This window comes from Agelaius tricolor, unplaced genomic scaffold (genome assembly GCF_023055355.1).
Source record: "Agelaius tricolor isolate 1412-34295 unplaced genomic scaffold, bAgeTri1.0.p SCAF_23, whole genome shotgun sequence".
Taxonomy (NCBI): domain Eukaryota; kingdom Metazoa; phylum Chordata; class Aves; order Passeriformes; family Icteridae; genus Agelaius; species Agelaius tricolor.
In genome coordinates, this window is record NW_027269283.1 from 4,203,887 (window position 1) to 4,485,579 (window position 281,693).

At 49.7% G+C, this 281,693-nt stretch overlaps 5 protein-coding genes across 13 annotated transcripts; 3 read left to right on the forward strand and 2 right to left on the reverse strand.

Moving 5' to 3' along the window:
• The first annotated feature begins 47,128 nt into the window (after window positions 1-47,128).
• TOP1 (DNA topoisomerase I) lies at window positions 47,129-113,200 on the forward strand. Of its 2 annotated transcripts, XM_071446502.1 has the most exons (21): window positions 47,129-47,289; window positions 47,787-47,811; window positions 76,135-76,237; window positions 86,007-86,133; window positions 86,668-86,726; window positions 89,461-89,556; window positions 91,989-92,064; window positions 93,013-93,110; window positions 97,449-97,564; window positions 100,818-100,939; window positions 101,630-101,752; window positions 103,169-103,356; window positions 103,988-104,132; window positions 105,163-105,306; window positions 106,317-106,502; window positions 108,005-108,073; window positions 108,673-108,787; window positions 109,494-109,621; window positions 110,694-110,788; window positions 111,503-111,652; window positions 111,790-113,200. In XM_071446502.1, exons 1-21 carry the CDS (start codon window positions 47,257-47,259, stop codon window positions 111,890-111,892), a joined length of 2,301 nt encoding a protein of 766 aa, XP_071302603.1. In that variant the 5' UTR covers window positions 47,129-47,256; the 3' UTR covers window positions 111,893-113,200. The 2 variants fall into 2 exon arrangements, with proteins under 2 accessions (XP_071302603.1, XP_071302604.1); XM_071446503.1 differs by lacking the exons at window positions 47,129-47,289; window positions 47,787-47,811; window positions 76,135-76,237; window positions 86,007-86,133; window positions 97,449-97,564 and having other exon boundaries at window positions 86,683-86,726.
• Window positions 113,201-117,810: 4,610 nt separating this feature from the next.
• On the forward strand, window positions 117,811-163,080 carry PLCG1 (phospholipase C gamma 1). Of its 5 annotated transcripts, none has more exons than XM_071446978.1 (32): window positions 117,812-118,106; window positions 138,451-138,603; window positions 138,904-138,997; window positions 139,423-139,470; window positions 143,994-144,078; window positions 145,125-145,208; window positions 145,379-145,401; window positions 146,428-146,500; window positions 147,466-147,567; window positions 148,234-148,352; window positions 149,130-149,215; window positions 150,149-150,269; window positions 150,645-150,813; window positions 151,239-151,361; window positions 152,203-152,304; window positions 152,539-152,726; window positions 152,990-153,190; window positions 153,558-153,677; window positions 153,951-154,131; window positions 154,383-154,460; window positions 154,915-155,018; window positions 155,266-155,362; window positions 155,465-155,537; window positions 155,754-155,911; window positions 156,398-156,494; window positions 156,925-157,149; window positions 157,941-158,089; window positions 160,250-160,364; window positions 160,573-160,734; window positions 161,245-161,333; window positions 161,952-162,139; window positions 162,479-163,080. In XM_071446978.1, exons 1-32 carry the CDS (start codon window positions 117,905-117,907, stop codon window positions 162,519-162,521), a joined length of 3,852 nt encoding a protein of 1,283 aa, XP_071303079.1. In that variant the 5' UTR covers window positions 117,812-117,904; the 3' UTR covers window positions 162,522-163,080. The 5 variants fall into 5 exon arrangements, with proteins under 5 accessions (XP_071303083.1, XP_071303079.1, XP_071303081.1 ...); XM_071446980.1 differs by having other exon boundaries at window positions 161,955-162,139; XM_071446979.1 differs by having other exon boundaries at window positions 155,468-155,537.
• Window positions 163,081-163,476: 396 nt separating this feature from the next.
• ZHX3 (zinc fingers and homeoboxes 3) lies at window positions 163,477-210,134 on the reverse strand. 4 transcript variants are annotated; one of them, XM_071446983.1, is made up of 4 exons: window positions 209,913-210,134; window positions 192,695-192,801; window positions 170,356-173,263; window positions 163,477-169,081 (listed from the first exon to the last, which is right to left on the reverse strand). In XM_071446983.1, the coding sequence occupies exons 3-4, from the start codon at window positions 173,111-173,113 to the stop codon at window positions 169,071-169,073; spliced, it is 2,769 nt and encodes a 922-aa protein (XP_071303084.1). In that variant the 5' UTR covers window positions 173,114-173,263; window positions 192,695-192,801; window positions 209,913-210,134; the 3' UTR covers window positions 163,477-169,070. The 4 variants fall into 4 exon arrangements, with proteins under 4 accessions (XP_071303084.1, XP_071303087.1, XP_071303086.1 ...); XM_071446986.1 differs by having other exon boundaries at window positions 170,543-173,263; window positions 209,913-210,133; XM_071446985.1 differs by lacking the exons at window positions 192,695-192,801; window positions 209,913-210,134 and adding an exon at window positions 180,704-180,848.
• A 5,144-nt stretch (window positions 210,135-215,278) lies between these two features.
• Window positions 215,279-224,721, forward strand: LOC139599316 (phosphatidate phosphatase LPIN3-like). Its single transcript, XM_071446519.1, has 19 exons — window positions 215,279-215,560; window positions 216,237-216,437; window positions 216,778-216,873; window positions 217,633-217,841; window positions 218,066-218,170; window positions 218,608-218,728; window positions 218,891-219,308; window positions 219,918-220,017; window positions 220,140-220,303; window positions 220,386-220,479; window positions 220,645-220,714; window positions 220,804-220,910; window positions 221,682-221,811; window positions 222,045-222,193; window positions 222,358-222,444; window positions 223,286-223,438; window positions 223,706-223,817; window positions 223,909-224,012; window positions 224,124-224,721. Exons 1-19 carry the CDS (start codon window positions 215,450-215,452, stop codon window positions 224,257-224,259), a joined length of 2,667 nt encoding a protein of 888 aa, XP_071302620.1. The 5' UTR covers window positions 215,279-215,449; the 3' UTR covers window positions 224,260-224,721.
• A 579-nt stretch (window positions 224,722-225,300) lies between these two features.
• On the reverse strand, window positions 225,301-237,301 carry EMILIN3 (elastin microfibril interfacer 3). The gene is made up of 4 exons (XM_071446805.1): window positions 236,935-237,301; window positions 233,905-234,027; window positions 230,747-230,994; window positions 225,301-229,813 (listed from the first exon to the last, which is right to left on the reverse strand). Exons 1-4 carry the CDS (start codon window positions 237,108-237,110, stop codon window positions 227,919-227,921), a joined length of 2,442 nt encoding a protein of 813 aa, XP_071302906.1. The 5' UTR covers window positions 237,111-237,301; the 3' UTR covers window positions 225,301-227,918.
• Between the last annotated feature and the right edge of the window lie 44,392 nt (window positions 237,302-281,693).

Genomic DNA, 281,693 nt, shown 5'->3' on the forward strand with positions numbered 1-281,693 from the left:
GCTGCTGCACAGAAGCAAAGATAACATTGGTCCCTGGCATCAGACAAGTCAGCTTTAAAATGCTGGGCTTCTCCAAAGTGTTAGCAAGGAACCCTTTCAGTTGGTTCCTAATTGTAGCAAATAATTCTATTACCAAATCTTATTAAGGAACTGGCTCTTCTGGTCTGTCCTTGTTATTTAATTAAACATAGAGCTTTTTCTGTGGAGCAAGTCACAGGCAGCCACCTTGCCTTCACTCTGGTGTCCTCTCTAGGAAGCAGAGATGCTTCTCTTGGGCTGTCTCAGGCAATGAGCAGGAGAGGCAGGTCCTGAGCATGGGAGCAGTGCCCTGAGGCAGCCCCAGGGCTGGGTACACTCACCTGCGTGGGCTGAGCTCACCTGGGGCCTGGGGATGGGAATCTGCTTGTGGCTGCCTGTCTGCTGCTGTCCTGGGGAGCAGGATGGAATCTGCTGCCTGCTGCTCTCTCTCAGGCTCCAGGACTGCGGGGCTGTGCCACAAAACCTGGCATTTAGGAGTGAGCATCCCCCAGAAGGTATCGATGCCTGGTGAAGGCTGCTCTAGAACAGAGCCCTGACAGAGTTAAAGAATAAGGCAGGGATTTGTTAGAAAGTCTCAATGGATCCACCTTGGGCAGCACAAGAGCCCAGCCAGGGCTGGACCAAAATGGTCACAAAATCCATGACTGGTCTTGGGGTCTCTCCCTTGGATCAGTTCTGCTCCATTTGCATCTTGCAGTTCATTGTCCCATTCCAGCTTTAGTCCCATCCTTGTTTTTCTCTCTCCAGCCCACGGGGTTTGTGCTCTTGGGCTGAGATTGGGATCATTTGTCCTTGGTGCCCAGCTGGAGCAGGAATTGTTTTGTCTCCCTGCTCTGTGCACAGAGCTCACCATCCCCTCATGTGAAGCTCAGAACTACACACTAGAGCAGTACAGAATCTGAAAAATAAAAAAGCTAAACCTGAAGCATCAGTACTGGTTTTTAATCACATCCTGGTGAGCTTCTCAGAGCTGGACAGGAACTGTGACCTAGTTTACACTTGAGAAATTGGGATCAAAAGAATGATAAACAGTAACTGAGGAGGCAAAGCCAGGATCAGTGCTGTCACAGAAGAACCTTCCTCCTCCCAGTGCCTTTCCAGGGCCTCTTTGGCACCTTGGTGGGTCAGCAAGGCACTCTGGAGATTCCCTCCTGCTCCCAGTGCTGCCCCTTTGCCAGGACACTGGTGCAGCATTCCTGTTCCCAGGCATCACCACTTGCCCACAGTGTTTTAGCTGTATACTCAGCTTGGCCTCTGGCTAAATCTCACCGTGCTTGAGTGTCCCTGGCTGTGTGTGAGGTGGCAGCTCTGCTGGTCAAGGCAATGCCGAGGGTTTTGTTCCTTGCTGGGTTCAGCTTGCCCCAGCTGAGCTTCACACCTTTGGAGTGATCCCCTCCCCACAGGCTGCAGCTTGGCAAAGCTGGCTCAGGTGTTGCCCTGCTCCTCAGCAGGATGGGCACAGCCTGCATGGTCCTGCAGAGGGGATGCAGGACCCCCACCACGAGCAGGGAGGCCACAAAGCATGCAAGATGTCAGCTGGACTGCAGTCCCTGCATCACTGGGGGTGTGCAAACAGCCTGGCTGTGCTGGGGTGCCCCTCTAAGTGAAGCAATGCACAATTCCAGCTCTTCTGCTGGAATTTCTTGTGCCCCTTCTCCTTGTGTAAGATCTGCCTGGGCAGGCAGCCCATGATGTGTGCAGGAGAAGCCTCTGGGTGTGTCTGGGTGTGTCTGGGTGTGTCTGGGTGTGTGTCTGGGTGTGTCTGGGTGTGTCTGGGTGTGTCTGGGTGTGTTCCCCTCCCTGTGCAGGAGAATGTTGTGCCCTGGGATGCAGCCCATGGTGTGTGCAGGAGAAGCCTGTGTCTGTCTGTTTGTGTGTGTGTTTTCCTTCCCTGTGGTGCCCTGGGCTGCAGCCCCCAACCCCCTGAGGACCCTCCCTCCCCATCAGCTTGCCTGCCTGCCCCTGCCATACCAGGCTATTCTTTAAAATATGGCCCCCATTTTTTATTCCTGCATTTATTACAAATGCAAATTACAGATGAAAGCATCAACTACACAAACCATTACTCAGAGGAGCATCTTTCCAACTGCTGGACTTGGACTGAACAGCTTGTGGTTAATTTGCTATATAATCACTGCCTGCAACAGGAAAGCAAGTGCTTCAACTGTGCTAATATTATGAAAGGGGAAGTTAACCATAGAGATAAATTCTGAGGAGCTGCAGCTGGGATGAAAGAGGGAAATAAATGTAGCTGGAGTCCAGGCTTCAGGCTTGCAAAGTGGCGGCTTGGATATTTAAAGGGATAAAAGATAAGAGTTCAGGTTAAACATGTGGTTTTTTGAAGTTGCTTTTAGCCTGGATATATTTTCCCAGAGGCAGAGGATCCCTGCAGCTCCCCCTGACCTGTGCCAGAGCAGTGGCCTGGCCTGGGCACAGGCATGCCAGTGAACACAGTGCCTGCCCTGCCCCATGGCTGGGAGGCTTCCCAGGGCAGCTGTGGCTGGGAGGGAGGCACTGGCACACAGAGGAGATGAGCACATGGGAATTTAGCTGGCAAAGGCTTTTACTGGGGATGGGGTGGGTCTTCCCCATGGCTCAGGTCTGGTTTTGCCTCTTGCACAGAGCCAGGGACACTCTGTGCTGGTAGAAGGGTGTCCCCTGTGTGGTGCTGAGGAAGGAGGTTGGTGGTATCTCCACAAACAGCCTGCAGTAGATATCAGATCCAGTTCCCAGGTTGATCTCACTGCAGCACAGCCCTGGCTGAAGGAGCAGTTCTGCCCTAGGACTGGAAGTGTTCCTGTGCAGTGCTCTGTGCCCTGGCTTCAGTAGAACTGCCTTGATACCCTATTTTACCTGCAGAGTAAGTCACGACGTGGGAGATGATTCCTGGGACTTCTGGATGGCTGAAGAATCAGAAAAGATGTTGGTATAGAACAGGGTCTCCTCCCTGACTGAAATAATATTTAAACTTTCCCAAGTACCTAAACCTCCTCACCCTCTCATTCCCTCTCACTCCAATGTAATTGCAGTACAACACTCATGTTGTTTTGCAAAGTGCCCTAGGGATTAAAAAAGCGTTCCTGGAGATTATCTCTAGGGACAAATCTGAAGTCTTGTCTAACTCTGTTCTCTGGAGGCTTGGAGAGGCAAGAGTTATAGATTATCAGGGGTAGGAGTGGGAGAGTGAATCAGCTTAAAATGGGTGAGCTGGTTCTTATGAAGCAAGAGCTCCAGCAACTCTGCAAATTTACATCCACTGCAGACACCTTTTCTGACTCTGAAATGTTTGATTGCTTTTCACTGTTCCCCAGGTCTGGAACAAAATCCTGGGGCTGGGGAGAGGGCATGAAGTGTCAGGGGATGATTTGTACCTGGGAGAAGCTTCTGAGGCCCCTGAGCTGAGGCTGCTGCTGGGAGCATTCCTGAATGCTCCCATGGCACAGGGATGCTAGGGGGGTCCTCAAACCCCCATTCAGCCCCACCACTATGAATAAATTTTGCTGGCAGTGTGATACACTTGGCAGTGGCATGAGCCTGCCTTTGCCAGAAATTTGGCAAAGCAGCACCAGTAGAAATTGCCACTTAGCTTCCCTGTGCTGGGAATTGATTTTCCATGAGGGCATGTTCCAAAGGTAGGATGCTCAGTGTAGGAGGTGTTAGCCCCACAAATTGGAGTTTTGAATGACCATAGCAGGGCTTCTTTTCTACAGCTGAGTTTGATTCCTGGACCTTCTTAATCTTAGGGCAGTATCCATTGGTATTTTGTTTTTAAATAAACATTTTATCCAGTCTTGAGAGATGAGCCTTTCTCTTAAGCTGATGGCCAAAACCATTTTGCTCACCTCCTGGCTATTTACTGCAGGACTGGGGTGTCACTGTCACATTTTTGGAAAAATTCCTTTGCCAGGATTTTTCTCCTGGGAAGCTGAGAGGCCTCAGAGAAAAATAAAAACAATAATTATTTTATTTGCTTCTCCTGTGTTTTGCTGCTTTAGAACGTGGTTGGAGATTGTTTATCCATCAGGTGGTTGTTTCATTGGTTTCATGTGAATTGTTTTGGCTTAATGGCCAATTACAGTCAGGCTGTATCAGGACTCTGGAAGGAGTCATGAGTTTTTCATTATTATCTTTTAGCCTTCTGTAAGTGTCCTTTCTGTATTCTTTAGTCTAGTTTCAGAATAGCATTCTTTAATATAATATAGCATCATAAAATAATAAATTAGCCTTCTGAGAACATGGAGTCAGATTCATCATTCCTTTCTTCGTCTGGGAACCCCACAAACACAAGGCTGGGGCAACTCCCAGCTCCAACAAGGGCAGCTGCAGGAGTTAATGATTGAACAGGCAGGATGGAGATGCTCAGGGTGCACATGTAAAGAACAGCAGGGCCAGAGGCAGGGCAGTGGGAAGAAAATGCTGTTTGGGGAGAGGGAAGGGAGAGCATGGCTGTCTGGACAATGGCAGGGCTCTTGCATCAGTGCTGGCCTTGCAGTTTGGCTCCCCAGTCAAAACAGATGAGCCATGAAGCTTTGTGCTCAGTCAGGAGAGGATGCTAGGAGGGGGTATCAGAGCAGGGATCATCCAGGCTCAGCCTAGCAGAGCCCATTCTGAGATGTGTGTCACGGCACACGGTGTGCAGCGGCCTTACCTGCTTGGGTTAGGTCAGGCCAGCTCAGCTTGAAACAGCAAAAATTGCAGGGGAAATCCACTCCCAGGAATGAAGCCCCCCTCCTCCTGAGAGTACTCAATGCAGAGAACAGGGATGGGGTGCATTTCTTGAAGGGACACTCCTGGAATTACTCAAAGAGCTACAGCTGGAAAGGGCAGTGGTTGGACCCACCCTCCTGTGCTCAGACCTGTCCCCTTCCCTTGCCATGGCTGGAAAAGCTCCTGCCCTGTGCTGCTCCCTGTGCACAGGGATGTGCAGCACTGCCTGCTGTGTGGTGTCACCCTGGCAAGCAGGAAGGAGCAAGAAGCCCAGAGTTTGTTCAGGCAGCTCCCCCTGAGATTTGACACCCAGAGGACAGGGATGGGGCAGGGATGCTCTGAGGAGGGAGCAGCCACGTGTTGGTCACTTCTGCAAAGAGCTGCCCAAAGCTGCAACCAAGGAAAATCCCAGCAAACCACAGCTCTGCACAGGCTGAGCATCCTGCTCTGCTGGCAAGGCCAGAGCCTCCAGAGCTGCTGGTGTCACTTGGGCACCCCAAGGGGGTGTTTGCAGTGCTGAGGTTTGGGGCACAGATCTCCAAATGGTTCCAGATGCTCCAGGCTACCCTTGCAGGAGCACAGCAGGAGCAGATCTGCCTTCTCCAGCATGGGAAGCAAATGCAGAGACACAAGGAACACAGATCTTTTTCTTGGAGTGTGAACTCAGTGCTTTTCAGCTTAAAGCTTCTCTTCCTTTGGCCCTTGTGGAGCTAAAACTCTTAGGACAGCCAGAAAAAGATTTCAAATACCTCAAAGATTGGAAGGGTCAAGAAGATATGAAGAGAGGGAGCATTTATTTAAAACTATCTGCAATCCTGTAGTGGGCAACTGCACAACCTGGCTGCATTGTATATTGCATTTTGTTGGCTTTCATAAGTATTTGTTTTGCTCTGGCCTTTCAGAGGTACTGATTTGCTTTGTCACCAGGCCCTTTGGTGAAAGCAGCTTGTCACTTTAAGGTAACCTGCCAGAAATGTCTTCCAGGAGGAGAAATGAGTCGTGGTTAGGACATGGGCTCTTCTGTGTCCTAAGTGCTTGGTGCTAGCATTAGAAAATTCAATAGTGTTCTAGTGAATAAAAGGGAAAATACAATAAGCCAGTAAATAACTTGCTAATGTTTCAAAAGAGAGGGAAATCTCATGGTTGACAAGGTTCCTCCATCAGTTTTACACATAAGGTGAATTCACAATCAAACTCCAAAAAAGGGAAGGATTAATCAATGTAAGGGACAATTTCTAAAAGCAATTGAAATTTCCTGGAATTTTTACATGTAAAAATTGCTTTTGCTGGTGTAGACAAAAGGCAGGAGTTGTTCAGACTATGAATTGCTGAAGCAAAAATTGCATCCATAAATTGAGAAGCTGCTTTTGGTGCCTTTGCCCAAAGACTAAATGCTTCAGAGCAAAATCAAAATAAGTGATTTAAAGAATAATCAATAACATTAAAATGAACTGGCAAAGAAAAGACCCTGCATCTATAATGTATTTTCTAGATATTTTTAAATAATACATCACAAGCAAACTCCTGAGTGATGAATTTGGCAGCTGTTTGGAAAAGGTGGTTAAACCCAGGTGCTCTCCAGCCTCTGCTCTCCTCCTGGGAAGGTGATCAGCACCCCTATGGAATGAGTCTCCTTCCTCATGGAAAATGGTTTTTAGGTAGACCCTAAAGGTGTTCTGATGCCAAAGGCACATCTTTCCAATGTGCCTGAGCCTTGGGGTCATGCTGGTCTGCAGGAAGAGACTCGAATCAGGCACACAAGATTTCCTTATCTCATCTCCAAGGGCTCTGCTGTGGGGTGTTTGTCACAGACACCTTTTATGAAAATCCTTTCCTTAGGATTTTTCCTCCTGAGAAGCTGAGAGACCTCAGGAACAAAATGTAAACAATGGTTATCTGCTGCTGTGGAATGCAACAGGTGCATCTGGGATTGGTCTCATGTGGTTGTTTCTAATTAATGGCCAATCACAGCCCAGCTGGCTCAGACAGAGTCCGAGCCACAAGCCTTTGTTATCATTCTTTCTTTTTCTATTCTTAGCCAGCCTTCTGATTAAATCCTTTCTTCTATTCTTTTAGTATAGTTTTAATGTAATATATACCATAAAATAATAAATCAGCCTTCTGAAACATGGAGTCAGATCCTCGTCTCTCCCCTCATCCTAAGATCCCTGTGAACACCACCCCAGGTGTTTGGTGCCTCCTCATCAGCCCTGCTCTGGACAGGCTCAGATGGGTACTGGGGAGCAAAAAGAGAAAATAAGGGGGGGGTGGAGCAGAGCTCCTGGGCATGGAAGGCTGGTGTGCTGGGGCTCAGGGGATGGAGGAGCAGGAGGGGGAGTTTGTGGCTGCACCAGCTCAGCCCCAGTGCTCTGCTCTGTGCTTTGTGCTCTGCTCTGTGCTCTGTGCTCTGTGCTCTGCTCTGTGCTCAGAGCTGGGGCTCTTGGAATTACCCAAGTGTGGGCTGAGACCTTCATCTCCCTGAGCACACAGACTCTGCTGCATCCTCTGCCCCCTGTTTGAGTGCAATAGGAGCTATTAAAAACTACCATTTCAAGTGAAAAAGTGGGAGTAGTGGTATCCAGACAGGCAGAGCTGTTAGTCAGTCTGCCAGAGAACAGCCTGGCAGCGAGGGGGGAAGGAAAGGCATTTCCCTGGTTATCCACTTTTATCTAGTTACATTTTATCTATTAAGGAAAAACCTTTCAACATAAAAATTCAGCAGCGACTCACAATTTTGTGCCTTCTTTTTAAAACTAAGGCAATTTTTTCTAGTCTAGGGATGTGACTGGTCTTTTACCTTTGGCTGGGCTGTTTGTTAAAGGAAGATAAAACCCACTGTCCATTGCTCTGTCCTCACCCTGAATGGCAGGGCTGGTGAGGAAGGCAGGATGAACTGTTGGAGAGCAGCATTCCCAATCCCAGCGAGTGGAATGTTCTGTTTTTTCCAGGCACCACACTGCTCTTGAAAGGCAATTCCTGTGCTAGACCTGGCAGCTGTGGCACCCTCCTAACCTGCAGTGAGTGAACTGGAGGCCCCAGCCATGTTGTGGGGGGGATGTTTGGGGTGCTGCCTCCCCACAGGACTGAGCTGGGCTGGTGGAGCTCATCCCTGCTCAGCTCTGTAACCACCGTGGCCACTTAGGAAGCTTCCAAATGCAATTAGACAAATGCACAGGAGAAACAGCCAGCCATGTCCATTAAACAAAATGATCCTTTCTGGCTCAGGGAGGAGTCCCTGAGCTGCAGAGCTGGAGTCTGGAAGGATTGTTAAGTTTTTATTCTACAAACAACTTCTGCTTGCCAGTTGTGGAAGGAAAACTGGTGAGATGTAATGGGTTTGAATCCTGAGCTGCAGAGCTGGAATCTGGAAAGATTGCTAACTTTGTGTTCTATCAGCAGCTTCTGCTTGCCACAGCTGTGGAAGGAGCACTGGTGGGATGTAAAGGGTTTGAATTGTCTTTGTGTCCTTATTGAAGCTCTGGTGTTTGCAGCCAATAATCGAAAGTTACAAGGCTCTGTAAATTGTCGTAAATCAGGTTTACTTTGATAGACTCAAAGATATATTTCTGTCCTGATTTTGAGTGAGCTGCATTAACAGAGTGTGATTTGGGTCTGGTAGATGCTTGTGTAATTGAAATCTGATTGATAAATTTGCTGAAACTTAACTGTGAGCACTCTTTGCAGTTCAGCCTCCCTTTCCAGCACACCTGGAGAGGAGTCAGCAAAAATAGAGATGCTGGCAGAGGTGGGATCAAAGCCAGGCTGTTTTAAAGGAAAGAAAAGTTGCAAATAAGGAGGGGAAGCTACACACCAGCTTCCTTCTCTTTAACAGAGGAATGCACATGACTCTGTCCTGATGGGCTGTCAGGGTCCAACCACTGCTGTTCTATTGAGAAATTATTGTATCTGCCCTTAAGACCAGACATATTTGAAATAACCACCAAATGATGCATGATAGCATCAGTGTCTTATGTGAATAATGATTGATCACTATTTCAACCTTTCCTGCCTTGATATGAAATATCCTGGGTATGCAGGCAGCAGGAAAAGCCCAAGACCCATTTCAGTTTCTGGATTTAAGGGTACCTTGGACACCATAGTACCAGCATCTTTTTCGTGCTTAGAAACTGTGCAGTTATGTCACTGGACCCCTAAATTTTAAGTCTTAATTTGCTGTCCATTTTAGCAGTTTTTGCTACTTTCTTTCAGTTTTCAATTTCTTGGTCCTCAGCAGTAGAATCTGACTCCAACGGGACTCCACAGGAACAACAAATTCAGGTGATGGGTAAAGTATGACTCACTTGCCTCACACATGTTTCTACAGAGGGACAACATCTCCAGAGCTCCATGCAGAGCTGTCACTGCAGCACCTAAAGTGCTTTCTGAAGTGGCTTGGTTGGAGCTACTTCCCAAACGAGAGTAAAGGATACACTTCAGCTGGATGTGACCCTTTATAAAATAAAATAAAAATAATTATATTATTTATAATAATAAATAAATTATATAAGAAAAGGTGTCTCTACACTCCTGAAGGAGACCATGGGCTGTGTTGGCACTTCCTTTAGGTGGTACATGGGTTACTCTGAGGAACACCCTGGATACAGACAGGAAAGATGGGAATAGAGCATGGTTTAGAGAATGGGGCTGGATCCTCTTCTCCAGGAACACAGTCACAGCTGTGGTGTGCAAACCAAAGCACTGCAGGCACTTCTCCTGCATGCACTCTCCTGGTTTGGCTGGTGGCTGCAGAGGGAGCAGAGCTGGCTGGTGAGTGCATCACTCTGAGCAGGCTCTGTGCCCAGACACCACACACCAATCTGGCAGATCCTGCATGGAGAACAGGCCTGATTTCTCCCCTCAAAGAACTCATGGAACAGAAGCTGAAGTGCTCCTCAGTGTGGTCACTCCAGCCTGTGCATTGCACACTCTCATGGTTTATACTGGAGCCCTGGTGTCCAGCTCTGCAATAAATTTGTGTGTAGAGACACACTGGACACTGGGAACTGGTTAGATTCCACTGTTGTCAAGTTTTATATCACACCAGAACCTCACCTGGCTATAGGAAAGGAATGACAATTGGTGGCTGTAGGTTCAGGACTTGGTAACAAAACAAGTGCCCTCTCCTGAGCTGCACCCATCCTGAAAGCTGCTTCTTATGTGGTCACCTTGGGTTTCTAATATTTCATAGAGAAACATGGGTAAGTGGTAGCAGCAGCTGCTGAGGGAGCAGATGGTGCCACCTGCATCATCAGATGTTTTATCACATTCTCTGCTTTATCCCACAAAGAGTGGCTGGGAAGCAGAGGAGAGCGTGGGAGCTGCTGTGGGTTGTGAAGGTGTGAAGAATCACAGGTAGCTGCACTGCTTCCCTGCCAGGCTGCTGCTTCCCTCAGTGCTGGGTTAACAAAGTGCTGGTGCTTATGAGAAGGTGTGTGCCCACCTGTGCTCGAGTCTGCAAGGCTGAATTTGGGAAGCACAAGGCTCTGGAGCGAGCTGGCTGTCCCTGCTGCCAACCAGGGATCAGTAAAACTCCAGGCAGGTTTGGATCACAGGCAAACTTGTAGATTCACCATCACCTGCCTGGATACCCCTTCCCAACCAGATCCCAAAGAAGGTCGAGCCCTGGGATTAAATTTGCTAAAAAGTCCCACCTTTGAGCAGCACAAGGGCTGGGCCTTGGGTCTGAATAAACCAAGAGGATTTATTCTCTTGGTATGTGCACTGCACAAACCCAAAGAGCAAACCAGTCCAGCAGAGCAGCTTTTAATGTCCTTTCTGTGAAAGACCTGCAGCAGAGCCCAGCAGCAGCAGCAGAATAAATACTAAAGTTAGTGAGTAGAATAAATACTAAAGTATAACAACCCCTAACTGATGTACTCAAGGGAGCACAGCTGGGGATGGGGGCAGTAGCTGGAAAGGAACACAGGAAGAGGAGTCAATGATGATGTTTCATCCAGAAAAAATAACAGAGCAGTAAGTGCAGTAGCAGGGTGGGCTGCTGAAGACAGGCTACCCATGGACATTTCCCCCCCTCAGCTTTGCTTCAGCTCCTGTTCTGAATTTTGCTCCTCTTCCCTGGAAGTTACAGTATTTTTGTAGGGTATTCTCAATGAGGGGAGAGAACGATGAGGAGGATTTTATTTTATTAGAAGGTTAATTGATATTATATTATATTATATTATATTATATTATATTATATTATATTATATTATATCTGAATTTGCTAAGTATTCAACTGCACACAACTGCATAGAATTGTATTGAATTTTGTGACTGTTAGCTGACAGTTTTGATACACACACTTGGCTTTGATAGACTAAGAAAACAAAACATTATTATTTTGGGTAAATAATTTTCATATTGTATTCTATTTTTGCACAAACACAGGTACAGTAAATAAGATAGGAATTGTTTTTCTTTTTTTCTGAGGTTCAGAGAATGTGAATTTTAGAAATATTCTTGGGAAGAATTGTGCTTTGCTTTTCTCTGTGAAGAGAAATGTGGTGACAAGCAGCTGTGTCTGTCCATTTTCCTGTTGTCCCAGCAATCTCTGAGGGGGGATGACATTCAGATGTAAACAGGGCTGATGCTGTGGCAGACACTTGTTTATGTATCAGTCAGCAAAGCCATTCACCAGCCTGGGTTAATATTTCAACAGGGTGGATGGATGGGTGGGTGAGGAGGCTGGAAGTCATCAAGCCCAGGAGGAAGAGGAACATGTGAGACTACAAAAGGGGAGGAAGCCCATTGTGTGGGAAACAAGATGGAAGATGCCACCCAAGGACGCCGGGTAACTGGTGATTAATTAGAGGCACGCTTTGAATTCTGAGCCTGCTTTAGCATTAACAGCATTTCCTTGTCATGCACTGAGGTGTCTTGCTTGGTGGTTTCATTGTCTGGGCAGGGAGGGGTTTTCTCCAAAAAAAGAAACCTTTGGGAATTGAGAGAATACATATTAGCAAATATCAGCTTCCATTTGAGGCAAAAAAAATATGGAAAGGAAAAAGGAAAGCAGAACAAGTTGCTGAATTTCACAGATGAAAAGGAGATGAACAGAAAATGAGCTTGGCTTTGTTTGAGGTATGGAGAAGACTCCTGGTTGTGAATGCTGTAGTAGTTGTATTGCATTAGTCTGGACTTTGTGAGGCCAGCCCAGCCCTGGAAGTGCCTGTGAGGTGTGGGTTGTTGTATTCCAGGCATGTCTGCAGGTCTGTGCCTCTGTATTAGTGTTTATAGGAAGTCAATGAGATGGAACTCAATAGAGAAAAGGAAGACTTAAGAGTCACTGGAAGACAAATGTGAAGGGCTGGCACTCAATAACTTTACTGAATCATATTGTTTGTTGCTGTGTGTTTCTGGGCAGCAGCAATGCCAGAAAGGAGAGTGGGGCTGTGTGTTTCAATAGGCTGCTCACCTTCCCCTTTGGAGAGAGGTTTATCTCTCCTGATAGAGAGATATCCATCCTCTGCTTGACACGAAGTCAAGCAGCACCATGAATCAGGAGGAAGGTGCCAATGGAGATGAAGACTGGGCTGCTGGAGGCAGAGGAGGGAAAATGGGACATTTACAAATAAACTCTGCGAGCTGCAAGGGCACAGGTGTCTGTGTGCAGCTCCAGCTGGGATGCTGGAGCAGAGTCTAAAGAGTTAGTCCAGGCTGACTCAACTTGCAGCTCTGCTCTAAGAGGAAAAGGTGTTTTTTTCTGAATGGGCTGAGCATCCCCATGAGTGTATCCTTGGCAGGTGCAGGCCAGGCAGGGCTCAAGCAGATTCTGGAGGAAAGGCACAGTGCAGGCTGAGCTTCCAGCTGAAGCTGTGATACCTTTCCCACCCCTTCTGTTTCATAAAACAGGTGAAAAGATGGACAAGCCATTGGTGACAATTGTGGGATACAGCGGCCAAAGACTTTGTCACACCAGCGGTGGATGGGGCCTGTTCAGCTGCAGAGCTGTGCAAAATTCTGCTAACTTCATTTTTTTGAATAGGAAAGTACTTTTCAAGTGGCTTTAGTTGCCAAAATAAGCTTGAATTTATAAGTACAAATACAACAAAAGTGCATAGCAAAAAGCTTAGGGATGGCTATCCAGCCTGGGATGGATTCCTGGAAGTGGCAGGAGTGCTTGAGCACAGGTACCTTTCTTAATTTTCAGGGAATTTCACTGGAACTTGTCACCAACTAAATGTATGAAAAGATGGGAAATGGCAATACTAGAAAGCTGCTTTGTTAATTGATAAATATAATTAAGGGTACCACATTAGTATGAATTTATATGGCTAATTAACTAAAGCAACTCCTATTAATGCATAGTTTTGTTACAACCCTGCTAGCTCTGCTTCCTGGACAGCACATTTTTGGATATTAACCCTGTGTGGGTTTAGCAAACACTTCTGAACAGCTAAGTACCAAGTCTCTTGGCACTGCAAGCCAGGTCAGCAGAGATGATCTGGGGACATTGGGTGTCACAGCTGTGCAGGCAGGACAACGTGGCTGCCACCTGAGGATCTGTCCCCCTGCTGGGGGGGGATGGATGCTCTTCTCTGAATCCAGCAGCCTAACCCACAATAATTTCTGCAGAAAAATGCTTTTTCCAGGAGGATGTTTGAGTGCTCTGACCTCTTGTAGGTGCTTTGAGCAACAAGAGCTGTGTGCTTAGGAAAGCCCGGACTGCAGGCAGTGCTCACCCAACAACTTCCTCCCGTGCAGGCTGTGGCAGTGGCATTTTGCCACTGAATTCCCAACCCAAGCAGATCTGGGCTGGTTTCCCTCCTGCCAGAGGAAACACAAGCTGCATTGCTTCCTCCCGCAGCCTGGCTCTGCCCCAGCTCCAGAGCCCTGCTCTGCCCTGTCTCACAGGCACTTGTGGGCTGCAGTCACAGGGGATCAGCCCCTCAGGGCCTGGGATGTGGCATTCACATCCTCTGAACAGGATCCCTTCACCCAGGGTTGTTCTGCTGGGAAGCTGAGAAGCCTCAGAGAAAAGGAAAACAATTCTTATCTCATTTGCTTCTCCTCTGTTGTTCTCATGTGGAATGTTTGGAGATTGTTTACCCACAGGTGATTGTTTTATTGGATTCTGCTGTGTTCTCACTCATTGGCCAGTTGGTGCCAAGCTGTGTCAGGACTCTGGAAAGAGCCACGAGTTTTCTCGTGAAAATTTAATAATAAATTTTATAGTAAAGAAAACCCTTTTGTATGAAAATATCAGTCCAAGGGAGTGAGGAACCCACAACCAACCAAAATTTTTTAGAAACCATTAATATGATTCCCTCAGTCCTCCTTGCAAATCTCAGCCAACTGTGTAATCAGTGAAGAAATAATCATTTTAGTAATAAAATTATTAAAAGATTATTATCTTTTTAGCATTCAGTAAGTATCTTTTCTGTGTTTTTTAGTATAGTATAGTATTCTTTAATATAATAAAGTAATAAATTAACCTTCTGGGAACATGGAATCGGATGAATCCTTCTTCCCTGCCACGGGGCTTGCTGTGCATTTCCAAAGTGGGGCTTTGCTGAATGCTGCATTTTATAGAGAACTGGCCATAGCCACAGTGCAGGTGGACATGGTCACCTCCACTCTGATGTGGCCAAAGTCCCAGGGCAGGACATTCACCCCATGTCCCCACAGAGCTGCAGCACCAGCACAAAGCCCCTGCTGCAAACCCTGGGCTGGCATCCCCATGGGACCCTCTCTGTGCACACCCCCACTGAGAGGTGCTGATTTGGCACTAATTACAATTTTGCTAATTGCTCCAAGCTCCATTGCCTTGCTGCTTTCCACAGGGAACATTTGGCCACAGCTTTTGCTGAAGTGGGGGGCTCTGCTTGGAAGTTTGATAAAATCTGCAGGGAGACACCTGCCAATCTTCACACACAACATCTTTATTTTAATTTATTGGAGCATTTAGAGAAATTGGCTTTTATGCAGCATCAGTTGAACTTCATTAAAATAATAAGAGAGCTAAGTTAGTAAAAACAAACCTGGCCAGCTGGCAACTTCAGACTTTTGTCAGGACTGATCTATGCTGGAAGATATAGATTTAGTCCATCTACAGTAATAAAGTCCCATGATCCCATGGTTAAAATGTCTTTTTCCGTGATAGCTGATGCAATTCATTAATTATATGACATTTCCACAATGATTTCTCCAGAAGACAGCCCTGGATGCCAAGGTTTACATTACATTTTCAATTACAGAGATATCCATATGGTGACTCTGCAGTATGTACAACTGCTTAACATGCATCCAAGCCCTGCTGCAGTGCTAGAGGGACTTGTGATCTGCAGGAAATTCCCTCTTGGGCTATGGGGCTCTTGCTGGACTCCCATACTGACTGTGGAATGGGAGTGGCATTTAGGTGTTCCCCACAGGAAAATTCCTGGAAATTGAAGATCCTTATTTGTTTTAGGCCACCAGATGTTTTAAATAACAGCTTGAGCTGTGAGGATGAGTTTAAATCAGCATTACAGCCCATCAGTGGCCTGAAATCCAGCAGGGATGGGCAAATTTTAGACCAGTCCAGAAGGGCTGAGCCCAGCACGGATTTCCCAGGGGGGCTCTGAGGAGCTGGTGAGGAGTCAGAGCCCATCTCCTGCTCCCTGGTGAGATGTGTGTGCTGCCACTGTGACACCTGCTGCCCCACACAGCAGGACAAGATGCCCAAAGGAGGGACAAGCTGCAGGGAGAGGCGCTGCCATGGCCACACAGGAAGGGGATCCAGGGTTGCATTGGTGTTTTTTCATACCAGGGCTGCTCCTTCCTATCGAATTCACAGGCAACCCCGACAAGGGGGAGAGAGAAAGATGCATCTGACTCCATCTTGTCAGAAGGCTAATTAATTACTTTATTATACTATATTGTTCCATACTATATTACACTATATTATATTACATCTAAACTGAATCTGCCAAGCACCCAACCCTGCTCACACTGCACAGAATCTGTGACTGTCACCCAACAGTCCTGACTCACACACACATTTGGCCCTGACAGGCCAAGGAAACAAAACATCCTCACTTTGAGTAAACAATCTCCATGTTGCATTCTACTTTGGCACAAACACAGTCACAGCAAATGATATAAGAATCGTGTTTTCTTTCTCTGAGGTTCAGAGAATGTGAAACCCAGAATTATTCTTGGGAAGAATTGTGCCTTGCTTTTCTCTGTGAGGAGAAATGTGGGGCTACATCTTCCCACACAGGACCTGCTGGTGCTGTAGAAGCTGCTTAAGCAGCCCCTAGTTTGAAAGGTACAAGTTGTGATTCAAATACTGCATGGTCTGAGGGAATGTACTGATTTTCTCCAAGGAACAGAACCCTTGGAGAAAACCTCCCTCACAGTTCTCAGGTGGTTTGCAGAGGGTTGATGTTCAGCCAGCACCAAGCTCCTGCCTGCCCCAAACATTGTGATAACACAGCTGGGCCCAGAAGGGAAAGCACAGGTTTTCCTTGGACAGCACTGGTGTGTGGAGTGTCAAACAGCAGAATTTCAGGTTTATTTTTCCCAGCTGTGGACAAGGATGTGTCCATGGCTTGTGCTTTGCTTCTCCCTGCTCTAAGGATGCTCCCTGCAGCACCAGAGTCAGGAGTCAATGCTGTTTGCACAGTTCACTCTGATTATCTCTGCAGAGCCAGTAACCTCAGAGCAGTAAACCAGTGGCATATATATAGTTGAACAATTATATGTATTGTGACTAAATTTCCCCCAAAGATCTCATTCAGGATGTTAGAGTGAAAGGATCATAAAATGAATTAATAGCTGATTCACTGTATAATTTCCTAGTTCAATATACTTTAGTGTACCAGCTAAATGAGCCATACACAGCATTCAGCTCAGCCAGTTAACAGCTTTATCATTGAGATCTCAGGCTTAGAAATAAAAGCAATTCTTCTGAAGTAATTGCGTCTAATTAAAAGAAACATTTAAAAAGTGTAACCAAAAGGAATTCATTTCAAATGGAAAATTAATGCTGAAAAATAGCCCTGAGCTCTCTTGTCTTTGCTAATAGCTAAGCATTCTCAGAATAATTAAACTGTTTTGAGATGTTGATACCTTTCCCTGCTCAAAATTACAGCCATGGCCTGGCACAGAGCGAACCCTGAGCATGGCCCTGGCTGGAGATGGGTGTGGGGCTGGGGAGGAGGGTCCCCACCCTGGGGCTGCTCTGCCTGCCATGAGGCAGGGTCTTTGCAGCCTCCTTTGAACAAGCAGGATTGCCCAGCCAGAGGAGCTGAACTCAGCATGGCACAGGGCTGGGAGGCTCTGCCAGATGCTGGGACTCCCCATAAAAGCAGAGGAATTAACTGAAATTAGCTCTCTTTAAAAGTGTGTGGATTTGGATAAGATATTTGCTCATCTCTGCAGCACCCAGGGTCAGGGTGCATTCCCAGGTGAAACCTGCTCACTGCTTTTCTATCATTTCTTTTCCTGTGAGCAGAAATTGCAGCATTTTAACTGCACCCAGAAAGGTCCCACAGCAAATATCCAGAACTGGTGCTCCTGGCTGGTGTCTGTGCTGTGTGTGTGCCAGCCTGGCTGCTCTTGACACAGATGATCCTAACTCCTGCAGGTTCCTCAGCTGCTTCTTCATCACTTGCTCCTTTCCCTGGCTTGTTTTGGCAGGGAACATTCCAGAGCTGAGTGTGCAGTGAAACCCCTCCCTTAGGTGCTTCTGCCCCTTCCCCTCCCTCCACCCAAGGATTTGTTGGTGTTGGGATAATAAATGTGAAACTCTGAGGGTGAGCACCAAACCCCCACTTTGAGCTGGAGCTGGTTTTTAATCCCCTGTGCTGGGCTGGGAGGGCTGCTCTGATTAATAGCCTGACTCTGGGGGCACCAGGAGACCCAAAGGTGCCTGTTGGGGTGACAGGGATGTTTGGGGCCTGAAATAGTTGTTGTAATGCCTCATTTGCATGGACTGAATGGCCACCAGCAAAAGGGACCTGCTGCAGCTGGTGCTGCCAGAACAACCATCACCCACAGTGGGAAAGAAATTGCCAGCATTGCTCTGGGGCCCAGAGCACTGGAGAGGGATCTCAAAAGCTGCTGCTGTGTCAGGAAACACAGCTTCCCCAGATGTGCATCTTTTTCTGGAATTTTGGGGGTTTTTTGTCTTGAGGAGTGAATGTGAAGGCAGGAAAAAGTTTTGAAAATGTCAGTGTTTGTTTTCAGCATCTTTGTTAGTGTTTGACTCTAATATTGAAGCAACTTCTCATTGTGAAGGAAACACTGGCAGAACTGATTCATTTAAAGTGTTAAAAATGTCAAACCCAAACTCTTCTGACCCCAATGACTTTTTTTTGCTGGGTAACCAGGACATAAGTGCTTTTGAGACTTCAACTTTGTGCTAGTTGAGGGAGGGAATTTGTTCTTTTAAAATCCTTGTGGGATGGGAATGTAGTTTCTCATGCTGCTGCAAGTGGGAAGCTCAGGGAATCTTTGGGGGCTGTTGCTCATTACAGCCAGTACCTACTGAATTTGCTTTCATTATGTTGTTTGGTAACTATGACAGGACCAAGCATTTCCATCTGAGGCTTGCTTAAAATATTCCCAGCAAATTCTGTGAATGTACAATAATGTGGTATGTAAACACACAGTTATAGCATTGACCCTACAAAATAACCTTTGTCTCTGCTGCCTTGTTTCCCTTTTCACAGCACTGTGCTGTTTCATTTGTTTCCTTGATGTTTCTCTTCAAATTGTAGAAAATCAAAGTTTTCTCCCTTTTATTCTGGAAGCAGAGCAGAGGAGTAACATCTGAAGACAGAATTCTGTGACATGTATTGCCACATGTTTTTCTTTTACAAATAATGCTGAGAACATCACAGTTTCTCAGGGAACAGGTAAAACTGGTCCCTGGTCAGTGAAGGCCCTGCCCTGGTCCACTTCTACAAAATTTTTCCTCTATTTTCTGGATGACCCAGAACTTTCTTTTTTTTTCTTCTTTTTTTTTTTTCTTTTTAATTCCTGAGTGTTTCTAATTGAGCTAACATTATTAGAAGGGGATTTTTTTTTAAAAAAAAAGCCCTTTCCCAAATTCCCTTTGCGTTTCAGTAGCTCTTTAATATGCAAGGCAGCGAGAGATGAACTGGGTCTAATTACGAGTCCCTGGAGTAGCCAGTCAGAAAATGAATTGATGCCTTTTTCCTTATGAACAATGCATGTACCACAAATTAGAGGCGCCATCACCAGAGATTTAATTACAAAATATCATTACTTTCACACATCATTTCAGATTTGGCCTGATCAAATCAAAGTTGGGGGAGAGGGAGACGGGGGGGAGGCGGGCGCAGGGAAAAACTGCACCACTAGCAGGGTCATTCGTTCAGGGGTACTTGAATGCAGGAGGGAATTGGTGTTATTGAAGCTTCCCAAAAGGCAATTCTGCAGAGAAGTGGCAGCCAGGAGGAAATTCATTTCCTTTTCCAAGGAAGGCTCCAGGCAGTTCAGCTGTCCAGGGAAAACATGGCAGGAGCAGCCAGGGCAGGGTGGGCTTCACTGGGAGCTGCTGCCTGAAGACCATGGGCAAATCCAGCCCTGGGGTGAGTCTGACCCTGCTTGGGGAGAGGGGAATCTTTTGTCAAGTAGGAAAAAATGTGATGAAAACAGCATTTAAACTGCTATCACTTGGCTTTTTAAACTCAAATATACTGGGCTGCCACTGGCAGCAAAAGCAGTGTATGGAAAAAGAAGGAATTTAATACCAAGATGTATCTAAGTGTACTCCAGGCATATCCACTGTGCATTGTCCAGTGTCTTTCCTGACAAGCCTCCCCAAAACCAAGAGCTGGAACTGGCTGTACAGGCCAAAGTGCATGATGGATTTTGTCAAGGGGAATGGCTGCCAAGGGAGGCCTGCAAACTCATTTGCTGCAGCGTTCAGCCCACAATTGTGGTTTAAAGGTCACAGTGGCTACCAGGAAAAGAAGGGTCTGGTGTGAGCTGGGAGGGGGGGTTGGCTGCTTTTGCTTCTCTGGTCTCTATTCTGTCCTAAGCAATACCAGAGTGAGCAGATCACCTGCTTAATTTTAATAAGACAAGTCCATTCATGTGGTTGGGCATCTTTATAGCTTGTAGTGCTTCCTGCACAGAGAAATTTAAATGGTCAGTGGTCCCTGTTCTGTGAGTAAATTCACATCTCCTTCAAGCTGAGCATCCCAAGTAAGAGTCCTCCCTTTTGGTCCCTGCCCACTGAAATGGGGTAGCAGAATTTCCTTGGCATGTGACTCTTGGGTGCAGGAAGGTATCTGGGCTCCAAGGGCCCAGGACAAAATGGAAAATCTGGTGAGCATTCAGAAATTGAGTGGTTCCAGTGCTGTGTACTCACCACTGCAGAAGGGGAAGTGTCAGAAATAACCCAGTGAAATAAGAAGTGATGGGCTGTTAATATGTGATGTGTGCCTGCATGCTGATTGCTGCTAATGGATCAATGCTGCAGCATCAGAAATCTCTTTCCATCCCAAGGAAGAAGTGAGGCTGTTCTCCATTGGGAGTGACACCTGTCTGGTGCTGATTTAAGGGCTGGCAGCTGAGCAGGGTCACTGGTGCTGAGTTGGTGCCATAAAGCCAATCAGCAGCACTGGGAGGGGAGGGCAGGGTGGCTGCTCAGCCCTGGGGTGATTTACAGCCCTGCAGCCAGCCCAGGCCACGGGCTGGGATTATTTCCCAGCTGGACACACGAGCCAATCGTTTCGAGAAGGTAAAATGCTCCTCAAAATTTATGGGGAAAATGATGGCTTGTTGAATACATGATGTAGCAAGATGTAGTTTCACATTAACTTAAGAGGCATTTATGGGGCAAAATTCATCTTCTCTGTATTATGGCAAGGATAATATGAGAGGATGCTATGTCAAGGGGATAGGAGGCCTGACAGATACGATGTACACAGAGGGGAAACCACGATGAAATGTAGGAGCCTCAGGGGGTGGGACGGTGGGGATGGACAGAGACGAGAGATCTCTGCAGCCAGGGCTGGAACTTGGGGTTCATTGCAAAGGGCCCTGCTGGGAGCTGCCAGCCACAGCTCAGAGCAGGGCTGAGAGAAGAGAGGGGTACAGAGGATGAGAGGGTAAAAGCGTAAAAGGGCAAGAGAGTAAAAGGGTAAGAGCACAAGGTTCCCATTACAATACAATAAATCTTCTTCTGTGTTGAATATTCTAATTCTCACTAACCAATCTAGTACAATATACAAATCCTATAGCATTTACACACAGCCTATAAGAATCATTACATTACCATCCTGTGTTACATTTTAAACCCTAAAAACTCCTCTTTGGGCCCCTTCTGCCAAGCCAGTGGGGTCTGCTCAGACCCTTGGGCCTGCCTGCAAGCAGAGGGTATTATGGCAACACCACTGTTTTCCTGTTGTTCAGTAACTGAGGTATCTCAAAGCTTGCTTTCATTTCAATCTCGCTTATAGTTTCCATATTCTCAAAATCTTTTGCCAGACAATCATATTTATAAGGCTTTCCTTTTTCACCTTCCCCAACAATGCAACAGAAAAGGGCAGGAAGAGCCAGAGCCAGGCTGGATGGGGATAGGGCAGGAAAGAGGTTTTGTGAGAGTGGGAGATGCCACCCCTCTCCTCCATGTGTGGAAGCTCCATCATTCCCATGGATACCCACCAGCTGAGGACACAACTGGGGGATTACAGCCCTGAGGATCCACTTGTGACTCAAGGCAAAGCCCCACTCCCCACCAGCTCCAGTGTAAGAGCTGCTCAGCTTTGGTTTTTATTCAGTGGACAAGTGAAACCCAGGGCATTAATGTGCCTGCTAATTCCAGTGGAACTGTACATGTGGCACCAAGGGGACCACCAGGAACGAGCTGGGAATGTATGGCCACATTTGCAAAGAGAAAAATTATTGCTTCCAATAATATCCAATAATATCCTGCCTATGAGCTGGGCTCTGCCATGCAAGCACATGGGCTATAAAAGGTGGTGTGGTCTTAGGGAGGAAGTAGCAGACTCCCTTGGGAGCAGGGCAGAAAGGCACATATTTCACTGCTGGCTAAATATAGCTGGGTCCTCACAGAGCTCTCTCCAGCTGGCAAAGCACACAGCTCCTGTCTGCTGCACATCTGACTCCTCAGAATGTGCAGCACGGGCCAAGCTCTCAGCCTGCTCCAAGTAAGCTTCCCTGTTTCACTCTGGCAAAACTGTAGCTGAAAGTAATTCCTAAGCACCTTTTTACCACCTCTGCATCGAACTGCAGGCAGAATTTTGTACTAGAAACAGTTTGATTTGGTAAAGGGCATCAAAACACTGTTTAACTGGAGCTGTGGGTTAAAGCAGCATCCTTGGTGCTTTTCCACCTGTCCCTGTGGTGTCTGACCCCAGAGAAAGTCTCTGGGCTATCTTCTGGTCCTCCCTTGCTTTGTATGAGCACAAGAGACACTGGTGTGGCCAAGTCCACCAGTAAATGATGCAGGAGAAAGCCCTTTCCCTGGTGCCAGGGATGCAATCACTGCAGACAGCTCTCAGTGTCTGTAGATAATCCTCCCTGGCCATTATGTGCAGGAAAAGGGGTTAAAATCTGGGTTTTCTCCTTTGGTATCTTGAAGACACCAAAAAGAGCTGTGAGCCCAGCCTTAGAAAAATAAAAATTTACTTTTTAAAGCAGTGGATAATCACCAAGGGACCAAAAAAGCTTGTGCAAAGCCAAAGGTTTCACTGCATCTCTGCTTCAGCCCCTTCCTCAGAGAGCTGCCTGACCTGTCTGTTCCTTGGAAGGAAGGGATGTTGCCCCTTTATTGCCAGTTTCTCACCTGATTACATAAAACAGGTCAAAGCTACCAGACTTTGATTCAGCCTGGGGTGAGCACCAACTCAGGGCCCAACTCCATCTGTTACCATCACTTCTCCACAGCCTCTGCCTTTTGAACTTTTACCCAACCTTTATCAGTGAGGCTTGTAGCTCTGACAGAGGGATGTTACTAGCAAAAATAAAACCAGGAGGTTGTGTGGGGGCTGTGTTGGCCTTTTCTTATATCAGCTGGGCTCAGAGTCCAGAAGACCAAGAGCAATGCAGGGTTAGTTAAAGGCAGAAAGGCTTTCCAGGAGATGGGCTGAGGCTGGAGGAGATGCCTGCAGAGGTGCCTGGGTGTGGAGGAAAGGTTGCAAAAGCCATGGTGAAGAGGCAGGAGAGCAGGATGATGTATAACACCCATTACATGGGAGAGAAATTAAAAGGATTGATTGATATCAATTATCAGGTGCAATTTGTTGCTGCACAATTGACACGTTAATCACCTCCCTGCTGCATTTCAGCATTGCAAGATTTTTGACCAATTTGAAAGGTTTACAGCAACAATATGATGCTGATTTATCTCTCCTTAATAAAAAAGTGATCAACTGAAACCTGCATCCATCATTCTGTTTATCACTCATGGTGATTTATTAACTAATTATACTTACAGTGGGTCTTTTTCTATAAGTATGGATAACAGAGTGATGCAGTGTCAGTGCAAGTCATAAATAATGCCACAGAACAGTATGTTTAATACTCACTCCTAGGACCAGCCCATAACAAGATGCCTTGATTAAGGTAAGCAGATGGCTTCGTTTGTCAGGAATGGCCCTGAAATTGCACATTGAGGAAACAAGTCCATTTCTCATGTTTTCAGCACTGGACATCACACAAATGTCTCAACCATGTAATCCAGATCAGGAGAAACACTCTCAGAATGGCTGTTTTTCCACAGGCATCCAAACCTCACAGCACCCTGAGACTGAGCAGCAGTGAGCTACTCAGGATTGAGCTCTGCACAGTAAGAAGCAGCTACAAGGACAAGAAGAGGCTCCGCTGTGATTTTAAAACTGAGATGGGGAGCTGACAAAAATCAGAACTTCTCCAGCCATCATACAAGGGGAAATTTTTGTTTGTTTGTTTTGAACAGACAAGTTATCAGGCCCCTAAACCAGTTTCATCTATCAAAAGTACCTTGCACAACACTTGTAGGTTATGGTAATTGGCTAATGCAGACCCCTAGGGTTTCTGCCTTGACAAAGAGATGTGGTCAGTTCCCTTGCCTCTCACAAGAGGACGATGCTGTGACTCTATTAAACAATTACACCCAGTAATTGTGTGATCTCAAGGAGAAAGCAGAGTCTCAAATGACACATCAGACAGCTCAGTGCTGCTTTGCCAGGCTGTGCAGCTGAGCAGGTCTGTACAATCCCCTCTCCCTGCAGAGATGCTGTGAAAGTGTCACTGAGGTGATGGCACCGCTAAAGCAGCTCTGCAGTGACTGGACTGGCTCTCTATTTTGGGGTTTCTCCCTGAGAAATCCTACAGAAGCTACTGGCATTTTCACACTTTGCATTAAAGAGCAATGCAAGACACCCCAGGGCTGCTCAGCTTCAATGTCATTTTTCTCTTCCTAAAATCAGCTGAGAATTACTCTGCAAACGCCAGCCTTAAACTTCCAAGTCGCCTTTCTGCTTGGAAAGCAACTACAAAAAAGGCAGAGATTCTCTAAAGCCCCATTCTGGGCCTGATGTTTCCTGTGCTGGATCACAAGGGTGCAGCAGGATCCTTCTTTTCCCTTTTTTCTCTTGCACACCCTTATTCTCCTGCTGGGCTGCAGGTGCTGGGGCACCAGGTCTGCTCTGGCAGACTGCAGCTCTGCTCAGCCTCAGAACAGACAGAGGCAGCCCCAGCTTCTCCTTCAGTACCTGAGGAGGGGATGAAGTGCCAGTTGCATCCCACAGCAGGAAGGTGGAGGGTACCAGAGGATAAACTGGACAAAGCCAGTTAATCTGGGTGCAGGGGTATCCCTCACCCTGTCGTTGTGCAGTAAACTCAAATATCCTCAATCCAGTTTCCAACCTTCTGAGCTTGGACCAAAAGCATCCCCAACTTCTTCACCTTGATGTCTGCCCACAAATGCATTTAGAGTCCATTCTTGCTCATGATCTTCTGCTAAAAATATGATTTATCTTAGCAAGAACAAAGTTCCATTACCTTAAAGAAGCTTTTTTGATCTCCTTTATTCATCACTGGCCTAAGTCCATAGTGAATATCCTGGGTCTGGGCTCCCTTGTTTCTTGGTTTTACATGGCTATAGATCATATGAATTTTATTTTTTTTGTTGATTGATATCTGTAATTAAGAACCCCATGTAAATGCAGTATATAATGGCTATTTCCCCATCATGCTGGTACTTTTCTCCCAGCCCTGTTATTGACTTTGCTGACTTGTCCAGATCTCATTGCTCCACCACTCTGAAAACATTAGGTGGAGCACAAATGTTCTTTGGGAGAGTATCTTATTCTCAGTTTGGGCATGGTCAGTAAAATCTCAAATTAAGCCTCTCTTTTTCCACCCTAATAGCCTGTCTCTGCTTTGTGACTACAGCTTGCACTTCTGGCACAGAGCAGCAGCACCTGAGCACCATCCTGGAAGACAGGAGGCCAAACAATCCCAGATTACAGGAGTAGAGAAAATTGAGGGGATGTAGGTGTGATTGGTACATTAACAACAGGATCCATAACCAAGAAGGAACACTCAAATCAGCAGCAAATAATTGTTAAATTATTGCACAATTAATAGCTGCTTTAAAGAAAAGCAGAAAAATACGCAAAACAAAAAAATTCCCTTTTTGAGAATTCCTTTGCAGGGCTGATGGGCCCAGGCAGGTTTGCAGCTGCAGACAGACTGCAAAAATCACCCAGCACCTCCTGGGGGAACAACACACAGTGACAGATCCATAATTTATAGGGGGCAGTCAGTGCTCAATAATTAGGGCATAATTTACACTGAGTGGCTTTGGTGAGGGAGGAGAGAGGCAGTTTTGTTTGTTCTCCTGCTCCTCTCCTGTGTCTGTCCCAGAGCTGGAGGGAGGATGCTCCTGCAGGCAGAGCTGGGTACATCCCTCCCATCCTCCAGCAGGGCTGTGAGCTCACCATGACCATTTTGTTGGTTTTTCAGATGGAGAGGTCACATTTTTCTGCTCTGATCCTTGGCACAGCTCTTCCCCTCTTGGTGTTTAATCCCCACCATCCCTCCTACACCAGAGTCTCCAGGCATCCCCCAAGCCTGCACCTCAACCCATGCATGGTGACAGCCTGTCCCAGTGGCTTGAGCACATCTGTGCCCTCTCAGGGGCTTGGTACCTCCAACCCATCGCCATCCTCAAGGCCTGGAGCAGTGGGAAATGCAGTGCAATGCTTGTTCTGCCTTTTGCCCATGAGCTGCCTTGCAATCAGGCTGCAGGTGAGCTCTCCTCATGGCTGCCTACCTCCCCTGCCCTGCCAGGCTGTGCAGGGGTGAGGATGAGCACCTTTGCTGTTTACAGGTACATCTGGTCCTCAGGTGTGACCGTGTTCACAGGGGTCTTAGGATGAGGGAAGAGACGAGGATCTGACTCCATGTTTCAGAAGGCTTGATTTATTATTTTATGGTATATATTACATTAAAACTATACTAAAATAATAGAAGAAAAGGTTTCATCTCAGAAGGCTAGCTAAGGATAGAATAGAAAGAAATGAATAACAAAGGTTTGTGGCTCAGACTCTGTCTGAGCCAGTTGGGCTGTGATTGGCCATTAATTAGAAACAACCAACATGGGCCAATCCCAGATGCACCTGTTGCATTCCACAGCAGCAGATAACCATTGGTTACAGTTTGTTCCTGAGGCCTCTCAGCTTCTCAGAAGGAAAAAATCCTAAGGAAAGGATTTTCATAAAAAGATGTCTGTGACACTCAGGGACACTTTCCCTGCCAGGACATGACTGTTTAGAGCTAATGCACTCCCACTGAAGGACTTGGCTCTGCAGCACTCAAGGGAGATCTCAGAAAGAAAAAGTCTTAATTAAGTAACACAGCAGAAGCTGAAGAAATCCTGGGAGTTTTGGGTTAGGTGCTTGCTGGTGTGTGTGTGAGGAGGGAGATCACCCTCTAGACTTCTCAGTGAATCTGTGCCCAAGCTGTCAGTGTGAGGAGTAACAGGAGCCCAGTATTTATGCTTAAACTTAAAGCTAAAGTGTGTCTCTGGAGATGATGTGTAAACGAGACTGAGGACCTGCAGACCTGCAGCTGAGAGGGAGGGGGCTGGCAATCACCTCTTCCTTCCTAAATTAGCCCTGCCCTGATCACTAAATCATTAAGGATGGAAAAGACCTCTAAGATCATGGAGCTGAGGCATTAACCCAGCACTGCCAAAGCCATCAGTAGCCCACGTCCCCAGGCACCACATCCACATTGCCAGGGGCAGCAATCCCACCTCTTCTCTGGGCACCCTGTTCTGATGTTGACCACCCTTGCAGTGTAGAATTTTTTCCAAATATCCCATGTAAATGATGACAAGGGATGGAAACTTTGCTGCCTGCCCCATCAGCCAGCTCTGCCCTGTGGGCAGCAGTGGGGAGAGGAAAGGTGTGAGTACCACGGAGTGTGACAGAACAGGTGGGAGCCAGCCCCACCAAAGGCCTTGGATGCTGCTGGGGCAGCCACAAAGGAGTTAAATTTGATTTCCTCATGGGGAAGAGGCTTGCAAGGGAAGCAGGTAAAAAATGGCCTGGCTTCATCTTTCTCCCATTTTAGAAAAATTAATTTTTGAGAAACCTCCACAGTTTCACTATTTCTGGTGCTTAAATCAGGCCGCCTGACAGCCTGTCCGGGGCTATTTATGGGTTCCCTTGCCGTAGCCATCTTCAGGGAGTGCGGCTCCATCTGCAGACCACGAGTGCCATCTTCTGGGAGCCTGCAGCCCCATCCCCTTCTCCTTCCCCGCAGCACCCCCGAGCTGTGCCAGAAATCTCGATTCCAGAGGAAAAAGTTTCACTGCACTGAGCCTCACCCTTGGGTTTTCCACCCCTGGGTACCAAGGCATCACCAGCTGCAGGGACAGCACGGGGCTCCATGGGGGGAAACTGAGGCACAGACACAGTTGCTGTGAACCAGTTCAGATGCACAGAGAGGTCTGGGATGTTCTGTGGTCTCTGGCACACCCAAGAGGCTCAAGATCAGGAAGAGGTGTTGTGCGCTCTCAATTTAGGGCTCTTCTCTAGCATCAAGTAACAAACTGAGACCTCCTTTCTCTTTTCTCTGTTAATATTCTGTTAAGGAGAGATCATTTTCTTTGTGCATCAGGATTTAACTCCAGAATTGTGCACTGTAAGATATTCTCAGCATATCACCTGCACCTAGCCAAATTCCAGTGAAGGGCAGCATTGGAACGAAACTTTTTGCTTAAAATGAAGGAATTGCCTCAGCTGGAGCACAAGGCAGTGAGGCTGTAGAGGGGGTGGTCAAAGAACTCCAGGAAAGGAGACAGAGGCCATGATGTGGGGACAGTGCCCCTCTTGCAGAGGTTTACACAGCTTTCATTTCTTTTTGTGTAAAGTTCACCAGAGCATTTTACTCAGGTCTGATTTATGGCAGTGGAAGTGACCAGGCACACAAGGCAGCAGTGGAGGTGGCACAGAGGGGCTGCCAGCCAGGCCCAGAGCAGCCATGCCCACCAGAAGCCAAAGAAGTGGCCCTTTCAGGGAGTGTGGGTCTGTTTGACTCTGTACCATGATCCCCATGCTTACAGGTGGGGCAAGCACTGCCCTGGTGCCTGGCACTGGGGTGTGCATGAGTGGATGTGTGCAGGGGGTAGGATGTCAAAAAACGCTGCTGCTGGTTATTGCAGCCCTGGAGCAGGGCACAGCTCAGCCTGCAGCCCATACAGCAGCTCTGTGGGTGCAGCCCATCAGCAGTGGAATGTACAGCAGGATGGGATGTGCAGCAGTGCCAGATGTGCAGTGGTGTGGGATGCTCAGCAGGGTGGGATGTTCAGGGTGGGACGTTCAGCAGTGACAGATGTGCAGTGTGGGCTGTGCAGTGTGGGACATTCAGCAGTGTAGGATGCTCAGCAGGGTAGGATTTTCAGCAGTGTGGGATGTTCAGCAGGGTGGGATGTGCAGGGGGTGATGTGCAGTGTGGGATGTTCAGCAGAGTGGGATGTTCAGGGTGTGATGTTCAGCAGGGTGGGATGTGCAGTGTGGGATGAGCAGAGGGTGATGTTCAGGGTGTGATGTTCAGCAGGGTGGGATGAGCAGCAGTGTGGAATGTTCAGCAGTGTGTGATGTGCAGTGTGTGATGTTCAGTAGTGTGGGATGTTCAGGGTGGGATGTTCAGGGTGTAATGTTCAGCAGGGTGGGATGAGCAGGGGGTGATGTGCAGTGTGTAATGTTCAGCAGGATGGGATATGCAGTGTGTGATGTTCAGCAGTGTGGGATGTTCAGGGTGTGATGTCCAGCAGGGTGGGATGTTCAGGGTGTGATGTTCAGCAGTGTGAGATGTTCAGGGTGTGATGTTCAGGGTGGGATGTGCAGGGTGGGATGTTCAGCAGGGTGGAATGTGCAGTGTGTGATGTTCAGGGTGGGATGTTTAGCAGTGGGAAGCACAGCAGAGCGCTGTGTGTGGAGCACATGCCAGCACAGTCCGTGCCACACGATGGTGCTCGGAGCTCTCGCTCCTGCTTTCCCCACAAGCCAGCGCTGCCGGGGCTGCTCAGGGACATCTCCCGTGGCCAGCACAGAGAGCACAGGCAGGGAGCCCTGGCCTGGCACGGCTCCCCTCCTGCTCTCAGCCCGGTTCTCCTGTGGCTGGCACTCAGCGTGGCCCAGGGAAGGGTGACACCTGCCTTGTGGCAATGCCTGTGGCACGGGAGTGTCCTGGCACGGCTGTAGCCATGATGTTTTCTGAAAAATCCCTTTGCTGGGACTTTTTTCTCCTGAGAAGCTGAGAGGCCTCAGAGAAAATGCAAAACAATGATTATCTGCTGCTGTGGAATGCAACAGGTGCATCTGGGATTGGGCTCATGTGGTTGTTTCTGATCAATGGCCAATCACAGTCAGCTGGCTCGGACTCTGGTCTGTCACAAGATTCTATAATCATTCCATTCTTTTCCTTGCTAGCCTTCTGATGAAATCCTTTCTTCTATTCTTTTGGTATAGTTTCAATATAATATATATCATAAAATAATAAATCAGCCTTCTGAAACATGGAGTCAAGATTCTCATCTCTTCCCATGTCAGGACTGCCTGAAAATCCCCACACACAGCCTCTGCTGTACCCCACCACATCATCACCCCATCCAGGACATCCCAGTGGGGGATTTTGGACCAACATACACAGAATGATGGGGCCCATGGTATGGGGGTTTGGTTAATGCTGGAACAAAGCAGGGATGGCTTGAGCAGAGTGATGGTTTTCAAAGGAAAAAACAAGTGTCAGGTGTTCAGAGCCTCTCCTATCCGATTTCAATATCTGATTCATTAAACTCTGCAAAAATCCTCTTACGTGATGAAAATTCATTATTTTTAAAGCTAAATCTCACCCTCTTTTAACACTCAGCACTCAGCTCTTTGCTAGGGTGGAGGGAGAAGAACGTGAAAAAATCCTGCTAAATGTTTTGATTCCAACACCTGAACTTCAGGAGGGTTTGGAGTAAAACTGTGCCATCTCTGCTGGAGAAAAGGGGAAACAGCCCAGCTCAGTCCATTTGTGGCCCAAACCCCAATTTACCAAACACTGTGGGGAAGCTGGCAGTGCCCTCTGTGATACACTGACTCCAGGGATGTCTGCAAGGGGCTTTGGATAAACTTGGTGAGGTTTTCATAAGAATGATCACTGCCAATAACACCATAGGCAAGATTTCAGAACAAAGCCCTTTTCTCATGAGTTAGCAGAAGCAATGCTGGCTATCGGTGATTTCTGCCTCCCTCATAAATTACATTTTAAGACTAGGATTCTGTGTCATCAGAAAAGATACATTTTATTTTTATATAGCATATTTAGCACACACTTAAGGAGAATGATGGTGTTGTCAGGGGGCTGGGGTGATAGAGAGGGTATTTTTGCACCTTTTTTTTACTTTTTTTTTACTTTTTTCTTTTTTTTCTTTAAGCCCAGAAAGGTTTCAGCCTGGGGACTTATGGCAGGGTCACCAGCTGGCAGATTTAGGGGAGAAGGCAAAGATCAAAGCAGGGGGCACAGTGCACAAAATGTGTGGGAAGAGGCTCCCATGGGAAAGCCATGGCAAATCTGGCCCTTGGAGATGTCAGGTCTTACAGATAGACCCAAAGAGCCCTTCCCATGGTGTCTGCACTCTGCTCCCTGCCTAGCACCTCACCCAGCTGTGCTTGAAAGTGCTCCAGAGCTCATTTGGATGCCCATGGCTGTATTTTCTCTATGGGGTTGTCACATTGGCACTGACAGGTTCTGCCTGATGCAGGATATGATCAATAAATTTGTCACTGTGAATTGCTCAGATCTGACCTGGCTCATCCAGGAATTTAATCCATTTCTGTTGTGACTCTCAGGGTCCCTGGGTTGTGTAAGAGCTGCAGCTTATGTGGGTTATGGGGTTCTTCCTAAAACTTTTATCAGTGCCAGGGAGCATCCAGCAGGAATTGGGAGGCACTAGGCCAGTTGGTCATGTTTAAAAAAGAGAGTCCTCTTCCACTGCAATTCCAGCTGCACATTCACTGGGAATCTGTGCTAGTGTATTCCAAGCCTTTTTTGGTCCCCAAAGTTTCCAGGTGACTTGGAAAAGTGAGGAATTCATTGAGTAAAGGTCCAAGAGCTATATTCTTCTGTCATTCCTCCCATGTTTTGTCCTTATCAGCTAAAACAGGGCCTATCCTAGCCACGAGCAGAGCTGGTCCCAGTTATCAGCCCCTCAGCAGATGCAGCCATGACTTTTGCATGCTGTTTTCTCCCAAGGCTGGAGTGGCAAGCCCTCCAGCACCATTCCCTTTCCCTCCAGAGCCTGCAGAGAAGCAGCAGGGCAGGCAGCAACATCCCATGTGGTAAACATGGGCTGGGTCACCCTGTGACTCCCCTGGGTCACCTCAGGCATCAGACAGGTGTTCCCCCTGCTTTGATCTTTCCCTTCCTTCCAAAGGGCTGAACTCCCTGCTGGGCACTGCTTTCCTCCCTGGGGTGAAGCAGAGCATGGCCCTGCTGCTGCTCCTGCCCCTCCATCTCCCTTCCCAAAAGGATTTTTGCAAGCTGGATGTTCAGATATTTGGTTTTAACAAACTTTGCCTGCCTGTGCAGCAGGTTCAGGAGCTCTGGAAGAGAAGGATTGGGTCATCTCCATGGGAACATTGTGGGAACACTGCTATGTGCCCCGAGAGGCGGGCTGCAGTTATTAGCATTTTCCACATCCTTTCCTGCAGACTTTTTCTTTTTTTTTCCCTGCTGAGGAGGAAGAGCTGGAGTGTTTTCTAGGAGAAAAGAACGTGAACATCTGAAATAAAAGCACCACTGCAGATCCCAGCCCCTTTTGGCAGCAGGTCTCAGCTGATTGTCACAGCACAGCTGAGAGAGTTCCAGCCACACCAAAGCCTGAGGGAGCCAAGTGGGTTTGCCCAGGAGAGGACAGCCCTGCTGGCAGGGTGACACAGATAGCACCAGCCACCACCAGCTGGATGCAGAGCACTTGGAGATGGCAGCTGGCAAGGCCTGGGCAAGGAGGGTGAAGAGAGCAGCTCCTGGTCACAGCCATGGGGAGCAGCAGGTTCTTTTCTTCTCACTGCCTCACCACCACAAGTGCTTCACATCACAGCATCACCTGAGACAGTGAGATGGACTCCAGCTCAGTTTGGTGAGCCGAGCATTGATCTGAGCACCCAAATATTTCTGGTGTAACCAGGAGGGTCAGAGGAGGCCAGCTCACCTCAGTCTCCTCTCAAAGCCCTGCTCTCCCTGGCCAGCACTGGGGGCTGCCAGGAGCCCTCACACATGCTAACCATTTCCAGGAGGGGTGGTGGGCTGGGACAAGCCCTTCAGCCTTGCTGGAGCCAAGAATGAGAGACCAGATGGTGCATGACCTGGTAAAGCCCCCTGTGATCTTCTGTTTGTTATTCTCCTACGAGCACATTGGGCTGGGAAAAAATCCAAGGGTTCATTTCCAGGACCCAGGCTCCTTTCATGTGCACCTACCCTGGCCACACACATTGCTCACAAGACCCTCTTGCTGCTGCAATAAGGGGTTTGGGTGCAGGGGTCTGGTGAGGTTTCCTAGGAAAAAAAAAAACAGGATTTAGCTTCTCATTCAGCTCCTCTGGGGTACAGCTGCAATACAGCTCCTGAGTTTGTAGAGCACCTAAAGAGAGTCCCAGCCATGGCAGCTCTCCCATGGGTGTCACTAGCAACAAGGATATCTTTAAAATAAAAACTTCTGCTCTGGGCTATGTAGGAATTAATCACAAATAAATCACAACACTCAGGAGGAACTTTATTGTTGCCAAGCTGATTTGATCAGTTTGCCAAAGTGGACACAAGTGCAGAAGCAGATCTGTAACATGCTCCTCAGGTGAAGAGTGTATGCTTCTCTCCCACCCCATTCAATTTCTGCTTGCTTCTTACTCCAATTAATTTCTGCCTGGCAGTGAAATTTGGATGGCTGGTCTCTGCAGGGCAGGAGATCAGTCCCAGTATCTGTGTGTGCAGCACGGTCGGGACTGGAAAAATCAAGGCAGCATTTGCAGTAACAATAATAGTGAAGTCCCCAGAGTGACATTCCAAATGCAAATGACAAGAATAAAAATATCAGTTCCTGTTATAACTTTGTTGCTGCTGTAACCAATCCAAAGGAAGGCTTGAAGCCATCCCCTCTGCCTGGCTGGCAGCAGAGCTGTGACTCTGTTTATTTTCATTCCCCCAGCCCAAGTGGACAAGGACTCAGCCAGGAGCTGAGGAATGGGGTGAGGAGTTGGGGCTGACCAGACCAGTCTCGTTGTGGCACTTGCCAGATGTTAGTCCCATCTCAGGCATGCAAAGTGAAGGGTGACAGCAGCTCTGTACGGTGTGACTGATGACTAACCCAGCACCCTGAGAGCTCAGCAGAGCCCTGCAGTGAGCCCCTGACCCCTGGCTGGGCACTGGGGGCTTTGGCTTTCCAGGCTTCATGCACTCCAGCCCTGGGATGGGAAATGCTTTGTGGACTGGCCCCAGCAAGAAAGATTTCTTGCAGTTTGGATTTGGATGTTCACCTCCAATATCCAATGGCATCCCTTCACTCTTCCTGCATTGACACAGCTGTCTTCCCTTCCCTTCCCTTCCCTTCCCTTCCCTTCCCTTCCCTTCCCTTCCCTTCCCTTCCCAGTGCTGAGCATTTGCTGCTGTGTTTTGTGGCCTTTGCACAAATGCACATGCAGAACACATTTTATTCTGAAATCAGTATCACCCAGTTTTCATCTTTAGTTAGATACTTTGTGCAGTCTGTGTGTGTCCTGGGCAGAGGAGGGGGACTGGGGTGCAGAGGTTTGGGCTTGTGTGAGCCCAGAGCCACAGGGCTGCCTTCATCCCATGCACAAGGTAACCCCAAACATGCACAGCCCCACACCCTGGTCCTGTATTCTGGAAATTCAGAAGCACAATATCAAATCCATTTCTGAATTGTAAAAATAAACCCTTTGACATTGATCAGACAGGATCAGTTTGGCTACCAGTGGGAGAATCAGGCAAGGATTTGTGGTCAGGATTTATGGTCACAGAGTACATGGAGGTGGCATTTATTTGGACCATTCTACTAGCAGCTTTTAAACCAACACCCACAATAAATCTCTTTATCTGAAGACACTTTTCTTTTTTCTTTTTTCTTTTTTTTTTTTTTTTTTTTTTTTTTTTTTTTTTTTGCAGCAAAGAGATTGTCTGAGAATGAAACTGATGATTTTCAAAAACAAAGAAGAACAAAAAAAGGATCTGAAACTGCTCGGGCTATTTTCAGTTGCCAAGATGAATGAAACGTAAAAAAATTAAATGGGCTGCAACTTTTGAATTCTAAAAATGACCAGTCTGAAAACATGAAAGTCCAAGCAGGTGCTGTCAGCTGCAAGCACTGACAAGGCAGGCTCCTCTGCTGGCAAGTGGTGGAAGATTTCAGCAGGCACACACGGGACAACTCAAACCTGCTCATCTGCAGGGCTCTTTAATTATCAGGGGAGACCAGAGACATGCTAATGCTTTGCTGTTGCTCCTCATTCTTGGTTCCCAAGGCTGCAGGCTGCTGATGGAGCTGCCAACAAGGCAGATCAGACCTGCAACCCTGCCACAGAAGGGTGCAGCAGAGAGCAGCACAAAAGGAGTTAATGCATCAAGGGAGAGAAGGCATGCAGCTCATCCACACAGCCCTCCAGCCTTGTCCTGGGACTTTTCCTGTCATTTTCCTCGGCATCAGGCAGGGAGAGATGATCAGGGCAATGGGGGCTGTGAGGGCAGACAGCCTCAAACCTCGAGATTTCTACTCTCCAGAGCCACCACCCCCTCCCACAGCCCCCCACCCCAGCTGAGCAGAGGAAGCCGTGCACAGTAATTCAGAAACAAATCTGAGCTGCCCACTTCAAGATGTGGCTCTGAAAATTCCCTTTCTAGTGTGCAGTGCCTCCATGGGATATGCATGGGTGGGTGGAGGATGGAGAGCAGGACCTGATGCACTGGTGGCTGAGCCAGCTCGTGGTGCCACCATGGCAAGAAGGAGCTGCTCCAGCAGGGATGGAAGGGCAGCCCTTACCCCATGGCAGGGGGACACAGCCAGGCTTGGGGGTCTCCTTTGGGCAGCTCTTAGCCCATGGCAGGGGGACACAGCCAGGCTTGGGGCCTCCTCTGGGCAGCCCTTACCCCATGGCAGGGGGACACAGCCAGGCTTGGGGATCTCCTTTGGGCAGCCCTTAGCCCATGGCAGGGGGACACAGCCAGGCTTGGGGCCTCCTCTGGGCAGCCCTTACCCCATAGCAGGGGGACACAGCCAGGCTTGGGGCCTCCTCTGGGCAGCCTTTACCCCATGGCAGGGGGACACAGCCAGGCTTGGGGCCTCCTCTGGGCAGCTCTTAGCCCATGGCAGGGGGACACAGCCAGGCTTGGGGCCTCCTCTGGGCAGCCCTTAGCCCATGGCAGGGGGACACAGCCAGGCTTGGGGCCTCCTCTGGGCAGCTCTTAGCCCATGGCAGGGGGACACAGCCAGGCTTGGGGCCTCCTCTGGGCAGCAGCACTAGGACCCAGCAAAGCCCCTTGCCCCACAAAGCTCATGCTAATCAGAGAACGGAGCCCCCAAAGGTCATGGAACTGAGGGCTGAGGAGATTTCCAACCCACTGCACTTGTATTTGGGGCATCTCCTGCCTTTGTCAGTGACTGTGACCATCAGCTGCTCACAGGGCCACGTCCCCATCCCTGCCTCAGGACAGGGGTGTGATGGGACACAGTCACACTGACACTGGTACATGAGACAGGGTAGACTGAACAGAAAGAGCAAAAACACTTTCTCACCCACAGATGTGGGTTTATGCTCAGGGGCCAGCTGTAATTCTTCTCTGGCTGAAGCAGAAAACCCTTCCCAGAGCCCTTTCCCTCTGTTCCCTTGCTCACAGCAATTTGGGTTGGTGCTGATCAAGTTCATTATGTTGAAGTTACCTATCAGGCAGTTGCAGTTCACAGTCCTAAGCACCATGACCACATCTGACTGCCCCAGGGGTGCCTGTATGGGCCTGGATGTGCTGACAGCTCTAATGCCTCCTGCCCTGGTGACCATACAGATGCACAAACACAGCAATGGGGCTTCCAGAGGCTTTGCTGAAGTTTATTAGTTTTTATAATGGTCATGAAAATAATTGGATCGCAGCCACACACCAGCAATTTGGTATGAAGGAGAAAAAAAATGAGGCCAGATGAGGTGTAAATCAGGAGTAACTCCTGCTGGAGAGGTGTGAGCAGAGCAGGGTGAGGCAGAGAGGCAGAGTACAATGGTGATGTGGGGCTTGGGAAGATCCCAGAGTCCATCCCTGATGAAATGACCTGGTCCATCTCAGTGAGGAAGGGGATGATGCCTGGGTTAAGTGCTGCACCCAGGAGCTGTACAGGCCACAGTGACTCCATTCACATCTTGCAGGTGTCACAGCACTGTGTGTGATGTGGTTTGGATCCCTGCAGACATTATGGGCACTGCTGATGGCTGTGGGCACTGGCAGCACTTGCCCCACTGTCTGCCCAGCACCCATGAGCTGCTGCCACTCTCTGCCAGCTGGGACACCCTCACCTTGCTCAGCACCCATCCCCATCCTCCCTCAGGGCCAGCAATGCTGATGGCAGCTCCTGTCCTTGCCAGCTTTTCCTGCAGGATTTTCCCTCTGAAGCCCTTCAAGGAGATGGCATCACCCTTTCCATTTTACAACTGGGGAAACTGAGGCCCTGAGGAGCACCCTCAAGCAAGCAAGCAAGCAAGCAGCCACAAGAGCCTGCAGTCTCTGGGGCTTGTCCTGTGTGCTGGCATAACACCATTCCCTGCTGTGAGCCCTTCCCAGGCCTGCTGTGGGATGAACAGAGCAGGGCTGGGATGTGCTGACCCCAGCAGGGGCTCAGGGTGCTGCTGGGTGGGCTGAGCCATGCCACGAGCAGTGCAGGCAGCAGTGACCATGAGCTTTCCACCACAAGGCCACCCATCCTGTATCCCCAGCTCCATCCATGCACACACACTCTCCATGCCAGCTCCATCCCAACAAAGCACTCCCTGTTCCCGGCTCCATCCCAGCTCCTCCCCTAAGCCCCATCCCAGGCAGGGCTGGATTTATGAATGAGTGCCCTGCTCTGGTGACAGTGGGCCCTGCCAGCCTGGGGTGTCTCACTGCAGGGAGGAGGCACAGTGGCATTTCTGCCATCAGGAGCAGCACAGGATGGGGATGGCACAGCTTTGGGGTGCCCAGCCTGCACCCCACAGAGGGCACAGTGCCACGCTCCCCTCCCAGCCCCAGCCTGGCCCCATGCCCACTTGTTGGGAACTATTTTGGATTACAACTCGTGAGCTGCCTGTGCCAGGTTGCCAGCTGGCACCACTGCATGGGAAACAGCTCCTGAGTCCTCACCCCCTGGCACAGCAGCACAGGCTGTGTTGGTGCTGCTTCCCTCTGCTACTCTGGGCTGCAAACTCCAGCCATGAGAGGCTTTCCTGGGAGAGAGGCATCCCCACTGGGATCACACTGGGACCTCGGGCAGGCAGGCAATTCGAGCAGCTGGCCTGCAGCCCTTGTGCACTGCCACACTCACACTTTGTGTTTTTACCAGCAGCTAACACAACACAGATGAAGGATGGCTGATTTCAACACGCTCCGTGCAAACAAAGGCACGGAGCTGGCAAAGCGCTCGGCAGCACCACACGCTGGAGGCACATCGTGTAAACCTGACAGTGACAGCTTGTTGTTCACTTTGCCAACACCTTGTGTGCCCAAGAGCTCTGCCCATACTCCTGGGAAAACCCTTCCAGCACCTCTCTGAGCCAGGTCAGGGCTCATCAGGATGCTGTCACTCAGACACTGAGCTCTCTTACACCTCAAATGTTTTCTGCTGGTGTTGATGCTCAGCACCCACAGCTTCCCAGGAGCCAGGATTTCACCCTGTGCTTCCAGACCACACTGGAATTGAGTAGCTGCTCTGGTGTCATGTGTCCCCTCCCCTCTGCATGTCTTGGGACCCTTCCTGGAGCTCTGTGAACCATAACAAACCTTTCTTGCTTTCAGAGTGGCTTTGGCTCAGCATTGTGCCAGCAGCTGGCCCAGTGCATTTGCATTTATTTCTTCTGCATCTTGATTGCTCTAAGTACAACCATCAAAAAACAGTTCCCAGCACTGCAGGGGCTGTGGTCTTCGTGGGCAGAATGAATGGAAATTGCTGCTCTGTGGCATTTCATGGCTCTACAGCCCCATCTCCAACTCTCTTCCTTCTGCTGCATCTGGAGGGTCTTGGAAAAGGAAAGGGAAGCAGCAGCAACCAGAGCTGAGGCCCAGCTTGGAGGTGAGAAAGGAGCTGGTCCCACCCAGGTGGGTTCTCACTTGGTGCCTGGAAGCAGACAACAGTTGCATCTCCATCCTCTCCAGAACCTTTCTCCGTCCTCCTGTCTCCTCTACAATGTCCCTGCTCCCCTCGGAGCCACAGAGCCTGGCTGCAGCAGCTGCAATGGGCTCCTGGTGCCTCTGCTGTGTGCCTGGAGGGAAATGTGTGCAGGAACTCAGGGAGACCAAGAGCTAGACAAAACCACTATTTCTGTCTTCCCACTCCAGCTCCAGGCTCTGAAGTGACACTTTCCCATGGGCTCCTTGTTACTTTTATTTTTTTTTAAGGCTTTTTCACATCCACGTGGCTGGGCTGTGATACAAGCTATGCTTTGCTTTGCCACCAGGCTGCTTTCCTACAAACACACTGCTTATACCAACCCTACAGAAAGATATTTATGCCTATATTTCAAACCACACAGAGCCTCTTGTAATTGCATGTGCACACCCTTGCTTTATTACCTAGAGTTAATACTCACATATCTCCATGATGAATTCAGAGGTGCACTACCCTGATAAAAGCCTTAGGAAGTCATCTGCTGTCTGTGTCACAGCCTGCTGCCAGGAGGTCTTGGGGCTGCATGCAAGAAACCCTCAGACACACTGAGAAAAGGTCCCTGCCTTGGGAAGGGCTGATCCTGCTGCCAGCTGCCAGTGTGTGTGCCCAGGCCAGCTCTAGCCCCTTCTCCAAGCAGGGGCTGCTTGCACAGAGCTCCTGTTGTTCTAGGAGCAGGATAAGCATCCTCATCAGCATCAGACAGAGGCCTTAGATTAGGTTAAATATCATTTTAGTTGGTATTCAGCTGGTTATCCACATCTCTGAGCTGTCTCCACAGCATCTGGGCCCTCTAAAGCAGTGATGATTTTTGCCTGGCTATCTCTCTCTGCTTTGACACAAATGTTGAGTCAGACATGGATGGTACAGACCAAGGACTCGATCTGCTGGACAATCCTTTTCTGGTTATGGTCTGTGTGTTTTGCCTTGCTCCATCTTGCCCAACCAGACAAAGACATGTTGTTGAACAGGGTTTAGAGGTTACCACCATAAGAAGTTTATCCCACCACCTTGACACAGGGGGGTGATGGCAACTTCACTCCTCACCACTTACCTGCCCATTTTCTGGCTTCATCCAGAAAAAAAAAAATCTATGTAAAAGGAAAACCATTGTTGTTGTCATTGTTATTGTCATCATTATTGTTGTTATTGTTATTATTATTAAGCCAGCAGTTTGTTTCTCTGACCTAAAGATGTAATTCACCTGCAGTGTAAGATTCCCTTAGCATGGAGGAGTGCTCACATAAGGTCTAATCACTGATCTAATTAAACTGATTTGCTGCTGTGTTAAATCAGTGCAGCTATATTGAGCAGATCAGGTCTATGTTTCTATTCCACCTCATCTTAATAAATGATAACAAAAAGCACCTTCAAGACATCAGTGCAAAGAATTTAAACAGAAAGTTACATTTATTATTTTAGATCTGGTCTCATTATTTCCAGGCTAGGGATTTTTGAAAGGAGGTATGAAATCCTTGGCCTTGACAATATTCATCTCACATATTATCAAGAGCTCTACAGGACATGGAAATATTTCTTAATGTTCCAGAAGGGTTTAGAGAGTTTAAAAATCTAAATTCCAATGAAGATGACAACCATCTTTTAAAATAAAAAAGCATGCCAAAACCATCATTATTTTAAAAATGTTTCATCCTTATTTTCATTCATTATTTGAGATTGATTATTGTTTCCTTATGAAGTATCTTCATTACTTCCTCCTTGACAAAATTACATTAAAGTAGTTATTTCCACTTGAGGTTTTGGTGGATTTCCTGATCAAGGGTTCATGCTTTGGCTTTTGTAGCTCTGTTACAATACTAACATTGCAAGTTATTTTAGGAAAGATTTATGTTCCAGCAAAAACCATGATAAATATATTTAAAGCCCGTGATATGGACGTTTTTAAGCAAGGCTATCTAATGTACAGATTGGATTTTCAGAGCCAGCAGCCTTAGCCTGACAGCAGGACAGCCCTAGGCTTAGACACATCCTTCCAAAACCTCTCCAGCCTGTTTGTGATGCTGCCTGTGGACATTGCATCCAGCTGTGACATGGAATTCATGGTTAGCACCCAGGGTGAGGTGCTGCTGGCTTTGCTCTGTGGTGTGAGCCCTGGCAGCCCTGCCCTGACATGTTCTGCACCTGTCCCTGCTGATGGTTCACCACATCCTGATATAATGCAAGGATTTGCACCCAGGCTGGACCCAGGCACAGTGTGATGGGCTGGGAGGGGATGCCAAGAGCTAACCCACCTCCAGGGAGAGGAGAGACCTTAACAAACCCCACTTTGACCTAGAGCTCCTCAGTAATGGCAGCACTGATCAGGCTGATTAACTCAGATCTGAAAATGCCCCCACTACCTTGGGTCACTCTCATCTGATCAGCAGAGCATCCCACACCTGCATTTCTCACCCCATCACCTCCACTGGCAAGGAGGAACCACAGCCTCATCTGCCAGATGATGAGTTGAAGCAGAGAGAGCCCAAAAGGAGGGTAACCTACAACAGACCCTCCTTAAAGTAGGGTATTTGCAGCCCCAAAAGCAGGGCCGGTGTCTATCTCACCTTTACCAAAGGTCAACTCACAGAAGACCCTCTGGTTTATTTTCTAAATAAAGGGTACCAGGTCTATCCAGGGCTCGGGAAGAGCTACAGAAGAGAGCTGAGGCACACGGGAAGAGCTGCCAGTGCCTTTCTGTCTGTCCCAGGAATGTGCTGGAAGGGATGCAGGGTGGGATCCCCCAGACAGCTGGGTGACCAAGCAGGACACAGCGCTCCTGGGGCCATCCCTGCCGTGAGAAGCAGCGGTTCAGCGAGCACAGACACCAAGAGAAAGCTGTGCCAGAGCAGGAACCGAGCAGCCCTTGCAGCCCTGCTCTCCTTCTCACTGGGAAGTGCTGCCCAATTGCATGGGGCCACCAGAGCTAATAAAGCCATTAATGGGGCCACATGTCACCTCCCGACTAAGGCGTGAGCAATTCACACCTCATTCGAGCTTTCAAGTCAGGATGCACCCTCGTTTGGCCGGACTCCTCTCCAGCCTGGAGGGCAGGCCAGATTAAGGTGAGTTCCCCACATTTTGAGGGGCTCTCTTCACTGAATTTTCCAGGCTAGGCTGAGCTTAGGCTGTCTCAGAGCCCTCCAGCTAAAAGCAGATTTTTGGCATGGGACAGGAGGGCGATGGCAACTGGCACGTCACAGGGAAGCTGTGCCAAGAGTCTCTGCTGAATTTTCAGTGCTTGTCACTGACTCCAGCAAAGTCTTTAAAGGCTCCTTTTCTAAAGTGTTCCCGAGTTCAGCAGGGCCAGTCTCTGGGATACGTCTGGACTGGCACTTGGAGTGATGAGTATCAGAGCTCCTGTGGATTTTGGATGCGTTTAGGCTGCTTGGATCTCCTGGAGTTGGGCCCAGCATTCTCCACATGGCGCAACTCCAGAAATGGAAACACTCCAAGTGAGCAGTTTCTTTCCCAAAATGGGGATTCTTCTCTCCTTTGGATGGAAAACAGTAGACACAGGAGAAATATTATCTCATTGTACTGTGAAGGAGAGCCATTTATTAACTGTGGGTACCAAATTTAACTCTGGGTATTTTTTAATAGCAGTTGTGATGTGAATAGAACTGCTTGGATGCTTTTCCTTGCAATGTCAGGAATCTGCATCACAGAATTATGTCATATTGTGAGAAACAGCCACTGAAATCAACTACAGGAGATAAAAGTGAAACCAGCTAGCCTAAATTCATGAGAAATTCATTCCAGGGGGGGCACAGATTATACGAAATGGCTCCTTATCTCAGCTATATTTGCAACATGTGAACGCTCTAAAAGAGCCATCCTATTGCCTCCCACGCCTGCCACGTTATGCAAGGGTGGCTTTTCTCACGTGCTCTGGAGCTCCCAAAGCACCCACGCTTTGCTGCAGGGAGCCCCGGGGTGGGGTATCTCCAAACACCGGGCACTGACTGCTCTGCACGGCAAAGTGAGGAGGCCAGGCTGAAGCAAGGTGTTGTTTATGGGCTTCTCATTGGTTTTTTCTCATTGTTTTCTCAAGCAGGAGAGTCACTTTTATTTGCTAGGAGCAGGAAGGCAATGAGGCACAGAGGGATAGATGTGCCTGACAGCATTTGGTGTTACACACTGGCCATGCAGCAGCCACAAACCATCACAGCAGATGTGTGTGGATGTGCTTGGGAATGTTAGCTGGAAATCCAGGTACGTGCTCCTTGGATTATGATCCAAATGTTCTCCTTTCCATTACATCAACCTCTCTAGCACTGCTGTCTCTCTTAACCAAGGCAAATGGGGACATAATGAAGTTCAAGTGATATCAGCTATTGTTTTCTAACTGGTAATTTCCCAGGACTTCTGCAAGCTTCTCCCATCCCAGGTGAAACTCAGTAATTAAGACTGACCTTTGAAAGCTCCCACTTACAATCATATCTGCTGGTTCTGCTTAATTTGCTCCCTTGCCTTACATATAAAACTGTGAATAATTGCTGCAGTTTATTAAAGTGCATTTCTTTCAGAGCACTGAGATCATTTAGTTTCAATGCATCCGACAGTACATAATAAGTATGAGTGTTTTGAGCAGGTCATGCTAATGAAAAATGAGTGGGGAGTCGTGTATCTGACTGTTCCTATTTTGTACCAGTGTCACTTGGTTCTAGAGACAGCAGGTTTAGAGGATGACGCCAGCTGGGAATCCTGCACATCAGGCAGGTCTCTAGCTGTGAAAAAAATGTACAGTAGTGATAGAAATATCCAAACCATAGCTCTTACAAATGAGCTGAGGCTAAAAAATCATTACAGGCTTTTAAAAATGAGATTGTTGGGTTTAAATGTGTTTTGTAACGGGTTCTTTGTTACCTCTTCACAAGCAAAATGCATTTGTTTCATATTCAGATGGAGGGGCTTTGTTGCTTTTTTTTTCCTCCTAAAACATAAATACTAGAAACTGACTGCTGCCTCTAACAAAGGTAGAGATTTTTACAAAATTTTATCAAGAAAAACTAAACAAGTGAACTTGGATCTGTGGAACTGCTAATAAAATTTAATAAGTTGGCAGTGTTGTGCTCTTCCTTCTGCACTCCAAAATAAGCTCTAAGGCCTGAACTTTTGGTATTGTAATAAAAAACACCAAGATATGTGCATATTTAATTACCAGTGTTGTTTCACTTTCAAAGTTGAAATGCAGCATATAATCAAGTTACATATAAAGGAGAATTAACTGAAGAAACACAACGTAGATGGCTTCACCTGAGGCTAAGAGCAAGGCTTGGAAAGAGGGCTGCCGATGGTTTAGGGGTTTGGATGTCGAGGTTTCTTGTCTTGTCTGTGCACGAGAGTGGGGACTCAGGCTGGAGCATGGTGTAGGATCCTGATACAGGACTGCAAAGCTGCCCAGGAAAACAGCACCCATCTCCCTCTCCCAAAACATGCACCCTGAGCACAGCGTGAGGCCCCCAGTGCACCAGATAAATCCAATCTCACAATTCACCAAGATCAAGAACTGGAGGCTTTTCTACTGGTTTTGTATCCTGGCTGATTTATGATTTAATTTAAACACATAGTTTCCAGCTGGTTTTTTTTGCAGGCAATCACCTAGGCTACATTAACCCGATGGTGATGTACTGGTCCCAGGGAGCCCTGGAGAGAGACCACAGCACTCCGAGGTGTGAACTTCCCCCATTTATCTTGATGGGGTGTGCACAGCCTCGCCAGGGAAGCGGGTCCAAGCACGTTAACCCCTTCACTGCCAGCCTCCACTGTGGAAAGGGCTGCTTAGAATCAGAATCTGCCGAGCTGGAAGGGATGCACAAGGATCACCGAGTCCAGCTCCCACCTAGGACAACCCCAAGAATTCCCTGTGCTTGAGAGCATTGTCCAAATGCTTCTCTGACTCTGGCAGGCTTGGGGCCATGACCACTTCACAGTGGTGTGTCCTGTACCTTCCAAGAGAGCCTTCCTCCCCTTTGGCAGAGCCTCCCGTGTCCCAAGGGATGCCAGCGTGGAAGGGGGTGAGGGAGGTTCAGCCTCCTGGACGGTGGTGCTGCAGGTTATAGGTTTGGTGATCAGAAGGTTTTTTTATCATACAGATCCTTGCAACAGATGGGGCCACACGGGTGTTCCGGTTTAATGTGTTTTGAAGAAGCTGTATATATGTATAAATATATATATATATACACACACATAGAACCCTGCCTCTTGGGTTCTAACAGCAGAGCAGGGGCTCCCCGCAGGCTCCAGCATTACCCTGTGGAAAACTGGGGACAAAACGGATCCCACGGCATGGCTGGGTTTGGGAGGTGCCTCTGCAGGCTCTCCTACAGCAGGTTACACAGGTTTGTGTCCCGGTGGGATTCCAATAGCTCCAGAGGAGGAGGCTCCGTGCAGCAGGTGGGAAGCGATTCCTGGGAGGCATCTGGAGCACGGCTGTCTCACCCGCAGGTTCCCCCGTGGTGTGAGAGGTGTTTGACATTCGAGCACAAGGTTGTGCTCGTCCCTAAAGGCTCTGGCAGTGCTGCCGCGGCAGTGATCCTTGTCAGGACCTGAGATACCAAACTGGGGAGCTCCCTGTTCCTTCCGAGCTCTGCCACCCGGCTCTCAGCAGGCTCCTGCCGGCAGCACAGCGCTGAACCTCTCGTGTGCCGGTTTCGGGGGCTCTGCTTTGCAAGCAGAGATGCAGTGAAGGTGGCAGCTGCTGGAAGGGGCCGTGCTGCCTTCCCCTGCACAGGGCTGGCTGCAGCTGCAGCGTGCCGGGTCCCTTTCTTGTGGCAGGCACAGCCACCTGAGCAGGGCTGCTTGGGGAGACAAAGATGCGAGGTTTAAAGTGAAATTGCTGCTTCAAAGGGAGAGCTTTGAGGAATTTCTAATGTTGGAAGCAGGAGGTGCCAGCCCGCTCCCAGGCTGTCTCAAAAGACACAGCCCTGCAGCCCGGGATGGCAGCAAAGGAGGGGCTCAAACCCAGGGCAAAGCCTGCCTTCACCTCATTCTTGTGAGCCAGGGGCACACACCTCTTCCCGGTGTCTGAAACAGCCCTTTCATTACGTTTATATTTAAAAAATCTATCAGTGACTAAAGCAGTTTGCATAATAAACAGCTCCAGAGCCAGAAATATTTGCCTGCTCTCGGTAAAAAAAGGAAGTCCTCAGATCCTCTTCTGAAGACGGTAAGAAAGTGACAGAGTTTTCCCTTTGCAGGATATAAATATGCAGTGCAAATAGGTGGCTGCTGTCACTGCTTACATTTTGATGTATCTCTTCAGATAGCCTGGCAGCGCCAGGTTATTTTAGTGTCAAATCAAAGCTCTGGTTGTGTAAAGAAGCTGAGGAAAGGTACAGTCTGTGTTGCAGCAGAGGATGGAAGCTCCAAGAAGACTGGAGTCAGTCCTGTGAGACACGTACCAGCCATGCATACTAAACCTGCCATTTAGTACACCGACAAGAAAACCCGTTTATAAGAGCTGCTGCGGAACAGAAATAAATGTCTTCAGGTTTGGCTTGAGGAAGGAGGGGTGTTTTTCTAGGCAGGCACGTGCTTCATTATCACATTACCTAAAAGAAAATAAAGCTTTGGCCCCATTTACCCTCCATTTCCTCGCAGGAGAAAGAAATTTTAAGAGCCTGCTGATGCCAGGAGAAAAACCTTGCGGGCTGATCCCTTTTTAATGCTCTTGTATGCAATGCACCAGTGCTGTCCTTGACTTAAACGAGTCAAGTGAGCCCAAACCTGCCTGATCTGCATCCCCCCCCAGCATCTCCTCGTGGTTCCTGCGGCCCCCGCACGCCAGCCTGGTGCGGTGGCGTGCAGAGGCGGACAGCGAGGGGTCAGCAATACCGATAACAGAGACTGATAACGAGGGGTCTGCGGGACAGGGGCGCGCACCCACTCTCCTCCTCTCACTAGGAAATGCTCTAATTGCCCTGCGCTGGTGCCTGTGGGGGGGTCTGGCGCGGCGGGACTTCAGGGAAAGCCCCGAGGGCCCCATAGCCAGCGGAACCGGGGGCTGCGGGGCCCGGCGGGGTGCGGGGCCATCGCTGTGGGGTTATCGCGGGGAGCAGCGCAAACGCCTCCCCTCAGAGCGGCCCGCCCGCCATGCGGCCCTGGGGGTGGGGCCTGCGGGCAGGGGCGGGGCTCGTATGCAAATACAGCCGGCGGGGCGGGGAGGTAGCGCATGCGCGCTGCGCGCACGGAGCAGCACGGGTTCTTACACAATGCACCGGGCCGGGCAGCCGCGGGGAGGGGGCGGGGCCTCGCATCTAAATGAAGCCGAATTTTGCCGCGCCATTGGATGAGAGAAAGGAAGGAGCGGGACCGGATATGTAAAGCAGCGAGCCGGCGTAGCGTACGGTGGGGAGGTAGCGGGTCGGAGCGGTCACGCCGGCGGGGTGTGGCCCGCATGCAAATCATGCCGGCTCTGGAGGCGTGGCTCGGATGCAAATACGCGCGCGGCCGCTTCCCGCCCCCTGCCCGTCAGTCCTCTCCCCGCCGCTTTAAAAGGCGCCGCGCCTGCGCAGAGTGCCGAAACCGGGACTTAGTCTGTTACACAACCGCGCTGCGCTCCCCGCGTCCCGCTCCGCCCGGCGCTCCTCTGCCCGCCGCTCCTCCCGCTCCGCCCGGCCGCCCGCGCCTCCGGCATGAGCGGGGACCAGCTGCACAACGATTCCCAGGTGAGCGCCCCGTGCCCGCCCGCGGGGCGCGCTCCCGGGGGACCCCCGCCGCGCTGCTCGCATCTCCCCGTGCCGGCCCTGGGCTGGCCGCCTCGCCACCCCCGGTAACCCCAGCACGGGGACCGTGCCCCGCGGCCGCCCCCATAAGTCTGGGCAGAGCCCTGTCAGCCCCGCTGTCCCCCCGCGGTGGGATGGGGGGCGGTGGGAGCGGGGACCCGCGTGTGACCCCCGGGCTGGGCGGAGAAGGGGAGGGGGCGCCTGCCGAGCTCCCCCGGCTCGCTCCCCTTTGGGGGGCTCGGGAGGGTTCCCCTCATGAGCTGTGCGGGGGCCGGGGGGGCGCTTCACCGGTTCCCCCATCACCTTCCGCATCGCGCCGGGCTTTTCTCATTTAGTATTTAATTCCCCTAAAAATGAGGGTGAGGGCGGGGGTGGGGGTCCCCCGGAGCGCCGCGGAGCTGGGCGTGCTGACGGTGTGTCCCTGTGTGCTCTCCCCGCAGATCGAGGCGGATTTCCGAGCGAACGGTGAGTGCGGCCCCGGCGCGCCCCTCGCACAGACATGGCGTCCCAGAGACTAAGTCCCGGCTCCGCGCTCACCGGCCCCATTGTTCCCATCGAGCTGCCAAAAGCGCCCCTTTCCCGCCGGGATCAGCCCCCCCCGACCCCCGCCGCCCCGAGTGGGGGCACCGCAGGCCCCCGATCCGAGCGCAGCGGCTCTGCCGGGGTCGCCTTTGGGCCCCGATTCCTCCCTGGAAAGTCGCCTTGTCGACGGTCGGGACTTAGTCTCTGCGCCATTTTCTTTTTCTCTCTCTCTCTCTCTGTGGCTTTTCTCTCCTTCTCCTCCCCGAGCTGCCGCCGAGCCGCCTCTGCAGAGGCACCGGGCCGCCATCCCCGGCACCAGCCCCTTGTAACCGAGGGGAAAGCAAAGTTTTTAGCTAAAAAAAAAAAAAAAAAAATTAAAAATCCCAAGTCGCTTTTTTTTTTTTTTTTTTTTTTTAAATCGCAGGCTCCCTCCCCCACTGCTCCCCGTCTCTGTTCTTTTGAGGGAATCCCTCCCTTCCCCTAAAATGAAAGGTGATTGCAACATGTTGCTCTTTAAAAGAAGCTGCTGCATCCATTTTAAGATCAGTCTTATTTTCTTCCTGGCTATTTAAATGATGTGACTTTAACTTGTTAGATGGGTTTTTTAAATTAAAATGAAAACCTACTTTAAAAAACCCAAAAGACCATAGTGTAGACAATTCCAGAAAGGTAGACAGCATCACTTTAGGGACTTTACAAGCTAACTTTATTTTGTTCAGAAACATTTACAGGAGTCCTGTAATTTAATATATATATACACTTATATATAATTTTTGGTATATTTATATATTTATATATGAATATATATGCCTAGCTGTCTATATGTATATTTATATTCATATATATATATACAGACGTACAATATTTTCTAATCAGCCTGTTGACTGCTAACTTTTTCTGGTAATTTATTAATTTTTATAGGAAGCAAGCTGATTGCAATCCTTGTCTCATTTGATAGGTGTCAAATTGAAGGGCTTAAATAGGGTGAAAAGGAGTTGAGGGTATACAACCAACCTTTGTGTGTGTGTATTACTGTCACTGTTTGGGATGTGTGAGGAGCTCTGAGCTGTCCCCTGACTGCTGAGTTGTTAGAGGACCAAAAGGGGGTTGAAAATATCTGCTTGACTTATAGTTACACTAATTTTTAGAATGCTTCTCTGGATGATGTCCACGTGCCTGGTTGCTTTGTAGGCTATTGCGTGTAAATATTTACAGATCTACGCTTGCGAGCACCTTTCGTTCTGTCAGTTCATTGGAATGTGATTGTGTGTGTGCAGCAGGAGCAGACAGTATTAAATATGCACATTTTGAACTCTTCATTTCCATTCTGAATTTATAGTGGGGCTCTATGAATAATTGTTATCAGGAAAAAAGGGTGCAGTGGATTTCCCAAGAAGTACGGGTGTAACTCTTGAAGCATTTTTAATATACTTGCTTCATCTAAGGATCATCTTTATTTAGGGAAAAATGCTCCCTGGTAAGCTTTAGTTATTTAGTACTGTTGTACATAGAGGAAGTGATGTATATTTGACCTTTTGACTCCATCTTCCAGTGAACCTTTCAGAGGGATTTCTCTCCTCTATTGTGACCATGTGCTGTTTTATTCTTCTAAGAGCTTTAGTCATACAGCTCTTAAAACTCCTGTGGTTTTTATTTCTACCATGTGTTGAAGGAATTCAATACAGAAATTCAAAGTCAGACACCTTGATGGAAAAACCGAATTCCTGGTAAATCAAGCACACCCAACAAATCCATACCAGTGCAGGCATCAGCACCCTTTCCCTCCTACTGTAATTATTTGTGGCAGTCATGTAACATCACTGTCATTGATCAGAGGCCCCTAAACCCCAAAACCTTTTTCAGCACTGGAAGGTATGTGTAACCCTGTTAGTCTTGCTAAGGGAATAATGCTGAATAGACACTGGACTCTCTGAACTTGTGACCACCCCTGATCTCCCTGAAAGTCTGTCACCTCTCTTGCTCTGAGCCTGGTTTCCCCTGCACAGGAGCTCTTTGCACTGGTGCATCGGGAATTGTCACACGCGGATGTGAGAACAGCGGTTCTCCTTCAGGCAGAGCACCGAGGCTCTCACTCTTATTTTCTTGGTTTTTTGATCCTATTTAGTGGCAAAGGTTAGGAATGGGTGGTAGGAATCCCAAGTGCCAGGTTTTTTTTCCCCCAGATGTTTAGAATTGGTTTGTACTCTGATTATTGTCAGGCAGCGCTAAACAGTAAAGCCAAACTCTCCTTTTAGGCCTCCTGTACTTCACATTTGGGGGAAGGGAAGTTTTTCTGGGGGCTGGTACTGACTCATTCTAAGTGTTGAGTGTAGCAGCAGTAAACATTTTTGTTAGTTAAGAGTGTTTTGGGTGACTTTTGGCTAGTGTATCAGTAATAGAGCAGCTTTAGCACTTTGAAGCTTCCTGTTGTTACTAATGTTCCTATCTGGGTCAGTGGACACACTCCTTCGAGTTGTGGTCACACAAGTTGTTGCAGCTGCAGTGGGTTGGGTGGATCTGCCCATTGTAGGTCACCACGGTGCAGCCTGGTTGTAGCTGGGTCTGGTTACACACCCATTTCATTGATAGCAGGGTAGTGCTGGGTATGAGAGGGGGTGCCAGCTGTAAATACGTGTTCCTGGCTATTTCTTGTCATTAAATTGCCAGATCACTCTAAGCAAGAGTGTCCTGGGCAAATTCCAACTTGAGTAATTGCATTCCATGTCAATATCCAGGTTCTCCCCCCTGTTTGGCTGTGGTGGGTATTTTTTTCACCTTAGCTGTATTTTTAGTATCCGTACGCATTGCAAAGAATTTTCCATGTTCAGTCCTAGCAGTGCCTGTTTGCAGACCATGCTGAGAGCAGTATTGTGCTGAAACAGCCAGCCTTTGCTGCAAGTAACATCCTTGCAGTCCTCAGCATTCAGAAGGGAAATGGAGTCCAAAATTATTGTTTCCAACTACAGCTTGGATGCTGAAAATGTCCCCACCTCCACAGATTTGGATTCTATTGAGTTTTGCCTTTAAGAGCTTTGTTACTCGGGTTGGATGTAACAACCTCTTACTACTGAGGGCAATGAGACTAAAAGCAATTTATCTTGACTTTGAGCTCTCCCATTGTGTTTGCAGAGTGCAGTAGATAAAAATTACTGTTGTTTGCAAAATAATCAAATTGCATTCCAAAACTACTAAATTCTACTAACTGCTATTAGTGCCTTGGCTGCTCAGCAGCCTGTGATCAGAACTTGTGTAAAATCCAGAAGTACTCAGTGTGGAGACTGAGGACATCACCCCAAGCAGTGCTTTTTGCTTCCAGTTGATTTGGCCAGTAATGTTAAGATGCAATTTGAGGTCAAGTATCACTGGAGTAACCATTACAGTGCGTTAACAGGAGTCAAGTGTGAATTTGTCCAGCCTCACAGAGGTGGCTTCTGGAATTCAAACATGTTTGAAGGAGGGGCTTGCTTTAACAGTGAGTATTTTTTTGGAGAAAAAACCTGAAGCCCTTACTGGTGCAGCATCTTATCAGGAGCTGGCAGGTTTTTTTTGTTGGCCCAAGCACTCATGGGGCATCTGTGTATTTATCAGGCTGGCAACATAAAGGAATGAGCAAGAGGGAAATTCAAATTAAATAACAGGAGTGCTGAACCAAATGCCTTACAAGTTAAGGAATTTCAGCACGTTTTGTGTTTTGCATTAAATTCATGTTTCATGGATGACAGAGCTGTGCAATAAGAGGTGTGGGTGATTTAAATGCTAACAAACTGTAGAGCAACATAGCAGAGATCTTTAGGATTTCTCAGTGGTTGTGAAACAGTCTGTTGGAGACCAGATTTGTGCTTCCTTGCTGCTGCCTTTGCTGGCGCCTTCTGGATGGGTGAGAGTTTTTTGAAGGAGAGCAGGGCCACTTCTGGCACAGGGCTGTGTGTACCTTAGCAGTGCTGTTAGAGCCACTGTGCTAAACAAACTGCACGGATTTAGGAAGTGTGAAGGCACTGCCTGTGCTCTGTGTGTGTGTGACATGGCAGGGAGAAACTGTCTTTTAAGTTCCCTGGGAACACGTCTCAGGAATGCTTTAAATGTCAAATGTTTGGCAAGGGATCCAAAGTACAAAAGGTAATTAATAGTATTTAGGTGCAGATTGATATCTCTGCTGAAAATTTCCTTTGCCTTTTCTGTGATACGTGGAGATGAGAATCCAGAAGAATGTAGCTTGTTCCTTCCTTGCATGGCTCCCTGCCTTTGCTCCAGACTGCAGTGCTGGTGGTGAGCCTGCATTGTGGGAAGTGCTGCCCACAGCCTCAGAACAATACTTGGGTAGTTTTAAGTCTGCAACCACTTAGATTTTTTTTTTTTTTTAATTTCAGAAGTATTTTACATAAGACGCCAATCTTTGCAAAATTTCTTAATTTTATTTTTGCATTGATTTTCAATATGTTCACAGCAATCTCTTTCAGGGCTTGTTAGGATATGACAGTGTAGCTTCACGATGGGAATTTTCAAATTGTGATAGGTGAGAGTACTCTGAAGTAAATTTCTCATTCATGACACTTCTCAGAAATGTAAATAAACATATTGTTGGTAAGCTGTTCTTCACTATCATGTGCTACATAAGTTGGTTGTATTTATTTTCCCCAGCAGAAGCCTCAGAAGGGCTTTGCTAAAGACCTTGAGGTCTGTTGTGTTAATTGTTCTGACACATTCTGCATTTAGTTTAAAACTTAATGGGTGTCTGGTGGGAGTGGGGAGTTGAGTGTGTTTCTGGGAGCTGCAGCTGACTTGTGTTTTTGTTAAAACTCAGCAGAATTACTTAAATGTGCTGGAAGATGTGTTTCAGGGGTTAATGGCCCGTGTGTTTCTTCCTCCTAGCAGGTTTTCTTAAGATGTTTCTTCTTTCACTCCAGTGTTAAGTGCTCTCTGTTACTAATGTGTTATCAGGGCTTCTTTGTTTACTTTGTAAAACATGAAAAATTTTGAACCAGGGGACCTGTGTAAAAGTGTGCTTTTTTTACATGGCTTCATGTAAATTAGACACACAGCTCATAAATGTGATCAAGCACAAATCAGATTTAATTTCATTTACAACTGTGACTTCAGATATTTGTTAGATAGTTCATTGAATTCCAACCTCCTGAGTTGCACTGTCAGCAGAAACTGCAATAATATGTAATTATAGCAAGTACTTAACATCTCATTGACTCAAATTCCTCTGTTAATGATTTCACTGGATTCCTGTTAAAGTAATACCTGCTGAAATAGCACAAGCCACTGCCCTGTTAGAGGGAGGCTCCAGGTCAGATTCTTCCTGGTGTTGTAAATTGCTGTAGTTCTGCTAAAACCAATGGAGCACTGACAGTGTATCTGCTTTTTTGTTACTGGACTGCAGGGATGGGCTTTAATGTCACAGGGACTATTTAAGAGAAATACAGTTCAACCTAGGAAATATTTTTTTTTTCCTGGCCTTTCAAGATGGGACAGTTTCTCTTTCAAGTCTGCTTGAGCTGGTTGTGCTGATTCAGTTTCTCATATCCTTGTAGAACATGTAGAGCATTCACAAATATTTATTGGCTTATTAAATTTAATTGATTTTGTGGCTTCCAGTTTTATAGATACTGCTCCCCATTTAGTAGAAAACCTCATACTCCAAAACATGGGAGCAAAGTCTATTTAGTGTTATATATGCTGCTTCTGCCTGGGTTTTTGAAGGTCTGTGTCTTAGCTTTCCGAATCTGAGAGAAGATAGTTGATGTTGAAATCAGTGTTTGTTACATTGCTGTCCTAGGACTGTCCCTTTTGACAGAGCATATGACACATCTGCCTGTACCTTCTCCCTGCAGGACTCTCTGTTCTGAGCTGTTCAGCATGTCAGCATCCAAATGTGGATCATCTTTAGATTTCAGAATCCTCCTGGTCAGGGAATGAGAAAAGGATATGAGCTTGCTGTGGTTTCAGCAGCAAGTTTGCTGCTGTTCTGCTCTTCTGAAAAAAACAGTAGAAAATAAATGTAAAACCCAGTTCATAGGTGCAGTAGGATTTAAAAGGATAGCTCCTTTTAAAGTGCTCCCAGTTACTGTTGTCCTTACTCTGCCAGTAGCTCCCTGCTCCAGTGAGTTCCCCTGTGTGTGCTCTGGTGGCTTCCACTGTCCATCAGTGGTTGAACACTGAATTACTACAGCGTGGAAGTGCTGTTCCAGGCAGAGCAGAGAGAGCCTTTTCTGCTGCAGGCTCCTGCTATTCCCTAGCTCAGCTGAACACGCTGTAGTAGTGCTTTCCCGGTGTGTATGAGACTACAGTATTTTTAGCACAGCGTTTGTTCAAAATGTCCTGGCTGACATAAATGCTAAATAGTTCCAGTGGATTTAATGAGGTTTATAGTTGGAAATATTTTCATCTTGAATGCTTGCTTTTTAAACTACCGATCTTAGTCAATGCTGTAATATCTTGTGGTGTCACAGCGAGAGTTAGGACTTTAGGAAGGTGATGTGAAAAGAAAGGGAGAAGTTAATTTTAGATTCTTGTGACCTGTATGGTGTAAGGAGGATTAAGAATTTGGTTTTGGCTTCAGAAATATGAGCATACCTGCATGTTTTCAAGTGGAGATTTGGTTTCTAAATTTGACTTCTGTAGCTGCTCAGCTGATGAACAAGTGAGAGCTCCAGAATTCAGAATGAAAATGGAGAATGTGAAGCAGTAGTCAATCTTCCTGAAACTTGTTCTTTTGTAACATGTACTTAGCATCAATGATTCTCCGACTTCTTTGAGAAAAAATTAGGACTTTTTAAAAAATCCCTCTCTGTGTCAGCCGGTGCAGTGGCAGGAAATACATTTTTGTGCCAGTCCTTGCAACAAACAATAATCTGGGAGATCCTCCAACTGGTGGAGATCAGACTTGATGCTTTTGGAGATGTGGGAGACCTTGGCAATTAGTTCTCTATTAATGCTAATGATGGAGATGGAGTTCTGTAGTGAGGGAAGATGAGTAGGAGGAGGACAGCGGTTCAAGTAAGAATTGCCTCACAAATTTTCTAGTGTTGTCACAGAGTTCTGGTGATGTTTTCCATCATCTCAAGGCCTGTTTCTCTGCTAGAATAAAATACTCGACTGCTGCTTCACCCTAGGGAAGTTCACCGTGTTTCATGGCTGTTACTTGAGTCTGAACAGTTTCTCTCGAAGGTGGTTGCAGCAGTAGTTCAGTTTGGAAGAATGACTTGCACTGACAGCTGCTCTGGGCTTGGGATCTGCCTGTTCCCAATATGAAGGAGTCCCAAGGACGGGCAGCAGTGAGCATGCCTTACTTCTGTCTTGGGAGGCTTTGGAGGCGGGGGCTGGAAAATGTCTGAAGTGCTTATCTTGATGGGATGGGGGCAGTGCAGGCTCACTGGAGGCACAGCAGGAAAAGTTAGTGTAGGTGCTTGTCCCTCAGCCTCGGCAGACAGTGTCTCCTCAAGAAAAACACCCTGCATCTCCACCTGGAGTACTTAAACCCCTGCCTAAGTCTGAAGGTGTTGACTTCTGAAATTGGGATGATGGCAGGGTAAAGAGGGACAGCATCAGACTGTTGGGAAATGGTTTTAATTGGAAGCTCCTGTCAGTCTCAAAGAGACAAAAGTTGCTTCCCACAGAGCTTCCGATCAGTCGAGGTTTTTGGATTCCTTATTGATATTTTTGACGTGAGTGTATTTGTTCATGTTCACAAGCTTGCCATATGCTTTGTGCAGTTGTGAGCTGTGTGGGTGTCCCTGTATGTATTTTTATCTTATACCTTCGTCAGAGAAGGAGCTTTTTAAGGAGTGTTAGCAAGACAATGCCTTTCTTCTCTATTAGTATTGCAGAATGCTGAGCATCATGGTACCCATCAAAAGATGGAGATTTTCCTTCATAATTCTGCCCAGCATAGACATGTTACAGACAGATGGACATTCATGGAATTCAGCTTTGCAGCAGAGTAATTCTGCAGCTGCCTGTATCTTTCCATCACTGGAGAGAGATTGATTTCTGCCTCAGGAAAGCTTGGAGTGTACTTGCAGCTTCACTAAAATATTTTTATCAGTCTGTGTAACTCATCTTTGGCCATGTCCATTAAACTCATGTTCCATGGTGGGGATATACTTGTGTCCTGGTTTTGGGCAGGCTGGAGTTAAGTTTCTTCATAGTAGCTGGTACAGTGCTGTGCTTTTGGATTTGCTATGAGAATAGTGTTGATAACACACTGATGTTTTAGTTGTTTGGACAACTAGCTAAGTGCCTGCTAGGTCTCATCAGCTGCAGTGTACAGCTGACAGTCTCTTTCACACACACAGCATTCAGCACATAGTGCAGCTTTATTTGGGGGAGAAATACTCTTACATTCTCAATGAAGGCATAGTTCTGGTTCTTCATGATGTCCATTTTCTTCCATAATGCTATTTTTCAGTGGTTTTCTAAAAATAAGACCCTGGTGGCTTTTATTCCTTATTGCTCATTTTTGTAATCCCAGTCATTGATTTGCATAGTGTTACTAATTTTTGCAGCAAGCATCTAAGACCTCAGTAGTTGAATATTTTGCTGTGTTTAAGAAAAAATTATAAGAAGAAATTAAATATGAGATCTGGTGTTGAACATGCATAAACTGCATACAGCTTTTCTGCCTAAAATCCACTGTTTGGCTGCCCTGAAATAAGTTTTACCAAATGCTTTGGAATTTCTGAAGTGTTGGGCTCACTCTATTACTCAGTGTAGGCAGCAGGAAATTGGAAGTTGTCTTGTTTCCATCCAAATGTCTTGTCAGTTTGGTGAAGCTCGATGTGTGGCAGTGTCTAAAGGGAATAATTTTAAGAATTTTTAAGAACAGTTTTTTTAGACATTGGCCAGAGATGTGGCTTCATAGTTAAAAAGTCAAGAAAATAATTCCTAGGGATGGAGCAATCCCCAAGTGCAGATAGCTTTTTAATTTTTTCCTGGCATTTGTCACATACTCTGCTCTGTTGCCTAACACAGCTTCTGACACACGAGAGCATGAACTTGTAGAGTGTTATCCAGAACATTTTTTCTTTCATTTGTCACTTCTGTACACATTTTCAATTGAACAACATTGCAACAGCTTTTCCTGTGCATGTAACATGGAATAGATGACCTGTACTTTAGGGCCAGGGCAATGTACTTTAGTTGAACTTTTTATTGATGGCAATATTTTACTACTCAAGGCTTATCCTGGTATTTGAACAAGGGCCAGGCTTGTCAAAACAGCTGCTCCTCTTCCTCTGAGGTTGCACTTTCTTGTTTTGCAGAGGTGGCTTATAAAGACCTTTTAGGAGAGAAGACACTTCAGCGTTTTTTCTCCCTTTAAACTATAGAGTCTGTTGCAGATTTTTCAGTAGCTGGAGATGGAGTTGAGAAACATGGTGATCTTCTAAGTAAAAGGCAGAGATTTCTGGAGTTAGTGTTTAAGCACAACTTGTAAGCAGAGTTTTAGGAGGAGAGAATTACAGGTAGTAGCAGGAGACAGACCCCCTGTTACATACAGTCTCTTTGGAGACCTGATAACCAGGTGGAAGGCTGTCTTCCTTCATCTGCTCTGCAGCAGATGCAAGAGGATGGAGTTTGTGCTGTCCTTAGGGAGATTAGTAGCTGATAAGTTGGCAATTCTTATTCCAGCTTCTGGTTTGGTGCAGTGCTGCCTTGCCAGCTGTCACCTTGTCTGGAGTGCTCGGTGCTCTGCTCAGGACATGAGGGTGGAGGGTTCAATGTGAAGAGAGACTCTTTTGAAGCTGAAGGCAGGAAGCACCAGGGAGGGACATTTTGTTACTCATGGATGCTGTGTCTGGGTTTAAGGTCATTTGTGCTGTACATTGTTATCTTGTCCTCAGGCCATATTGTTTAAACAGGCAGCACAATGGGGAAAGAGGGAGTACTATGCTCTTCTCAGAGCTGGAGAAACCAGAACATAGTGGAGTGATTTTTTTCCAGCACAGAAATAGATGTAAAGCTGTCTGGCTGGGATGGAGATTCAGTTCCATCTTGGACACTTGCTTCTGACTTTTAATTCCTTCTCCAGCTTAAGACTGAGGTGCTTATCAAAGGGCAGCACATAGTAAAAAAAAAAAAAAGGAGCTTCTGCAGTTTTAGCATATTGTTATATGCAAATCTCATCTCAGGGGCTAAGGTGGGCGTTTTTTTCTGTGGTGCTATATTATTTTACAAATACTTATGATACAGTACAAATTAGAAATGTTGTGTGGAAGGTTCTGCAATTAATGAAATCACTGGATTTGCAATAGAGAGATGGTGTCTTCCTGGTTTGTGTGCAGGGTTCTGGTATCAAGTACATCAGTCTCTTGCACCATACAGCCACCTTGCCGTGAGTGTCTCCTAACTGGGCCTGGAGCAATAGGAAGAGCAAATTATGTCTTCTCCCACTTGGTGAATGCTTGTGAATGTGTGAGTAAGATCAGTTTTTGGAAAGATAAAATAGCTGGGATGGGCAGGTACTGGTTTAAACTTGCCTTAGGAAGGCACCTTACAAGTCAGACGAGCACTCTCCAGTTTAATCCAGCCTTTTGGGAAACGGGAAGCTGGAGCTCTTTGGAGATCCATGTGAAGGGGATGATTCATTGCAACACAAGCAGCATGTACAAAATGGAGGGATGAAGGAGAGCTAGTGACGTACTCTGAGGTTTGTTCTCTAGAGTTAATGACCACCAGATGGGGAATAAAAGGCAGCCTGCTTTTCTTTTGAGGACCGGGAATGTCATTGAGGCTGTTAAAATGTGCTGTATCTGTGGTAATGCTGCTTGTGCACAGCAAACCCTTTGATGTGTGGATCAGAGTTAACTTTCCTTGCTGGTGTTTCCCCTCACCACTTGGCTTTTGGCTGAAGATGAGATTCTTGTAGCGTGGTTTACAGAGCACCTCAAGGATACAGAGCAAAAGTCTTTGCGTGCTTTCTGCAGTAGAAAAAGTGAGGTGCAGGTTGTGTTCCTGTGCACAGTGTAAGCAGCCAGACACCCAGGGGCAGTTGGTTCATGTGGACAGAACTGCAGTGTGAGATGAACTCATAACAACAGTGACCCTGGTTAACTTCTGCAGTGTTGCCCAATCCCTCTGGAGGTGTCATCCCCATCCGTCTTTGCAGTAAGCAAGCACTGGCACAAATCAGAGTCTGAATGTCAGTGCTGTTAGCTCTGATGCTCACAAGTTGTCATCCTAGAAGTGTGTAGGTGTTTGGGTTACTTCGTCTTGCTCCATCAGATGGGACATCTCTCCAGCTGTCCAGGATACCTTTGGACATGAACGTGGAAAACATTTGCATTTTTCAAGAGCCTTTTACACTTTTGCAATCTCCTCTCCTCCTGCCTTCTTCCTACTCCAAAACCTGGAGGACTGTCAGAGGAGCCGTCATCTTGTCTGAGTCATGTTATCATAGCTGTGTATGTCACCTGCACTTCATTAGGGAGCATAAGCAGGCTGTCCTTGAAATACCTGTTTTTATGAGGAGATAGAGCCTTCTAATTTAAAATATGCTGCTCTCTGGATTTTGGTAGCTGTCATAAACAGTGTCTTTCTTTTATCATCAAGTGGGCTTATTCAGCATCACCTGTGTCTAAAGGAAGCTGCTTCCTGGGTTTTAGGCTGTTGTAATCATATAGATATAAAAAGTACAGCTTGGCAGCTTTAGTTGTCAGCATGAAGTCTTGGGAGAGCCCAGCACAGAGTAGCTTTATTTGCCCCAGTCTATAGTTTGTCTTGCAGTAGATGGAGGCTGCAGCTGGCAATAAGATGGTTATCCCAGTAATTTAATTCTTAAATTGAATCCTGGGCAAAAGGCAGAAGCAGTTGAACTGGCAAGTGCATCATTTTCTTGTTTCAGAAGTGAAGGTGTAAAGCTGTTGTTCTGGAAGCACTGCTTTCTGTCTAACACATTTTCCCCTTCCTTCCTGTCCTGCCCTGTTGTTGTGACTTCTGTCCACTGATGCATAATTGTCAGTTTATGGTTTTGTTCCACATCACTGTCAAAACATGAGCTTGTCTGTGCACAGCAAAACATGAATTTACATTCGAACCATAGCCTGAGTTAAAATTCTCCTTCCCTGTGTTCATGAGTGGGCCTCTCCTGCAACACTCATCCTGGGCAATATTTGCCTCTTTCAAGAATCTGATAGATTTTTCTTCAAAGCTGCCAGTGTTGTCTTTGCACACCAGCTGAATCTGGTCTATGTGCACTTCAGCAAGCTGGGTACATGGCTGCTGACAGCAGGAATAGTGAGTTCAGCAGGGGCACTGGATCTCCCAGGAGCCAATCTGTGCTTGGGCTGTGCCCGTGCTGCTCAGTGTGCTTGGGGAGAATGTGAAACGATGCTGACACCACGGCCACATTTCTGAGGGATCAGAGCTTTGCTAAGCCTTTGTGTACTGAAGTTAGGGTGTATTTTTAAATTACTTCCTTTGTAGGGAATGAGCTGTGGAGCATTGTTTTGTGAAATAAGTCCCCTGTAGCTGTATTTCACAATAGCATGAAACAGTGTTCAAAACAGATGTGAGCTTCATTTATTAAGGGCAGAATTAATTTGGTTTTAATTTAAGTTTTTGTGTTTTTTCTCCCTTTTTGTAAATACCCCATCCATTCACTCCAGCACAGGAGCCTCATGGTCAGATTCTAATCCAGAGTAAGAAAACTTGAATTCCAAAGGGAATTTGTTAGTGTGTGGGGTTTTTTTTAGATAAATTTTTATAATTTCTTTTTGTGTGTGTTAACATTTTGATTTCAGCAGAGCTTTGGAATTAGTGTTTGGCAATTAGCTCCATAGGTAACCAGAGTCAAACATGGCCTGACTTTAATTGTTTTTCCCCAGTACTAAGAAAAGTATTTAAAAGTTATTGTAGTACATGGACTACAAACAAGTATAATGATAATCGTTATCATAGTAGCTCCAGAGGCCAGACAAGTAAGTTTTCAAGTGGTTTTCAGTTCTGGAAAGATAAAGTGTTCAGAAGGGCTTTCTTCCAAGCATCCATGAAGTGTTTGAAGGTTCAAGAATTAGTGCAGATTTGTGTAATTTTGAGGTTTGTGACAGGTCTGTTGTATCCAGGTCTGAAGGTGGTGTCATTTGGTCAGCAAGTGTCAGGGACACTTGTTCAGTTCCTCATCCTGGGAGCTCAGGCTCTTTTTTAAATCTTTCCTGCCTCTTCCTCATCACAGCCAGGTATTCTTACAACTACTAGGTGGTGTATTCAGCACTTTGCTAACTACGGGTATGTGATTTCCCAGATCCTGTCATCTGAATGGAAACGTTTAGTTACATTCAGATCAAATTACTTGGGGAGATTGGTACTTCAAAAAGGCACAGACTAATGTTGTCAGGAATCTTTGTACACCAAGAATCAGGAGATGTTTATTCCCTGTAGGCCACTGCAGTTTTCCCTTGCACTTAATCCACCCAGAATTACCCTTGTACATCAGATGTGCACGTAGTTCATAAAACACTTTGTTATGGAACAAATGCTGGGCATGACCTTAACTGTATTTTTCATAGTAACAAAGTTAGATGGGTTTTTTGTTTGTTTTTTAGCATATCATGCTTGGTATTAGCAAATTACCTCCTTGGTTTTTTTGTCCCTGCTTATGGCTTTCACTTAAAAAGGAAAATTGCAGCTTCTCTATCAGGGTAGCTGTCTTACTGGGAAGTGCAACAGGATTCCACTACTTGTCACAGTGAATGCAGTGACAGAAAGTGTCTTGATTTATGTTTTGATCTCAAGTAACTCATACTCTAAAGTCTCTTGTTGTGAAAACCTAATGCTGAACTGTTTCTCTGGTTGTAGATCCTTTCTTGAGCAGAGACTACTGCGCTGCTTTACCTCGAACTTAGGAAACCAGGTTGAACTTACATTGTATCCAACAAATTTGGGGTATTCAGTACAACATCAGGAGAAGAAAAGCATTCCTGTTACAAGTTGTTACTTAATTCTCAATTTTATTAAACACTTTCCTTCAGGAGTATCTTGATCTGTTGGAGCAGCTGCTTAGTTTTGAGGATGGCCTGTGAAGTTAAGTATCTCGTGTTGTTTGCTAATATTCAGAATAGTTAGTCACAACTATTCTTTCTTCTGGTATTAGGGCTACTTGTCATGCAGCTTTCTCCACTTATGGGCCCTGTTTAGTATTACACAGCCCATTAATGAAAGCAGAAGGCTCCAGGCTTTCACTGTTGGAGCCTTTTTACATCTGACAGGATCAAGTAAAAGGTGATCACAGGTCGCAGTTGTGACCACAGGAAAATGAGCAAATTTTCCCTGGTCTGCTGGAGACTGGAGTACAGGAAATAAGATAATTGCTAGTTCAAAAATAATGTGGTACACTTTAAAACTTGCAGAATAATGTCAGTGAAATGCTTGGAAACTCAAACAGATTAAATGTATTTGGATATTGCAGTTTCAGAAACTGCTGGGGCTGCTGTGCACTCCTGGGTAAAGCTGAACTTGCTCAGAGGAGACTAAGCCTGGCTCTCTGCTGGATACCTGGATAATGCTCTCACTCCCACATGTGGTTTTGTCTAGCACAGGCTTGAAATATTTGGGAGATCAGGACAGGAGGGAATGGTGCAGCTGCTGCTCTGGGCTCTTAGTGTGAGAGCAAAGTGTGAAATCAGCTGGAGTGGCTGCAGCTTCCATGCTGGTATTAGTTATTCATGTAAAATTGATAATAAATTTTAATAGATGTATTGATTCAATTTTGACTCTAGTAAGAATTATCATAACTTTAAAAAAATGTCTCAACATATATAAAACTGGCAGCCAAGAAATATCAAAATATTTCATAGCATTAGAGCTGAATCATTCAGGAATAAATTATGAGATTGTAAATAGTCTTAGATGTTCATCTTGTTTCCTTTGCCTATTTCTGCTGTAAAATAATCAAGTGGAAATAAATATTTCCTAATGCATTGGAGTACCCCTGAAAATAAGATTTATAACTTGGGTTTCTCACTTTAGATTATATTAAAGAGAAATAATAGAGCCTTGAATCTTTATGGTTGCTTCTGTACTGCTCATAGTTTTTCGAGCATGTTTCTACCCCTCTCACCAGTGAACATTTTAAAAATATCAGGTTCCATGTTCAGAAAACTGGAAAGTAGAGAATGTGAGTATGTTGCAGTAGCTGTAGAGCAGAAGCTCTGATATGATGGGAGCCTTTAGCTAAGCACTTGGAGTCTGAAGTGTAGTGATAAATGAACTTTTGATGACACTCTGCACCTGCAACCTATTTCCTTTGGTTTAAACAGCTCATTTAGTGACTGTGGTAGTGCAGGGCATTTGAAAGCTAAAAAGAAAAAGCTGTTTCCACAACTTGTTATTTCTGCGTAGGTAAAGAAAGGGCTGCTCTTAAAATTGAAGCACAGGGTAACCAGAATTGATTCAGTTCAGTTTTTGAGGATTATGGTTGCTTTCTTTTACATGGGAAACAAATTACATAAACATTTCCTCCCCTTCATGTCTTATTCAAGGCAGATTTGAGTTCTTCATGGGGTGGAATCTGAAAATGTTGACCGTGTCTTCCATGAAGAGATGCCAGCTATAAGTTTTTAAAAAATGGAAAGAAAAAAAAAAAGAAAACAAACTAGCAAACAAAGCACAACAAAAAAATCCTCACCAAACTGATAATACATTGCATGGAGTTTTTTAATTGAAGAAGCTAGAGTGTACCATGCATAATAATGTAGCCACAGCCTTTTATCCTGTGTCAATAGGTTATGCTTTATATTCAGGTATTTGTAATGGTGTGATGTAACAGTTGTCAACTAGTGAGATTTGGCCTGGATTTAACATAATAAACAGATTACAGCTGCATGAAGAGATTAAAATCAGTGACTTAAAGTAACATTTTGTAAATTGAAGACTTCCAGTGGAATTTAGTGCAGCTACTTATTAAAATATTGCCTTTAAAACGACCGTGTCCTACACTGCTCTGCTGATCCTTCTTTCTGCACCCTCTTTCCCTTCCTTCAGAAGACTCTGGAGTACAGAAGTGTAGAAATCTCAACTGTCATTAAACATTTACGTTGTGTTTACTTTCTTGTGTGTTTTAGCTGGAATCAGATTTCTTCTTGTATGCTAATTGTGGTAAAATCCCCGTAAGGCAGGGGAATTGCATTCCCTCCCTTGACTTGAGAATGGGACTTGTGGCAAGGCAGATTCTGATAAAATGCTTCTAGACACTGCTGGAATTGGCCTCTTGTGGGTGAGTGATCAATTAACTCACCCACAATGGGGACAGAGGTGAAATCGGGCTGTATCCATCCAGTGCAGCCCTACACTTTAAAGGAATCACTGTAGATGCAAGGAAAAAAAATGACCCAACCAAAAAAATCCTGTCTCTGGGATCATTGTGGGAGTTGCTCCTACAGTGAGGAACCAGCTCAAGTGTAATAAAAGTAAGTTCTCAGTCTTCTGAAACAAATTTATTCTAAGACTTTGGCCATGCTACCCCATCAGTTCAGCTTAATGGGAATGATATTAAACAAGTAGGAGAATAGTCTGACTCTGGTGCATCAAGCAGTGGTATTGCATGGTAGATTTAAAGCTTCTACCAGCCACTTTCTTTGTCTTGTGCATTCAGTTTACACTCTCAAACCAAGCATTGCAGAGGCTTGTTCCCAAGGGTGCTGCCTCTTTAGTCTTTCCTTCCTACAGCAAGCAGGAGCCCAGCACTGGCCAAAGCCACACGGAGCTGTCAAGGCGTGGTTAATAAAAGGCTTTGAGCAACTGCCATTAGAGCCTCTCCCTGAGGACGCTGAGCATGTACCACTCCCATGTGTATGAACTGTGTGATCCTGGCTGCTCACACAGGCTGGCCATCCACTGCTGCAGGAGAGGCACGTCAATGAAACTGCTTTTTTTTCCCCCCCGCGATTTGTTACATTTTTCCTTGGAGGAGCCCTTGTTCTGGATTAAACCCAGGTCAGTCAAACACACCAGCCCTGTCCTGGTGTGGTGTTGGTGTGAACACAGACTCTGTGTGAGCTGCTCTTGGGACATCACTCTTGTGCTAAGGAGGTGTCAGGATTCCAGGTAGTCTTTACAAAAAACTTCTTTTCCATGAATCCAAGTACAGCAGTGATTTACACAGCCAGCAAGAGAAAGCGTTTTTCTAGTTGACATCATTGCAAGGTGATTACTCCTGACAACACAGCAGGTTTTTGTAATCTACTACAGTTTTTAAACTTCACCCCAAAATAATATCAACCTATTTTTAAAATACAGGTTGATATATAGGCTGAAGTCTTTGTTATCGTTTGTAAGGACTAGAATTTGTCGTTGTTTGCTCCTGTTTTCTCCTGGTTCACCTTGTAAGTTTGCATGCAGTAATCAGCCGTTGGCTTTGCATCACAAATTGTGCTGTTTGCACCTTTCCAGGCTAATGATGGTGTAAAGAGCATTTGGAGGCGGAAGGAGCCTGTGCTGGGGGCACTGACTCAGTGTGCGGATGGTGTTCAGAACATGAAGTTCTCTTGTCTGCAGTGCGAAGTTGTGACAGATTGCACCAAAAGATTCTCTTTGCTCTTGACCCAGTCTGTTGAAGTAACTCTCAGAGCTGTTCCTGGGGCAATTCTTTGCCAAAATTCTCCCAAAGGTGATCCAGCTCTCACCTACCTGTGTTTGCAGTGAGGCAGCAGCAATGTCACTGCATGCTGTGCTGGTGGTCTGGGCTTGGTTCTTGTGCTGCAGCTGAGCGCTGGCTCAGGTTCTTGGAGCTTGGAAGCAACCAAAGAATTAAAGTGCCTCTGGTGCATGTGCACTTGGTGTTTCAGTCCACCTGGCTTGCTTATCCCTCCTGCGAAGGGACTGATGTTGTCCCCAAAATTCTGCAGCCAAAATGGCTTGCCAAGAGCTCTTAAAGGAAAAGATTCCTGCAAACCAGAAAAATAAGGGTTAATGAAAAAAGAGGTTTGCTTTAGATAATATTGAAGGGATAGGTTATCTCCTGCAGTCCCTGATAGCTCCAAAGTCTAAACAGGGCTGTTAATGTTGGGATTGCCCTGTTTGCTCACCTTCTGCCCTGGCTCTCCAAAGGCGTGTGCCCCTGCTTCTTTCTCCTCAGCCACTCTGGGTGACCCTGGCAGTTCTCTTTGTCTCTCTCTTGCACACACATCCCTCGGTGTGGTGGGTACATCCCTCCCTTTGTCTCTTCCCGAGAAAAGATTTTGTGTGACAGCAGCGCATGACAGTTTGCGCGCTAAGCTGTGGATCTGTGCTAAAGGTTGGTTTCTTTCTGACTGTGAAAATAGGATTAGTCCCCCTTGCATTATCTATTTGAATGCCCTGAAATTTTACCTTCTTTCATAATTTTAAGCTAGTTTTACAGCCCTGGATGCCAGACTGGTTTGTGAACAGTTGTCCAGGCTTTCCTGGCGAGTCCGTCTGTCCTGCCGTGCCGGTTATGTTAGCTGTGTTTTGCGCAATAGGGAAGAAGCGGCGGAGAATTTGGAAAAGCCTGAGATTAGATGGTGTAGTAAAAGTTTTCAGTATTAGTAGACCTGAAATCCACAAGGAACCTGCTTTTATCAACTGCTTTTCACCCTCCTGTCAATTTGTAACAGCTGCTTGTGCTCAGCCACAGTCACTTTATGTACCTGTAAGTCCTTCAGGATTCCAGTCTTGTATATTTGTGTATTAGCAAATGGGGATGCAGATGGAGCTACAATATGTGTAAGGCTTTTGAAACCTCAGAGGTAACTATGATTAAACTTGTTTCCCCTAGATCTGCTTGTGCTCTTTAGATCCCACTCTCTGCCTCATCCCAGCCTCCTGATGTGCAGGAGTGTGGGCTATGGCTGTTAAGTGTGTCTTAGTTTTGCTTCTTTTTAAAGATGGACATGCAGTGCAGAACTTTGTTTATTCATGTGGTTGTAGACTCACAAAGCACTAGGAAAAAATTGCTGAAACCATTTCTACCCCAGTAAGGGAAGGCAAGGAACTCCAGTTCTGAATGGAGGAGGCAATGGAAAATAAGTACTTCCACTTATAAGAGTGTAGCCTTATAAGAATAAATGTCACTAGGGACAAGAATGGGTTTGCTCTTGGTTCCTTAGGAGACTACTCTGGACTCTACTCTCTCCATGCCAGCACAGCAGCATTTTAAGCTGTTCACTGACGCCGGTCATTCCCTGAAGTTTTAATTTGCTGTTCTGTTTTATTCTGCTTTGTTAGTGGAAACATACTAATGGGTTTCAGTCTCTGACTCTTATATATACAATTACAGGAGAATGTTTTACATCTTGGGAATCCCTGGAAACACATGTTTTTGTTCACATGGAACTTTTTTGGTTTTGAATGCAAATAATGAATTGAAACTTCATTGTTGCCTCTCGGTCGGGAGCCCTTTGGCATGTGTAAGAAGCAGCTATTAATTTAGCCTTTCTGTACTGATCAAACATGTATTTTCATGCTTTATAAGGCTTCCTTGGACTTGTTCTTTGTGTAATATTGTCTACTGCAATTTTACTGCAGTGATTTTATGCATTTGTTACAACAACTAAGATCTGCTGTGGAATGGGCATATGTGAATGTGCCACCTCTTTGGGAAGAGGCCATGTAAAAGGTGCTGACAAGTCATTAAACTTGCTGCTTCTGTCTACACCAGTAGTTGTTTTGTTGCAGGATGCCTGTAGTGTAGCAGTTTCTTAAGGTCAGCATCCCTGTATGCCACACAGCTATCTCAATTACTTAAGCATTAATTACCCACAGAGTATTAGCTTCTTCCCCAGCAGGTGAAAAAGTGAGGTGCACAGAAAATAAGCAATTAATCCAGTGTGGCTGAAAAATAATTTCAAGAAGGGCTCAAAACATGTGTACTAAGTGTGTCTGTCCTCTTTCTGAAGAGGCTTTTAAAACACGTCTTGCTTTGCCTCCCGAGCCTCTGCAGTCTGGGTGAGATTGATGAAATGCCAGCAGTGACATTTGCTTCAGGTTAACTTCATCTCCCAGAGGCTCCAGTCACAAGGTAGGAGTGATCAGTCAGGTTTTTTTTCTGGCATCCTTAACGTCTCCCTGATAAGCTTTTAATGTTTGGGGTATGGATAAGTGTACACACCAGCCTGCCCTGTCCTGTGGCCACCATGTGCTGTCCCTGTCAGCAGTGCTGGCACCTTTTACCTCTCTTCCTTGGACTGAAGTTGTCCTGAGGTTTTAGTGGAGCAAAAGGTGCATTGATTTCATTTTGCAAATTTCATGTTTTAAACAAGCTATCTAATATCCTTGTTTGCATACTAAAACTGGAGCTTAGGGGAACTTCTTGAGAAGTTGGTGGAGCTGTTCTAAAGGACTGAGAATGGCTGGACACAATTCTCTGTCCACCTGTCTGTATTCTCCTGTGAAGATACATCACCAAGTCATCCAGTTGGTTTCTTCTTTTCCCTCTATTCAAAAGCAAGGAGTACTGCCTTCAAATGACAAGATTAATGAAGAATGCAGTATCTAAGGGGTCTGTCTTGTTCTGAAGCCAAGTTTCCCAGACCAGTCCTTTTAAGGAAAAAGACACAATATCTGTCTGGCCCTGGAGTATCTTTTGCCTCAAGTAACTGCTGAAGTGTGGAGAGGGGTTGTGAAGTCATTGGTTTTACTCGGTTTCTATCAAAAGTACTCAGTTTTCAAGCTTTGGCAGAATTGGGTACAATGTGGTGTGGTCAATTCTGGCTCAGTTCAAAACAGGTTTTGTCTCAGAGTAAATATAGTCTGGGAAATGAATAGACTCAAATCTATTCAGTTGTGCTATATTCCTTCATTTGAGGCCTTAGAAAAAGGAAGAATGCTCTCTGGAGGAGTTTTACTTTTTGTAATAAAGTTCCTGCCCTAGAAAGGCAAAACTGATGGGTTGTTCTGCTATACTTCTCAGGCTCTCTTTTTGAGTTTTCACAGCTTCTTTCTTGTATTTTTTGTAAGATTGGAAAATGAATGACTGCAGTAAAGAGCTGCATTGTGTATTCCACTTGTGCTTAGTCACAGTTAGTTTAGTTATTTTGCAGTAAATATACTATACTATAAAACTCAGATTTTATCTGGTTTATGGAGGGAAACAGTGCAGTGTTGAATTGTCAGCATCCCTCAACTGCTGCACCTGACCCAGTGAGGCACCTGAAGTGAAATAAGCTTGTGATAGCACAGTAACTTATTTCATTTTAATTTGATTTCGAGGAGGGTTTTAAAGGGTTTATATTTCTTTAGCAGTGTAGATTGTGGAGGTATCTTTATAATAAACACTGGTAAAAGGTTTTGTGTCAAGTTGCTTTTGGAATGGGTATCTTTGCCATTAAGTATGGCGTTATGAAATGAGGAAGCAGAAGCCAGACAGTCTTGCTTCATTATCCTTGTAGTTTCTTTCCTTTTTTGACTGAAAACCCAGATCCTACTTCTGCTATTGAATTTCAGGCTTAGGTTATGGGAGACTCAAGTGGTGGTTTCACTCTTTCACAGGCATTCTCATTTCAGTATTCCAAATGTTTTGCAGTGAGTTATTGCAGAAATAAACCAGCCCAGCAAACAGACCTGCAATACTTTCTCAGGGTAAATGTTTTATGTGGATTCTGCAGTTGTGTAAATAGGGCCAGTAAGTGACATATCCAGCTTCACTCGGGAAGTTTATTTTAGATTATGATTCTCTACTCCAGCGTATCATCCGTAATACCATCACCTCTCTGAACAATGTCTTCTGGGTATGGTTTTCTGCTCTTGACATGTGTAGCTGTGTAGAGAGGTTTTCCAGTTTCTGTATCTTTCATATGTACACTTTGGTTTTCTTTGTCTGCCTTGCTTTATTGGCAAAGCTGTTGTCTCCCATACCTAGCTGCAGTTCTGTTTTCTGCCCAGGAGTTTCTCTCTTTTCTGGGCTACAGCAGTGTCAATCCATTTAAATAAATTCCAGAAGTGCTGTTTAATTGATTACTAGAGCACCATGACCATAATGTGACTTCCTCTAACTGGAATACAAATATTTTAGAAAAGTATAGACCTCTTCCAGATGACTCAGGTTGGATTATTGTACATGGGTTTTAAATGGTTAAATCAAGACACATAAAGTCAGACATTGCTTGTCCAGAGCTAAAACCTGTTCAAGAGTGAGGGTCCCTATGCCTCAGACCATGCTATGTTTGCCATATGGTGGTTTTTCTGAGACACACAAGGCTTGTAAATAGGATTTTTTAATTCTGCACCATGTTTGCTTTCTCAGGCAAGATTTATAAATTGACCAGCACCTCACAGAGTGACCTTTACACGTGGGATTGCATTGCCTGTTTAGGTAATGTACTATAACCCCATCACTGTCTGTGTTAAAGATCTTGGACAATGACTGAATGTTACACTCTCTACTGGCTGGTATCTGTGTATTGTAAAAGTTAGTGCAACACTAGACCATTCTGGTCAGATGCCAAGGGCAAGAGTATGTGTTCTTTGCCAGGAACATGAATAATATTTTAGACACCTTGGACTACATTCACATGTTTGAACACTCATAACCCTCCCTGGCATCATTTCATCAACTAAACTGTGGTAATTTTAATAGTAGTCCTTATATACAAAATGCAAGACATTAAAACTTTAAAAGTAATATGATTTGACAAAATAAATGGGGAAAAAAATCTTCCTAAAGTAAGAAGTCTTTTTCTGGTAATTTGCATTTTAGTATGAATACTTAAAAGGAGAGCCTGTGGGGGAGGGAAAAAAGCAGTAAAATTCTTTCATTTAGGCAATAATAAAGAGACTTTAAGCTTTGCTTACTATTGCATCACAACCATTGAGAAGAATTCAGGCTAACTAGTAAAGAGGCTCCTGTGGAGTACATGGCCTAACATGAAGGTGATGTTTCAGCTGAGAAGGGACTGACCATTTCTCCAGTGACAGGAAGTTTTTGAACTTGACCAGCTTTTGAACCTAATCCAGTGTTAGAGTTACCTCACTTTCAGCTGCATAATTTAGCAGTGGAACTGGAGAAGTCTTTTTTTAAGACTCTCTTCTCCTTTCCAGAGAGGCTGAAAAGACCCTGCTGATTTCATCTCTGCCAAACCAGAGGGTTTCTTGCTCATGCTTCAAGTTGAGTACAAGAAAGAGCCCTGTTCTCATACACAGCAGTGATCCTGAAAGCTTTGAAAGCTCATTTGCTTCTCCTGTAACACACAACTAACACTGAGGAATTGGATTTAACTCAGTGCAGAAATTTCAGCCACTCATCTGAAGCAGAAGTGTTACTGGAATGACAAGATGTTAAAAATGTTAGTAACAAGATGGATTTTTCATGCTGTGTCCTCAGATTTTGGGCACAGATTGTGATTCCAAGAATCCAGACAGCTTAAATCACCTTTCTGGACATCAGTGTAGAGAAGCATTGAGATGATGCATAATCTCAAGCATACTCAGCATTAGAAGTATTTCTAGCAAGAGGAAAAGAAACTGGGATGTTTCTGGAACCAGAAGGAAAATACAAAAAGTCCTTGTCCACAGAATCTAGTAAGACATTTTAAAGAACAAAGAAACCTCTCTGTAAGCAGATTAATGAGCTATTCAAATTGTGCTCACAAAAACTTAAAAGAAGGTGAACAGGAAGATGGCAAATCTGAAAGGCTAATATTTATCTGGAAAAGCTACTGTTGACCAGAAATTGAGGTTACCAGGTGTTAATTTGCTGGCTACCTCACTTAATTGGGGAAAAATTAGAAGGAACCAGATTGTGCTCAGACCTTTTTTTCAGTTCTTTAAAAAAAAAATGTAGTGCAAAATGATGGAAGGGAAATTAAGGTGGGGGGTGGGAGTGGGATAAAATAGCATCTGTAGCATCCTGTATCATGTGTCAACACTATTCTCTTGACAGCTGTACTGATTGGGCATACAAGAGCTTACACCCTTCTCTGATTTCAGTGTTTTATTAGTAAAGTTGCTGTCAAAACTTCGGTATTAATGTAGGAAGTAGCCCTACTTCCCTTGATTGTGACATGTAAGTATTTTGGAAGGTGTGCAGAGACAGGTGTTCAGAAGTAGTTTTGTGGCAAATGAATTTGGCTCGTGAATTAAAACATCACAGTCCCACATAATTGTTTTGTCACCAGACTAATGAAGCCAAGGGTTGTGCTTGTTGTGAAAGGGACCACTCACCTCTGCCATCTGTTGGGACTCTTCCTCTCCAGGTGACAACTGCCTGCTGGAAGAGGCTTTCTTTGCCTTCATCCCTGCTCTTGCCATGCTGCAGTTGGAGATGCCTGACCTTTTACAGCTCTGTTCCTGGATAAAGAGTAAAACTTCCCTGTTGCAGTCAGATATATATACAAGTATTGCAAATAGGGTTATGACTCAGCCTTTCCCCAGGGACTCGGCGCTGGAGCGAAGGCGGAGCAGGGAACAACACAGAGCCACAGACCAAAAGTGCTTAGACTTTCCCATCCTTAAACCAACGTCCTTGTAATCTAACAGAGTTAAGAGATGAATCAACCCTGCAAAAATGCAGAGCTGCTCGTGATTTGTTGGAGGTACAGGGGAATGGCAGGAATAGTACAGGCACTGCGGTAATCTTTTGGAGACATACCAGGCTCAGCATTAACAGACAGAGATCCAGTGCCAGAGACATCAAGCTTTCTAGAACAGAAGAGATGCCAAAAGCTCTGTTTGGGTTAGAGGATACTGAAGGGAAAGCCTCAGGGGTAATGGATGCTTGCCCAGTGAGCATAACCCCCGTCCCCGCTGTAACCTTGTGCTGAAGAGAGACTTTGCATTTTCAGAAATATTTAAATGTCACATAAGCTTTTGGGGGTTTAAACTTTGCTCATAGTAGATGGTGGATTTTGCTAATGGTCTTGGAGAAGGAATAGCATTTATCTCCTTGTTACTGTTAGAGGGATCAGACATACTTACTGTAAGACATATAAGGCAGGAAACAAATCTGAATGTGTGATAATGTCAGAGCTCTTTCTGTAGCTGATGTGAGGCTGGACTTAGTCAACTACTAATCAGCTGCAAGCTGGGAGAGAGTTACTGGAGGCTGGAAGATTCTTCTAGGAATCAATATGCTAAATATATCAAGGAAGATACATTACAGACAGGAACACTTCCCGTTGATTGCCTGTGTGCTGATGAGGCTTGGAGTGAGGTGGCCCCGTTCCCAGCTCTGTCATCTGTTGCCTGTGTAGTTCAGTCAGAGGTGATGCTGCCCTGGTTCCTGGCAAGTGGGTACACAAATGAGAGTGAAATGGCTTAAACTTGTTTCATGTCAGCCATCAAATAACCATTGGCATGGACCCCTAGATAAAGCCAGTCTGGAACAAAGCATTTTTGTGTAGAACGCCAAAAAAAAGGAATCCTGTGCTTTTTTAATGACCCAGTCTCCTGAACTTCATCCAGCTCCACCCTCAACAAAAAAAGACCAAGAGCTTTAATGCCTTCTGAGGACACACATACGTCAGTTCAAGACAATTGAATAAACTCTTTTGAAGTCTTCATTCTTAACCTACCTCATGGCATCGTGTCAGAAAGCAACACCATGGAGTTTGAATACTAGGCAAATATTCCAGAATAATTTAATCCTTAGGTGATATGCCTGGGAGGTAAGCCTCCATGGAAGTACTGCATTTAAAGTGTTGTTCATAGTGAGAGACACCAGGCAGTTCTGCCTTGACATCTTTGTGCTTTTGGTTTGAGACCATGCACAGGACCCATTATTCCCCAGCCACTGTGGCCTTTGGGCCAGAATAGCTCCATGGAAGACCTTCACACTGGCAGTCCTTTGGTAGACAGCAAAGGAAAGCTGTCTGGCAACAAATCCTAGCAAGCAGAGCTAGTTTAACTGGTCAAGCTTTTTTTTTTTTTTTAATTTTTCCCTGCAGTACCAGTCTTTAATTGTCTGAAAATACCAAATCATTGTAAGCAGAGCCAAGGGTTGAGGAAACAGATACCCAGCTCCAGCAGTTCTAGGGTAGATCTCTAGAACTGCTTTCCAAAAGTAAATAATAATTTCAGCTGTAAAGCACAAGTCAGCTGCAAGAAAATCTGGTGATCAAGGTAAACTGTTCTGTTATCTGCTTTTCTTGGTGACAAGTCATCGTGTGGCTGTGAGTTCTAAAGAGAATAGCACTGAGCACAGTCACACACGTTTTCCATTGATTGGTTGATAGGAGAAATTGATTGTGTGTGCGCTATAGTGTGACTGTACATAACTCTGTGTACAGCATCACGCTGGTTTCTCTCGCAATTTACCTATTCATCAAGTGTAAATAGCTGCTGTTTGCTGCAGCCAGGCCTGTGGGAATCAGTGAGTAAACCCTCTGTGGAATAAACCCCAGGCAGTTTGCAAACAGCCAGAGCTTCCAGCTCCTGGCTGAACTGAGGAATCACAAGTGTGAAACGCACTGCGAAAACATTTTTGCCAGTGAAATGTGTGTTGTCCTGGTGGGAAGAAGGGCTCAGAGAAATTGCTTCTCTGCAGTTCAGAGCGTGTGGGTGTCTGGTCCCCACACAGTTTGCTAGAGATGCCTGCAGACTCTGCCTGCTGAGAAAGAGATTTTGCTCTTTAGGTACTCGAAAACTCTTGGGTGCTTTATGCTGTAACACCAAATGTTCCACATAACCTGCCACGTGTATATCAAAATATGGAAAACTTCATCCCTGCAATTTAAACGTGTGCACTGTGTACACCAGAGCACTGGGAAACATTGCTGAGTTCAGGGGGATGGAAGAAAGGTGCTGAGGGCAAGCTGGAGGCTCTTGAATGTCAGTATTCCTGTGTTGGTTTATGTTGACTTTCTGCAGATGTCTGAAAGCAAACACTGAAGTTACAGAAAGCAATAGGTTAAAATCGTGTTCTATGGGTATGTTTCTTCTAAATCCATTTGAATGATTGAGGTTTTAAGAGCTAGTGTCAGTTAAGGAGAAAAATGAATTTGTGGCAGAAGACTTGGAGTCAGGAGGATGAGGCTTGTTCCTGGCTCTGCAGTGCATTTCCCATGTGACTCTGAAAGTCACAAAATCCTTTTGTTGCCGTTTCCTATTCTTAGTGCAGGGATAGGAGTCTTTTTAGAGGCATGGTAGCATCTTTACAATTAAAAAAGCATTAATACCTTACATCCAAGATCTCTGGAAATTCTACACTGGTATCTGAAAAACAATTGCCAAAGTCAGCACAGATTTTAGGTTTCTTGAGGAGCCTGTTTAATTTTGATTACTTTGAGTAGCATGTTCAAAACAAAACCTGGGGGGAGTTTTTGGGTTTTGCATGTATTCCTCCCATTATACTGATCTTCACTGTAAATGGCCTTTTGAGGTGGTTTTGAGGTGCTAGTCCAGCCTCATCTCCTTTTTAATATACTTGTAAAAAAATGCTTGTAAATGCGTTTATTTGCAATTCAACTGTGTTGCTCTTTTTCTCTGCTGAATTCATTTCCTTGGTGCTTTAAAGGACTTCATTGTACAGCACAGTTGTCACTGAGGATGGGAAGTGTCACTCAGAGTAGAAGCTGATAGCAATAAAATTACTGTGTTCCTGTAGATTCACTTGAGTGCCAACTCCCATTTCTGCCCTGTCACGTAATTGGGACCCACCCTGACCTGTGTAGGTGGGTGACCACCAACACAGCTCATTACAGCTGTCAGGTTGCATTTTCTTGGTGGGGCTGTTACCAGAGGGAGGTAAATGTGTCCTGCAGTAGAGAAGCAGGAGGAGAGAATTCTTGCTCCTTTTCACCCTTTCTTTTCATTTTCTGCCATTACTTCCCATTTTCCTTGCTTTCTGCCTGTCATGTTATATACTGTTGGGGATAAGAATAAAATTGTTTTCATTCACAGCAGGGAGAAGGGAAGGATGCTTTGTCAAGATTAAATACTTGTGGAAGTAGAAGTATTAAATTTTGAGATTCAACAGGCCTGACACCTCAGCTTTGTGCTTTGTTCCTATATCCTTTCTGTGTATTCAGCATGAATACTTGGAGGCATAGGAAGCCAGGCTGCCCATCTGCCAAATAAGGTTGAACTTCCTATATCAAGAGGTACCTAGTTAATGGAAGGGTTGCATTTCTTCAGGGTCTATAAAGCATTTAAAGGTCGTTGAACTAAAGACCATGTAAATGCAGCTGTTGCCAAGATGAATTAACTTGTGCTGCAGGAACAATGAATCCATTGAGGACCTCTGAAACCAAGAGTTTTGTTACAAATTTTGAATCACAGAAATACTAGAATGCGGTGGGGAAAAATGCAGAGGTTCACGAGGGAGGTGTGGAGTTTTCTCCCAATTTAATTTCTTTTGTTTTGCCTCTCTGCTTACAGATTCTCACAAACACAAAGATAAACACAAAGACCGAGAACACCGGCACAAAGAGCACAAGAAGGACAAGGAAAAAGACCGGGAAAAGTCCAAGCACAGTAATAGGTGAGGAAAAAGTGGATGAAGTCTTCATAGGCTAAAACACCAATGAATGTGCAGTCTTACAAGAACTACTCTGATAATAAATGAATATGGAATTGCTACATTTTGAGTGTGGTTTTACAAGTGTAGGTGCTTTAAGCCTGATTTTTGTCGTTGCCTGCATTTCCATGTGGGTGGCTGAAGCTGTGTATCTTGCAAATGTGAACTGATACTAATGTATAAGAGATTATTGTAGGTTAGAGTTGTTAAAGGTGCAGAGCACTACCTCAGCCTCCCCTTCATGCAGATTGGTGGGTTTTGTTCATAATCTTTTGTTTGTGGTTCCAGTTGTTTGTCAGAAATGTGGAGTTCTCTTCATGCTGGTATAAACCCCCATTGCTTCAGCATAGTGAGACCCCCATGTTGCTACTCATCCTTCTCCTAATTAGAAGTGCCTGGAAAGGTGGTGCCCCAGAACCATGGTGGTGCCCTTGCCTGCCACCACAGTGGCTGAATATCCCAGCTGGATGAGACAGCACTGGGAAACTGCTGGGTTAGATGGATCCCGAAGGACTGTGTGCAGTTTTGTCCAATGTGATTTATGCACTACACTGCCACTGGATGGGGAAAGTGTTTGATGCCAGTCACTTGCCAGGTTGCCCACATTGATGTGATGGCCTGTAGCTCTTGAGCTGCTGAATTCCTTGGTCCAGTTGCTCCCTAGCCTGGGCTGTGAGCTGCAGGAACCAGGATGTGGAGGTCTGTGTGGTGATTTGGTGTGGTAGAGCACAAGGCAAGTAGGTCACAGCTAGGATGCTACTCAGGGAAATTTTCCTTGTTGTAAGTCCTGACACACAAGTGTCATGGAGCCTAAATTGCCACCAAAACTTGGAAAAATGAGTCCCTGGAAGGAAAGATTCTGGTGTGACACTTGATGAATGACAGATAGTGTTTATGCCGTGGGCAAGTGAGTGTACAAAGTAACTGCTATGCAACTGTGATAACACTGTCCAAAAAGGAACAAAAAAGTTTGTGTTAACAATGATTTCTATTAAAAAGAAGCATGAAAAAGAGGGAGTCTGTGCAGAGAAGTGGATTTGTTTTATTGGGCACACACTTGATTTGAATTTTCTGTGATCTTATGAGAAGCTACACTAGCCTACTGTTCCATAATGTGTCTTTGATGGGGAAAAACCCCTAGGCCAAATAACTTGCATTTGCTGGCTCTCACAACAAGGATGAAATGCTTTGGACATGTTCTTTGCCTTTGTTCACACATCTATATTGCCTTGATTTCTAGTTTTCATTTTCCTGATTATCATGCACCCTAAAACTGACTGCCTCACATGTCCAAATGTTCATTGCTTTGCTTGAAAAACCATTCTCCTGAAATCTTAGCAGAGCACATTCTTTTGTAAGGAGTAATGTAAGCACTGTCTTTAAATTCCCAAATTCATTAATGCTTGGACTTCATTTGTGTAGGAGTTAGAAAGGGTCAGCATGTTTTTAACTGGAAAAACTAATTATGGCTCATAACTTGTAGCTGACTTTGCAAATAATAAATACCAAAACAGTAGAAAGAAGGTAGAATGGCTGTGATGTTTTGAGGTGTAGCTCAGGAGGTGACACATAATCATGCCTTATCTTGAAGTACTTCCTTCCTCCCTACCATGTTGTCTTGAAATCCCTCTGGGAAAGGTGTCCTGTTTTCTAGGCACTGTGCCTAATGCTCCCAGTTGTTTTCATGTCTCTGTTAAGTGCCTGTGTGTCCTGTGAGCACAGTATCTGCTGCATCCTGGGGTCCCAAAACAAGGTCCCCCCTGTGGGTGGCATGACTGAGTGCATGCATGTACAGGAGGTTTGTTCAAGGCATTTTTGGGGAGAGATTACACAATAATGCTTTGCCCCTCAGGTTCCTTCATAAGGGAAGGCTTCAGTCTCCCAGAGTGAGTGCACACTGCTTTTCAAAGCTGCCACCTTAAAAATGAATGTATTATAGTGCTGAATCTTGAGATTTGGTGTTGGAGGTGGTTCTCTGGGAAGTTAACATACATGGCCATGCCTGTGATCCTGTAGGGATCACTCCTTTATGAGTGCTCCAGAGTCTTCACTATCCCATTCATGCTCAGTCATGTAAAGGGTACGTGGCTGCTTGCTGTGTAAAAACAGCAGACTTGTAACAGAACTTCATAGAAATAATTGAAATTTAAGTATTTCTTCCCTAAATGCTTTGATTCAGCTGTCACCCATGCAATTCTGTAAATGTAAGTTGCTGTGAGAATGAGATTTTAGGTGACCATTGTTTGAAGGGTAAAAAGCCTGCCTGTTTGTACTGAAGTTTCTCCTTTGACAATGAGAAACAAGTGAAAAAGAGGCATGAATCTGGTAGAAACGAAAGAAAAATTCTCTAGGACACAAGAATGGCGTGGGTGGGTTTCAATGGTGTTTTACCTGTATGAAGAATTTTTAAAGCACTTGATAAAAGGATGTAAATTAATCCTTTGGAAAAGTTTATCTTAGATTTATCAAATTGCATGTAAATCTTCACAAAATCCATTCTGTATTTCAGAAAAGCTGCTGTGTTACTGCAAAAGCTGTGCTGTATCTTTGGTAGTTCTCAAAAGAGGTTGAATGGTGCTTTAGCAGAAATGGAAGCCATTGTTTTCTGGGAGACTTGGATTGGTACCTCAGTGACATTTTATCTGTGGTGTGTGAAGAGCCCCTGATTGCATTCTGAGAAGCACAGTGCACACTGGGCACACTTAAGAGCAGTGTGTGGTTGTGTTTGAAGCAGATCATTTTTGTGTCTGTCTGTAATAGTTTGACAGTTTCATTTCCTGTCCTGTACTTAAAAAAGGCTTTTAAAATAAAACCTGCTTCAAGAAGACAGAACAACTCCAATGCAGGAGAATAAATGTTTCCTGTATCCAGACTTTGAAGGATCTAAACTGCCAAGATAAGTCTCTGAAATACCTAAAATAGACGATTTTGATTTCATATGACAGAAGTGTGTGGAATGATATGTAGAACTTCTTAATTTTGGTTCTTGCTTTTTTCCTCTCCCACTCACAAGATGACACTTCTGTGTCTTAACCACTCATTTACAGCTGTAGTAAACTGAGAGAGAACATTTGTGTGCCTCAGACCTCCCCATCACCCCTCAAAGAAAGAAAATGCAAAGCCCACTGAAAAACAGTCTGTATCAAGAAATAAATCCACATCACTATCCAACAAAGTGTGGTTTTTTTGCTCATTTTCTCAGCCCCGTACTTCCTGGTCTCCAAACAAAAATCTAATACACATCCATTAAATATAAATGTCAGTGGTTATAAAAATAAAATGAAACAAATCCCATGTGGCAATAGGTTTCTGATCTGTGGGAGTTGAGTGTTTCAGACAAGTAGACCACATAAAATAATGGAATAACAGGTCCTTTGAAGCCAAGCCTTGTTAGAGAGCGGGTTGGAAGTGTTGGCAGTAACAGGTGTGCCTGTGCCAGCTGTCCTGGGCTCTCTGCAGGGAGAGTGGGCTGCCAGCAGCCTGAGGAGGGCAGGGCTGGCTGTGGCAGAGGATGGGAGCAGAGAGGCTGCTCTGCAGTGCTGAGCCCTGCTGTCAGCCTGACAAGCACCGGAGCCGCAGGAAGAAAATCTTCTGTCAGATTGCATATTTCCTCCATTTACTGAATCTCTTGTGATCACAGCTTGGGATGAGCTGAAGCTTGGAACACAGAAGGGGTTCACAGACCTGATCTTCACTGGCATCTTCTAATTTTATGCTTTTGCTAGGAAAAACACAGATTCCGGGCATTTGCTAGCCACAGATGAAGATAAATTTCAGTTCTGATTTCTTGTACACCTCCTGGTTTATTAGGGGATCCTGATATGCTTTGAATGGTGTGTGTTGGGGGCAGGAAGAGGCAGGGATACCTGATGTAGGGGTAAAAGCAATTTTTAAAAAAAGACTTCACACCTGCTGTTTGCTAGCATGGGTGGGTTTGTTTTGTGCTCCATTTTAGTGCACAGTTCACCTTGAGCAGTTTTCTAATGTGACACTGCCTTCCAGTAATGAAAATTTTTCTGCTTTTTATTTAGTAGTCTACTTAATTCTCACATGTCCATGGAAAGCATGTGCTAAGCATGATCCTCATTTCAATGTTGTGAATATTGTTCTCATTCCTAAAATTTTTATCAGCTGTTGATCAGTCCAGCTTTTTATCTTGTTCCTCTTGCTGAAGGCTTGATCTGTTATCTGTGAAAAGACTCCTTTCACCACTGGGAAGAACGGTTTCAGGTTATTTTATTTCATTGCCAGAAACCCAGCAAAACCTTTGGGGCTTACGTGTTTATTCCCTGTAATTCCATATGATAACCCTCTAACAGCATAATATCCTGCAAGCCAGCTGAAATCCTGTCCCTCCCTGGGGTGCTGTTGCTTTGGAAGTGCTCCCTGCACAGGCAGCTCTCCCTTGGTGTGCATGAGCCTGGATGTGATCACAGGTTTCCATTAACACTGTACTGCGTCAAACGAGGCAGGGCTGTGTCACCTGTGCCCCGTCCCCATCGTGGTTTTAGGCTGCTCTGAAATCCCAATTCCCTGTTATTTTACGCTTCAGTTGTGCTGCGGCAGCTCCCGAGCAGGCACAGCTCCGATGGATGGCAAGCGGCGCTGGCACTCGCTGCTAGCAGATTCCCTGTCACGAGCTAATTACAGCAGAGAGAGGAAGTAAGAGACACTTTAGATAAAGCATCCTTCCCAGCTTGTGGTTTTGAAGCTGGAATGGAAAGGGCCTGGGAAGGGATTATTAACGTACATAAATGGCACCTGAAGAACGCAGTGTTAAATTACTGCGAAGCTGTTGCAGTTTGAAGGAGGAAGCTGTGATCTGCACATCTGCTGTTCTTTGGAAACACTTTCCACTTGTGACTTTCCCATGTGATCTCAGCCTGAGCAGCTGCTGCCAGGTGCCTGGGCTCCCTTCCTCTCCCTCTCCTCTCTCCTGCAGGCATGCTCACTGGGAAATATATCCATGCTTACAGGGGAAATGGCTTCTTCTGCTGCATTTTCTGCTTCATGTGCTTCAGCCTGAGCTCTCCACAGCCTTTGGCTGTCCTTGTTTACACTAAAACTGTAAATGGAAGCAAGCTGGCACAAAGGATGGAGTGCTTCAGGAGTTGTGTGTACTCACCTGGCCTTTGTCTGAGCTAAGCCAGTAGTATCATGATACACCTGGAGATGATGTAATCCCTTGTTCTGCCTGTGTTAATGTAATCTCCCGCTGCACTTGGCTGCCTTAAAAAAACACTAACTCTGCAGGTTTGTCAGCATTAAACACCTTCAAGAGGCATAACTCTTGAGTTTGTTGCAGTGATGCAACTGCAGTGGTTTTGGTGAGAAGGAAGACCTTACTTTGTCAGCAGGGCTGGGTATGAGCAATTGTTGTGATCTACTTGTCCTGTTTTCAGGCTAGCTTCCCCTGGAGCTTCCCTCTATCTTATGGGGGTTTTGCTGTCCTACTTCCATGACTCCAAGCTGGCTTGTTGGCAGAGATGTATGTGCAGGAAAGGTAACAAAGGATTCACAGAGCTCTCAACAATGAATTCAAGATAAAATTAGCAGTGTGCATGTGATCTTGAGACCATTTTGCTTGGTTTCTTTAAAGAAAAGTGATTTTTTTCTTCCAGTTTTGAATTGACCAGGAAGATAGGCTTCTGATCTTTAAATTGTTCCCAGTCTGTCCTAATAATAGCTTTGGGATTGTCTGAAATAGCTTTCTGATAGAAGGCTGAAACTCCATCTTCAGGGTAAGGATGGCATCCTGTTGCCTTCTCTTTTCTTTTGAGATTAGTGTGGTGGTTAAATTGTGTTCCCTGTAGGCTCACATGTGTATCTGAGCCAAGTGAGAGACCAAAGCAGCTCAGCTTGACTGCAGTTAATATGCGAGCAACTTGCTTTGCTTTGGGAGAAAAAAGAAGTTCCTTTTCTAAGGATTGTTGCTTGAGGCCTTTGTTATCAGCTCATTTCCAAGAGAGGTTTTCTGGGAGATGGAGATTCCATCCCTTCAAGAGAAGAGAGGCCCAAGCCTTCCTTGATGCACATGTCAGAAGTTCTGTGCTGAGCTGTGGTCCAGTGTCTGGAAATAGGGCTGGCAAGCAGGCTGCTACAAATAAGGGAAAGAAATTTATGCTCTCTTTTAACACTGGAGTGAAAAGTACACAATATCAGATTTTTATCTAGGGAATTCCTCCCAGTCACCAGGAGCAGCAGCAAGCAGGACCTTGGGGCCAAGCCACCAGTGCTGATCTTTGGAAAATGAAGCTGCAGAGTGAAACTGGAGACAGAGTTTCCTTAGGTTATCTGAGCCCACATTGCTTGGCTGAGAAATTTACTGCTCATTGCAGAGCAAAGGGGAAGGATAGTCTTATGATAAAAAAATTAAATTAAGACCAGCAACTAAGACTGAGTCAGGAAGTCAGACTTCTTGATTCTGGCTCTAATGCTGAAAAAATCTGAGAAACTACACTGAAAAATTGAGATTAGATTGCTTGACAGCTTTTCAATGCTGGCCACTTAGTGTCTTTCAAGAGGGATGTCATTTGAGCTTCCACTTGAGCAAACCTAAGTTTTTAGAAGTTTTAGCAGTTTTTTTTTATTCCAGCTGTAGTCTGTAAGCATTCAGCACACACAAATATTGTCTCTGCCTCTCTAGACCAATGTGATTTTGTTTGTGTTTCAGTCTTAGCTTTACTGATCTAGTTTGTCATCCATTGGTTTGCTTTTAGTCATGCTTTGTGTACCTCCCAGGGCTCTTGCAGTCATGTACTGAAAGCTAGTGCTTTTGCTGGTAGTGAGATTGAGTGATTTGGAAAACCAAATTGTTTCTCTTTTTTGGTCTTTTGTGGGGTTTTTTTTGGTGAGGTTTTTTTTGTTTTGTTTTGTTTTTTTGGTTTTTTTTTTGTTTGTTTTTTGTTTTTTTTGTTTGTTTGTTTGTTTTGTTTTTTGTTTTTTTTTTAATTGGGTTTTTTTTTTTTTTTTTTTGCTATTCCAAACTCCCAAGCAACAGCCACTGCCATGAACTTTACCTCAGTGCGCTGACTCCAGTGGCTGCAGTGTGTACCATAAAAATCCAAATTAATGTCTGAGTAAAACATGCTATATCAGGTAGGATTTAAATATCAAATAAGAGCAAGAAAGAGTCAGAAAATAAACACAAGTAGACTTACAGAGAACCAGATGGGTCTGACCCTTGTGTGTGTTTGTTATGATTTTTTTTGTACTTTGGAATTGTAGAATCACAGAATGGTTTGGGTCGAAAGGGACCTTAAGGCTCATCTCATTCCATGCCCTGCCATGGGCAGGGACACCTTCCACCAGATGAGGTGGTCTAAGCCCTGTCCAACCTGGCCTTGAATACAGGGATGGGGCATCCACAACTTGGATTGATATAGGAAGGCTGAATATTGATTAGTGATATTGAATGTTGTTATTATTATGAGTATTGGTTTTAATATATGCAGGTTGAGATACCTCTTAAATTGTTAACCTTAAATCTTCAGCAAATGGGGTACTTGGCATACAGAGAGCAGTGCAAGATACCAAGTCAGAATTTCCAGATCTTCCTGAGTTTAAAAATTATTAGTAATGTGTGGGGTTTTTGCTTTCAGACAGTCAGTGAATCTGATTGGAGCAAAGGAAAATTAAATAGGTGTCTTGAGCTTGGAATGCTGATGAATGAGCAGGGTACAGAAGCTGGGATGAGAGATCAGAGCAGGAGCAGCAGGCCTGTTGTGGATTTCAGGATCCAGTGTCAGGATGTTCCATGTCTGTACTGGCACGGCCTGAGCACACTGTACATAACATGATCTGGGGTAAGAATAGTCTGCAGTTGTTGAGTCTGCTCACAGGCAACATGTGGTGCTGTGTGTCTAACTACCAGCATTTCTAGAGTGCCTGTTGCCTTTTGATGTTCACATGGGCCTTCACTGCTTTGTATGAAGAGGTTGCTAGAGAGTTAAAATGAAACTGGTGTCTCTTGCTGCTGGTCTCTTGGTGTCACACAGCATGTGAATGTACTGATTTCCTTCAGTGATGGATTTTCATGCTTTAGCTGCTTGAGCTTGGATGGCTGGTGTGTGTTTATTCAATTTATTCAATGTATATTTATTGGAGTGTTATTATTCAAGCTACTCTGGACTTGAATTATTTAGACCTTTGGCAGGTTCCCATGCGTTTGTCCACGCTGGTGTCTGCAGTTGTAAGCTGGGTGTGGGTTGGTGTATTTGTGACTGTGATTGCCTTGCTCCTAATCACACACTGATTATGGGAGCTGGTTAATGTGCTGCTTGCTCTCTGTAACCATCAACCTTTTTGCAGTCTGTTTCTGTGATAGAATGAAATCTCAAAGAAGCTGCAATTTTTAAAAATCATGCTCTTGCCCAGCATTCCCAGCTTGTTTTTCAGGGCTGTGTTCACCCAGATTGGTTTGGGCTTGCACCTGAGTGTTGAAATAACTGAAATAAGGGAAGTGCCTTTTTCTAGTAAAGCTCTGTAGTGCATTTTGTAATCCTGAGGAGAAGCACAGTGTGTCCCAGAGAACAGCAGTGATGGGAGTCAAGTGCTGAGAAGGGAGGGTGTGAGCAGCCAGCATGAGAGAGGCAGCTTGGTTAGTGCCTATCCATGCTGATTTACACCATGCCTTTGACTTGCTAAAGCCCTGGGTGACCTCAGGGAGTCCACACAACCTTATAAGTGTGTATTGAAGGCCTGTAGAATTGCCAGGCTTGTTGCTTGGCTTCCACACCACTGCTGCTAATCCTTGTGGCCAGTTCTTGATGTTTCTATTCTGAGTCTCCTGAGAGTATTGCCTCACTTTTGGCTTCAAGGTTTGTCATTCCATGAGAAACCTCATTTTCATTTGAAAACAGCCATGTGTCTTTCTAGCTGATAAGAAAAACTTGAAAATGTGATACAAGTTTATCCTGATGTCTCAGAAATCAGAAGTGGGTAGAAACAGAATAATAAAGGTTGATTTTTCTTCTCCTTGTATGCATTTTCTCCTGTGTTCTGACTAAAGATTCTAGGTATTTAAACTCTCAATACTGCTATTCATAACACCAGAGTAGTTACAGACCAGACTCTCACTTGGAAACACCTTTGTTGGTTCTGCCCCACACGATGGGGCTGTTCCAGCAGAGCTGGGCTGACTGTGGCGGCATCAACAGCTCCAGCTGAGGACTGCAGCATTATTCCTGCCTTTTCTGTTTGACTTTGCATAAACACAAGGACATCACATATCCTGTTTGCTCTGGTTTTCCCATCTGTTTGGGAATAATAGAGATCAGCGCTTTTCTCTTTAAGTTCCAGAGATGAGAGCTGCTACAATGACAAACTGTTGTCTGAGCAAAAGCTGACACGGGCATTGACGGCGCTGGCGGCTCTGTTCCAGTGACCTTTTATGTGGACTAGGAAAAAGAGGAAAAGCAGAGACAGTGGGAATTCATCCTAAAGTGTTGAGCTTTAAGTGTAGCAGCTGTGGATTTCCTCAGCAATCCAGGCTGATGGGTTTCTTGAAGTGGAGGCTTGGCAACTGGGATTTTGTGGTATCCCTCCCGTTCTTCTTCCTCCCGAGGAGAATGGGTCATGCCGGACAGGAGACTGTGGTGGATCTTCCTGTTAAGGTGATCCCTTATTTTTTAGGGTTTGTAATCATCAAAACCTGTGACTCTTTACCACTGGAAATTGTATTAGTCAAATCTCCTTGTGTTCTCCTCTGCAAACACACTCTCTTGTCTTGCAGTGAGCACAAAGATTCCTCGGAAAAGAAACACAAAGACAAGGAGAAAACCAAACACAAAGATGGCAGCTCAGAGAAACACAAAGACAAACACAAAGATAAAGACAAGGAGAAGAGAAAGGAAGAGAAGGTGGGTGTCTCCTGTGGGAGAGACAAGAGGATGGTTCTGGCTTATAATACTGAATAGAACAAACTCAGTGGGTTAGATGTAGCTTGTACATCCAAGTTTTTATCAACTTGGAGAGAATTATCCCAATGCTAACCCAGACACTTTTTTTTGTGGAGTGGTAGTTATGAAATCATAAGGGCTTTATCTGCAGGTATGTGCACAGAAACAGTTCCACTGTGGAGCTATGTCCACTGGCTCCACATTTTCTCCCATTACATTTCACTTTGCCAAGCTTGGGTTCAGAGACAAGGGAGAAAAATCAGTCATCTCACATTCAGTCCATGCAAGAACAAACTATATACTTAATTCCAATTTGCTGAGGAAATTGGAGGGCCAAAAAGTACTGAATTGACTAAGACTTGCAGAAAATGTTGCCTCTCTGTCATGTAGGTCACTAAGGACTGCAGGGGACGGAGATAGTCACGGTTCCTTCTGCAAGTTAAGGGGTTGTACGTTGGAAAATGCTAATCAACTCCTACTTTTTATGTTTTTCAGATGAAGTCATCTTCTGGTGATATAAAAATAAAGAAGGAAAAGGAAAATGGTTTCTCCAGGTAAGAAATCAGGTGTATGATTTGGAAAAAGCTGCAGTTTGACTTTTTATAGGTGCTCAGTGTTTGAATCCTCTCACTTGGTCTTGAGAAAAAATTGGGGCACTCTTAAGCCCTTCAGACGATATGTTCTTCTCAATTATGAGAATGGGTAGATCTGCTTACCCAGTAACTGGAGATGGGAGCTGTGGAATACCTGGTGTCTGCCTGCACATGCTGGGTTTGTCCAAGTATTCAGGAGCTGGATTCTGCTGAGGACAGACTGAACTATGGGAACACTGGTAGCTGGATTTGAAAGAGCCTCTGTTGTAAAATTGGAACTTGAACCCTGCAGTCTGCTGGAGACAGGACCCAGCAAAGCCAGTCCAGATTATCTCTGTGTGTCTCTCCTGTGTTGTGACTGCAGCCTGAAACTTTTACAAAGGAGTCACAAGAGTGACATGTACAATTAGAAGTACCTTAGGAAATGCATAGATGTCCTACTCTAGTACTAAATTCCTGCTTATAATAGAACCTCCTGGACTTGAGTGTTGTATCAGTCATTGCTAAGTAGTCTTATTAAAAACCTGAAGTGAGCAATTGATAGAAGAGTACTTTTTCTTAATAGTCAATCAAGATCTCTTGTGACTTGTTTACAATCCAGCCATTGGTTATTTTTAAGGTGCTAAATCAAGTCCACTGACTTACTGAAGGTGTGTGGTATGGTGGATGCATGCATCCATATCTGTTAGTCAAGAACAGCACTTAGTTCATGAATTGTTTCAGTTTGTGAGCCCACTTAAAAATCAAAAAAAAAAAATCTTTCCAGTCTTACCACCTTCTTTGGATACAGAGAGGTTGGGAGAAGACACCTACCTGTCCCATGCCTTTTAGGTATTCTTTGTTTGTTTTGAGCTTGCCCTTTTGACATGAGTTCTTCCATCTGTTTCATTTCCCTGCTCTTATTTAGAAATGCAGAGGAAGGAGGCAGGCTTGGCGCAGGGCAGAGGCGCCATCTCCAGGCCCTTTGGGGAATACTCTGGAAGTGGAAGGCAGTGACATTCAGGTGTTTCATGGTGGAGCAGACAGTCCATAACTCTCTGTGGCCCCTGCTGTTCAGCAGAATGGCATGATGTGCTAATCTCACCAGGGCTGATGGATGCTCTCATATCAATATAACTGAATCCTCTTTGGGTCCAAGAGCATTTTTTTCATGTGTTTGAGAAAAGACTAGAGGAGCCATTGCATTTGTGCCTTCTTTGGGGCCAAATGCTGGCTAAGAGTAAAGTAATCATTTTCTTTTTTTTTTTTTTTTTCCTGCTGAAATATTCTTTTATGAGTTCTGCAGAGAAAAATGTTCTCACTCAGATGGTTTTGATTTTCTTCTTTAAGACTTGGTAACAGGAGCAGCGTTACAGTCTTGCAAACAATGCAAGTCAAGGTTCAGCTTGGTCATACAGCTCCTTTCTTTTCACAGACTCACACTTTATTTCTTCCATTACAAAACCTTGTGCAATGTTTCAGTGTTAAAATAGTTAAAATTCCTAGTGACTTTACACACTGTAGTTCTGCATTTCTGCCTGAAAGGGAGAATATATTAAGTGGGACAATTACCTTTTTTTCCATCAATGTTTTGCAACTGTCTCTGTGCTGCAGACTCGTGTTTTAGTCAATTCCAGGCAATGCAACAGAAATGGCTTGGTAGAGCAGCTTGTTTGTATCTCCCCTGAGCTGCATCTTCCAGCACTGCAGTGGCTTTATAGCTGTGAAGGAGCAAACTGCTTGTTCTGCTTCATGGACACACTGCCAGCTAACATGAGACTCTCTAATGTCTCCTGCTGACTATGGTCTACAAAGCTGAATGCTGCTTATTTTAATTCCTGTTTCATCTGATTGCAAAATCCCCATCTTGGCTCAGAAACTGAGTCAATTTGATATAGAAATTGTTGGTGGGACATGAATAAGGAAGCCCAAGATGGCACTAAGTGCTTCAAAATGTAATTTTGGACTCTTTGAGACATCTTTTTCTTTATGAAGATCAGTGAAATGCTTCTCTGAAATCTAGAAATAATGAGTTTGTCTAACAGAATAGTGTCTCTTGCACTCATACTCTTTTTTTTCTTACTGCTAATGTCTTGGGACATTATGGCTGAAAACATTGAGCCTAACTTTGTGGTCTGTTAAAAGGGACAGGATTGTTTTCTTCCTCCAGTTTGGACAGTGAAAAGAGACTGATCTGTTTAACTTTGCCAAATCTTTGTTTCCTTTTCTGGTTTTCACATGCCTCAATATTTAGTTGGCAAAATGTTCCAGGGAATAGCTTTCAAATCTTTGTTTAGTTGATAATCTTTTTCTGTCTTAGAAGGCTCAATAAGGATATTGAGTTGAGACTAAATAACATCCTGCATTTGAGTCCACACAGGCATTTCAGTTTTTAAGTCTAATGGAAAGTGCTGGAAGCTACCGTTGTTTTTACTCAAAACCTCAGAGAAACAAAATGAACTTTGAGCCGTTGAAATTGAACTTGATGTTTCTTGAGAAATGGCAAATGTGTAGACATTGAATTACTCTCCTTACACTGTCTGTGAGTATTCAGAAAATGACACATCTAAAGCCTTTGCTGTCTTGTGATGGCAGCACATCCCATGGAAGACGTGCCCATTTTGCAGATTATTATTTCTTAAAACTTAGCTGTTGCTGGTTTCCAAGAAACTTCATCTTTGAAAGTAGAACTGTGTTTCTTTGCTTCTTTTTGTAGTCCACCACGTATTAAAGATGAACCAGATGATGATGGGTTTTATGCATCTCCTAAAGAGGACTCCAAACCCCTGAAGAGACCTCGAGAGGATGATGAGTAAGTAGCGTGGGTGCTGGTGACTTGGATGTTTGCCTTTAGTTTTAAAAGAAGAATATTGAGGGAGCAGGTGGAATTTCAAGTGATCAGCACAGACTTCTTGAGATGGCTACTGGAGGTCTGAGACCAGACTCCCTATGCTGTTACAAGTTCTCTGAGCAGGGCAGGGATAGTGTTTGTGCTGTGCAAGGCAAAATGCCACTTACCTGCTTCTGCAGATGGTGCTGTGAAATGTTGCAGAACTAGTAAATAAAAAAAGAAAACCCCAGAAGGCAGGTAAAGACTGATGAAGACTGTAAAACAGAAATGTGAGCATGTGAGGTATTAACGTAGCTGAGAGGCTGCAGTGGTTTCTGTTGGGCAAGGAAATGACTGCACAAGAGGTAGAAAATGCACTGTCAGCCTGTTTGGAGGCAGGGGGAGGTTTGCCTGCACTGCCTGGCGTGGTTTGCCTGGAGTCTCAATGTGTCACAAGTTATGCTGAGGGTTGTTGTCTCCAAGAGAAACACCCATGATGTTTTCCTGACACAGGAACCCCTGAAATACAAGTTCAGCTCCATCTCACTGGGATCTGTGCTGTGCCCATCCAGCTCTTCAGGGTAGTTTGTCTTTATTAGCAGGCAGGAGTCAAAGGCCTGGAAGGGTTTTAGCACGGCAGCACTCCATCCCTACAGCTGTCATTTCCAAGAGACATGGGTGGGACATCTTTTCTTTTGTGTAATCACTTGCTGCCTTCTGCTAGGTTTGTATGGCTTCCCCTCTCACATCTGCAATGGAGAGATTAAGAATTGGGGTGTTCCTGTACGTTAGGGAGTGTTCTGTCTGCTTAGAGCTCAAGAATAGTGACAGTAAGGTAGAGTGCCTATGGATCAGCATCAAGGGGAAGGCTGGTAAGGCAGATAATCCTGCTGGGAGCCTTGTTCCAGACCACCCAACCAGGATGAAGAGGTGGATGAACTATGCTATGAATGGCTGGCTGACATTTCACCACTGCCAGCTCTTGTTCTTGTGGGAGACTTTAACCTGCTGGATACCTACTGGAAACTCAACACAGCAGAGAGGAGGAGGCAGGCTGGGAGGTCTCTGGAGTGTGTGGAAAAGAACTTTCTGTCTCAGCTGGTAAGGACAGCTGTGGCCTTTCAGGAGTAGCACCCTGCTGGACCTGCTGTTTACAAACAGAAGGGCAGGTGGGAGATGTGGTGGTTGGAGACTGTCATGGGCATCAATGGGCTGAGACCACCAGCACTGATGTTCCACAAGACCAAGTGCCACTTCTGACACTTTGACCACAACCCTCTGCAGTGCTCCAGGCTGGGGGCAGAGTTGCTGGAAAGTGCCCAGCAGAAAAGGCCCTGGGTTTGGTGGTCAGCAGCAGCTGGACATGAGCCCAGGTAGCAAAGAAGGCCAATGGCACATGGCTTGTGTCAGGAATAGTGTGGCCAGCAGGACCAGGGAGGTGATTCTGGCCCTTTACTGGGCACTGGTGGGGGCACCTCAAGTTCTGGGCCCCTCAATTCAGGGAGGACATCGAGGTGTGGGAGGGAGTCCAGAAGAAGGCAGTGGAGCTCAGGAAGGGTCTGGAGCACCAGTCCAATGAGGAGCAGCTGGGGGGGGTTCAGCCTGGAGGAGACAAAGCTCAGGGGTGACCTTATCACTCTCCAGAACTCCTTGACAGGAGGGTGCAGCCAGATGGGGGTCAGGCTCTGCTCCCCTGCAACAAGGGACACGACAAGAGGACATGGTCTAAATCTGCACCAGGAGAGATTTAGGTTGGACATTAGGAGGAATTTCTTCACAGGAAGGGTGATTAGACATGGAATGGGTTGCCCAGGGAGGTGGTGGAGTCACTGTCCCTGAAGGTGTTTAAGGAAAGATTGGACGTGGCACTCAGTGTCCTGGTCTGGTTGACAAGGTGGTGTTGAGTCATAGGTTGGACTGGATGATCTCAGAGGTCTTTTCCAACCTCACTGGAAATGAGGTTGTGTTTATGTAATTTGCCAGTACTCAATTTCGCTATTGTTTGAACTAGTGGGGGTGCAAAGAGTGAGTCTTGTGGGCAAGGTCCCAGACTGATGACTGGAAAGAGAGTTGGGATAGAACATGCCAATAAGGTTATACCCATTTATCCCATCCCATGGAATCACTGAGTGGCTGCTAATGCTTTTGAATCGATTCTTCATTGAGGAAGATGTTTGGTTCAGCAGTGAAGCTTGTGGAGAGGTATTGATAATAACATCTTGTAGGTTTTCAAGGCTGTTGTGCTGGATTGGGATTATTGAGTCTTCTGAAAGAGCAGGGTATAAATTATATTCTTTAGAAATTAAAAATGCCAGCTATGCTGCAAGCTTGTGCACGTAAACTTTGTATGTCTATGACTTCTTATTTGTACTGGAAAATGGATCAATTTCATCAGCAAGTCTTTTTGCTCTTAGTGCTGACTACAAACCCAAGAAAATCAAAACAGAAGACATCAAGAAAGCAAAGAAAAGGAAACAAGAGGAAGAAGAGGTAATGTGACAGACGAGTTTATTTTTATAAAGAAAAGCCAGGCTATTTAGTGTGGGATTATGCAGAACAGGGGGAATCTGATTTTGTCTGGAACAGAGCTGTGTGTGGCAGATCCCCACTTAATGTGCAGATATTAACTTATCTGAACAGTAATTTATAAAAAGTCAGGGAAGCTTTCTTTCCAACCCGTAAAACAATGGGTGGAGAAGATGCCTCCAGGACATGAACTTCCAGGCTGTTCCAGGCAATTCACAGTCCTTCTGTTAAGGAGCTGGCAGGGGGCAGGGGAGCCTTGCTCACAACATGTGGTAATTGCACAGATGATGTGGCAGGGTTCAGAGGCAGGGAACAGGAAAAGAGATTAGATGCTAAAAGGAAGCTTAAAGCATTTAGATGGAGCCTAGGTGGAAATTTCTTTGGAGAGGGACTTGGAAAAGGTTAGCCATGATTTGAGACTGACAAACCACAAAAGACCCCCTTGTGAGACACATGTTGCAGCACCTCTGGGCCATGGGGTTAATTCTTCCCTTCAAAGGAAGTGTCCCTACACTGACCATGCACCAGGATAATCCCAGAAGCCACCTGACCATGGTGCTTGTGCTCTGCAGCATTTGCCAGACCAGACACACCAGTGCAGGCCAGGGAGGAGGTTCTGTGACACAACAATTCCCTTCCCATGGCCCAGACTTGCCCCTTATCAGGTGATAACTGGCTGTGTACATTTAGCATGTCCCCAGTGTAAAGTAAAAGAATTTGCCTGAAAACTTGAGTGGGACCATCAGCAGACTTTGACTTAATGGGATGATCTAAGAGCACATTTATGTGGTGAAGCCACAGGAATTCAGCTCTTATATACCCCAAGAGAGAGTCTTTTAGTTTTAACACATCTTTTCAGGGGAGGGGGGAAGTATAGTAGCTTGTTCTAACAGCATCTTACTCATTTTGCAGGACAGCAAAGCAAAGAAAGTCAAGAGCAAAGATAAGAAAGTCCCTGAAGCAGACAAAAGAAAGAAGCCGAAAAAAGAAGAGGAGCAAAAATGGAAATGGTAACTATATATAGTCAGTGCTGTAGGCTCCCATCTGCACCTGGACTTGCCTGTACCTCCCATGCTGGCTGAATAAGCACATCTGGCTTTCTCTTCTGTTGATTCATGAGGATTTGTTCTGAATAATTGGCTTACTTTCTGGTAAGCTCTAAATAAATATCTCATTCACTGTGTTCATCCTCTGAAGTAGAAGTGATATCCCTAAAACAGGAAATAAGTGTTTTGTGGGGTTGTCTGGGTGGTTGGTTTGGGTTTTTTTTCCTATCTGTGTCATGTAGAGGCTGCCTATAATGATCAGATCCCAATATTCCTGTGCCCAGAAGCTGCTCTGTGCTGAAACCCTTCAGAGCAGTAGGAAAGCTTGGAGGCTTGGGGGTGTCAGCAGGAATATATTAATAGGTGCAGGTGGATTAAGGAATATATTAATGTGTGCAGATGGGTTAAGCAGTATTCTAGTAGAACTTATCTGTGTTCCATAGAGGTACAGCATGAGTGGGTGTCAGCTGTGCCTCTCAAAACTGCTCCTGCCTCTGGCACAAAAGTGAGACTTGATCAAGTGACCAGTTAGCTCAGCCTGTTTGACAAATTATTTCTGAAAATGAGTTTTAAATGAAAAACACTTTCTGTCTTGCCCAGGATCCTTAAGTAACATCACTGAAGTTGTACTTTCACCCACTCTTAAATTTTTTAGAACCTTTTTTAAATAAGTCTGACCTTTGTGGTTCATTTGGAAGACAGACCTGTGATGCATCAGTAGTGCTCTGTGTAAGAAACCTGCTGGATTTTTTTTTAACCCTCCATAGTAATTTAATCTGTTATTTCTAGATTTGAGGGAGCTACCATTTTGTTTGTTTGAAGTTTTGGCCTTAGTACTTCTCTCATTTTAGTGCATATGTACTTCTTGAAAGTATGTGTGTTTTCTGCCCATCTGTAATGTATTTTTATGACCTTTCAGGGATGTTTCCTTGATCTATTCTCAGATCATTTGGCTGTTTTTAATAGATCTGTAGAGTTGGGGAAAGTCTTTGCAATCTTCTTCAATCCTGTCAGGTTCAATCCTTTACTCCTTCATTGACACTATTACTGATTCATCCTTAAAAAGAAAAAAATCTTTTGTAGTGTTTATAGTTATTATATATTTCTCTTTGACTGTCACAACTTCCTCAGAACATCAGCACTTGCAAATCTTTTTCATACTTGAATACTCCCTTAGAAACTTGGGTTTCCAGCCTCTCCCCAAAACTTCCCCTTTTTCCTGAGCAATCCGCTTTTTTCTCGAATCCTTTGACAGCATATTTAATGTGCTGTAACATTCCCAGACTACAGGGATACAAAGCAATAGGAAGCTACAGAAGGTCTTTTTAAACCTTAACAATCTGTTGTCTTTTTGGCTTTGTCTCAGCTGCCCTTACTGGTTCTGTCTAACAATATTCTGTTATCCCAGCTCCCTTCTATTGTGGGCTGTATTCTTGAAGAGCAGACCTTTACTGGAAAGCTGTGCTGTTCTCCCCTCACTTACCTGGGCAGCACAGGCCCCTGTAGTGGTGTTAAGCCCTGCAGTTTGTGCTTACTGCTGAGGAAAAGTGCCTTGGAAAGCATGTTTCACAGAATTTGGCACAAGGTAGCTGATTCCTTCTGCTGATGTTGCTGTCATCCATCTGCAGCTTTGTATAGCCTGTCTCTGCTGGACAAGGTTTCATCTGCACTTCACTTGTTTCTCTTAAGGGCATTTTGTGTTCCATCTGAGTCAATTTTCTGAGAGTCTGATACCTTTTTTTGGCTGTTTCCTCAAGTGCTTGCTGCCTTGAGCATTTTAATCCTCACTTGTGTGAGTGCTTGATGCAGACATCCCCAAGGCACTGGCCTCATTCATCACCGTGTGCAGCTCTTGCAGAGGTCATTTTCCTGCCCCACCAACATGTGAACAATGTGATCCAGAAGTGCACCTTAGGAGCACTTCTCCCACTTTGTGTCACAGCAAGTTCATTTCCTTGAAAGAACATATCCCTGAGGTATGTTCTGGGTTTTTTTCCCCCAAGAATGTTCTCTCTTTGTATTCCACTTGAAAGATATTCTCTAGCTTTTCCTTCCTGAGCCACCCTGGCATATTTAGACAGGGTTGATGTGGGATTTAATTAAGAAGCCTATATGACTGATGAGTTGTTGCTGGAATCAGTAAGCAGCATTCTCCCACAAAATCATGTGTACAACATTGCTTTAGAACCAGAAACTGCCAAGGGCAGTGGTGCTGTAATGCTTTTCCTGCTTGAAACTAAATGAGGATGAAAAATGAGCTACACTCAGGAGACTCACTTTTATCTTTTGTCTTAATGCTTATGTGTGATGTGTAGGAAGGTGGAGGTGGGATTGGGGATGGTTTGTGGTCTTTTGGGGGCACACTTTCTGGTAGTTTTGAGCTTAGAAACTACCCATGAATCCCATGTTTCCTTGTAGCCTTCCCAGAAGGCACAATGTCCTTCTACTATCTGTTTAAACTGCTGCCTTTCTAATACTGCTTTTACATGCATCCTTTGTAAAAGAACAGGAAGGGATAGAGGTACTGAATTTCTCACCAAGTAAATACCAGAGGAATAAATTTAAAAAAACAAGAATGACAAACCTGTCCTGAAAAGCAGTAACTACTGTGAATGATGCCCTTATTTTATTCCTACTGGAATAAAATTGATCATTGTGAGAGAGAAGAAGCTTATTCTGGCTGAGAGTGGTTTAGATTTATTTTGCTGAAAGGAGCTTCTGGGTGGAAGAACCTAGGCCTATGTTTGACAAAATATTTATATTTCTAGCTTCTAATTAATAAAAGAAAAACAAAACAAAGCTCAACAATCATTAGGAATGTAAATATTTGGAATCTGTGTCAATATTGGTTTCTCATATCAACATGGTTTACTCAAGCCCTTTTTTCAGCCAGGGACTGAAGTCTGACATGCAGGTCTGTATTGTAGCTGGGTTTGGGTGCTTTGCTGTTAAAGCTGTTGAATCTAATCAGAAGAAGTCAGATTCAGTGGTGTGGTCAAAGATGGTGCCTTTCAAACTCCAGCCAGCTGCTGTGTTGCTGCTGTTCCTAAATTGTTGATGTACAGACACGAGTGAAGCATTTTGAGTGTCTTCTAGCAGAAACTCTTGTCTCTGTACAGTGTTTATCTTCCATGCTGTGACTTCTATCTTGGTAGAGATGAAGCAATCAGTCAGTGCATCACAACTCCTGAGATGCAGGCAGTCCATGCACATCCTTCCTCAGCTGCTGTGGCACCTGGAGTGGCAACGCTGCTCTTTAGGGCTGACACCAGACAGAAGCTTAAACTCCTTTTTTTTTATTGTCATGGCTGCTCAACAAAGTTGTCTGGGCAATTCAGAGACTGAGTGCTGTGACAGGTTAATGGTCTTCCAGTTGATTGATCACTAAGGTGAAATAGCCTTTCCCAGCAGGGAATCCTGTGCCAGCAGCATGTAGCAGTAATGTCGTGGTAATCATGAAAGGAGCTTGGAGAGGGGGAGTGTGGAATCAGTGGCCTGGGCACTGGGAACTGGGGGGAGGATCCTGGCCTGGCAGGACCCTTTTCTCTGCAGATGAATTGCTGACCCTGTTCCCTTGGAATGTGGGATTGGTGGCGCCTGCCTTGCTGTGTTGTGATACCAAATGCATCACTTGCAAAGCATTTTTATAGAGCTGTTTTTATAGAGCGTCTTTAAGGCAAACATGCAGTTTTCTGGGATGCTCTGTTTTTCTTCAACTATGCTTTTCTTACCCAGAGAATTGGAATGAATTTAAAACGACAGAGCAGTTTTAGTTGTTCTTGTCCAAGCAGGTTTGTTCTCATTTAGGTCATAAATGAACATCTGTTTCTTTATCTCTGCCCTTAATGGCATATTGTCCACATCTGAAAGCAGCTGCATATTATACCACAATTGTTTGACTTTGCTGAGCAGGCATCCTGGACCTGATGTTGGATCACAGCTGAAACTAATTTGGCATGATCCTAGCTGCTTTACAGGGTCCAAGTCTTATTTTCTTAAGATCTAAGCAATTTCAGCTGTGTGATTTTGTGAAAAGAGGAGCACATGAGAGGTGAGGAATAGGATGGCATCAGATAATCTGCAGCCCAAGTTGTTCTGCTCATGGTTATGACTGTGCTTTTGGAAAAAGAAAAAGAAGGAACAAAAGGAATTAAATAGGGATAGTACATTGAGTATTTGTTGTTGGTGTGTACCTGACAAAGCAGTGATTTCTTGCTGGTTTAGCATACTCTCATACCCACACAGTAATAAAATGAAGATTGGGAGCTTAAAATTGTATTGGTTCATATTTCTCTCTTGAAGGTGGGAAGAAGAGCGCTATCCTGAAGGCATCAAATGGAAGTTCCTAGAGCACAAAGGTCCTGTATTTGCTCCACCATATGAACCTCTGCCTGAAAATGTCAAGTTTTATTATGATGGTGAGTTAATCTGTGTTTCTACTAGCTAGGAAGAGAAATAAACATCTTAGGGTATTGCAGTGTTCTTCTGGGGACTGAAGAGCTGAGGAGGTGGTTGTGTTGTAGTGATTCACTTAAATCAGCTCCTCAGCAGCAAAGTGAGCTCTGTGGAAGGAAAGGAATTTACCTGAGCCTGCTGAATTCTGCTCACTGGAGTGACACAGGGATTGAACCTGCTCTCAGTCCCTTATGGGGGTGAATCTCTCAGGTTCCTTAGCAGAATGAGGGTGTCTGATGCCTCAGAGTAGCAGTGACCAGTGGAATATGTAATTGTAGCTGCCTCATCACTGGTCACCTTTAGGTTTGCTCTTGTTTTCTTTAACCTCAAGAACAGCAACTGCCATCACCCATTGTGAAATTCATCATCATTTGGTGGCATGAGTGAAATAAAAGACAATTGAATTTGGGTACAGATGATTAGGATCTTGTAGGAATGAATGGGATGACCCTGGCCTCAAGGACACAGCCCTCTCATGTAAGTCATGGTCCCATTCCCTGACCACTGCCTGTGGTAGAACTAATTGGTGTGGGATTTAAGTATCCTGGGCTGCCTGGCTGGTAGAGGCTCATGTGGAAGGGATTATATGATGTGATGCCTGTTGGAGCCTGGACTTGATGACCTGTGTGTTTCCTTTCTGTGATCATGTTAAATGAAGGATCAAATTAACCCAGGATTGAATTAAGTGGGAGGTATTTGAATGGATGAAAATGTAATTTTTGGTGATGGGGACATCTGCACATGGAACTCTTCCAGGAGCAACGTGCTGTTTTCATGTGACATGACACAGTGTTTTGAAATACTGAGGAATAGGTGGCATTACATTTTCAGCAGCAAAGTAGTGAAATAAATATGCTGTAGCCTATTAAAGGCCATCTCCAAGCAAGTAGCACAGTGATCAAGGGTGTCTGCAGCCTTCTTTCTTAGGGTTTGGTAAGAACTGATGCAAAGTTGGCAATTGTTTTCCTGTACTGAAAAATGCATGATCTCTCCTGTTGTCTAGAGAAGGGGAGGGGCAGATTGCAGTGTGCTATCCCTTGGTGCAGACAGCAATAAGCTCCTCATCTCTCCAGCCATCTATTTCACAGAGCCTCTGCAGGGATTTCTGCAACCTCTGCCTCTGTCATCACAGAAATTCATCAATAAGCTCAACAGTCATGGGCTGGGCAGGGAGGGGGTCTGGCAAATAAAGACATCCCATAAGTCTTCCTTGAGAAACTAGGCAAAAAATCAGATGTCTGATTTACACAGCAGCTGCTGAGAGCCTGTCTGTGCTCACAAGGCATTGTCTCATTTCAAGATTATCCCAGGGTGATTTGTAGAGCCCAGTAATGAGGCTGTGGCTGGCCAGCAGCCGGCTCACACCGGAGGAATCTGTCCCTGGCCTAGGGATTCACTGCCTGCTTTCATCTCACATGAAAACTGCTGGGGCTCTTGGAAGTGCCTGCAATACTGACTCGGGGAAGGAGCTTGAAATGCCAAAGCCATCCTTTTCCAGTGCCTGTGGGTTAACCAGTCACTGCTCACAGGCCAGAGGTGGCTCTGACTTGCACATTTTTCTGTAGATGGGGCAGGGTAAGAGTGGTGGTGGCAGTTGCAGTCATGGCCATGGGGTTTCTTCTGCTTCTTATGTCCCCTGGTTGCTCTCTGGATTTCAGTTTTAAATCAGGTAACTAATATTCATGCTCTGCAATAAATCCTTTCTTTACCAGCTCTGTCACTAAGAGTCTTTTCAAATCTTTGTGGGAAAAAAAAAAAAAAAGAAATTGTTTCCAATGAAATATATTCTCAAGTTATTAGATAAAGGTGTCTGAGCCTTCAGCTAGCTGGGAAAAATATCAGACATTTTAGCCCCATAACATGTTACTAACTCGATAGCCTCTGTCAAGCTGAAATTGCAGCCTGGAAAAACAGTTTCCCTTGCTGTGTCTCCCTTCCCCCATTTCCTGTTATAAGCAAACAAATGCTGTATTTTAGGTTACAGCTTAAAAATTGGCAGAGTTACTGTTGGTTTAATTTAATTGTGGAATATTCTCAGATCATTGGGAGGACGTTTTGCTAAGTCCTGTTTTACGAGGCTTTATAGATCCTAAGGCTTTTTAGCTGACTCCCATGCTTTAATTTTAGAGATGATGCAACTTTTGAAAATATGTAGTAAACCCAAAGCATGGTATTTTTTTTTCCAAGAGCACAGATTGAGCAGTTTCCTGTGTTCACTTGTGTGCAGTAAAATGGTTGTTAAAAATCCCCAGGTACTGACGGCCAAGCATTGGAACTTTAAGTATTTCTTGCAACTAAACTAGCTGGAGATGTGAGCTGCATGCAGAATCCTTCAGAGGGATCACTGGCACCCCACATTTCATCAGGAATGCAGTCAGGACCAAAAAATGCTCGATAGGAATGTTAGATGTTGAATGCACAGCCTCAATGCAGCAGCAGCCTCTTTCCCTTGTGCTTCAGTCTCCCCTTGCAGCAATTCCACTTTGTGCTGCAGTCATGCAGAGAAGCTGGAATGTGACCCCTCCATTCACTGACAGCTCAGTCTTTCTTAAAAATGACTGCCTTTTGAGCCTGCTTTGGAGAGGCAGGAGTGCATTCCCACAGCAGAGGGAACAATTAGCAGAACCCTGACACGTTTCCTTGCAATGAAGGGAGAGTTCAATATTTGGCATCTCTTTCCAGCCTATTTGTAGAGCATCCAGAGGAAGGGCTCTTCCTGCCTGCAAGCAGCTAAAGGCTGGAGGGGGTGTTCCAAGGTGAAGTCTGTCTGTGCATTGAAAAGGAATACAGAGACTGTTTTTTCCCACATGTCTGAGTGCTGGAATATGAAATTTAATAAAATCCCTGGCTTTTTGACATCAAACAGCAGTGTCTCCCCAGGAGCACGCCCAGCACGGGGGTGGCTCAGCAGAGGGTTTCCTGCAGCAGGCCTTTTCCCCTTCCTGCCCTGCAGCCCAGACCTGCCTCACATCAAATTGCTGGTGCTTTTTTTAATGTTTAGATTCCAGAGGAAATTTTTTTCAAAATGTTTGTGGTGGAAGTCAGGCAATTGTGCTCCTCTGTTTCCTTTGTCCATTCAAGTTGCTGTATTATGTAACATTTTAAGACAAACTTCTCCCTAGTAAAAATATAATCCTTTAGGGTAGTTACTGTGTTCTCTTTATGACTTTGATTCCTGTTTACCATTTTCTTTAAGAACAAAACCTTTCTTTGTAGGTAAAGTCATGAAGCTGAGTACCAAAGCAGAAGAAGTTGCCACATTCTTTGCAAAAATGCTTGATCATGAGTACACTACAAAGGAGATCTTCAGGAAAAACTTCTTCAAGGACTGGAGAAAGGTATGCACATAGTCCTGGGCTGCAGAGACTGTGGACATGGCCAGTGTCTCCTCAGCACTGACCAGTGAAAAGGGGCTGCTGTTCCATGCACACAAAAGTTGGCTTGAGGCAACTAAAAGCTGCCTCAGACTGTAGCTGTGAAGTTTCCCATTTATCCTGTAGTTTCACCAGGAAGGACCCCACCATAAATGCCTTTCTAAACCAGCAAAGTCAGGTTCCTCTGTTGCAGCACCATGGGGTGTAGCTGACTTGTCTGTTAATGCCTTGTGTAAGAGCCAGATTTGCTACTAGGAAACCCCTTCCAGAGATGTTCACTTTGGTCATCATCCATAACAGCAAGCCTTTCGATAACTTTGGTGCAGTTTTCCTGGATATATTTCTGGGTTTTTCTCCCCATCCCTCAGCAGTCCCAGTCAGGGTGTGGGAGTTCTTTGGGAAGTGGTGCAGTATGCCCAGTGCCTGGGGAGATCAGAGCCCTGCAAGGCCAGTGCTCCATGGGATCTGTTGCTTGTCCTTTCCTCTTTGACCTCAGCTGGAGCGAGCCTGTGCAAGAATTTGGGGATTCCTGGGGGGGTTATTGTGAGAACCTGCCTGTTGTTCCTGTTTAGGCTGCCTGGAGTAGGGTAAGCTCTGCTATGCATGAAAACTTTGTGTGTGTGTAAACTTAAAGCACTGCTTTCCTTCTGCAAGGAAATGACCTCTGAAGAGAAGAGCACTATCACCAACCTCAGCAAGTGTGACTTCACCCACATGAGCCAGTATTTCAAAGCTCAATCAGAAGCTAGGAAACAGATGTCCAAGGAGGAAAAACAGGTACCAGTGGGAATTCTAGGAGGCTTCATGGTTGTAAACATCTTTGTGCAATCATTCCCCTTGCTGTGCATATGTCAGTGTTTTTCACCAGCTTTCAGATTATTGCTTTCATGTGCACTGTGCAGCTTAGGTAGGGCAGAGCACTGTGTTTACAGCTGAATCTTCATCCTGACTTGAAATGATATTGATAGGGCTGATCCTGCTTAGGGAAAGAAAGTTAAGTAAGTAACTGCTTAAGTAAAGTTAAGTAACTGCTTAAGTCAATAAAGAGAATCAGAGGTGCTGCCTCTGGGCTCCTTGGTCCCTGGGAAATAATGAGCAGTGGATAGTCAGTTAAGGATGGCTTAGATCAGGATGGTGGAAAGGATACAGCAATGCCATTAATGAATAAATTGAGAGAAGAAATCTTAAACATCAAGTAATGCTGTTTTTTGAATTAAAAATGAACTTTATTATCCAGCAGTGTGGCTACGTGTCTCATAGGTTAAGAGTTAAATTAACTGCAATGAATGTTGGAAGGTGGAAACTTTCCCCAAGTTCTCAGCTTGATCTTCTGCAATGTTCTAGTAATTGTCCTTTGAATGAAGGGCCTGGCAGCTTGGAATTACAGCCTTTGGGATCAGAGGGATTCCATCAAAATGGAGAGCCCTTGTCTTCTGCTGTTTCTGTTTGATAAATGTAGGTGAGCCCTTCAGTTCCTGTCCATGGTAGCTCTTAAAATGGAGCAGAAGTGGCTTTTTCTGTTTCTTAGCTGGTGCAGCAGTGCTGTCTGTGGGTCAGATGTTTTATTTTGAGCTGCAGTGTTTTTATTTTTCCTGCTATATAATTAGAGTTCAGGCACATAAGTATGCAGTGAAATCTCAGCACATTCTTTCTTAGAAGACTGTGTTCTGCTTGTGAAACCATTTGCTGACACAGGCTTGACATGCAGCAGCCTGGAGACATTCCTTTGCCTGCTTTCTGATGCTGAGTTCAAACACTGAAGTCTTTTGTACACAGAATTTTTATACATAAACACAAGACAGGAAGTCCAGTGGATGTCAAATGCTCAGTATAAAATATCAAATAGCAGTGCTGTGCTGGGGGCACCCTTGAAGCTGAGATATATGGATAGAGATACACCCCTTTATTGTGGCAAAATAGTAGCTGCCTTCAGCAGCACTGATCTGTTTCCCTCAAATACAACTTTTCAGAGAGTTTTCATGCATTCTTTCCCCTTTTCCTGTTTGTGCTGTGTGCATTTTATGAATGCTTTTCTGGCCAGTCTAATACACTTGAAATGATGGGGATCTGGTTTTTGGTTGGGTCTTCAGCATTAGTTTGTGGCACAAATACAAAAATGCTTCAAGTCTTGGCATATAACGGTGTGTGTGGTGCTGCTTGTGCCATATCATCTTTGCCTTTGGCTTTTCCCAGAAAATCAAAGAGGAGAACGAGCGGCTATTGAAGGAGTATGGTTACTGTGTGATGGACAACCACAAGGAGAGGATTGCCAACTTCAAGATTGAGCCCCCAGGTCTGTTCCGAGGTCGTGGGAACCATCCCAAAATGGGGATGTTGAAGAGGCGCATCATGCCCGAAGACATCATCATAAACTGCAGCAAGTGAGCACTGCACGCTTCACGCCTTCCCTTTGCTTTCTGCAGCTCATTTCTTAAAACCCTCTAGAAGTTGATACTCAAACATGTAGAATTAGGGATGCAGCTTTTCTTGTTCTCATATGGATAAGAAACTGAGTCATACAAGCAAAGACTGAGCAAGGCAATCATGGGTTTCATGTAGAACTTTTTCAACATATTTTCTTCCTCACGCCTACAGCCTACATCTGCCTAAACTGCCTTTCCTGATAGTATTTCCAGAAAATAATTTTCTTATACATAGGTTGCCCTACCTTGTCTTCCATGATGTTGAAGGCTAAGGTTTGGTGGGCTTTTCTTCACTCTATCCAGCCCTCATAAGTGTCCACACTATTACATACAGTGTTCACAAATCAAAACTGGTCCTAGCAATTACAGTGTAATTCTTCAGCAGGTACATGTTAGTAGCAGTTACATTGCTGTTCTTTGTTTAATTTTATTTACTTGGTTTCCTGCTTGTGGAGATAATGCATTTCTGTTGCCTCAGTTCCTTTCCCTGCACTTTCTTTGTGTGATGCTGTTTATTACCTTCTCTGTTTTGATGCTGGTGGGATTTCCTTTAACTAGCTTTTATCATCTGTTTTCTGATTCTCTGTAGGGATTCCAAAATCCCTGCCCCTCCACCAGGACACAAATGGAAGGAGGTTAGGCATGATAACAAGGTGACCTGGCTGGTGTCATGGACTGAGAACATCCAAGGCTCTATCAAATACATCATGTTGAACCCTAGCTCAAGAATTAAGGTAAAGATCCAGTTAAAAAAGCAAAAACAAAGCAATTTTGCTGGTCATATTTCCAGGAAGCAAACGTAGCTCGTGGTTAGGAGAGATATAGGAGGTATGGCTGTACCTGGCTGTTTCATCCTACAGTGGTTAAAAAAGATAGGGAAGCTTCTGTGCTTCTGTTCCCCCTTGAAAAGAGAGGATACAGTTACTGCCCAGGAGAGCAGAGAAATCTGGAAAAAGTCAAAGCATCGTGTTATTTCTAGTAGGAATCCTTTAACCTGTGTAAACCTAAAAGGAAGAAATTTATCCAAGAGCAGTCTTGCTCTGGTGGATATTTCACATACATTTGGCCTTAACTTCCCCTGCCTGGTGTTACATTGAAGTTCTAATCATGGGTTGTTAATTAGTTGTTTGTAAAATTAAAAACCCAGCCAGGCTCCTGGCTGAGAAGGCTGGTGAGGAGCTCATGACTGAAGGAAAATAAACTCCTGCTGTGGGAGCAAATACGCAGTCTGTGGATCAAGTCCATAAAAGCAAGAATTTAAGCTCCTTTCATGAAGTCTTTTTCTGAGAGATTTTTTCCTGGATTGGAAACAAGGAGTTTGTCCTACAAATACAGGAGGAAAAATATCTCTATTCCCTGTGAATTCCTGCCCTCTTTTTGCTGTGTCTTGAATATATAATAATGATGATGAACTGTTGATGTTGCTTTTGCCTTTTATGGGTATTTAATTACACAGCTGAAAGAACATAAGTGCCATCTGAATAAAGCAAAGGAAACCATTTGTATTTTGAGAAGCAGGGAAGATGTGTTCTTTTGTGTCTCTCTCTAGTTGCTTCCATGGAAGTATTTAATATCATGGAAATCTGAATGACCTGCAGCTGTGTGGCAGCACAGTGTGAAGCTGAGCTGTGCAGCAGCAGCATCTCAGTGCTTTTGTACAGCCAGACTGTTTGCCACACATGGGCTTGCAAAGCCTTGAGATGCAGATTGCAGCTAGTCCTCTGCCTGCTCTGTAGTGCTGACTCTGTTCCAACTTCCCTGCAGGGTGAGAAGGACTGGCAGAAGTACGAGACAGCTCGGAGGTTGAAGAAGTGTGTAGATAAAATCCGGAATCAATACCGAGAAGACTGGAAATCCAAAGAGATGAAGGTTCGGCAGAGGGCTGTGGCACTGTACTTCATTGACAAGGTGAGGCTCCTTCCTGGGCTCCTCTCACCTTCCCTGTCCTGCTGGGAATACTTGGGAACGCTTGTGTTTGTCTTGAAGGCAGAATTGAGCCCAGTTACTAAGGTATCCTGAGACTTCCTGGTGGGCAGGCTCCTTTTCCTTCCCATTACCTGGAATCCAGAGCAATGAACTATTGTACTAAACACAGCTATTTCAGGCAGCATTGTTCAGTTCAGGCAAAACTCACAGCCTGGTTCCAGAATCACCCAGTTGGATTAGTGGGAAGTTTGTGTGGGCCTTTTGTCTCCAGCTGCTTCAGTTTTCCTGCTGGGAATTTCTGCTGGTTTGTCACCTCTTCAGCATGAGGTCACAGTTGTGAGGTTTTGTAATTATGCTAATTTTTTCACCACAGCATAAAGAAAACTGCAGTTGTGTTGATGCATTTAAAGCAACATAAAACCAGTTCCCAGAGAGCTGCTCCCTAGTAGCATATGGTGTCTTGACTAACTAAATTAACAGGTTTTGTTCAAAATGGCTTGATGTAAACCAGGGAACTTTGATGTGAATAATTCTGGTTTCATATGACCACTGAAGATTTTAAAAGTTAGAAATTGTTTTAGCCAGCACTGTTAAAATATGTGGTTTTATGCAGCCAAGTGTAGCATTTAGATAATTTATACAAGCCAATATTTATATAACCTGTATGCTATTTGAAATGTATTTAGTGTGCAGTGAATAGGTAGGATCACAGAGGATGAACAACTGAACCATATGAATTGTTTCAAGTAGAGTTCACATGGAAGTCAATTTTTAAAAACTGCCACACTTTTTGAAATTAATTTCCGTCAGTCAGACCTGTCTCACAGTTTGAGTTATTTAATGAGCAAAAGTTAGTAAAGCATGCTGGCTTAAACTCTTTAAAAAAAAAGGAGATACTCTCCTCTGGACCCTGCTGTTTCTAGGCCAGTATCTGAAGGTTTGCAGCATCTCTTTATTCTGGGGACAGTTTTAATTCCTTCCCTCTCTTGTAGCTTGCCCTGAGAGCTGGTAATGAAAAAGAAGAAGGGGAGACAGCTGACACTGTGGGCTGCTGCTCTCTGAGAGTAGAGCACATCAAGCTGCATCCTGAGCTGGATGGGCAGGAATACGTGGTTGAGTTCGACTTCCTCGGGAAGGATTCCATCCGATACTACAACAAGGTCCCTGTGGAGAAGAGGGTAAGGCACCCCCACCAGCACATACACACACTGCATAGCACAGAGGTGTGGTCAGCACAGTCTGCAAGGCATTAAGAGGTTGCTTTATCACTGCTCAAGATACCAGGCCAGAAAATAAGTCAGTTAGTGTGACATCCTTGTGGTGCGGCACAGCCCAGCAAATGAGATGTTCAGACATCTTGCAGCTCTTCCCTGTGGTCTCAGTATGAAGAGTTGATGTACAGGACTGTAACAGCTGTGTTAGACAAGCTTCCTGGGTCTCATTCTCCTCATCAGAGTTGGTTTTGTCACCTATAGATGCTGGAGTTGCAGGCCCATGTGACGGTTGTGAAATACTGCTGGCACTGGCAGAGCAGCAGTTTGATTGGGGCTTTGATAATAAACACCTCTGTCACAGTGGTTTGGGTCACGTTGGAGCTGAGCCCTCACAGAGTAGATCTTAATCTTGGCTGCTCCAGAGCCTGTGGAGAAGGTGCACTGGTACCTCTGGCCTATGAACTTGGGTGTCTGCCAGCCAAGACTTCTTACGCCATGTCAATTCTTTTACTTCTGCTATCCACCACTTGCAAATCTGCTGTGATTTTGGCCTCATTTCAGAATCAATCCCTATCCAGCAGCCTGATGGTACTATCATCTCACTTTGGAGGGCACTATCCAAAGTGGGCTTTGCATCTGGCCCACAACTCTGTGGTGTGAGATACCCTGTGTATAATACTGTGGTAATTTCATGACAGCCAGCAGTAAATGTTGGTGCCTTGAGGAGCAAAACAACTGAAAAAAATGAAACTACTGCTGCTCTGGAAATTAATGTGTGCTGGAATTCTTGGTTCCCTTGTAAAGAAGAAAACATATTTTTCTATTTAAATTTATTGGTATCTCTTGGTATTTTTTCAGTTCTTAAAATGGGCAGTTGAGTATTGTGGAACTAGAAATCTTTTTATATTGGGTGTCTATAGAAGAATGTGTGTTGTTGAGAAGCTGGAGAATTGCAGCATGCAGAGCTGAGATTTGTGGTCTCTGTTATAATCAAAGATGCTTTGATTATTCTCTCTACCCCAGTGAGACATGTTTGGCATGAAATTGTATGAAACAATGCAGCAGGGTTGGTTTCTTGGAGCTTCAATCCATGGGAAATGGCTCAGGGGTCTCTTGGGCACAAGTAATGATGGGAGAGTAAGGAAAAGGCAGTAGCTTGGGGGTCTCTTTCTCTGTTAGGCAGCTACACCAGAGCAGTTAAGTCTCCTGACTGTAATTTTTATCCAAAGGATGAGAGGGCATTTTGATCCTAAGGATGATGAGGGCATCTTATTGGGGAGGAACCTGCAGCACAAGCATTGCATTGAGAAATGGGTCTTTGCCTGCTGGGAAGTAACACCCAGCATCATCACTGTTCCCTGAAAGCAGCTTAATGGCTCCCTGGCAGTCCTGCTTTCCTACAACTTAGTACTGCCCAATGCTGTCTGGTCTGTGTGCCTGACATTCCTGGTTTCCTTTTCCTGCAGGTGTTTAAGAATCTTCAGCTGTTCATGGAGAACAAGCAGCCTGAGGATGACCTCTTTGACCGCCTCAATGTAAGCACAGAGTTCATGGTGAGGGTGGTGGAGCATCCTGAACAGGCTTGCTCTGCACCAGGCAGTAACAGCTGCTCTGTTCCAGAAATGCTTTCAGTGGAAATTTTCTTCCAGAGCACCTCAAAGCATTGAGAGTCTGTCTCAGTCTGGTGTCTGAATTGTCCACTGTGCCCACAGGTTCCCAAAGCAATGGGCCTTGGTCCTGGTGAGCCTGCCTGGCTCTGACCTGGGGAGGTTTTTTCTGAATTCAGAGATGATGAATGTGTGAGGTGACAGATTTTCACATCCCTGTCTGCACACTCAGCTCTGTGGGAGCACTGTGGTGGTCCAGGCATGTTTATTGTTGCGGGAAACCAAAACCTCCACACCAAAAAAATCCTTTTTGGCCACTTGTGGTACTTGTTACCAATCTAATACTCGGTTCTTTGTTCACTTTTGCTGTGGTTTCAGTCATGCTGTGGCTATTCTGTTGTGGTCAGGTCTGAGTACACCAGGTCTCAGCCATGAGCTGCACGTCTGTGTCAGCCATGGATCCAGAGGTTTCACAAACACTGTGGTCATTCCTAGTGCTCACTGTCATCTCCTTTCTGCTTCTTTAGACCAGTATCTTAAATAAACACCTTCAAGACCTTATGGAGGGGCTGACAGCCAAGGTATTCCGTACTTACAATGCCTCCATCACGCTACAGCAGCAGCTCAAGGAGCTCACGAATCGTAAGTCTTGCCTCTGAAGCTGTGAGGGGAACAGATCTTACCCTGCAAAACAGATCTGGCTTCCTTGGCTGAGCCACAAGCTGTGTATCTCTTCACCACTTCCTTGTAACAGTTCTCCCAGTGCAAATGTCAGGTAGCTGAGGTCTGACCAAAAATCTGCTGTCAGACAATCTTTTAAGGTAGTTGAGCAGCTCAGCACTGGGGCAGAACAAAACTGACTTGTGAGCACACTGGGGTGTGCTTTCCAGGTTATGCCTATCCTTAACCAAATCTGTTTGCTTTCTGTTAATTGTCAGGTGCTGTAGATGACAGGCAAGGCAGGTGCATGTGTATCAGCCCCATGTTTCTTGGCTGCTCATGCACAACCCCTGTGAGCAGTGCTGCCTTGCATTTTGCAGCTTTACCAAGTGGGCAACATTGCACCTGTGAAGCCCAGTGGTGTCCTGGGCAGGGTGGTCCTGCTGTCCCCTGCTCTGGCTGTGCTTCCCCTTTGTTGAGTTGAGGTGGTGTCAGTGGTGATGAGGAGCATCCAGAAGGACTTGGGGGCTGGGATGGAAGTGGCCAGCCCTGGGACTGTGGTTGGAGTGCAGTGTTGAGACTGGACAGAGGAGGAGGGGAAGGTTGGTTCTGCAGTGGCTGTGGGACACTGGCTGTGGCACCACACCCTGGAGAACTCACCTGTTCACCACTTTCCTGTCCTTCACAGCTGATGACAACATCCCAGCAAAGATCCTGTCCTACAACCGTGCCAACAGAGCGGTGGCCATTCTGTGTAACCACCAGAGAGCTCCGCCCAAAACCTTCGAGAAGTCCATGATGAACCTGCAGAGCAAGGTACCTCCCTCTGCCCAGCTCTGAGGGCTCCAAGGGCTGCATCTCAGGAGTCAGCATTCCTTTCCCTTGGGGTAAAAGCAGGGCCTGCTTTTCCCTGTCAGGAGTTGGTGGTGTGCGTCAGATATGGGTGCGCTCAGAGATGAGCAGTGAGCTGGAAAGGGCTTCTCTGAGTTGTCTTTTACCTGTAAAGAACAAGACCAGGCCCTTTTTCTGCCCTTCATCCTATAGCTGTGTGTTCTGCTGCCTTTGAAAATTGAGAGCAGCAGTCTCTGGCTCTGATCTGTGTCCCCTAAAGAACCTGGAGTGGGCAGCCACCCCTGTTGTGTGAATCCCAGGCCACTGTCAGTGGTACATAGTACATTATGCCCCTCTGACTTGACCTCTTCCTTTGCAGATTGTTTCTGGTGAAGGCCATGAGGTCCAAAGGGGTTAGGTCTGTTCCTGGTCTGGTTTTAGAATAACCTTCACAATAAGGAGTTCTGGTTTGGCACTGCAGTGTCCCCTGCTTCCATAACACCTAACATGGCTGCCTTCACCCTAGATCCTAGAGCTTGGGATGTTTAAGGGGAGTGGTTGAACAGGGGCTGCAAAATGCTGAATCTCCCTGAATCCCAAACTTACTGAAGTAGAACTGCCTGAGGCATTAACACCTTGCAGTGTGTAGGATTTGGGGCTGATTCCTACTTGAGGGATCAGGGATCATCCTTCCATGTAGCCATCAGAGAGCTGGTAGTGGTGATGGGATGCAGTGAAGGCAAACAAGCTGCCAGGAGGGGTTTGTTGGCCAGACCAAGCCAATTCCTCAGCCTGCATGGTTGTAGCTGTGTGAGAAAGCTCCCAGCACCAGCTTGTCTTTGGAAATGAGTGAAGCCCTGTTTTGTGAGGGCAATATCTCACCACACTTGGCCGTGCAGTGCCCAGTGGCCTGACTGCTCTGCAGCAGTGGATCTGACTGCTGGTAGATTCTGCACATGGTCACAGACTGTCTCTCTGGGTCCTGCTGCCCAGGGGGGACTGACACAGCTGTCAGCAGCTCATTCTCAGTGCTGCCATCTGGTTTTGCCTCTCCTAGATTGATGCCAAGAAGGAGCAATTAGCTGATGCCAGGAGGGAACTGAAAAGCGCCAAAGCTGATGCCAAGATCCGGAGGGATGAGAAGTCTAAAAAGTAAGGCTGGTGTTAACTGGGCTGTGCAATGCTCCCAGAAGGGGTCCTTCACCTGTATTCCACTTTCCTGGCCTGTGATTTGGGAAGGCTTTCTTTTGCCCTTTTCATTCTGTGCATGAAGAAATGGCCACCTGTGGGGTGCTCTGACCTGTGGTTCCTGTCGTGGTCACTCATGGCCAGCCCTCAGAGCTGAGCCCCTGCCAGTGCTCCCCCACCCTGCTGCTGCCCAGGACCAATGTGCAGCATTGCTGCCTTCCTGGGGAGCCTGGGCTTGCACAGTTAATTAATTAATTAATTAATTGCACAGGCACCTCCCTGAGTTCCCCACTCCCCACTGGAAGCCCATGGCACAGACCATGTGGGCTCTGCAGAGCAGCCACGGGGGAGCTGAGTTACAGGAGCTCTGGAAGCAGGATCACAGCATGATTTGCTGAGGGATACATGGGCTGGTGTGGGAGTGGGTGTAGCATCAGAACAGTTCAGGCTGTTGCTTCCAACCCTTTAAAACAAAACTGCTGCTTAAGATGCCTGCTCTGCCTCTTGGAAAATGTCAGTTCTTAATTGCATGCACTGAGTGTGTTGTTGTCACCATCTGTGCTGACACAGCTGCCCTGTGTGGCTGGTGGCATTGCTTACCTTGAGCAGAGTCCCTCTAGGTTCCCACAGTGCTGACAGGGCATTAGGAATTCAATGCTTTGTTCTTTGCCACCCCAGGACTGTGGAGAGCAAGAAGAAAGCAGTGCAGAGGATCGAGGAGCAACTGATGAAGCTGGAGGTCCAGGCTACAGATAGGGAGGAGAACAAGCAGATTGCTTTGGGCACCTCCAAACTCAACTATCTGGATCCCAGGATCTCTGTTGCTTGGTAAGCCCCTGTCTGGGATATGCTGGGGTGACCCACCCCACTCCTTCACCTCTGTCCTGTCCCCCCACATAGCAACAAGGGCAGGGTCTCTGGCCTTCCTTTTATCCCTAATTCTAACAGCATCTCCTCTCCTGCAGGTGTAAGAAGTGGGGAATTCCTATAGAGAAGATTTATAACAAAACCCAACGAGAGAAATTTGCCTGGGCTATCGACATGGCAGAGGAAGACTATGAGTTTTAACCTGTTTTTATTGAGATGAATTTTATGGGAAAAGGGAGTAGCCTGGTTTTTAGGGAGATTGATAAACTGTGAGCCTTACTTGTCCTTGGATGCTGGGGAAGGGGGAGGAAAGGGGCAAGTGAGCATCAGATAAAACAGCCAACATCTTGCAGAAAGCATAACCTGGAAATATCTTTAAGGAGCTGAGCCAGTTGTCCTATGGACAACTTATTTAAAAATGTTTCAGAGATCCAAATTCTAGCTGTCTGGTTTGTGTGGTTTTTCTCTTGAGGCAGGGCAAGTGGATGGGGGATTTGTCAACCTTCCGCCAGGCAAATTCACCATCACACTGAGAGCGTGGGAATCTTTAGCTACTGTATACAAAATCCAATTATATTGGTGCGTTTTTACAGTTAGGGTTTTGCAATAACTTCTATATTTTAATAGAAAATGGACTCCTTAACCCCTGCCCTTCCCCTCCCCCTCCCGCCCCATTTCAGAATTTAACAAATAAACAAAATTTAAGGAACCCAACGCACCTGTTACAGCTGTCACTATAGTCATGGAAATACCCAAATCTTTTTCAATTTGTCACTTGAAACAGTCGTGGCATTGGAACATGAATTTACAAAAATATCCACCACATTTGTTCAGAGCAAATCATGATGGGAAATCGGCCTCCTGACTTGAGTGTTCCTATTTTAAATGTGAATTTTTATTTCTTTTTAATTATTTTAAAATATTTAAACAGTTTTCTTTCTTTATGATCTTAAAGATCGTGTAGGTTTGGGGAGCGGGTGGGGGGAGGGGGCCGTGTGATGGAAAGATGTGTGTGGAATTTGAGGACAAGTGAAATTGGAAACAAATGACATTCCCATCACCCTTTGTTCTGAACACGCTCTGTACACTTCCAAGAATTATCTACTTTTTAGGTTTGTCAGACTGTTTTACCTTTCCCCCCCTCCTTTTTTTCTAAGCCCCACTCCCCTCTTTTACTTGAAAGATTTTATTGTGTAAAAAGAAGTTTCACAGGTCAATAAATTTCGAGGGAAATGAGCATTGGTCCAAAAAAGGAAAATAATCAAGATTTTAGGGCTTTTATTTTTTTCTTTTGTAATTGTGTAAAAAAATTTTAAAAATTAAAAAGCAGAATTTTAATGTGAAACCTTTTTTTGCTATAATCATTAGTCTTAGAGGCATTGTTAGCGTAGTGTGTGTGCAAGACCATTTCCTGCAGCCTTTCCTCAACAAGTATCTTCTATTTTTATCATGAATTCCCTTTTAATCAACTGTAGGTTATTTAAAATAAATTCCTACAACTTAACTGAGTGTTGGTGTCTCTGTGTTCTTTCACCTCTGGTCCTGGATGTGAGGCCCCTGTGGTTATTGGGCTGGGGGTGCAATTCCTGTTCCCAGCCCCAGCAGGAATTCCCTGAAGGATGTGCCCATCCCTGCCTTGCTGTGGTTGTGCTGCACCCTCTGTGTTGCCCACTGTGCTTTTCCATGCAGGCACAGCTCACAGTTTGCTTTGTCCTGGGAGAAGCCCTGCCCAGGAGAGCAGAGAGCAGGAGCAGGGCATGCAGTGACCCCAGAGCTGCTCGTCCTGGTTTCTCTGCTGCCTTTTACTCAGCCCCAGCCCTCTGCACAGAGCAGGATGGAGGGAGAGCAGCTCCTAACCCTTCATGGCTGGGAAGGGCAGGAGGCTGGGCAAGGACAGGTGATGACAAGGGCAGGGGTGATGATGCCATAGGTGAAGGCAAGGACAGGTGATGAGGCTGATGGATGCATTCTCCTCCCTGGCAGTGGGAGCAGCCCTGGCCTGGTGTCCTTGGGCATTGTGGAGCAGACACAGCCCTGGCTCCTCTGCAAGCCCCTCCCCGTGACCCCAGAGCTGGGGAGGGCTCCCAGACCCCCAGGGGTGGCTGTGGGGTCAGGCTCAGCCAGCCCTGAGCAGGGCTTCCTGCTGCTCACTGCGATCTTCCAGGCACTTTGTTGTGGCTGCACAAACTTGGAGTTTGGCAGGAGCTGCTGTTTGCTCTCTGGGGCCTTTCCAAGGTGCAGTGGTGAAAATGCCAGCAGAGAGGGAAAGGGGCTCATTGTGCTCCCAGCCTGCCCGTGCCTGAACAATGCAGCCTGTAAAAATATCATTTCTATTTATACAGCCCTCCTTCCCGCCTGCAGACCTGGCCCAATTATCCCCTATCTTACAAATTCCAGTATCTTACACCACTGAACAGGGAATTGTGGAATGCAGTGGGAAGGGACGTTCTCTCACACAGGGGTTCCCCCACCCCAGCATTGCTGCTGGCAGATCCACCTTCTCCCTGGGCATGGTGGGGTGCTCTGGCCAGGCTGGGAGATCTGGGTCTGCCTGGAAGTGTAAGGCCAGGCTGATGTCCAAGGCTGGAGCGTGTTGTGCCTCTCTGCCAGCAAGGAGGAGAAGGATGTTGGTGCAGAACTCACCTTTGAAAATGTACCCAGCTCCCTCCCAGCTCTGGGGAGCACAGGCTCTGTTCTGGGCAGGGGGCTGAGGAGGGTTTAATCGGTGGTTTTGCCTGTGGCACAGCAGGGTGAGGACCACACACCCCACGCTTTCCATGGAGAATTCCCAGACCCCACTGAGTCACTGTGCAAACAGAGAAATGGCCACAAACGTGCCACATCCTGTCTTGCATCCCTCCGCTGCTGCAGCGCCTGTGCTCGCCTGCCCCAGTGCCACCACCCCCGCAGCAGGGCCTGTGTGTGGCAGCCAGGGAAACTGAGGCAGCAGGGAGGTAGGTGGAGAGGGCACAAACGTAGCTTTGAACTGCATCTCGTGCAGCACAAACCCATGGATAGGGCCTGGCGGCCAAGGGGAGGTGCAAAACCCTGCAGGATGCAGCCCCATCCCCCTTGAAGTCTTAAGGATTCCAGGGTTGAAAATTGAAACCAGGTGAATGCGCTATTAAAAAAGCGTGTTCTCCCTTGTGCAGCACTGGGGAGCGGGGACAGGGAGCCCGGAGCTGCAGCGGGTTTCTCACCGGCTGCTGGTGGTTACCCAGAGGGAGCAAAGCAGCGCCTGCAAGGGGCAGGGGCAGTGCGGGAGGCAGCCTGCGGGCACGGCTGTGCCCGGCCCCGCGCCTGCATCCGCAGCGGCTGCACAGCCGCGGGCGGCTCCGCTCCCCATCCCGGCACAGCGCTGCGCTGGCTCTGCCAGCACCGGCCCGGGCAGCTCCGCACCGCCTGCCCCAGGGCTCTCCACATCCTGCTCCCCGCAGCACCACGGAAGCTCTTCCCCCGTGGTGATTTGCTCAGCTGGTGTCGTCTTTACCCAGCGGAGAGCAGGCAGGAATGAATAAATAACCCCGAGAGAGGCGTCTCTCCCAGGGACTGCAGCGCTTTGGTTGAGAGTCCGGCACCTCCTCTCAGCGCGTAGTCCCGGGGCAGGAGGGGGATGCATCCCTTCCCCGACACTGGTCAGAGGGATGCTGGGCTGCAGGGACCCCCCGCACTTGGCAATGCAGTGGGCTCAGAGCGCTGTGTCCCTGCATTTTGCTCCCCAGGCCCTGAGCACGCCTAAAGCCAGAGGTCACCTGGCCATAGGCCTGTTCCCGGTGGGAGGATGCAGCTGCTCCGCGAATCCTGCAGGATATGGGGGATGGCATCCCGTGCTTCGGAACTCTGAAGGGGGAAGTGCTGGGGCCACTCCGAGGGGAAAATCCCCCTTTTCCCTGAGGTGTTTGCAAGGGGAGATTGCAGAACCCGCAGGCTTCCACAGCCATGTGATGAACACAGTCCAGGGATTTTCTTCAAAAGCAAAACAGGAATATAATGCTCGTTTTTGCTGCCCTGAGGGGTGGGGGTGATTGTTCAGAGCCTGGCTGGTACAGAAGCTGGGACCACCAAATGGGGCTGTCAGGCAGCAGGCACACAAAGGCTGTCAAATTTCCTATGCTGTCCAATTAAACAGCAGAATTCCTTGGCACACAGCATCTTAGACACAGAGAGCTAATGCAAAGCTAAAAAATGATCACTCAAACTCAGAAAATAAAAAATATACATTGCAAACAGCTCATTGCAAACCACATCCTCCACGTGCTGGCCTCAGCCGCCCCACGCTCCGAGCTGAGGACACACCTTGCCAGGTGCTCTCCATCAGCAGGAACAGGCAGTGTTTGGGAACAAGGGAGTTACCTTTTCTGCTTCTTCCATGGCCACACTCCCTTCTCAGGTTTTGCCCTCAAAAACAAGGGTGTGCCCATAATGCTCAGCTATTTTAAGACCACTGGGAGCCGGCTGCTTCCTGCCGGTCCCAAGCGAGGCCATTACACGAGGCAGGAGCCACCTCCCCGGCGGCCACAGCAGCTCACCCCGGAGAGAATGAGGCCCAGAGGGCTGTGCCAGCACCAAGCACAGCCTCCAGTAGCTCTGGCTCGGCTGAGCACATCCCCAGCATCCTTACTATTTCTATCAGGGCAGCTTTAGGCTCTCATCTCGCCTGTTTTTTACACCAGGTAGGATCCTAAACGACTTTATAGGGTTCCTGCTGTGTGTGCAGGTGTGTGCTGGGGAATGTCCCTGTGGAGGCAGGAGGAGCATAGGACAGAGAGAGCTGCTCACATGTGGGATCCACTCGGAGATGGGCCCCTCACTTAGAAGATGATGCCCCTCCCAGTCCCAGCTGTGAGCTGGAGGGGGTGAGATAAGGGCTGCTGAGCACAGGCTGCCTACGGACACATGTGTGTATTCACAGAATCGTGAATTTGGAAAAAAGAAAAAAATAATTTTAAACTTATAAATTAAATATTTATACATTGATACATATAAGTGGGACAGCCTGAGCACCCAGTGCACCATGGGGTGCCCTGATGGAAAGGAGGGCGTGGGGAAGAAGGTCAGTGGCACACAGAAAGGGAAATCACAGGCTTTAACCACATGAATGGAGCAAGCTGCATTGAAACGCTCCCAATTCAGCCTTATCCGCTCGCTAACCCTGTGTGGTCTCTAACCCTGTTTTTTTGTGGGGCCAGAGAGCAGCTGGAGAGTGCCCAGTGACCCCCGGCTCCCTGCAGGTCGCCCAGGGGCGGGATGCCACAGGCCACCCTGCAAGCTTTGTCCTGCTTTCCATGCCATGGATCCGGCTGGGATCTGTGTGGAGGAAACGACAGCAAATGCAGACCTGCCTTCATCAAGAGCCCACACCATGGTGCCAGCGGCAGCCATGCGGAGGGGTCTGTCCCCAGGAAAAGCCACCGTGGGATGCAATGTGGGGACCCCACATGTGCCACGCCAGGATCCCACGCAAACCCTGATGTGGGTGCCAGAGCCCTAAGGTATCCTGTGGGGTGTGTGACCCACGGGGGACCTGCGGAGTGTAGGGTGGTCGCGCACCGTGCCGTGGGGTGCAGAGTCCCCGTTCCCCAAGGTGTGCCGTGGGGTGCAGAGTCCCCGTTCCCCAAGGTGTGCCATGGGGTGCAGAGTCCCCTGGTCCCCCAGGCGTGCACTGGTGCGGAGGGTGGCGCGGTTCCCAGGCGTGCTGGGTGGTCTGTGGCACGGCCATCCCGCACCACGCATGGGGTACCGCTGCCCCGCTGGGCGGGGATGCTCCGGCCCCCGAGCCCCTGGGCGGGCAGCACCGAGTGCGTGTCCCCCCGAGCCCCAGCACCGGGTCCGTGTCCCCCCGAGCCCCAGCACCGGCTGCGTGTCCCCCTGAGCCCTGGCACCGGGTGCGTGTCGCCCCCGAGCCCCAGCACCGGCTGCGGGTCCCCCTAAGCCCCCGAGCCCCAGCACCGGGTCCGTGTCCCCCCCGAGCCCCCGCACCGGGTGCGGGTCCCCCCCGCGGACCCCCCGCGCTGCGCTGCGCGCCCGCCCCCCGTGCCGGCAGCGCTGCGCTCCGCCCCTTCCCCTCCCTCCTCCCTCCTCCCTCCTCCTTCCTCGCTCCTCCTCCTCCTCCCTCTCCTCCTCCTCCTCCCCCTGCTCGGCTCCCCTCCCGCGGCGGCGGCGCGGGGCGCGGCGGGGCTCGGGCGCTCCCGCTCCCCTTTGTTCGCCGCGCCGATGGCGGCCGGGCCGGGCGCCGGCCCCGGGGCGCCCAGCGAGGCGGAGGCGGCGCAGCTGTGCCGCAGCCTGGAGGTGGGCACCGTCATGACCCTCTTCTACTCCAAAAAGTCGCAGCGACCCGAGCGGAAAACTTTCCAGGTGAAGCTGGAGACGCGGCAGGTCACCTGGAGCCGCGGCTCCGAGAAGGTCGAGGGCGCCGGTGAGTGCGGCGGGAAGGGGCGCGGAGGGGCTGCGCTGCCCCGGGCGGGGCGGCGGGGCCGGAGCCCTCTGGGAGCCGCCGTTCGGGGAACGCCGGGGCTCGCTGGCGAGGAGAGGAGGAAGAAAATGAAAAATAATGAACCCCCGGGCTCGCCGTGCCCGGCGTGTCCCCCCGGGCAGCCGCGGGGGCGGAGAGGGGTCCGGGTCCCAGCGCGGGGCCGCTCTGTGCTCGGGGGATGCGCGGGGGATGCGCGGGCCGGTACCGCCGCTGCCCCCGCCCAGCGCCGCCTCCCAACTTTCCGCATCCCTGCTCGGAACCAAACTTCCCCTGGGATAAACGAGGTGTTTTCCCGGGTGGTGCCTTGGCGAGCAGCACCTAAGGGCTGTAGGGAGCCTCAGAAGGAGGCAGGGTTAGTGTGAGCCCTTTTGCGGTTGCACCTCGGAGCAACAGATGAGAGCAAACGGAAAAGGTTAAGCAGTAGGAAAACCAGCCCAAAATATTGTGCTGTGGTTCCGTTCTCTTCCCCGTTGCCCTGTGAGGGTGATGGCACAGGGTCAGGTGAGCGCCCGCTTCCTGTGCTGGATGGGGACGAGGAGCACAGAGGAAAGGATGCGTAAGAAACCTGAGTGCAAAACCAGGTTTCTTATGCATGGGCGTAAGGTGGGAAGGGGGTGAGATCTGGCATGCTCTGCACTCTTAAACTTGGTGTTGGTTTCCCAGGTTTTCTTAAATTATCCTTCCTGCCTCCATGTGCACCAGCACGAGGACAGGGTCTCTGCTCCGTGTGGGACATGAGGAAGAGGGGATGTGCACGAAGGCCAGGAGGTGGGAGAGGTGGTGCTGCCCGTGGCACTGGCCTTCCCCATGCTGGGGATGTGACTGAGGCCCAGCAAGGCCAGGGAGGGGTTGTCATCCCTCCTGGCAAGTGCTGCTGGTCCAGGATGGAAAGGTGGGATGCTGTTAGTACCAGGGGCTTAGACGAGGAAAGGACATGGAGATGGTGGCCACCTCTCTGTGGCAGGTCCACAAAATGCCAGTTTGGGGCTTTGGTTTGCCCTGAGAACCTTCAAGTCCTCTACCTTCTGCCCTGTGGTGTGTGCAGGCAGATCTGGAGGGAGCCTTTAGCATCATGAGGATGTGGAGCTCCCCCATCTCTTTCCCAGAATGGCCTCTGGGAGCAGTGAGGCAGTGTGAGAGGGAGGAGAGCAGCATTCTGTTGACCCTGGGCTTAAGTTGTTCTTAAACTCATGCTGAGCAAACGTTGGTTTTGCTGGGGAGATTCTGGTCTGAGACAGAGCCCACAGCCCACGTGTGCCCACGGGGGACAGAGGTCCCCACTGGTGTCTGCAGGGGTGATTGTTCCTGGGGACAGGCCTGGGTGTGTTCCTGTCACCTTTGGGGGAAATCTAGAGAACTTCAGCTTCTGTAACTGTGGGCCTGACAATGATAAAGCCATGGCTGCAGGGAGTTCTTGTGCTGTGCAGACATCCAAGAGCAGAGTGTCCCAGGGACTGAGATGATTGTGTTTCTTTTAATGTCACAGAGGAAAATTCCTTGGGGCTTCTCTACTGTGCCACAGGCAAGGTGTCTGGCTGGTGGCTTTGGGTTCCCCACGTGTGCCTGCCAATGCTCCTGGTGTCCCCACACTATGTGTGCCCCTCCCAGGGGGCCAGGTGGGCCTTGCTGGACACAGAGGACATCAGGCTGAAGAGCTGCTGTATCTTCAGCCCCCTCTCTCTGATGCTTTGCCCATGGCATCCTCTCTCACCACAGCAACTCACCCTGTCCTCAGTCCCCTGCTCTGGTGTCACCCAGCACCCTGAGCTTGCAGGGCTGGGGAGCAGAGCTTTGCTTTAACACTTCCTGGGCAGAGCTGTGGGGCTCCAGCTGGAAATGCCAGCCTGTGTACACAAATAGTGCCTGGGTTTCTAGGCAGGCCAGGCAAACCATGGGATCGATGGCCAGCAGTACTGGGTTCTTGGCCAGCTTCCCTATTTTTATCTGGATGTGCTTTCTGGGCAGAAAGAGGATGCCTGGGAGAAGCCAGGTGTGTGACAGCTCCACTTCATGTGGCAAATACACCAAGGAATTCCCCTCCTGGCTCATCCCCTTGAGGTCAACATGGCCATGGTGGGAACCAGGGGCTGAAGCAATCTGGAGCTGAGCTCATCACTTTCAGTGCAGGGTAGTGTCAGCCATGGATCCAGTTCTCCCCATGAAGACAAGCCATGCCAGCACAGGGAGCAGTAAGCTGGGTTTTGCTTTTGGTGGTGGTTCTGGTTTGGCCCCAGCTTGCACCATGAGGGAGTGGCAGCTGTCAGGAGGTGAGATGTTCCTTCCCATGCAACAGCATCTGCACCAAACGGTGTCTGGGGACTGGGAGGGCAAAGATTGCTGTGTTCATGGGTCTGTAATGGATGTTCTTGTGTTTCTTGAGAGATGGAGACCACCAGGGAGTTCTAGACCACCCTGGATACACGTTAATTGTCTCAAGTAGGAATGATTTTGGGTTTTTATCCATTTCAGAGCAGGTGAACATCCACAGGAAGAATGCAAGACCCTTTTTTGTTAAAAATAAAGAATCAGTTAACACAGGAAGTTTAAAAGAAAATAAATGCATAAAAGACAACATATGGAGGTTTTGGGCCTGTGTGGATGGCCATGTCTTGGAGAGGTCTGTCTCCATGGACACCAGCTATAGAGAGAGCATCTGTGCTCCTTTCTCTGCTCCTGGTGGGTTGTGCAGAAAGGAGATGTGTATTTGTCCCAGGGAGGGGTGGGTGAGGATGGGGGAACCTGGCTCCATGGCTGACAGTGCTGGGGAGAGCACAGCCCTGTGGCTGCAGCTTGGGAAGCTCCTGGTGCGTGTGGGCAGTGCATGAAGGGACAGAGGTGTGCTGGCTCGTCTGCTGGTGGGCTAAAGCTGCAGTGTGCCAGCAGGAGAGGGCTCTGGGCACAGCCTCTGCCACGGTTCCTCAGTTGGTGGTGCTCATTTTGGAGCTTTGCCATCACTGTCAGAGGTGTTGTGGAGCAGCTGCTGCCCCAGGATCTGTCAGTCCTTCTGATCTCTGCTGAACTCTGCAACAGGCCACCAGTTCTTTGTCTTAAAAACAATGTTTGGGTGGTGCTTGGCTTTCTGTGTTTAGAGGGGAGCAGAGCCTGAGCAGGTCACCCCACTGCTGGACAGAGGTCCAGGGAACCCCTGTGCTCTGTGCCTTTGGTGCCTCAGCAGCCTGGTGCTGTGGGTCTGAGTTCCCTCTCCCTGCCATGCTGCTGTGCCACCTTCATTTCAAGTTACTGGAGCCAGCAGGGTCTGACTGGCCTCTGCAAGGAACTTTTGGGATTTAAGGACGAAGGTCTCTCTGTGCTTCAGCATCTCCTAAGAGCAGTGAGGTTGGACCAGGGGGATGCTGGATGAGGAGGAGCCTGTGTAGATGTGGCACCTGGGGCCATGGCTCTGTGGTGGACCTGGCAGAGCTGGCTTGGTGCTTGGGCTGGATGTTCTTAGAGGGCTTTTCCTGCCCTAATGGTTCTGTGAAGGGTTGGGTGGCATCACCACCTGTGCTGTAGATGCACAGATAACCAGCTGGCCTCGTTGGCCACCATGAACTGCCCAGCCTTGCCTGCCCAGGAGCCAGGAGGTGCTGGGGGACGGAGAGCAGAGAGCCCTTGCTGGTGTGACAGCCCTGTCCTCGTCCCCTGCTTTGTGCCCCTTGTGTAGCGCTTTGTGACAGTGCATAAAGACCCTGTGTGTGTCCCCTCCGTGGGCAGCTCGGGCTCAGCAGGGCCCCCAGCCAGCTGGGCTGCCACATGAGAGCCTCTTCTCTTGGACAGGACCTGCTCTTCTTGAGCTCCCCACCCCAGAGTGAGGAGAATCTCCATGAGCTGCGGGCTGGGGGAGCTCCCCTGGGCAGGGAGCCTTTCCCTTCTCCTGTACTTCTTCAAAACTGTGCAAAATGCAACCCTGGTTTGTGCCAAAAAAAAAAAAAAAAAAAAGCTTTTTTTTTTCAATTAATACTTGTTTTTGTTCACAGGGCTCCAGGCAGGTTTAATTACCAATGCATTGCTTTCTTGCTAATAACTCTGCAGAGGGCCTGGCTGCTACAATAGGAAGAGTGCTAATAATTTTCTATTCTTTTTGTTAAGAACCCAGAGCAAAGTAGAGCTAAATCCCTCGAGTCAGTTGTCTTTTATGCATTTATTTTCTTTTAAACTTCCTGTGTTAACTGGTTCTTTATTTTTAATAAAAAAGGGTCTTGCATTCTTACCTTCTCATGCTGGGGGGGTTATAGGCCAGTTTCAAATTGAACTGTTTGCCTTGAAACACGTCAGAAAATTCAGAGAGTTTGCTCAGAGAGTGAGCTGAAAATTTGGAGCAGATGTTTGTTTTACAGGGGAGAGAGAGGAGAAAAAAAAACTACCTCACAAAAACCCTGGTTGCATTCTTGCTTTCAGTGAAATGAGCTCAGTCCCTTGGAGGTGGAGAAAAGCCATTGCCTGTGTAAAAGAAAAGAAATGAGCTGTAAAATATTAATGCAAAGTGGCTCTGAAGTGTGGCTCGTACTCGCCTCAGCCGTTTCAAGCACCAGCCTCTTTCATTAGCCCACTGGGGCACAGCTTCTTTAATTATGTTTTTTTGGGGCCATTTGCTTAAACTGAGGAGCTTGGAGCTCTTTAGAAGTGAGTGAGCCAGAAATGGTTCTGAAGGGTAAAATGGCTTCAGAGTGAGCTCCTCTTGGGGTGCAGGATGGCTCCTGCCCTGGAGGGTCCCCTCCTGCTCCCCCAGCCATGGATGCAGAGGGCAGGAAAGGCAGGAGGGAGCTGCCCCTGGAGCAGGGGCTGCACAAGGGCTGGGGTGGCCAGGGAGAGCAGAGCAGGGCTTGTGACTCTCAGGAGGGTTGGAGCTTCCCCTGCTGATGCTCTGCTGTGGGAGCTTTTGAGGGAAGGTTTTTTGTGTCCCCCTTCCTGCCTGTGAGGGCATTTGTGCTACACACAAAGCAAGTGAGCTCTGCTCTGCCATCACCTCCAAACTGAAACAGCCTCTGCCCTCATTCACATCCCTTTGCCATCCCAGTTTTACTCTTGGTAGCATCCTCCAGGAGGGGCGGGTTATAAAACCCCTCCCCACACAGTAAGATGTGTTACCTCCTCCCTTGGCATCTCAAAAGCTTCTCTAAACCTGGAGAGCAGCTGGAAGTTGGCTGGCTGCTGTTTTCCCCTAGTACCTGCACCGTGTCCCCCCATCCATCTGGTTCCTTCCCCTGCCATCAGCCACGTGGAAGGAATTGCCTTATGGGGTCCAAGCCCACTAATTCGAATGTGCTGGAGAGGGTTTTTGCAAAGTGTTGGACTGATTATTTCTCACCAACATCAAGGGGCTGAGAAATAATCAGTCCAACAGTTTTTCAGGGCTTGGCTTTCTCCTTGCCATGGCTGGACACCATGTGTGGCAGCAGGAGCACCTCAGTGAGCTGGCTCTGAACATGTGGCCTTGCAGATTGTGTGCCAGGAGGTGCCATCATGCTCAGCTCTGTCACCTCCTGTCACCAGGGGCTGTTCTGCTGTTTTATACAGAACTTCCATGTGCCCCATCTCCATGCTGAGGGGCTGAGCCAGCCTGGGATGTCTCTGCTGCTCTCTTTGAGCTGCCCTGCCTGCACAGCAGGGATGGTGGGGATGGTCATCCTTATCCTTTATCCTTTATCCTTATCCTTATCTCAAAGCGTTTGCTGGCCCCTTATCTGATGGCAGTGGCTGCCCTGTGAACACCCCCAGGACATGCTGGCTGTCCCCTGTGAGCAGGCCTGTGGCCTCCTGCATATCTTACAGATTGCAGACACAGGAGGAGAGGCTCTGCAGCCCTGAGTCAGTGCTGAAGTCCCCTGCCCTGAGCAGCCCTGAGCTCCCAGTCCCCCAGTGCTGTGTGTGGCAGGGCAGGCTTGGCCACTGAGTTGCCCAGGAGAGCAGGCTTGGTGTAAATTCTGTGTTCTGGGAGCCTGGGCACTGCTCTTTGGCTGGGACCTTCCCCTCCAGAGGGCACTGGGGCTGTTGTGTCCTTCTGGAGCTGACCCACATCAGTGAGCTGTGATGGGCAGCCTGGCCAGGATGTAAAACTTGGGAACACATGGAATGGAGCAGGGCTCTCAGAACAGACCCTCCTGTTACAGTTTAGGCTCCATCCCACACCCTTCTGCTGGAGCTGCAGGCTTATTGATGAGCTGCAGCAGCTCAGCCTGTGGATGGCAACCTCAGGAGCTGCTGGAAGTGGAACATGTTTGATTGTGTGTCCAACTCCCCTGTCTGTGCCAAAGTGGGATCCTGCTGGGCTGGGCTTGACAGAGTTTGTGCTGAGCATCCCCTCCTGTCGGGGCTTTAGCTGCTCACAGTGACCCCAAGATGTGTTAGAAAGTCTCTTTTGCCAGCCTGGTGCTTGAAGAAGGAGTCAGAGCTCCTCATTTCTCAGTCTCAAGGTTGTTTATTGTTCCTTATCTGTAAAATTCTTTCTCCTGCCCTGCCGAGGTCCATCCAGCAGGACAGTTCCAGGCACCCTGAGTGCCCCCAGGGCAGGGTTATGTCTTTATACTAAAAACTACATGTACAATGTTTACAGTTACTTCCCAATACCTGTCACCTATGTTAGACAGGGAGCTTCTGCTCTAAACCAATCTAAAAGTGCCACCATCCCAGCAGAAGATGGAGGCCAAGAAGAAGAAGGAGAAAGGCTGGACATGCCCAGATCCCTCCATCTTGCCTCCTGAACCCTCCATGCTGGAAAACCCCAAAATCTACTTTTTCACCCCATGATAAATTCACTGTCATTCCACTTAAACTGTCATGGCTTGCAGATCTTCATACAAGGTTGGTAGCTTGCTCCATGGGTCATAATCAAACCCACAGGTGTCTTGGGCTCTGTGCCAGGGTCTCTGAGCCCCCTGGCAGGCTCTGGGCTGCTCAGGACAGCCAGAGGGGTGTCCTGGGTCCTGACACCCTCCAGACCTTGGAACAAGCTGGCAGGAGCTGTGGGCTCTCTTGGGGATCAGGCTGTGAGTGCTGTCCCTGGGGATCAGGCTGGGAGTGCTGTCCCTGTGGGTGCTGTCCCTGGGATCAGGCTGTGAGTGCTGTCCCTGGGATCAGGCTGTGGTTTCTGTCCCTGGGATCAGGCTGTCAGTGCTGTCCCTGGGATCAGGCTGTGGTTTCTGTCCCTGGGGATCAGGCTGTGGTTTCTGTCCCTGGGATCAGGCTGTGGTTTCTGTCCCTGGGATCAGGCTGTCAGTGCTGTCCCTGGGATCAAGCTGTGGTTTCTGTCCTGCAGGGCTGTAGGAGCCCCCCAGCCCCATGCTGGGCTGTGCTCTGGCAGGTGAGGAGGCCAGCAGGGACGGTCTGTGCTCGGTGCTGGCTCAGCCAGGGCAGGCTGGTGCTGCAGGGCTCAGGGCTGGGTGTGTGGCAGTGGCCCTGGGGCTGTGTGACCTGGCAGGGCTGTGGCAGCCCCTGTGCTGTGTCCCTGCTCCTGAGCTGCTGCAGGTTTGGTGAGACCCAGAGTGAAGCTCACCCTGAAGGAGGGTGTGGGGAGCCCAGGAAGAGCTTGCAGCCTGTGGTGAGGAGGTGTGGGCCTTTGAGCACAGAAAACCCCAGCAGCTCTGAGCTGAGAAACCATTGGCTGCACCTTGCCATGCAGTAGAAGGAAATGGGTGAAGTCAGTGCAGAAGAATTTTTACTTTTCTAGTGTTCTCTGGGGTTTAGGAGCAGTAGAAATCAGAACATTTTGAAGCTTTTACAATGCTTTTGAAAGGCTCCCCCCCACATCCTCCCTCTTTGCCCTTGGCCAAGCAGGCTTGGTGAGGGGATGGTGGAAGATGATGCTGCACTGGAGCAGCTGGGGGTGTTAGCATTCAGGAGCACATCATCACAGAATGATTCCATGCAGGTGCTTTTATTGAAGAGCTCTGGGTGTCAGGGGTGCACAGACCCAAATCTGACTCTGACATGGTTTCAGGCCAAACATGTTTTATATTCTATCATTATATCACTTTCATATTAATTATTAAACTTACATTGTTCTGTTGTATACAGTGATTTCATCCAAGCATGGATTTCTCATGATCCTCCTCAAACCTCTAACATAGTTTCTCATGATTCTTTAAGCAATAATTCTATCAAATCACATCTAACAATTATATCACTTACCATATACTGACTATACAGGCACAGTTTAACATCATCTAGCAAACACAAGGCCTAACATCTCCCAGGGCCTACTAAGCCTAACTTTCTTCCTAACTCCCCAAATTTTCTCTGATTTTAAAATCTTTTACTGTCCGAGGGATACCTGTCCAGAGAGGGATGAAAGGAGCTCTGGGTGTTCCCCAGATGTGCAGCAGCTGTATGGGGAGGGCTGTGTGGTGCCTGGCACCTGGGGATGCTCACAGAAACCTGGGAGGCTCCTCAGTCCACTTGGTGGTGGTGGCTGCTGCTGGTGTCCCATGGGGGGTCAGTTCAGCATCCAGCCCGTCCCTGGCTGTGTCCTGGCTGATCTCATGGCTGCTCCTGCTCCTCTGGTCCAGCAGTGTGGTTTTGCTGCTGCAGGTCTGACATCAGGCCCTCCCTGCTGAGAGGGTGTCTTGCAGACCAGGGAGAGCCCTTAGGAAAGGACATGGTGATAGCAGCCATTGCCAAAGGAACTCTGCAGTGCTGGAAAAAGCTGTCCTCCTAAATGGTTTTAATCTTTAAGTTTTGAGTGTTCTTATTTTGAACAAAGTGCTGTTTTACGTGGAAAAAGCTTTTTCACATTGATTCCAATGAGAGACTTCCTCATTTCTGAGAATTTTCAGCCTTTCTGGAGATCCCCCAGCACTTGGAACTCCAGGCCAGGGCTGTCTGCTTCTGATCTGCCAGGCCCATCCCTCCTGTCCTCATCTCTGAGCACTTTGCTGCCTCTCAGTCTGTTCTTGTCATCTATTGAACACCTTGATCCAGGGCATGGCAGGAGGATTCAGGATTGGGAGCACCCTGAGCACCCAAACAGCCATGGGCTGATGTCTGGCAGAAGCTGGCACACCATGGCTGTACAAGTCAGCAGAGCTTTAGGATGCTGCCAGCTCATACTCTGAAAGTCTCTGGGATTTTCAAACTGATTTTTAGCTCCATCTCTGCTGTCCCTGTACTCTAGCCTGATCTGGGGTCCTGAACTTGGCTGGCTGGGTGGGTGGGGAGCCATGGAAAGCCTTCCAGAATCTGGGATGGATCACTCCCTTGTTTTCCTCTGCAGGTCCTCCCTTGTGTTTGTAAACATTTGTGGCTCTGAGGTTTTGGTCAGTCCCTTCCTGTGCTGTCAGTAGGGTGTCCCAGAGCATCCCCTGGCTGTCCCAGCCAGGCAAACCCATGGATCATGCCAGGGAAGGTCATGTCCAGCACATGATCTCTGTGATGTGAAATGTTGTGCTGAGCTGCTTGGCCTTAAGGATGCAGTGGCCAAAAGCCACAGCAGAAAGTGTAGGACTGTGACTTACAGGTTGTGTTTTCTCCCCAACCCATTACAAACACATTTATTTTCCTTTTCTTGGAATATGACTCTTTTTTTTTTTTTTTTTTCTTGCCTTGACATATGGAATCCCAGAGCTGTGCTGCCTTGTGTTTGCAGCTCACCCCCAGCCTTTATCCATAGGGGGGTGTGCAGGACTCCTGCCTTCCCAGTCCTGGTCCTTTGGGACGTGGCTGAAGCATCTTAGGGACAAGGGTTGTGTAGGGGGATAGAACATAAGTAAATAAAGGTAGTATAGAAAGTCATCTTACCCCTGAGGAGTTGCAGCTTGGTTAATTATTAAAGATTAGGAGCAGGCCTGATGTTAACAGGCCACAGCTGTAGCCAATAAGAAGAGTGTTATAAAAGAGTGGATTGGTGGAACTGGAGTCAGTTGGCTGCTGCCAGAAGAAGGAAGAGTGAGTGCCCAGAGGAGCTGCCTACAAGAAACATCAAGGAGGTGTGAAACTCCAGCAATATGGAACCCTTGCAATGTCATGGCAATAGAACCTTTGTAATATAATGACAACAGGGCTGCCTTTTCTGCTGGCTCCAGACTCCATCCCCAGGAGCTGGCTGTGTGCTGTCCCCAGTGCCTGGAGGGAGGGATGCTCTGGGTGACACACACACAGCCCTGCTGTGGCTGCTCTGCTGCCTCCTGGCTCTGGGGGCTGTCCTGCTCTCTGTCTCTGCTGGAGCTGCCCCGATTCCCTCTGGGCTGTCCTGTGCTCTCCCCTGCTGGGATCCCGTGCAGAGCCCCTCCTGCTCCCTTGGAGCATCGCCCCGTGGTGGGGCCACACCAGGCAGGGCTGGGAATGGCCACATCAGGGACAGTGTCACTGCAGGCTTGGGCACAGAGCTGCCTGAGGGTCTTTTTCCTGTTTACTTGCTCCCACAAGTGCTGATGGTGTGGTGGTTAAAGGACATCCCCCTGCACGTGCCAGTGCATCCTCCATCCCTCTGCCTCCTCCTCCTCACCTGTGCTGGTGTAGCCCCAGCCCAGTCAGGCTGGCTGTGGTGGGGGCCTGGCCATGCTGGGAATGTGCCAGGGGACTTTCACCCCCTTGGCTGCCTGCCCTGGGGATCTGCACCCCATAACTGTGCTTCCCAGCTGGCAGCAGGTGGGGCAGGGGTGCCTGGCTTTGTTTGCTGAGCATTTGGACACTGCCTGCCAAGGTCCTTCCTGGTGCCCCTGGCTCATCTCCCCAAGCTCCTGTGCATGGATTCCTGCCCTCAGACATCACTCACCCGCCTCTGGCTCCTCCTGCCAGGGCTCCAGGGCACTCTGCACACCCTCCTTCTCTCCTGAGCTTGCAGTCCTTGTCCTGTTAATCCCTGCAGCTCTCAGCCCTCCTCAGCTTCAGGAGAGCCAAGAGCTGTGTCCCTGGTTCCAGCAGACCCCAAGCACTGCCAGGGCAGTGGGGAGTTGGCTCTGCTTGTTTCTATGTCCCAGCAAAGCAGCAGAAATTGATTTTTATTGTTTTTTTTTTTTCCTCCTCTGTGTCTCACATGTCCTGTAGTGCCTTGTGTCAGCCTGTTCTTAAGGTCTTGCTGCTACTTGGATTATTGTCTCTGCAACCTCCAGCAGCTCAGGCTCTGGGACACTTTGTGAAGAGCTCTAGAGGTGAGGGAATGAAATTTTTGGAGCATTGATGCATCAGGTTTGATATGAACCATGGAGCAGGTTGGAGTACAAACAGGAAGAGGTCTCCAGTTCTGGGGACCAAATAAATCCCAGGTGAGGTCATTGAATAAAAGCAGTCCCAAGTGGTTTCACACCATCACCATGAGCTTCTGCTTCTCCCCCATAAACTGAAAGTGCTGTCATGTGCCAGGGAGTGTGGCTTGGGCAGTGCCTGGACATCTTCACTTGGATGGTGCTGTAAGGAATGCCTTTGGCTGCTCATCCCCCAAAATCCTGCCTTGGCATTGGAAGGTGAAACCAGCCCAGGGGGTCCCATCCTGACAGAGCAAATCTGGGGGAAAGGCAAGAGGAGAGTCCCTGCTTCCATTTCCAACCACCCTGGGACAGGTTTGGTTTCAGTGCAGCTGCTCTGGTGACTTTGTCTGGGTTGTGCTGGGGTGGAGAAGTGGCTCAGGTGGAGACCCCAAGGAGGAGGAGGAGGTGGCTGACAGGAGGAGGTGCTCCCTGCATTGAGTGCTGGAGGTGCTGCAGCCCCTGGGCCTCTCTGCACTCAGTGGCACAGAGGGACATGGAGGGGAGGGCACACATCTGGAAGTCACATCTGTGCTCTGGCAAATCCTCAGCCCTGCCAGCCCCAGAGCAGCCTTTGAGCTGAGCGTGGGGCAGGAAGGGGCCAGGCTGTTGTGGTGACCTCGAGCAGCCCAGCAGCTGATGGGATCTTCATCCCAGCCTCCTCTTCCCAGCATTGCCCTCACACTGCAGAGTCCAAGCCCTGGTGGGGACAGGGACAGGCCACTCCCTGCTGCCACTGAGGGTCCTGCCAGCTGTAAATCCTGCTCCTGGTCACCTCTGCTGTAAATCTGTCGTGGAAACTTGATTTGTGTCATCTGGAAGGGTGGGTGAAACCTGAGTCACAGCATTTTGAGCATCGCTGATATTTGCTGCCCCTGTGACAAATCTTTTCTGTCCTTTGCTTTTTGTTCCTTGCCTTTGTGCCCTGTCCTGGGGACAATGTGTCCAACTCTTGTCTCCAATTGCTTTGTGACAGAGCATGACCCCTGGGCATGAAAGTTGGGAAGGGAAGGCACTTTTGTTGAGTGCAGAAATCCCTCAAATGCCCCAAGGAGAGTTTGCTGCTGTTGGACACTTGGGTCCCCAGATCCACCTTTGCCAGGGTTCCCTCACTGGCCCTGCCAGGCTGTGAGCTGTGCTTTCAGAACTGCTGGATTGCCACCTCTGCCCTCTGCCCTGCTTGGTTCCTGCCAGTCTGCCTGGTGCCATCCCCTTCCCCTCATGGCACTGAGCACTCTGGCTGCCTGGGGACATCAGTGACACTGTAAGGTCCAGGAGAGGGATGCAGAGACATTGCACAGGAGGGTTCCCTCTTCAGCCCTTCCATGAAGGACACAGAGAGCAGAGAGCAGCTCCCTTCAGCCCCTCACCCTCTTCCCAGCACTGTTGGTGCCTCATCATTGTCCCTGCCCACCCGGGGGTCTCCTTGCAGCTGTGTGAGATCCTCCCTGCAGGGAAGGGAGGAAGAGGGGCAGGAGCTGTGCTCACAGATCTTCATCCCATCCTCCCTCTGGTTCATTCTGCTCCTTAAAGGCCATTGCATTTCTCTCCAGCAGGCCTGGGGGATGGAACCTGCCATGCCATGCAGAAGGAAGGTCACCCTGGGGATGGGTTGTGGAGCTTCCCCAGGCAGCCTGGCCAGAGCACCAGAGCTTCCCCTTTCCACATGAGTCAGTGGAACTTTGTGCCTCTCAGACAGGGAGATGACTGGAGGGTCTCTAGGCTGCCACCAGCCCGATTTCATCAGGGACAGGGACACCAAGGTCTTCAGAGCAGCATCTGTGCCAGCAAGAACGGGGGCTGTGCCTCTCTCTGGGGTGGGAATGGGCTCCTGTGTCCTGGATGGTGACAGTGCCACAAGTCCATGGCTCTCAGGGGTGCCAGCCATGCACGTGGGACTGGGTACAGCCAGCAGCCCTGGATGCCCAGCTTGGGATTCGGTACCAAACCCCACAGGTGCACAAAGACAGAATTTCCATGGAGGACAGGAGGGAGCCCCAGCATTGCAGGAGGAGGATTGCTGGAGCCCTTGCCTGGCATTTGCCACCTGCTGCCCATCTCCTTGAGCTCCCCAGCACTGGCTGGGTGGTAGCAGCATCCTGCTTTGCTCACTGGGAGGATCAGCTTTAGTTTTTTACTCGTATTTTCTTGCAGCTGAGGGTGAGCAGGAGAGATGTGCTGATGATAACAGGTCAGGCAGCCCACAGCTGCCTCTGGTTCTCACTTCAAGAGGATGTTCAAGAGCTCTTGAAGGCCACCTGCATGAGGCTGCTGCTGGCAAGGCAGCCTGGGAAGAGGCCAGCATGCCCTGTAGAAGCAGTGTCTGGGCAGGATCCTCTGCCTCCCTGCTCCAGCCCCTAATGTGGGATAGTTGTGGGGTGGAGGAGGGGAGGTCTCATCCTCACAGCCTCTCAGCAGCATCCCCTATCTCCCTGCACATCTCCTGCAGCTTCCTCTGCAGGTGATAAGGATTTGGGGGGGAGGAACAGCAGCTCAGAAGCCACAGCCCATGTGACTGGGGGGCACAGCAGCGCTGGGGCAGGAAGCCCTGGTGCCCACAGAGCAGCCAGCAGCTCCTGTGTGCCCTGCGTGGGCTGCCCAGGGCACGCTGCTGGCACTGCTGCCCTCTGCCATTCCCAGGTGGTGCTCAGGCTCCCTGCCACATCCTCTCACCCCACACTGAGTGACAGGAGTGCTGAGAGCTGAGCCAGCACCTGAGCTGGGATCCAGGCTGGCCCCATCACCCTGGCTGGCCAGGAGCTCCCTGTTGTCCCCTCTCCAGCCCACTGAGCTGTTTTTCCCCCCAGCATCTCCCATCCCACCTGCATGGATGTTGCTGGCACTGGGGTGGTGATATTGAGACTTCATAGCAAAATCCAGTTTGTGATGCAGGTGAGATGAAGCACCTTGTTAGAGCAACCTGAGCCACAGCTGAGCTGAGTCTGGAGGGGAAAATGGCTTTGCCTGCTCCTTTTCCTGAGGCAGAGGTACCCCCTGCATGTGGTAGCAACAGGAGCAGGGGCACCCACTGATCCCCTGGGCACCAGGATGGCTCCTCCCTGGGACAGCAAGGGAAGTGAGAACGTGTTTTGTGTGGATTTGAGTGCTTAACTGAAAGGGCTGAGTTGCCTTTTTAGTTCACGGGGGTGAGGGATGCTCTGGGGCACAGGGTGCTGCTGCTTTGGTGATTTCTGGCCTCTGTGGATGCCTCAGCCGTGCTCCCTGCCCTCTGAAAAATCAGTTAAGGTCAAATGAGAGGCCTCAGCTGGTTTCTTGCTGTCCTGTCTGGATAAGCCATCTGCTAATGGCACTGGCTCTTCCTCTGGAAACCTGATAGGGGATGCTGAGCAGCGAGGGGGATGTGCTAACCTCGTCTGAGCAGGGATGTTCAACTCAGGGATGGTGAATTCAGGGATGGTGAATTCAGGGATGTTCAGTTCAGGGATGCTCAGTTCAGGGATGCTCAATTCAGGGATGCTCAATTCAGGGATGTTCAATTCAGGGATGTTCAATTCAGGGATGTTCAATTCAGGGATGGTGAATTCAGGGATGTTCAGTTCAGGGATGGTGAATTCAGGGATGGTGAATTCAGGGATGTTCAGTTCAGGGATGTTCAATTCAGGGATGGTCAATTCAGGGATGCTCAATTCAGGGATGCTCAATTCAGGGATGCTCAATTCAAGGATGCTCAGTTCAGGGATGTTCATTTCAGGGATGTTCATTTCAGGGATGTTCAACTCAGGGATGCTCAATTCAGGGATGGTGAGTTCAGAGATGGTCAATTCAGGGATGTTCAGTTCAGGGATGTTCAGTTTCACAGCTGCTCTGCCTGCTTTAGCCTGTGGGTGAAGAGGAGCTTGTGGCCTCGGGAGGGTGAGCAGCTGTCCCTCTGAGCACCAGTCCCACTGTGACATGCACTCCCGATGGCTGTGCTGAGTGCTTGGCTCTCAGGCGGGGATGCAGAGGGCAGGACCACACTCGGGGAGCTCCTTATGGGTGTCACACACGTGTCCCTGGAGCCACCCTGGTTCCTGCCCTGTGCAAGCCCCAGCTCAGCTGGCTCTGCCCCATTCCCCTGCAGCCTGCCAGGGCTTTGGGGCTCCCTGAACAGCAAAGGGCAGAGACAGCTCCAGGCAGACAGAGGTGCTGAGGGCTCTGGCCCCCGGCCAGCCGAGCACTTAGAGCTTGCCCAGCCATTCCTGAGCTCCCAGGGGAGCCGTGCTGGGGTTTTGCTGTTCCTGCAGGCGGTGTTGGGTTGCAGCAGCAGAGCAGGGGCAGGGCTGCTGCTGGGGGAACACCAGGCTGGGGTGAGCCAGGATGCTCCTGCAGCTCCTGATGGCCGCTGCTGGCCCAAATGTCCACTCCAGGGGGCTTCCACTGAAATATTAAAGGGGAGGTGGCCCTGCTTTACTCTCCACACTGCTGCATAATAGATTTTTTCTTGTATTTTACTCACATGCACGTACAAGTCTTTTTCCTCTTTCTCCCTGGGGGCCACCTGACCCTTTGGTGCCCCTTCCAGGGATGGGAAGCCTGGGGATGACCACATGGCTGTGCTCAGTGGGATCCACAATGCTAAACAGCAGGAAGACTCTTCTTGTAACCTCTATTTCTTTGCCAGAGTGAGTAGGCTGGAGGCTTTTCCGCTGCCCCCGGGCAGGATCAGTCCATGTCAGCCAGCTGGGCTGGCAGTGACCCCTGCCTCTCGCTGCATTTCTCCCCAGGGAGGCGCAGCAGTGCCTGCTGAGGGGGTGGGTGTTGGCTTGGAGGCTGTCCCTGATAAACCCATCCTGGAAAGTCATCGGCCTAAATGCTCTTTTTGGTCAGCTTTTTAATTTTTTTTTTTTGTTGTTGTTAAATTTAATCAGTTTTCCATCTTTCCAGAAATCCTCTGGAGGTGGCTGTTTTGCAAGCCTCAGAGCCTTTCCAGGCTGTGCTTATCCTTGCACGTTACAACACCCCATCCATCAGCGGGCAAATGAGCCTTGGATGAAGTTTCAGTTTTAAATGACTTCAAGGGTGGATCTGGTTTTCATGTAACCAGAGGGTAATTTGGTGGGTTTTTTTCTTACATGGTGAGGGAGGTGGATCTGGGGTCAGCTTTTTCTTTCTGATGCAACCCACTCCTGCTGAAAGAGGGCTCTTTGCCCAGAAATGTGACTTTTTTTTTCTTTGGGTTTTTTTTTTCAGCCCTGGAGACAAAGGGAGGGCCAGGCTGTTTCTTCTGGCAGTGGGCTGTGGGGGAATTCGGGAGGTTGTGAAGGGCACAACTGTTTGTAGAGCCATGGGATGGCTCAGAGTGCACTGTGGAGCCATGTGGGGAGCTCAGAGCATCTCTGGGCTGGGTGGGCTTTGCTGCCTCCTTCCCAGAGCCTCTGCTGGCTGCACACCCACCCACCCAGGAGGGCTGGAGAGGAGCCAGCCTGCTCCAGGCTGCAGTCCCAGCCTCTGCTCACCCACCCCTGTGTGCTGCTGGCTCTGCTCTGGGGCAAGCAGCTCTGCCCACTCCCAAGAGCAGGGGCACCCACTGATCCCTGGGCACCAGGATGGCTCCTCCCTGGGACAGCAAGGGAAGTCAGAGGATGTTTTATGTGGATTTGAGTGCTTAACTGAAAGGGCTGAGTTGCCTTTTTAGTTCACGGGGGTGAGGAATGCTGCAGCAGGGTTCCTGTTCCATCACAGAGCTTCCTCTGCCATTGCTCTGGGACCAAGTTCTTCTCTCTTGCCACATCCCAGGTGGGATAAGGACCAGTTTGTACACTCTGCCTCCCCTGAGGGAGAGGGCAGCTCAGGGAGGAGGAGATGTGGCTCACCTTGGTGACAGGAGACTTGTCTTTGGAGGGCTTGCCCCAGGTCACCTGCCCAGGTGTGCCTGTGGAGCTGGGGCCCCACCAGGTCTGTGTCTGTCAGGACCCAGGACGTCCCTCTGGCTGTCCTGAGCAGCCCAGAGCCTGCCAGGGGGCTCAGAGACCCTGGCACAGAGCCCAAGATGCCCCTGTGGGTTTGATTATGACCCATGGAGCAAGCTACCAACCTTGGATGAAGATCTGCAAGCCACGACAGTTTAAGTGGAATGATAGTGAATTTATCACAAGGTGAAAAAGTAGATTTTGGGGTTTTTGGTATGGGGGTTCAGGAGGCAAGATGGAGGAATCTGGGTGCATCCAGCCTTTCTCCTTCTTCTTGGCCTCCATCTTCTGCTGTGATGCTGGCACTTTTGGATTGGTTTAGAGTAGAAGCTCCCTGTCTAACATAGGTGATAGGTATTGGAAAGTAATTGTAAATAATGTACATGTAGTTTTTAGTATAAAAAGATAACACTGCCCTGGGGGCAGGCAGAGAAGGGACCTCAGCTGGACAGGAGAAAGTATTTTATAGATAAGGAACAATAAACAACCTTGAGACCAAGAACTGAAGAGCTCTGACTCCTTCTTCAAGCACCAGGCTGGCAAAAGAGACTTTCTAACACATCTGGGGGTCACTGTGAGCAGTGAGAGGCCCTGAGACAAAACTTTGCCCACATCCCTGGCAGGCCTTTCCCAGCAAGGGCTGGAGGTGCAGCCCCATGGTGGGACACTGGGCCATGTCACAGAGCCCATGATGGGGAAACTCCTGTGCTGAGCAGGGCAGAGCCTGCAGGCTGTCCCTGTGACACCTGGGCTCCAGGAGTGTAGGGGATACACTATGAAGGTGCTGCAGAATGTAATCTTATCCCCAAAGAGTTGCAGCTGAACCAATTACTAAAAATGAGGAGCAGGCCTGATGTTAACAGGCCACACCTGAAGCCAATAAGAACAGTGGTATAAAAGAGTGGGTTGGTGGGATCTGCAGTCAGATGAGGACTGCAAGGACCAGGAACAGTCAGTGCTTAGAGGAGATGCCTGTGAGAAGCATCGAGGAGGTATGAAACTCTGGGGATATGGAATCCTTGCACTGTAATGATAATAGAACTCTTGATACATGAGACAACAGAGGAAAATCCCTCCAGCCCTCCTTTCCCTGGTGGCTGGCAGGGTAGCCTGGGCTCAGCCCTGTGCTGCACTAAGCAAACCCCAGCACAGCCTTCCCCAGCACACCCAGGCAGCTTTGGGAGGGTGAGAAAGAAGAGCAAGCAGCTGCAGGTATGCGTGGGTAGGAGGTTCCTGCCCCATCCCCACGGATCCTGCCCTTTGCCCTAGGAATTCCCTGCGTGCTTTTGTCCTTGATAAGCACCTCACTTGCTCCAGGGCTCTCTCCACTGCGTGGATTTTAGGTATGCACTCTGTAACAGCAGCTCTGCCTCTCTGGGTAGTAACCTCCTGGTGTTGTGTGCAGGGAGGGGTGAGCACAGGGCACAGCCACCTCTGCAGCATCCCAAAGTGCAGGCAGTCTGCTTGCAAAGGCAGGGCAGGAATATCCCAGCACCTTCCTTTGGTAGTTATTGCCTGGTAAATTATCATGAAAAACCATCTGACGTGTTTTCCCCCCCCTGTGTTGGTCAAACCCTGCATCCTCCAAGGACAGGATTAGCCTTCAACCTCACTGTGCGTGTCCTGGATGCAAGGACCTGAGCTGTGCTATGGGTTTTTGTGGGCTAAAATAACCTGCTGTGTCACTAAGGACGTGAGCACATGGGTAAGGTTATGGCAGGGCATGCTAACATTTGAGCTGCCAGACAGCTCCTTTCCAAAGGGTAGGTGATGCCTCAAAAAGTCACATTCTTGCTTATTTTAGGAAGCTTGTCTGTCCTTCCTTTGCAGCCCCAAGGAACTGGGTCATTCTATGCTCTTGTCACAGCTTGATGAGCTTTGGAGGGTTATTAGATTCACAGAATATCCTGAGTTGGGAGGGACCCACAAGTCTCATGAAATGCAGCTCCTGGCTCTGCTCAGGACACCCCCAGAGTTCACAGAGTGGTCAGTCTGATGTGTGCTGTGCCAGGCAATGAACAGGCTGCCACTGTCTCCAGGTGCACCCTCAGTGCTGCACAGGAGCAGGATCCAAGAGAGGATCCCGTGTTCTTTGTGCTTTACAAGTCCTCCCAAAGTCAATCCCTGTGTCTGCCTTGCTGTGGGGTTTGGAGAGAGCATCATCTCTCATGCTGCAGTTTAGTGCTGTGGGTGATGAGCCAGGCCACATTTCTGTCTAGTTTTAAGCTGCATTAAATAGAAATGAAAGGCAAGATGATCCACAGTGAGTGCAGTAAGTGGAGTTTAATTGGGATGAATTACATGCCAGGTTTGCAGTAATCTCCATCCTGCATTGCTCAGAAGCATCATCTGCTTTGGAAATGTGACTCAGAAATGTTGTTATTTGATTCCCACAAGCATTTAAGAAACTATTTTTCCAGGAAGCAAAAATTCTTGGGTTTGGGTTGGGTTTCATTGTTTTGGGTTTGTTTTTTTTTTTTTTTTTTTCCCTTGCTGCTGCTGCTGTTTTCTCTTTGTTCTATGGCAATAGGAATCCTTTCCCAGAATTTCCTCTGGGGAGGGAGGCTCTGAGATGCTCCCTTTTCAGTGTCCTCCTTGCTTAGTGCTAATGTTCCAGCATGCTCACAGCTGCCTCTTCCTGGGGATCCCTGTGGGGGAGACATTCAGGTGTTTCTGGGGAGCACAGAGGTAACTGGGAGGGTTCTGGCTGGGGAAACCTCCTTGGGAAGCAGTGAGAGGGGGCTGTTCTTAATGGGTGTCAGCCTGGGGCTGCCATCATGTGCTAGGGGCTAACCCAGCTCTTCAGATGACTGCATCCACTTCATCTCTGTGTAGGGGGATAGAATATAAGCAAATAACGATAGTGTAGAAAGTAATCTTGCCCCTAAGGAGTTGCAGCTGGGCCAGTTATCAAAGATTAGGAACAGGCCTGACTTTAACAGGCCAATGAGAAGAAGAGTGCTATAAAAGAGTGGGGTGGCTGGGTGAGAAGGGAACTGGAGTCAGTGGCTGCTTTGTGAAGAGGAAAGAGTCAGTGCTCTGAGGAGGTGCCCATGAGAAACACCCGGAAGGTTTGGGACTTTTCTGATAAGGAGACAACAGTGTGGAACCCCTGCAATAAGATGACAACATCTGTGCCCTTCCTTCTCCAGTGCTGTGGGAATTCCAAGCTGTTCACTGAATGTTTTCCCTCTCTCCCAGTGGACATTCGTGAGATCAAGGAGATCCGGCCAGGGAGGAACTCGCGGGACTTTGACCGCTACCAGGAGGATCCATGTTTCCGACCAGAGCACTCTCACTGCTTTGTCGTCCTCTACGGCACAGAATTCCGCCTGAAAACCCTCAGCTTGCAAGGTAGAGCTCTCCTGGGGCTGTGCCAGGCAGGGTTGAGCCAGAGTTTCATCCTCACAGAGCCCAAACAGCTTTGCTGCTTGGGGACAAAGATAAGTCACAGCTCTCGGGAGCTGGAGGAGGAGGGAGTGGGACATGCAGGGAGGGGAGCCCAGCCACAGCATCTCTGGGGGGGGAAATGTTACCAGAAAGGGGGTGAAGCAAGGAATAGGGCATGTAAGGTGCTGGGGATAGTCCCAGGAGGTTTGGGTTGGTGATCAAGCCTGTGTGTCCAGTCTTCCCTCTTCTATACATTTTCCACAGCCACTTCTGAGGATGAGGTCAATATGTGGATCAAGGGGCTGAACTGGCTGGTGGCAGACACTCTGAGAGCACCCACCCCCCTGCAGATTGAAAGGTGAGGAAAGCCTTTTCCTGCACTTGTTTTCTTTTTTCCCCCTTCTGTCTGTTTTGACAGAAAAAGGTGAGCACAGTGACATCTCATTCCTCTCTGAGCCGTGCTGACCCAGCACTTCTGCCTCTGCACTCAGGAAGCTTCATCCTGCTGACCCCAGAGTCTGATCTCATGCATCAGGGAGAAGGAGTTTTACCACAAATTGATATTTCTGTGTGTGCATAGCCTGTATTATCTGGAGCACTTCAGCACAGAGGCACTTTTAAAGCAGAACTTGTATGAAAATAGGGTAGGCTGCCTGTGAAAGGGGCAGAGCTGGGCTCTCTGGTGGGAAGGAGGGGTGTGGGAGGGGATGCTGTGGCTCTGAGCATCCTCCAGAGAGGGGCTGGAGCAGGGGCTGAGTGTGTGCCTGTTTGTGCCTCCCCCAGGTGGCTCCGGAAGCAGTTCTACTCCCTGGATCGCAACCGGGAGGACAGGTGAGGAGGGAGGGTTGGGCTGGAGGGCTTCACCTTTCACTTGAAACCCTCTGGGGGTTTTGTTGGGTTCTTTAGGCTTTTAATGCTCATTTTTGAGGAACCTTTAATCCAAGTCTCAGACTTCCCTGGCTGATTTTCACTGAATTAAAAAAAAAGCATAAAAAAGCTGCCTTGTTTTCCTGACCCAGTTCTCAGCTGTTTGGACCCAGTAACACCTTGACACCTTCCCCCCAGATGGCACCACCCAAGGAGGCAGACATCAAAGAGCCAAGAGGAGTTCAGGGCCCCCCATCAGGGCTGAACTGGGTTGTGTTTATTATTCCCCACCCTGTTTGTTCTGTTCTCCTTTTCTGAGGCCCATAAGGGCATGGATCATCCCACTGCTTGGCTTGTGGGGCTCTTGGGTGAGTACTTGGTGTTGTGCTAGCAAGGAAAATGTCATGAGGAGGTGAGGGAAGGGAATTAGGTCATGATTCACCATGAGATAAGGGAGGGGACATTTTCCTGCTGGGGAGCTGAGTTTCACCGTGCTCTGCTCTCTGTCCCACTGCCATCACCAGTGCTGGCTGCCAGCCTGCTCTTACTGAGCTGCTGTTGTTTGCCTCCTTGCATCCATCCTGAGACATGCCTCTCCCCTAGCAGTGATGTTAACTGAGCCCATTAACCTTTCAGCATTGATCCCTCCCCTGGGGGCACCAGCCCTGCCTGCTGTGCAGCACCTGGGTCCCACCTGCCCCTTTTCCATGCTCTGATCTCCAGAGAGGGCTGCCTGCAGAGCACTGGGGTCCGGAGCATCCTCTGCTTTGTCCTTGTTGTGCCCCTCCCAGGACAGCCAGCCAGGGGATCAATTGATCCTGGCCAGGAGTGTGTTGCATGGGGCAGATCCTGCTGCACTGGATGTTTTTGCCTTTGCAGTGATTTGTTCTGTGAGAGAGCACTGCTGGGTGCATGTGACCGTGTTCACAGGGGCTCAGGTTGAGGGAAAAGATGAGGATCTGACTCCATGTTTCAGAAGGCTTGATTTATTATTTTATGATATATATTACATTAAAACTATACTAAAAGAATAGAAGAAAGGATTTCATCAGAAGGCTGGCTAAGAATAGAGAAGGAAGAATGATAACAAAGGCTTGTGGCTTTGTGGACTCTCTGTCTGAGCCAGCTGGGCTGTGATTGGCCATTAATTAGAAACAGCCACATGGGTCAATCCCAGATGCACCTGTTGCATTCCACAGCAGCAGATAACCATTGGTTACATTTTGTTCTTGAGGCCTCTCAGCTTCTCAGGAGGAAAAATCCTAAGGAAAGGATTTTTCATAAAAGATGTCTGCGACAGGTGCATGAGGATTTTGTGGAGGGGGGAGAAATCCTCACAGAAAAGGAGGAAATCCTCACAGAAAGGGAAGAAGAGGAGCTTTAATCTGTTGCAGCTGCCCTGCATAAGCCACACACCTTTTGAATTTAGGCTTGGGCTGTATACACAGTGATGACTGGGCACAGTATTTCCTGATTCTGCAAAGGAGAGCACTGAGGCAGGTGCAGGGGTAGCTGTGTGGAGGAGGAACACAGGAAAAGTGGAAATAATTGGTCCTTTTTTCCCCCTGTTTATGCAGTAAAAGTGATGGAATGGCATGCCAGCAGCACACAAGGAGATTGCAGGTGTAGAAATGTGTGCCCAAGGCAGGTCAGCAGAGCTGACAGCCAGCCTGTTGCATCCCTGTTGATTCTATTGATATCATCTTTCTATTAGCATGTGGAATTAAGGCAGCAAAATCCAATACATTCCTTACCTGTCACCCACAGGGAGAGGTTTCAGTGCAGAATTAGGAGAGCTGCTGCTCCAGCCCAGGCAGTGAGAGGAGTAAAACATCAGAAGAGCTGTGGAAAGATTTGGGGTCTTCCCATTTTACAAACATTTTACAAGCATCCATGTGTTTTCTGCAAGGTAGAGGCTACAGTTATGTGACATACACATCTCCTGGATTAAATCTCAGCCCCTGTGAGGCACTCCAGCATTCAATTTAATGTCACTGAGCTCTTTGCTTTTGCCTCAGAGCCTGGAAGTGGGTTTTCAAAGGGAACAGTGAGTTGTGATTTTTATTTTTTTTTAAGACCCCACTTACACACCATCCTTGATCCTTTCCAGAGCAGAGAGGGTTTTGGCAGCTGCAGAAATCATTCCCAGCATTTGTGTACCCCATGGCTCCTGTGCTGGAGCCCTTTCCTCTCTCTGCCTTCCCTGTCTGGGGGCTGGGCTGTCCCTTGCAGCCCCAGCAGATGGTGGCTGTTTCCACTGGCTGCTGGCCCTTTGGGTATTTGTTTTTCCAAGGGAGGTTAGGTGGAAAGAGGAGGATAACAGGATGCTGGGTTTTTTTTCCTAATTGCTCTGGAGGAGACTGTTTCACCTCTGGCCAGGAGAGCTGCCCATGGCTCTGGGAGCAGCATTTACACCCTGAGGGCTGGCAGGGGAATGTTTCCATCCCTTGTGAGAGGGCTGGATCTCTGGCCTGTTTGTCATGAAACCTTAAAAATTGTCCTGGAGAAAAAATGAGTTTATTTTGTTTTTACTTTCTAGTCTGAAAATACTACCAAGCTGTTTATCCAAGGTCTCCAGCAGTTTAACATGATGAGTAACACACAATAAATAAAATCCTTCTGTACCCTGTCCTCCTCCTGTGGCTGGGAGGGAAATGCTGGTCACAGCTTTGACAGGGCTTGCTCTTGTCACATCAGTGAGCAGGGCTGTGCTCCAGCACCTCCTGTGAAACAGCTCAGCATCCCCAGAGCTGAGTGGCAGCTCCAGAGAGCCCCCAGGCATGGCTGCTGCTGCTCCTCCAGCCTCTCCTGCTCCTTTTCCATGAGCTTTTTGCAGCCTCATGCTCTCACCAGGGAGGGATTGCTGCTGGGCAGCCCTGGGGGCTCTGTGTGTGCTCTTGGGGGCCCATGACAGCTGTTACATGCTGGGGTTCCTGGTGTGTGATGGCCTCTCTTGCTGTGCTCTTGCTCACTGCACACATTTCCCTCTCACCCAGGGCCCCCTGTCTGTGCCTGCTGGGTGTGCTGGAGGAGGGCAAGGGCAGGAGCTCCTGCCCAGAGCACTCACTGTGAGCCCCCAGGGTAACTTCAGCTGCCCCGGGAGGTGGAGGTGCAGGGGAGATGCTTGTGCTGTGTGTGTTGCTGACAGTACAGCATGAGGGAAGGGGAGCTGGGGCCATTTCCCAGCTTCTTTTTCATTCTTTTTTTTTCTTTTTCTGTTCTGCCAGTGAGTGGCAGGACACGGCAAAGTCTTGGCTGGCCTTGGGCAGGGCGTAGGAGCTGGGCCAGGTCCTGCTCTGGCTGTGTGTGGGTCTGAGGGCAGGAACAAGGGCTCTCTGTGTGCTGCTGGCTGCCCAGCCCTGGGCTCTGCAGCGCCTGACACCAGCCTGCTTCTCCCTCTCCATCCCTCCTCCTTCCTGTGCTCTTTGAGATCACCCTGCTTCCAGGGAAGAGTGTAAAAAAGATGTCACATGTGAATGCCAGCATGCCCCTGGGTTCAATCCCCTGTGCAGGGCATCTTCCCTGCTATTTTTATATTTGCACCCCAAAGCCATAAGGATTTCCAGACTTGCCCTATGCTTTGTGGGATGGGGGAGCATCCTGTAGGATCCTGTGTTCCCATGTGCTCAGTGGGGGACAGGAGCACCATCTGTGACTGCAGGGGTGGACTCCCAGGACTTGCTTTTAAGGAAGGAGCTGCCAGAAAATGATTGGACACAGACCCCTCAGCTTCTAAACCCTGCAGATGGGAGGCATCCTCATTTTTCCTTGCTGCAGGGCTGGTGCCCCATGTGGGGACAGCCTGGAACAGGCAAGGGCAGCCCAGAGCTCCTTCCTGCCTGTCTCTGCCTGCTGGGCTGTGGGATCCTGCTCAGGATGGAGGAAAACACTGGAGCTTTCCCTGGTGTGGAACCAGCACCTTTGGTGTGGAGGGCTTTGGGAAGCACAGCCATGCAGCCTGTGGGGCTGGGGGAGCACAGCTGGGCACGATGGGTGCCTGTGCCTGGGGACCTAAAATGGCTTTTCTCCTCTCCTTAAGATAAAATTAGCTGAGTCCTAACCACTTAGAGAGCCTGTCCTCCTCCAGCAGGCCAGGGAGTGGGTTTTGGAAGGGAGTTGGTCACCCAGCATCCATGCTGAGGCACAGATACTTGAGAAATGCTTCTTCCTGGTTGTTCATTTAAAGCAGTGGGTGCTGCCTGTCAGCTGTGGCATCAGCTCCATTGGGCAGAGGCTGCTGGGCTCACCCTGCTCTGTCAAGAGTTGCAGGAGCAGTGTTTGCAGTCCCCACTGATGTGCAGATACCTCTCTCTGCATCCTCCTGGGGTGACCCATCCATCCATCCATCCATCCATCCATCCATCCATCCATCCCCAGCTGGTGTCCCTTTGGGCACAGCCTCTCTGTGCCTGTTCCAGCCCCAGGGTGAGACGCCCCCCTCCATCCCAGACAGCTGACCAGGTATCCCCTCTTTCCCTGCTGAGCAGGATCTCTGCCAAGGATCTGAAGAACATGCTGTCCCAGGTCAACTACCGCGTGCCCAACATGAGGTTCCTGCGCGAGCGACTCACGGTGAGCGTGTGGCCCCTCTGCTCTCCCCTCAGCAGCCCAGTGCCTGCCTTGGAGCAAGAACTGCTGGTGGTTCAACTCCCAGGGAGTGTTTGCATATTGCAGAGCCTCCCAGCCTTTCCTGGGAGGGCCCCCACCCACGGTGGTGACTGAAGAGGTGCCAGCTCCCACTGGGTGCCGCGCCCTGGCCCATTTGTGGCCAGCACCCTCTCCTTACCCCACCCTGCCTCCCACACTCCCCTCATTGCTCCTGGCTCCAGTCACGGGCTGGTGCTGGTGGGGTAGAGTGCAGAACAGCTGCCAGGTCCTGCATCCTGGCTCTTGCACCCCCTGCCAGGGAGTGATGCTCTGCCAGCATCGCCACTGACCCGGGCATGAAGGGTCATCTCATGGTGAGCAGCTGCTCCCACCAGCACAGAACTCCAAGGCCAAAGAGTGGGGTATCCAGAGGAGGGCACACACTTTGGGTCTTGCAGTTTCCAGACACTTCAGACACTCTGGGCAAACAAAAAATCTAATTATCCTTTTGTAGGTATTCAGTAAGTGGTGACACTTTATCATTGTGTGGGTTGCCTTTGTGTGGGTGAGCTTGGGGGATTGTGAAGCTTATTTTAGGATGTGCCTGTGCCCTGGGCACTGCAGGGTCCTGCTGGCTCCAGCAGAGACTGTGGCAGATCTGTTAAGATTGGAAAAGCCCTCTAAAATAATTGAGTCCAACCATTACCCAGCCACTGCCATGTCTGCTAAACCATGTCCCCACGTGCCACATCAACATATTTTCTGAGCAGGTGCAGGGATGGTGACTCCACCACTGCCTGGGCAGCCTGTTCCAGTGCCTGATCACTGTCTGCATGAATTTTTCAAAATATCCAATCTATCCCTCCCCTGGTGCAACTTGAGGCCATTGTGCAGGAGGCAAAGTCTGGATGGGTTTTGGCCTTTTTCTCCTCTTTTTTTCCCCAAGGATACTGGTGGGAAGAGACATTCCTTAAGCCATGCAGAGTTACCTCTGGCCTCTGTAAAACCTCTGGATTTGATTTGTTTTTCAGGATGTGGAGCAGAGGAATGGAGATATCACATATGGACAGTTTGCACAGCTCTACCGCAGCCTCATGTTCAGTGCCCAGAAAACAGTAAGAGCTGAATTCTCTGGGGGAGGAGAGGGAAGGGAGAAACCTTATTTGTTACTGGGCATTCCCACTTAATTGACTTTTTAACCCTGCTGCCCTTGGGGTGAGCTCTTCTCTTGGGAGTAAAGAAGTTACTGAGTGCAAACCTAATGCTTGTGCTTCTTCTTTTGCAGATGGATGTCCCGTTCTTGGAAAGGTGGACAATTCTCTGTGTTTTCTGGGGAAGGGGCTGTTTCCTTTTGCTCCAAAACATGCTCTGGGGCCTGCAGCAGCATGTTGGGATGGGGCATTATGCACTTCTCCTGCTCCTGTGCTGCCTGTGGTTCTGTGCTCTGAGCAAGCATCAATGCTGTAGACACTTGGGCTCAGGGCAGGGAGGGCTCTCTCCCTCCCATCCAGCTCAGGCCAGTTGGTTGATGTGGTCAGATCTCAAGCCATCTCCCAGGGATTGTGCTCATGGTGGCTGCAGAGCCCTCCCCACCCAGGCAGTGCCAGCTGTGCCCTTCCCTGCCCTCTGCTCACCTTGGCTGTGAGAGAAAGAGCTTGAATTTAGACACAGGAGCTAAAGAGTGAAAGACTTACTGACTTGTCCAATGGCTGCCTTCCTTTTTTTTCCTATAACCATAGAAAAGGTGTCAGGACCCTCAGCAGAGCATCTGGCTCAGCCCTCTGCCCAGGGCAGCCAGCACTGCCCAGTCCCCTTTGGATTTTGTGGTGTTAGTGCCCAGCATGGCCCTTGGCTGTCCATTGTGACTTTCAGCACTCATGGACCACTCTTTTGATATCATCACCTACAGACAGTTCCCTTCTTCATTCCCTGTCTTGCCTCCATGAGCCCATGTTCTCTGCATACCTGTAGGTCTGTCCTGTCTGCAGTCACCCCTTAACTGCCCTGCCCCTATTTAGTTCTTTACACTCAGGTTCAAACCAAACCCTCTATTTTTTTAATTTATTTTTTCCACTAATCCATCCCTCTAATGGTTTTTGCTGCCCTTCACCAGAGCTTTGTGTTACCATGCCCTTGTCAGTGTGATCCCTGGAGGGGTCCCTGGTTCTGGCATGTGGACATGTGTTTGCTCTCCTCAGCTCTCTGCTCATCCACTCTGCTCCCTCAGTGCTGCATGCCCAGGGCACAGCTGGCTGTGCCAGGGAGGGGGCAGATGGCATCTCACAGGGTGTGCTGCACCACTGACTGAAGCTTCTCTCCCTCTCTGCTTGCCAGGGGTGCAGAAAGGTCTGAGCACTTCAGGGTGTCACTGCTGGAGCTGCAGAAGTTTTTGCTGGAGTACCAGAGGGTGAGCTCAGCACAGGCAGTGGGGAGGGACAGTGGGGTGGGCACTGGTGACATTAGGGGTGCAGTGCTCCTTGCCCTGGGGCTGGGATGATTGGGCTCTGGGCTGCTCTGCCTGGCACAGCTCATCCTTCTGGGGCAGGAGGTGTTGTAGGGGAAGTGCTGGGGAGGGCAAACCTGAACTCAGCTGGGCACCCTGGCCAGGAAAGGAACCAGGAGATGTGGGAGGAGTGGGGGTCCCAGGAGGCAGGAACTGATCAGGGGGGGTTGACCCAGTCCCTGTGCCCTCAGCTGGTCACCAAAGGTTTGCTGCAGCCAAGGTTATGTCCATCCTGTTGCTCAGGAGGTGTCAGCAGTTCCTGAGGAGCAGCTGATGGATTCATCTGCTGATTCTTCCATTTAAAACAATCTTGGGTCACTCAGCAAGCACAGCATGCATGTGCAGACACACACAGAGGCACCAGCTGTGCCTTTGTGGGCAGCACAGACCCCTTGGCTCTTGCCAGGTTCCTGTCTCATTGCTGGTCTCCTCCAGGAGGGCAGGGCTGGCTGGCAGAACCCTGTCCCCCACTGCCACCTCCCTGCCTGTGCTCTGCAGCCAGCAGGGAGTTAACCAGTGGGGAGATGCAGTGTTTTGGTGGCTAATGAAGGAAACCCAGGGAGAGAGAGCCAGAGGAAGCTGGGTTGGCTTCTGCTGCTGAAGGAGGAGGGATGGCAGATGTTGTTCAAAGGAGCTATTGGAGAGAAAAATGCACGGCATTGAGAAAATGAAGCCCACTCAGAAGCAGGGCAGATTTCCCCCTTGTGTGCTCTCCAGCACTTGTGCTGACAGTTGAGTTCCTGGCAGAGATGGTCTTGCATCAAAAACCACCTCCTTAATGGTTAAAGCTTCCAACTGGCTGAGCTGCATGTGGTTTGCAGTAATACATTCTGAAATGGCTCCTTTTATGTCTCCCCTGGGCTTTGCAGGAGCTCTGGGCTGCAGATCCCCTTCAGGTACAGGAATTCATGTTCAACTTCCTGAGAGACCCCTTGAGGGAGATTGATGAGCCTTATTTCTCCCTGGATGAAGTAAGACACCTTGAAGGTGGCGTGTGTGGGGTGGGGTGAGGCAGGGGATGGCAGCCCTGGTGTGATGTGTGCTGAGGTGTGGCAGCTCTGCTGTCTGTGCCTTTGCTGCAGGGTGGGGGTGCTGGGAGGGTCACAGCTCCTGGGAGATGGACAGGGTTGGCAAAGGGAATGGCTTCTGGGCTGTCCTTTAGTGCTGGGTGTGTGAGCTGGGAGCACTCACCAGGCAGCTCATCTGGAGGAGGAGAGGAGCTGCCTTGGGGTATGTAAGGATCTCTTCAAAGCAAAAAGAGCTGAATAAAAAACAAAAACAACTAGAGATGACCATGTCACTGGCACTCTGGACTAAGCCAAGGTCCCTTGACCCACATGGCCTTAGTGAGCTATTGCCTGCCATGTGAGCTGCAAAATAAAATGCAGAGCTGTTAATTTGTCTCTGTCTGGGTCACAGGGTCTGGCACACAGGATCTGGCAGAGCTCAGGGGGTAGGTGGCAGTGCCCAAGCTGTGGTCACTCAGGCACCCTGGCTCAGGGAGCTGCTGTGCTGGGGGCAGCCCTGGTCAGTCTGTGCTGGATGTGTGCTGGCACAGAGTGGGAGATGTGTGTGAAACTAAACACAGCAGCTGGCTCCTCTGCATCATTAACACATTTCTGTTTCTTCCTGAGCAGTTTCTCACCTTCCTGTTTTCCAAAGAGAACAGCATCTGGAACTCACAGCTGGACATGGTGTGTCTGGAGAACATGAACAACCCTCTCTCCCATTACTGGATCTCCTCCTCACACAACACGTAAGGACAAGGGGAGGGCTCTCTCCACCCAGCTGCTCTCAGCATCCTTTTCTCAAGTTAGAGTGGGAGTATTTTGCCTGATTCCAGTGATGTGTCAAGGAGGCTTTTCCAAACCAAGGCCAGTACATCAGAGACCTTCCTCTTGGTTCCCCACTCCTCCCTTCTGTTATTTTGCCATAAATGTTTTGCTCAGGCACTGTCAGCAGCACAGATCTGCAAAGGCCTTCAGGTGCCTTCACGTCCTGAGCTGTTGCTCTGGTAATTTCTCACCATTAGCAATGTCATTCTCCAGAGCCCCTCAGGACAGATGTGATAAACCCTGTCAGGCTGAAATTGGCCATTTTCCACTCTCTGCTGCTAGAATAATTTTGCAGGAACTGCTTTCTGTGCAGACAGGCTCTGTCTGTGCTCTGTGCTCATGCTAACCCAAATTTAAAGGACTGAGAGCCTAAGCCAGCTGAGCAGCCCTGAGGGCAGGCAGTGACATCCTGTCTGCCTGCAAGAGCTCATCTAACCCTGCTCTGGGTCTGCAGGGGGCTCTTTGTGGCACCAGGGCTGATATTGCTGTCTGAGCTTTGTCTCAGGAGCTGGGGCTGGAGCTCACAGGAGTTCTGGCAGCAGGGGCAGAGCTGAACCCCTCACCCGGGCCAAGTGTCAGGTGTGGAGAAGCACCACTCCTGCCACTCCACGTGCCAGAGGCAGGTCCCCAGTGTCCCAGCAGACACCTGTGCCCTCAGTGGGCCTGTCAGTGTGCTGATGTGTTGTCTCACCTGGAAGGTACCTGACGGGGGATCAGTTCTCGAGCGAGTCCTCGCTGGAGGCGTACGCGCGCTGCCTGCGCATGGGCTGCCGCTGCATCGAACGTGAGTACCAGGAACGGCCCTCCTGCCTCAGCACTGCAGCTGCTGCTGCTCAGGGAGGCTTTGCAAGGAGGGCAGAGCTGAAGGCTGGCCTGGCCAGTGGCAACATTAACTGTAGGAGCAATGGGGATGGTGGGGACGGACGGAGATGAGAGATCTCTGCAGCCAGGGCTGGAACTTGGGGTTTATTGCAAAGGGCCCTGCTGGGAGCTGCCAGCCACAGCTCAGAGCAGGGCTGGGAGAAGAGAGGGGTAGAGAGGATGAGAGAGAGAGGATGAGAGGGTAAGGGAGTAAAAAAGGTGAGAGAGAAAAAGCGTAAGAGTGAGGTTCCTGTTACAATACAATAAAACTTCTGTGTTGAATATTCCACTAACCAATCTTGTACAATATACAAATCCTATAGCATTTACACACAGTTACATTACCGTACTGTGTTATATTTTAAACCCTAAAAACTACTCTTTGGACCCCTTCTGCCAAGCTAGTAGGGTCTGCTCTGACCCTTGGATCTGTCTGCAAGCAGAGGGTGTTGTTTGATCAAAAGGGGATTACCTTCAGCTGGCCACACCATTGTTTTCCAGTTGTTCAGTAACTGAGGTATCTCAAAGCTTGCTTTCATTTCAATCTCGCTTATAGTTTCTATATTCTCAAAATCTTTTGCCAGACAATCATATTTATAAGGCTTTCCTGTTTCATCTTCCCCAACAATTAACACCATGATGTGCAGAAAGAGCTGAGGTCATTTGCTTTGTGGGACTGGGTGATTTGTGCCCAAGGTTTTGGTCCTGTAGAAAGATCAGGGCTTTCAGTGACCACCTCACTCCTTTATTGCCTTCCAGTACATGTGCCAGCAGCACCTGGCTCAGCCCATCTCATGTCCATGTCTTGCCTCTGTTCCAGCCTTTGGGCTAAGTTTCCCCTGTGGGTCTCTTTCAGTGGATTGCTGGGATGGTCCTGATGGCATGCCAGTCATCTACCATGGACACACCTTAACCACCAAGATCAAGTTCTCTGATGTCTTGGTCACCATCAAGGAGCATGCCTTTGTCACCTCTGAGTGAGTACAGCAGCACTTCAGCTAGCAGGGCAGAGAGAGAGGGTGGAGCCCAGGTAGCAAACTGCAGCTCACTCTATCCAGAGCTGCAGCACAAGGCCTGGATGTGGTGGGAAGAAAAGGTGTCGTGTCTGCCAGCCCAAGGGAGATTTTTCCCATAAAAATGTTATGGGAGAGAGGGCTTTGGGTAAACCCAGTAGTTTGGGAGTCCTTCCCCACCCTGTGTCCTCCTGAAGGGTGGCTACAGGCAGCACAGGTGGCTGTTGGTGTGAGCTGCTCCTGGAGGGCACAGAGGCCAGGCTTTGAGACAGAGCTCAGAAGGCCTTGGTTCCATCCAGATCCCCGTGCTGGTTTTGATGGCTCTGCTCCTTCTCCCAGTTTCCCTGTCATTCTGTCCATTGAGGACCACTGCAGCATTGCTCAGCAGAGGAACATGGCTCAGAATTTCAAGAAGGTCTTTGGAGACATGCTCTTGACCAAACCAGTCGATATTTCTGCTGATGGCCTTCCATCTCCAAACCAGCTCAAGAGGAAGATTCTCATCAAGGTGAGTTCCCTTGCCCAGCAAAGCTCCTAAGTGAGGGAGTGGGCTGAGGGTTTGGGACTGAAGGCAGCTGCCTTTGGAAAGGGGGGGTTGGCAGTGTAGGGGTGGAAGTGGAGACCTGATGCTAAGAACAACTGGATACAAAAAAGCTCTCTCAGAGGATTCTCTCTTTCAGAGAATCTGCTGGGAAATGAGCTTAGCAGCTGGCTGCTGCCTTTCTTTGAGGGCATGGGGGATGTTGGCATTTCTGCTTCAGGAACCTTTGGAAGAAGGGGTGGGACTTCAGTGCTGTTTGATGATCCCTGTGACATATGGGTCTCGTTTATTCTAATCTGGAGGACCCCACTGCAGCAGACATGAGCTTTTAGGGCTGTTCACCAGGAAATCTGCTGCTTTTTGGGTGCCTGACCCCCTCTCTCCTCTCTCAGCACAAGAAGCTGGCGGAGGGCAGCGCTTACGAGGAGCTGCCCACATCTGTGATGTACTCAGAGAATGACATCAGCAACTCCATCAAGAATGGGATCCTCTACCTGGAAGACCCCATCAATCACGTATGTCTGTGCCATGGTGGCCCAGGCCCTGCTCTGAGGGCTCTGTCAGGTGCTGTGTGTGCTGGAAGGAAGGGCTGTGGTGCAAATGATTGAAGAGGCTCTCGGTCTGTCTGGTTTCCTCAGGTGTCCCTGAAGGCTGGGGGTGTTTTATGCTGCCTCTCTCTGAGCTCTTCCCTAGGAATCTCCTGTGGGCCCTTGGTAGAGGCAGAAGGCTGAGCTAGAGGGAGCTCTGGGCCAAGGCACTGCAGCCTGTGATTTGTGCTGCAGGAATTTCTGGAGATGGCTGCGCTTCCAGCCCTGCTCCTGCCAAGTGCCTGCACACCTGGCACACTAAGCAAGGGTTTATCTTTGTAAACAGTGAGTGTTCATCACTGTGTGCATTTACTCACAGCCCACCTTCAGCAGCTTTACTCTGCTGAGGGTCTGTCTGGCAAAGCCACAATGCAAATGGAACAGAGTTTAAAAAAAAAACAAACAGTAATATGCAATGGTAAATCCACCTAAACATCTCTGATATCTTCACCTCAGATTGCCCCTGTGCTGAGTCTATACAGACTGGGGTTCTTTGCATTGATTTGCTCTTCATTTGGTCTTCTCCTTTTATTAAGTGTTGGAGTGTTTGCAGTGTGATTTGTCACATGCTGGGTTTTTTGCTTCTGATAAATCCGGGGATCTGGGGGATATCTTGGAAGCTCCTGTGACTCACTGGAATCAGTGTTGGTGGCTGTCCTTCACAAACCTGATGGTCCCTCCCTGTACTGGTCAGGAGATGATCCCATGGGTGGGTGGGCAGTCTGGTGCTTCCCCAGGGGTCTCTTTGCCAGAGTTCATGTCCTTGCAGGAGTGGAACCCGCATTACTTTGTGCTGACCAGCAGCAAGATCTATTACTCTGGGGAGACAACCAGTGACCAAGGAAACGAGGATGAGGAAGAGCAGAAGGAGGTGAGGGCTCTCCTGTGAGACTGTGAGTTGTCCCCTAAGGAAGGGACTTGACTGCCCAAGGGGCTGAGCATTGCCATTGCCAGCTGACTTGAGGGGGAGATCCTGTGGTGGGGAGGATGGGAGCTGCTTCAGGAGCTCCCTGCTCCTAGCTGGAAGACCCCTGAGCAGAGCAGAATCCAGCACCATGAGCCTGCCCTCAGTGGCCCAAGGTGATGGCTTTTTTGCCCCTGCCAGGTGAGCAACAGCACGGAGCTGCACTCCACGGAGAAGTGGTTCCACGGGAAGCTGGGAGCGGGCCGTGACGGGCGGCACATCGCGGAGCGGCTGCTGACGGAATACTGCATCGAGACAGGGGCCCCTGATGGCTCCTTCCTGGTCAGGGAGAGCGAGACCTTCGTGGGGGACTACACCCTCTCCTTCTGGTGAGGGCCCCGCTGCTCTGTGTCGCTCTGGGGTTGTTTTCTCTTGGCATGTCCTTCAGTGGTGGGGTCCCCTTGGTGGCTGGCCTGTGAGCGGTCTCTCCCCTGTTCCTGTGCCCAGCATCATGTCTGCTCCCTGTCCCAGTGCAGGAGGGTCAAGTCTCTTATGCAGTCACTCTCCAGTGTGGCAGGAATGCCATGTCAGGCTGGAGCTGAGGTGCAAAATCAAGGCTGGCTTACCCTGTCCCTCCCTCCCTGTCCCACAGGCGCAACGGGAAGGTGCAGCACTGCCGGATCCACTCGCGGCAGGACGCCGGCAGCCCCAAGTTCTTCCTGACGGACAACCTGGTGTTTGACAGCCTCTACGACCTCATCACCCACTACCAGGAGGTGCCACTGAGGTGCAACGAGTTTGAGATGAGGCTGACAGAGCCAGTGCCGCAGACCAATGCCCACGAGAGCAAAGAGTGAGTGCACGTGTGTGTCCATTGGGCAGTTGGACGCTGAGGAAGCTCTCCCAGATCTCTCCTCAGCCATTCATCCCTTGCTGGAGTTTTCTGGTCCCCACTTTCTCCCCATGGAGCTCTGTCACAGCAGCCATGCTGGCCAGCTTTGTTGTTCATGGAGCTGAGTGTCGTGGAGGCTCAGTGCAGGGCACAGAGCTGCTGGGTTTGGTTGGGATGCCCTGTGCCATGCCTCACCAAAGGCTCTGATCCTTCCTGCCCCACTGCAGTCCCTGTCTTCCTCTGGAGGATTCAAGGAGCCTTTTAGGGGCTGGGGTGTGGGATGGGCTGTGTGTGTGTGACCTGTGCACAGCAATGTCTCTCCTGCCAGGTGGTACCATGCCAACCTCACACGAGCCCAAGCTGAGCACATGCTGATGAGGGTGCCCCGTGATGGAGCCTTCCTGGTGCGCAAGAGGAGCGAGCCCAGCTCCTACGCCATCTCCTTCAGGTGTGTCCCTGCCACAAGGGTGGTGGGTGCTGGAGGTGGGATGCTGCAGTGTGTGAGAGAGCAGGACAGCTGCCATCAGCCAGCACTGAGCCCTCCCAGAACTCCTGTTGCTCTGGGATGGCCCTTGAGATCCTGCTCTTCCTCCCATCTTCCAATGGGGGATGACTGCTCGGCCGCCTCACCAGGGACATCTTTTCCTTGGTGTCTCTATTTTGGCAGAGACCTTCTCTTGCCAGGTGCCAAGAGGCCTCTCCCTGTGTTTCCTCCCTGCAGGGCAGAAGGGAAGATCAAGCACTGCCGGGTGCAGCAGGAGGGGCAGACTGTGCTGCTGGGCAACTCTGAGTTTGAGAGCCTGGTGGACCTGATCAGCTACTACGAGAAGCACCCGCTGTACCGCAAGATGAAGCTGCGCTACCCCATCAACGAGGAGACCCTGGAGAAGATCGGCACAGCGGTGAGTGCAGGAGCCAGAGAATCATGGACAGGTCCTTTTTGAGGTGGTGGTGGGTGAGCCCTCTCTGTGCTTTGCAGCCCAAACCTTGTGGGGCTTCCTGACACTTGAGTGGAGTTTGGTGCTGCCCCTCTGAGCCTGGGCTGTCTGCAGCAGCATCAGTGCCTTCCTGGGGCACTGTCCCACCTACCCCAAGGTAGGGAGCCTTTTCCCCTGCACTCACTGCTGTAACCACTGTCCCTTTGCTTCCACAGGAGCCAGACTATGGAGCCCTGTATGAGGGACGCCATCCTGGGTTCTATGTGGAAGCCAACCCCATGCCCACCTTCAAGGTACACTCTCACTGTTTGGCACAAAACAAACTGCAGGGCTGGAGGGTTTAGCAACGATCTTTTCATTTTCTAAGAGCTGTATTAGTTTGCACACCTATTTCTAAACCATGAAGAGAGAGACAGTGGAGGTTGAACCTCCAGTTCCCAGGCTGGGCTGCCTCTTGTTCTGAGCTCTCCAAACCAAGCCCCTCAGTGGCTCTTGGGACAGAGGAGAGTGCCTGTGTGGGGCCATACCAGACCTGAGAGCTCTGCTTTGGCATAAATGGGGGCCTTGATTTGCTCTGCAGGGTGTCACTAGGTCTGGCAGCAGGGCTGGATGCTGCCTGCCTGCACGTGATGGGCCTCACAGCCCCCCAACAAACACATCTGTGGTGGGAGGTGATCTCTCATGCTGTGGGCTCCTTGTCCACATGTCCATTCCCTGTCAGCCTCATGGGACCCCTCCTCATTGCAGTGTGCAGTCAAAGCCCTGTTTGACTACAAGGCACAGAGGGAGGATGAGCTCACCTTCACCAAAAATGCCATCATCCAGAATGTGGAGAAACAGGAAGGAGGCTGGTGAGTTGGTCCTGAGCCTCCCTTTCCCATGGGGATATATGGTCAAACCTTGCTGTCACCATCCACACAAAGGTGTGTCCACTCTAGGAGTGGGTCTGTCTGGGGATTACCCATGAGCAGCAGAGTTCCAAAGCCTCACAAACCCTAAAAGCAGATGATGGAAGAGCTGCCTGTTCCCCTCACCCCCACTCAGAATACTCTGGGGTCTCATGTCCAGTGCTGACATTGCCCCTTCCCTCCCTTCCAGGTGGAGAGGAGATTATGGTGGCAAAAAGCAGCTGTGGTTCCCTTCCAACTACGTGGAGGAAATTACAAGTCCCACCAGCCTGGAGCCGGAGCGGGAGGTGAGTGTGGCCGTGAGTGCAGCAAGGAGGGTTTGTGCCCCCTCTGAGCGGGGCTGCCCTGCCCTCTGTGCCCAGCACCATCCTGCTGTGCTTCCTTCCCAGCAGCAGCTGGATGAGAACAGCCCCCTGGGAGACCTGCTTGGAGGCGTCCTGGACGTGCCCTCCTGCCAGATCGGTGAGTGCCAGGGAGGGAGCATTGCAAAGGCTTCTTGAGGCTTCTCAGCCCTCACTTATTGCTGCCTGGGCTCCATCTGTTGCCTCCAGAAATGGGAGTTTCCTGTAGCTGTCGAGTGCTGGGGTGGCCTCGAGTCCCTGTGCCTATCTTCTCCCTTGCTGCCTGTGGAGGGCTTGGCTCAGCACCTGCAGTGATGCTGTCCCCTGTCCCTCACAGCCATCCGCCCCGAGGGCAAGAACAACCGGCTGTTCGTGTTCTCCATCAGCATGTCCTCGCTGTCACGGCTGTCCCTGGACGTGGCGGCCGACACGCACGAGGACCTGCTCGACTGGGTGAAGAAGATCCGGGAGGCAGCTCAGACAGCTGATGCCAGGGTGAGGCTGGGGAGCCCCTGGCAGGGCAGGAGGCATCTGCTGGGTCTGCAGCTGCTGGGTTTTCCAGGACTGAGGAGCTGGTGCGGGGTGGGCTGGCAGAGCAGTTGCAGAGGTGATAAAGCCAGAGCAATCGTGGACAATGTGGCAAGGGGTGGTGGCTTGAGAGGTTCAGGGTGGGTATTTGGGACAATTGGACAACTGGATGGGTGCTACAGCCTCAGGAAGTGGGGAGTCTCCATCAGTGAAGGGTGGCAAGGCCACAGATGCCCTGTGCTGGGACCAGTGCCAGTCCTGCTCTGGGCAGGATGTAGGACCTAGCCAGGCCCTGCCTGTGTGATGTCCCCCATGCAGACCTGGCAGATCTGCTGGTGGTCCCCACAGTGTGGGCAGGAGCCACACCAAGCAGTGAGGGTCAGTTTGTGAGCTGGGTCATCCATCACCACTGCTCCTACCTGGCCTGACCCCTCTCTCACCCTTTCTTGGCAGCTCTCTGAAGGGAAGATGATGGAGAGGAGAAAGAAGATTGCCCTGGAGCTTTCAGAACTGGTGGTCTATTGCCGTCCTGTGCCTTTTGATGAAGAGAGTGAGCATCTGCTGAGCTGGTGGCCCTCACAGGCATTCACTGTGGCATTACAGACCCTGTGCTGTGCCCCAAGGGGCTGCTTTGGCTAGATCTCAGCAGAGGCTAGGTGTCCAAATCCCCAGTTCACCTTGGAGCTCTGGGTAGCTCCAGAGGGTACCAGTTCCCTTCCCTGGCCCTCTGTTCCTGGGGTCTGTCAGCGTGCATAGCAGCTGCTGAGGGAGTGGGGCTGGGGAGCATCGTGTCTGGCCAGTGGGAGCTGTGTTGGTGCTCTGTCATTGGTGTTGGGCACCTGGCACACACCCACTGGGGTGTGGGACACTCGCTGGTGGCTGCCCCAGGGGTGAGAGGATGGCATCAGCAAGGAGCTGGGCTGGTTGAGTGTCAGCAAAGGGAGTGTGCCCCTGGCTCACACAGCACTGTCCCCTGGCAGAGATCGGCACAGAGAGGGCCTGTTACCGGGACATGTCCTCCTTTCCCGAGACCAAGGCAGAGAAGTACGTGAACAAGATCAAGGGCAAGAAGTTCCTGCAGTACAACCGCCTGCAGCTGTCCCGCATCTACCCCAAGGGCCAGCGCCTCGACTCCTCCAACTACGACCCCCTGCCCATGTGGATCTGTGGCAGCCAGCTGGTGGCACTCAACTTCCAGACCCCTGGTGAGGGCAGCAGGCAGGGTGGGCTGGTGCCTGGGGTGCCCTGTGCCACCTCAAAGCCACCTGCTGAGCCCTGCTCCTGGAAAATGGGGGACTGGGAAGGTCTTGGAAGGGCTCTGCAGGCAGTGAGACCCAGCTCCAGAGGGCTGGATTGAGCCAAGGAGCTGCACTGAGGTTGGGGATTGTGCCATGATGAGAGTAAGATGGAATGGAGAGGAGGCAGGGGATGGGTTCTCCCAGGTGTCTGGGGACAAGCAGGGCAGGCAGGGCAGGTGCCAAAGGGGATGGTGCTGCCCCAGGCTTGGGACACCAGCTGGGTGCATGGTCTGGGTCCAGCTGGCTGCTCTTCTTGCCTTTGCCCAGCTTCCATTCCTGCTCCTGCCGTGCAGTCCAGCCTTCCTGTCCCTGGCCTTTGCCAAACCCTGCTGTGAGCCTGCTCAGCTCACCAGCACACCAGCAAACAACCTGCCTCTTCTTTCCTGCTGCCTTTTCATTCCTTCTGTGAATTCAGGCATCTCACAGGGGGGTTGGCAAATGCTACAGGCAGCACATGGAAGGCTGAAAATAGAAGGAAAAGAGGGAGGTGACCCATGGAGCACTGGGTAGTTGGGCAGATCATGCATGGCAGAGTCACCTCATGGCCCTGACACGTGGGGACACATTGCTCAGCATTGCCAAGGGGTGAGCCAGGTCCTCTTGCCAAGGGCTTCCTGGGACACATCAGTGATGGGGGTGATGATCCAGCTTGTGCACAGGGTATCCTTCATCTCCTGTCTCTCCTGCCTGTGCTCTAGACAAGCCCATGCAGATGAACCAGGCCTTGTTCATGTCCAGTGGCCAGTGTGGGTACGTCCTGCAGCCAACCAACATGAGGGACGACATCTTTGACCCCTTTGACAAGAGCACACTGCGGGGCACAGAACCACTCTCCATCTCCATTGAGGTCAGTACCTCCTCCTGGTGTGGGGGAATGCAGGCTCAGACCCCAGTGGGGTACCAGATTTGGGGTGAGAGAATGGTTTTTTTTGGGCTCCTGGCTCTGCCTGCCGCTGCTCCTCACCAAGCCCCTGTCCTGCAGCACAGACTGGGAGAACCCTCACTGTCCCTGTGAAGGGCTGCCACTTGGAGGGAAATCTGGGGCTTTGGAGCATCACAGGATCGTGGACTGGTTTGGATTAGAAGGGACCCTAAAGGCCCCTCGCTGCTGAGGGTGCCTGGAGAGGAGCAGCAGGAGCATCCCGGGATGCTCCCCCAGGACTCCTCCTGTGCAGGTCCCCGTGCCAGCAGGTGGCATCCACGAGCCGCAGAGGTGACATCAGAGGTGACATCCCTGTCCCCAGACTGCATCCACAGGCCAGCAACACAAGAGCTGTGTCTTGTCCCCTCCTTGTCACTCAGTTGCTCCAGGCTCGATGTTTCCATTTCCCCTTTCTCGTGGCCCCTCTTGGGAAGATGCTTGAGGTCAGGGCAAACTTCTCAGGCCATTTCTGTGTTGTGCTGCCGGTGATGATAAGAGGAGGGTGCCAAAGGATGGAGTGTGGATGCTTGATGAGGTTTTTTTACTTCCCTAATGGTGCAGCTGAGGCTGGATTGTTCCTGTGTCAGCTCTCAGAGCTGCACAGCAGAGGCTCTGCAGGGACGTGGGAGAGCTCGCCAGGCAAAGCTCTGGAGGGCTGTGCCAAACCAGCTGGCTCTCATGTTTGGAGCAGCAGGGTCCAGCAACCTGTGCAGGCATTCCCTGTGGTCTCAGAACCAAGCTATGGGTCAACAGTCTGCTTTGCCAGTCCCCTCAGCTCGTGTAGACCTTGGGGAAGATGCAGTGGAGATCCTGCCTTCAGGTGCTCACAGGTTTCCTCTGTGGCCACCTCTGTTTTGGAGTGATCCCATCTAAAAAAGCCACAGCCGTTCTCCATGAGGACTCTCTATCATGTACCCTCTGCACCACTGACCCCATGCCCACTGTCTCCCTAAAAATTCCCTGTGTAGGGGGATAGAATATAAGCAAATAAAGATAGTGTAGAAAGTAATCTTACCCCTAAGGAGTTGCAGCTGGGACAATTATCAAAGATTAGGAACAGGCCTGACTTTAACAGGCCACAGGTGTAACCAATGAGAAGAAGAGTGCTATAAATGAGTGGGGTGGCTGGGTGAGAAGGGAATTGGAGTCAGTGGCTGCTTTGTGAAGGAGAAAGAGTCAGTGCTCTGAGGAGCTGCCCACAAGAAACACCAGGAAGGTTTGGAACTTTTGTGATAAGGAGACAACAGTGTGGAACCCCTGCAATAAGATGAAAACATCCCTGCCCCATTCTGTTTTCCAAGCTCTTCCTGCACCTCAGGGTGCAGCTGCCCCCACTAAGTGTCAAGAGTCATTGTGCCATAGCCAGTCACTGTCGCCTTTAAGAGACAGGCTCAGCCTCTCATTGTCTGGCAGAGCTGCCTGCTGTCCCCACCAAAGCCAGCTTTCATGGATGGAGAAGCCATCTCGAGCCCAGCATGACTCAAAGCACATGATCCAGAGTTGGCAGCAGGTCCTTCCCCTGCAGCAGCAGCGTGCTGCAGCGACATATGGCCACGGGCAAGGGGGAGCTGCCATGGCTCTCTCCTGCGAGGAGGCAGCTTGGCATCTCAGTGGAGCACAGCCTGTGCTGCAGGCACGAGGAGAGCAGGGCTGGAGAGCAGCTCCTTTTCCTCCTCACACCAAGGCAGGAGGGCTGAGAAGTTTTAGCAAAGATGAGGGGGTCCAGCCTGGTGCTCCCAGCAGGGAACAGGGCTCAGTGGGAGCCCAGCTCCAGCTTGGCCAGCTGAGGGAGGGATGCTGTGGCCCAGGCCTGGCTGTGCTGGCAGCAGGCAGGAACCTGGAGCAGTTCATCTGGGGTTTTTTGTGGCTTACAAGTCAAACTGTGGATCAAGAACACTATAGCAGGTTCCAGGGGTGGGAGCTATTTCTCTCTGAGCTGCCGCCTGGGCTGGCTGTCAGTGTTGCTTCTCTCTCCAATTAGCAGAGCCAGGGTGATTTATTTGGGAAGAAAATGTCCTGGTATGCAAAAACATTTTTTCCCCTTTGTTCCTGTCTCTTACCAAGCCTCTCCTGCTCTCTGCTCAGGTCCTGGGGGCCCGGCACCTTCCCAAAAATGGAAGGGGAATCGTTTGTCCTTTCGTGGAGGTGGAGGTGTCTGGTGCTGAGTACGACAATGCCAAGCAGAAAACAGAGATCGTGGGTGAGTGGGGTGGGGAAGGGAGGGGATGAGCCATGGCTCACACCAGGATCAGAGCACTCCTGATGCTGGTGTGAGCCCTGGGCTCTGCAGCAAGGCCTGGCACTGAGCTGGGAGCTGCCCTCGTGCTGCCCCTGAGCCCAGCATCAGCCATGGGGGCAGTGGAAGGACTCAGTGGGGCTGCCCACTGACAGCTGTGTTTTGTGAGCAGCTGACAACGGCCTGAACCCTCTCTGGACCCCGAAGCAGTTCCACTTTCAGGTCAGCAACCCTGACTTTGCCTTCCTGCGCTTCGTGGTCTACGAGGAGGACATGTTCAGCGATGAGAACTTCCTGGCTCAGGCTACCTTCCTGGTGAAAGGCTTGAAGACAGGTGAGGCACTTGGGATAGCAGGGAGGGTGTCATGATGCTCCTCACCAGTTCACACTGTTAGCCAGGGAGATGCTGATTTTCATGGGAGGGTGTTGTTGGGCTGGCTTAGCCTGTCCCCATGACAGGTCACATCCCCAACCAGTTACAGAAGGCAGAGCCAATTGCTAACAGCCCTTGGGGCCACCTGCCACTTTGAGGGAAATTTGGGGGTTTGGAGAATCACAGAATTGTAGACTGAATGGATTGGAATTGGTTTGGATTAGAAGGGACCCTAAAGCCTATCTAGTTTCAGCCCCACTGCCATGGGCAGGGACACCTTCCACTACCCCAGGCTGCTCCAAGCCCCATTCACCCTGACCTTGGACATTTCCAGGGATGGGGCAGTCACAGCTTCTCTTGGCAGAAGAGAAAAAGGGTCTTGTGAGAGAAAAACCCCCTTGAGTCCTGTGCCAGGGCACTGCTACCTCCCCTCCTGTGCAGTGAGTGACACCAGGGCTGTCTCTGCCATAGGTTTCCGAGCTGTTCCCCTCAAGAACAACTACAGTGAGAACCTGGAGCTGGCTTCTCTGCTTGTCAAGATAGACATTTTCCCTTGCAAGGTGAGGCTGGCTGCACACACGAGAAGGTGGTGACCATGCTGTAGGGCTGAGGAGCAGAGCCAGTGAGCCCAGCCTGGCCCTGCCCATTCTCCTGCTCAGCTGGGGCAGTGAGGCTCAGTGCTGCCTGGCCTGAGTGCCTGTGCATGGCTGAATTCCCAGTGCTGCTCCTTAGGGATGCCCAGCAGGGACAGCAAGCACACAGGGTTTGCCTCCTGCAGCAGTTTCAGGCAGGGTCCTGCCTGCACTGGGTTTGACTTGCCTGGAAATCCCTCCAGCAAAAGCTGGAGAAGGCGGATTTGTCACAGTGCCTGTCTGTGCTCCAGGGACATTGCAGCTCAGGATCACAGAGCTGGCTGGCCTGGGGCTGTCCCTGTTGGCATAAACAGAGGGCAGGGCTCCTTCTGAGACAGATGGTTCTTTTATTTCTTCATTTAAAATGGTGCTGGTGGGAGCCAGCGATGGCTGTTAGAGCAGCTGCACAGTGCAAACCCCAAGCCCCCATGAGCCCTGGACACCCTGCAGGGCAGCCAGAGCCCTGCACTACGACTGCCCTTACTACAGGGTGTATGCTTTGAAATCACAAACCCTTGACTACAGCATTTTTTTCCATCATCCAAGCAGGAAAATGGCGAAATAAACCTCTTCAATGCTTCATCCCTACGGGAACGAGCAGGGGATGGCTCCAGCCAGCTGCTGGCAAGCAGAGGCAGAGAGGGCTCCTTTGAGCTGAGGTACCAGCAGCCCTTCGAGGATTTCCGTGTGGCCCCAGAGCAGCTCGCTGACCACTTTGAGAGCCGGGAGCGAAGGTGAGGCCAGTCAGCTCTTCAGCAGCAGCATAACACACCCCCTGCATTTAGTCTGGCTGGAGGCAATGAATGCAGCCTCCCCCTAGCCCAAAGTGGAGCTGCTGCCTTGTTGGCTGCTTGCAAACCCTAAATTTGAGCTGCAAGTTGTGCCAGTGCTTGTGGCAGTCACTGCTATGGGAGTAGGGTGGGACAGCACAGCTGGTGCCATTATCCCCAATCGTGGGAGATGTGGCTGAGTTCCTGCTTTACTCCAGTGGGCGACTGGAGCCCAGCAGAGCGTTGTCCTTGGCCATGCCACGGCGAGGCTGAGCTGTGTCCCCTCTGTGTGCCCCTTTGCAGGGTACTGCGGAGGACCCGGGTCAACGGGGACAACCGGCTGTAGCCCACCCTGGCGGGCGAAAGCACCTCCAGTGCTTGTGAATCTCACAGCACGCTGTGAACTGGTTTCTATGGAAACGGCACTGCTATGGCCTACTTTCAGGCAGCTTTTCCAGTTTCTCTGCTGAAGTGTGTTCAAGTGGAGAACTAAAAAAAAAAAAAAAGTATTGGAAATAAACCCCACCCCGAACCAGCCCCAAGCACCCAGCAACCTTCACCACGAAGCCCTTAAGAAGCGTCGGTGCGGCCAGGCTGCCAGAGGCCACAGACCAAACTGTCTATAATCACAAGAAGAGACCTAAAAATTCCCCATCCAGCCTCTGCGTACCTGCTCTGCCTGTAATCCAGAGATCGTGTGCAGCTGCGGGAGCCTGTTTGCAGCCATCCTGTGCTGTGTCCATTCCCAGAGCTCTGGGCCTGCAGTGAGCACAGCAGCACCTCTGTCTGTCCTGGTGACACCACATCTGCCCTGTATAGCCACTGCCGAAGGGTCCAGTAGTGAAACTCTACATTTACAGGGCCACTCTAGCTTTAAATGACAATAAAAGTGTCAGTATTAGGTGTGTGCTGGCTCGGGTGTCTGGTGGTCTGTGCCCTGCAGAGCTGAGGTTCCTGAGGAGAGGCTGCACTGCTCCCTCCTTTCTCCTGGTTTTAGGGGAGGAAAAATAACTATAAACAGCCCCAGGTTTTATGCTGTTCACTCAAAAGGGTAAAACAAGTTATGGGCCCCAGCTGTCCATGCTGTTCTGAGGCAGGCTGGGGACAGAACTCTGGCATGAAGAAGCACCTCTAGGGCAGAGGTGTCCGGGCACTCACTCATGGCCTTACCCCGTGGAAAAGTTGTCGTTCTTTTAAAAGAAATGAGGAGGTTGTGATGGAGGACTCCCAGTCCAGCAGCTGAAAGGCAGGCACATTCCTGGGCCCTCCCAAATCCCAGTGCAAGCACCACTCAACTCACGTTTGATTTTTACGCTCTTTATTTAGGAACAACCAAAAATGTCTGGTTTCATTTCAACAAACTGTACAAGCAAGCTCTTCCCCTTGCCCACCCTCACATCCACATATACAAAAGGAAGGGAAACTTGCCGTTCACTTCTCAGAAGTGGCATTGTTGCTACAGGGAGTTCTTGCCCTCAGAATAAGAGCAGGTAAAGTCCATAGCACGTACAAGCTACCCTAGCCCTAGTAATAGCTACAGCCCACAATCACAGGCAGCTTCTTTTTTTGTTTCCTCTTTAAAACCTTTACCAAAAGTAAAAACTATTTCCTGTTTCACACGATTGCCAAGGTGACCATTGAAAATTGTGGTCTTGGAAAAAAAAAAAAAACAAAACAACAAAATAACAACCCCCCTGGAACCCCCCACAGCTCCCTGGTACAAAGACAGCTTTACACAGCAGAGCTCTCACCCTGCTCCCTCACTGCACCGGCCACCCTTATGAAAGGTCCCGTTGCAGCTACAGTTACATTTTCCTTTGGATAAATCCAAGCAAAAATTCCAGGTCATTCAGCACCAGCATGATTTCTAAATAACAATAATTAAAAAAAAAAAAAAAAAAAAAAAGAGACCCCGTTAGGCTGACTTTGTGGTCTGCTGAGAAACAAAGTGATCAACACGCTGTTTCCAAAGTCTCTTAGTGCAATGTTAGTATGTGCAAGGGGAATCACAGCCACGTACCCATAACACCACCACGAGCCAGATGGGGCAGAGAGAAAGTGCAATTTTAGCTAGAAATTTTCTATGCCATGGATTCCTAGCCCAACCTTCACTAGCACCAGTAAGCAAGAATCCTCCTAACACCACCTTCCATCAGTACAGGGAAAATGGGGCTTTAATTGTGCCCTCAGAATATGCCAAACGCCAGCCAGCAGAGCACTTGGGCCATAACAAGAAAACCCAAAATTAAAAAAAAAAAATTCACTGCTTACGTAACAGAGCTCCCTTGCTCTGCTTTAGTTTTCTGATGCCAATCCAACATTCCTGTCACACACCACTACCAGTAAACATACAGCAGAAACTAAATTTCTCAGTTAAAAGAAGAACAGGGATAGCCTGCAAGTGCCTCGTTCCCCTCCATGTGTTGCCTAATCTTACCCTGCTGGTTTTGGGATCAGCTGAGAAGTGACACCAGAGCTTTACAGGTGAGCTGAATCACATCAGGACCTTGACTGATCTGAAGAGAGCAAAACCAAAATGATCTGGGCAACAGGGAGAAGACTTTTACAAGCATTTTGTATGCCATCACCCTAATGGGAATGTGTAGCATCCCCATTCACTTTGTAATTTGTGCCCAAGTGCTGAAAATCATCTTTTTCTTTTGATTCCCAATGAGCAAGCTTCTGATCAGTTTGCCTCTATTATATCTGTAAGAGAGGGGCTGCAGGGCAAACAATATAACATTTCTGCAGGTGACCAAAATCTGTTGCTTTCCAATTAAAAAAAACTAAATACCCAAACCCTAAATGAAAAACCAGCCTACTACAGCTTCCTTCTCTTGAGCTGTCAGGGGATACACAACAAAAATTAACCTAGCAGGTATCTTCCAGCTCTGGTGAGCATCCTCCAACCAGATTAAGGACTACAGTGTTTCTCTGCCAGCAGCTACTGCTCTTGCTGGTGGCTTCTCCTGGTGACCAACTCAGGGAGGGGACATGAAATCACAGTAAGTACCTGCAAGCACCTGTGCCCATCCTCCCACCACACTGCAGCATCACTCAGCTCTCAGGCAAGTGGAGATAGGAAGCTGTAGATCATTGTTTGTTTAGTGTTCTGCTAAAAAAAAAGAAAAAAAAATTCAAGGATGCTAATTACAGAGCTGAAAAACAAGGTACCCAAATGAAACATGGAACAATGTCTAGAAATCTCATGGCAGGGGCTGCTGACATCAATGAATAAAGAAACTCAGTTCCTTGCACCAGGAGAACCAGCAGCCCTTCCCATGAGCAAGCCAGGGCCAGAACAAATCAGGGTTTCGGGTTATTAAGCAATTGGATTGTGCCCTTAATCTAAGCAGCCTCAGAGACATAAGTAACAAGATTCACATGGATTAAAATTGATGGTTTCTGCTGTGCCTGCCAAGCCCAAGCTCAGGCACAGCCGATGGAGGTGGAGAATTTCATTTCCCTTCCTTACTGATGCTGGCTACATCACCTCGATCTTACACCCCTTTCAAGTCAAGATAGTCATCTTTGATTAGATGATGATAAATATTCACACACTGAAGAATTGTGGTGACACTTCCTCTTAACACCACAAGAGCTGCTGTTGGGACTGTCAAGCCACCTCTCAATTTTTCTTTTCAGTTTCAGATGCAAACACTTTTCCAATGTCCTGCACCAAAACCGAGTCTGTTTGGAGATGGCACCTGTTTCTCCTCCTCAGCAGAGAAACAGAAGACCACAGAGCTAAACCCTCAAAAATCTTCAGCTTATACTTTTATGGAGATTTCAAGTCAACTAAAAAAATGCAGATAACAAGGAATGTAGGAGTTAGAAAGGGAACTCGATCATGTTTTGATTTCTTTTTTGTCTCTAAACCTTACCCTCCCCACGCAAAGGCATTTGCCAGCCCCGTTGCCATGTCCAAGGGGAGTCTGCATGGAACCACTTTTTAAAATTCCTCCGACCCAAAAGAAAGAAAACTCCTGCTGTGCTTGTATGAATGCATGGAGACAAAGCTCAAAAACCTCAGCAGCTTCCAACCCTCAAGGCTGGTTTTTCTGTGTACACCGGGAAATTCTCCCTCTAGCTCACAAGACTTCTTTTCAATTTTTCTGGAAAACTGGTTGAATACAATCCAAGTGCAAAATATTTCAGCTAGTGCATCAAAACATGGTTTGAAGGGACCAGTTCATACCATAGTCCTTAAGCATTCCTGTAGATGGAGTGGGGATCACTCTTCCAATCAGCCATAGGCCCTTAAGTGTACACCAAAAATCCCACAGAAAATCACCTTGAATGGGCAAACTACACTTCCAACGTATTTATATAGCAAGTAGTTAGTAAAAGTGTACATTTTTAATGTACATCATAATGCAATAAAGAATCAATGGCATATTTGAACTGTATATATGTGTAGTTAAATAAACCTGCATGTACACAGACACTACAGAGTAAATTGACCTACCTGTATTTGTTCTCTGAAGGTGACACTGTACATACATCCATATCCTCAGGCTGCACAACTCCCAGATCTGCTCTCAGCTCTAGAACCACCCAGATTCTGCCACCCTCTCTGATATTTTGGGGTACACAGGATTGCACCCATGAGGGTGAACCCCAGGGGTTGTCACCACAGGGCAGCTGTCCCTGGTCCCCAAAGATGGACCCACGGGGATGCCAGCAGCTGAGCCATCACCAGCCAAGGTGGGATGGCTGCTGGTCATGCCTCCAACTGTGCCACGACCATCAGCAGTGCTCCCAAAGGCAAATTAAAGGAGCCTGGTGCCACACAGGCTGCCCCAGGTCAGTGCCACCCCTGCTCACAGCGTGGTGGGGTGGCTGCTCTGGCTGTGGGATGCACAGGGCCAGTGGCCACATCCAAGGTGTCACCCCACTCTCTGTGGGGTGAGGGCACCTCTGTCTGGAGCAGATGGTCACACCTGGCCCAGTCTCAGACCAGGGAAGCCCTGTGAGCTCGGGCACAAGCACCCAGCACATCCCACCAGGTGAGGGGAAGCCTCTGCCAAAGCACTGAGAGCCACAGCCCCTTCCTGCAGCTGAGCAAGGCGGCCTCTTGAAGAGGGGGTGAAGAAAGAATTGCAAAAGCAAGGGCAATTAAAGGTAGAAATCAGACACCATCTTTGGAAGAGGTTCTGAAAGAGCTTTTTTGTTATTAAAACAGTTTTTTTGTAAATCTCTGGATCCGATCCTTTGAGGTTTGCTACCCACCCTCCTAATAAATATCATTTACCACCAACAATAAAGTCTCCCACATTAAAAAGCTCTCACTAAATAAAAACCTTCTGCTGAAAAAGCTTGGCTGAGTTGGCTTGGCAAAAAATAGGGAGCTATGACTACTCTCCATAAATACATCAGCAGATAAACACCAAAAACTATTTAAGTTAAAGGACAATGTTGGCTCCAAAACAAACCAGGAATGTACCAGCCACAAATTAATTCAAACTAGAAATTTAAATACAGTTTCTAACCACTCAAAGGCAGTCAATTTCTGGACTAGCCTTCCAAGAGCAAAAGTGAAGGCAAAACATGGAACCAATTTGGAGTTGGGATTTGATTAGTTTGTGACAGAATGATCTGACACAGCATTTGGCTGGACTTATTCAGCTCAAGAGTTTCCCTTCTAGACTTTGTTTTCTAATAGAAAGAATATTTAAAGCAAAAATGTTCAAGCAGTTGCATCACACAGCAACCACACAAGACAACACACATTAAAAATGTACAGGTACCAGGCAGCAGACTGGATAACTGGGGAATTTATTTTGCTCTTTTTCCAGAACTATTGCACATGGCCTGGGGAAAAAAAAAGGGGGAAAAAATAAGAAAAGAAAAACAAAAAGGACTGGAACAAACACTTGAAATCACCAGCAGTGCTGCAGGAGGATCTGCCATGTAGGGCTGCAAGAAGGAAACTTCCTGGTGGCAGCAGAGCCGCTGCCTTGGTGCCAACAATGACTTGAACCACTCACAGCCACGCTATGACTCTCTGCGTTTGTTCTCTGAAGAACAGACTGTTCTCTCCAAACAATGAAAAGGATTCCAGGTCAGGATGCAAAAATTATTATGTGCTAGTTCTCAGATATTAAAGAGAGACTTGGAGATTTAACAGCCTGTTACAGTCAGTCTCCAAGAACACAGGGGAAAGTGTTCTAGCCAGCAAGGGACAAATGACACCAAACTCCATCTCCTGGGCTGCCTCAGTCTGGGAACCTGCTGCTTATCAGAGAGTATGCAATGCTCACTCTAACCTCATCTGGAGGGATGAGAATCTCACTCAAATTCAAGATTGGCAGTTTTCTTCTCAAATCCCTTCCCTTTCCTAATACACTCACACCTGTGTGCCCACAAAGCCCTTCACTGCCAGGGCTTAAGGACCAGAAAGGATATATGCAGCCATGCCAACCTTTAGAGAACAAACACCTTAATGGACAGATGAAAAAAAAAAAAAAACCAAAAAAAGAAAAAAGAAACAAGTACTATGCCATGATAGTCCATATCTAAGCAATGACCTTGTTTACACAATGTCTGAGATTTGTTATGCTTGTATAGGCAGCTGTAGGCATCGGTATATGAATATGAAATCTGAAAGTCTGTCACTGGAAAGCAAACAGGAGCATCCTATTTCCTGGGTGTGAGCTGAGCCCCTGCCAGCTCCCAGCCATCTCCTTGGCTGGGCCACCAAGAGCTCAGCACAGAGTGCCCAGTTTGTGCACATGCTGTCTCATGTGCTGTGCCCAAAGGTCTCATGGATGGCAGTGCTTCATCACCACGTCCTGCTCCTCAGGCTGGGGTCAGGCCGGCCCATGGGTTTCTTAAAGATCACTAATTTCTTCTCAAGGGTAAGAGCGGATCCTCCGGGGCTGGTGGCTTCAGTTCAGTCTGTTTCTGTAAAAGAACACAGGTGTCAGAGATGCTTCTAGCCTTGCTCCAGGTGGGGTGCTGGGTGGGGAAGAAGGGATGCAGGAGTGCCTCAGGATAGGCAAGATCAGGAGCCTTGACAGAGTCAGCTGCAAAGAAGGGCTAGCAACATTCAGAGGGGCCAGAAAACCCAAAATCCTTGAGGGATTGGAGTTGGCTTTGCATCCCTAAGGAGTGATGCATCTTTGCTAAGCACCTCTGTGCCATGAGGGTGGACAGGACCCTCACTCTAGCTGGCAGAAAACCGTGCTTAGAGGGCACTAGCAGGGGCACAGCCATCTCCCCAGGACAAAATCTGCCCCCCACCAGTCCCCATACTCACCCTTCTCCTGCAAAGCACACACAATGTACAGCAAAGGCAGGAGCCATCCACACCCATGCTCCACCTTCTCCAAATTAGATGGGAAAGGAAGCAATGAATTTTACTCTATTTTTTTTTTTAGGTCTGGAGCCATGGCAGAGGTGTGTGGGAAGCTCCAAAGTAAGGCAGTGGGACTGGAGAAGATCCCAGCTAGCCAGCAAGGAGCTCTGTGTGTGGACCACCATGGGACAGACAGGACCAGCACTCTGCCATCCCCATCTGGTGGAAACCCTACCAGGCTGGAAGCAGCCCCCAGCTGCACTGCAGAAAAGCCCACAGAGGGCTTGGAAAGCACCTCTCCTCTCCACCACACACACATGCACACACACACGCCTTCCAAAAGTGAGTTCTGGAGACTCCATGACGCCTCCTGCCTTTGCAGCCTCCACCTTCACCACCTGAGCCTTTCTCCACACTGAGCAAGGATTCTCACACCTGGAAAGCAGCAGCAGGAGAGAGAAAGGCAGGCAGGGGTATGTCTGCTGCTGGAGATCAGGCAGGCAAAAGGAATGAACCAGCGGCACAGGACAAGCAGCCAGGCCCCTTTCTTCCCAAATAAAGAAATAAATCCATGGGTCATCTTCTAAAATGACCAGACACTCCTAAAGTTTTACTCCAGGTTGAAATAAAGCTAGGATTTGTTTTCTGAGTGGTGCCAGCACCCAAAGACCAAGGCAGGAAAGGGCAGGCAGGAGTGGCACTCATCCTGCCAGACCCTCCTCACCACGCTTCCTTTACGCCTCTCCTCCAGAGACAGCTCCTCACCACTTCCTCAGTTAAACCTCAAACGCTCAGCTCTTCACCGAACCTGTTTGTAAGCACGCGAGGCCCAGAGCGCCGTGCCACCCGCAGCCCTCCCTTGCCGAGGCAGGGGCCTTACCCAGCCCTGTGGCGGGCGGAGGCCCGGGGGCGTCGGGGCTCCCGGCGCTGCCCTCCTGGCCGCCCGGCTCCCACGCCTCGCTGCTCTCCGAGGCCTCCGCGCCGGCTCCGCCCGGCCCTTTCCGGCTGCCGGCCGCCTCGGGGCCGCAGCCCCTGCCCTCCTCCTCCGCCTTCAGCGCAAACCACACCTTGAGCTGCTGGGCGCCGAGGCGGGCGCGCTCGCAGAGGCCGGGCACGTCCTCCTCCCGCAGCCCCTTGTGCTTCTCGTAGTAGTCCTCGAGCACCTCCCGGCCGGCGGGGCTGACCTCCACCAGCCCCGGGGGGAAGAGCCCCCGCCGGTAGTTCTCATACCACTTCAGCTGCCCGTTCTTGTAGCCATAGCGGCTGTCCCCGAACCAGCGAATGACCTCGGCCCGCGGCAGGCCCGTCTGGGACACGATGGCATCATACTCCTGGTTCGTGGGGCGCTGGGTCTGCACGAACATTTGCTTCAGCAGATGCCGCTGCTGGGCCGTTTTTTTGAAGTTCAGTTTGGTTTTGGGAGGGGTGGGCGGCCGGCTGGAGCTGCCGTCCCCCTTTTCATTTGCGCCGGTCCCCGGTACCTCGGTTTTGCCGTTGGACTCGGTCACTCGCAGGTTTTTCAGGTTGATTTTGATGGGACTCACCTTCCGGTCCGCCGAGCTCGGGTTGCTGCCGGAGGCGTCGACTGAGCCGTTCTCACTCGTGGCCCTCTGCTCATCCGAGGAGTCTTCCCCTTCCCCGCCGCCATTCTCTGCCTCCTCGTCCTCCTGTTGAGCCACCTCCTCCACTTTCTTATTCTCCTCCGCCACCTTCTTCTTCCTCCTCTCCGAGAACCAGCTGTCGATCTCCCTCCGCGTCATCTTCGTCTCCCCCCTCAGGCGGTTCACCTCTTCCTCAGCAGGAAGGGGATTTTGGGCAAAACTGCTCTCCAGGGCCTTCAGCTGCTCCGGCGCTCGCTCCTTGTACTTGGTCGGGGTGAAGTCGGGCGCCTGGTGCCATGACTGCCGCCGTGGTGGGTGGTGAGGGGCCGGCGTAGCTGCCACCGCCGCAGGGCTCAGCTCGGCTCCTCTGGGTGGGACATCCAAGGTGATTTCGGGCAGGGAATCAAGAGCACTGTCTCCAGGGAAGACGGCCCGGCCGCCTCTCACGTTCCTGTAGTGGTACCTCCTGTCGCTGAACCATTTTCGGATCTCCTTGGTGGACAAGCCCGTGATCTTTGTCAGCCGCTCGACCTCAGCCTGGCCAGGGAACTGGTTTCTGCAGAAGCTGCCTTTGAGGGCTGAAAGCTGCTCGTGGGACTTCTTGTTTTTGTAGACATTGGGATCCAGGAAGGTCTGCGAGGAGATGGTAGGGCAGGCGGTGAGCAGGGACTGGCCGCTGTTGACCACCTTGACCCCAGATGTGTTGCTGGAGCTCACGGTGCTGTGCTGCGCTGCCGGCTGTGGCTTGGGGACAGAAGTCACAGCCAAGGTGAAAGAGGAGCTGGTGCCCTTCAACCCATTTGCCATGATGGGCTGCGTGACCAGCAGCCCCCCTGTCCCCTCTGGCTGCCCCACCACGTGGCCTGGTAAAGTTGCCTGGATAAGATGGGGAACAGTCCCAGGATTTGCAACCAGGGGCGTGTTCAGCACTGTAATGGTGGGTTGTGGCACAGACTGGATAACAGTGTTGAACATCTTCTTCCTGGCATCTTCGATCTCCTCTGGTGACCAGCTAATGCCCTGCTTCAGCCTCTGGGCAGTGAACCAGATCTTCAGCTGCTCTTCTGGGTACTTGGTGACCACGGTCAAGTAGCAGAGCTCAGCTTTGGTGGGGTAGGGGAACTTGTTGAAAGAGTTTTTCAGGAAGCTGTTGGAGTCCATGGCAGCATTGTATGTGGGAATGCTGCTCAGTGGGATCATCACCTTGGGAAGGGACTTGGATGTAGGGAGCTGCTGATGCAACGGGGGCTGCTGCTGCAGAGACACAAGTTGTGCAACACCCGCCTGCAGAACAGGCACGTTTCCTATGATAGAGCCATTCACTATGTGGGATGACTTTGATGAACTTGCAGTGGGCTGGCTGACTGGCACCGACCCATTTGGGAATGAATGCTCTCCATCCTTCCCCTCTGACTCACCGCCCAACTGACTCGACACATTCTCCTTCAGCGTGTGGATTTTTTTGGCCTCGGGTTTCCCCTTCATTATCTTCATGATAGGGGTTTTGGTAATGATAATTTCAGACTGGCCGTCTGCCCCTTCCTCAGGGAGCTCTCCTGGCAGGTCATGGCTGATGGTGGCCTCACAGGGACTTTGCTCCACGGTTGTACGACTGTCCTGCTTCACCACCCTCCAGACAAAGCCGGTCTCACCGGCGTGCGACTCAGCATTGTGGTGTGAGAGCCCTTCGTGGCTGTTGGCCAGGAAGCTGCACCCAACACAGGCAAACGCGGGCTCTTTGCTGAAGTCTGGGTGCTCAGAGTCCAAGTGCCCGAAGAACTGGTGAAGGTCTTGAGAGCCAAAGTCACAAGGCCTGCAGATGTAAGTGTCGCTGTCGGCAATGCCGCGGTGCCCGTTGGACAAAGCTCCGTTGTTGCTGTTGCTGGCCCCAGCATCACTCGCTGCTGGTCCTTCTGCAGGAGCCTCTGGTTGTGTTCCTTCATGATCATCTTCTCCAGCATCCTGCTCGGTCTCCTGAAGCACCAGTGTTTTTACTGGTATCATGCAGGGAGTTGTGGATTTCCTTTTGCTAGCCATGGCTGCAGTTGATCCAGAGGACTATTTTTCTTTCATTTAAATGAAATTCAAATTTAGAAAGCGCTATTACAAGTGTTCTGTGGTCCAGATTCCAGCAAACTCATGATGTCCCAAGGAGTTGTTGACAAATGTTCATATTTGCCACTGAACCTGAGGATAAGGAGAGAGAGGAGGTGTTAGTTCCCTTGGTATTAGACAAAGTACAACTGCTATGGTATTTAACTGCTTCACTCAATAAATAATTTTTCTTCTTTCATTGGAAAAATCTAACTTGACCTTGGATTTACTGTATTTTCACACCTAAACCTGTGAAACTATGTTTCAAACCAAACACACAAATGTGTCCCTTTAACAGCCCACATCAAATTCTCATTTAAGGAGGAAAAACACTGAATTTTCCTCTCATTCTACCCTGTCAAGACCCATCCTTGGTATTTCAGCAGGGAGAGCAGTGCCTGGGCTCCCTGTGCACCCAGGTCCCAGCTCAGCCTCACACAGGAGGTGACACTAGGCAGGGTCACCTGGGAAAGATGCCTGCTTTCCAACACAAAAAAAAGGATGAAAAATCCACATATTCCCCACAGAACATTTCAATTTTTTCAAAATCAGCATTTTCCATCCATCCTGTCAGGAAGTTTCTTGCCAGCTCAGAGCACTGTGCCTGTGCCAAGAGTCTCTGCAGACACCCAGAGCTGCTGCTGGGGAGTGAGGAGGCTGCAGTATTTTAGCCCTTCTTGCTCAGCAAGCCTGCAAAGCATTTGGGAGATGCCCTTCCCATCCTGTGTACACTTCATTCCTGTTCCAACACCATCTGTGAGTCCTCACTTGGAGCTGCAAGGCAAGGTAAAGGCCCCAAAGCTCAAGAGCAGCATCACAATGTTCCTGGCTCCTAGGTTTCTCCTCCCACCACCTCTGCAGCTTTTGGCAGTCACACCACCCAGTGTACTGGGGTATTCCCTAACAAAGGGTAATTTCTCGTCAGTGCAAGCCCATTTTGCTGGCCTTGGGCTAACCAGAGATTTGTTACATTTAAAACCAAAACCGAACAAAAATAAGCAAAACCCAACCAACCAACAATAACTTTTTCCTTTATTTTTTTTTCCTCCTCTGAAGCTACAGCAGACCCTGAAGTGCTCCAGCCTGTGGAAGGTCAGGGCTGGCTGAGGCATTAGCCACAATCTTATTCCTGGCCTGATGGAGCTTTCCCACTTGCACAGTAAATGCTCTGTGCCTGAGATCATGACCCCAGGGCAGCAAAGCTGCTGTGGCTGGCACCAGGAGTCATCTGCCTGGTGACACCCCTCTGTCAACCTTTTCTACAGCAACTCTGCTTTTTTTTTTTTCTCTTCAACAGAGGGATAAAATGGTATTTTTCCAGACTGCAAGGTCACTTGGAAGCATATGGACGCACTGATTCATATTACAAAGACTCTGTGCCAGATTTCTCTGAGATTTACAGTAACAGCAACTGAGCTTTATAAAAACACTCATAAAAACTTGAACTTAAAAAAAAAAAAAAAAAAAGACTTACCATCCTATGAGATGACTCACAGAGGTAATTCCTATCAGTTACAGCAGTTGTGCACCAGCAGCTTTCTCAGATCAGATATTTGGAGCTGATCTCATGCACTGAGAAATGCAGATCAGGCAAATGCCTTGTTGGTGCTTATGCAATACCTCCTGTGCTTAGTTTTGTTGGTAGTTTTTAGAACAGAGGAATGAAAGATCCTCATGCAAAAGAAAGAAAAAAAAAATCAAATGGAGGAAGTTAAATTTCAAATGACCTCCCTAACTTTATTAGATTTTTTTAAAAAGCTGGTTCTGAAAGCTGACATCATTTTTTCCACACGGGAGAGCCTGGATGGCTGGCTCTGGCCTCAGCAACTCTCAGGCACCGTTTGAAAGACTGACGGGAAAACGTAACTTCCCGTTAATGTGGGCTGATCTGAGATTACAAAACAGTCCTGTAAACAGTGTTAGTCATCACTGAACTTGGCATCAGAAAAGACTGCTTGCTATGCTAAGGCATGGTGAAGAGCTCAAAGTTATAACTTGAAAAAAAAATTCTATAAATAAAACAGGTATTAAAGCTGTGAGCTGGATTTAGAGCGTGTGGATTGCACATCTCAATACCTGCTTTCTGCCACTCTCATCCATCCCACCTTCTCCTGGTTGGTCCTGCCCTCTGCAGAGGGCCAGAGTTATTCATTAGCATTAGCAAGTGGAATATTTGGATGACTATGAATGGGCTGTGCTATTCAGAGGGGAACAGCATCCATTTGACACCAATCCCGAGATGCTCATTTTTGATGCTAAGTTAAATATTACACAGTCTAGCAGGCTGCAATGACCTTTCCAAGTTGAGTCAATTAGGGGAAAAGCAGTAAGATCAGCCTGAAGGCTACAAAATACAGCTTTAAAGGCTGAGAGGAGTTTTATGTCAGGGAAGCAATGGTAAAAGGGAATACTTATTTTATTTTATCCTGCAGCTTTAGCACAGAGAGAAGCTGCTGGGCCCTCTGCAACCTTTTTTCTTTCCAGCAAACTCCAGTCTCCATTACTGAGACAGCTCCAGTCCCTGACAGATCTGACCCAGTGTTTATGGAGTCTCCAGATATCAAAAAGATGATTTTTATCTGTCAACAGAGTAAATTTGATACAAAGCAGCAGCGACACACAAAGACCCCCATTGTGCCACATTAACAAAGTGCCTCTCCCGAGCACTCCATCGCTATTATTTTGGATAAGTGTGAATGGCCTGACCCACCTACAGAGAACCTAAAAGCTCTGCATTTCATTTACCAGCACATTTGCATCAAACTCTGTGCTCTCTCCAACAACTTTCCTTAAAAATGCAATCAAAGCAGCCCCAGCCACCACAGCTCTCCTGCGGGCTCCAATATTAATGCCACCTGAGAACACAGATTGCAAATTTTAGCTGGAAGTGAATCACAGTGGCAATTTACTGGGAGAAAAAAAAATTAATCAAGTGTACTGTTTGTCCATTTCATTTCTATGGAACAGTTGCATAACCACATGTTGGAAGTATGTTTTATTCACTGCTCACCTTCTGGAATACACTTAATACTTTAATACACCACTAATATATAACAGAATGGATAATTCTCTGATTTCTCCCTCATTAAAGTAAGCAAGGGTGTTCTAATTGATAGGGTAAATTAATGGCAGAAAAAATAATCAATTGAAAAAGATCCTTACAATCAATCTCAGTGTATGTATCACCACTGCAGATGCCTCAGACCCATCTGCACAGCCATGAGTGAAGAACTCTATTTCCTATGTATTATTTTATTATTAACTGGAACAAAGAGACAAAGCTGAATGGAAGAGTTACCTCGAGTCAGGAGGACAAAGTTATTGTACCTAAATTCATGGTTCCAATTGAATTTATACCTGCTAATTTCAAAACAAGGTAGCAGAGTAAGCAAGTCAAATGTCCAGTGCACCTAAACCATCCCTGCTGCTGGAAATTTGAGGGAAAACTGACTTAAAGCGAGTAAAACCAATTTTTTTTCCCAGTGATGCTCACAGAAATGAAGGCTGGAGGGAAAGGTGGCAGTTCCAGGTACAAAATCAATGCTCTGCAGAGCAGCTTTGCCTCTGCTGAAGGAAACAATGCCCAGACCAGTCACAGTGAGCTCTGCAATAGCAGAAAATTTACTTCTACAGAGATTAACAAAGGGAGGTTTCGAAATCTGCACTGCTGAGTATGAACTTTCAGCTTTTTCCAGCTTGGCTGGATATAACTGGTTTGGTTTTAAATGTTTCACTGAATTAACGAGTTAGGTTGTTAATGCAAAACATTCACTGCATGCAGAGCCAAGGTCCCCAGTTAGCAGATTAATTGTTTGTGACCTTTTGCAAACCTCGCCTAGAAACAGCAACCAGAAAACCCACCAGGCAGCAGCACCAGGACACAGCAGCTCCAGCCCCACTGCCCAGGCACGGGGATATGGGGACAGCTGCCCTCCCCTGCCCTGCCAGCTCCTGGGTGCCAACACTGACAGCAGGGACAAAGCTCCATGGGGACACAAAGGATGGCTGCGTGTTCTGTGGGCTCTGCTCAAGAGGGAATGCTCCGTTAAAAATAAAATGAAATTAATAAAAAAATGCCATTTTTAAAAATCAGCACCAAAATAGAAGTAAAATAACAGTTTTCTCAACACTTTCAGTGCCTGCTAGGCAGGCAGACACGCTCCCCAGGTCAGAGACAAAGTTAATGTTTCTGTCTCATATGGAGCCAAGCACAATATTGGCACTTTAAATAAAAGTGGTTTGTTTTTAAGTTGAAGCTCTGCAGGCCCCAGCTGATAGCATCTTATGAGGGGGAAAAGAGGAAGAAATCAAAGGAGGAAAAAAAGTTGATGTTTTTGAGTTTTTGTCTCTCCCTTCAGGCTCTACCTCCAGCCAGAGTCAGAAGATGCAGCACTGTCTCTGGGAGTTCCAGATGACTTCCCAATCACATTGTAATTAGCCAGGCCATTAATTAAATGATCCCTGTGGCCAGCACTATCAACCCAAACCTGAGGGCTGAGTCCCCTTCCCCTTGCAACCCCCACAAACATCCATCCCCCTGTGTTGGACAGCAGGTCCCCCCAGCATGACAGGCACCCAGTTTGCCCTGGGAGCCAGCTCAGCAGCTGGGACTGGGTGCATTTACCGTGGTGCTGGGGAAGGGAGGATAAACAGCTCCATGTATTTGGGGTACAGGCCCTGTTGCCAGCCAGGGCAGTCCTGGGACTCTTCCTCTTTGGCTGGCCATTAATATTCCTTCCTATTAATATGGCCTTTGCAGTCCATTCATGAGAAGTCATGTAGGAGTTTCACCAGTCTGAATTATTTATTGCTGAAGGATGCCCAGTGAGGGCTACTGCTAATCCATCCCAGTGACACACTGTGTGAATGGACATCTCAGCAGAGACCTCTCCAGGCCACATCCCTGTCATTCCATGCAGACAGACACAGCCAGCAGGGACAGATCACCTCTCCAGAGAAACTTCCAAGGTGTGGGAGGGACCTCTCTGCCAGCTGTGCCAGCATGGCTCTGTGAGGGAGAAGAAAGGGCAAGATTTGGCAGGGCTGAGCTCCTCTGTTCCCACTCTGTGGTTGTGCATCCCAGCTAGCTGGAGTCCAGCATCCTCCCTGAGTAACTCTGCAAAAGCTGCAGCTGGGAGGAAGTCACAGCATGGGAACATCTCCAGCAGCCTAAAAATGCTGCTGAGCATCACTCTGGCTTCTGGCACACATCCCCATGCCATGCCCTTGCACCTGGAGGTAGTGCCTGCCACCCAAAGCCTGGTTCATAACCCACACCGAGGTCGTGACGCACTTAATTCTTTGGGGGTTTAACCCCATTCAGCACTGCAAGGTCATCAATGAGCAGTTAGGGAGATTTTCCCCTCCAGAGCAGATTGGTAGCCCACTAACTCTGCAGGCACTCAAACCTTAACATGAACAAGCAGAGCCACCAGCAATACAATAACCACAGCCCCAGAGAGGCCACGCAGGCAAGAAAGGCGCTTCACATCTTATTATTTCACGCTGCACGAATGTACAAACACATGCACAAACTTCAGCAGTTTTGAGCTTCAAGCAGCATCACAGTCAACGTTTGTACTAAGGAACAATTTCTCTTTATGCCAACTGGTCAGGGTGCTTTGTAGCTTAAGCCTGGCTTTGAAACCACGGGGACAGTCTAAATGCAGTGGGAGCCGGTTGACCGAACAATCGTATTCATTCTCCATTCCTTGGCAGGCCTAGAGCAGAAAAGAGTCTTTTCCATTTAGACCAGTTAAACAGAGCTATTCATTAAAAATTTCACCCTTCTCCAAACTGCTGGACTTCTCCATTTAAAACCTGCCTTTAAGAGAAGCCCTCTCTCCTCTGCCCCACAGTGCTCCTCATCCCCCTGTCTCAAGTAGGTGCCTGTTTCTGAGCTGTGTGTTTGGATTGCTCTTGTGCTGTAACAGCAGCACCTCTCCTGTGTGCTGGTATCTGGGCAGAGGCTGCCTCAGCACTCAGGGACTAAGGGCAATTATATCTGCTTTTTTTTTTCCCCCTCCCAGACAAGCACAAAACTGAGCAAGATGGAAGGTTAGAAAGAGCCGGCTGAAACAGAACACGATTGGAGTATAAAAATAGGTCAGTGGGATAATATAACCTTTAGACTATTGGCAATGTGCCCCCCTTAGAGACAAGCCTGTGTGCTATATTTCAGGAGAATGTGAGGAATAAAAAACAACCACCACAACACACATCAAAACAAAACCACTGATCATCCCTCAGAGCTTTGCGTGCTTCTGTTTGAACATCACTAACATTAATTCACTCCTTTTCCTCTGCCTTCATCCATTTGATTGAGCACAAAATAAATGTTATGTAATCATACCATTAACATCTTCCAAAAAAGTAATAATCTCTTTTGGCACAGAGGCTTCATTACAGATTTGCTCCGCATTGCACTACCTTAGCAGGGTTCACAGTTCCAGCAATCCAGGGACCCACCTCCACAGCTTCAATCCTCAGATTTTGTCCACACTGCAAAACATTCCCAGCATTCCCCCAAAGCAAAAGGCCCAGAGATAAATAATCACATCTCAACAGAGCCAGCTCTGGGGTTAGCACCGCCAGCAGAGGACACCAGATAGCATTAATGGAGCTTCAGGAAGTCCCTCAGCTCATCAGTATGTGGGTGTCCCATCACCTCACACTCAGCTGGGGACTGCCAGCAGGCTGGTTTGTGCCTGAACAGGACAGTATGACCGTGCTTGTAAACACACTGGGGTTCCCATTTCAGCCCCTTGTGCTTTCTCTAGGATGTTTTCTCTTTGCTTGCATTGTCAGGGCTTTGTTTGTGATTTCATCTGAAACACAGGCATCTCACACATCAATTATATCCTGCCACACCACCTTCAGATGTGCCACATGCTTTGTGATCCCACCCTCGGAGCTCATTGTCAAGCATCACCATTTCTGTAGGACAAATCCAGCTTTGGCAGATGCAGCCCTTCAGAATGTATGTGAACATGAATAGATTACACCTAAAATACACTTCTTTGTGGTTTTATTATCTGAAATTGCTGAACTGGCTCCAAGACAAAAATCTACTGGGAAGCTCAGAGCAATGAATAAGCACCAGAGGTAGATCTTTCTCCACATCAAATTTCCAACAAGGATACTTGAGACTTTTAAATCAGCAGGGAACACTTGGCTGAGCTGCTGAGGAGCTCACAGGTGTGAGCACCCAATGGCAACAGAGCACAGAGTGCCAGAGCCCCACTGTGCTCTCAGTGCTGCTCCAGCCTGCCCCTTCCCAAGGAATCATCTTGGGGAAGCCTTGGAGCCCACCTTGCTGATGTACCCCTGCTCACAGCCCCGCTGCCAGGCTTGCACATCACCTCCATATGGGTGTCCTTAACTGAGGGGCCATCACCCCAAATCTGGGAACCACAGCTCTCATGCCAGCACAACATTTACTGTTAAAAGAAAACCAGTGTCAGCTTTTATACCGGCACCAAAACGATCCCACTGCAGACACAAACCCAAAAGCCTGTCACACAGGTTTCTCACCAAGCATCCAAGGCCCCTGTGGAATGAAGAACCTCTTGCTGAAGCCAGGCTGATCACCAGGCTGATCACCAGTTACCGAGCAGCCGCAAAAGGGACAGAGCAGCAGCAATTCCAGGGAAGTAAAGAGTGCCCAGAGCTTTAAAACAAGATGTGGGTGGGAAGGACTAAACCAAGCTACTAAACAGTACCAGAGGCGCTGGAGCTGATCATCTGCAGCACAGCCTGATGACTATGAGTGCTGCAGCCCCTTCCCAGCTGAGCATTTTTGGATTACTTCATCCCCTGTGCCCTTTTGCAATATGCAGCTTCCAGAGCTGTGTTACATCCTGGCTCAGCCTCAGCTCCCATTCCTCCACTTACAGTTGCTATAACCAAAAAGAAAACTGCAAAATACTTTGTCTGAAAGCAAAGAAACAGGGTTTGGCAGGTTGGGATTGTGGATTATTTTTTTCCATCCCCATGCATTCTGCTTCAGAGTCGTCCTTTCAGACGCTGCGCGCAGCCGATGGCTTTTGCAGCTTATTGAGCCCGCTGGTTTATGGCAATGTTTTTCTGCTCACTGAACTGGCTCATTCTTTCAGCAGAACAAACTGTTCCACGTTGAGGCAGGAGTTGGCTGTGTTTTAACAAAGGATTTTTCCCTTCTGACAGTGTTTTGCAAAAGACCCAAAAAAAGGAGTTTGGAGCCAAGTTACAAAAGGTCAGGAGAGGCAAGTCGAGCACTGGGTGTAGTTCCTGTATGTCACAGCCAGACAAGGAAATGGGTGGGGAGAAGAGGAATGGCACTTCGAGCTGCAATAATATGTATAAAGTGATATTAATGAGGAATGGGCTTTTAAATGAGGATGGCAAGTATGCAGGCACCGTAATTTTTGCTGTACAACAGCAGGCTTGTTAGGTAGGCTGAGGCTTCTGCAATCATTTATCCATGTGAAGCATGCATTTGAGAGAGTTCAAGTAGCACTAGGAGTGAGAAAAAGGCAGTCTTATTTGCTTCCCCTCCCCAAGCTGATTTCAAGGAGCTACCACACTCTCATCTCCCGTCAGCCAAATGAATATTCAAAAGGCTTCTGCCAAGCCAGCGCCAGTCAATCAGGGAAACAATGCTGCAGGGAAAAAAACCACTGGGCTGAGAGACCTGTGTGAGACAGGCACCTTGTCCCTCACCACGGCTCTGCTTTAGCATCCAAGCCTTTAATGTGGTGCACGGTGCTCCTGCTCTGCCTGCTCCATCCCCTGCCACCCCACAGGACAGCAGGGCCACAGCAGAGCTGCTGGATGGAGGATGAGCATCCCAAACCAGGGTGCTGCAAGTGGGGACGATCCCAGCACTGTGGTCCCAGCAGCACAGCCCTCCTGAGGGAGCTGGTGATAGCTCTTCCCTCTCTTCTGCTACAGGCTGGGACCACAAAGGTTTCCTGCATGGGATGGGCAGGTTCCTGGCGAGGGCCCATTCCCTGCTCAGCAGCAGCAGCTGTAGGAATTGGGTCTTTCTGCTCTGTGCACTGTACATGGACAAGCCAAGATGGACAACTCTGGCCTTGCAGATGTTGGGAGGAGGGAGCCAAGGGGATCTGCAGCAGTTGACAGTATGTCATGCCTAATACTCAAGCTTTTCCAAGCCTCAGAGGATCCCTGAATAGAAAGAAACCACCCACCACTGGAACACAGCCACTTTTGTGGCTGGAAGGGGCAGATGTTCAACCCCATACAACAATGCAACACAACAGTCGAGGCTGTAAGTGAAGAATGCTGCATCCACTTAAAACTCAAGAGGGAAATTAGGGACACCATCTAATTCTAGAACTACCATTTGGTCCTGATGCTTAAAGTTCACATACCTACTCTGCAGGAGTGACACAGGGCTTCCTTCCATTGCCTTAAATAGGCAATATCCTGGATTAAAGCACTGAACCACAAGGACTTCAGAAGCATATGGCCAGACTGGCAAGTGCTCAGCTCCTTCAGCTGGAACACCAGTTCCCAAATAAGTTCAGCTCCTTTTTAGCACCTACATAAGTGACAGACTTCCAGAAGTCCCAAGTGGACTGCACAGGACAGGCCCTGCTGGCATAGAGAAGGGCTGACCATTAAGAGAGCTCAGTATCTCTGACAGCCAAAACCTTTGCTGAGATGAGCCTGGGGAGAAGCTGAGTTTCAGAAATCCTGCTCACCACAGCCAGCACTAAATCCTTCACCACTCAGCTGCCAAGAAGAGTTTGGCATGGAGAACAACCATCCTAACCACCACACCCTCATTCACTGACCCTCAAGACTTCCCATGAGACAACCTTCTCCCTTTCTCTGAAATACTCACCATGTCTTTTAGGATTGATAGGAAGAGAAAAATGGATTTGAGACGTGATTTGAGATCTCTCTGGGCAAAATCTGGGCATCTGGATCACGCACCTGCCACCCAGATGCAATCCTGGTCATTTGCTCCCTCGTTAGAAAGTGTATTTGTTCAAAACCATTTGTCAAGACACTCTGGACAGAACTCAGAGACACAGAACAAAGTTCAAGGGTTATCTGTGATATGAACTGTGCCAGTCAGGGCTCTCCTCTTCCTCCAGCTGTTTAGTGACACTTGGAATGGAGTGGCCTTACTGGAGAGTCAATTATTTTTTTAGTTGAAAACTCACCATCCTCTAGATCAGCTGTGAGCTGAAAGCATCCCAGTTATTTACTGCTGGAAGCTAAAGGAATTTCCTTACTCTCAGAAAACAGACATTTAAAATTAGTTTCAAGTTCAGTTCTGATAAACAAATGACATTCTCCTCCTTTCCCTCTCCTGTTTTGTTTTGGGGGTTTTTTGTTTGGGTTTTTTTGAGGGGGAGGGGGATTGGCTGTTTGGAGCTTTTTTGGGTTTTGTTTGTTGTTTGTTTTTAAGTCATTCCTGCTAGTCCAACCCGCCTTTTCCTCAGTTGCTCTTTGCAACTCCTCATTTAAAAACTCATTCACAAGGATGCAGGGGAACTACAGACATCTTCTGAGAAAAAACACCAAAGCCAGATCTCTGATTTCAGAGCTTTTCCTTTGACACTTGATTCCCTGAGAACCTCATTAAAAAGAAACAAACCACCATGCATTTAGGTTTTTTCCCACTTCCTATGAAGAGCAAAAGGTTGAGAAGTGGGATGGAAGTTCAGGACTTCAGCTCTCTGCTGACAACCAAGATGAGCCCACTCCACCTACCCTGCCCAAAAGCTGGGGATGCAAACAGCTCCCAGCAGATTGATGAGGAAGACAAAAGGTATTTTAAATTCATATGACACTGTAATTAAAGGGTTTGGGGGTTTGGACTGAGTCCCACAAGCCTGAATTCATATTAATGGACTTTGTACGTTGTGGATCACAAGGCCTTGATACAAGGAGATTATTTTAAAAAATTCAGGTGTGCTGGGAGAATTGCCTCCTTGCTGTGTTTTAGTGAGTCTGCCCATGAACTGCCAGCAATTACTAAGCTTCCACTCTGTATTCAAAGCTCTATACAATGGAGTTTATTATTTTTAAGCCTTTCAGACATCAATGTAGCAAACTTAACAGAGCTATTTGGAAGATTAAGACACAAACACCACCATATTATTCAATTTAGCTCCAACACTGAACACTTATTTCTGTAAAGGATCACAGCTAATACATTGCCAACTGCCAGCAGAGACAAACACTTAAAGTCACACTGCAGCATGGTCTTATAAATCAAATTTAAGATATAAGAAGAAGGAAATTACTATCATTATGCAAGTACAGCTCAATTACCACCAACTGATAGCAAACCTATCTTCAGGTCCTTCAAAAATTCATCCCTAGAAATGACAGCCCAAGGAAATCCTCGTTTTCTGTGCATGCAGCCAGGTGTGAATCTACTAATACACCTCTAATAGCTGTATTAGATTACTTTTCTAAGTATTTTATATGTTCACAAGAGTGCAAAGAGACTTTGTTACCACCTCACCACCCCAGTTTGCAGTGGGGAGGTCACTAATAGCTGCTCTATTTGCCAAATCAGAGCAGCAGACAGGTGACAAAGGGGAGTGATGAAAGAAAACAAAGGATTTGTGCCTGTTTCCTACCATTACAGTGCTCACAGGAGAGCTGACTGCTGCATTTTGCCTTCCTGAAACCATCCCACCCTTCATATACATTGCATGAACTTAAGTTAGACTGGGTGCAGGACTGGCAGAGGGGAACAACATCCTTCATGGGAATGAAATGAAGTAGGAGTCAATTAAAAAAAGAATTAGTTTGCCATACAAAGACTGTCATTTCCTTAGAGCTGACTTAACCTGAAGCTTTTGGAGAAAATCCATCTGTTGCAAATTTAAAATTTCCCAGCCCTTCAAATGAACATGGAAAAGTTCTCATTGCAAAGTGTCCCAAGAATAAAAGAAATATTTCTGGTTTGCACCAAAGACATCACAGACTATGTTATAACTTCAGCAAGACAGAAATCAAGAACCCCTCCTGGCTTTGCAGAAAAAAAATGAAGGGTTGTCTCATTACACCAGTCTAAAACATTCATTATCCTCATTAGGGTAAAGGGCACAGCAACATTATTAACTGTGTTTCACAGTACTAAGAAAACAGCAGGATAAAGTAAACTGCAGGAGTCAGCACGGGGGACAGTAAGGTAAAAACATCCATGCTGTGTCAGCAGGCAGCCTGCACACACAGGAATGGGGATGACTGACTGGTGATGCCATGATGGAGCATTTCACTTCTAGGCCAGCAGCCCAAAGCACAGTCAGGTTAGCAGAACATGGTCCTCCAGGCACCTGCCCTCTTCTTTGGGCTAGGAGTGAACAGAGTTGGGAGCATCTTGATGATACTGCACCAAATGACAGCATGTCACACTGGATGAGGCTCAGGACAGCAGGAACTGCCTCCATGCACCAGCCCACCATCACCCACCACACAGGATCAAGGGAATAGAAACCTCCCATGGCAGGGCAGTGCCCACAGCCTGCAGGACTCATCCCTGATCCCATCAGGAGCAGACAGGGCACAGGAACCCCTCGAGAGCAACACCCCTGTGATAATTCCACACTGAGCTGCCTCCCCAGGGGCCAGAGCAGGCAGAGCAGTGAGAACAGGGCTCCTCCAGGGAGCTCTCCATGGATCACTGCTGTAACAGTGCCAGGGATAGCTGGGACAGAGGCTGGCAGCACTGCCCAAAGCACTGCCACCGTGTTTTGGGGTTCTTCTGCACCATCTGTTTGCACATCAAAAACAAGCAGCAACCACAGGGGTAACACAAAAAAATCATGGCCAGCTGCTCCTATCTGCACCCTTCTCAAATTTGGCACAAGTCTCATCATCACCTGCTGTGATGTGCTGGTGAGTGCAGAGAAGCTGCCAGTGCAGGAGACATCCTCACTGTTTAAATGACTCATTCTGGGCAAGGTCCCACAGGATGGCAGCTCCCTGCCTGAGGGAGATTCAGGGTACACTCACTTGCCATCCCCCAGACTACATCAGTGCTCTGAAATCAGGGTTCAGCTCCATCAGGAAATTGCTGCCAGCCTCTCCTTGTTGCCTGGCATCTTCCCCACATCCCTCCCTTCCTTGGTCAGTAGTTATTTCCACGGCATTTTAGAATTTCCCAAGAGACATGTGCAAAGCCTCTGCCCAGGGCTCCAAGATCCTCCAACAGACAGCCCTGAAGACTTTTAGAAGTCACACATCCATGTGATCTCCCACACACATCAGTCTGGGGCTCACCCTCCCCCACAAAGTGGCTTGAACAACTAAAAGTCTCACAACTTGGGGAAAAATCCACAGCCTTAAATGTTTGTTGGCCCAGCAGGAAGATCACACAAACCACAAAAGGGAAAAACAAGAGGGTTAGACAGCAGAAGTACTTAATGATACCACATCCTGTACATTGAATTCAATTTCTTCCCTTTCACTAGTGTCAGGGGTGCTGTTCAAGACAGTTTTACTCCTAGGTACCAGGCAGAGTCTGAGGAACAGCCAGACCTGGCTGTAGCCTGAGATTTGCAATCCCTGGTCTAGAAGCAGCCCCAGCCTGTTGCTGTGCCCTGGAGGCCATATGCTGCCCAGCCTTGCAGCATCCCAGCAGGACAGTCAGTAACTCAGGATACCTTGAAGGAGAAGGGGGTTGGGGTTTTGGCTCTTGGGAAGGGAAGGATGGAGATGAAAGCAAACCTTCTGTCCAAAATGGATGGATTTTTCCAGCTGCTGGGCCATGCCTCTTGCACAGGTGACAGAAATTGTGTATGATATATTCACACCAAAGATGAAAGAGTGGCCACAATTCACACTGCTGGTTCTCAACAGCCTGCACAAGCCACTGGAGCAGCTGTGTGACCAGAGGGAAATACAGATAACAGCATTTTGAACATTTCTGGATGGTCAGATACTCCTCAAGAACATTTTTCCTCCACAACCACCACGAGATCTGATTTTCTGCCACATCCCAGAGATGGTAATTTCCATCCACCCACAGCATCCCACACCAGCTGGAGCTCACTCACTGCCACAGGCTGGGGGTCTCAGGCTGGTGGCTGTCCCACATCCACCCCAGAGACGGCAAAGGGAAGAGGGGCTGCATGTGTCTGGGACAAAGGAGGCTCAGCATCACTCTGTCCCAACTCTGCTGTACCTAAAACAGAGGCAGATCCCCTCAGGACAGCTGTCATGTGAGGGTTTCCCACAGCTCATCCCATGGGAATGGCAGGGAGCCTCCAGAGCAGCACACAGGAGACAGCCAGCCCCTTGTTCCCCCAGATGGCTGCTCCTCCAACCACGAGGTTTTAGCACATTTCAGGCATGCTGGAAAACTTCTCCTGACATTCAGGGAGTGGGAAAAGGGGTGGTCAGTGCTGTTACCCTACAGTGGGAAGGAGCAGGGAGAGATGAAATGATCTGCCCCAGGTCTGTGTGCACACTGCCATGGGGAGCAGCACCATGTGCCATCACCTCCATCCCCAAAGCCACCACCCCTCCTCAGCATTCACCCAGGTTCAAAGCAGAAAGGCAGCACAGGGGCACCAGAAACCTGCTCTGCCCAAACTGGCCATCAATTTAAAGAGCTGAGAGCAGTGCTAAGGAAGATTGACAGCTCAAGGAGCAACCACCTTGCTAGTGCAGTTATGCCAGGAGCCCCAGGACCTAATGGAACATATTCTCTGAGTACCTATAAAACCCTTTAAATGGATCATCCTGTTCTGTTTTCCCCAGGAAAACAGAAAAGAGGCCCATGAGATGGTTGTGCTTCCTAGTCCATCCAGGTTCTTCACACAGCAGCTCTGGAAAAGGGTACAGACACCTTCCCACTGCCACAGCTCCTGGCTGGAAGGGAAATGCTGTCACCAGTGTGTTACAGAAAGGGAAATGAGGCACAAAGCAATTTTAAATAACTCGCCCAAGGTCACAGGAAGCTTATAGCAAAGTCAGTAATTAAACTCAGGACTTGTGAATCCCTAGTCTAGTTTTTTTATCAGAATTCACCCTTTGATGGGTCACCTTTAGTCAGATACCCTCCTATTTTGCACTGCCACTGAATTATACTGGCAGAGGGAATTATTACGAGTTTCTCTTACAACCCAACATGCTTAAAGGGCTGTTTTGGAAATAAAAGCAAACTTGCAGCATGCTCAGAGCACTGGAACAGACAACTCCTCAGTGCTGCAGAGAGCTGAACCACCAAAGTGATTACAGGGCTCCAGATCAAGCTGGGAAATAAGAAGCTGTTTTTCCCTGCAGTGAATCACTCTGTTTTGAAGGGTGGCCTCCAGTCCACAGTTTGAAGGGTGGTGAGTAAGAACTCACCATTTCACCTTGGATTTGTGTCCTCTTTCCCAAATACCTCTGAAGACACAGAATATTGCAGCCTTAGCTCTGAGCCAGACATCCCAAAGCCTCTCCCTTTGCAGCAGGCCTCTCCTTGAACCTGAGGTGCCACCGGTTTGTGCTGGTACACAACAACAGAATGGACTTTCTCCAGACTTCCACAGGCACAGCTCTTTCCCTTCCTAAAGAAAACCTGTTCAAGCACACCCCAGTCCCTTCAGAGAGCCTGGACACAGCCTTGACTGGAGCCTGGCACAGCCTCAGGGCACCCCTGGCAGACAGGGCTGAAGGCATCTCTGAGCATCCAACTGCTGCTCCTGGAGCCCAGAGCCTTCCTGGGGCACTGCTCACCTCACCAGAGAACAGCAGAGCCACTGCACATCCCAGACCCCAGCAAAGCCAAACCCTCCTGACACACAGATGGGGTTTGTAACAGCACAGACCATCAAACCACATCTGTGGATATCTGCAGTGCTCAGATCCCTTTTCAGCTGATGACAAATAGTGGAAGTGTTGGGCAATAGGTTTGGAAAGGGACACGCAGGATGGAATTTGCCTTTCACAAAATACAATGTGAGGGGCAGGAGTCAAAACTGTTAGTGTGGGGCTAGCCAAGAAGTTTATGCATCCAGTGGCCTCATCTTTCTGAGTACAAGCAATTTAATTTGTCACACTGATATTGCATACATGTCCTGAGCAAACAGGTCAGTAAGAAGTTAGAGTAGGAAGGGAGGAATGAAGGAAAAGAATGCAAGGGCATTTGGAAAACTCCATCTGATCTGCAAGTTGGGGAACTTTGCAGTTACACATACTGATTGGGGGGAGAGGAAAAGAGGAGGTAAGAGAGGCCTCAGAGCTCCATGCTCAGGGCTACAGCCCTGCCTGGGGACTGAGGGGCACTGGGCAGGGCCAGCCCCAGCCATCACCTTCCTAGGGAGCACCAACACTGCCAGCTTAACAGAGAGAAAAGGAGAAAAGAGAGAGAGCTTTACCTCTTCTAAGACTCTGTTACAGAAAGAAACCCCACATGCTACCAAATTACATGGACAGTCCTGTTTTGCAAAGCCTTTGTGTGGGGAATTCTTTGCTTTGAGCTCTGCTGTAGATTTGCAGGTGAACGAAACTCCTGTGAAAAATTTACCTCTCAGGGTGAGGAAATGAAATCTCTTTTCCCATCTGTTCTTCACTGGCAGAGCAGAGGCTCTGGGTGCAAGGGCTGCATGAGTGGGACAACCCTGCCCCAGCCCTTTAAGGCCACTCACCAGAGGTCCTTGCTGTCACTCCACACCACAAACCCAGTGAGGAGCACACCCAGGGCTGCAGCTTCACACAGGGCACCAGTTCTGGGAAAGCACCCAGAACAACACCAGCATGGTGCTGTCCCCACCATGGATCCTGTCTTCCCTGACACCATCAGATCAGGGTGAACCCCTCAGCCCTCTGCAAGAACCAGCTCAGCAGAAACACCTCCAGAGGGTTATTAGCAACAAGACCAAACTAGCAGCCGTGGGCCTGCAGATCCTTGGGCCCTGAACACAGGGCTGAAGAGGCATGACATCAACTATGTCAAAAATTTGCTTGCTTTGAAATCCTACTCCTGCTTATTTATGTTCCAGGAGTACCCAGAGGCCTCAGCCAAGCCCTACAGAGCTGGGGCTGCAGAAGTGCATTTGCACATGTAATGGCCATAGAATCACAGAATGGTTTGGACTGGAAGGGACCTTAAAGATCATCTTAGTCCAGCCCTGCTGCCATGGCCAACCCTACACCAGGCTGCACAAAGCCCCACATGTCCACAGAGAGCTCCAGCCCCATAGCCAGCCACAAGCAGCTCAGTTTTCACTAGAAATAACTCACAGCCAGGCTGGAGGTGAGGAGGTGCTGTGGCAGGGCAGGCTCCAGCAAAGAGGCAGCACAAGGGCTGGGAAGGAAGCCAGCAGCCAGGCACCATGGCCAGGGGTGTCCCTGGGGCTCTGCCTCCACAAGCCAAAACACCCTGGTGAAAATGCTGCACACAAAGCTCTATAACCCCCACAAGGATGCAGAGCAGGCTGTTAACCTAAACAGACAGGTCTGAGATTGATCTGCAGGAAGGATGAAATCAAGAGGCAAAAATAACATTTCCAACACACCAGTGACATACCAAGCCCTTAATCCAAGGCACTATTTACAGGCCAAGAGCATTCCTTGCTGCTCTTACCTTCAGCTGCAAGGTCTGGGTCAGCAGCTGCCTTGGAGGAGCCTGTTTGAAGGTAACAGACAGCCCAGGGAACAGCCAAGCCCAGAAACCGGGATTTGCAGGCAAAGATAAATAATTAAAGGGACAACTGAGCACAGCTCACTAGACTTGGCTTCACAATGCAAACGCTGAACGTGGAAAACTCAAACTCCCCAAATGCATTAAATGCCCATTTTGCTATTTCAAAGTCTTCTACTTTCTCCAGCATCCAGATATTTACTTCCCAGATGTACTGCCAGGAATAGGGTCTTGTAAATAAAGTTTTACAAAAAAGGAAGGTTAACACACAACATATTTTTCCCATTACTTCAATACATCCTGCAAGCTCTGCAAGCTTGGTAAAGAAAGAGTCTATTTAAAAATCTAGGGTGGGGAAGAATTAGCTCACCAAAACCATAAACAGATTTGCTTTGCACTTTCAGGCCAAGAGAAAAACAAGACAGGCCATGCACGTATTGATGCACACAATGGCACAATCGTTTTAAAAACAAATGAATTGGGAGGGAGAGGACACCACAGGAGGGTGGGGGAAAAGGAGGAGCAGAGACAAAGGAGCCAAGTTCTTCAGCAAAGATCCTCAGCTTGGTTCTTAAAGATCCCTGAGAAGATACTGAAAATCCTTTGTGGGCCAGCACAGGCCCATGAGCCTGCAGGGAGGATGGCACACTGCTACAAGGCCATCTCTGGGTGCTGCCCTCCAGTAATGAACAGTGTCTTTTTCTGCAGATGGAGCACAAAGGAATCCTTCTTATTTACCCAGACACCTTCCACATGAACCATCCACATCCATTATTGCTGTCTTTCCATGGCAGATAGCAAGGCATATAAAATTTTATGCCCTTCTCCCTACTTTACTTCCTAAGAGATCAAACTCTGTTTACAACAGCAGAGCAAAGCTACCAAAACTTCACCCTCTTCCTCCTGCAAAATTCTCTGTTTATAATAGCCAGACAACCAGAGAGCCACAATGTTCACTGCATTTGCACAATTACTGCCATAAGGTTTTGAGGACCCACCTAGATGCAATTAGGGGAGGGAACTTCAAGGAGGACAGCTCTCAGGGGCCTGAGGGTGCACGTGGATCCCAGCACATCACATGCTTCAGCAGGGTGCTTTAGTTTATTCCTACCAGTTTAACAGGCTACAGAACTGGAAGTGTGTCAGGAAAGCTGCAGCAAACAGCATCAGTCCAGTTACTGTACTCCCAATGCTGATTATTTAATAAAGTCTAGAAACAAGCAGTCTCCAGACGTGGCACAAGCTGGGTAGAAACCACTCCAGGGTTTGAAAATCCCCATTTTCACAGGGACACTGTCATTTATCACACAGCCATGAACTGGGTGAACAAATTCCCTGCCAGTCTGCTCACTGATGTTCAAGCATGGAGCTTACTTTTTGTACAAATAAAATGGCTTGGCTCTGCTATGAGACCCAATTTCTTCTTCAAAAGCCTGGAACGGTGTAATGGAAAACTGGAGTGTTATTTCCAAGCACACTTCTTCCATCCACAGAAGCCAAAGGGAAAAAGCATTGCTCTCCTGACCCTTCATCCACACCATGGGACAGATGGATATTTATTAAGTGATATGGAAATAAAGTAAATCAGCAACTAGCACACAGATAGAGGAGCCAGCCAGGAGAAAAGTACAAACACACAGGCTATCTGAACTCTGCTTTGTTCAAGGAGTGATATCCAAAAGTAAAGAAAATAAAAATTTCCCCCTTCTCAGGGACACCTGGAAGTATAAGCCAAGCTTGATCTGACCACAGAGCAGCCCCTGCTCTCAAGGCAGTGAAGCCAACCACTGCAGGATCATTCCTTCAGCCAGCAGGGATCTCTGGGACACACTGGAATACACCACATTTCCCTGTCCAGGCTGCACAGCACAGAAGGTTTCACTTCCCACACAGCACCCGAGGTGACAGCAGTGTCCTACCTGCTCGAGGGACCACGTCCTGAGCCTGTCGTTCTCCTGCCCCTCCTCTGTGCTCACCCACATCTTTAAAGTGCCTGCAGTTGCCTCAGTAGCACCAGGATTCAGGGCTGGAAGAGAAGACATGACACCAAAAATTACTGCTGCGCTCCTAAAGGAGAAGGCAGCCCTTGGTTAGCAAAGGCTAAAAGCAAAAATAAAACACTGATTAGTTTGAGGTGCCCACCCTGCCATGCTCACACAGTATATCCCACTGAAGCATCCTAAACACCCATCTTTGGATATTTTTTTCTCCCTCTCAATCAGTAAAGACATTATTTATCAGAAGTTACCCAAATTTGCTGAATTAATCACCAAGCTCTGAACCCAGTGAAAGCAATCCCCCAGCTGCAGTGTGCTGGAAACCAGTGACACTGCTGCCCAGATCCCTGTGGACTTGGTCCATTCCAGGGCTGGAAACCTCCACTGGCCAGAACATATTTAAAGCAGCAACCACAGCACCCTGGCTGCCACTGCCACAGCAGCAGCTAAATATAACATGCAGCTCTGCTCATAGCTGTGGCCTTCTTTTCTCCCCTCATTTCCCCCCACTGCCATCCAATCCCTGTTCCCTCACCACTGGAGAAGCAGCAGAGCCAGCTCCGTGTATTTCCTAATTTCTAAACTTTATTGTCTAAAGAGATAAGCAGCCAAGTGGATTTCTGGGATTAAGTTCAGACCAGGGGAGAAAACAGCATATTGAAAAACAAAGAGTCACCCTGGAAAAAGGTGAGCCAGAGCTTGGAACAAGGATGAAAACCAGGAAAATTAGGTTGTGATAGCCCAAGTAAAGGAAAATTTAAAGTTGTTTGTTGCTCCTGCCCGAGCAGTGACAGGTCCTCCTCTCCCAGCAGCATGTCCCAAGTGTCCCATGCCCAAAGGCAGGAGGGCTGGAACTATGTGATCTTTAAGGTCCTTTCCAACCCAAACCATCCTGTGATTCTATGATTCTGTGAAGTGTCCCTGTGCTTCAGCCAGCTCCAGTCCCTAAAGTTCCCTGCCAGGGCCCCACTGATCTGCTGCTCAGGTTGGATCCTGCTGACCACGTGCTTTGCACACAACTGTTGCATTTCTTGGATTAAATAAGTAAGTGGCACAGAGAGATTTCACCAAATAACTGGCACAGATCCATTACAACTCAGGAAAGGGCCCCCCAAACCCACCCAACATCCTGCAGACAAGAAATTTCCACTCTGGCTGTAACTTTACAGACCAAACTCAGCAGGATTTAAAAAAAAAAAAAAAGCTAAGCAATAGAAGGACACAAAGGTTTTCCCTCACTAGAGACATGCTTGGAGAAAGCTTTCTCCAGAGCTGCAGTGGTGCTGGCTGCTCAATGTTATTTGTTATAAATTATTTGCTGTACATTATTCTTACAATTTAATTCACAGGAAAAGCAAAGCAAGCCCAGAACCAGGGGGAAGAAAAATCAGGAGGCCTAAGTCTGGCAAATCACAAGATTTGAGAGAACAAGAAAAATGCTTTAAATGCCTGCTAGATGCCACAGTTTTTTCTTTTTTCCTTGCTTTTCTTTTTTTTCCTCCCCTAAAATGAAGGGGAGGCTTGCCCCTAACCAATTAGGTTTCAGCACACTTGGAAAGATCCCAGCACTGAATGCCGAGACCTTGACATAACAGGTGACAAACTTTGCTGTGCCAGAAAAAAATTAACATATAATAAGAAACAAATACTAGACTGCTGATGGAGTGGGTTTTTATTCCAGAAATTTGTGTAAATGTCCTATATTGACTTGCACAACCCCAGCACTTCCCAAACTGAGCGATAACAGCATGGCCCCACTGCTAATCTGCCATTCCTCCTCCTGCAACAGTGCTGCTCCTCTCCTTGTGCCATGGTACATTTAATATCCTTCACACACTCCTCTAGGGATTCAGCATATGCCTAAGACTTCAGCAAACAAGATTTTGCATTCCTTGGAGTACCTAAATTAAAGAGTGACCTCGATCACAGCAGTCAGAACAGCTTCGCGCTTCAAGAAATTAAAGGTGGCTTAAATAGAAACTTAAGCTGGAGGCAGAGATAAATCTGAGTCTTCCAAAACCTCGTTCTGAAATATGGAGTAAAGCCCCTGCAAATTTGGCACCATGAGCCATGATTACCCTGGCAGCTCCTCCTTGAATTCCCTGGAATTGCTGCTTCAAGAAGAATAACTCCGAGGGGGCTGGGGTGAGAGGGCAGGGACTGGGCTTTCCTCAGAGCAGAACATGCAAACAGCTCAGCTGCTTATCACTGAAACTGGAACAGCAACAAGGACAACCAAGGCATGCTTTTTTTCCCTAACTTCTTTCAGATATTAAAATCCCAGCATCCAACAGCCAAGATACACTGAGGTCCTTCTGTCTCAGTTATTTGCAGCGTCTGCCAGAACCACAGCCATCATTACCATCCCACTGCTGTCCTTACAGCTTCCCAAGGCTTGACTGAGCAGCTCAAACCCTGCACACAGTTCAGAATGGAGAATATCTTCCCCAGATAGCAAATTCAACACACACAGTGAGCCATCTTACTGTACCTGGAGGTTTAGCACTGCAATGTCTGAACCAGCTGGACCAGTGGGCTCATGAAAGGGGAGAGAGAAACTCCAACCCTATGTGAGATCCACTGAGGGACTGAACATTTCAAAATCAAATCCACTGCAAAGGCTCAAAAATAGAGATTATTCTGTTTTCCTTTCACCTGACAACCCCACCTCAGATTTTTTTTTTTAACAGCTGTTATCTCTCTTTTGGGATCTTAACAGATCTTCTTGCTCTCTTTTGGGATTTTCATTTTTTTTGACACGACTGAAAAGGGAACTAGGCTGTCCCAGAATAAACCCTCCTTGCAGAGCAAAGCCTGGTTCAGCCTGAGACTCACACAAGCAGACACAGCAGCCCCAAGCCCACCTCTCTGTCCACACAGAGGTTGGGCTGAAGAAGAACAAAATGATACAGAAAAACACAAAAACAATTCCCCTGCCCACCAGTCTCCAAAGGGGATGCTTAGAGGGATGCTTCACCTTTTCTTGCAGTTCTCAGAATTAGGAAATAGCTGAGCTGTGAGGGCACTTTGCAAGACCCCAGCTTTGGCAGAGATGGGCAACTTCCTCAGGTGTCCACATGGAGCTGAAGGAGACTTCTCAGACATGTGAGACCTTCTGACACTGCCCAGCAGAGACTGTCTGGCCCTGCAGCCTCTGCTGCTTGTGGAGCACTGATTTTAAAAAGTTACCTTTCCCAAGGTACAATTAAAGGACTGACAAGTTACCATTCAGGATCTCTAGAGCTGCTGTTTCTATTTCTTCAGTATTTACAGAGCTGGGAACTCAACTTCACTGATATTTCTTTAAAGAGAAATATCTGTACTAAAAGCAACATCATTCACTCCCCTCTCTGTCTCTTCCAACTCAAGTGAACCAGCATCCTGGAAAAGCTTCACCACTGAGAGAGGCAAGTTGTACAATTTAATGTCCATAACATTCAATTTCAGAACCAAAGAGCATAAAATATTTCTAGGCAACATCTGCTTTTGTAGGGAGGCATGCAAACTTACATTATGTTTAGTCACTTCAATCTTTTTTAAGTGCCTGAAAATTTAAGCCACAGAACATAATTTCTCATCTCTTGTTTATTTTAGACCAAAAACAACCTTCTCCAGCCTCACCACTCCAGGCCAGGAGGGAAGGGAGCACAGGACAACTCCCACTGCAGGGGAATAAACTGCATCTTCCTCATGCATCAGTGACCATCAAGAAAGATCAGAAAGGTATTTCCAAGTTGTTTTAACCTCTGACAACTGATGCTCCACAAGCTCTTCAGACCATCAGATCCTGTTGTTACTTTCAGGCAAAGCACTGTCTTCATTTTGCTCATTATTTAATCTGAACTTTTTTCTCTACAATTTTAGGGCTGTGAGCTCTTGCTCTTCCCACTGTGTGCACAGAGAGCAACCACCCCCTTCCCTTTCAGGCACCTGAAGATGCTGTTCCTGCCTTGCTCTTCTCCCATCTAGAGCCAGACAGCTCAGGTTTGTTCAGACCTCCAGTCCATCTCCTTACAACTCTCTGGATTTCCTCCAGCTACACTCTTCTCCTCTCTCCTGCCAGAACCAGACAAGGACACTTTTCCCCATCCTTCTGCACTATATTACTCCTGATGCTGATGTTTATTCTCAGCTGAGTTTTATGCCCAACCCCCAAGAATTTACAAGCAGATCATGGTCCAGTCCATGTCTACTGGAATAATTTTTTCCATTGCAAAGAGAAGGAATTATGGAATATTCCCATGACGCTAAAAATTCCTATTGCAGAGTTTTAAAAATTACAAATCCTATTCAGGTTGGGTTTAAAACCAACCAAACAGGTGTATACAACATGGTGCATTAAAAGTCAGCAAATGATAATCAGCTTCTCATCCAAGAAAAGGCAACAAGACTCCCACTCCTCTCATTTTCATCTCACTGCCCAAAGGATGCTCCCAGAACTACACAAAGAGATAAATTTAATTATTATTAAATAAATTTAACTATTATTAACAATTTAACTATTATTAAATAAACTTAACTATTAATAAATTTAACTATTATTAGATTAAATTATAATTCAATCTATTATTTGAGAGCAGTAATCATCACTTTGTTCCATGTTTTATTCAAGGCCTGATGGGGCTCTGATCATCTGTGTGATTTTCCAGTTGAGGAAACAGAAGAGCACTGGTTTCCCTTTCATCCAAAAATCCCAGGCCTACAGCAGGATGTGGGAAGCTGTGGCTCCATTCCTGCACTGCCTGGAGGTTTTGGCATTTTTAGCTCCAGCCCCTGCTGGGATATTCTGGGATGGGGAACTCTGTCAGTCCCCTGGGATCTGCTTCCCATGCTGAATAGCACATTTAAACTGTCAATACATGCAATAACATGGCTGAACAGTTCCTCTGCCCTTATCTCCAGCCCCTCCCAGCTGCAGTTACTGGTGCCCTTCAAAGTTTTGTGGGAGCAAAGAAACAACAAAAGCAAAAATAAGTTTTTTCCAAAAAAAAATTCCCTTTGACAGGCAGCCCTGCCATTAATTCAGGGATAAAAAAAGCCTGGGAACCAGCAGTGACAAAGCTATTATAATACAAATTATTAATACAAGGGACCTCATTGCTCTCAGCTTCCACACGCAGCTTGCCAAAAACCAAAGGTTCCTATTTTTTGGGGGGTGCACAGACCTTGAAAACTCCACAGTTAGCAAAGAAAAAAACCACACTGACAGTCTTTACACTGTCCATTATATCTTTTTAAGGTGACTTGTCATTTAAACTGTCAGCTTGAAATCTAATCATTTTAAAAAATGAATATAATATTATGTATTACACTCACAGGCTGCAACCACTGCCAAATTCCTCTGACAGTTTTTACAGGATTATAATCACATTCCTTTTCTAATGTTTTATTCTCTTGCTCTTGTGCCAGAGAAATGGGAAGGAGAGTAAATGGTACTTAAGAACAATGTATGATGGTCCAAACCAAAAGTGGAAATGGAGCACATCACCGTGTCCCCCCTCCTTGGAGAGGGGATGCTCAGCAGCCAGAACTCTTTTGGACTCTAGTGTGATTTGAAGGCCAGTTTTCCCATGAAAAATCCTTTTATTAAAGGAAAAGCACTGATAATTGAGAGGCAAACGTGGGAGGACAAGCTTTGTGTTTGTGCCATTGAGGAACACCAGGCTCCAACAGAGACACAGCTCAACTCTACAGTGGCCACCACAGAGGGACATCAGTGGGACCTGAGCAGAGACAAGAGCTGAGCACATCAGAGCCCAGTCCCAGAGGCTGCACCTCCTCCATTACCACTCCATCTCCTGCTCAGAAACCCTCCTGCCTCTTCTTCTCCTTAAATCTCCTGCCATTAAGATGGACCAGAAGAACAGATCCATCTTTATCCACACCACGAACGAGGCCAGCCTGAGCAAAGCGCCAGCTGGGTCCCAATCCCAGCTCCTGCAGGGACCTGGCTGGGGCTCAGCCTGGGGACAGTTACACAAAACAAAGATTCTGGCATTTCTTAGCTGAACCTAAATGTCTTTTTTTTTTCCCCCAAAAAATGCCTGGAGCATAACAGTGCTCGTCTGCACAAAGAGGACAGACAAAATTGTCTAGAAATGGAAGCAAAACATGATTCACCCAAATTAATGGGCAAATTTTAGAACATGAAAAGTGTTGGGTTTTTTTTTCTTTTTTGCCTGCAAGGTCCTTTTTTCTTTCTTTCTTTCTCTCTTTTTTTTTTTTTTTTTTTTTTTTTTTTTGCAGGACAGTGTTCCCTTACAAAAGCATTCTTCTGAAAGCACTTCTCCCGTGAAGCTCCCCTCCAACAGCTACTGTTACAAATCTGTGATAAAAGATGTATTCAGCAGGGTTTGGCACACAAATAGCACCCAAATGGGCACTGCCAAAGCCTTGCAATTTTATCATGAGCTCCAAAATACTTGGAGAGAGAAAAGATGCCCTTGCAGGGAGCATCAGCATTAGAGAAGCTCCATCTCCTGGGGTCATGAGGACCTCAGATTGATCAGGATGGGGAAAAAATGCACAATTCTGGAGAAAATCTCTCAAGTAGGAGGGCAAAGTGATCCAGATTTTCAAGAACTGATGGCCAAGCAGAAGGAACCTTTGATGAATTGTCACTTGATTTGATCCATCCTCAGGATTCTGCAGTGTCCCACTGGTGACTGCTTTTTGGGGGGCAACTTCCCAGACCTCTCCAAGAGTTTCTGGACCAACAGAAAGCTGTCCAAAGTTATCCCTTAGCATCAGATCAGCCATCTCACAAACCTCCATCTTAAATAACATCTGACTCAGCAAGGTCCATCAAAACCTGGGGGATACACAGAGCTCCTGATGGGGGACAAGCCTTGGTGGCACAGAGCAGTGGCTCTGCTCTGCTGTGGAAGTGTGGCTGAGCCCAAACACGAGTGTGCAACACCTACAGGGCACCTGTGCAGGACAGACAGACACACACACCCAACACAAGCACAGCTCCTCTGTCCTGCTGCTCCTCCCTTTGTGCCAGAAACAACCCGCGGCCAAAGTGGACCCAGCATCCACGGCACGGGGGAAAAGAAACATCTCAGCAATTAATAGACTTCAGCTGGAATCTCCCAGGAGACAGTATTAAAATGAAGGAGGGAAGAAACAAATAAACAGAGGAGAAAAGAACCAACCTAGCAGCGTCTGCCATGCCAACTCCTAAAGCCAAAACTCAAGCCTGGGACCTCATGGCACTGTTCCCAGTCTGGGATACTGGGAAACAACCAGGCTAATGCATCTCCCTACCACTCTCTGCCCAAGAATTCCTATTTTCCAGCTTTTCTCCACAACCACAAAGCTCTGGAGGTTTTGTTTCCCTTTAAGAAGGCGAGGTTTTCACTGAAGTCTCTGGTTCTGAGTGCTGGGCTGTAATCCAAGGGCCCCAAGAGGCAGACATCAGCAGGCAGCAATGGGCTGCAGGCGCTGGCCACCGGCCCAACCCTTTCCAACCAGCTCAGCTGGGCTCTGGATTTGGGAATCCACACTACTGCAGGCAGGAAGCAGTTCCCAAAATGCAGAGTTTAACCCCAAAAGTGCATCATAAAGCAGTAAGCACAACTCTTTAACACACCATAAATACATCACTGTGTACCACAGCCACCAAGTCCAGCTCTGAATCTGGTTCACACATAAGACACAGAAAATAGAAATATTCTCCCTGATTTCAGTGCAATATTCCCAAGCTGATCCAGAGAACTTACAAAGTCACTAAGCTATAATTAGAGGTTTATTACAAAAGGTGTTTGGGATGCCTGTCAGCACTGAAGGACATTTTGTATTTAAGGTACCCTTAACATACACAGTGGCAGTGAGCCATTTTTTGAGCTGTCATTAAACAAAAAAAAGCCAACTTGTTTACTCACCTCAAATGACTTTTTTCAGTCTCTGCTTTGATTTTTTTTTTCAAATCTCTAACTCAATTAATTGCATTTTAAAAACGCAAAAGCCATCAGTGAGGTGGTTTAAAACATACACTTTTATCCATAACTCCTAACATGATTGCCAGCTAAATCTTGCTTTTCACAAGAACCCAAACAAACTGGGTGCAGAATGTGCATATTCACTCACTGGTTATTGTAGGGTTGTTGGCAGTAGCTTTTTTTTTTTTTTTTAAATCAAGTGTGGAGGGGAAATGAAACAATGTGATTCTTCTTTGAGACAGTCTCTAACATTAGGAAAATATGCCAAGAAAATCCCATAGTGCTCCACTTGCAGACCTTCCCACAGCACACCAAGCTTGAATTGATAAAATAACAAATTCCATTTCAAAGCACATAGGCTGGCCTGGCTTTTTCAAATTGTTTTTTAAATAATGTATGACAATAATATCATACACCAGCATATCCTGAGGGTTTGGGAGGGAGAGGACCCGAGCGCCACATACCAGAGATGCTCTATGGGACCTGCTCTCCCTCCTGGCTGTCACTGCCCTGGCTCTGGGCAGGTGTCATTCCCCACAATGGAAACAGGGAGCACATGGGATCACCAGCTTCATGCCAGAATGAGCATTTGTCATTAATTAAAAGGTGGCTCCACCACACACTCCAGGATTTCTCACCATTGCAGCACAGTGTGGACCCACCTCTTGTATGCCTATGGTATCAGCACACCATCCCTGCACTTCTAAATGAAAAATTTTAAGCCTACAAGCACCAAGCTCTATCATAACTTCACAAATGTTCCTAAAATTGAGTTTAAACTGGAATGAAAAAGCATCTCTCAAGTGATGCTCTGGTCCAACAGCTGGTAGCAGCATCACCTGTGCTTTGCTGCTGGAAAACAAGCCCTGAGGGTGAGGTGGCCATGGCCACCAGGGGAAAAACATCATTAGGAGATAAAATCATCTCTGCTAATCCTGACTGTGAACTCAGGTGCATAATTAGACCAGCTGCCAGGTACAGCTCTGCAGAGGTGACCTTTCCTTGTGCTGTCTGGATGTGACACCTGGAGGTATCAAGGCTGAGAGAGGATTTCTAAATCCTCCAAACACCACCTACCTCTGGGGCAGAACCAGCCAAAAAACAGCAGGAGAGGAAGGCAGAGCAGAGCAGGGCTGCAGATCCCTCTGCCAAGAGGGTGTGCAGCTCCTGGATGCTCTGAAATCACCCTTTCCCAAACACCAATTTCCATTTCTCCCTTCAAAGCACAAGAACAAAATATTTAGGAGCTGGATGGATGCACACTAAACATATTTCACTACTAATGACCATATTTCACTACTACTCCAGTGGACTTGTTTTTGCATCTTGCAGCAAAGCACAACTGCAAGAGAATGTTTTCCTCTACTAGAAGACTATTTGCTCTTAGACACCTACATAAAATTAGGGATATTTCACTTAAAATTCTATTTCTCTTCTCAAAAAAAGCAGGTGAAATTGAGCTACTTGGTTGTAAAATTAGCAATACTTTGTTGCTAATTCAGCTGCAAGAACCTCCCTCAGCTCTTTTTTCTAATCACATGCAGAACAGCTACAGTGCACATACCATTTTTCGCTACATTGAGCTTGACGAAAATTTAAGACTTCCTCCCCACCCCGTCTTCTTTTTAATGGGAGATGTGATTATTGAAATTATTTCGAAAAACAGTCAGCATTCACCAATCAGCTCAGCAGTCTGGGTTTTCTTCATCTGCTGGTTACATGCTAATTATTGTACTGGTGAGATTATTTCCCATTCACATTTGGAATTTACAACCCAGTAGGGAATTGATTAAATTAGAAGAAAAATACAAAAAAAATAGAGAAAGAAATCAATGACATTTTACATTCAACATGGGGGTTTTTTTCTCATTTTGTTCCCAGCCTCATGCCTACAATGCCCTGACAGACTCAGCCCCAGCAGAGCAGATGCACAAGGCATTTCCCAGCATTAAGGAGTGGAGCAGAAATGAAATCCACAGAGCAGATATTTTGGGAAGGCAATGCAACCCTCCCATGTTCATCAACACCTCTGCTGTTCCCCCATCCTCCACTGCCTCACACCAACCATACCCTTTTCCACTTGGCTGACATTTGCAATTAGGAAGGGAAATCTCCCCACAGGTGGGAAACGAGCCCCCATTTCCAATGCTGAAATGCCCACACAAAGGCAGGAATGATGTCCCTGCCCCATGAGCAGCTCTGGGGCACTTTGGTGGCTTCATCCTCACACCAGGAGAGCACAAGGGACAGAGCAACAGCCCAACAACACCCAGCAGCAAGGACCACATTATCCTGCTCTCGGGTCTTCCTTATGGAAACACTTTTTTCAGAAATACTCAGCAGAGAGATCCCTAATTTCACTACTGCATCTCAAATACTATTTACTATCTCATTTCACCTGGACAGGCACAACAATACTGTCAACAGCAGGGCTTTGAGCACACAAGGGATGCAGTGTTTGCCTGTCAGTGCTGTTTATTTGTGTTACCCCTCAAAGCAAGGGCTGCTTCACACCCCAACCCTCTCCGTTCCAACCATCCCCTTGAAAACTACAAAAACAAACAAACAATCAAAACCTGTCCTAGGTGCCAGAGAAGATCAAAGTAGGAGCAGCAAGGCTTTAAAATTCCTTTAAACACCCCAATCTCCTGCTTGCCACAAACTGCTCAGCACCCACGAGCTGCTCGGAGACCTAAATCCTGTTTTACAAGAAAAGCAATGTCCTGCAACACCAAAGGGAAACACACAGGTTTTACCCCACAGCAGAAAATAAAACTGAAAAAACACATGTAAAGAACTGACAAAGAAAGAGAAAGATCCCAGGAAAATCAGGAGAGCATAGAAGAGCAAAGGGAGCTTGGAAAAGGGTTCGGAGCAGGTGGACACAGTGACTGCTCACAGGAGAGGGGTTTTGTAAAATTAAACCCCAGTACACCAAATCAAATGATACCTCCTCCACAGAACCTTCATTTCTAGTGCCCTGCTCAGCAGTACTGTGTTCCCAGGGCCAAATTTCCAACCTGCAGAAATTATGCTGGCACATGGCAGAGCAGCCACAGCTCAGCACAGGTTGGGAGAGCAGGACAACACCACACCACCAAAGCAGACAGAACAACAGAGGGAAAACAACTAAAAACAAAGGACCTGCAAACCTGCAGCAGTTCTACATCACCCTCAGTCTCTGTCTTTCCTGTAAAGCAACGTGGAGATGCCAGACACTGGAGCAGGGAGTGCTGGCTGCCATTTAAAACATCTGCTGCACTTCCCAGTGCATGCAGGGCTGGGGGAGCAAAGCCCAACAGGTGGATTATGATCTAAATGAAATATTCACATCATTTGCTTGCTCACAGCCCAGACCACAGCCTGCCTTCCCCGTGCCAGCACAGCTGAGGGGGTCTGTGCTTGGATTTTTGGGTTAAAGTCAGCTCTGCCTCTATAAAACAGAGACACTCCCCTTCTCTTAAATGTTTTCTGACGTGGAAATGATTCCTAGCAAAGAAAAAAAGAGCAGGATACATTTCAGATGGGGAGCCTGCTTTTACATCCTGTTTAACAAATCAAAGCACAGCACATGGCAGTCTTGCACAACCTCCTGCACAGGTCAGGCTGATCTGTCTCCAAGGGCCACCCCACAGCCAGGAAACAATGTAAGAGCCAATTAACCTTTAATGCAAAGTGTAAACACCTGTCTTAGCAGGGCTGTGAAAAATGGCAGCACATTCACCCCTTCAAGGTCTCCAAAACCACCTGCTCAAGGTGCTGCTTGAGAGGTGACCACCTCTGCAAGGCTGCAGGCTGTAAGAGAAAGCCCAGTGCTCTCCATCATTGGAAGCTGGAATGATCCTTGTGCTTCCCATGCCCCAAGGCAGGAGCTGGAGGCACCAGGAGGGTCTCCAGCCACTGCAGCCTGCCCTGAGTACAAGCACAAGGAGCCAGGAGTCCATTTGGATCCTTCACACAGAAAGCCAAGACTTCAGATCATTAAATATGCTACGCATCTAAAAGCATCCCAGACAAGCCCATCTCAAACATCCTCCTACACAAAATATACTCCAGGTACTCCAGTGCACTCCAGCACAGACCCTTGCTACTCCTACACTGAGGACACCTGGAGATGAAGAGCTCTAAGATCAAGTATCCAAAACTTCAAGCCTCATTTTGGTCCTCTTAACTAAAACTCTTTACCATTTTAAGAGCAGGCAAAAGTTTCCATCCCTCTTTAAAGACAGACACCAACTGATCCCTGATTATTGGGGGAAGACAGGAGCTCCACCAGACAGCAGGGCACAAGCTTTTGGCAGTAACTGCACTCTCCATCTGTGGGATGACCCAAGCATTGGACTCACTTTCCAAAAAGACACCAGCAATACCATGGCTGAGGCTTTAGGACAGGAAAGCAGGACACCAGAATGGCCATTTTGTTGAGCTTTGCTGTATTCTGGGAGTTTTGTTTTTAAATTCATTGCTGCAGCTGGCCCGCCACTGACCTGAAACTCTTTTGGAAAACAAAAATATTATCACAGCAGAGAAGCATCTGGATGTAAAGAAAAAAGTGTCACAGCTTCCAATTTCCAGCCCAAGCCCACAGAAGATGCACAGACTTCCAGATGGAGAGAGGGACAGCACTGATTACATACAATTATTAATGTGTGTCCCTACACCACTGGGAAAAAAAGAACTGAATGTGCTTAGGAAGAAACAAAGCAGTGAAAAATAAAATGACTACCCATTCAAGTATTTGTGCAACCCTGGCATGACACCTTAGGGAAATAAATATTTGCTTGACCTATTTCCAAAAGAGAAGTTTTTTATAAGTCCCATAAAAACCTCTTTATTTACTGAGGCATGAGAGCAGAGCATTTGCAAGCACCCTGCACACCAAGCCATGCTCCAGGAGCAACTGACTCCCTTCTTACCCTTCCCAGAGGAGCAAACTGATGACTTTACACCAGTGGGACAAAATCAGCCTGAAAACAACATCAAGGCACTTCTTCAGGAAAAAAGAGTTAAACAAGACCAACACAAATAGCAAAGAGCCACCCTGGAAGCCCCTTTCTACTGATCCACCTGCCTGTTGCTCAGTGAATTTCTGAGTGCTCACACTTTTAACTTGTGCCACCCAGGCTCTTCGTTGAGGAGCCAGGTGCCAGAGCTCATTCCCCACCCTATTCCAGACATGGCTCTCAAGCATCTCTGTATTAAAATAATAATAATTTTTAAAGTTTTTTTAAAAACCTCAAAAGCTGTTCCCCTTCTCCCCAAGCAGCCCAGCAGCAAAGCAGGCAAGAAAGCCCCATCACCCAGACTGAATTTTTCTGAGCATTACTGGGCAGGAGTGTGGGTGGAACTATAATGGAAACTTTTACAACCTCAACACCATGTTATTTTATTTCATTTTTTCCCCCAAGCAAACGCTAAAACACATGAGGGACCTGGCTGGAAGAGCAAGGGCAGCACTCGCCTGCAGTAGGAGGGACCTCACAGATGCCATGACTGCAACTGGACACACAGTTTAGAAGGCTCATCATCCAATTTTTCTATTTCTAATTAAAAAAAAAAAAAAAAGCAGGAATAAAGAGTGAAGAGCACAAAGGGAGTCCACTTAAATGTCCCCTTATTGTGCCTGTAGAAGAAGGAGAGGGCACCTTCACAGTGCCCCTCTGAATGGGGAGAGGAAAGAGAAACCACAAAGCCTTTGAAGCACATGAGAGCATCCTCCACGTGGAGATGAGCCACGGCTGCCATGGCTGTGACTGCTCTGGTGACAACCCAGCCCCTGCCTGGGCTCTGCTCTTGTGCCATGTGTCATCACCAGCTCCTGAGCTCCACCACAGTCCACCCCAACCAGGCCTTCCCAGGCACTTCAGCAAGCTCGTTCCATTTGCATTTTAAGCATTGTTATTTAGAACATTTGTCAAGAGAGAAAAAAAAAAAAAGAAAGAGAAAAAGCAAACAAACAAAGGAGGGGAAAAGTACAAGACTTCTTCCTTTATAATTAGAAGCATCACCCTACTCCTACTTAACAAAGCAGAAGAGCCATCACAGCTGCCAGAGGGAGATAGGCTGCTGACCTTCAGCACAAAGACCATCAGGCACCAGCAAGCAGGATCTTCTCCAAAACAGCCTCCATAGCAGGACTAGACTCATTCCTCCTGGAGGTGTTTTAGTTACTGACATAATCCTCCTGAATCTCTTCTGTAGTTAAGACAACCCAGCATGATTCTGTGTCTGCATGGGGCAAATCACCCTTAGGATGAGCAGGGTGGGGGAACCTGGACTTGGCTCTGGCCTCCTGCAATCCCAACAAAATCCCTCTATTCCAGGGTGACCCCAGCCCCCTGCAAGAATGAGGGCGATGATAATTTACATTAGCTGTGAGCAAACCAAGGACCTCTCCATGGGTGAACCTCCCTCATGCTTTTTTACATGCAAATCAGGTAGAAAACCAGAAAGGAATAATAATATCAGGCAAGGGAAGCAAGGGACCCATTGCAGCAAAGTGGGCAGCAACAAGCCAGCCCTAGGGGGGTTAACTTGCACAAGCTGGGGGCTGAGCAGCATGGGGGGAGATGTCTGCTCCCATCTTCTGCCTTTTGTTTGCACAGGTTTCTACAGACTCCCAGTTTTTTGTCTCCATTCCCAACAGTTTTCAGGGGGAGCTGATGCCCTCTCTGCCGTCAGCCCCATCCCTGGAGGGGACGAATGTGAGCAGGTCTTGCAGGGCTCATCACAGCCCAGATCCTGTCCCCCATTCAGAAATAGCAAGAGATGCACCTGTGTGACAGCCTGGCACAAAGCAGTGGGATCCAGGTGCCCAGAAACCTGGAGGAGGTGCCGTGGGACCAAGGCACAGCCGTGCCCTGCAGACATTGCTGCCTCCAGACCTGTCCCACCACACAGGCAGGGAAAGGCTGGACAAGGGATGGACACAGGCCCATGTCCCAGAGCTGGACTGCAAACCCAAGGTGCAGATAATTCCAGGAGCTACAAGACGAGCTGTTTTTACATAGTAGCACCATAGTAACCAAAGCAGAGGGAAAAGCTCGCATACACCAGGGGAAAGCCTTTTTGGAGAGGAGGAGCAGGAGGGAGGTCTAAATAGAAGGAAAACCCTGCAGAGCAAGCAGACACATTTATATAAAGGAGAACTGGAGCCACACTGCTGTTGAAATCTCCCCACACTGACAACGCAGATGGCTCTCAGTACCAGCCTGGCTCACCTGCTCCGGGCTGTCAGCACCGCCTGCATCCATCCCTGTGCCTCCCCAGTGAAAGCCAGCAGTCCCCATGGGGCTGGTTTCCCTTGGCTTTACAACAAGGAATTTATTGATAGGGTGGTGCTCCCACGAGTGACTTCAGGGCTTCAAGTTACTACAGCTTTTCTACAGTAGCAAGAATTGCGGAGGCTGAGCCCTGTCAGAAAAACCTATGCTAAACCCCAACCCATCTATAATATAATTAACACCAGTTACAGATTAGGCTGTATCTGAAGCAAATCAGATCCAACAGCCTCCTCTTTCCCACCCCCAAAGGTGGGTCAGGACTGCAGAACTGTGTGGGCATCCGTGTGCTGCGAGTTACTGGGACGCACTAAGAGGAAACAATAAACAGACTGGAACAGTCTGCTCCTTCTTCTCAGCTACGTTGTAAAATACATCAAGGTCACAGACCCAACCTAGTTAATACAAGTTATCATTAAATTGCTGTTTTCTTTTACGGTAAATAAAATGCATCTGAGCATCTGGGTGGTTTTCCCTTCCTCTTCATCTCTTAAAGAGAGATTAGTTTAGAATAAGCTGTTCCAGATAATGAAGTAAACTTCTGGCTTCCTATCCATGGAGGAGTGCTCCTCAGGACACTATGATCCTTGCTTGGGGACTGAAGCCAGAGTAGATGGTCAGGGAGAAGAGCAGGGAAACCCCCCCTGTTCAACTGGAGCCACCCTACAGCACTGTGCAGAGAGAAAGCCCATGGCTGGGCAGAGTTCATGCCTTTAGTGGGCAGAAATGGGAAAAATCAGATCAAGAAAGGCTTGTATATGAGCTTTTCAAGGTACGTCACACGGCCTTACAAGACAAGTCCCCCAGAAGTTTCCCATCAGGTAATCAGAGTAGCAGAGAGCTCCTTGGAAAACCCGTATTGTCTGAGATACGGGGGTGCAGACAAAGCGTGCCCTGAGCAGCAGGATGGGGCCACCTCTCACACAGGCCAGTGTGCCGAGCCGAGCGGCACAAACCCAGTCTCCGCCTTGGACCCAGCTCCCATCCAAAGGGAACATCTCTGCTCTCCAAACCCAGCTCTCGCAGCACAGAGGCCTCGTTCTGCTAGCAGCTGGCCACACGCCCGGCTGCCTCCGCAGGAGCCCTGGCTAGGAGCTGGGCAGGACTTTACCCCGGCAGCCCGAGAGGGTGAGGTTAAACCACTGTCCCCAGCCCGGCAAGAAAAGCACCGAACGGGAAATCTGGGGTTTAGTCCCGGCTCCGCCGCAGATTTCCTGTGCGGCCTCGGGCTCCTCACTTAGCGGCCGCTCAGCTTTCCTACCTGTGAGAACCAGGAGATGCCGGCTGCTCGCATCCCGGCTTGTCCCAAGCACCGGCACTTTAAAGCCGGCACTGCCGCAGCACCAAGAGCTCCAAAAATCCCCACGGTGCCCAACCCTCCAAGCCCCAGCTGCGACACGAGTGGGGTCTGCTGCCCCGCTGCCCATAGAGCGAGCAGCCAGTGAGGGCTAGAAAAAAAGCACTTTTCTTCCTCTAAAAGCCCAGACTAAAAGAAAAACAACGCAGACCACGCCGGGGGAGAGGGATCCCGAGCCGCCCCACGCAGCCGAGCGGGTCCCGGGCCGCCCCACGCAGCGGGTGCTCACGCAAAGCTCCCAGAGCGGCGGGACTCGATTTTTAACTGGGTTTATTTCAATTTTAATTGCTGGCGAGCCCCCGGCAGCGCGGCCCCGGCGCTCCCCGGCCAGCGGCAGGGCAGGGCAGGGCAGGGCAGGGCTGGGCGCACCGGGGCGGGGGGGTCCACGCGTGTTCAGACCCTCGGGCAGGCGCCCCGCACGGGTACGGGGGCGTGCGACCGCCTCTGCCCCGCTGCGCCGCACCTGTCGGGGCTCTGCGCTACCGGGGGCAGCGGGTGCGGGCGGCAGCGAAGCGCGGGGCGTGGGACCCTCCCCGCCGCGCCGGGCGCTGGGCACTCACCCGCGGCAGGTCCGTGGCGGCTCGGCGGAGCTCGGTGCGGGGCGGTCCGGTCCGGTGCGGTCCGGCGGAGGCCCCGGCCCCGAGCGCGGGGCGGGCGGCGCAGCGGGGCGGGCGGGCGCCGCCGAGCGCAGGCATCGGCGGGGGGAGCGCGGGGCGGGCGGGCGCGACACACACCGGCATCAGCCGGGCTCCATCGCCGGGCGGGGGGCGCTGACGTCACCGCAGCCCGCCGGAGCGCGCCTGCGCGCGGGGACACCCGGCTGGGTCGGGGCAGTCCCGGGACCGGCACCGGGATCTGGACCGGGATTGGTCACCGGGTCTGGGATCGGGACAGGGCACCGAGACTGGGATCGGGATCGGTCACCGGGTCTGGGATCGGGACAGAGCACCAAGACTAGGATCTGGACCGGGACAGGGCATCAGGACTGGGATCGGGACAGGGCACCAGGACTGGGATCTGTACCGGGATCGGTCACCGGGACTGGGATCGGAACAGGGCACCGAGACTGGGATCTGGACCGGCACCGGGGCGTGCGGCGAGCGCCTGCACCGCGGCTTTGCCCCCGAGTGCTCGCAGCAGCCCCCCGAGCGCCCGTGGGGTGCGCGGAGCGGGGAGCAGCCCCGAACACGGGGAGCGGACGGTGATGGGGAGCGTGCGGGCACGGCCGGGGCCGGGCACGGCACGGTGCACACCGGACCCCGCTGTCCCCGCCGCTCTGCCGCTCCCCGCACGGAGCTGAACCGGCCCGGCGGCGCTGGGCTCCGCTGGAACCGGAGGAGGGCGACGAGTCCGGTCGGTCCGCGGTCTCCATGAGCCCCGTCAAGAGCCGCGGGTGGCTCGGGGCGGGCAGCCCTGCACGGTGTCCGAGGCGGCGGACCCGGCGGGGATGGTTGTGTGGCTGGAAGCCCCCAGCCCCCTCCCTTTCCCAGTCCCCCAGGCAGCTGGGGCTGTCCCACCCCGTGAGGTACAGAGGCTGCTGTGGGGGGCTCAGGGGTCCGGCCATGGGGCGAGCCCGACCCCAGAGCTGCTGTCTGCACCCCCCGGCACTCCCCGGCCTGGAGAGGTGCTTGGGGTGCCCAAACTGCTGCACCCCAAGGCTTTGGCAGCGTCACTCCCAGCCTGCTGTGAGTAGGTCAGGAATCGAACCGAGCACCAACTATTTCCTTTAAATAAAGCGTGTCTTGGAAAGATCTTGTCTTGAAATCAGACACCAGCTTTGGACAAAAGATAAAAGATTTTCCAGTTGCTTAAATGTGCACATTATCTCAATTTTCCTGGATTCAGAGCTGATGGTCAGACTCTGCTCACAGTTACATTGATGTAAATATATCACTTATCTAAAGCTATTGGCTTTAGACTGTGTGTCCTGGCTGGATTGTCAGGAGTTGGGACACAAAAGCTGAGGGCTCTCACTTCAGAGACTTCATTTTTCAGGACCATGTTTTGCTCAGGGCTCTCAGCTCTCCCAGTTTGAGGGTATTGCTGGATTTCTCTGCAAGCCCTGGCTGTTGGAGCCACACAACTGCGTGGGAATTGCAGCTTTCTGGGGTTTTTTTATTAAGTAAGCTTAAACCCTTTGTGTTTACAGAAGAAATGTGAACTTCTAACAGGTCAGAAACTAGGAGCCAAATCAGCAGAGCATGTTTTTAAACCAGAATGGATGGTTTCAACCAGTCCTGCTGCTGTAATTCAGCTTTTTCAATGCTTGTGACTGGGGACTGAGGATGGCATTTCCTCCTCTTAAGGCAAAATGGCTTTCCCACCCACTCCATCGCATGCCAGGCCAGTCTGACTTGATCTTTCTGAGAATGGGAATAAAAAACAAAACCAACAATGCTGTTTTCCTGTTGTGTTCCTCACTCCAGGGCTGGTATACAGAACAGCTGGACTGTCAGGAGTTGTCCCTATGCCTGAGGGAGTAGGACACCTGAGCCTTTCTCCCCATGGCTTTCACAGGATGGGAATTTGACCCCATCCAGCTGTGCTGACTTAGTGTTTCTGCCTCTCCTCTCATCCTGTTTTGCTGAATCACTCCTTTCACAAGCCTCTGGAGCTCTTTGTTGATCCAGGAAAGGAAATGGGAGCCCCAGCCCAGTCAGCTGAGGGTCAGGAAGCTCTGCCAACCTTCCTGAAGCTCCCCCTCCTCTTGAAATGCTGATTCTCCCTGCTGGGAGAAGGGGCCATGATAATGAGAAAGCCCTTTCACATCCCAGTGTCTGGCAGGGATTCCCTGGAGGGTCACAGTGGAGGAATGTCAGTCAGGGATGAAAACCCTGCCAGCAGCAGGCAGCTGCTCCTGGGAGCTGCCTGGCACAAGGACCTTGGGCCTGATGGGTTGATTGACTGCTGTCACCCAGCCCCACGGCTCTGGCCATCCCTCACCAGACCCTGCAGCATCCTGCTCAGTGCACAGCATTCAGGAAAAGGCATCCTTACAGCTGTGCCTCAGCCTGCCTGGCTGCTGCCTGGATTTTGCCAGCATCTCAGGAAACGCCCTGAGCCATCACTCAGAACAGCCATGGCACAGCTGGGGATCTGCTGCAGGGGCATGGGGGCACCAGCAGAGGTTGGTGTGTCAGGAGCCAGGAGTACAGATGGGTGGGGAAAACCAGCTGGGCAAGGAGCCTTGGAGTTAACTGATGGGGTCTGTACTTCTGCAGGGTGCCCAAGTGCCAGGAGCTCATCCCTGTGTCCAGAGGGATGGGGGGGGCTTGGAGGCACAGCAAGGCTGAGCTGCCCGCTTGCTCCTGCTGGCATTTTGTTCCTTCTCCATGTTCATCTGCAGATACACTCAGCTGGCTGAGGAAGAAATGGTGTTCCTGCACTCAGATGTCCTTTGTTGAATGTCCTCTGCAGCATTTTTTACCAGCTACCAGGCGTTTGCAGTCCCCCCAGTTACTAGGCATCTGCATTGAAATCTGCATTGAAATCTCATTGAAATCTGTCCTTGCTTTTGTGTTCCAGCCCTGGGGTTTGTGTTACACCCTCAGGGCTTGCAGGATGTAGCCCCCTGCCCTGGGTGAGACCCGCTCCAGTGGCATCAGTCTAAGGACAACACCTGTAATGTCACACCCAAGGTGTCTTGATGGAGGTTCCAGCAGATTCCTCCCCTGCTGGGCAGAAGTGCCCAGTGACCTGGCCATGGGCTGTGGGGCTTGGTGGCAGCTGCCTGCCCTGCAGTGCCAGCCCACCCTCCTCAGGGACTGCAGCCATGCTGGGCCATCCACAATAGCTGCTTTCAGCCCAAATTCACGGAGGGGCAGAGCTCTCAGAAGACTAAGCTGCTGGAAAATAAGCTCCGTTCCTCAGCAGATTTGCCATAGCCTTCAGGAAAGTTCCCGTGCTGGCACTGGGATCTTGTGCCCAGGCCATGCTTGGCACTGGACGGGCACAGGGGGGATGTCTGTGCCTCCAGTTGCCATCAGCAGAACTGAGGAAAGTGAGGTACTGGGTGCTAAGAGGGCTTGCCTGGGAATGAGCTGTGGCATTTCTGCAGATCAACCCATCCTCTGGGACCAACAAGCTTTGGATCCTTCTTCTCAGGGTCTAAAGATGTCCTAAGCAGCCATCCTTGATATTTGGTGCTTCCCTGCCCTCACAGCACAATGTCAGCTCCATGAGTGAAGTGTTGGAGAGCCTCCATCCCTAAAGTGCCACCACTCAATCCCCATCACTCCAAAACCCAGCAGAGAGGCTGCTGGGGAATCACCAGCACAGAAGTCAGGAAAACACAGGACAAAGCCCACACCGGCCACATGCCTGCCCTGGAGTTATAGTATGGTGGGAGTCATTGCACTTTTTGGGGGCCTCAGTTTCTCACGTGAGCCCACCCAGCTATTCCCACATCACTTCCCCACTGCTCCCAGGCTCCCTGAGATCTGGAGAGCGTCAATTTTCCTAAAGCGTCTGCTTTATGTGCTCTCCTTTCACCATGCCCTCTTTTCCCATCCCCGTGGAGACAATGCAGGGCAGAGCAGCCCCTGGGGTTTGGCCACCCTTGATGTCTCATTAAGGCTTCACCGTGTGGGTTGGAGAAGGAAGGGTCTCCATGGGCACACGGCAGCTGTGCCCGGGGTTGCTGGAGCAAAGGGGCTGTTGGCCGGGCCCCAGGTGCCGGTGCCAGCGCAGAGCCAGCCCGGCCGGCCGCGGCCCTCAGAGGCCCGGCGGGAGGCAGGGTCTGCAGCCCGGGGCTGCTCGGAGACGGGCCCTCCCCTCGCTCAGGTGAGAGGAAGGAAGCAGCAGGGAGAGGAGGAGCTGAGGGTGAGTGCCGCTGCCGGCACGGAGCAAGCCCGGGGTTCAGTTTTGCCCCGAAGTCGAGGAGGTGCTGAGGCTCAGCAGCTGCCCAGGTAATGGGGAAGGCCCTGCTGGTTTGCAGCGTGCGATGGACGGGAGAGCAGCTCTGGGTGTGGATGTGGGCAGGGTGTGCTGCTGGCAGAGTGGCCCAGGAGCAAAGCACACTGGTGTCAAGAAAGCATCTGGTTTATTTTGGGTGGCTGTTTGGGTCTGGAGGTTAATATGGGCTGTCGGCAGGGGAGAACTGTCCCCTTCATCCTCCACAAGAGCTGCATGGCGGAGGGCTGTGGTGCTGGCAAGTTTGGAGGCTGAGGGCAGAGGTGCCCCATTCCTCTAGAGGGTTTACATACTGAATATGACTTGAAGACCATTTCTCTTGCCCTGTCTGCCTCTTAATGTCTCTCCAGACTATAACCTACCCTTCACCTCCCTGACAGGCCTGCTCCATCCATGGTGGGGCCGAGGCCTGTAGGGAAAAGCCTCTTTCTCTCCACTCCCTGCCTTCCTCCAACCATCCCAGGTGAGGCCCACAGGGAATTAAATTCACTGAGCTGAAAACTGTACCATAGCCATGCAGTCCTCAGAAATGAGATGCTTGGGGAGTGGGCAGCTGCCCATTGAGGCAAGGGGGGACAGTGGCTCTGCAGAGGGGACATGGCCCTGGCACTTGTTTTGCTGTGTGCCTGCAGTGTTGTGTTGAGCTCTTGCACCCTTCGTTCACCATGAAGGTGGTGCTCAGTGCATCATATCTGGGGATAATTTCCAAGGCCCCACCCCAAATCCTATGGGATTTCTCTGCCTATGCACTTTCCCTATGCACTTTTCAGGTTTGTGTCAGTGTATATCTCAACTGGAAGCTCATAAGTGCTGCCCGGGGAGCATCTGGGTCAGTCTGATCATTCCTCCTCTCCAAAACTGCTCCCATGTGCAGAGAGGAGCTGTCTCCCCTTTGCTGCCAGGTCCTGTGGCACCACAGGGAAAGCAGCTGGAGGGCTGCCTGCCCTGGCAGCAATGCCTGGGAAAGCTGGGCTCAGCAGGTTGCTGAGAGGCCCCGTGATCTGAGCCCCGCTCACAGCAGAGCTGATGGAGCCACCGAAGCTTCGGGAGCTGGCTAGCACTTCCCTGCTGTCATCCTCCAGAGAGGATCTGGGATTTGGGCTCACTCCTGGCTGCCAGAGAGAGGTGGGGGACGGGGCATGGATCGGGAACAAGATCTGTCTGCTCAGATTCCCTTCCAGGAGGGATGTCTGGGAATGGGACAGGGCTGAGCTTATGCAAAACAGATCGGAGAGGCTGGATACCTGCTGGGGCAGAGGGCTTGTCGCATGGCACATGCTTGTCATCGTCCCTTTGGGTAAGGAACCAACTCCCCCCAGCTGCCCTTTGGGTTGAGTGTGCACTGGGTGCTGTGCTGAGAGTCCCTGGGGACACCACATCATCACCTGGCTGTGCTGCCCAGCACAGGAGTTCTGGCTTGTACAGGAGCCATGTCTGGCCAATTCTGCAATGCCTAAGTGGGATGCCTTTCCTTCTGAGTGGGAAATGTTAGGTTTGGACTTTATTCAAAGTGAATGTGTGGTGTATGGAGCAGCTTGGACTTCCCACCTCTCTGCCATGAGTTGTTTGGGAATTTATAAGGATAGTGCAGGACAGGAGGTCTCCTGCCAGCCCAGTTCTTGTTTGAATGGGATGCTGACAGCTTGACTGTGTGGTGCTGCTATGAGGTTGTATTTGTCCTCTCAAGGAGGAAATGTGATAGTGTATCCCAATGGCAAGGACATCTCTCCTCCAAGCTGGATGCAATAACTCATGGTCTGGCTTCTGTCCTGTTTTCTGGTGCTCACAGAGGCCGTGGCTGATCTTCATCAAAGCCCTCAGGTATTTGCCTCAGTTTCTCTAGAGGCTTGCCTGCTCCCATGATGGGGCTGTGTTGCAGCCGTGACATGACTCTCCTACACTAAACTTACATTGCCTTTAGTTGCTGGAGCTCTCTTCTCCTACCTGAGTCTATTTTTGTCTCTCACTTGCAGTCTCAAACCATGAACTATGTGGGGCACCTGGCTGAGAGTGTCTTTGTCACGGTGAAGGGGCTGTACCGTGATCTGAACCCCGCCACCCTGTCGGGCTGCATCGATGTGGTCGTGGTGAGGCAGCCCGACAACTCCTTCAAGTGCTCCCCGTTTCACGTGCGCTTTGGGAAGCTGGGGGTGCTGCGCTCCAAGGAGAAGGTGGTAAGTGCCCCATAACCCTGGGGCTATGCTTCCTTCCCAGTGTCTCCAGACCCAGGAGTTCCTATAACCCACAGGTTATGGAAGGACTTTGTTTCAGGGGAATGGGAGCCTCCTGAAAGGGTTGTCAAGTTTTTGAGGGGGATGCCCCCAAATGGAGCCCATCCATTTCCAGGGTGGAATGTGCTCTCCAGGAAAATTGGGAGAGGTCCCTTGCCTCAAAGGCTGTGTGACTGTCAGCCCTGTAAGAGCAACTTCAACCCATCCCCTCCATCTGGAAGTGCCCCTGTGCTCCAGTGGATGAGAGGGTTCAGATGCACAGGATGCTTCTGTCCCTTGCTAGGTTGACATTGAAATCAACGGGGAGCCTGTCGACCTGCACATGAAGCTGGGAGACAATGGAGAGGCCTTCTTTGTCGAAGAGTTAGAGGAGCCTGAGGTTGGTTATGTGGAGGTGCTGCATGTCTGTGTCCTGGTGTGACTCCCTGAAAATGCAGAGTTGAGTTTGAATGACCAGGTTTGGAATGCTGCTCTTCCCCACAGTGACTCCATTGTCCCATCTGATGTTTTCTGTGTCTGGAAAGGTTCCTGATCAAAGGACCTTGTAACCCACATGGTGGAGCACCCTGAGGGAGTATTAGACCAAATATCTGCATCCCAGACTGGTCTCCATCAATGGGCATGGCTGCTGGCCAGACAGGTGGATATCTTGGCCTCTCAGGGGATCTTGTGGCAGTGATGAGAATGAGACAGATGCTGTGGCAGGCTGTCTGCTCCAATGGGAAGTGGGATGAGACTAGTTGTGGCTTCCAGAAATCCTGGCAGCTCTGTTTTTAGGCATACTTGTGGTCACTGCTGGCTTGGGCTGGGTCTGGAAGTAGTAAAGGGCTCTGGAGTCAAATCCCATTTGCAGCCTTGGTAACTCTGGTCTTGTGGTGCCATCTTCTGCCTGTCTCTCCTTGCCCATGTTAAGGATGTCTTTAGCTTGTGGCTGAATCACCCTAATATTCTTTTATTCACATGTTGTAGGTACAAATCCTTTCCTTTTAGGCCCCACCACAAAACCACCCCTGAGTCGAGGGCTCGGTGGTGTTGGTTGTGCTGTTCCATAGTATACTCCATAGAGAGCAAGGAGCTGCTAGGCTGAATAGGAGTGTGCTGGAGGGAGCTGATGTGCTCTGCCCCATCCCTGTTCCAGGACAGCATCCCCTTCTTCCTCTGCACGTCCCCCATCTGCAAGGAGCGGTGCATGACAGACGCTGCTCAACCCTCCCAGGGGCTGGAGGCCTCCAGCTCTGGAGTGATCCTGCGCAAGAGGAGGCGACGCAGGAGAAGGCCCAGGAAGAAGGAGGTGTTGGACACAGATTCTGACAGTGATGAGGCCAAAAAGGAGCTGCTAGCTGCAAGGTGAGCTGCTTGGTCTGGGCAGTGTGATGCAGTAGGTCAAGCCTGCGGGTTCATTTGGTGATGGCCACCAGTACTGAAACAGGGGGAAAGTGTTTGCAAGTTGGAGCCCAGTCTCCTGTGGAGTAGAAGGCTGGGGGGAATGGTGAAACTGGTATTGCCAGCTTTCTGGAGAGGAGGCTGCTGCTTGAGAGTAGCACAAGTTCCTTCTCTTTCCTCCTTTGCAGTGATGCAACATGTTCATCCTTTTCTGATGTCCTTGACGTAACTGGGTCGTTGCAGCCCCCAGAGATACGCCCGTTCTCCGATGGGGAGCTGCCCCAAGCTGACAGGTAACGGGCAGAGCCAAGGTGTTCTGCTCAGCTCTGGTGAGAGCAGGGCACATGCCCCATGGCAGGGAAGGAGGTATGGAAAAGTGACTTGGAGGTGTCAGGAGAGGACAGTTCTCCTAGCTTGATATGGTGTGGCTGGAGGAAAGCTCAGATACCACAAGAGACACTTGAGGCCGTGGTCACAGGTGTGAGAAGCCTGTGTGCACAGGGCTGTCTGCTGATGAGGTGCTCTGGGCAACTGCTGGCGTAGCACTTTGCTTCCTTGGGCTTCAGCTTCCATAGATCTTGGTCCTTTAGGAGTGACAATCTTATAGGGTAGAAGTGACTTTATGGGAAACCAGCATTACAGGGTTCTTGGCCCTAAATGTCCTTGTACTGATAGGAGAGCAAGGGGCTGCAGAGTAGGTGAGGCCCCACATCACCTTTTCTTCCTGCAGCTTCAAGCTGAGCCATCAGCCTCCTCACAAAAGTGATTCTGAACTGCATATCAAACCACGGGAAAGCTTTTCTCTAGGGGCTGAATCCCACATGAAGTGGCTCTGGGGAAGGCTCCCTCAGGTAAGTCCCTGTGCTTTTGGTCTTTTGCTGGGAATGGGTGTCCAAAAGACCTGCAGAAAGCAGAGGAGGCTCTGGCCAGGCAGCCTTAGAGAAGTTGTCCTCTTCTGTGTGATGCTTTGGGCAACTTTCCATCCTCAGACCTGTTCTTCTGCTTCCCTTGAGGTGAATAAATTGGTGCAAGTTAAACCAGCCAAGTCCACAAAGATCACTGCTGCTGCAGCAACCACTGTCTCTGCGACACTGTTCCCAGTGGATGAGGCAACCCCCCTTGCTGCCACCTCTGAACCTCCAGGAGGGGTTTCAAGCCCAGCAGAACCTCAAGACATTCTCCATTCCTTGTCTGTGTCTGCAACTGAGCCAACACTTACAACCCAGGCTGGGAACAGCATCTGCAGGCTGAAGGACATCCTTCGTGCTATCAGGGCAAAGGCATTTTTGGGGGCCTACTCAGTCCCACAAGAGCAGCAGAAGGAAGATGTGAATGCTGTGCCAGATATGGAGCACTTTGAGGGAGCCACTGCTCCAAGGCAGGTGGGCTCAGAAGGCCCTGCATCCCAGCTAGGGAGGCAGCAGAGGCAAGGTGAGAGGGTGACTGGTGCTGCTTGAAGTGGTGTTTGAGCCTGCAGATATGTCTGACTCAGATGAGCCCCTGGGTTGTCCCTTCAGTGTAATTCCATGACTTCCAGGTGGGGTGTGCTTGCTTTGCCTTCTCTGTGTGCTACCAGCTCCTTTGCTTTGAAGATACATGCCTTAGGTGTCCACCTTTCAGTGACCATCCAGCTCCCAGGAAGGCTTTCTTGCCTTATGTTCCCTAAAGTCCATCCTTCAATGTCTCTGCTTTTGCATACTTAGAAGATTTTTCAGCAGTACAGGCCATACCTTAATTTCAAGTGTCAGACAGCACCTGGCCTGACTTGTGTCTTCATCCTGAGCTTGCCAAGTCAGGGAAAACCATAGAGAAGTATTTCTGTGCCCTCCTTCACATTGGATTTAAGGATCATGCTAGTGCAAGTGTCTTGAGACACTTCTGTTGCTGTTGACTTACGGTAGTTTTCCAGTAGGAAAATGTCTGCCCTGTTTGTCCATGGTACATGGATGTGAGGAAAATGCTGTTGGCTTTCTTGATAGATGCTGGGGTGATTGGAAAGGTGATTCAACTAAGCTCTCTCTCTTCTGTCTATGCATTGAGGGTCCATCAAAAGAACTCGTCACAAGGGTCCCAGGGCCATTTACCTGGAAGACTTCTCCGATCCGAACAAGGAGCCAGTGGCTCTCTATTTGGCCGAGAGGTATGAGTTGCCCCAGCTGGCCAAGCTCAGACATTTTTGAGCAATTCCCCTGGCACAAAGAATGGAGGTATTGTTTAAAGCTATTCTCATGATGTCACCACCGTTTCCTCCTTTGCTGGCAGCGACACAGAGCAGAGTTTGAGTCCTGTGACAGACCCCAGCAGCCCTCTGAGTATCCAGCTGCCATCCACCTCGACTGCCAACAGCCCCATGGACTCTGACTCAATGCCCACAGTTGCCCTGTCCCTGTGCGGGGGCCTCGGGGACAACACGCAGATCTCTCATGGTAGGTAGGAGGAGAGGGGCAATCTGCAGCCCTGAAATCCTTTCTATCCTCCAATGGCATGACACAGCCTCTGTCTCACCAGAGAAGTTCATGGAACACAGAGTCTCCTACCAGCAGTTTGCTGAGAATCCAAGGCTCATCAATGACCCAAACCTGGTGATAATGATCAACAAGAAGTGAGTGGCCTACTCTTCCTGCTGCTTCATCCCACAATGAACAGCATGGCCCCTTTGTCCCTGTAGGAATGTGACTCCATCCCAGAGCATGATTGTACCAAAGAAGTTGTGGGACCTGGCCATGCTGCAGGATAGTGATGTACTTATCCCTCTTGCTTTTTCCAGGTATTACAACTGGGCAGTGGCTGGTCCCATAGTCCTGGCCCTGCAGGCTTTCCAGAAGAACATTCCTGAGGTCAGTGGTACAGCACATTTACTGGCTATGATTCTCAGCATGGCCTGGGCTGAGGAATGACCTCATCTCATGTTCTGCCATGTTCCCAGAGCATCATTGATGAATTAGTGAAGGAGAATTTGCCCAAGAAAGACAGGAGATACTGGTTCTCCTGGAGGAGGAGAGAAATCCCAACAGGGGAGGTATGTTTGCAGCAGTGGATATGACAATCATGTCCCCAGGGGACAGGCATCATTCTGCTGACTGGTTGGGGTGGGAGCAGGGTCCTGGGGATGGCCTGAGGTTGACTATGAGGACATCCAGGACCTGATGAGGTGACTTCTTAAGGTTGCTACCTGTCCCCTTTGGTCTGTTAATGCCTGAGCAGCAGAGCAGCACCTGGTAATGCAGAAATGTGGACCTTGTAGTGGTGAGGCCTCCTGCTGTGTACCTGTCATGCCAGGTCCCTGGGCAGCACGTGTGCTTGCTGGTCTCCCTGCCCCACCACAGCATCAGGCTGTGCTTCCTCCTCCATCAGCAGTGTCCCTGTGAAGGCAGGGACTGCAGTGATATCTCTTTTGGCATTGCTCTTCCAACTGGAAGAAAAGCAAAGCAGCCCATGCTCTTGCTCTTAGCTCTGTGCAAGCCCTGCTCAGCTATAACAGAAACATCTCTGTTATCCAACACTGTGTTGAGCCCAAATGCAGAACACAGCCCCATACCTAAGTCACTGTGAAGAGAATTAACCAGAAGCAGCACACCCCTCTCTGCCTGCAGCAGCAGCAGCAGCCGAGGCCAGGGATAGCCAGCCTGGGAACACTGTGGCGTGACCTTGTTCAGCAGAGGTGAGTGCCTCCCTCCCAGGCCATCTTCTGGAGTCTGGATACTCCTGTTCTCCTATGTGACTAATTATTCTTAAGTTTGCTTAATAAAAGAGGGTAGAAAGCCTTTTTAAGACTCTGGTTGACCCTTTCTCTTCTTTGTGTAGGCAGGAGGACAAAGAGTCACCTAGTAAGAATGAGCCCCAGAACCCTGGGGACATGTTGGCAGCAAAAGCTCCCACTCAGAAACCTCTGCCAAACTTCAGGAAATCCCTGCGGCTCTCCTCTGAACAAATTGTATGTGTTTATTCCTCCATCTTCACTGTCCATGTGTGTAGGGGTGAGACAACCCTTAAACAGGGATTTCTCTACTCCTGACCTTGTGTTTTCATGGGACATCCAAATATTTTCCCTTGTTGGCCACCTTGTAGGGTGGGCCGCCCTGGGGGGGTGGCAGTCTGGCCTCTGGCAAGTCTTGGAGTGGTGTGAATTGGTGCTGGTGTAACACTTTTGGTGCCCCTCTGCCCCAGGGAAGGTTGAATCTGCAGGATGGCCCCAACGAGGTGGCATTCAGTGTGACAACTCAGTACCAGGGTACGTGCCGCTGTGAGGCCACCATCTACCTGTGGAACTGGAATGAAAAAGTGGTGATCTCAGACATCGATGGCACCATCACCAAGTAAAAGGCCTTTCTCCCACCCCAAAATCCTTGTTTTCCTCTCTTGGGGGAAAGTCTCCTTTAAAGGCTTGCATAAGCAGGCAGAAGGGAGCACAAACCCTTGTGGGGTGGGGGTGGATGCTCACCACGTTGGATCACACTAACCCAGCCTCCTTTCCTTTGAGATCGGATGCTCTTGGACACATCTTGCCACAACTGGGTAAAGACTGGACTCACCCTGGGATTGTTAAACTCTTCAACAAAATCCACCTGTAGGTATTGGATCAGCTGAGTTCAAGGGGAAGTGGGAAGCTGGTTGAATCAGAGTCAGGGCTTCTTACTCACTGATGCAGGCTCAGATAGCTGCACTATCTGCTGTCAGTGGTGGCTGATGCTGGCTGTGCTGTCTACATGATGTTGTGGGGTGAAAGCAGAGGGTCCCCTGGGATCAGATGCTTTTATTACCTTCCCTGGAAGGAGTATGTGTCAGTGGAGGCTTTGCTGGGGAGATACAGCTGAGCAGCAGAGGAGACAAGACCACCTAAGGTCACACCTGAGAGAGGTGGCACGGGGGTCCCCAGCACTGCGGTGCTGGTACCTCTCTGGGCACCCAGCGATTGCTTGCCACAGCCCAGTGGACTCACCTGTGAGGGGTGACACTGGCAGTGAGTCCCTGCGGAGCCTCTAGCTTGGTGCCTGGCCCCTGTGGCCACTGAGAGGCACTGTGGGCCCGTGGATGGCTCGTTCTGGCCCCGGGAGGAGCACGGGAGGGATGCACTCCGGGGATTGCAGGGACCAGCATCTCAGCTGCCTCTGGCCACCAGGTACTGCCTCTGCCCAGGCATCTGCAAGGGCTGGGTGCAGCCCTCCACAGCTGACAGGCAGTGCTGTGGGATAAAAGTGCGATGTGAGGTGCTGAGCACCAATGGGGGCTGTGCAGCTGGGCTGGGTGGCTGTGTGGCTGCTGGGATGAGCATAGAGGGTGGTTCAGGGGCTCCCAGTGTGAGGCAGGTGAAGACTGGGATTAGTTGGAGTTTCCAGATAAGGGATTCATGTTCTTTGTGGAGCCACCTTGCTTACTGGAGTATGATTTGCTCCCTGTGTTCTCTCTAGGAATGGCTACAAGTTCCTCTACTGCTCGGCCAGGGCTATTGGCATGGCCCACATCACCAAAGACTACCTCAAATGGGTCAATGAGCAGGGCTGTGGCCTCCCCATGGGCCCCATGCTGCTTTCCCCCAGCAGCCTCTTGTCTGCCTTCCACAGGTACTGTCTTTTCCTGCATTTCCTGTATCCCTGGGGACAGCACCCCCTTCCCCAGCTTGATCCTGAGGGATGTCCTGGCCTTAAACTGCTCTGCCCTCCTTGGTGCACAATGCTGGGGAGCTGCCTGACCTTGCTGGAGCTTCACAGTGAAGCTTCTGATGCACAAAACCTCTTACCCTTCAAATCACTTCCCTGAGCCCCAGACAGCTTTGGTGCCCACGGTCCTGGCCAGCTGATGCCACTGTGACCATGTCTCTTGTGCTGCAGGGAGGTGATTGAGAAGAACCCAGAGGTGTTCAAGGTCCCCTGCTTGACAGACATCCGAAAACTGTTTGCTACAAAATTTCCCTTCTACGCAGGCTTTGGGAACAGGCCCAATGTGAGTGTGTCTCCAGGGGTGCAGGGAGGGCTCAGGCTGGGTGGTGGTGCCTTCCTGCAGCTCTCACCCTGTGCTGGCCTTCCTTGGGCAGGATGTCTACGCTTACAAGCAAGTGGGGCTGCCAGAGAGCCGCATATTCACAGTAAACCCCAAAGGAGAGCTGATCCAGGAGCTCACAAAAAACCAAAAGTCAACGTAAGCAAAGTGTTTATTCCTCTGCGTCTTTGGGATGACCCGGCTTTGATGCAGAGAAGCATCAAACAAACACCCAATGACCCCAGTGTAACTTCTTTCTTACCCCCACAGGTATGAGCAGCTGTCAGAGCTGGTGGAGGTGTTCTTCCCTCCTGTGGGACGGAGGAGCAGCACTGCTCTGGTGTCCCCAGAGTACAGCCACTGGAGATCTTCACTGCCTGATGATGACTGGGATGGCTCCTCCTAACCCCATCCCTGTGGAGACCTGACCAGAGCTCTCCTGCATGTTCTTTTTCAGGACTAAATGCTCCAGGTGCACCTCACCCTCCCTGTTTGCTGCTTGGGCATTTTGCACTTGTAATAGAGGTCATGACACCCCTTAGCAGGAAGCCAGAGGGGGTAAGAGGGAGTTCTGACTCTACAAAAACTCCAATTGCTAAACACAAATTCCTGAAAGCTGGGTCTCTTCTGGTGTTTGTAGCTCCTCTAAAGCCTGGCTCTTTTTTAAAGCTGGTGTTGTTCTCTGTTGTATGTATTGATGAGCCTCTGCCATAGCTATTAGTACCTTTGGTATGACCAGTGTTCCAGACAGTCCAGCTACCTGCAGTTTGATAGCTGAAACTGCCCACAAACTTGTAAAGGTTGATGGAAGATACTGGGGTTTTGAGTGTTCTGAACAAAAACCAGTAATAAACAGTGCCTTAATCAAGGTTGTCTCTTGTCTGCTTTAGCCCTGTGCATAGAAGTGGGAGCCAGGCTCCAAGTCCTTTCTAAATGTGATTTGGCTTATTCTTATTCAAGCATCCTACTAAGTGGGTCCTGGGGGTGATGGGATCCACTTCTATCAAGACCAGGGTGCTAAGAGCCTCATCCAGCCTGGCCTTGGATGTTCCCAGGGATGGGGCATCCACAGCCTCTGTGCACAGCCTGGGCCTGTGCCCCACCACCCTTAGTAAAATACCAGTTTCCTTAGATACAACCTCCTGCAGCTGAGAGCCATCCCCCTTCTCCTCCCACCACAGACCCTGCTGAACACTCTGTCCCCATCTTTCCTATGGGACCCTTCAAGTCATGTACAGTTGCAGTGAGGCCCCTCCATGGCCTCTCTTCTCCAGGATGAGAAACCCCAACTCTCTCTTCATGGGAGGTTATAAAGTAAATCAAAGGCAGAAGCACTGCTGGGCTCCTTCCTCCAGTCTGGCACCTACCTTCTCCTTCCCTGACTCCTGTGTGTAAGTAATCTTGTCTGCCACTTCTGGAAGCCACACAAGTCATTTTGATCCTGGAAACCTCAGCAAGAAATACTTTATTTTTTTCCTTTCCAGTACAAACAGTTTTTCAGCTTTTAAAATCTGAACAAATAGACATGGTTTTAAAAACAACAGAACACAGTCAATTAACAGGATCAGTTATCAACTGCCTCAGAAAACTGCCCATACAAGCACAACCCCATGGGCAGCATTTCCTTACTTTGCAAGCAATTTTTAAAAAATGCCCAGTTTTGTACAAAGTTCCTTTCATTTTTTAAACATGAATAGCTGAGAACTGAAATAACAAATTGTCCATAGCTTCAAGTGACTAGTCAGGAATAGTCCAAACATAGCACCATTTTCTGGAAGGTCACACTTCTTCCTTGTCCTGGTTTTGTTATGGCCAGTCCTGCCTCCCTCTTTTCTGGGGAAGCTGTTCCTGTTCACCCACTCTAACCCAGCCCTGGCTGGGGAACAGGGAGCCTGGCCCTTGGCTTGGTTTTCTCTTTGGTTTTCTCCCTGGTGTGAGGGGATGGAAAAGGGGCTTAGGCAGGATGCTCCCCCTGCAGGGTGAGGGCTCCCCAGGCCATCACAAAGTACTCAGGGTTGCCTTGAGACTCCTTCCTTAGGCTGGAGAAAAAAATAAGTTTTGTTGTCTAAGAGCAGGTTTTGCAGGATGCCCAATGGCAGCAGGAGGGTGTTCCTCAGCTGGAGAAGTGTCTCAGCAGCTGGAGAGTAGCTCCAAATCAGCAAAGGCCAGAGCAGTGAGAGTGAATTCTGGTGCTGTGAGCACCTGGCAGGGGTGGGCAAGTGGTGGGGGGGCCACATGTCCTCTCTATGCTCCCACAGCTCCTCTGGCAGGGGAATGAGCTTTTACTGCCTCAGGGGAACATGGCTCCTGGACTCAGGGATCCCTGTGGTCCTCCCTAACCTGGAAGCATGTTTAAGGGAGCTCATCCAGATTTTCTGGGGGAAAAAAGGTGTCCAGGTGCATCTGTGCTGGGAACTGCTGCTGGTTTGTGCTAGGCAGAGCACAGAGCTGCTCCTTCATGCAATCAGGGGGGATCAAGGAGGAAATCATGGTGCAAAGAGCAGGGACAGCCTGGTGAGGTGACAGGCACTGTGTGAGAGCCAAAGGCTGGCTGGTGTGGGAGGGTTCATGAGCTACAGTGCTGAGAGAAAAGTATGTTCCTCTGCTATAAAGTGCCAGAGTCACTTGGATGGAGGCTCTTTGATTTCCTCCTCATCCTAGTAATGAAGTCCCCATTGGCTGATCAGCAGAACCTAGGTGCCCATAGTGGGCTCCTAGGGAGAGGTGGATTCTGTGTGCAACAGCTCTGCAGGACAAGGCTGGAGCTGCTCAGGAACACGGACAACGTTTTCCAGCCTGCCTATTTGTGGGAAACCAGAGTCAAGCTGGGTAAATGATGTGGGTTTTTCATTCTGAGCTGAGGACAGGCCTCCAGAGGTGTTCTCACAGATGCTCTGCCTTGTTCCACATTGGTGTTGGTCCCAGGGCTACTGGCATCCCAGTGGGATCAGAAGAGCATGAGGAGGATGCAGGCGCCTGCTCCTCCCCTGCTGCAATCACACCCTGCAGCAGCTGGAACTCTCCTGCCTGGGATGAGATGATGGAGTTCACAGCTTAAGCAATAAAACAGGAGAGAGCCAAGCTGGAGGACAGGACTGCTCTGTGCCCAGCTTGGTCTCTGCAGGGACCTATGGACACAGCTCTCCTCAGGGAAGACACGTGTTTTCCATAACCATCATGTCAGTCCCAGGTGTAACCAGAGAGCCCAGCAGAGTGGGATGGCAAAGCACAGCAGCCCCCAGAACCATGGGGCTCTCTCTAAACACTGCTGCCACAGCTTTTAGCTGCTCAGTGTGGGTCTTTGGAATATGGCAAAGGACATGGGAGCAGCATTAGGAAACTGGAATCAGATGAGCACCGTGACACAGGATTGTTCAAAAATATACATGCACATACCATATATATATACATATGCATATGTGTTTTCCTAATGCACACCCTCATCTGCTCCATAAGGCATGTGCATCTGCATGGAGGAGGGAGCATTATAAATGGATTTACCATACACAAGGAGGGCTGCCATCTCGGAGAAGGGAAGCCAGTTCCCGGAGGGACGTGTGAATACGTGTGTTCTTTGAAATCTACAATTCCTGTGGTGAGTTTTGTTCCCTGCAAGGAGCCCTGGCTCTGCTCAGTCTCTGGATTAAGATGCAGGTGGTCTTTAGGTCAGAGAAACTATTCCTCAGCTGATAACTACAGGGTTTTATTCTTCAAGAAATTATAAATCCACAAAAATAAAATGAAAAAAAATGTTTCTGCCTCCAGCTTACTCTTGAATTGTCCTTCTGGGGTCATCAGCCCCGGAGCCAAAACAACACCCCAGCCAGGAGGCAGTGACACTGCTGTGCCAGAGTCAGGACAGTTGCTGAGCATCAGGAGGGGAGCACCAGCATGGTGGAGTTAAGGAGAAGTGGGGCCAACAAGATTAGGGGAAAAAAAAATGTAGCAGCTTTTCATAAAAAAATTATCCCAAGAACTGTTGTCACATTGGAGTGAGTCTGTGTGATATAATTTAATCCTGTCCTTCACAGCAGGAGAAGGAAGACACATGGCATGGCAGTGTGGCTAATGCTGCCTCCTCTCCGCCTTCTCCTCCAAGTGCCCGACCTGCTCCGCCAGCTCAGAGACCTTGGCTTGGCAGTCAAGCAAGTTGTCCTTCAGTCCTGTTATTTCCTGAGAGTGGGCAGCCAGTGTCCCGTTCATGTGGTCCATGTAGTCCCACAGACTGCCTGTGTGTTTCTCCAGTTCCTCCCTGATGCCATCCAGGCTGCCAGGGATGGCCCCCAGCCTGCCGCAGGCGCTCTCCACCCGCGCCACCCGCTCGTCAAAGCGAGACACCTCCTGCTGCAGGCCGTGGGCCACGTTCTTGCAGGAGCTCAGGTCGCTCACAATCCTGGCTTTGAGCCGCTCCAGGTCTCCCTTGAGGTTCAGGACACGGCGGTTGCTGAAGAAAAGCTGGGAACCTTGGTCGTTGACCTTCTCCTGGATGGAGTGGACCTCATCCTCAATCTTCCGCTCGTGCTCATCTAGTGAGGAGTTGACATGCGTCACTGTGTCTGAGTACTGGGAGACGGAGTCCTTGAGCCCTGTCAGAGACTTGCTCACAGTGTTCAGGTTGATCTTCAGCAAGGTGATCTCCCCTTGCAAAGCCCCCGATGCTTCCTCCTCAATGCGCCGCTGGATCTCCAGGATGGTGGCGTTCAGCTTGCGCAGGAGGTCGTAATTGCTGTCCATGCGGAGCAGCAGGTCCTGGTTCTTGTTCTGGCAGTCCTCGATCTCCGTCCGAAAGGTCTCCACATCTTTGGAGGCAGAGGTGCAGCCCAGGGAGCAGGTGCTCTCCAGGGTGATGAGGCGATTCTGCAATGCCTCCAGTGTCTCATCTGTCCGTTTCCTCATGCTGGCAAGCTCCCCTTCCAGCACAGGCACCACTGCTCCGTCCATGCCCATGGGAGAACTGACATTGTTCAGCTCCCCCACGATGGTCATGAACCTGTCCTCCAGGGTCTGCATTTTGTCTTCAAAGGCTGTCCTCATGCCATCCACCTCTGCCACCACCGTGCCTTTCATGCTGTCCTCTATACCAGAGCAGCAGCTCCCTGTTTCCCTCTCTGTGGCATTGAGCCTGGCTTCCAGGTCCTCGAAGCGCCCTTCAAAGAGGTTCCCTAGGGTGACAGCGGAGATTTCTCCATCCAGGCGTGAGTGCAGGTTTTTCTGGGACTCAGAGATGCTGTGAAGGCCTTTCTCAAGGATGTTCATGCGATCAGTGAGGTAGTCCAGGTTGCTGCAGCAGCCTTCCACCACCGTCAGCCCTTGGATCTGGGTCTCCAGCTGAGAGATCTCTTTCTTGATCTCCAGCTCCTTCCCATCCAGCGTCTGCTGCAGCCGCAGGTTGGCGGCTTTCTCCTCCTCGCACTGCTGCCGCACCTCTTGGATGCGGAAATCGCACGTGGTCTGGATCTTGCCCAGCTTCTTCTCAAAGCCATCCAGCAGCTCCCCACGCAGGTTGCTCAGCCTCGTGTCCACGTACTCCTCCAGCAGGTCGATGGAGGTGAGGGGCGAGGGCCGGGCGGATTCCAGCAGGTGCTTGATCTGCCCGTCGTGGTCCAGGACCATGCCCCGCACCTCGTGCAGCAGATCCGCCTTGGTTTTCAGCACGTCGCTCACCTCGGTCACTTTGGTCAGGATGTCCCCTACGGGAGGGTACGTGGCCATGTCAGCTTTGTCTGCCACGTCCACCAGGCCATCGGGAATGATGCCAAAACCCACGGAGGAGTCGGGTGTGCCCGGACTGTTCATCAGGGAGCCGATCATCTTGGTGGTGTCCTCCTGGATGGCCAAGCGCAGGCGGTCCCCCAGCCCGCTCACCAAGGTGTGCAGGCTGTCGTAGGACTGGGAAAGGCGCCTCACCTCCTCCTCCAGCCGGTCCAGGCGGTCCCCAAAGAGGCCGGGCAGCTTCCTGCCTGCACAGGGAAAGAAATAGATGTCACAGACATAAAATATGAAATACCCCTTTGCCAGGATCTTTTCTCCTGAGAAGCTGGGAAGCTTCAGCTTCTCCATGTTTTGCTGCTTTGGAATGTGATTTGGAGAATTGTTTACCCAGCATGTGAAATTGTTTTTACTTGATGACCAATGACAGCCACCTGTGTCGAGGCTGTGAGCAGTCACAAGATTTTATTGTCATTCCTTCTTTTTCCTTGCTAGCCTTCTGATGAAATTCTTTCTTCTATTCTTTTAGTATAGTTTTAATATATCATTTTCTTTTAATATAATATATATAATAAAATAATAAATCAGCCTTATGAAACATGGAGTCAAGATTCTCATCTCTTCCCTTGTCCTGGGACCCCTGCAAAAACCACCACATTTGGTGAGCCCCGAGTGAGGAACTTGACCACAAATAGAGAGGGCACAGTGAGGGCTGGTGCTCCTTTAACTTCCCTCCCTCAAGTCCTTTCCCATAATAACCTTGTGTCCTGCCCTCTGTTATTGTCATTTCAGCAAAATCTCAGCCCACATCTCTCCTTAAGCTATCAGGAAACCCTCTTTCCTCTTGGGATCCAGCCATCTGTCCCAAGTTCAACAGCAGGTGATGATAACAGCCCAGGAGAGCTTCATCTTGAGATGCCCCCTATCAACCCCATAATTAATGGGAAAATGCTCTAAATCAATGAGGAAAGACAATTTTGAATCTGCATGCTTTGAAAGAAACAAGATTTTAAAAGCAAGTGGTCCTCAAAGCAATCCAGTGTCAGGTCTCTGACAGAAAACATGTCACCCACTGAATTTTTTGCCAGATTCATGCTCTGCACTGGAACAGAGAGAACCTGGAGGTTCAAGTGCATGACAATGGTGTGGTGACCTGGGGACATGAAGCAGGAGCAAGATCTCACCATATTGATTCTTCTTTGGTCCTGGAAACAGGTCAGGGTGGCTTTTGGGATAGGGAGGAAGTCTGGGCATTGGAAACATCTTTTGCCCAGGGGGCATTTTAGGGCTGGGATGCTGGGGCAGAAGTCCAGGCTGGTCTGTAGGGCTGTCATGGCACCCTTCTCCCATGAAGCCTGGGCAGCACCTCCAGGACAGCTCGGTCACTGTCTTGTATCCAATCTTGTACTTGGGCCTGAAGAAGGTGCGGTACCTTGCCAGGAGAGGGGATGGAGAGAGAGAGAAGACAGTTTAGAGAAGCAACCTCAGCACCAAGCAATAGAGCAGGGTTGCAGTCCTGTTGGGCGTGGGAGATCTGGGCACCTGGGGAAGCCTGGCTGAAACCCTTGTGCTGCCCCTGAAGACCATGGCCCATCTTCTCCAAGAGCTCTTGCTGCACCACAGCTCACTGCAGCATTACAGTGGGGTTTTTGTCAAGTATTTTTTAACCTGGTGATTTAGAACTGCAGCTCTAAGTGTATTGCTGCAGTCCCTGGCCTGATAAGTGACCACTGTGACACTGTTTGGCAACTCCTGGCCAGCAGAGCACAAGGTGAAACGATGGAACTGATTTCAAAAGCCCTGCAAGCTCACATCACTTCCAAGAGAGAAGTGGACTGCTTGTAAAAGTGGTTTGCACTTTGAATTGACCTACAGAATTTCCTAGTGGGATAAAAAAAAAAAATCCTCTTCTCAACTGTAATCCTGTCTGGAAGCCCCCATGAGGGTTGAACTACCTTTGGAAAGGTGTTTTCTCTCTGTGTGGAGGGCATCAGTTTGCTGGGAAGCCTAAAGGGGCTTGGGCTGGCCTGGTGATGGTCTCTGGGGTGATGCTGTGACATGCACGGAGGGATGGCTCCTCACCCTGCCTCCTGCCCCAGCTGGGATGCCCTGGGAAGTGTCTCCATCTCAAATTTGGGTACTACAGATTGATCCTCCCACACCCAGCACACAGGGTGCAAGCCCACCTCACAGCTTCCCCCTCTGCTCTCACTCTGGATGGGGTCCCCCCAGCCATGGGGGAGGATTCAGCTGCTCCCTGCTTCCCTGTGGGGCAGCAGTGATGGAACAGGGCCCTGCTGGCCCCTGTGTTCCCCATCAGCTGAGCTGAGCTGTACAGGGCTGAGCACAGCACTTTTCTCACCACCTCCAAACACCAATGCTTTAAGCCTGCCTTTTGGAAATATCCAATCTGAATTTACCAGGGCCTGAAAATCCTGAAGTTTGCTGTTTTGCAACAACACACACCATCAGCCTCTTGTTCTTCTCCAGCATGTTCAGCAGAAGGCCTTGCAGGAGCAGCACAGCCACCCATGCTGCAGAGGGGCTGCAGAAGGCACTAATCCATCAGTCAGGGCAGACATGGGGCTGAGTCCCTGCCATCCGTGCCCTTGTCTGAATTCAGTGTCCCCAGCCCAGGCTGCAGCCCCTGGCAGTGCTGCTCCCACACAATTCCCAGTGAGATACAGCCCCCTCCATGCACACCACAGGGCAGGGGGACAAACAAACCCAAAGCCTCTGCTCTTTGCATCTCTTCAAAATTTCTCAACATCAATTTCCCAAAGGGACAGGTTCAAAACAAGCTCTTCTTGTTACTCCTTTTCACAGATGCTGCTGAGTTTCAATGATCTTTCCTTCTGCTGTAGTGTGTAGAAACCTGCCTGGATGTACCACAGGAGATTGCTGCTCCAGCCACTGTCAGGGAGTGAAGAAAGGAGAAGGGTGGCATCCACAAGGCAGAGCACCTTCTCTGGGTCATCCCAGCACCTTCTCTGTGTCATCCCAGCACCTTCTCTGGGTCATCCCAGCCTCTGCAGAAGAGCTCAAAGCCTTGGGCACCTCCAAATTTTCTACCCCTGCTCCAAACAGCAGCAAGGGGAAGTATTTGCAGCCAGCTGCACAAACATTCACTGATGGCCCCAGCACGTGGAAAATCCATGTTTCCCTTTTGTCCATGGATGCAGCATCTGAAGCTCTGCAGGAAATTCAGTTGTGGGTCCAGCTGCCCTCAGAAAACACCCTGGGTTTCACCTTGGTTTTGTTTGAAGAAGAAAAACAGAGGGCATCATGGAGATGGGAGAGGCTTCAGAGATCTCCTCCATGGGTACCAACAGCTGCAGGATGTCCTGAAGTCCCCAAATGCTGCTAAAACCCTTGTGATGGGAAGAACAAGTGAGTGGGTGGGTCCAGCTGCCCATCTCTGCCAGGAGAGGTTCTGAGCAGAGCCCGTGGCACAGCTGGGCCGTGGAGAGCCCCAGCCAGCTGCCTCAGGATGGGTACGAGGCTCTGACAAAAACTTCTCTCATTCCAGTTTTCCTCTGTGCTCAGCTCTGCTCCACTCCTCCAGCCTGGGAAGGATGCAGGAGAGCTTTTCCACATGGAGCAGCATCCCTGGAGGGTGGTGAAGCACAAAGCCCCTGCACCACCAGCAGCCCCAGCTGTGGCACAGTAAAGTGTTTCCCTCCATCACTGACCAGGTGGCAGAGTTTTGCAGGTATTTTCCTGGAGCAGGAAGCACTGAGCCATCCCCAGCCACAGGCTCCGTTTCCTCATCCTCTCAGCCAGGTTCTCACTGAGCTGCCATCATTCTGCCACATTGCAGGTCTGTGACAAACTGCTCTCCTACACACCTGCACAGGCACCTCTCCACTTCCCATGATTTACTGATTTATTACTGAATCATCCAATATTCTGAGTTTGAAGGGACCCTTAAGGATCTTTGTGCCCAGCAACTGCACAGAACACCCCCAAAAATCACACCATGTGCCTGAGAACATTGTCCAAATGCTTCTTCCACTCTGTCAGGCTTGGTGCCATGATCAACTTCCCTGGGGAGCCTTTTCCAGTGCTCAGCTGCCATCTGGGTGGAAACCTTTTCCTGATGTCCAATCTAAACCTCCCCCGACAGTTTCTGAGGAGGGACAGAGCTCCCTCTCCCTTCTGGCAGATCCCACCTTGCCTCCTCCCAACACCACTGCCTGCCATGTCCAGGAAAAGCCCTTCAGCCCCTTTCACTGCCCTCTGGAAAGTGGGGGTGCATGCTCAGAAAGGTGGCACGGGGTCTCAGGAGATAAATCTCTTTGGGAGGGGAAGGGAGCCACGGTCCAGTGTGCCCCATACTCACAGCACTTTCCCTGGGCACTTGGGTCCCCAGCTGCACTTGTGGTACTCAGCCTTGACGTAGCTCTCGGCCCCGTCCTGCAGCGTGCACGTCACGTTGCGCTGCACCACGTAGGCACAGAAACTCCTGGGGGGACACAGAGAGACACTGCCACCCCTGCCCAGCAGACAGCAGTGCCTGCACTGCCAGGCACTGCCAGAGAGCTCTGGGGGCAGGAGATGGAAGGAGCCCCCCAGCTTGGGCAGCTGCTGGGGAGGGGGATCACAACCGTGCTGAAGGAGCGTGGTTCCTGTCACTGTCACAGCCACGCTGTCACCAGTGCTGGTGGTGTCCCCAGAGCTGGGCTACGCTCAGCACAGCATGGACTGTGTGCTGAGACAGGCTGTGAGGACAATCAGAATCCCAGCAGCAGCAGTTGTAGGAATAGGATCCCAGAAACAGCTCCAGCAGTGCCTGGCAGGGGTGGTCTGTCCTGCTGCAGCTCCTGGAGTGCAGGGGACAACCCAAAAGCCTTCAGGCCTTGCTGTGGGTGCTGCCACAGACAAGGCACAGGGAGGAGATGCTGCTCTGTAGGGCTGCAGCATCGTGGGTCCCTCCATCAGAGGCAGGGACACAGAGTAGATCTGTGATGGAGAAACCCCCTCAGATCTGTGGGACAGTGAGCACAGAGAGCCTCCTCCCTCCTGCCATGCCCCTGAGTGGGTGCCACAGGTACCAGCCAGCTTTCCTGAGCCAAGCAGCACAGCCAGGCACTGAGGGAAGCTGGCTGGGAGGAAGGCAGCGTGTGGGAAGGACATAGGGTGCTGTAGGACAGATGGAGGCCAAGGCTGCTCCAGCTGAAGGCAGGGCTGCCGGCAGGAGCAGATGGGCTTGGTCTGCAGGGGCAGGGCCAGCAGGGATGTGTGGGGAGGCAGGGATTAAGGGCAGGGGGATGTGGCAGACGGCAGAGCAGGAGGAGAGGAGGGCACAGGCCCAGGGTGCAGAGCAGAGCTGAGGCAGGAGGTCAGCGGGATGAGCAGATGGGCCAGCACAGGCTGCAGGTGCAGAGAGGTGCTCAGTGAGGCGGGAGGACGTGGCTGCCCCTGTGCCAGCTGGGGGCTTGCTGTGGGTGGGTAGGGAACACACTTTGTCTTCACCTGTTTGCCATCAGTGCTTGTCCCTCCTTCATTGATCTTTCCCCACTCAGGGCGAGCCAAAGTGCTGCTGCTCTGGCCCCTGAGTGTGGCATGGAGGGGCTGGGGAGGGCTGTGCACATCCACCCTGTCCATACACACACACACAGACATTCAAACAGGAGACAGCACAGCCCTTCTTACCAAACCCTTCTGCTCCATCCTGACAGTCACAGTCCCTTTCCTGTACCTCCACCTGCCAGAATTGTCTCAACATCATCCAGACCACCTCAGCAAGCCCATGAGAGCTGGGCTGAGGCCCTGCAGCTCGTTTCTGTGCTCAGCCCCAAGGCTGCTCCCCACAGGCCATGTGATGGCCATGCCAGGGAGCTCCAACTGCATCCCAGCCTGTGACCAGGCACCCGAGCTGCAGCAGCCCCAGCTGCCACCCAGTGCCCCCATCCAGAGGCTGCAGGATCTCCAACAGCCCACCCAGGGCAGGAGCTCTCCCTGTGAAGCAGCAAGGTGTGAGCAGGATGTGCTCCCTCCAAGCCTCTCTCTACTCCCTTCCAGCAGGGATCCCCTGATCCCACAGCCCCAGCACATCCCACTTGCTGCCCCCAGGAGCTGCAGCAGCACATCCACCCCAGCCTCTCTCTGATCCCCTGGGATGGGCACACCGCTCCCATTTGTGACTGGCATCTCCAGCCTGCCCAGACCTGAGCAGCTGTGCCCTGGCAAGGGGCTGCCAGGCTCAGAGCATGAGCAGGGCCCTGTGCTGCTCCCTGAGTCATTCATCCGTGCACTGGACCACAGGAGAGGGAAAGCCAGACACTTCTCTCAGCTGGAGGCAAGAGAGTTCATGTGTGTATGTGGAAATTTAGGATCACAGTCTATCCATAAATCCAGGACCTGCTTGCAAACAGCACCAGCTGCCTCTAAGTTAGCTAGTAGCCAATGCAGGCAGATCTACTAGCCAGTAATAAACCCTGCCTACTGTGGCTGCTCGGGTTAGCATGGTTCTGGCTCACTCTCCCTCTCAGAACCCCTTCCCTTCTCACACACCTGTGGCAAGCAGTTTTATAGCTCCAGCCTGATGTTTTTAGACTGAGCAGCTGGAAAATGTTACGGGTTTTTGAAAGTTCTCACTGGCACTGCCAGTATTGTTCATCCCTAGCGTTACTTTATTCATTTCAGCTTGTTCTGTAACCCCACATCCTCCCTCTTTCAAAGGAGCCCGGCAGAAACTGTCCTAGCAAACAAGCAGAGAGGGAAGCAACACCCCCCTCTCTGCCCCCAGTGTAACAGCTCTTATGCAACTGAACGGAAAAAGTCTCCAGTTTGTGTAAAACCCACATTCCTCACTGCCTGAGCTTTCCAGGTTTCTTGAAAACGTATTTAAACTCCAGCATGCATGTATTTTACAAGCAATTCCCTCCAAAGCAAGCTGTTTTCACACGTAGGTCTGTGCACTGCCATCCTCCCCTCCCGCACATCACCGATGTCACGCAGAGCAGGTACCTGCACCTTCCCCAAAACCGCACATGGACACCGCATCCCCACCTCCCCAGCCCCGCACCGCACGCAGCCCGCTCGCTCCCTCCTGGAAATACAACTCCCGGAGCCTCCTCTGGATGGAGGGGGGCACTGACACATTCAGCGAGCCCTCGCTCAGTGCCTGGCGGACGATACGGAGCAAGGGATGCCGCGGCGGTACCCAGGGACCCCCTCCCAGCCCGGGATGCCCGCAGGCGAGCCCTGAAGGTCGGCACCGGGGTTTGGGTCCCCAGGGATGCTGCCCGGGGAGCTCGGAGGCGCGGCGGGTTCCCGGTAAGGGATGCCCGAGGGAGCCCCGGCTCGGTGCCGGGCACGGCGGCTCCCGGTGCTCTCCGGACGCGTTCCGCGGCCGGGGGTCGCTTACTTGTGCTTGCCCACGGGCTTGCCGAGCTGCGGGCTGGAGCCGGCCGTGTAGAGGCTGTACCTGCCGCCGAAGGGCAGGGGGGCGGCGGGGGGGTAGAAGGCACCCTTGGCGTCGGCGAGGGCCAGCAGCGTCCCCAGCGAGAGGCAGGCGAGCAGCGCTCCGCGGCGGCGCCGCATGGTCCCGGCCCGGCGGCGGTGGAGCGGGATGGGATGGGACAGGATGGGATGGGGATGGGACAAGGCGGGACGGGACGGGGGGGCCCCGCCGGGACAGCGCTGCGGAGGGGAGCGAGCGCCGCCCGCTGCGCCCTGCCCGGCCCCTGCCTGTCCCTGTCCTTGTCCCCAGCCCCGGCCGGCCCTGCCCGGCGGCACACGCCGCTCCGCTGCCCGCCCGGCCCCTTTTGTAGGGCGGCGGCGGGGGCGGGCCGCGCTCCTCCTCCTCCCGCCCTCCCTCGGCCGCCGACCCCGGCCCCGCGGGCGGGGACGCAAAGCGGAGCCCCCCGACCCCCCCTGTCCCCCCGTGCAGCCCCCCCAGCGGTGCCGCAGCCCCCGGTGAGCGCTGCCCGCCCCGGGGGCTCGCACCCTGCCCCGGCCCCCTCTTGTCCCCTTGTCCCGATGCCCCCTCCCCGCGCGCTGGGAGTTTGCCCCCACGGGCGAGCAGGTGCAGCGGCATCCGGAGCCCTGTGGCTTCTGGCTCCCCCCCAGTCCCCAGCTCTGCCCTGCTTCATCCCGCAGCACGAGCGAGAGAAAGGCTGAAGCGCCCCTAACGCTGCCCCCGAGGATCTCCGTGCTGCTGGAGATTGGCAGCTGTCAATCATACGGCTGGCACCAGCCTGGTGCAGCGAGCATCCCCCAGGGAACCCAGCACCTGCAGGAACGGGGAGAGAGGGAAGTGGTGCTATTTTGGAGCCCTCCCCAGATTTTGGCTTTGGATCCAGGCTCCAGCAGAGAGGGAGCCTTTCCCTGCAGACCCCTGGATCTCCCATAGCCAAGCACATTTCATCTTTCATGTGTCTGGAAGGCATGTTTGTGTCTCCCTGCCATCCTGCCCTGCAGAGATCCCTGCTATCCTGCACCCCAGTGTCCCCACCCACAGGTGACCCACTGCAGGGAGCACCCTGAGCACCCTGCCCTGCCCTGCCACCCTCCCCAGGCTCCACACCATTAACCACAGCGCTTCAAGACCCTTGGTGTGAGCCACAGCTGTTAGGTAAAGGGGGAAAGAACCCCCACTTGGGGCACTGGGAATTTTGGGGAGGGAGTAACATCCCCAGTGCTACCCAGTGGAGGTCATATAGAAGCCCTGCAGAGGTGAAGCCATGCCAGAGAGCAAGGAATTTTATGATATATGCAGGTAGTTCCACCCTTGAGCATCCCACCAAAACCTCAGCAGAGATTTTTTTATGAGACTCCTATTTTGGCTGGCAGAGAAGCCAGCTTTAAGTGAGGGAAGCAGCATGACAAGCTGTGCCATGCTTCTCCAAAACTCTTGGAGGAAAACAAGAGGTGGCTAAGAAAAGGTGGCTGTGTGAAATTCCAAATGAAGGAGTGAAACCTGCTGCTGGGGGAAGGAGGCATCAAGGCTTGGGCTGAGACAGAGATGATAAGATACTGAGACAAACGGCCTTTTTCAGTTAAAATGAGTCTTTGGCTCGGCCTGAGGTGAGTACAGAAACATTATCAGGAGAAGAAAAATCCATCAGAAGGCCGAGCTGGGAGAGGCAAGCTGGACAGACCAGGCAGAAAACCAAGAGGAGGAAGGCTGAGCACTGAAGCAGTGCATCCTCTTGGTTCAAGCTGCTGCAGGGTGTTGCTGAGCCTGTCAGGCTGCACCCCAGAGGTGCTGCAGAGCGGTTTGTACGTGGGACACTTGGCAGCACATGAAGCAATCCTCATCCAGCTGGTGCACTGGATTGTTCTGCTCCGCTGGGATGCTGCAGGAGGGACGCTCCACGAGCAATTCTATAAAAACAAACAAAGGCTGACCCAGCCTGCCTGGTTTAATGCTGGATGCCAAAGTGGAGAATGAAGCTTGAGCACGGCCTTAATTTTTTTTCCCTGTGCGCAGGGAGTGTGAGCCAGTTCTAATAACAGCCTGCTGCACGTGTGTGTCTGAGGCCTCCGGAAAAAAACATCTGGTGCTGCAGGGCTCCAGAAAGAGCCCTTGGCCCCAGCCTTGGAGCCTGTGCTGTGCTGGATGGGTACAGCAGGGCTGAGCTAAAAGTGCTCCTTCATTCTCACCAGCTTGGCTGGGAAAGGGAGGGAGGTGGGAGCCACTGCTCTTGGGCGTGTCTGTCTGTCTGTCTGTCTGGCACTGCTGTCCAAACTCACCTTTGAAGCACCAGATTTCAGAGTGAGGCAGGATCCTCAGAGACACTGAATCCCATTTTCTTGTTCTATTGTCTAATTGTTTATGAAAAAAGACATCTGAGTAGACAAGAGAATGCCAAACTCAGGTCCCAACTGAGGAAATGGATTCATCATCAACTCTTTTGTAAGACATCAAGGAATCCATGCAGGAAAGAGCCATTATGGGTGCCCCAAATCATGGGGAAAACTCTCATGTGCCTTTTCAGCTGTGAGCTAATCCAGCCATGAGCCACAGAGCAGCAGGAAACTGGGATTTGTGAAGTTGCTCTTATCAGGGAGCAGCTCAGGTTGAACTGTCTGGTGCTCAGCTGTGCTTCTGGCAGTCCCCAGCACACTGTAAACCCTGGCCAGGCACAGGAGGGTGCCCATGAGGAGCCTGGCATGGCAACCTGGCTTTGGAGAGGTCTCATGTGGGGAACAAACAGGAGGCTCCTGTCTCCCAACATGGGCATGTCCCAGGGCTGATGGAGAAGATGCCAAGCCCCATCTCCCAGAGCTGTGAGGCACATGCTGAGCACTGGGCTCTCCAGCAGAATGGAAGGGCTTGGCCACACTGAACTGCTGCCAGAGGGCTCCTCTGGTCAGGGAGCACCAGCCCTTGGTGCTTCCCAGAGGAAAGATCTGTTTTCTCCCCTGGCTTCACCTGGAGAGTGAAGGGGATCAGATCAGAGCTGCTGCTGCTGCTCAATGCTGGGAAAACCCTACCCACAGGGGTGCCTAACCAGGAGGGCTGTGTCCATCAGTGATTCCACAGGAGCACATCCTACAATGGCTCACCATGTGCCTAGGGAGCTTCCTTCTCCATTTGGACTGCCAGGAGCTGATTATTTTGGTTCCACCTCTCACTCCTGCACAGCTATGCTCCAAGCCAGAGCAGAAATCAATAGGCAGAAGTTTTTCCCTACCAAGGATCCAGCAGGGACATTATGCAGGACACAGGAGGCACCCAGAAACAGGAGCTGAGCAGGAAGAGATGAGAGCAGAGCAGAGGCACCAGGGGCAGCTGCTCCCCTGCTCCAGCTCCTGGGGAGGGCTGGGGGAACCACCACGAGCTAATTTCACGAGCGGATGACACCAAACAGTGACCTGGTCTGCTTCCCATGCTTTTTAATTAACACTTGCATGGCCTCATCAGCTGAGTAATTGCCTCCCTTCATGGGTCAACAAGCCAGCAGCCCCTGACCTCCCTTTCCCATCTGGGTATGAGGTTTGGTGCCTGCACAGGGGTGGGTGTGTGCTCTTGTACCACAGAGACAGCAAAAGTGATAGCACAGCCCAGGAACTCTGCAACTCAGCTTGATCTTGACCAGGACCAGCCTTGCCCACCCTAATGCTGAGCTTTAAATAGGTACCAGTGGTGGAAACCCCCCCCAGCATGCTGGGCAGTAAGAGGGCAGTTGCTCTCTCTGTTGCCATGGGATAGGAGCAGATTGCAGCAAGGGAAATTTAATTTGAATATTAATAATAAAACAGTATCTGCTAGTAAAAATAATATAGCCCTGGAGGAGACTGTATTGAGCCATCTGGAGATTTCAAAGGAAAGGTTAGATAAAAAAAAAACTGTCAGGACCAATTTGGGGTAGGGAAATGGATTGGATGGCTTCCCAAGAGCTCTCCCAGCCTGAGTTTTTTCCAAGTACAAATTCATTTCCCAAAGTGGCAAGGCAAGAGAGCAGCTCTATTTAGAGGCAGAGTTTCTCCCTAGTGATTCCCACTGGATCAAAGGCATTCCTTGAATTGGCACTCACAGAGGCCTTTTCTCTTGGCAGCAGCTCTGTGTCTGTGTGAGAGAGGGACCCTTCTGCACAGCCTGCATTTCCCAGGTGCACATCCATCAGGACCCACTCAAGGCTCATTCTCCCATGTCATAATCCCTGGGAAGATCCCACAGCTATCCCACACTGCTTGCCCAGCCCCAGGGAGGGGTGGGGAATGTTTTGCCCAAGCTGTCAGGCAGGACACGTGTCCCAAACCACAGCAGTGCAGTGGGGTACCAGTTCAAGCAGAACAGTGATAGTTCTGCAGGTGCTCCAGTTCCCAGCTAAAACTGAGCTCAGGGAAAGTCCACCATGCTCATGCTTCAGCTACAGGACTGGAAGCTCTTTTTGGCTCCCAGCACATGCTTTTGCCAGCTCCTTGCTGGGCATGGACCATTTGTCCCATTGGTGTCAAGGGGAAGGGGATGCAGGTGTGTCACAGTAGGACATGAAATGAACAACGTGCACACGCGGAAGTGTCTCAGGTAAAAAGGGGGAGTTTATTTCCAAACTCTAATATTTATAGACTTTCAAAAGTGACTATGGATTGGAGGATGAAATTGCCACCTCTCCAGCCACACTGGTCAAACCAACAGTTTATCAAATTCTCTCTGCCTCTAGAAAGGAATGTGAAACAATCATTATCTACACGAAAAGTGTGTGAGACACTCCATTACAAAAATGTCCACATCAGAAGGCTTAGAAGAACTGAGAAGAACAGGGCAACACAGGTGTGCAGGCAGGAGGCATCCCTGGTGCATCAGAAACCCAGGCAAGGTCACAACATTTGCTTTGTTCGGAGCTTGCCCAGGCTTTGTTCTGAGCTATCCCCTGGCCTCAGTCCAGGGCTGTGACTGCAGAGTGTGCCCCCCAAGCTGTGGGGTGGGGGCACCTGGGCTTGCCCAGGCTCTGGAGGAAGCCCTGGCCAGGGGCTGAGAACAAAATCCCTTTCTTGGTGGGAAAGCAGAGTGACTAGAAGTGGCCAGGCAGCCTTATCTCTGGCTGGAAAGGCACACGCTGATCGTTTGTCAAGATTAGCGCTGCGGTAGAAGGGATGGAGCTGCTCCAAATCCAGCTCACATCTCTTCCCTGGGCTCAAGGCCATTCATAAAAATGCCAGAGCAGCAGCAGCGGCAGCACATACTGGGCTTGTGGTTTAGGGAGGACTAGGAGGGGTCAACCACAGGTTATCCAAGCTCTGAGCAGGGAAAAGAATACACAGGTTGCTTTATTTATATATCCATTAGCGTTTTTCCTTCAGGAAAATGTGCAGGGAGACTGGCAGTGGGAGATTTAGCAAGGATGAAGGGCAGGCAGGAGCTGATGTGCTTAAAAAACCTTTCCCAGCTGTGCCAGGACTCCAGGGATGAGAGCATTGACAGGCAACAGCCATGGAGATGGAGCAGGAGCAGGACTCAGCAGCACAGAGGCCAGGGTGAAGACTGAGGAAAGGAGGAGATGACACCCTCCCAGTAAAGCCCAGCATGTTGGTGGTGGGGCTCTGGGAGCCTATGGGGTTGGGGTAGCTGGCCCTGGGAGCCCCAGGGAGGAGCAGCTCTGATCTCAGCTGAGCAGGAGCCTGGGAATGCTATCAAAGGCTGGTGCCAGGGCTAGGGAGGAGTAAGGGAGGAGTAGGGGTTCTGTTTCCCTGGGTATGAGAGAAAAGGTTGCTCTGTGGACAGGTAAAGATCTGGGAGGGATCCCTAGGGCAAGAAAAAAGTTGGTCAGCTCCTGCCTACCTGAAAGGATATCCCTGAAGCCAAAGGAAAGGGATGGGAGAGGAAAATGCCTTTGGAGTGCAGGCTTGAGACTGTGTCAGGCACAGATCTGTGCTGGCAGGAGCAGAGCTGAAGGGATGTGCTGGGAGGGAAGGTGCTGGTGCAGATGGGCAGCTCTGGCAGGAGGGGCTCTTGCAAGACAATTCCTGTCCATGCTGGCAATTCCTGTCCCTCCTGGCAATTCCTGTCCATCCTGGTGACTCCTGTCCATCCTGGCAATTCCTGTCCCTCCTGGCAATTCCTGTCCATCCTGGTGACTCCTGTCCCTCCTGGCTTTGCTGGAGAGGGCTCTGGCAGCAGCTCATGGGCTTGCTCAGCCTGGCTGAGACCATGGGGGTCCCTGGTGCCCTCACAGAGGATCAGCCATGAGAAGAGGTGTCTGAGATGCCAGTCCCATGGATCTGGGAGAGGGGTTGGTGCAGCTCATCCCCAGCAGCATCACATCCTACAGACTGTGCTGTCTGCAGGGCCTGGGGAGCCCTGGCTTTGGGGAATTTTGTGGCTTCAGGGCTCCTGTGTCAATGTCCTCTAGGGACTGTCCCTGGTGCAAGCAACAACTTCACTGCTTTTGGGTTAAAGAAACACCCCACAACTGTTGAGATGATCTTTAAGGTGCCTTCCAGCCCAAACCAGCTGATATGTTTGATTGTTTCTGCATAGCTCAGCCTGGTCTTTGCAGAGCTGTGTCTTTGGATTGTACGGAGATCCATATCCTTCCTCAGCTGTATGTCCAGCTGAGTCACCTTCTGCCTTTCCTGGGAACAGGATGGTGGCAGCCACCCAGCAACTGAGTCACCAAACCTCTGCTCGGTGACCTCACTGCTGCACACAGTGGAAGAAAAGCACCACAGGAGCAGAAAGAAAATACTTTTTCTTTGGGATGTGGGGAATACTGAAGGGCAATAATACAAACAAACTTCCTCGGTGATTTTTTTTTTAATTTGCCCAGAGCTGCCTGGTTTGTGCAGGCAAGGGAAGAACAAGCAAGCCAGGTCTGCTGGGGTGACTTCAGCAAGAGAGAAGGACGTGAGGGACAGCTGTGGATACAGATTTCCCTGTACATGGTGGGTCACAGGGGTGATGCCAAGTGCAGAGGCTGCTGCAGGGCTCTGTGAAGAAGCAGACTGAGGTTTGTCCCTTCTCTCCCATCTCCTGCATTTTAGAGGCACAAGCCACACAGAACTGCCCAGGATGCACCCACAGCCTGCTTGGATGAGGATTGTCCCAGAGTGGCCAATGAGTGTTTCTGTGGTGACTGATGGAGAGCAGCCCACCTGGGATAAGTTATCCTGCACATCTCATTCTCTATTTTGTGCCTATTTTTGCCTAGCCATGGCCATTTTGCCTGGAGATGGGGCCCTGGGACAGCAGGAAGCTTTCCCATATCTCAGCCCTGCTTTTTCTTGGCTGTGGCCATGACCTGCTTGCTCCAAGCCATGGGCAGAACGGCTCCCTCATGTCCCCAAGCACTGGGTGACTCTGGATGTACCAAATGTGGGAACAGCTGGGCTGAAACCCTGCCATCATCCACATCACTCGAGGCAAGGGGATGAGTGGCAGTTATTTTTGGGTTCAAAGAGGGGCCCTCCATGTCCTGTTGCTGCAGCCAGCTCTGCCCCATCCCCTGAGGTGACACCGCAGGCACGCGGGTGCCATGAGAATGGCCATGAATAACAGGTGGGTATTTATGCACAGGGAAGAAAGAGAAACTGATACCAGCTTGGGCTCCTTCCAGACCTGCTTGGAGCTCATGGCTGATACTTGGCTTCACCCTCTTCCCTTTGCAAGCAGCTGTGCTTGGGTTTGCTGATCCTCTGTCTCACTGTACAGCAACGTGCACTCGCCAAGGTCCCACTGACCCATCACCAACAAACAAAAAAAAGAGGAGGAGGAGGAGAACTTGATATCTTCTGCAAGTGAAATGGCTCGGGTTCAGTCTTGGAGAATTTCCCGAACTCTCAAGGAATTTCCTGATCTTAGGGATCTGCCAAAATTTGGGATCTGCCTCGGTTGGGCCATGCACATTTCCAGAGCACACGCTGGGGTGTTGTGTTTTAGGTTTCCACCCTGTCTTTGCACTTGCCCCTCTGTGGCACTCTGTCTGAATGGGTCAACTCCAAGAGAAAGGAAAGTCTCACTCTGACAGGCTGCAGGAATACAGAGGGATTTGTTTAACATCCCTTTATTACGGGATCAATGGGATTTTTGATCCTAAATTCCTATCTTGCTTCCCCATGCCAAACCCAGGCTTTTACTGCAGCCCTGATGAACATGGAAACTTGGGTGCAGTGTAATACTTTGGGTTAGTGGTGGACCTGAAATTAAAGGCATAACCTCAGTTTAACTAATAATCCATATTTTTATTGCAACAAAAAAAAAAAAAAAAAAAAAAAAAAAAAAGCCTTTGCAGCAGAAGGCAACCTCAACCTTCCTGCTTGGAGCTGGGGCTCGATGTTCATGTGTTTATTGCACGTATTCCAAAAGCAAACAAGGTTCTGGGTGGGAAGAGCGCAGCCCCTACCATCAGAACAAACTCAAAGGAAATTCCTCAAGGTCTTTTTCCTAAAATTAATGCTGTCTGGATTGCAACCAGGTTGTTTTTGACCAGCTTTAATCTGTGAAATCAACACCGACTCAGGAAATGCTTAGATTGACTCTGAAGGAGGATTTGGCCAGAACTTTTCTCCTATTTATAAGGGAGAGTTGGAAAGCAGCAAAACCTCCCAGAGGGGACCTGTCCTGACCTACCCATTTAACCAGCACAGTCCAGAGGGGTTTTATCATCCCTTAACTCTTGGGTTTGTCCCCAGGAGCTCAGCAACCCCCTTGGGTCATGCTGGACCTGGGACAGCTTTTCCACTGGTTTCAGTGGACTTTGGACCAGTATTCCTTTGGGAAAAACCTCAGACCCCGCAGGCAGAGCTGAACCCTTAGAAACACCATTCTCCTCCCAGCTCCAGCACTGACCAGCTGCTCTCTGCCTCCCTTTTTGCTCTGGATGCCTTGGCATTTGCCCCAAACCATCTCCTGGGTTTGGGCTGAGCAGAGCCTGGTCCAGAAGAGCCCATGGCATCCCCCATGTCCCCTCACGTCCCCTCTTCCCCATCCAATGCCCTGCAAGGACATTGCAGCTGTGTCACCCTTGAGAGGAGGAGGAAAAGAAAGCCCAGCATGAGCACATGTGGCGGGCAGGGGGAAATGGCTGCTGCAAAGTAAGCAGTGCCTTTAAAGAAGTGTTTGTCTGGGATTTGTTTAGTTATCCTCTAGGTAATTTTACAGCTGAGGAGGCTGGGCCATTCAGGCAATGGCCAAAACAATATCCCCACTGTCTGAGCAGCTCTCGTGGCTCGGCACGGCTCAGTGCTGCTGGGGGGGCACAGGGAGGACGGCAAAGAGAAGTTCCTTTTGCTGTCCACAGCCAGAAAATGCCATGGAGGATGTCCTGCAATTAAGACATTGCTTGGAAGGCTCAAGTCACTCGCCTGTCAGGTTGAATAAACCTCTGGGCTCAGGCTGGCTGTGAGAGGGGGAGGAAGTGAAAAAGCCCACTCCCATCATTCTGATCTGAATGGTGGCTCCAGGTTCGGGGCACAGTGGGATGCTCCCTGTGCAGGAGGTTGATGGGATGAGGGCTAAGGTCCCTTTTTCCCCTGGGCAGTGTGGAGCTGCAGGCAATTCTGCCCTGCGTGTGCCCCCAGGCCCTGGGAGCCCGTGGCTCCAGCCTGTCAGACACAGGGAACTGGGACTCCAGAATGCTGACTCACCCTGATGGAGATGTCAGTGCCAGGGCACTCCTGCCCCCATCCCACCAAAGCACGGTCTGTCCCACTGGATCCCAGGCTGAAATCCCCAATGCAATCCCCAGGAAAAACTCCCCTGCCTCTTCCCAAGGCCTTGTGCAGCCCAAGCTGGAAACATGGGGGCTCGAGTCTGTGAGCACTACGTGCAAATAGCTCACATCAGCTCACAGAGCTGTTCCCAAGAGCCAGAGCACTGCTGCTGGCAGCCAGCTTGCAGGAGGATACTGATATTTCATGCAGACATGGCAAGAAACCAGCCCTGTTTCCCATTCACTAGGGGTGGCTCCAAAACAACACAGAGATCTGTCACAGCATATATGTGGCATCTGTGCAAATTGGCCTGACTGCCTAAATAACTCGGTATATATTTATAAACTGTGAGATGTAACGTTTTTTCCTGTTTACTTTTCGGTTGAATTCCTTGGTCATGGAAATGAGAGCTGCAGCACAGCGGCTAGACACAACCATTGTATGGGGAAGACACTGTACAAACTGTCCTAGAAAATTCTGCCAAAATGCCAGGCTGTATCAGCCCTGATCTGCAGCCCCTCGCCCCTTCCCACAGCTCCCCCCTGCATGCAGCTGAACCCAGCCCAAAGCTCTCTACCAAGGGGGGTGTTTGCCCAAAATATTAATTGGGAGAGGGATGGGTTTGGACCCACAGCAAGGAAGGTGGAAAAGAGGGAGAAAAGAGTGGGGAAGTTTTCCAGCTTGCCAGGATTGCTGTGAATCTGAGCTGGGCAAATCACCCATGGCTGAAATCAGAGGAGGTGTCTGCCCCACCAGCCATGGATGGGATGTCCTCCCACGTGCTGCTGGGCATTGTGGAGCTGGCAGCATCCTGTGCTGGCACTGATGGAGGCTGGCAGTGTTGTCCCCTTTGTGGCCCATCCCTGTCCCCAGCAGGCTCTCCCATGGCTGATCTCAGTGTTCTCTCAGTCTCTGGGGTTTTGCTGAATTGCTGTGCCCAGGAGAGCAAGGGCAGCCAAGCGGGGGCAGGTCCCTGGCTCTGCTCCTTGGTCTGTTTGTGTGGCCAAGCACATGGGATGGTGCCCTGGCTACGTGGGAACTGCAGTGCTTGTACCAGAAGCAGCCCTTTCACTCTCACATGGGTTTGGAATTGAGGTGTCCAGAGCATTTGTGCCTCTGGAATTTGGGGGATAGCTGCAAAATGGCTGGGTGAAGGAGCTCACAAGGCTTCTGCATCAGCCAGCAAGGGAGTCAATGCAGGTACAGCTCTTACTGCCAAGTGTTACAGCACCATGAAGGGCCAGGACCTGCTGGAGGGAGGGATAACACATCTGCTGGGGAAGGAAGGGAAAGGGAAGGGAGAAAAGATTTTAAACACTGAAAGTGAAATGTAAACTCCAGTTAATGGCTGCAGGGAGGCCACATGTGAGGCTGTCAGCTGTCCAATGGGGCTCTGGCAGAGGGGCCCAAGCTTCTACATCCCTCAAAGGGGCTCAGCCTTCTCCATGTACCTCGAGGGCTGGGCTGGCACATCCCACCCTGCCTGCATCATCCAGGTCCAGCATGGCCAAGGGGAGGTAAGGAAGGAGCAGCTTCTGGTCCCACTGGCTTTTCCCCATGCCACTGTAGCCCTCTCCCCTCTCAGGGGCACTCTGACCCTCAGGAGGAATCACTGCTGGAGAGGGCAAAACAACCACTTCCATGGCTGACAGACAGCAAGGATGGAGCAGGGCAATGAGAATGTGTAGGGCCTCCTGGTGTTTGCACTTGCATCACCCTGGTGACTCCCCACCTCAAATCCATGTCACCTGCTGGTGGCATCTTTGCTTTCCACTCTATTTATACCATCAATTCAATTTAAAACCTATTTAGCAGTGACCAGTTATTGTGTCATATTTATTTATAGCCTTTCACACTTGCTCCTGTTCACTCTGTTGGTTATTTCAGTCACATTTCTTGTCCCTTACATCAAGGTCTGGGAACAGCTGTGCTGGAGCAGATCAAAGGCCGGGGGAGCCCCACATCACCTCTCAAATATGAGCCAGCAGCAGGAACTGGAACAGGAGGAATGAAGTGAGAGTGCAGGGATGCTGCTGGCAGTGAAAGGATGAGGCACCCCTCTGGGTCAGCCCCCTGCAGCCCCCCCTGAACTGCTCTAATCTCTTCTGCAATGTGGTTTTACTTCTGACCTCCCCACTGCCCCACCACCAACGTCACATTTCATGGTGCCCCCGGTAAGAAGGGGACAGTGGCCACAGCATGGTTCATTCCCCTGAACCATGGGGGACCAGCTGGGGGTGGCAGGGACCCCCTGTGAGCAAGGGGATGACAATAATTATAGAGTAACTGTTGGATTCCTAGGAATGCCTCAGAATCAGGGGTGCCTGTGCTTGCACATGGCTCAGGGAGCAGGTGGAGCATGGCTGCCTCCCAGCCTCTGTCCTCTGGGGAGGATGAGGTGGGAAAGCCAAAAGCATTGCAAGGTTCTCTGCCCCAGAGGCCTGAAGTGAGGATGTGGATGAGTGATGGGATGCAGAGATGGCCCTGGCTCCTACCCAGCAGTGGGTGCTTTGCTCAGAGCCCTGAAGCAAGGGGGTTGTGGGGTGGGGAGAGCAGCTGTGCCTGCAGGAGGGTGGATGGGGCTCCTGGGATGGACCTGGGCAAGAGGAGAATCACCCTTAAGGGAAGTGTCCATGGAAAGCCTGAATTCTGGACACAGTCGTTTCATACAATGACAAAGACCATCAAAGGAGGGGAGACAGGCAGAAAGGAAAGCATAATTGGATGTTTGGGTAATCCTTTTCTGAAGGAGACGCAGTGGCTCGCCCGACTGGAACGGGTAAAGGCTCATCCTGCAGGAGCAGCCCCATGCAGGGGGACAGGCAGCAGTGTCCCCATGGCATGGCCACCTCCTGTGCCCTCCCTGGCAAAGGGCAGCCTGGCCCAGCTGGGTGAGACATGGGCACAGCAGGAAAAGGGATGGTGGGGCTGTCCCACAGCTGCTGCTGCTGCTGCCCATGGGACACTGTCACCAGCGTTATCCCCTTCAGACAAATCTCAAACTTGGCATTTGATTTACTGGGTGATGGCCAGGCTGAGCTGTCCCTACCCCTCCTTTGGGTGCCACGTGCCCCCACCTCAACTCAGAATCCTGTGAATCCTGTCCCTGCTCAGGGTGATGGGGTCTGGGAGTCTAAACTGGCCTGATGGAGTCTAAACCCTTTGCTGCAGCACTGGAACCCCATTTTCCTCTGCTTTACCATCCTGGCCAGGTGTTATCCTGGGGGAGAAGAGCCTGAAGAGTGCAAGTGGGGACAGCACAGGGGCAAGGCAGTGCTGGGCGTGGAGGGAGGGCAGGACGGTGGCAGAGGGAGGTTCTGGTGCTTTCCTCAGCTCTCCATCAGCTTTTCAATCCATGTGGAGAAACCCGCGGCAAAGTCAGTCCCGCTCCCCCCACTCTGCCGTGAAACTGGATCTATTTCCTGGGATTACATGCAGCACCTTAAAGAAAATATTTACAGAATTTATATTCACATCCCGTTCGCCCTCTTCTCAGGGGGCTCTCCCGTGCCCTCCCTCCCTCCCTGCAGCCCGCACCGCATCCCCCCGTGCTGCCACAATGCCCGCCTTTGTGAGAGGAACAATGTTGACTCTGCTGCGGGGATGGGGCACTGGCAGTGAAAGGGAAGGGCTGCAGCCCCCGGCCCCGGCCCCGCGCTGCTCCCGGTGCGGGACAAGGAGGAATTCCTGCAGGAATGCCGATGGCGAGGAGACAGCCCGGACGAGGGGATAAATATTCATGTCGGAGGAGAGAGGGAGGAAAGAAAAGAGAAAGAAGGGCCTGGGGACCGCTATAATCCAGGGTCCGTCATTTTTCTCTGTGGCTTAAGGGTGTGTTGGAAATTCCCCGCTGCCCCCGCTGGGTTTACGGGTCCGTGATGCAGAACGGGTGCAGCTCTCTGTGGGCCTAAAGCAGGAGATGAAAGGCATGTCTGGGTCGGGGAGGGCTGTACAGCAGCCCCAGGAGCGGAGAAGGGGATCTGGGGCTCGGAGGCGAGGGCTGCGGGAGCCAGCATGTGGCTGCAATTACGGGGATGCTTGCGAGGATGGTGCGCTCGACATTGGAAATGCATCGCTTTCCCTCCCCGCCCTTCCCTTCCCTTCCCTGGCTGCCTTTCCCCACCAGAAGCCAAGATTTCTCCTGCTGCTCCTTGCTGGGAAGCCATCCAGCTGGGAAAGGGAGGGAGGGAGGGCTGCCCTGCAGCTGCGGGTGGTGACGGGGATGGGGACCCCAGCCCGGGCACCCCAAGGAGGGGTAGCGAGCCTTTAACTTAGTCAAAAATGCAACCTTTTTCTTGTTCTCTCAAGGTAAAAGCATTAAAAGCTGGAGAAGCTTTTTTATGGGATGGCTTTGCCACCTCCAGTGCCCTCTGCCGTCCAGCAGAGCATCCCTCGCTGCCAGGGCTGGGTGGCAGCTGGAGTAGGCACTGCTGCTCTTTTCCCATTGAGCCCTGGCCCTCTGCCGGCTCTCCTAAGCCTTTCCCCGTGTGAAAAGGGCTGGTCAGAGCCCACAGAGCTCACCCTGGGCCAAGGGCATCTCACGGACCCCCAAAGCCTGTGGGAGGCCTGGTGGGGCAGGAAGGACACGTGGGGTTGGCACCGATGGGCTTTGGAGCCAGCCCTAGTCAGGAGGCCAGGAGCCATGTCCAGAGGTGAATATGGAGCTTCACACAAGCTTCTTTGTGTTTCCTGAAAAACCCCGGGCTCTAAATATAGCAAGTACTTGGGCATTTCACTCTGGGAAGGGAAAACAGCTCCAGTGCCAAGAGAGATCCTCTTCTGTTTGCACAGTGTGAGGGCTGCATGTCCTCTGTGTGCACCCATGCAGGGGGGTCTGTGCTGACAGGGGCTGGCTCACCCCGAGCTCTGCCTGTCCCCGGGGAAGCTCGTCCAGCAAGCCTGGGTGATGCCAGAATTCCTGCACTGTGCTCTGGGCATCGAGTCCAGCTGATGCACGAGCTCGCTGAAAGGCTCTGCTCTCTCCTGGAAACAGCACAGCTCTCTTCCCAGTTTGTTCCAAGAAAAGAAAAAAAAATATTTGCTGTTTAATGCAGGGCTGAGGCAGGAAATCATCATTCCCAGGGCCCCCTCACCTCACTGAGCAGGACAGGCTGGTTGGGTACCACGTGCTCTTACCCCAGCAAGAGAGGAGCCTTAGGAAGAGGTGTCCACTGGGCTATTCCATTCACCTAAATACCCTCACTGGTCTCCAAAGAGGCATCAGGACCTGTACCCTGGTCCATCTGTGTCACAGGCAAGAGCTCCAGCAGCTCTCTGAGCACTGTTTATTTTCTTCCTGACAGGTGGGAGGATACAATTATCCATCTTCTCCCTGATTCCCAACTGGATAGGTGCAATGGGGATGCTCAATCCTCCCAAAAATGTTTTTCTTCACCTCATTTCCAGATGCTGTGCTAAACTAAAAGCAGACTGTGCTGTTTATTGGATTTAACTCTGCTGTCCAGGCAATCCTCACCCATCCTCAGGCTGTTGGGAGCAGCCAGGCACCACCAGAGGAATCCATCCCTGCTGCAGCTTGTGCTCATCCCCTCTGCCTGGCTGTGGCTCTGCTCTGGAGGGGATGGCAGGTCCCTTAAGGCTCATCACTCCCTGTCACCACCAAGGGTTGTGGGTGGTCTGTGCAACCCACCTTTGCCCTGGCCTTTGCTCCCCAAAGCAAGGAAAACAGATGTGTGGCACCACAGGGGCTCTGTGCTCACAGGGCTCTGTGCCTCACTGACTTCCCAGCTGCTCTTCTCCTGGGCTCTCCTTGCAAGCAGGATGCTGCAGATCCAGGTGCTCTCCTTCCAAGCAGGATGCTGAGGATCCAGGTGCTCTCCTTCCAAGCAGGATCCTGCAGATCCAGGTGCTCTCCTGGGTGCTCTCCTTGCAGCAGGATGCTGCAGATCCAGGCACCTCTGTGCCATCCCACCTGGGCACAGCCCTCGGGCCGGGCTGGGCCATGGGTGACTGCAGAGAGCAGAGGGAACAGGGCTCTGCTCTGAGCCAAAGCACATCCCGAGCTCTTGGAGTGCCTGGGGTGTTCCCAGGCTCAGAGGTGAGCACAAGGCTGTGGAGCAGGGCTGGGAGCCTTTGCAGTAAAAGCTGCTTTCCTGTCATTCCCCACAGGCAGAGCTGCAGCCACGGCAGGGCTGTGGGATGGACACACCTGGGGAATGCCAGGTCTGACCAGGAGGGAGCATCGTCCTGGCAGGGTGGGAGGGGAGAGGAGCAGCATCGTCCTGGCAGGGTGGGAGGACTCTGTGCTGCTCCAGGAGCAGTGCCTGTCTGCCAAGGATGCCCCAGCACCAGCCCCTGCTGTCCCTGGGCTGCCAGTCTGGAGGAGGGTGAGGCTCTGCAAATGTCACCTGCCACAGAAGGGCCACCGTGGTCACCCCCAAAAGCTACAAGGAGTAAGCTTTGCATCTGATTGTTTGCACAGGGAAAAGGTGTCCCAGAACTTGTGCAGAATGGTTTGGGCTCCTCTCCCTACTGGAGGAGGCTTTAATGGAGAGCAGGAGTGAGTTAAAGGGTGGAAAGAGCCCCTGGATTTCTCTGGGAATGCAGAGAGGATTAAAAGCTCTGGTCCCTATATTGCTTTTTCTATTTCCTTTCTCCTTTTTTTCTTTTTATTTTTTCCTTATGGTATTATTTGATAGTTAGAGGAAAAAAATCTGGAAACATAACTGCATAAATTGCTGTTATTTCCGGCTATCCCTGCAGAGCCTGGCTCTCTCTTCTCCAGATGGACTGGCTTAGAGAGCCTCCAGCTCCAGAAAGGCTCCCAGGGGCCCAAACCTGCCCTCTTTTCATTTGCCATCTTGAATTTTGCTCCCACCACCCGTGCTGGCTGTGGGAAGCAGTCCTGCTCCCCGAGCCAGGTAACGGAGGCAGCTGGGCCCCTGAGCTGGCTGGGAGCACTGGGAAACGCTGCTGACAGCACTTTGCTGTGTGCCCCTGCTCCCCTTTGCAAAGACCAAACCTCCTCAAGGCCTGCTTTCCCCTCCCCAGGGGTGTGCAGGGCTGTTTGGGCCAGTTTATCCTTCCCCAGGGACAGCATTCCTCTTTGGGTGTGGGGCAGGGCCGGTCTCTCCTAAGCAAGAAGCAACAGCACAAAAGAAAATGACCTCAGCTTGTGCCAGGGGTGGTTTAGATTGGAGATTAGGAAAAATTTCTTCATGTAAAGGGTTATCCAGCCTTGGCACAGGGACTCCAGGTGGAGTCACCATCCCTGGAGGGATTTAAGAGATGTGAGCATGTGGCACTTGGGGACATGGGTCAGTGGTGGCCTTGGCAGTGCTGGGTTAACAGTGTCTATGTCCCATGTCTGTGCCACACTTGGTGACCTTGCAGGTTTTCCCAAACATGATTTAATGTCTCCAGGATGCTCTGGGGCCCAGCAGGCAGGGCAGGCACAGGGCTGAGGGGGGCAGGATGGGAGAGAAGGATCCTACAGCAGTGACCTGGTGATCAGTGCCCAGCAGGAAGGAAGAGACCTGCAGGGCCAAGGGATTCCCAGCAACCCCACAGCTCCTTGCCTGACTGAGGAGCAGCCCCAGCCCCAAGGGGACCTGTCCCTCACCACAGAGAGCTGCTCCACAGTCCTGCTCTGCTGGCTCCTGCCCCACATCCAGCAGAGCAGGCAAAAATTCCTCAGGTGCAGGAGCCACTATGTGCAGAAAAAATATGTATATGTTCCATATGCATGAGAAAGAGGCCTTGAAAACTGGGAGGATGCAATGATCAATAAATTATAGCATGGATAATATTTTCCACCATCACCAAATAAATCAGATCTTATTTTCCCCCTCTGTCCACAGATTTAATGGCAGCAACTGTGCCCTTGGTGGTCATAAAACTCCCTCCTCCTCCTGAAGGGCCTCCCAAACAATTTGTCATTTGGCCTTTGCTTGTTTGCTTTAAAATTAGCTGGTCCAGACATTTAATAGCCCAGGAGCTAAGAAATCCATCAACATATCCCAGCTTCCAACTATCTCTGTGTGCACTCTGAGGCTGCACATCCTGGTGGGGGAAGGAGGGATGGGGAGGGAGCAAGCTGTGGAGTCAGGGATCATGGGGGATATTTTTCATCTGAGCTTTAAGATCACCTTTCCTATTTCCACTTCTTTCTTTCTTCCCATCTTTTCTTTCCCCCCTACGGTCACATCACCTCTGCAGCTGCCATGAGCAATGCTCCCCTTCCAGCAGAAGTGAGCAAGGCAGGAGCTGACCCTTTCTCACAGGTGTAAACACTGCCTTGTTAAAAGGGGATAATTACCGGGGTCTAGTTAACCCTGGTGTAAAATCAAAGTGAATAGAGCCCTGCTGAGACTTCCAGCCATGTGGACCATGACGCCTGGGCTCTGGGGTAAACAGCCAAGGCTTCACTGCTTGTCAGCTCAGTGTATTCAGTGGAAAGTTAACTTCTCCCTGAGAGAGAAACTCTGTCTTTTGGGCTGATTTATACCCCCCAGACACAGGACCAGCTGAGGAGTGAGTCCTTTACCCACTGGAGAACCTTGCCAGGAGTTTCCTGAGTGCCCTGTTGGGAGCAAGCAGGGGTTGAGCTGTGGTGGGTAAGATGTGTGTCTCTGGGCAGACAGTAACCACAGCTGGGACCTGATGAGTCTTTTCAGCTCCTGTCAGCATCCTGTGACAGTTCCTGGGGTCCCAGGAGAGGCAAACCCAGGGCTGCACACAGGAGCTGGGAGGGTGCCATTCTCCCTGTTTCTTGGAGGAGCTTGTGCATCCCCATCACAGAGAGGTTCCTGTGCAGCTGGAGGCCTCCCATGGAAGCTGAAGGGCTGAGGTGGCATTCCTGGCATCTTGAAGGGCTGATGTGGCATTTCTGGCATCTGCTGTGTCAGTGCTGCCCTGACCTGCATCCCCACAGTCCCCTGGATCATGGGTGAGGAATGGCAATAAAGAAGCTCCAGAGGTTTTCTCAGCTGGCAGGAAGGTGTGCACAGGAGGTAGGAGTGGAGGCCAGCCCTTCTCCATGCATCCTTCCCAGCAGAGCCCACTCTTGCATCCACAAATGGAGGAGCTGCTGCCCAGGCACGCCCAGCTGGGTGGGAAACAGGGGCAGGGTGCCCAGGTGGGCTGTGCTGGACAAAGCACAGAGCAGGCAGCCCTGCCTGCCCCATCCCAGAACACCTGAGGCCGTTCCCAGGCCAGCAGGCAGGAGCAGACACCCGTCAGCTCCCCCAGCCAGATTGAAAGAGAAGCCAACTCCCTCTTGTTATTTTTCCCTATTTGACCAGTGGGGCCAGTCATAGACAGCTCCAGTAATTCAACCTGAAATGCCAAGAATCCTATTTCTGCCTCTCTGCTCACTCTCCAAGCTCTGCCCATGGCCTCAGAGCGAGATAAACCATCTGTGGGTGAGTCTGGGCTGTGAGCAAGGCCCACGGGCTCAGGGCTGGCTGCAGAGAGAGCTGAAGGCATTTTGATTGCTTCCAGGATTACTGCCCAGCATGTTTATTCCTCCAGTGAGGAGGACTTCATAACTCAGGGACTCCTGACAATGTATATATATTGAAATCTTATAAGAGTAATGAGCATATCCAATGATATTTTGTTCTCATCTTGCCAAGATAAACAACTGGCTGGACTTACCAAATTGCATTGGGTCATCCTGAATAATTAGGCTTGCATGTTCCATTTATTACCTTGAAAATCCTTTCTCATTGTATTATATATAGATAGATCTATCTGAATGTAATATGTTCAAATGAAAACCAGACACAGCTGCGAAGGAATTTGAAATATGAGGCTGAGAGTACAAGAAGCAGCAGAAAGGTCCTCTGCTAATAGGAAAAGCCAAGTCTGGGGCTGCAGGAATCAGGGAAGGTCAGGTGTGAGATGTGCACGGGGCTGGGCTGGGCTGCACCTCTGCAGACAGTCTGTGTTTGAGGAATTCCACAAACTAACTGGTGCTGCTTATGCTGGCAGGGTGTGGGGAGGGATCCTGGAGTCTGGGTCTGCTCCCACAGCATCAGCAGGCAAGAAACCGTCAGCACCTTGAAAAAATGAATCCACAGCAGGGTGAGGCAGGAGTCCTGGCTGCCCCTGGTGTGGGGATGAGGGGTGAGTCTGGAATGAACCCAGACAGCCTTGCCAGCAGTAAATATAAAAGCCTTCCTTGGAGCCATACTGGATTAATGGTGGGGTTCTGGAGAAAAACAGTGGCCCCTGTATTTCACTGATAATGCCCCTGTACAGCTTGAACACGGCAGAGAATTAACCCTCAGGATCTGGAGCTGTACAGAACCTTTGCCAAAACTCCCTCTGCCCCTCCCTGCAATGTGGCAGGGAGGTGAGCATCTCCACAGTGATTCCCAGCCCCAGCCTGCTGGGATGCAGTTCATCATTGCTTCTCTGCTCAGGAGAGGCAAAATTATACGGTCCTGCAGTGCAAAACACACCTTTCACAGCTTTGCTTTCACATGTCTTCCTTTTTAAAGAACATTCCTTGGCAAAATTAAGAGGAAATGGATCTCACAGATGCAAGTAACTCTCATGGCTGGGGTGGTGCATACCAAGACAAACTTGGGGATGGAAAAGCCTCTCTGGACACTCCACACCTTGCCCTGGCTTGCTGATGCCTGCAGGGCTGGTGGCTCTTGGCCCCCAGTGGCAGATTCATGGCTGGCTTGGTTTGTTTTCCCTGCAGGGACAAGGAGGAGGAATCTGAGGGTGGAGCAGACAAACCCCATCCCTGGAAGTGTTCAAGTTCAGGTCCAATGGGGTTTGAGCAGCTTGTTCTAGTGGAAGGTGTCCCCACCCATGGCAGGGGGGGTCATAGGTGGTCTTCAAGGCCTCTCCCAACCCAAACCCTTCTGGGATGCTGTGATTCTGTGAAACACAACTTGTGTCACCCCTTGTGCCTTTGCCACCTTCCTCTGTGAATACTGCCATAGAAATCCCCAAAATGGGGGTGAGGCAGGAAAATCTGAGCCAAGTTCTGCTTGATTAAAGCTCTGCTTTCAGAGCAGAGCAAGGTGAGAGCCACGGTGCCTGTGCCACAGGGAAGGTGTCCTGCAGCCAGGTGTCACCCACGGCAGGGAGAGCCAGCACTCGGGCACAGCCAGGATCCTGTGGCACAGAGCTGGCAGCAGGACAGCAGCAGCACCCAGCAAGGATATTTCAGGTCAGCAGGGAGGTGCAGGAGGACCAGCCCTGCTGGCTCTCCCCATGGTTCTGGCCAGTGCTGCCGAGTGCTTCACTTGCATGAGCACCGAGAGTAAAAACAAAATGACATTCATTAGATGTTTTAAGGAGTGTTCAGGCATGTAATCCTCCTGGAATGAGGCAGCCATAACAAGTTACTGTAGTTATTGATGGCCATGTCAGTTAGCCTTTTCCAAGGATTAATCACCATCCTGCTCCTGCCCTACAGGATGTTTTTATCTCCGTTTTCTCCCAGTGTTGCAGCATGCAAAGCTGACTGGGCTGACCAGTGTGGCTCCTGAATCTGGAAGGGGGAGGTAAACTCACAATTAGATCCTAAAGATTTCACAGCTTGGAGTAGCATAAATTTAGCACAGTTTAGAGGCATTGCTGGGGCAGAGCTGCTGCATGTCCAGATTTCACCATGGAGAGTCTGAATTTAAAAGTCCCCATCACTGGAGTCTGGTGTAGAAATGATAACCCCAAGGCAGTTTGCAGCCTTCAGGAAGGACACTACCCCAAGAAGAGTCATGATTTGACCATCACTGCTGTTAGAGGTTCATCCAAGGCATCATCCAGAGAGGATGGTGCACATCTGAGGCAGAATTCCTTAAGAGGACTGCAAACAAGGTTGTACCACTAACAAGAGCACCTGAAAATAATTGCTTGCTTTGTTCTGAATAAAAGTGGGATCTGCCTGTGTGACTGGACCATTGCTGAGCTCAGCATGGGAAGGGCACAGCATGAGACTGACCCAAGCAGCAAGTGCCAGAATTTTCCCAAAACTGAGGCTGCCTTGAAGATTCATGGAGTCTGGGCAGTCTCAGAGGCTGAGGCCCACAGGTAATATCCCAGCCATGAGTCCAGCAGGGGCATTCAACAGCTGAGCACTCGAGGACAGACAGTCCTGCCCCAAAATCCACCCAGGCCAGAGAAGGGAAGCAGAGCAGAAGATCCTGGAGTGCTTGGCTTGGAGGGCGCAAACAAATCCAGGATCTTCAGCTGCTCTCTGGAGCACCCCCAGGGAGCTTGGCCCTGGCCCACAAAGAGTTCTGTGGCTGTGGCCAGAGGCAGGGTCCCATGGTGGAGGTGTACAGTGCTCACAGAGCCAGCCTGTGTCTGTCCCTGGATGCTTTCTTGCAAAACCTGGCAGATCTTGGTGTGCAGCTGACTTGTTAATTGGGAATGAGTGACTCCAGGAGGTCCTGACCTCCAGCATTTGGTCAGACCCCGTTGCCTGTGAATGCTGTGGAGCAGTGACTGCTCAGGGAGGAGGGGCTGCCTCTTATCTCCCCACTGGCCACTGCATCCAGGGCCAGGATTTGGGCTCTTTGGCAGTGCCAGCATAGCCAAACCTTCAGCTGGAGCTGGATTTGGCCCCTTGCCCCAGGCATTTGCACTGGCACTCCTTAGCTCACCCCTCCTGCAACCTGGGATGGTCCCAGAGCTCATTTTCACTGCAACCCCAACGCTGGCAGTCTGGAGCCTGAAAAAGGCTTTCAGGAGAGCCAAAATCCCCCAAATATCTCAACTGCCCAGCTGTCCTTCTGTTGGGAGCAGAGATTTGCCCCTGACCTCTTTTGCACCCATGCACATCACTTTCTGGTGCCTGCAGGGACACAGAGGTGCTCCTTGCCTTCCTGATGCTCAGATCCCTGCCTGCTTGGAGCAGCAGCAGATGGACACAGGGTCTCACTGTCCATCTCTGGTGCCTGCTCGTGTCCCATCAGCGACTTTGAGAGCAAAGTATTCCCTGAAATAACTGACCCGACAGTGAGAGACAATCATCAGCTCCACCTGGAGAGCACTGCCCGCTCATTACAGCGGCTCCCTCGGCGTGTGTTAGAGCCAAGCAAGGCTGGAGGAATTAGCATTAATCAAGCGTAATCCCCCGAGGGAATCGCCCCTGCGTGTGGCACAGGCTGTGCCGTACCCCAGACAGGCTGGCGGGTCCCCGGCAGCCGCTGCCCGAGGGACCCGGGTGAGCTCCCGGTGCCGCCCCCGACGGGCGCTCCCCGTTCCCCCCGCTCCTGGCGCCTCGGGCAGAGCTGCCCCCTCCCGCTCTCTCTCGGGGCCTTTCTGGGGCGCTGCGACCCCGAGGTTGTTAAAAGTCTCTTTTCCCAGCCTGGCAGTTGAAGAAGGAGTCAGAACTCTTAATTTCTCGTTCTCGAGGTCGTTTATTGTTTCTTATCTATAAAATTCTTTCTCCTGTCCAGGTGAGGTCCGTTCAGCAGGTCAGACAGAGGCACTCTGGTGTTATCTTTTTATACTAAAAACTACGTGTTATTAGTATATATGTTTACTAATTTATTATAGTTATGGTTATTTACCATAACTTCCCAATACCCATCACCTATGTTAGACAGTGAGCTTCTACTCTAAACCAATATAAAAGTGCCAACATCACAGAAGATGTGATGGAGCAGAAGATGAAGGCCAAGAAGAAGAAGGAGAAAGGCTGGACATGCCCAGATTCCTCCATCTTGCCCCCTGAACCCCCATTCTAAAAACCCCAAAAAATCTATTTTTCACCCCGTGACAAACTAATTATTATTCTACTTAGACTTTCGTGGCTTGCAGATCCTCATCTAAGGTTGGTAATTTTTTCCATGGGTCATAATCAAAACCACAGACATCCTGGGCTCTGTGCCAGGGTCTCTGAGCCCCCTGGCAGGGGTCCTGGCACTCCAGGACAGCCAGAGGGAAGTCCTGAATTCCGACAGTTGCTCTGTGCCTGGATGCACGAGGTGTTTCACAGGGCTCTGGAGCTGCCAGAGCAGAGGAGCTGTGGGGACAGTTTTGCTCTGACCCTCCTGGATCTTCCCATCTGTGCCCTGCATGCTGCTTAGGAAGCAGGGGGGGAGCCAAGCCACTCTTCTCCCAAGCCAAGGTCCACCTCTCCAGCTTTTCTGACCATCTCCAAAAACTGGTGCTTGTTACTACTGCAGTGGGGTAAATTAAACTTTTTGCCAGCATCGTTTCCCCTGGTTCAGCTAGGTGGGAATCTGCATTTTACAGCCCTTTGGCTTCTCATTCAAACTGGGGCGGGAGGGAAAAAAGAGAGAGAAAGGAAAAATACCCTTTAATAGAACGTTCCATGCTGGAAATACCTCTGGAAACACAGTGGAGGGGGAGCATCAGGATGGATGATAGGTGCAGGCACAGCAGGGTGCAAGGGATGGGGAACAGGACACAGCTTTGGGTTCATGGCTCATTCTCTGTTTTCCTTGTGGAATGACCACAATCTCCTTCTCCACCCATTGGCTCAAGTCTCCCTGCCCTGCTCTGCCCTTGACTGGCAAGATGATTGAATCCAGAGCTCTTGCCCAGGAGCCTGGGAGCCCTGCTGATCCCTTGCCATGTCAGGGCATTTGCCACCCCACTGCTCTCTGGACAGGAGTTGCTCCATTATCACCCCTAAAGCAATGGGACACACTTGCCATGCCCCAGAGAGCCCCTTTCTCCAGGGAGCTCCAAATGCCTCCTCCCCTGCTTCTAATTCTGCCCAACTTCTGGCTGCCCCCCTCCCCAGGTTAACCTCTCCATCTACTTCACTCTTTCCCCAGGTTTGTTCAACAGGAGAACTCCCAGGATTATTTTTGTGGCCGGAGCAGCTGGTGGGAGTGCAGGCTGCTTACAGCAGAAAAAGAGAAACAGGATGCTTGGCTCCTTTTTCCAGCTCCCTGGCCCCTGATAAAAGCTGTGATCACCAGAGGAGACCACCAACCCAGCCTTTAAAGTCCAGGCACCCCTGGGAATACACATTCAGCTGGCAATGCTGTGGGTGCAGAGTGCCCTTCACCTGCTCGAGCTGGGAGCTGAGCAGAGCTGGAAGAGCCACGTGTGCTTGAGCACACCCTGGGAAAAGCCAGACCAGTGTCCCAGCAGCTGGACAGCTTTGCCCCAGGGAGCTCTGATCAGCAGCTTTTGACTATGTGGGAGAAAATCCTGGTTAACCATGGTGGCAGATTGGTTTTTAGGGCTTTTTTACAGCACCAAGCTGCAGGTGTGGGCATGTCCTCAACCAAATTCCATTTGGGGGGAAGATCTCTGATGACCCATCAGGGACAGGAATGGGGAAGGAGCTCTGAGACAGGAAAGATGCCAAAGGACGTGGCTGCATGGGCACTGCAAAGCTCAGACCTGCCAGGTTTTACCTTGCTCCAAGCAGCAGTACAGGCCAAGAAACAGCAAGTACAGCTCCACAGACCTTACTACTCCATTGTCAAGCAATTTACTATTTGATACTCTTTTTTTTTTCCATTTTTACCCCTTCTGTCCGTTAAGGAAACTTTCCTGCAGCTTGCACCGCAGGCTACTTGCATTCAATGTATTCCTCAACATGTTATCCCCAGGGATCATTATTTTATACTCTAAGGATTTACCTGCCTTGCTTAGCTGTGCCTTGTGAGGTGCCAAGGGTGCTGTTTCTCTGCTGGGATGGGATCAGTGTGATCCAGGCTGGAAGGAAGGCTGGAGCAAACCACTGGGAAATCCCAGTGCCTTGGAAACTAGGAGAAGACCTGAGTGGCTGAGGACCTAGAGAAAAAGTTACACCATTTGCCCCTGTTTTATTCCTGAAAGATCTAAATGTTCTTGAGACATGCTGGCTGCAGCCTTGCCCTCGTGCAGACTGGGACATTAAAGGTGTCACCAAGTGCAGAGGTGGACGCCGGCCAGCCCTGTCTGTGCCAGAGGGTTTGGTGACTCCCTGCTCTCCTGGAGCCCCATGGGCCCAGCCTGAACATTTGGTTTCCATCGTGCTCTGCACAGGTGAGGGTCAAAGGCTCAGGCACCACAGAGGACGAGGGCAGCAGCAGCCAGAGCTCAGCTGCACGGAGCTCAATCTGAGCTCATCTCCACGGAAAACATTTGGGGAGGACACGGCCAGTTCAGATTTGTCATGTGGAGCAGCTTGGCAGGTCCAACCCCCCTGGGGCCCTTGCAAGCATTAACCAGTGGATTAAAGCAGCCCAGCCTCTGTTCTCGCTGCTCCATGTGCATCTCTCAGCCCAACGCTGCCGAGACGGGCGGGAAAAGCGCGGCCTGTCCCTTTAAGTCCAAAATGACGAGTGCATTTCTGGAGGCTCTGGAAAAGAAGTCAGGACTATTGGCTTCTGCGTCACCAGCACCGGCCATTGATTCCCTGGAAATGTTTCATATTTGGCCAAACTGGCTGTTGACGGAATAGTTTCTGATTTAACACTCTCGGCTGCAGTTGGGAGCCAGCTGGGTCTTGTTAGCTCCGGAGAGACCGTCCTCCCCTCGCCTGCTGCAGAAACACTTCCAGCACAGCCCCCTCCTCCTCATTCCCAAACTGACACTCCAGCCACTCTAACAAGATCTGCACAGGAATCCTGGTTATTTCAGCCTTCAGCCAGCTTCCAGCATTATTATTATTATTATTTTACCTTTAATGCAGAAAGATATGCGTGATGAGCAGCCCCAAGCTGGTCTGTCTCCCACCCCAGCCTAGCCCTAGTGTGGAGCAGATGTGGGTGTCCTTGGGAGCTCCCAGCCTTGCACCAACCCCTCCCCTGCCCACTCCTGTCAGACCCCATGGTGTGCAGGGGGTCCTCCTCACTCTCCTTCCTGCTCATCCTCCCACCCTGTCTCTCCCAGCTTCTCATCCTCTCTGCTCTACTTGCCCCCTCTCTATTTAGTCTGTGTGTTCAAAACAGCACAAAAGCTCTTACAGCTCCCCGGGCTGTGACCCAAACAGTAAAGAATGTTTATGTGCTGGTCCTCTTCCATTCCTGTGTATTAATATTGCACACACAGGCTCACGCACTCGCACACGGCGCTCCTGGTGCCTCCACGGGCTGCTGGCCAAGGGAGCCCAGCCAAAGTAAAGGCATCTGGGCCCTTCTGCAGAAGGCAGGAAAAGAAGAAAGAAAAATACAAAAGCAAAAAAGGATTTGGAGAGAAGCAGGTCCTGCAGCCTGTGCTCCTGCACCCGCTGTGGACGAGGCCAGGGAGTCCTGCACAGATGGGGTTTGCCAGGCTGTGCAATCCTGCCATGTCCCTTGTCACCCACCCTGCATTCCTATGGGACTGGGGCAGCTGGTGGAAGCTTGGTGTGAGCCACAGGCTCATACAGAGAGGGGTGGATGTGCAGAAATTGGGGCTCTGGCTTTGGATGGGGCTGCTTGCCAGAAAGGTGCAGCAAGGTGCTGGAGCCCCCCTCACCACACAATCCCCAGCCATGGGGACTCAGTCAGGCACCACTGAGATGCTGAATCCCCAAAACAATGCTGGGATGTCTGGGTTGGAAGCCCATTTAAAAGCTCTGAAATTGGGTCTGGGGAATGGATGAGGTTCTGTTCCCTCAATGACTGAGGCCACACAAGAGCCTGAACACCACTGGCCTATGGGCTCTCCAACAGGGCTGAGGGAAGAGCTGCTGTGAGGGGCTGTGAGTCCTGGATGGTCAGAGGCAGGATGGTCCTTACTGCCTCTAAATCACCTGGGCATGTTGCTAAAAAGGAGGAAAGTGAGGCACAGTGGGTGGGCCAAGAGGGCCAGGAGTTTCTGCTGGTTCTTTCAGAAGCCCCTTGGGTGCTGGGGACATGATGCTGGGACAAGTCTGCAGAGCCAGTGGCCAGCTGGGAAGGGTCAGGTCTTTGCTGAACTCATGCTGCCCTGCTCCAGGGTCCTAAAAGCCAGGAGACACACACATGGCATCACCAGCACCTGCAGGCTGTGATTTAGGGGCAAGAGAAGCCTTGCTCATCCACATGGTGAAGATGCTGCTTTGTCCAAGCCACACTGCCCAGGCTGATCTCTGCAGTGCTGCTCTGGCCCCAAAGGCAGCTGGGCTGTCCTGGGCTGCTCCTTTGCACCTCTGCAGGACCCACAGCCTGAAGGGCAAAAGCTGCTCAGTGCCAGTGAAGCCACTGAAGCTGCTGCCAGGTGCTGTGAAGGCTTCATGCATTGCAAGTGTTTAACCCCAGCAATCTGATGGGCACTGAATTTCCTTCTCATCTCCCAGAAAAAATGACCTCCCCGAGGTCTCAGCAGGGGTTAACTCTGCACAAAGTAGTCACGCAATGGGGAGGGCTCCTTCCAAGCACCAAATAACTTGCAGAAGCAATGCATTTGTTCCTCATTAGGATAATTGCCCCATGGCTTTTCTCTGTGGCATTGGCCAACCTAACTCACAAACGTCTGAAAACACCAGCTAAAGTATGACCAAATTTAGGAGCTGAGTCGAGTAATGTATCGCCTTGATTTGCCCTAAAACATGAATTGGCTGGGAGTCCTCCCCCAGATTGCATTTCCAGGGAGCATAAGGAACCCATTGTGTAATTAGTGGTTGTATTTTCAACACGCTGCCTTGGCCATGCTCTGCCCTCCTCTGCTGAGCTACTGCACCTCTTGGCACCCCCAGGTCGTGGGTGTGAGTGGGTAGCAGGGGGGAGAGGATGTGTCTGCCACAGAAGTGTTGGGGGTGGTCATGGCACAGCAGGAGATAAGGGCTTGCCTTCTCCTTCTTCCCTCTAGCATCCACTTTGGAGTTGGCCAGAGTGGGGATGTGTGGCCATGACCTGTCTGATGGCCAGGAGGTGACCTGGGGACAGGGGGAGGTTCTGAGCTGCAGGATCCAGCCCAGAAGCATTGCTGCCTGCCTGCAGGTGTCAGCCATCCTCAGGATCTCCCCAGCCATGGGATATCCTCACTGGGAGCTCAGCCCAGCAGCAGGAATCCTGCCCCAAGGCTGCAGGGAGGGAGTGAAGCTGAGCAAGAGCTGGCCTGGGAGCTCCACTCTGCACCCTCCCGCCTGCCCTGATCCCCAGCCCTCATCAGGGCTGGCTGGAAGGACTCCCCATGGTCAGACCTGAGAGATCCATTCACACTGGGCTGGGTCTGGCTGTCCCACCCTCCCCCTTGGCCTGCAGGCTCTGATGCTGAGCCTTGCCTGCCTCAGCAGGCCCTGAGTGCCCCTTGCTTTGGCTCTCCCCTCTCCCATCATGTGGCTGTTTCCTCCTCCCTTCCCAAGCTGCTTTGAGCAGCCCAAGCCCTAAGCTTGGCTGAGCTGGGTGCTGGCTGTGACCAAGAAGAACATCCTCCAGGACATCAGCTTTCCCCATCTTAGTTTAAGCCCCTGTCTGACAAGCCTCCCTTCTCTTTTCCTTGTGAATCACCTCTTTACCATGCAAGGGACCAGGTGTGAGGGCCACACCTGGGGTTGGAGTGGCTCAGGGCAGGGCCTCAGAGGGCAGTACCCTCTCCCTGCCCAGCACAGCCAGTCTGCAGACGTGATCTCCCACTGGCAAAGTGCTCAGATACCTCTTCCATGCTCATCTTTCCACATGTGCTCACCTGCTCTGAATGCCACATGAGGCTTCATTCCCCCAAGGGTGTTGGCATTTGAAGGTATTGGAGAAATCCTTTTGCACTGTAAAAATAACTAAAAGTTTAACCTGTAAGTTAATTCAGTCTCCTCTGTGCCCCATCCCTGCCAGTCCAGGAGCTGCCCAGAAAACAAGCAAGAGTGCTCCAACACTCTCCTTCCAGCAGCAGCCCTCCTTCCTTGGCTGTTTGTTCTCAGAGCTGTGTGCTCACCTCTCACACCTCATCTTGAAATGTTTTCCCCCCTTGTGACTTTTGGAAGCCCTTGGAGGGGTCAGGTGTTGCTGCCCTGGTTAAACAGGGCAGGGACAGTTCCCTCTTTCCCACCCACTGTCTTCCCATGGCAGAAGGGTTAACAGCAGAAACACTGGTCAAAGCAGGCAAACAAACTAAGAAAAGCCTGTCTGTGAGCCAGGACATCCATTCAGAACAATTAGCTGGCCTGTGGGGAGCCCTGCTCTGCTAAAGGCATACACTTCCCTTCGGTATGGATTTTCCACCTAATCTCCACATTTCACAGGGACGTGCTGGGGGGAAGGGCCCGGGATGAAGTGTTCATTCATTTCCCCTGCTTTGTTTCCACACCTTCCAGAGGCTGTCTCCTGGGCTGGGGATGCCTTTGTATCCCCTCTCCCCTCCCCTCTCAACCCCTCCATCGGGCTCTGTCCCGTGGCAATGGGGGGAATGCACCTCTGATAAACACCACATTTCTGGCAAGGCTGGCTGTGCACACGTATGGCTTCCTCACAGGAAGAAAAGGAAAATAAAAAGGAAAAAGAGAGGAGAAGAAGAGTCCCTTTCCTTCATAAAACCATGGAAACATCTTCATTGGTGGGAGCAGATGGCTTTCCAATTAACTCCATGGCCGAGGCCTCCTTCATGTGCACAGCAGAGCCCCAGAGCCTGCCTTGTGCTGCTCTGCAGAGAGCAGAGAGAGAAAACCAAACCACTGAGACAGGCACGTGACTGCACTGCAAAGCAAACCCAGCTCTGCAAAAGCCTTGCTGCAGATCAAATCAAGCACAAGGGTGGATGTGAACTCGAGAACCCAGAGCAGTTCTTTTCCCCCTTGGACTTCCCAGGCTCCAGCTGACTGCTGATTTTGTCCCACTGGTCTGTGTTGATTTCTTTGGCACTAGGGAGGTTCAAACTGAGACACAGCAAAGCCACAGGAAGCTTCTCTCACCACACTTTGTCCTCCTGAGCTGCCTCAGAGGTCCCAGCCTGGCTGGTCAGTGATGCTGGGGCAGGGTCAGTGCCCCTCCACAGGTGCAGATCTGTCACTGCCCCCCTGACCTCCTTCTCCTCGGAGCTGTGGCTCAGCTCGTGTCCCATGGGGTGCTGCAGGGTTGGTATTGACTCTCCAGCTCTTTTTTTTCTCTTCCATCAGGTGGCAGTTCCATTTTCTCCTCAGGGGAGCCAACCCTGGGCGTTCCCTTCTCTCTGCTCTCCAGGAAACACTTAACTCTCTTGCTTTCAGTCCAAGTACATCCCTTTAAATCTCCCTCCTCGATCTGCACACTTAATAAGTCTTAGCATTTCATTAGGAGATGTTAATAGCAATGGCACAGAGGCACACACTTTGAATTTAAATCCTCCTTGGCTTAGCATGCACCACTCATCCCCCTGTCCACCTAGCAGCTAGGATCCAGACTGCTGCCTCCCTCCTTGGAGCTCTTCCTATCAAATGGGGGAGCAGCCAGTTTTCCAGCTAATTGCAGAGCTGGAGAAGGGAGACACTGATCCTGTGGCACCAAGACCTGCACTGAGGGAAGGGGAAACCACCAGGCCTGGAAATGCCTTCAAAAACCTTCCCTTCAGCTTCCAGGAGGGAAATGAACCTCACCAAAACGAACCAAGGCAAGAGCTCAGCTGGAAACCATCAATGACAGCATAGAAACTGGTCCAGAAGGATGTGTGGGCTGGTCCCATTGGTGCTTACTGAGCTGTTCCCACAGCTCAGTGGGAAGGTGACAGTCTCTTTCCTCTGACACTTTTCACTTCCAAGTCCAAAATGTTTCTGCTTGAGGAAACCTCTGTCTGGTTCATTCCTCCTAGCAATTATCCTGCCCAAGTTTTTCTCACAGCAGGGAAAGCACAAAATGGGCCATGGTCAATCCCTTAATTCCCTTTAGCTTCCAATCTTCAGTCACTGCTTAATCAGAATCCCCAAACAACACTTCTCATATGTGTGATGGTGATACCTACAGATATTCCCAAGGAGTCCCACGGGAGGAGCACAGGGCTGCCAGGGACTATTCCTCATCCCAGCCTTGCCAGTGAGCTCCTTCCTTTCCCCTGCAGAGCTGAGCAAACCAGCACTCAGTGACGTTTTTTGCTTTTGTCCCACAATGAGACGTGGAGCCTGAGATGAGCGCCCAGGTTGACTGAAGCTGTACCAGAAGGGACAAAGAAGAGCAGTGCTCAGGAGGCAGGAGCAGCCCATGCCATGTGCCATGGAGGCAGCTGCCCTGTCCCCTGGCACAGCAGGGAGAGGAGAGGAGAGCTGGCTGCTCCCCCTGGCCCACAGAGCACCAAGCAGACACCCTGAGCCCACGCTGCACATCTGGAAGTTGGATCCATTAAAACAAACCTTATTACATAACAACAGACATCTGGAGCCTGTTACCACTACAATTTTAGTAAAAATGGGGTTTTTTGATATGATCTCTCCTAAGAATGTGGCAGAGGGGCTCGGAGCCAAAGTCTTCCAAGAATGGCTGTAACTGCTTTTCATAAAGCATCCCCCAGCTCCTGCTTGGGGCAGGGCTGTTCCCTCTCCATGCACACACCATGAGTGCACACTGATGCTTGGAGGCACAGAGGAAGGTTTCAGGGTGAAGGCAGGTGCAGTGCTAGAGTTTCCTGGATGAATCAATAGAAAATAAACACAGTTTGCTTTTGAGGTGCTTAGATACTCCAGGGATAGGTAGGTGGATGGATGGATGGATGGATGGATGGATGGATGGATGGATGGATGGATGGATGGAAGGAGAGCTGTGGTTTGCAGTGTCAGTCCTGCTTTTCATAACAACCAGAATAAACAGCAACTTACTGGAGTGAGAAGTGCTGAGCTCCTGCAGCTTCCACATCTCTATTTTGCTGACTTTCCCTTGAGTCTGCCCTTGCAAGCCCAGACACTGCCCATTATCCTGGCTGCACAGCCTCCAGCCACGGCTTTGTCTCCCTCAGCTTCCCTTAGCTCCTCCTGGCCAGTCAGACCCACTGCCCTCCTGTGTCCATGGACCACCCCAGGCCCCATCAGCTCAGCTGGTCACCTTGTGACCATCTCCCCTGTCCTTGCCCAAAGTCAGGACAATGATGGGATCAGGGCTTTCCTGCCAGCTGAATTTTCCACCTCTTTGCAGATTGCATCTCCAAGCCCATCTCCTTCTCCTTCTTTCTCCTTCTCCTTCTCCTCCTTCTCCTTCTCCTCCTCCTCCTCCTCCTCCTCCTCCTCCTCCTCCTCCTCCTCCTCCTTCTCCTTCTCCTTCTCCTTCATCTGGTGGCTACAACAGGATGGTCTCTATCCATGGTCCCTCTGGACTTTGGCATTCTGTAACCCCCCTGGTCAGACATTGTTTCTGGTGCAGGCTCCACCCTGCCCATGAGCTCACCAGTGCTGAGCACCAGATCATGGCAAGCCCAGTGAGTGCTCGTCTGGGAGAAGCAGAGGAAACCTTGAGCTGGCAGTGGCTCATTTGGCAGCTGCTGTGTTCCTGGAGCCAGCTCAGCAGCAGCACCATGGAAAGGACCTGGAAGGTCATTTGGGCACATGAATTTGGTGTTAAATATTGAAGTGTTGTTGCTAAGGAGACCTCAGTGCTGCCAGCCAGGGCGAGGGGCTGATTCAGGTGCCACGGCCAAGATCCGCTCTGAGCAGTCACCACTTGTTCCTTCTTTAGGCTTTTAATGCTGCAGTTCCTGGCTTCCCCAAAGCTCCTCAGCTGCTCCAGGTCATAACAACTGCCCAGAGCTGGCCCTGCAGCCAGGAAGGCTTTGCCTGATGCTGTCAGATCCCAGGCAGAAGCAAGGAGGGTTTTGGCAAAGTTGGACCAGCACACAAGGAATGGAAACTCCCTTCCTTGCTGCTGATCTATCTGCAAGAAAGTGTTGGAGAAATCCTCTCTCCAGTTTTGTAAGGGAAGGGTGGAGCTGGCTCAGGATGGGTCCTGGTTGCTGGAGTCAGGACACAGACAGGATATTTTGTTGTTTTGTTCCTGCATTGATATGCCAGTCCTGAGGACCCCCAGTGAACGTGCAGAGGGTGTTGTGTGCTCCTCTCTCCAGAGCATGGCTGGAAAAGTCCTGGAACAAGGAGAAATGAGAACTCTGACCTGAATACTCCCTGGGTCCTGAATACTCCCTAGCCTCCTGAATTCCTCCCTGGGTCATTTCCCAAAGCAGGAGGGCAAGGAGAAGGAAAGTGGATCTCCACTTTGGACTGGAAGGGTAAATGTCAGTCTGGATTTTAGGAATTGTGTTGGCACAGTGCAGTGGAAGCTCTGCTTTCTGTACAGGGCTGGAGCTCCACATTAACACCCTTCATGCCTCAGAGCAAGACTGCACCATTTCCTTCCACATCAGCCTATAAAAGACACAAATCCAAACTCAAACTCTCAGGTTTTTTGCCCTTTGTGCCAGGCAGACCTCAGTTCTCCAGAGGTTATAGCCTGGGTAGGTTTTCATCTCGTCTCCAGCTAATGCACCTTTGGGGAAGCGCACCTCCCTGCCAGAGCAGAGGGTTGCTGGAGCCCTTGTGCAGAAAATGCTTTTCTTTTGCCTGAACCCTGTCCTTGCAAATGGAGGGGCTGTTTTGGCTGATGTGCAGCCAGCCAGGAGAGGTTCAGGCCAAGTGTTTTGAGTCTAAGTTAAAGGCAAATGAAAATGAAATCAGTGCCTTGTAGCTAGAAGTGTCAGGCTACATCCATTACCAGTTCCACCTACAATAAAAACTGCTGGAAATTTGTAAGAATGCTTTTTTATTTCCTTTTTTTTTTTCCTTGGGTTTTTTTTCCCTTCTCTTTTGGAGACTCTCACCTACTCTGCAGCCTCTGGCTAAAATCAAAGCAATCCAACTCTCAGCCTCATTTCCCACATGTACCCTGTAAGCATCCCAAATGGGCAATGCACAACTTCTGACAAACTGAGGGCAGGAGGAAGCAGGAAGAGGGGGAGACGAGGCAAGGACATGGTTCCAGAACACTGCTCCAGGCTGATGTGAAACTGGTGCCTGATTTTGGTTTCATCTTTGTAGCCATCATCTTGATAGATGCTGTGCAGCTGCTTCAAGCCTGGAAAACAAAAGGTCTTTAATTTTTTTATTACAACAACAACACCATAATAATAATAATAATAATAATAATAATAATAATAATAATAATAATAATAATAATAGTTTGGGGGGTTGTTTGTTGTTTGTTTGTTTTGTGGGGGTTTGTTTCTTTTTGTTTTTGTTTTTTTTTAATTTGCAGATTCAGACATGGGCTATTAATGGGAAATTCCTGCATGGAAGGAGCAGCAGATGAAGGCTGCTGACAGACTGAGTGCAGTTACTCTGTCTGTGCCTCTCAGATGGCCCCTCTGCATCTCTCTCTGTGCTGGAGCTGCCTTCTCTTCCTGGCTCTTTTTCCATCCCTCCCTTTACATTTGGAAGGCAGTGCATGTTGCCTCTGATTTTCTACCATTTTATCAAAGAAAGATTGTGAATAAACAGAGCAATCTGGAGAAAAAACAGACTCAGATTAGCTTCAGTTTGCCTTCGCCTGGCCATTTCCCACTGGTGCTCTCCTCACCCACAGCCTGGGATGCCATTTCTCCCAATGGAGAAGCAGCAGAGCTGCTGGTCTGGTGCTGTTCTGTGCTCTTGGTTCCCTTGTGCCTCTGGGAGCAGCCCCTGGGACAGGCTGGGAGAAAAAGGGAGATTTCTGCAAGTGCCAAGCTTGGGTAAGGAGCAGAGGCTGATCCCAGATGTTGTCCAAGGGCAATCAGGGTTCATCAATTGCTCTTCCCACCCAGGAGTGTCTCCAGCTTCTCCAGGTACCTCCCCTCTCCCATCTCAGGTCCATCCCCCAAGAGGCACCAGGGTAGCCTCATTTCTCTTCACAGAGAAAGGCAAGGTCCAACTTCCCAATGATATTTCTGGGATTCACATTCTCTGAACCTCAAAGGAAAAACAATTCTTCCACAATGCATTCCACTTGTGAACAACAGGAGGAGCAGCAATTGAGATAAGAATTGGGTTTTTTTCTTTCTCTGAGGTCCAGAGAATGTGAGTCCCAGAAATATCCTTGGGAAGCTGTGCCTTGCTTTTCTCTGTGAAGAGAAATGTGGCTGCACACCAAGGCATGGCAGGGGCAGGAGGAGCACCCAGAACTCAGGGGGTTCTCAAAGGTCCAGCTGCCCCCTTTCCCTGCTCTGCTTGCAGCCCATCAGGGAACAGCCCTGCACCACTCACACCCAGCTCCCTCTGGGGTGTCCCCCATCCTCTGCTGCAGACCAGTCTGGCCTTTCCTTTTGGGATTGCTGCAGGAGGGGCCATGGACAGAGGTCTCTATGGTGCATGGGCAGCCCCCCCAGGAAGTCACACACCCCCCATTTGTCCCAAAACAGCTCTGCCATGTCCTGGGGATGCAGCACTTGGCCCCAGTGCAGGAAGGTGCTGGCAGGCTGCCACAGCCTGTCCAAAAGCACAGACGTTTGGCCTCAGAGCAATCTCCCAAGAAGAGCAAAAAGTCAAGACACTGATTTGCAGATACTGTTATGAACCAAAGCCCAGAGCTCTGCTCATTGTAATAACTGACATAATCGAGTCATTATTTATACAGTATCTGCATGAACATTTGACACTGGGAAAATACTTGCAGTTCCTGAAAGACTGGCAAATTGTATCATGAGTGTTTATTCATGCCAGAGTCTAATGCAGAAAGTCACTTTTCTTTCTCAGAGGATGTTTTATCTGATGAGAGCACAGACAGGGATGGGCAGGCAGAGCTCAGAGCTCAGCCCTCACCCAGCTGAGCCACTCTGCATGGGTGGTGGGGATGGAGATGATGCCTCTCATTTGTCCCAATTGCCTCAAAGCCCGCTGATCCAGGGAAATAGCCCCTAGAAAACCCCGTTGTTTTCCCTGTTTGTAGGATGAATCCATCCCCTGTAAGGAGAAGGAGAGGTGCTCCTGCAGGTCACAGCCAAAATGCCAGTGGGCAGCTGAATCCCATCAGCCTCAGGCTGGTGTTGCCAGCAGTAATTTACTGCAGGGAAGATCCTCAAGGAAATAAATAAAAAGAAGGAGATGGCCCAAAGGTGAGGAAGAGAGACCTGACGTCTCTGCCAGAGCGCTGCACTTTGGATAAATATTTGCAGTCCCTGTAAACAAAGATCTCATCGGGAATGGGGAGAAGCACTTCCACTTCTCCCCCAGCAGGCTGGGAGAGGCAGCACGCTGGCCAGCAGCCAGGCAGGGCAGCGCCTGGGGGCCTGCACAGGCAGGATGGGGTCACCAGCAAACCCAGCTCTGACCCTCCTGTGGGTAATTGTGGGAACCCAGGACATCCCTCTGGCTGCCCTGGAGTGCCAGGACCCTGCCAGGGGGCTCAGAGACCCTGGCACAGAGGCCAAGACACCTGTGGGTTTGATTATGACCCGTGGAGCAAGCTACCAACCTTAGATGAAGATCTGTTTAAGTGGAATAATAGTGAATTTGTCAGGGGGTGAAAAAGTGGATTTTGGGGTTTTCTAGAATGGGGGGTTCAGGGGGCAAGATGGAGGAATCTGGGTGTGTCCAGCCTTTCTCCTTCTTCTTCTTGGCCTCCATCTTCTGCTGTGATGTTGGCACTTTTAGATTGGTTTAGAGTAGAAGCTCCCTGTCTAACATAGGTGATAGGTATTGGAAAATAATTGTAAACATTCTACACATAATTTTTAGTATAAAGACATAACACTGCCCTGGGGGCAGGCAGAGTGCCTCTGTCTGACCTGCTGAACAGACCTCAGCTGGACAGGAGAAAATATTTTATAGATAAGATACAATAAACAACCTTGAGACTGAGAACTGAAGAGCTCTGACTCCTTCTTCAACAGCCAGGCTGGGAAAAGAGACTTTCTAACACATCTGGGGGTCACTGTGAGCAGTGAGAGGCCCTGAGACAGATAATCCCTGTGGTCTGGATGGCCTTGGGGAGGTGGGACCCCTCTTCCATCACAGCCCAGCTCCAGATGCATGCTCACCTCAGCCCGAGACAGGAGGCGCTGAGTGAGAAGTGCCCGGTGCAGAGCAGAGGGCAGGGTTCAGCTCTGTGCCCCTGGGATTCCTCACACCCCAGTGAGAGCAGCCCCATGTTCCTTCCCCTGCTGCACCCCCGGTGCCTTTGGCCCCTTCCCACCGCAGGGAGTTTCCATTGCTGCTCTCAAACCACAGCCCCATGCTCGGGAACCTGAAACCTGTATTGCTGCAGAGAAGAAAATCAGATTGTAGGAAATGCAGCACATGAAAAGAGGCAGGGGGAGAAGAGGGGGAAAAAGCAAAGCCATTTTTTATTGCTCGTAGAATCTGTCCATTTTCCATGGCTGTCACATCCCCCTTCCACAGCCAAGATACAATGGAAAATATGTTTGATTTTTTTTTTCCTGGCAGGTACTTATTTCTGTTGGTTTTTTGGATTTTTTTTTTTTTTAAAGGCATCATGCCTTCTCCAAGAGCCCAAGGCTGGGTGAGAGCTGGGCAGTGTGGAAGGGAAGATGAGCTGCTTGTTTATTGAGTGAGATGGCAGGACCTGGTGGAGAGGGGGCTCCCAGCCAGAATCACTGGTTCTGCCTTGTTTTCCTCCACCTTTCTCTCTTTAAAGAGATCATGTAATTGATAATTAATAATTATTACTGAATTATTTATATTGCTTAATTAATTTTTTCATTAATAATTAATTTTATCTCGTTCTGTCTATCCAATGGGAGCAGCCAGGGTGTCAGCATTATGACACCCAGTCCCAGCACGGCTCAGGAGTAGGACAGAGCTCTCAGAAGGATAAAACTCCTGCATACCTTCAGCCACATAAGAAAAGAGAGACCAAAAGCTGTGCTTGCCACAGGGTTTGATGCTCTCAGGGCCCCTGCCAGGAGGAAAGGGAAGGACCGAGCTGCCCAGGGTTTTTGCTGCTGAATTGCGTTCGGGAGGAGCCCGTGTGTGTGAGGGGCAGAGCCCGCAGGGGGAGCGGGGCAGGGAGAGCAGCCGGGGCCGCTCCTGTGCCGGAGCTGCGGGAGCGCTGAGCGCCCGCACCGAGCGCCAGGAGAGCCGGGCGGGCTGGGGCTGCTCGCACCCTGCTCATGCCTGTCAGGAAAATTCATCCACAAACATCAGAGCTTTGTGTCCAGAAAGGAGACAGAGGAGTCCTTTTACTTTGTTAGAATAAAGGGAGAGGCCATGGGGCATTCCCCTGGGGTCTCTCTAATTTTTGGAGGGCACAGCCTCGTTTTTATCCCAATTTCCCGGCCGCGTTTCCCTTCTCTCTTTCCCCATTGGCTGAGGTACTTGAGAGGTACAGACTTCCCAAAACGCCTGATACCAAAGATTTCCCTCTGATGTATAACCCTCCCTTTTAAATTTTAATTCTTATTGAATTTAGAGGTTTTCCCCCATTGTTTCTTTCATCTTTCAATGTCCAACTTCATTTATCAGCAAACCTAAAGTTTATTTGTAAAAGCAAATATCTTTTTCCATTCATCAACCAGTGGAATCCTTCCCATTGTTTCTATTATCTCCCAGTGCTGGTTTTACCTACCAGCAGACCCACAGCTTGTTTGTAAAGACAAATCCACTATTCCTGTGATGTCCTGCAGCCAGAGCCCCACACAGGCACAAGGATGGAGCTGGTGCTGGGGCTCCCCGCTGCCCAGGCCGTGCCAGCCCCTCTCCATCGTGCCCATCCTCTCTGGGGCTGACAGCCGCACTCTGCAGAGGAGGAAGCGAAGCTTTGCTGTGCTTTTCCGCCCCATCCCTGCGCGGATGGCCGGGGCTGTGGCAGCCAAGATCCAGCGCTCCCAGCCCGGCCAGATGAGCCGGTGTCGAGTTTCAACCGCAAGCCACGCGAAGGAAGGAAAAAAACCAAGGGCCGGTGAGACCATGACCTGAGTTCAACTTTGGGGGCTGGTGTCTCTCCAGCATCCCCCGTTCCAGCCTCCCCATCCACGGCGGAGCTCGGCCCTGCGGCAGGACACGGTGCAGGAGGGGCTGTGGGTGCTGTCCCCTCCCCATCCCGCTGCCACAGGCTGGTGACCCAGAAAATGTTTTCATTTTAAACAGAGCAAGGCCCTCTCTGAGGCGGTTCCTCCCCAGCTCCCACCCTGCAGAAAGGCTCCGATCGATTTAATCTTCCAATAAAACCTCCTGCAGTTATTTTCGGTTTTTTCTCCATTTCCTTTCCCGTTTGAGCAGACAGAATCAGATCCGTATCTCACCAGCAAGACACGGTCTCCCTTCCACCCAAACCATGCCAGGATTCCATGAGCCAGTCCCTGCCTCCAGCCCCACCAAACACCCCAGTACATTTTACGTGTCCCAGGTTGTGGGCAGAGCTCCGAGCAAACCCAGGGCAGGGCTCAGAGCTGCTGGGCTTGTTCAGCTTTGTGATCTGGAGGTTACCCGCAGCAAAGGGATGCAGGGTAACAGCGCTGGTCCCTTCCTTTGCCCCTGCCAGTTACCTGGGGCTGCTCTAGCACTGCGGAGCAGAAGGAAATACCTGACATTCCTTCTCCATGCTCTCATTCCTCAGGCAGACCCCGCACAGGCCAGCTCGCCGTGCTCCCGTCAGATTCTGCAGGGAGATTTTCTCTTTCCAGACACGCCACGAACTCTGCCCGTCCCCCAGCCCAGCCAGGCAGGGGGGACCCCACAGGGAACCCCGCAGGCTTTGGGAGCTGGCAGGATGGACCCGGGGGATGCAGGGGACACGGGAATGTCCGGCAGGATGGACCCGGGGGATGCAGGGGACACGGGAATGTCCTGTGGCTGTGCTAGGACGAGAGGAGAGGAGAGGAGAGGAGAGGAGAGGAGAGGAGAGGAGAGGAGAGGAGAGGAGAGGAGAGGAGAGGAGAGGAGAGGAGAGGAGAGGAGAGGAGAGGAGAGGAGAGGAGAGGAGAGGAGAGGAGAGGAGAGGAGAGGAGAGGAGAGGAGAGGAGAGGAGAGGGTTTCGAGTCTTTATTTATATTTTCCCCTCTGCTGCTGCTGGCCAGCAGCTGTGCACAGCTCCTCCAGCATCTGGAGTCTCTTGGCCGCCGGCTGGGGCTCTTGGAGGACGTGTTCTCTCGTGCTGAGCTGCAGCACGCCGGGTGCAGGCAGGATCGCGGCTCTGGCCGGAGCCAGCGGGGCTGTGCCGCCCGTGCGCAGCCAGCGCCGGCTCCGCCGCAGCTCCTGCTCCATCTCTCCTTCTCCTGCCCGGCAGATGCTGCCCGGAGCTGCCTTCCACAAGGGGAAGGCTGCCAAGGTCTGCTGGGGGCTCGGTGCAGTCCTCGGGCCGGCTGAGGCAGGTGAGCCAATGGGGCCAAGCCCAAATTTCCATCTCCGGCCCCATTGCTCCGCTCATGGTTCCCAGATGTGGGAGGCAGTGGCCAGCGTGAGGAGCGTTCCTGCAAGGTTTGGGAGAAGCCCAAATCCCCGGGAAAAGCACAGTGAGGAGAGTGGCTGCTGCTGGCAGGGTGTTTGGAGGTGGAAAATTTCCGATTGCATGTACCAAGCACCTGGGAAAATGGGGAAAATCCTCCAGGCTTGTGTAACAGCCATCATGAGAGCTGGAAGGCAGCTGGGTGCTGAAATTTGGGACCCTTCTGCCCTTGCAGCCACAGCACCAGCCATGCCCACCTTCTCTGCATGCGTAGGGGGAGGGTTTGTGGCCCATGGGTTGCTCAGCTGTAAACAGCAAAATAAATTGTAACCCCGAATTTTAGAGGGATTTCACCCCACCTGAGCCATGCTGCCCCTCCCTGCCCCACAGGGCCCCTGGCAGGGGGATGTGGTGCAGCTGCCCACGGGCACTGGAGCAGGGCAGGAACCACTGGGAAACCTCAGCTCCCTCCCAGTGCTGGCTCTGACCGAGCAAACCCTGGCTGTGCTCTCCTTGGCTGGGACCACAGCCTATTTTTGGAAGCTCTTGAGACTTCCAGGGATGGAACCGCCTTTTTTTTCCCCGTTCATTCACAGACGGGGTCATTTTGATTTGTTACGTGTTTGTGCATGGGGTTTTTATTGTTGTTTTTGTTTATTATGTCCTGCCTTTTATTCATGGCATCAAAGCAGCAGAACTGAAAGGCAGCAGAAGAGGGGAAGCTTTGGACTCTCCTGCTTGGGGGAGCAAAAGCAGCCAGGCTGCCAGCACAGTGGGGACATGAGTGTCTCTGCCATGAAATGGCTGTTCTTCCATCCTGCTGGTGGCACTTGCCAGACCCAGGGATGCAGAGGGAAGGAGAGGAGCAGGCAGGTTTCCACCTGGGCCCCAGCCTGATGGGGATGCTGTGGAAACTGTGGCTTTCCAAGAAACCAGGCTCAAGGCTGAGCACTCAAAAAAGAACCAGTCTGCCTCTGACTGGGGACAGTAGACTACTGGTTCCTTTTGCCACCAGCTCTAAAGTCTCCCAGCCCTGAATATTTCTTGCTGGGGTGCTGCCTTCTCCCTGCACCAGGTGCCACCCAGCAATCTGTCCAAAACACAAGTGCAGCTGGTTTTCCCAGGATGCAGCAAAGGACCCAGAACGGGACCCAGCTTTGAGTAGAATTTGACCCTTTCTCTATGGTGTGGATCAGACCTTGACCTCTCTGGTGACAGCAGTGGAGGGCAGAGAGAGCCACCTGGTTTGTGACCCAGTGCAGATGTGACACTAATTTGGATGTCCCAGGAGAGCCAAACCCCCTCAGAAGATAGCTAATTCCACTAGGGACCCATGGGATGCTCCCAGGGATGTGATTCCTCATGCAGCCTTGGTCACAGCTCCTTCATCCCTGCTGGGCTCTACAGCCTTCCCCAGGAGCCCCCACCTCCCTCAGGTGTGTGTGGGGAAGGCAGGGGGCCAGAACCTTTCCCATGGGGTCAGGCCTGACTGGATCTACAGGCCCAGCCCTCCTCCTGAGCTCTGCCCATGGAAAGGGTTAATGCAGGACATGGCATCACCCTGCCTGGTGCCCATGTCCTGACCCAAGCCAGGAGAGGGGACACCAGGAGAATACATCAGCTTTTCCTCTTCCTGGGGCTGGCTTTGCACTCCCTGCATGCAGAGGTGCTCAGAGGGGCTTGCAGCTCCCCAGGGATCAGATCCCCCATCCCAGCCAGCTCAGCAGGGTCACAGCCAGCACGGTGCCTCAGTGCTGGGCTGCTCTGGGCTGCCTGGGAGCCGAGGCAGGAAACATAAAAACAGCCTGGGCTGTGCTTGCCAGGGCTGGAGCTGCAGGGGCTGGGGACTGCCACGTCTGTGAGCAGAAACAACGGGGCCTGAATGTGCTCCCTCCCCCTTGCCCCCCCTCATCCTTCCCTGTACGGCCCCTGGGCTCACAGGAAAAGGGAGGAGGGGGTCTTGGGGAATGTTCTGGATGATCTCTGGGGCACAGAGGCTCAAGCTCAGCCAAGGAGCAGTGATGGACAGTTGGGATCCCACAGTGACAGGAGTGGGGAGTCTTGGGGGGTGTCTCTGCAAGGATCCTCCCCTCTTTGCTGCACTTGTCTCCTTGTCCCTGGCCAACGCTCCAGCCAGGCATCCAGCTCATCTCCACTCCCAGCCACACATGGTGGGGACAGTCCTGCACCATGTCCCAAAACCACAGGGTTTTGTACCTCCACAGAAATCCTGTCCTTGGTGAAAAGTGTCACTGGGGTCCCTGGGAGGGGAGCACTGAGGTTTCTCTCAGCTGAGGGGATTGGAAATGGCAACGGAGCAAGTTGGGCTGGCAGGGAGAGCAGAGGGGGCAGGCGCTGCACAAGGAAAAGCAAAACTCCCAAGCTGTGTCCGCAGGGCTTTGTGACATGTGAAAGTGTTTATTTCATTGGATGGGGAGGGAAAAACAGAGCCCCAGCAGAGGAGGTGGAACAAAATCTCCTGCAAGAGCCCCTGGCTGGGAGCTGGCAGCTCCCATTCCTGCAGCACCTTCTGCTCGGGACCCAGCACCAGAGGGAGCTCCGTGGCTCCAGCCCCTCCAGGGGAAAACAAAGACCAGGAAAGGGCAATAACGAGTCTGCCAACAATTAACACACTTGGGGCCAGGCTCTGCTCAGTTCACCCAGCATAAAGCTGTGGCTGGAGGTGTTTCTCCAGGGAGGCTTTGGTCAGGAGAAGCAAATGCAATGGAATAGTTGAAAGCTCTCAAAAGCAGTGGGTTGGAATGGACACAGGGCAGAGGGGAGCAGCAGGTAAATCCCACAGGATGGCATTACATGAGAGTGCCTGTTGGAGTCTTCACAGCTCATGGAAGACTACCTGGAGCATCTCTGCACCTTCCACTTCTCCAGATGGGCTGGCAGAGAAACTCTGGCACAGGACACCTGTATTCCCACTATGGGACAGCAGACCATGGGGCACTAGCAAGGCTCCTTCTGCCAGAAGAGCTCCAGGTGCCTGGTGTGTGCCTGGAGGTGAAGCCTTGGAGAGAAGGAGCCAACTGGGGCCCTCTGTGCTGGGCCCTGCACAGCCCCAGCAGCCACTGCACCAGCAGGGAAGAGTTAAGTGACTTTCCCAAGCTCCCCAAGTGACTCATAGGCAAGGCCAAGCCAGATGTCAGAATCCTGACTCTGGGACTGAGTGGTCTTGGGACCTCCCAACTCTTTGAAAGAGCAGATGTGCTGAGAACCAGACTTGGCCTTAGTGTCCAGGCTCGGGAGGAAAGAGAGGAAGGAGGTAAAAGAGAGATAATGCAACAGCTTTGAGGTGCTGAAAGGGCCCATGCAGGGTTCAGAGGTCAGTTGTGTTTCTGTTTTGCCTTTTGCACATGAAAGCAGTCAGAGAGGCTCCAGGGGAGATATGCAGCCATGCTCCTTTCAGCCTTCCTCACACAAGCCCAACACTCCAACCCAGCAAAAAACTCCTAGAGAGGAGAAGGAGCAGTTTGGGAAGACGTCAAGCACCTTCATTGCCTAATAAATTCCTGGCTTCTCCTCTGGGAGAGGACTGGGTCCAGTGGATGTCAGCAAGGGGGGGTGTGGGCAATGTGCAGAAAGGGAACAAGGCTGAGAACAGCCCTCATTTCCCACCGGCTGCAGAACAGCAGCTACAGATATAAATATGTGTGTGCATGCAGCTATAATGTGTCTGGAAACTCACAGGGAGATCTGGCCAGCATGGCTCCACTTCACTCCACCAGACACTTTACAGAGAGATCTGCACTCTAAAACTATGTGGGATGGGATTTGGGCTCCCAGGATGAAAAAACCCCACTTTTTGGCCCTCACCAGGCTCCCAGTCACTCCCCTCAAGGGCCACCCATGCCTAAGCAAGCAGATGACATTGCATTCCCAGCTCCTGCACAGGCAG

Bases quoted from the DNA above. Each gene is read 5' to 3' on its own strand.
- TOP1 (XM_071446502.1), top strand. From the start codon at position 47,257: ATGAGCGGGGACCAGCTGCACAACGATTCCCAG. The intron at 86,134-86,667 runs GTGGGTGTCTCC...TATGTTTTTCAG, and splicing joins AGAAGAGAAAGGAAGAGAAG to ATGAAGTCATCTTCTGGTGA. The intron at 109,622-110,693 runs GTACCTCCCTCT...TGCCTCTCCTAG, and splicing joins TGATGAACCTGCAGAGCAAG to ATTGATGCCAAGAAGGAGCA.
- PLCG1 (XM_071446978.1), top strand. From the start codon at position 117,905: ATGGCGGCCGGGCCGGGCGCCGGCCCCGGGGCGCCCAGCGAGGCGGAG. The intron at 139,471-143,993 runs GTGAGGAGGGAG...CCTGCTGAGCAG, and splicing joins GATCGCAACCGGGAGGACAG to GATCTCTGCCAAGGATCTGA. The intron at 156,495-156,924 runs GTGAGCATCTGC...GTCCCCTGGCAG, and splicing joins TGTGCCTTTTGATGAAGAGA to AGATCGGCACAGAGAGGGCC.
- ZHX3 (XM_071446983.1), bottom strand. From the start codon at position 173,113: ATGGCTAGCAAAAGGAAATCCACAACTCCCTGCATGATACCAGTAAAA.
- LOC139599316 (XM_071446519.1), top strand. From the start codon at position 215,450: ATGTCTGGGAATGGGACAGGGCTGAGCTTATGCAAAACAGATCGGAGA. The intron at 218,171-218,607 runs GTAACGGGCAGA...TTCTTCCTGCAG, and splicing joins GAGCTGCCCCAAGCTGACAG to CTTCAAGCTGAGCCATCAGC. The intron at 220,911-221,681 runs GTGGATATGACA...TTCTTTGTGTAG, and splicing joins GGGGAGGTATGTTTGCAGCA to GCAGGAGGACAAAGAGTCAC.
- EMILIN3 (XM_071446805.1), bottom strand. From the start codon at position 237,110: ATGCGGCGCCGCCGCGGAGCGCTGCTCGCCTGCCTCTCGCTGGGGACG. The intron at 234,028-236,934 runs GTAAGCGACCCC...GTGTCCCCCCAG, and splicing joins AAGCCCGTGGGCAAGCACAA to GAGTTTCTGTGCCTACGTGG. The intron at 229,814-230,746 runs GTGAGATCTTGC...TTCCCTGTGCAG, and splicing joins ACCAAAGAAGAATCAATATG to GCAGGAAGCTGCCCGGCCTC.